The following is a 282,979-nucleotide window of genomic DNA, read 5'->3' as shown; positions in this document are numbered from 1 at the left end:
GTATTTAGGCTGAGGAAAGGTAGTTTGCCTTTTTTTTATAAACATTAGTTTGTAAAAAAAATCTTTAAGTTACATTTTTGCTGTATTATCAGACATTGCACCTTCAGCTAATATTACTGATGAATAAACTGTTACTGTGTTTAACTTCCAGGTATTTTTAAATTGTTTACTTAGTTTTCATATTTCTCTGTAAGTCTTCAACATTTTTTTATCAGTTTTTCAAATTTTGCATTTTAAGAAATTGGTATGTCCAATATTAGCTACTATAAAATTAATTCTTAGCTATTATATTTACTTTTAATGTACTGTAATTAACTGTACTTTCAATAATAATCAAATTATTCTGTGTATAACATCTTTCATTTCTAGTGAAGGAAGTAGCCAGGATTCTGTTTGAAAAAGTTCTGAATGTAAAATTTTCAGTTTGAAAATTAAGTGCATTATAAAAATCTGCTGAATTAAACTTTTTTTTTAATTTATTAAATTAAGCCAGAATATTGTTATAATATTTTCCAAAAGGATGATGTGTATTGTGAAAACATTGTTAGTTATAATTTTTCATTTTTTTATGTATTAGATGAGGGAGGTTTTCTGACTGATTCCTAGCAACATTTCTGGAACTTGTTGGTATATACTTGTAAAATGTAACTTTATTGAACTATAAAGTTCTGTATATTATCATTAATGAATTTTCACTTATGATTTACTATTAACTGCTTCAATGTGATAAAAATTATGAAGATCTGCTTTCCTTTAAAATGATTATCTTGTTAATAAGCAACTGTTTTAGTTCATGTTTGTTATTTTTTGTTAGTGTTGTAATTGTTCAATTTTTGCTAACTGCTGTTGGAATAGGGGGCTGTAATAAATTTTAAAAATCTTGCACAGTTTTGTGCCAGAAGACCTCTGGCACAAAACTTCTAATTTAAACTTTATTAATTTAATTAGGTTTAATATTCCTAACATTATATACCACAGATAAAGAAATGTAAGTGTTCCAACCTTCAGCTTCATAATGAACCATGCTTCTAACTTTGCTCAAATTTTTTTGACCTTTATTTGAGTGTAACTCAAAAACAATTCAAACCAATCTTCATCATATTTTCATTTGCACAACTTCAGATACACTTCTGCAACATATCTAAATTTCAATGAAATTGATATAATTTTGGAGATTTTAGAGCCCCAAAATTTGAGCCTTAAATTGATGCTCCTAATCCTAATATTAAAGATAACAAAAAAATGATTAACTTTCTACTTTAATAATTAACATTGAAATATTGGAATACTGCATGTTTATTAAAATGTTTTATTCATTTGGTTGCCTTTTTAAAAAACAGGTTGTTAAAATTTTGTCATTAAATTCTTTCTTTGATCTTGTTAAGTACACATTGCAATTTTTACTAGATTACAATATATATTTGATATTACAAGTCATCAGATTTTAATTTTGTATTTAAAGTGTGTGTGCGTGTGTAAATTTTATTTCTGTTTGAAGACCCTTGTCAGAAATTGAACTTGAGAATATACAGTACCCAAAATGAGCAATATTGGTATTTTAACCAATATGCTAACCACTACACTGCCACTAATTAGAAGTTCAGACCTTTTCAATGTCATATTTAATATGTTTTTTATTTTTCTTGTTTGTTTGCCATTGGATCGTTTAGTTCATCTAAGAAATTGCCTGTGGGACTGAATTTAATGGCTAGTAATAAATAAAAAGAAGCTCAGAAATGTAGATAAGAGGTACAGAAAAGCTCAGAAATACACATAAGAGGCTCAAAATTTTATGATTAATAATGTTACATTTATAAAACTGTGATAGTACATTTTTTATTTAGTTAATACACTGTTAGCATTTTGTTAAAAATTGTATTTGTTGGCAGTAGAACACATTTGTCCAAGCTGACTGAGATGTTAATTTTATTACAAATGGTGTTCTTTTACCCCTACTTAAACAGAAATTGTGTATAATTAATTCTTTCTTATGTAATTTATTGTTTTTAAACTAGTTTTTTTTATGACTTGACAGTTGAAAAATATGTGAAAGCAAATAAGACCTTTTGGCATAGCTCTTTTGAGAGTATTGGTGTTCATTGTATTGCCAGTTCCGATGTGCGTAAAATGAGATATCTTACAGAGCTACTAAATTTCATCATAATGCTAGTCCAGCTTCAACAACCATGGTTTACTGATATCTGATTTTATATTCACTTCAATGAAAAAGGCAATAGGAAACCACATTATTACTCCTTCCCTAATAATCCTGGCATGGATGTTTGTTTTTTTTAATATGGTTATTACATTTATAGTAGTGACATATCAGATCACCTACAGCTTTGTAATTACAGCAGCTATCAGATGTAGCATTTCTTAAATTCCATAAGGAACACAGGTTGTTTTTGTGTCCTTTTTTAAATGATTCTCATATATAAAACTCATGGAGAATAGGCTGGTAAACTATATCTACTCATAGAATCATTCTCAGTAGAATGAGTAATCAAATGGGATGTATAACAAATTATGCCATCTTGATGGCAAAAAATGTAAATCAGTTCATCTTTGTCAATTAGAAAATCAAACATTAATAATACGCCATTATTCACATTTTCTTCAAAGATTGTTGGTCGAATCATCTGTATCCCTTAGCTTTCATACGTAATACCAATCTTGAGGTCATGGAATGTTTCCAGATTCTCTGTATAGTTTACCTTATACCTGTATAGACAGTGACTTGCATCCTAATAAATTAAACTTAATTCATCAGATAAGAAGTTGAGAAACGGTTTAAGTACTCCTCTTGCAACATATCAAAGAGTTAACAGAATGATATATTTTAAAATCTGTTATTAACAGTAATTTCTTGCTTACAAATGATAGGGCTTCATTTGTAATATATGATGAGACAACACCCATAAAATATCTGACTACTATTTAATTCTTATAGTTAAATACTGATTATCAATGTCACCTCTCTTCTTTCACCAAAATATTTTTTTCTTGAACACTTCTCAGTTTAATTGAACTAGTACTAACATAGATCTCAACTATAAAAATACACTTTTTTTGGTTGAGTAGTGGATTTTCTATCTGTAGTGCTTACAGCAGATATAGAAAGAACTCAAAAAAAAAATGTAGAAGCAATCTTAGTGATTACAGAGTAGGATCAATGAGCATTTTCTGTGACAATCGTGTAGAGAGAGGTGCATCCAGCATGCAGGTATTCATCAGCCAGAGCACTAATCGCCAATCAAATTGCAGTTTTCGGTTCACTTGTTCAATGATTTCATCGGTTTGAATACTGGGCCTCGCACTCCGCTCTTCATCATCCACATTTGTGCAGTCATTCTTAAAGTCTCGACACCTTTGTCCAACCTTTCCTTCACTCATTACTGTAAGTCCATATATTAGGCACAACTCCCAGTGAATTTCCTTTTCACTGAAGATTGAAGATTGCAACTGAAGATTTCCTTTTGCACCAAAAATCAAATCACAATGCACACTTCACAACTGGCAGGAAAAATGATTGTCACAGACATTATGATCTGCTTTCACCAGTAGGCAAATGACTACTGAATCAAAAGAACAACTGCAGTGACTGTAAATAGCCGATAGATGGCCCTGCATGTGTGAAACTGTCTTCAATCCCACTAATATTTAAATATAAGCCGACAGCCTTTACTTTATGAATATGCCTTGTATTTTTTTTTTAAGTAATACATTTTTTACTGGTTGGTTAATACTTTTTTCATTATCATATAAAAACAGGTATATTTTAATTTGAAATTATGTTAACTGAATTACACAAGAATATTTCATTTAGTGTCTACTTATTATTCGTCACAAACACTAAAAAGAAGCCATTTTCTTGGAATTGGGTTTGAATAATCACTTATTTTGTTATAAATACTGCCAAATACAAGTTATAAATTTGCTCATACCGAAGTGTAAAAAAAAAAGAAAAAGAATTTGAGTCAGAGGTGACTTGTGATTTCAGGAATAGGTAAAGTTGATTTGGTGGCAAACTTTTTCACTCAATAAATGTTATTTAAAGTTTAAATGTTCCTATTTGTTTGACAGACATAATTATTGATTCAAAATGTGTAAATCCATAAAAAATATTGATACATCCATTAGACATAACAAATAAAGTTTTTCCTTATTTTAAAAAAAGAAGAATATGTAAGGTACAAATTTTTTTTCAGAAATGTTTTATTTAAGTGTTAATCTTTTCTCATAATTTATTTACTTAGTTTATTTAGTTTAACTTTCCATATGCATAAAAAATAATTATTTGTCTAGTTAGTTAACATCTTTATGTAGTTTTGAAGCAATTGTATAAAATATTTTCATGAACAAAGCCACTTTATTGCTATTTAAGAATTTATACTAATTTCTGATTTTCAAGTTTAAAAAATTAATACAAAGTGAATTCTTTTGAAGCACTTTAAGAGTAAATGGTAAATTGTAAACAGCTGACTCCTGACAAGATTATAAACTACATTCTCTTTTATGCTGGATGGTTCTTCATTACCTGAAATGACTCCAAGTGTAATATCCTGTAAATTGAAGGATGTAAAGTTAAATTAAATTCCTAATAACCTTAAAGCCCCTTATTTAATGTACCTGCCCTTGCAGAGCATCGAAGTTAAACTTTTGATTCAGTTTCATTGTGTGCTATTAGCATTTATTGAAATTTATAAGTGTAACAGTAGATATCTTTTAACAAAACAAAAAACAAATTATTTTCATACAAGTATTTTAATATTATTTCTATTTTGAAAAACGTTTATTTCCACTTATATATCATAAATTAATTTTTATTGTTATTCATGAACTAGTAGTCTGTTATTTAAATATAAAAAAGATATAAACACTTTCTATTATATAAATGTTGCTAACCTATATTTAGGCTTCTGTAGTGTTACTTGAATATTTATTTAAGCCAGGAAAAATATTTTATGTTAGTTTTGATAATTATATTTCTTTATTTTGAATGTTATAAAGTAACATCAGCTTGTACATGTAATTAGTCTATTATTTTTATTTAAAACTAACATTATTTATTGATCTTTAAAAATATTGAATTTACTTGTTCTAATAACAAAGTGTGTTAATTCATAATTATTATTTCTATACTTATAAGATACTGTTTTATATAGAGCCAAACCAAGTTTAGATCCAATGTAAAGATGTAGCCACTATAATTGGATTTAACTATACCAATCTAAAATAAAATATTAGAGCTCATTTTTTAAATGTCAACTTGTTTAAATTATTTGTTATCCACTATAGCATATTGCCTGTAATTTCCAATATTTATTAATTGATGATTTATTTATTTTCTCTTTGGTAACTGTAGGCCTATTCCTTAATTTTTTTTTTTTTTTTTTTTGAAAAAAGTCAAGCCTGAGTGGAATTCTCACTCTTCTATAGATGTCACATGTCAATAATTGTCTTGATATTTGCATTTTTGTTTAATCTTTACCTTAATTTTGCTATTATCCTTTAATTTTTACTCTCCCAGCAGCTGTAGCAATATATGCAGCTACAGCTACAATGGGAAAGTGTATAGATTGGTAAAAAAAATCCAAAAGAATGATATTTTTTAAGTTGCGTGCCTTAAGAAGACATTTTTTTTAAATTGATATTCTAGTGCTCCCAAGTCAAAAAACTATTTTTTTCAGATGAACTGAATCATATGGCTGTACATATTTTTATATTTGCCTGAATTTGGTCTTGTAACTCTGGACCACGTTAACAAATTTTCTTCAAACTTGGTAGACTGGTACCTTCAGTGGTGAAAGAATTTATTAAATTTTTGCAGAAATGGAAAACAGAGGGGTTGTTTTAAAACAGGGCCAAATTAAAGATCTTTACTGGGACATTTCAGCAAAAAATTTGTACATAAGTTGAAGTTTTTTTATAAAGATCACATATTACCAAAAATATTCTTATTATATTCAGCCCCTCCCCAAAAAATATATATATATATTTTTTTTTTCTATATCTTGCTTCAGAAACGTAGTTTCTTGCATTTATATTTTCTACAATAATTAGCCTTCAAACCACTATAAAAGTTTTTTGTCCATTCACACTAATGGTAACAAAAAAATTTATTTAATTAAATCCATCTTGCAAGTAATCATTTCATTTAAAATGTAAAAATCTTACTTTTTTATAGCCCTTACTCTGTAGTATTTCTTGATGAAAGATTAGACAAAAATGTTTACCCATTCCCAGAAAATTTACAACTTTGTTTATTTAGAATTACGGCAGTATCTTTGTAAAAACTGATTAAAACTCTTACTTTTAAAATTACACAGAAACCCTTGAAGAAAATATTTTCAAACCCAATTTTTTACAATCTCTTTTTAGTGAAGATTGCACATCATTTATGTTATTGAAACATTTGCTGCATAATTAGCACTAAAAAGGACTTCTAGAAAGACTTTTTTCAAGTAATTTTGAAAGTGAGTTAATAATAATATTCTTAGAGGAAAATGTAGGTAGCAGGCTTGGCCTTTGAAAATCTGATCAATATTTATCCAGACAGGAGCAGCAATTAATGATCAGTTTAAGTATAAAATGTTAAAAGGCTTTCTTTTTCTCCAGGGATTAAAGTAATCATGAGCAAATGAACTATCCCAGAGGAACAGGCTTATCATCCTTTGCGTTGTGTAATGTAAGGAAGTAGCTGATTTTAGACTAATTTGGCCGCTTTTGGAATTACAAATTTGTATTATCTGTTATTAACTTTTTCTGTTCTCATCACCATCACCCCCTTTACAATAATTCTCTATTCATTTTATAAAATTTCTAAAGTTAATGGCTAACTGAACCAAATTTACTTAAACAGCATTTTTTAAAGTAATTTCATCATATGCTTCACTTCCTCTTATGATACTTTCAGTGATACCAAATATGTCTGAAAAACATTGTTTAAGAAAAAATTTGGTTATTTTTTTTTCTTTAAAAGTTAATAAGTTTATATAATGTCAGTTATCATGGACACCATCAAAAATTTTATTTGTTCATATTTTGTACGAAAACAGTAAGTTTTATAAAAATGTAACTGATTTGGTTTTGCATATTTCTTTGTTATCTATTAATTAAAAATTATAGGCCTATAATAATTGAGAGCAATTTCTCTGTCGCTCACATTTGCAGGAAAGACTGATAGTCTATTTCATTTAAAGTAGTACTACTTTAATTAATACTATCTATTAAAAATTTTTATTTTGTATGTTTTTGAAAAGGTCTATAAGACTTTTCGAAAAGGAAAAATCAAATCCTTCCATTAACAATAAAATTGGTATTGAAAGATTATTTTATGTATGACATAAACTTTGTTTTACTATACTTATGAAATGAAAAGCCTCATAATCTTTTTTTAATCTAAGAATCTAGAAAATGATTTGATTATGTTAAGAGTATAGTAATGTTATTATTTTAGTATAACTTTAGTGTTATTTTATAATATGAAGCTGTATAAATATAAAAGCCAAATTGAATTACTGCTTTATGTTATTGTTAATTACAACAGAACTCAAATTAATTAATTATGTGAGTTACTCCTCTTCCCTGGACATTTTTTGATAATAAATACCTCATGAAATTTTGATCTTGATAGTTTAATGTTTGATTATTGAGCCATGCTAAAATTGACTTGCTAAAAGCCATAATGTTCTATGTAATTATAACTGTAATTTTTATTGTTTATCAAAAGAATTAATCCTGTTACTTCAGTCTTTCTTTACCACTTAGTAAAAGCAAATATTCCTAATGCAAGTTCAACATTGTTGTATAATTATTTTAAGTAAATATTTTTATTTATTTCCTTTTTCCCCACACCTTTTTTTAAAATCCCAGTTGAAAAAACATTTTATATTGCTTAAGATTTTAAATCAGAATACATTAACCCAGATTAGAAGCTCTAAAGAAACAATGATTATTCAAATTAATGACAGAATAATAAGTAGGAAGTAATTACAAAGTAAAAACGTAGTGATAACTCAAGAGGTAATAATTGAATGGTTAGTGAGCATTTAATTATGACACTATGAATATAAAAGCGTTTTTCACTTCATTTTTCCGCCGTTTAAGAAGTTACACTTATGTGTTCGTAGTTTTCTTTATACTTACAATAAAGTTGCTGTATAATTATTCTTAAATCGATAAGTTAAGAATATTTAAAAAGAAATGACCCTACGATTTAAACAATTTTGTCCTGTGATTAGTAATAGCAAAATATAAAATAAATAATTTTTGTGTTGTTGTTTTGTTTGCTTTCTACCTAATAGACTATAAATTTTTATTATAGTAAAAAAGAAGATAAAAAATGAATATTAAAGCTTCCCTGATTCTAGTAATACACGTTAATTTAGTAACGGAATGAAACATTAACTGGGTAACGCATGCGCAGTTCATTGTATATTTTTGCGGTTTGTCTTCGTTTACCAACGTTGCAGTGTTGACAATTCAACCAACCATAAATAAAGGGAATTTTTTTAAATATAGGCCAAGTTGAACTAATGTGTTAGAAACAAAACACAAGATTTTTTTTAATATTATTTTTAAATTACGTAAAAAGTCATTAATAAATCGTTATAAAAAACTAATATAAATCTATTCTATACTAGTTACTTAGCTAAGTTGTTGGCAGTAATTGGGAAAGAACGTATAGTAAACGAGTTAAGATTCTTTTTTCTCTTCAACAACTGCAGGGGAGTGAGCTGTTTATATCAACATCGCGTAGGCGCATTGTGCATCTCACCGCGGTATTTTGTTAATAATTTATTATTGAAGAATGTACGTGTCAATTAATCAGTCTGTTACTGATGACTACGTGTGTTTTATGAATTTTTTAACTTTGTTAATTATTTGTTTTTGTTATTTGCTTATAAAAACCTAATGTTAATAAAAAAAATTGTCATTACCTTTATATTCGATATAATCATCTGTTATTTAACGAGCTAAACAAACGACTGCAAGGTGTGTCTAATTTATAATTCAGTCTACTAGATTTGATAAAGGCGGCCTCTCCTTTCACTTCCAAAATATTGTGTCAATATTTAGTTTAGATTGTTTTCCGCTCCAGGGATAGTTTTTGTTGTATTCAGCGCCATACTGTAATATATACGTTTAGAAAAATAAATATAAAGCCTATATTCTGGTCTATTTTTTTTCTCGCGCCATTTGGAAATATTTATTCATGTACTGTAAATTAGCCTTATTCACTATTTCATTTCAGATATGTTATTTTAAATTTTATTTGGAATAATTATATTTAAAATAACGAATTTGTTAATAAGAGCTTGTTAATATTACATGATTAAAAATACAATGGTATTTATTTTCTAAACCTACTATAGGAAAATATTTTCGTTTGTTTGAACATTTTGTCACTGTGTTGTACCTTTTTTGTCATGATAATATATACGCGCATGACATCAGAATATTGAGTAATAACCTATCAGTCCTTTATAAGCACACTGGAGTTCGTTTATCGTTGTATAAAGAAATTGATATTCAATTTGCAATGTAATCTCTATTTATAAAACGCATCGTCATTCATCATAAACGGCTGTTGAAGATTAAAATTAGTAGAAATTAATTATATCACTGAACGTTATTAACATGGTAAAGCCTTAACTTCAGATTAAATTTAACTGACGTCTTCAGAATAATTTATCTGTATTTGCTACATTAGAGATATCCTTATTTCTATCAATGACCAACTGAAAAATATTCTGCTAGTTGTAGACGATAGAAATTTTTGTATCCTGTTATCAATTCTCTTGTGAAATATTTTTGTACTTACATAGATTAAATTAATAAACAGTTTATTGCTAGTTTGAAATATTCCAATTATTTTAGGTGAGGTTATTCATTCATATTGTTATCTTCAGACCTTAATTTAATCGATAAAAATGTTGCTCTTAGAATCCTGGAGCCCCTGCTAAAGGCCCTTTGACCCTTTAATAAATATATCTAATGAATTGATTAAAATACTGAGTTAATTGATTAAAAATAACCGAGATCAAACATTAAAGTATATAATTCTTACTTTGTTTTTAGGTTTAGGGAATTCTCGAAGAATCTAAATAACCTATATAACATGCAACTTAAACCTATTGAAATATGATTGAGATGATGGACGAATAAAGTCCTAAATTTGAACCGGTAGTCGAACCCGGTACGTACCAATATTTCTCTCATTTCATAAAAGAGACGGCTTTGTAGTGTGCATTAAGTATATTTACTTATTTAACCAAGACTTGTCCGTTTTATTTCACGAAGTGGCATTAAATCTAAAATTTTCTCATCTCTCTTTTACATCCTCTACAAGTTAAGTAAAATACAAACCTATTTCAAATTCCTCTATTACGCTATCATTATTTTACATAGGCCGTCGTTTCCTGTGGTAATAAAATAATGAATAGCCGTCACCTAGTACCAAACTAGGAAATAAATATATTTAAAAAAGTATACGCTCAAACCTTAAAAAATGAATTAAGGTATAAAACTAGATGAACATTTCTACTATTAAACAATCGTCATCCTTGTAGATCCCGAGGAAATAGTATTTAAAAAATCAAACACTTTATTTAAATAAAATTAAAAAATGGCAACGGTAGAATAAAAGATTCTACGTATTGGTAACATTAGATATTTATCTGATTGATTAAAGTTAGTTTTGAGATAAGAGATAAATTTTAATATTTTTCAACTCTGTATAAGGGCCCTGTATTATTACATGTCAGTAAATGGTTTAGAATGTTTAGTTAATTTTACACTTTCAAATGGGATTGTCGAAAGTTACTTAATAATTTTTATTCAAAAATTATTTAATTTTATAAAAACAGATAGAAATACAATTGTTGTGTTTCTTTCATAAGTATTATTTATTTAGTTATTATTTTATAAATACCTTTTGTGCGTTTTCTTTTTTTCAAATTTATTTCACAACCGTTTGTACAGCTTTGTATCAAAAAGATAAAAGTAATACCACATAATAGCTTTAACGGGGCTATCCCTCTTACTTTATAAAATGTAGGCTGAATTATTTGTATTTCTAGTTAAAAATAAATTAAAATTTAAAAAATATTGCCAAATAATTTGAAGATTGACTGAAATTGTTAGAATTTTGTATTCCACTAAAACATTATGTATTTAAATATTTTTTTATAAATTAACCTTTAACAGTTCATATGAACAGTTTATGAAAAATTTAGAATATTTGATTATAAAATTAAGAGTTTTTTTTAGTTTTTATAAGAAATTTAAAAGTAAATAGTAATTTTATAAGCTTATGCTAAAATTCTGAGTTGCATATTAAAATTTTCAGAATCTTACAAATCGTTTTTTTTTAGAAACGAAATTATTGAGTCGTCTATAATGTAGTCCTTAAAAGAACAGTTTGTGTTATGAACATTTTTACTGTAATTTGAACAAGATGTTTTAAGTTATTTAGTCTTATTGTCCCTGTTTTCATTATTTTCGATTTTATTTATTTATCTCGTGCTAGAGTAGCCAGCTGTACCGGTCTGATAAAACTACTGATAATTAAAAAAAGAAAAAAGAAATGATAGCCACCGCACCGGATGCAGTTAATATTATCAAATTAAATAAAAAATATGTTTAATGATAATATAATTTTCTTGCTAGTTTTATTAGAATAAACAATTTAATTTTATTGATGAAATCAATTTTTCATCTTTTTCCATCGTAAAATGACCTCAAATAATTCTCAGCGTTCGAAATTATTTGTTTTCTATAAATATTTAAGAGAAATTTTCATCTTTCAGTGTTTATTTATTCAAAATCCCCTGTTTAAATATTAGCCTAATGTCGCTGCGGAATTTCTTGAATTGTATTGTTGGTTAAAAAATAGCTACGTGCATTGCATAATTACCATCATCAATACGTACAGTAAATAAAAACATGCGGGTCTTTTTTTTACTACTATTCCCTCGACTTAACTGAATCACCATCGTGATGGTTTATGGATAACATCTGAGTCATTAGATTATATTTAGATGAAAGGTAAGGGCAGTTGTGTAATAATGAATTCAGACTAGATATTTCGGATTTGTAAATTCAATAATAAATAACGTTTAATCAACTAATGGAAAATCTGCATTTTGTGTTTCTATCTACTTACCAAAAGATCACATTTTACTGTTTATGAATGGTAAATTAGAATATTGAAACAGTTTTGCATCATTTTTAGTGAAATTTCGATTTCCATCTCACCATATCATTTGGAAAATTAATTTTTTAATTATATATATTTAATGTAACGTATTTCATGGAATTGTCGATTAACCTTTTTTTTTTTTTTTTTTTTTTTACTTAATCGTAATTGTAACAAGATTATTATTACAATTCTTTCGTGCTCAATATAACGTATATATCAACTAGCTCCGCTTCGCTCCCGCTAAATGGTTATTGCGTTTTTCTCGTAGCGGTCAATCTTTTTATTTTATGTTTATTAGGCAAATGCAGCGTCACACATACAGTAACGGTGGCAATGGCTGTGTCGGTTGAGCCACAGCGCCGTACATGTTCGCACCCCTTAAAAAAATCGGAATTAAAAAACCCGAAAATGGTTTTTAAATATTTATCTGAAGTGTTTATTTCGCAAGATCTTCTTTCTTTTTTTCTGTTTAGCCTCCGGTAACTACCGTTCAGATAATACTTTAGAGGATGATATGTATGAGTGTAAATAAAGTGTACATTCTCAGTTCGACCATTCCTGAGATGTGTGGTTAATTGAAACCCAACCACCAAAGAACACTGGTATCCACGATCTAGTTTTCAAATCCGTGTAAAAATAACTGGCTTTACTAGGACTTGAACGCTGGAACTCTCGACTTCGAAATCAGCTGATTTGGGATTGGGAAAATTTATAATCATTGTTCAAAAATTTTTTATTTTTCTTCATCCTCTTTCAAGGTCGAATTTTAAAAATCTAGAAATTGGATTATTGACATGAAGATTACACTCGCCAAAAATCGGGTTGATTTTTTTCATTTGTTACTGAAAAAAATAATAATAATAAATAATAATAACAGGGTTTCAAAGAAAATTCAAAAATCAATTTTAACCCTTGAAACTTGAATGAAACTCAAAAATCTAAAGAAGAAATTCGTTTTTAGATGTTCATAATCAATCAGTTCAAGCCATGTTCGTACAATATAGACCCAGTCCACAATTCATTAATTCAGTTTATTAAAGTTTGTACTTCAACCGGAAAATCTCCAATACTACTTTTTTTTTTCGAGAAGAAATACATCCAAAAACCTTCTTAGTTATGCCAAGAAACATGGGTAAAAATTTAGTTGCGAAAGATCGGGTAGGTTTTTGTTAATCCGGAAGAAACAAAAACCCTTTTCCTCTTTATATAACAGTATATATAGATTAAATTATTTAATGTAAATTTAATTCTAATTATTATGAATCTTTTATTCATTCGATTGTTTCGAATCATTCAGTTCAAACCTTGTTCACAGTTCACATTAATTCAATTCATTAACGTTTGTGCTTCAATCGACAAACCTCTACTACTTCATATATACTCGTATATATTTTTGTTTCGAGATGAAATATATCCAAAAACCTTCTTACTTATGCCAAGAAACGTGGATAAAAATTTAGTAGCGATAGATCGGGAATTTGTTTTGTTTATCCCGAACAAAAAAAAACCCTCTTCCTATTTATATAATAGTATAGCTCAGTGATTTACAAACTGCGCCCCGGGGAGTCGCGGCCTCTTCACAGGGGCGCAGTGAAATATTGTAAAAGCTTCGTAATTAATTGACCCAAGACATTTATAGTTATTAATTTAATGTTAATGAAGTAAAAAAAATAATGAAGCTACACGAGTTTTATTTATTTTTATCTCTTAATTACGAATAGTCATACTTTTACTTAAGGTACGGCGCCATGGAAAAACTTTGATTGAAAAAGGGCGCCGCGACTCGGAAAAGTTTGGGAACGTAGCTTATTCCATTAAGCCTATGTTTTAAATAATCTAATAAATTCCAGCTGACAATAATTCAATTGTTTTTCATACGGAAAACTAAATGTCATATTAATAAAAAAAAAAAATAAACTTTTCACCAATACTGTGAAATTTCTTTTTCTCAATAAAATTTTTAAAAAATTGATTTTTAATAGATAAATTTTTTTAAGAATTATTGAAAACATTACTTACAGTTATAAACTAGAAGTGGTTAAAGAAATAAAAAATGTAGCACATATGTGTTAACATGCTTGGTGAGGGGGAGAAAGCAATACTTAACTTTATTAAGAGACGGGCGACCACTGCGAATTATTCTAGCATCTCGATCACATTTTACAAGCAGCTGTTTTTATTTTACGAAACTTATTTAAACCATTTAAAACTAGTTTAGCCGATTTCAAGAAAACCTGGTTTTTTTTTCTTTTTGAGAAATTTATTCTTAATCAAGCCGAAAATTTTGGGTAAAATCTTAGAGTAAGATGTAATTTTGAGAGTTAATGTATGTTTGGATTTATTAAATGTAATTTTTATGTAGATAATGATGAGATTGATTTATTTAAAAAGATTAAGTATGTCATAAACTATTACTAATTAGAAAGAAAAAATATTTAAATCGTTTGATTAGAGACTGATTTATCACCGTTATTATGTTCGCAGACAGGCGGTAGGCCTGTTTGAGTAGCCTCCATTTTAAAGAGAAAAAACTACGTTGGTAACGGTCATTCAAAATTATTTATCATCTATCCGTAGACGCATGCGTGACTGCGTTGTAAAGGAACTTGTCAATTCTAAATTATTACGAAATCTTTTATGTTACTACTATCATCGCAGGTAAGTAGGCCTATATATGAAATGATACCACCTTCCTTGTATGAGTAAATTTTATCTTAAATTATATGAAAGATCTAACTTTTCCGCTTTAAAAAAATAAATAAATAAACGAAACTAAATTGGTTGAGAAAGGTATTGTTTTTTTTTTAATCATAAACCATTATTCTTCATTAAATGAACCGATTTCGATGAGTCTTTTATTTTATATAGGACGTTCCTGTGCTATAAAATCGTTCCTGTGCTGGTCTATTTGTAAATTTTACCGGTGTAACTTTTGTGGAAGAATTTTTAACCGAAAAACTGTTTACATAAGACGATTTTAAGATTTTTTTTCATTCAGATTAGTGTGGAAAAATTACCCATAGCCTGCCATTTTTTCAGAAGTTTTCACATAAAAATTTAAAAAAAATTAGAAGGAAAAAACCAATACAATAAGCAATATCTGGAATTCAAGTTATTCCTGAATTCCAGCAAGCCTTAGCTCACATTTCATAATATTCGTTCCTCTGCATTCCAGTATTTTTTTTTAGATCTATATCTAAAAATCTTTTCTTTTACTATTCTTTAACTTTTTTTTTACTTTTTGAAGTCCGTGCCCGACGGACTTAATTTAATTTGGCGTTTATTGTAGACGTTGGAATTGAAAAAGTGTATTATTTTTTAGTGAAGATTTTTTTGAAGTCGGTTTCATTCGTTCTTTTTTTTAAGTTAATTTTTTTCTTTTGAAACATAACATGTGGATAGCAATAACATAGTTCCTTCCATCTGTAGACTGCCTTCTGTTTTCTCTTTCTCTTGGCAGTTAGTCATAGTCTCTGAGGGACTATAATTTCCAACTGCAATAGACGCTGTGAATTAGTTTTTCTTTTATTACTGTTTGGAAAAAATCTGCTTAAAATTCTTTTTATAGAGGTAATTTACGTGATTAAAAAAAATTTCTATTTTTTCTGGTATTGTTTATACTCTAATTAAAATTATATAATGGCAAGTTTTAAATTTATCCTAGTATTAAATTTAACTCGTACGTATTACCTCAAATCATTAATTAACCTGGTAGCCTGTATCCCTCACATTGGTTAATCGCATTATGGATTTATTTAGTCGTTTGAGACTAGTCAGTTAATTTATGGGTAGATATTATAAGTACGCCTTATAATAAATAATTTGTAGTACAACGGTGGAAGTGATTTTGAATTACTCGTTTTGAAAAATATTTCATTGCTGTCACTACTACCATGATATTTGTACTACGAAAATGTTTTTTTTTATTTTCAGGTTTATTTTTTCAGTTATTTTTCTTGCTGAATAAATTCAGTAGCCAACCTACCGTTTTAAAACAAAACTGTATACATTATTAGTCTAATCTTAAATATTAATCCAAGTCTTTTAGTTGTTAAGTTAATATAAATTACTCTTGAGTTACAAGCGACATTAATGAAAATTGCTTTTTCTGAGGATAGTGATACGGGATCATCGTTATTCTACCCTCTCCCCAATCGTTACTTGCCGCATCACAACCCCAGTACGGGGAAGTCACCCGCGTTGTGACGATTCGGGTCGCTACACCCCCTTCCCCTTTCCTAGTCCTGATGGGCTTAACGAAGCTTTACTTGCCGCAGCCATGGCGCATTGTAGAAGCTTGTATGAGACGAACGTGTTGTTCTTCCTCTGTTAAGGCTGCTCGTCCACTGGAAGCGATTACAGCCGACTTTGATTCGAACAACTATGATAGACTGGGGTCGACATTTATAAGCCAGTTGGTCCGACTATCAGTTTGAGTTTGTACAAAGCTTATATAATAAGTATCGCTGAATGTAATTTTTAGGATTTTTGTAGTTTTTAAAGCGTTAAAAAAGTTATTGACAAAAAGACTGTGTAAAATGTATGCTGCGGATATTTACTTTCTAGAGTTCCTACTTGACGAGGCGTCTGAGGCAAACTCGTAGAAGGAGACATCTTTGTTCGGTAAACCCAATCCTAGCTAAAAGGAACTCATTGGGCGAATTCTATCATCTGCACAGCGATTTCGAGAAAGACCTCCAGAAGTTGTTTGATTATTATCGGATGCAGCCAGAAACGTTTCCTTAGATTTTAAATGCTATAGAGCCCTCAATAGTAAAAATTTCTAATTTCATATATGAAATATCTGTTATTTTTATAAAAATAACTGTACTTTCGTACTTTTATAAAAAGTACGAAAGTACAAATTTGAATGGAACAAAAAAAAAATATTAAAAGTAAAAAGGAATTTAATACAGAAGAAAAAATGTCTAATCTGATCTAGAGAATACGAGAGCCAGATCCCAATACAAGGGGATCTATGGCTTGTCTGTTTTAGTCAGTTGTCGAACATAGATGTTAAGGTCGCTTGCAATGGACGAGGTTCCGTTGTACTCTTTGTATCGGGATAAAAAGCGCTACTACGCGTGCTCGTTTTATCTTGTAGTCGCTCGTAGTCTCTTCCAGTGGATGAGCGGCTTTAATGAATAAAAGACAATTCGAATATGCAGTCTAATATTACATTTCAAGCAAGCCAAGCCCTTCCCTCCGTCCCGGAGTTCAACTCTGAAAAATACAGTTGTAATAAACCTTTTTACAATTTTCCTTATTATTCTTAGATGGTTTAATCTTAGTCAGAATACTTTGAACGTGACTCATACGTCGGTTAATTTTTCCCTGTTGTCATAAGTATCTTATTTAAGCCTCTTTAAATTCAAGGAAAGAATTCGATCAGCTTTTTCGAATATTTAAAATGCAATATGCCCATAAATGAGCATAGAAGAAAGTGATACAAGCGAGTCCATTAGATATCTCTCGTCTATCGATTTATAAGTTTTAAATAAAATTCATTCACCGTCAATTATTTTTCATTTATAGGTCTTTTTTTAAGTTACGGTGTAATTATTATTATTTATTTTAAAGAAAGTATAATATTTTTATTAACTGACAGGGCGTCAACTTTGAGTGGTGGATGTTGTACTTATTTATAAGTACAATGTACTTTGGAAGTATGACGTAGATTAAAAAAGATTTTTAAAAAATGGTAACAATTGAAATGTCATTTTTCTCCTTTTTAAAAATGTTTTTTAAACTGTATTAAAATCTTTGGGAAAAATTTATTGTGATATATATTACGACCGTACAATAATATTCAAATAAAATAATTGGGATATAAATAAAAGGGAAATTACTTGCCTATGTGTGAGGTAATATTTAAATGAAAGCAGTTTAATTATGGGTTTTATCTAAACTCGATCACAGCAAACCTAGAAATAATCGTTTTAATATGGCAATCGTCCAAACGCATTCGGTAATGGAAGTTAAATTTGAGACTTTGTAACGACACAACTGTAATAGTGATTATAAGATGTGTTCTTTTTTTAGCAATCATTTCATTTCTTTTAATGGTTTTTTAACATAATTATTTGAATTAAACAAAAAAATTGACTTATTTTTATTTTTTGTTTAATGCTGGTATACAGTTTATTTAATTTTATCTTAGTATATGCTCTACTATATGAAAATAAATTTTAGTTTTAAGAAATCTAAGGATTAAAATTGATTGGTGAGTAGTAGTTGTTTAATCATCATCTCTACCTTTTATTCCGAAAGTAGTAGATTCGAATCCTGGTCAGGTTTGGCATTTATTCACAAGCTACAAAATCGCTTTCTTACAAAAAAGGAGTAGAATATAATTACCGGAAAAGTAATAAATATTACAATAGAATTATATTGTGTTAAACTCGGTAGATAAGATTATAAATTGGGTGAAAGAAAACTCATGCAATTGTGCGTAAGAAGACCGACTTTTCCTTATTTTATTTTTTATTTTGCCCCGCTCTAACACATATCTAGTCATCATGATCCTCAAAGCAGGTAACGCTACTTGAATACTCCGAGCAATATTTCTAACAATACGTACTGCAGATAAAGCAACATCAACGTTCTATCTTCCAGCACCTAACGAAACACGTTTCTAATTTGACCCGCTCAAATGATTTCGACCTTAAATTTAGCGTAACTCAAGAACGATTCAACCAGTTTTCACTTGCAGAACTTCAGATACACTACTACAGTATATCTTCTAAATTTCAATTAAATTGGTTTAAATTGGTTTTGGAGATTTTCGAGCTATATATATATATATACACCGAGGTGTTTCTAAAATGGTGGGCTGGGCTGGCTATACTTTTTCGGATTCTACTTGTAAAACTAAACGAAAAATATCCTTACAAAAAATGGCAATTTTTCCTTCCTTCCCCACCTATCCGCAAATATTTGTTATTTTTATTTAATAATTTATATCTCAAGTTCGGATAGACGAATCACATTAATATTTGGTAAGCATCTTGGAAATAAAGTTTTAAAATTAGGAAAAAATCAGGACGTAAATACCATCGCAAATTACAAAATGGCGGCAATATTTTTTTTTCAACCCGTTATATCTTCATAAATATCAATTTTATCAAAATTTATGTTATTTTGCTAAAATATTAAGTCTTTTATTTTGAACAAAATAAAGTTTTATTTTTTAAAATCGATTTACAAGTATTCGAGTTATGGAAGAAAATTGATGTTGTAATTTTGTGTCATAATTATTAGGTCTATTATTGTGAGAAAATTATTAATTATTTATTGTACAACAAAATACAAAAACAAAAAACAAGTAGTTAGTTTTGTGACAATAAATAACAACAATATTTCATGGAATTGAACGTAGAGTGGACATGAAAACAGACACATAATTACATCAATTTTCTGCTGGTCCAGACAAACGAATGAACACAACGATTGTGAGCGAACATTTCTTTTTGTATAGTCGAACTACATTTATACAAAAACAATTTATACATTTTATTTTTAAATTTTTGACTGCGATAAATTATAATGATAATATTTTACATTGTTATAGAGCATTCTCGCGCCCTTCCTCCAACTACTACATTTCCCCTAACGCGACGGATTAGAATTTTTTTTTCACACGCCTTAAACCAACACATAATTTTGTAAAAATCTTTGTTGATTCTTATTATTATTTCACTTAAAATAAAATTGCATTTTATTACAATTTCATTTACTGACATCAACGTTCGCGTTTTGTAATGTAATAAAAATTAACTTAAGTCTAGTCACTATACATTAAATGCGCTGAAAATTAAATAAACTTAATTATACTGCAATTAATTAATTCCAGATAAAATTAAATAAACTTTTTAAAATTGTTGTTTTAATAATTGATTATTAGGTAATACAAGATTTATGCAATTTGAACAATATAGCTACGTTCTTGTAAAGATAAAAAGAAATGCATCTTCAAATTAAATCTGGTGTGTTATTTTTCACTGATATTATTACGACACGAGAGCTGTTTTATATACGGCAGATATTCTTACGGGAAAAATTAACTGACAAATGTTTTACGTTAGTTTTTATTGATATAAGTAAATACGATATAACCTACCGGGTTGGTCTAATGGTGAACGCGTTTTCGCAAATCAGCTGATTTGAAGTCGAGAGTTCCAGCGTTCAAATCCTAGTAAAGGCAGTTAGTATTATACGAATTTGAATACTAGATCGTGAATATCGGTATTCTTTGGTGGTAGAGTTTCAGTTAACCGCACATCTCGGAAATGGTCGACCTGAGACTGTACAACAGTACACTTCATTTACACTCATACATACCATCCTCATTCATACTTTGAAGTAATACCTGATGGCGATTCCCGGAGGCTCAACAGGAAAAAGGAAGCAAATACGATATAAAATTATGTGCTTTTCAATTATCGGCAGATTATGTCCCTTAAACTCGCCGAAAACTCTTACTGCGGCACATTCTATTAATTGATTATGCTTGTTTACACTCCAGCAAATTTAAATGAATAATCTTTAAACTAAAATTTTTCGCTCACTTTTTAGAATGGATTCCATCTTTTTTTAATTATTGATTCTACCAATTACGCATTTATTAGATCGATAGCAAAATGTATCACTATTAATGAATGCTTGGAACAAAAAAATGTATCGTAATACTTCATTAAAATATTTTTCGCTAACACAAATACAATATAAGAAGAGTGTAAAACATCGTTTGCGAGGCAAGGAAATCAGTCAACTAAATATAGCAGAAAAAGTAGTTTGAATGCGTGCAAAATAAAATAGTTTAAACATTATGTGTAGGCTATAGATAAATTTATAATTTAGTGATTGACAATTTATCGTCACTGAAAATGAATAATGTCTTTCAATTATTTTTATTTATGTTAGTTATCTTTACTTTTCTTATCACCCCTGACGACGCCTTGTTGACTGTCCATTAGAGTGGAATGAACGGTTTTGTAAATCCAACCTTGCGGTGGAACGATTTGTACATCAGTTCTTAATAAATGTGATATAAATTATAGACTACGGTTAAAATTCTTGCAATTCTGCGTGTACGATAGAATTTGAAAAAAATGTGCTTTTATTGATATAATTTTTTAAATTCCAATAATTACTACCTTAACTGCGTACTTTTATTACCTGTAGCATTTTATTACCTTTACCATGTTCAGTTAAACCATTGATAATGCAAATACAAGGCGGATCTATTTTTAATAAAAAAAAGAAAATGACTATAACAATAAAGTTATGAGTAATCATCAATTTATATTTTACGGATTAGAATCATAAATAGCCATCCATTGTCTGTGGTGATGCGATAAATTATTAAACGATCCCCGCCTACTATTTATTCTCCTCGTATATGTAGTAGGTAATATGTGCGCGTTATGTCAAATTATTAGTATTACTCGCACTCGACACTAAATGTCAGCTCATTTGTAGATTGAACATTTTTAGTATTCACGTTCGTTCATTTACTTTGGACCGATCTTCCTGTTTCAGCAGCTGAAATAATAATTATAACAATTTATTTATATAAAAAATGACATATCGTAGTTTCTAACATATTTTTAGCGTATAATTAAGTAAGAACATTAATATCTAAAAAAAAGTACATCAGTGAAAAGAACAGCCTTTTGCAGGTATTAATTCACTCACCCATTAGAAATAGTGTATAAATTTTCTCCTTGGAATCTAAAATCTTTTTTAATAAATTAAACAATGACTAAAACCGGAGTAAGATTTATGATGACCTTGTGTTTGTTTACTTGTTTTTAAATTAAAATTATATTCTTAATGTATACCCATTTTAGATGCAGTACATTATTACGTATTACGGAGATAGCTTTATGTTTATTTTGTCGGTAGGAATTGGATCGAGCTATAAAAATAAGATAAAACCAATGTAATCTACCACGGGTTCAAAATATTTTTATTTTTTTTAGAAAATTAATATATATTATTCTCTTAGTAACTCTATCTTTAATATACTTTTCAGAAGTTGTTCGACTTTAAGTGAGGCGTATTATTTAAAATGTTTTACTATAAATTAAACTATAAGTACTTAATGTATAATAGTATTTACTTTGAAGAGAATTAAAATATAGAGTTTTAATAAACTGTAAAAAAAGAAAATCTGTATTCACTAAGACCTAACCTAAATAATCATTTCGATTTTTAAACAATCATAACCTGTAGACATATCTATATATATAAAAATGAATGTTTGTTTGTCCCGTATGCGTTCCTATACCATTCATTCATCTGATGCGATGAAACTTTGGTGAGTTATGCACACGCCCGTGAAGGTTTCTGAATTAGTTTGGACCTGTTAGGTGGCGCTGGGGTCGAGATATTTAGAAAAATTTTATTACGGTCCGATTTGGCTCATTTTCAGAATATGTTACATGGAAAGAAATACCTCTGCAAAAAATGGACCCGCTAGATAGCCCTGGGGTTTAAGATATTTAGAAAAATTGTATTTATGGTCCGATTTGGCTAATATTCAAAATATATATATATTAGTTACGTGAAAATAAATATTTTTGCAAAAACTATACCCTATAGGTGGCACTTGTGTCGAGATATTTACGAAACAAACAAATATACAAACAGACTTTCTTCTATATATATAGGCAATGTTCATATGTCTCCGCTATAGACTAAAAAACTACTGGACCGATTTACGCATGGGCTTTTCCAAAATGGGCCGCGTTGTCCGGAGAAGGTTTAAAGCTATTGAAATCCTCGATCTGACCAGTAGAAATAAAGTTAGGGGTATTTTGAACAGACTACTTTGTTTAAAGAATAGTTTGGATTAAATCCGATAGGTAGTGCTGTTTTGAAAATTGAATTTACTTTCTGATTTTTAAAAAGTGAAGGTTAAATTTTGTGAAGTTTCATAATGTTTTGTAATTTTCTTAACGTTCAGTATTAATTGCGATGATTTTGCAGCCATATCTCTTTTCGTTAAAATGTTATTTTCCACCAAATACTGTGTTTGGAGAGTGGTTTAATTAAATCCGATAGGTAGTGCTGCTGTTTTTCCAATTGGATTTGTTTACATTCTGACTTTTATAAAGTGAAAGATTAAATTTTGTGAGTTCCGTAAAGTTAAATTTTTTTATATTTTATAAAATTTTCAATTGTGTTTATTTCATTTAATATGTATATATACACACACACTCAAATCTAGCAACAGCGAAGTATCACCGGGTCTGCTAGTACATATATAAAAATAAATAAGAAATAACTTGAAGAAATAATATTCTGTAACTCAACTACACTACTCACACTTCCATTCATGTTAACCAAATTCAGCTTTCAAATGAGATTGCGTAAAAAACAAGTTGTTTATATTTTTTTCTTTTATTCAATGAAAGCAATTAGAATTTTTTTTTTTTGTAATTGCCAAAGTATTGTTTATTTGTTAATTAATATTTAATTATTTATTTGCTTTTTTATATTATTCACTCAATAACTGCTTATGTGATTATTTAACAAACACTATCTAGTGTTATTTTAAGTAATAATTTTTTTTTTTAATTTTTAACGTTCTGTTGTTTTCCAATTTACTTCAATTACCGTTTAGCAAAACTCTTGCTTTATATGTAATAGCATTTTGTTTACCTTATTACAGTGAAGTAAAAATATTTGAGAAAAATAGGATATCTGTGAAATATTAATCAGTTCTTAATTAAAAATTACACTAAAGCATACATTTTAAATGAATTAATTAAAAAACATATTTAAAAAAATAATAAAATTTATTAAAAAATTATGATAAACATTAGGATTATTAGTTTAATGGGTGGGTTACCCCGACTTTGTCCGGGCTTTAAGCGGAATTCAGTAAGGAGTCTTCATTTAAATATATTTAATTCTTGTGTGTATACAAGAGGAGAAGGAGAGGTTAGTCATATCGACAACAGTTTATTTTATCACTGTGAAGCTTGGCTGTACACTACGTTTTTCGTTTGTCTATCTTGAGCACAGCAAATAAATTATTTGGCGTGCCAACTCTTGAGCAAGCTAGACGTGTGAAAAACGATGACTTCGTAAGCTAACGCCTGCCACACAGTGATTGTTCCTGAAACTGTAATCGTTTGAACCCAAAAGACATATTTATCTCACTGAACTCAAAAAAACGTATATGTGTCACTGGGTATCAGCGGAATGCGAGGGATAAATACATCTTCTCCTGCGGCATTTCCCGTGATGATCGTGGTTACATTGGGCAACAGGTTTTTTACGATGAGTCTTGTTCCGTTGCACAGTTTCAACGGGTCGTTGTTACGTAATAGAATGATAGGGGATCCTTTTTTCAAAGTTAACATGTGTGGCGGCATTTCCGAGAGTTCCAGACTATTTAAAAACTACGTAGGGTAATAAATCGGTATCCCACCGGTTTGGTCTAGTGGTGAAGTCGTCATAGCAAATCTGCTGATTTCGAAGTCAGAGTAGTAAGGTTCAAATCTTAGTAATGGCAGTTACTTTTATACGGATTTGAATACTAGATCGTGAATATTGGTATACTTTGGATTTCAATTAACTACACATCTCAGGAATGGTCGACCTGAGACTGTACAAGACTGCACTTCATTTACATTCATACATATCATCCTCTGAAGTAATACCTTATGGTAGTTCCGGAGGCTAAACAGAAAAAGAAAAAGGGTAATAAATAGTGGAAAACGGGTAGGAGGAGGAGGTAACAAGATAAAATGATGACCCAATCTCAAAATGGGGTAAAGAACAAAACAATTGTGCACCAATTTTCAACTTTGATTGTTGCCTTAATAACTAAGAAAGCTATCATCAAAGCCGGGAAAATTGCATTTGTAGCAGATTTTATGGGCTTGCAGAAATTAACTTACAATTGGGTCAGTTTCCTCACAACTTTCTAGATATTCGAAAAAACCGCAAATCTGCGCGTTAAAATTTTATTTAAGGGGATGGGAAAGAGTGGTAGTTTTTCAAAATGAAATGTAAATAACAATTTTTTTCTTTTTGGGAACAGTTAATGTGCAAACTTTTATCACGATCGGAATAAAATTGTAGATCTGACCCCTTTACAAAAGATCAAGGATACACAGACATTCTTCTTTGAATTTATATTAGAAGAAAGAAGATTCAGCAGTAAAATAATTTAAAATAACCATTTTGTGTTTGAGACCTTTTTTTATTATTATTATATAATTTTATTTCCTTGTACAAAGTAAAGGAAGTATTGTGATCGCGAAAAATGTCGGTTTTTAGATTTCAATGGAAATATCCATTTTGACCATCCCTGAATCCATTTTGACTAGTTGCGGCGTGAAGTCTGTACGTACGTACATAAGTATCTCGCATAACTCAAAAACAATTAACCGGAGGATTTTGAAATTTTGTATTTAGGACTGTTATAACATCTTGTGCACCACTCCTTTTGATTACAATCGTCTGAACAAAAAGTGTCCAAAAAAGCCCAAAATCCAAACAGATTTGGATTTTGAACTTTCTCTTAACTGCAGTAATAAACCCTCATTGAGAGCTTTTCAACGGTATATCATAATTGGTACTTATTTTCATTGGTTACAGCCAAATAAAATTGTAATTAATGAAACATTTGGATCTTACAAGAGAAAGGCACATCAGTTCAAATCCGACTTCATCTCTTTTTTTTTAAATTTAAATATATTGATTTATTAATAATTATTAACCTCTGATTGTGAAAAAAAATTACATTAAATAATAATTTAATAATAACAATAAAAAAAAATATATAAAAAATATCAGAAGTTATTAAGGAAATAAAATTTTATGTACTTTTTAAAAAAAAAAATGTGTATATGTAATTTAATAGACGTACAAGGAAGTCATGTGGTGTCCTCATCAGATTTTTATAGCGTAAAAACTTAGAATGAATTTTTTCGAATTGATCGAGCTACGACCATATTGAACTGAAATTCAAGTTCTGCTAGTGAAAACTGAGAGAGTGAGAGGTTTGTTACTTTTAGTTAATATAAATCTAACCCATACTTATGTATTCACGTAACCATATGCATAGATATAATAATGAACGTTTGTTTGTTTGTCCCGTATGCGTTCGTAAACCATCCTCCGACTGCAATGAAACTTTGGTGAATTGTTGTGCGCACGCCTGCGAAGGTTTCTGAATTAGCTTGGACCCCCTAGGTGGCGCTGGGGTCGAGATATTCAAAATATTGTATTTATGGTCTGATTTTGCTCATATTTAGAATATATGTTACGTGAAAAGAAATATTTTGACAAAAAATGGATCGGCTAGGTGGCGCTGGATTCCAGATATTTTGAAAAATTATATTTATGGTCCGATTTGGCTCATATTCAGATTAGTGTTACTTACATGGAAAGAAATACCTCTGCAAAAAAAAAATGAACCCACTAGATGGCGCTGTGGTGGAGATATTTTGAAAAATTGCATTTGTGGTCCGATTTGGCTCATTTCCAGAATATATATTAGTTACGTAAAAAGAAAATTTTTTCAAATACAATACTCGCTAAGTGGCGCCGGTGTCGAGATAATTACGAAACAAACAAGTATACAGACATTCTTTTTCTATATGTATAAATATATGTATATATATAAAAGGCAATGTTCATATGTGTGTCCGCTATAGACTAAAGAACTACTTGACCGATTTACGCGCGGGGAAAAAGGGAAAAAGGAGTAAGGGATAAAGAAGGGTAAAAAGGAAAGGGAAAGGTTAAATTTGTTCCGTTAAAGTTAAGGTTAAGGTTAAGTTCCGTTATGTTCATTTTTTTAATTTTTTATCAAACTTTCAGTTGTGTTCATTTAATCTATATATATATACTCAAATTTAGCAATATTGAAGCATTGCCGGGTCTGCTAGTTTAAAATAAAATTTCCATAATGATATATTTTATTAAAAGTTCATTTACATACGTTAACGGTTATTTTTCATTGAAAATCAATATTCCATATATCACTGAAAAATTACGTAATGAGATAACTTTTGAATTTACTATATATACGTTAAAATTTTTTATTGCTTCTAAAGATAAAATTTTAATCGACATATGTATATTACATCTTTATCTACTTACTAATTATAAATTTAATTAAATATATATTTTTAATATCTGTATAATTATCGTTCCTAAGTGTGTTAAATTAATAGTAATTGTGTCTATCGCTTTTTTTTGCCACCTTGTTTTTTTGTGACCTTCACAAAATGCATTATATATTAAATTAGCTCATTAATATTTATTTCTTATTAATTGTTATTTTATATTTATGACTAATAATTTTTTTTTTCGATTATAGAATGATCTTTTTCATAATGGTGGTATTTTTAATTAGGTTACTAATGAGAAGTATTCGTATAGAACGTACACGGAACTTTTGTTTTGGGATAAGTTAATATTTCTTTAATCGGCAAAATCTTTTTTTAGACGCAATTTAAGGTAAAATGTTTAATTATATATTTACATTTTACGTCAAAAGCACTCCATTCGGCACATTTTTCTTGAAATTTTTTGCGTTCTTTATTTACGGAATTAATATATCCATCATATTTTCAAAATCCTTCTTAGATATCAAGTAAAATGATTTAATTAGAAACTTAAGTCAACGATTTGTATTTTTTTTAAATTTTGTTATGGTTGAATTAGAAATTCAACACATAATTTATTTTTTTATATAAGTTGCTTTTAGTAACATATATTATTGTGGTTATAAACCTTTAAAAAATACCAACAGCATGCAGTAAAAATGTACCAGACGTTGTTTAATTTCGGTGATCCAGGGAACCATTTTATTAAATTTAGCTTCGATCGTCGGTATTTTTCTTTAATTCACATTGTTTCGATCTCCAAGTTGAGCCATTCTAAATGCTGTAGAAACGTTAGGTTGTATAGATTGCAGTTTGACATTGTACTCAAGATTTATTATAAATTTTTCTCAAAGTATCTTGTTGACTAATCAACAATTTTTTAATTGAATACAACAGATTTGAATCGTAGAAAATAAAATAGGATTTCTGAAGCGATGAAGTGATTATACTTTCCTTCCAGGGTAGATGCTAATTAAAAATATGAATAAGTAATGCTAATTATTAGTGGATGTTTTAATTAGACCTATTATTCGATACCTTCTATATAAATAAAAATGTAAATTATCGTTTATTAAATATCTTAAATCTCCGAAAGTTCTTCACCGTTTGCTTTGAAATTTTGACACAACGTTGCATTCGAATACACGCGTGTTTTTATATACCTAAGATGTCACACCTGTGAAAGGTAAAAACATGCTTTTTTGAAAAACAGCGCCATCTGTTGGACGTAAAAGCAACGCAAACTGTACTGAATATTTTACGATTCCATTTCAGTGTTTCCGATATGTGAGTCCGCTATAAACTAAAAAACTACTGGACGATTTACGCGCGGGGAGAAAAAGGGAGTAAGGGGAAAATCGGAAAGGGAAGTAGGGGAAAATCGAAAAAGGTAAAAAGGAGAAAATGGAAAAAAATAAAAAAAGGAGAAAACGGGGAAAATAAAATGGAAACGGAAACAAGGAAAGAGAAAAGGGAAAGGGGAAAGTGAATGTGATAAAAATTAATATGGGAAAATGGGAGAGAGGGAAAGGTTAAATTTTCTGAAGTTCTTTAATGTTCATTTTGTTAAGTTTTACTAAGCTTTCAATTGTGTTCATTTAATTTATTTCTCTCTCTCTCTCTCTCTCTCTCTCTATATATATATATATATATATATATATATATATATATATATATTCAAATATAGCAATAGCGAAGTATTGCCAGGTCTGCTAGTCTCAAATAAAAATTAAAAAAATCATACTCAGTCGTACTTAAAGAGATAATTATAACTTATCTTCTTTGTAATATTTTTGATTACTTGTTACAGTTTAAAATAAAAATTCTTTAAGATTTCTGGAAGGAGCTAGTGTGGTGAGGTTTGGTGGAACAATATATTTTAAAGCTTATGACTTCTCAACACTTTGTCCCGGATACAGTCCTGTTGAGGTTCTAATTTAAAAGTTATAGGCACTAGCTACACCTATAAAGGAGGAACTGGTTACGATCGCCAAATCAACAAAGCTCCGCTAGATAACTGAAAATTTTGAATATTTTATAAATCAGTCAATCGGTGGGAGAAATAGTAATTTCTATTTAAGTTTTTTTTGTACAAATTTTAAGCTATTTTGCTTCAAGATCAAGTTTTACGACACTTTGTACTTGCCTTCGCCTATTCCATTCGTGATAGAATTTCTTGTTACATATGCATATTAATCTGCCAATTATAGCATTTTCTGATATCTGATGGTTACATCTTTTTCTTTCTTTTTCCTGTTTAGCCTCCGGGAATTATCGTTCAGGTATTACTTGAGAGGTTGAATGAGGATGATATGTATGAGTGTAAATGAAGTGTAGTCTAGTTTGATCATTCCTGAGATGTATGGTTAATTGAAACCCTGCCACCAAAGAACACCGGTATCTACAACCTAGTATTCAAATCCGTATAAAAGCCTTTTACTAGGACTTGAACTCTGGAACTCTCGACTTCCAAATCAGCTGACTTCACCACTAGACCAACCCAGTGGGTTTGCTGGTTACACCTATTCGACATCATCGCTCCAACAAGGGTTTGCTAACCATCTCCTTTTACAAAAAAGGGCTTGCGACCGATTGTTGTGAAGTTAAATAAATAATTTTGTTAATTTAATACATTGATAACAATATAAATGGTTTTAAAGAATCTGATGTGGACACCACATGACTTCCTTATACGCCTATTAAGTTACATATATATTTTATTACATTTTTTTTTGTTTGTTATTATTGAATTATTATTTATTGTAAAATTTGTTTTACAATCAGAAATTAATAATTATTAATAAATCAATATATTTAAATTAAAAACAAAAATTTTAAAAAAGAAGTTGGATTCAAACCGATGCGCCTTCCCCTTGTAAGAAACAAATATTTCATTATTAAAATCTGTTTTGGATATAACTCTGGAACCAATTAAAATAAGTACCACTAATTATCATTAGTGGTACTTATTTTAATTGGTGTATCAACGATGTATCCATCGTTGAAAAGCTCTAAATGAGGGCTTATTACTGCAGTTAAAAAAAAAGTCCAATCCAATTTTCGTTCTGAATTTTGGGATTTTTTGGACACTTTTGGTCCAGTCGATTGCAATCAAAAGGGGAGGTGCACAACTGGTAGTTACAAGAGTTCTAAATCCAAAATTTCAACATACTACGGCTAATCGTTTTTGAGGTATCTGAGAAGATCCTTTAATTGTACCTTTTCTATGCAAATAACTGTGTGTAAAAATGAAAAGAAAATAATGAATTTAAAAAACACTTAAGTAGAGTAAAAGGTTAGCTGACATATTGAAAGGGATTTCCTCAGATCTTCATCGATTTTTGATAAAGGGTGAGTTAGTTTCCTTCGAAGGTTATGATTAAGTTTATACCGACAAAGTTTCGTTGTAATATGTTGCACACACTCAAATACAAAATATTAATGGCAAAGTTGTCGTTTCGCTTGGTCAATTGGTAAAGTTTTAATAATTGTACACTCGTCCCTCAACCGACTTAAAGTACCTTACAGTTTTTATTAATCCTTTCCCTATTTTAGTTATGTAATATTGTATCATAACTTTATGTTTTCAGGTTGCTATAAAAAAAATCTGATGTGGACACAACATGACTTTTGTTAATTCTATTAAATTACATACACGTTTTTTTAAAATGAAAATATAATTAAAATTTTTATTTCATTAATAACTTTTGAAATTTTCTCATACTTTTTTTTTATTGTTATTATTGAATTATTATTTATTGTAAAACTTTGATACAATCGCAAGTTAACAATTATTAATAAATCAATATATTTAAATTTAAAAAAAGTTAAAAAAAAGGAGATGAAGTCGGATTGAACCGATGTGCCTTCCCCTTGTAAGATCCAAATATTTCATTAATTAAAATTTTATTTGGCTATAACTCTGGAATGAATTAAAATAATTACCACTTATGATATATCGTTGAAAAGCTCTCAATGAAGGCTTATTACTGCAGTTAAGAAAAAGTCCAAAGTCCAAAATTTGGATTTTTGCACACTTTTCGTTCAGTCGATTGCAATCAAAAAGGGAGTTACACAACTATATTTGCAGCAGTCCTAAATCCAAAATTTCAACATCCTATAGCTAGTCGTTTTTTTGAGTTACGCGAGATACATACGTCCTTACGTACAGACGTCACGCCGAAACTAGTCAAAATGGATATTTCCGTTGAAATATGAAACCGAAATTATTCAGTTGTGCGATCACAATACTTCCTTTACTTCGTACAAGGAAGTAAAACAGGTCTACGTTTTCCGGCTTCTATAACTTTCAAACTATGATTTTTACGGAAATAATTATTTATTATTTATTTTGAAAGGAATTTTTTGTTTTATTTAAATATATTGCACCAAAGACTGATTGATAGTAAACTATAGCTTGTACCTAAAAAGAATGATCTGATTTCATAACCAAACACTTGTGCAATCACCCATGGTTAGTGAATAAAATTTGCACCATTTGAAAGTGCGCGTCCAAGAGTTTCAAATGTCGGCCACTAAATTGCAATATTAGCGAGCGCTACTATTCAGGTTAGCGTACGTTTGAACAAAGTACGCTAACCTGAATTTTAACGATACTTTGGTATTCAGGTATTTTGTGTTCTTCTATTTGGTAACACAAAGTCCGTAATAACGGTACAGCATGCGTTTCAGGATTGATCCACCTGAAACGACGGGTAGAAACATTCGTCGCTGGTATAAACAATTTGAAGAATCGATAGTGAACACGTACTTGAAGAAAATGTACAACGAATTCAAGAGGCTTTTTAGCGAAGCCCGAATAAACCCACTTTTCGCGCTAGCCGAGAAGTTGATCCTTCAGTGACTGTTTGGCCTGTGTTAAGTCGACGCTTGCATTTCTACCGTACCGATTTCAATAGGTACAAGTTCTTCGTAAAAGTGACAAAAAAAAAACGTTAAGATTTCTGTGATATACTCTTAGTTGATATGGAAGACGATTGGTTTTTATCGCAGTTAATTTTTATTGATGAAGCAACGTCATAATGTTCGCATATGAGGAATTCGCAAGAGATTTGACACCAGGAACGAGGTTCACAAAAAGTTCATGTTTTTTTTGTGGGGTTTCGTTTACAAAAATTTATAGCCCCTTTCTTTTTATTCAGGGAACGCAATAACAAGGCATTCTTATCTTGATATGCTACAAGTAATTTGAAGACTCTGATAAATTAATTTTTTACCAAGATGGGGCCCCGATATATTGGCACAACGAGTTCGTCACTTACTAAATGAAATATTGCCTCAACGCTAGATAGGGCGTACGGGAGCCCAAAACTTGGCATTATATTCTTGGCCCTCAAGATTCCCGGACCTTGTGACTTTATCTTGCGGGGATACGTGAAAAAAAAATGTTTATATTCCACCATTACCATCTGACTTGGATGAGCTGAAAACTAGGATCACAGCTGCAGTAAATTCTGTAAAAGAAGCTTATAACGCGTAGAGGAAGGATTCAACTACAGACTTGTTATCCATGCAGCAGGTGGAGGGCGTGTAGAACATTTATAAGTGAAATTTTAATAATTTTTGAATTGTATGTAATTTGTCTTGAAACACATTTTTATTATGAAATATATCTGTTTGAAATCGGGTCATTCTTTTGTATACACTCTGTATATAAAAGTGGTACCTCTGAGGTCAGAAGTAAAATATAAATAAAAATCTTCTTAATTAAATTTGGGGGCAATGTAACAACAAATCATGGAGTACATCAAAAAATAAATTAATTAATTAAATAAAACAGCTGTGGCAGAAGGAGTAGGTAGAATAATTTAATTTTGGTTGCAAATGTATTTATATAAAAATCAATGAAGAACTGTTTGCTTTCTCTAGAAAGCACAGCAAAACTCACCGGGTTGGTCTAGTGGTTAACTCGTCATCGCAAGTCAGCAGATTTCGAAGTCGAGAGTTCCAAGGTTCAAATCGTAGTAAAGACAGTTACTTTCATGTAGATTTGTATACTAGATCGTGGATACCGGTGTTCTTTGCTGGTTGGGTTTTAATTAACCACACATCTCAGGAATTGTCGACCTTTCTTTTTCCTGTTTATCCTCCGGTAACTACCGTTTAGATAATACTTCAGAGGATGAATGAGGATGATGTGTATGAGTGTAAATGAAGTGTAATCTACATTCTCAGTTCGACCATTCCTGAGATGTGTGGTTAATTGAAACCCAACCACCAAAGAACACCGGTATCCACGATCTAGTATTCAAGTCCGTGTAAAAATAGCTGGCTTTACTAAGACTTGAACGCAGGAACTCTCGACTTCCAAATCAGCTGATTTGGGAAGACGTGTTCACCACTAGACCAACCCGGTGGCTTAGGAATAGTCGACCTGAGACTGTACAAGACTACACCTCATTTACATTCATACATATCATCTTCATTCATTCTTTGAAGTAATACTTTACGGTGGTTCCGAAGGCTAAAAAGAAAAAAGAGAGAAAGGTCAATAAGTGTTTTGGGTCAGAGAAATAGGAAAGAGAAAATTTTATCAATACGATCAACTAAATTTATATTTAAAAACCGAAGAAAACGTTTTAAGTAGGTTTTTTTTTTGCTTGAATAAAACTTAATTAATTATTAAAACTTGTAATAAAGTAATAAAATTATACCAGACTTAATTAAATTATTTCTCCCAACAAAAAAAAAAATTATATTGGCTGTTACAAACATAAAACTTAATTTCAATTCTCATTTAAAATATAATTTTAAACGGACAGGTTGTAATTACAAAGATATGATTTTTCTTGAAGTTATGTTTTTTTACCCCGCACCGTGTTTTTAGAATAAAAGTGAAATTTTTTCATGGCTTTGTATATTATCAATTATTTTCAAATTGTAATTCGTAAATTTGTAATTTCGTAAATCAAATGTAATTCGTATATCAAATTTCAAACGTAATTCAATGAAATAAAGCAAATTGTTGTTGCTGTATGTATTTGTAAATCCACCTTTAACATGATGTTTGTTATTACAGCGACCTGATTCAGTTACAAAATGTATTTTTTTAAACTAATTTTTTCAGTACTGGCAATATACTAATGGTTTCTAATTTTATATAAAACGGAAACTACATTTCGTTAAAATCTAATGGTTATAACATTTGGAACGTTGATGGGAAAATCATATTATTTATAATTCTGGAAATTGTAGAATGTAAATTAAGAACTTATGCCAACGGCCGTAATCACGTGTTTAGACGTAAAAGTTTATCAAACCTCATCAAAACTGAAACAAATTCAAGCAAGTTCTCTTTATATGAGTAACTGATTATTGTTAACATTTGCCTAACTAATTAAGACCGCTTCAGCAGTAGATAAGACTGAAATTTAGAAATAAAAAATAAAACGTAAAGACGAAAGTGAGGTTAAAAAAAAGAATGAAGAGTGAGGAATTTATAAAGTTTTAATATTTTTATTTTTCTCTGTTAAAACCATGAAATCCGATTTATGACGGTATAAATTATAACATAATAGTCTCCTAATTTAATTTCATTGGTAAATCTTCGGTTACATTGATTAATTAAAAGGTAATATTATCCTCTATCGTAGCTATTATAATACTATATTATTAATTTTATTCTTAAAAAAATATCATACTGTCCTGAATGACCCAAACATTAACTACTTGAAATCAAATTAAGTCGACTGCGTTATGTTATACAATTGTTACATATTACGAACATATACATATTACATATTATGGTTATAGTTACCTTACGATATAAATTTTTAAACGAAGACATTCGGCCTGATTACCGTGTTTTTTCGGTACCATAACCAAACTTTTTAAGTAACCTGATATGAAAAGTAAGTGACTCCCGAAAAAATAAGCAAACCAATCTGAAGAATAATAAGCATGCCATGCCAGGCTTACTAGGAAAGAGTAGGAATAAAGTGTTCTCATGTTGTTTTCTTTATCAATTTAAGTGTAATGTTGCACAACAGTGTAGCTCATTTCTATCAAAACCAGGCGATATTCAACTCAACAATAGTACTTTCTAATATTGTGAGTAACAAGTATGAGATGATAAAAATTTAATGTATATAATAATTAAAATATTTTATTATTTCTGGAGTATTAAGGTTAAGATTTTTTATGATTACTACAATATTGAAATCCTTTTTCACGAATAAATTTACCAAAATTCAGGTGTTTTTTTTACCGACTTTTCGATATATATATATATAAACGCCTTTGTATAAAATTAAAAATCTTCGCCTTTGTGGTACAAAAATCTTCAAAACTATAAGATCGATTTCATTGAAACTTAGTTATGCTGTAACAGTGTATCTGAAGTTGTGTATGTGAAAATTTTATGAAGATTGGTCGAGTCGTTCCCGAGTTATGTTCAATTTAAGTTCGACAACAAACAACATAACCTCAAATTGAGGTTTTTTTCGGTCGCATGGTGAGATTGGAGAGTGAAAATGAATTTTCTTTACGTTTTTAGGTATGATGATTACGAAAATACCATTCATGTATAAAATTTTGTTGCTTGAAAATCTCCAAAATTACTAGATCAATTTCATTTAAATTTAGATATGCTGTAGTAGTGTATCTGAAACTGTGCGTGTGAAAATTGGTTGAGTCGTTCCCGAGTTACGTTCAGTTTTAGGTCGATCATAATGTCAACCCTTATTAAGGGTTGTATTGGTGTATTATTTTTCATACGCGTTTATAGTGGTCACAGGAGTGAGCGAGTTAAACTTGATGCCTGTGTGTAGGGTCTACTCGTATTTTTAATTATTTCATCAAATTGATTATATTAATTTAATTTTCTTATAAACAGAAAATATATTTTAATATTGAATAAAAAATAATACCCTTTTCAGTTTTCTCATTTAATTTATATTTTGTATATTTCTTGCGGAAAAATTTATACAAAATAAAATGTAATTTTTCGTCTTACAGATGAAAAATCGGTATTCTTGCGCAGAACTGCGTAATATTTTTTTTTTATCTTTACTTTAATCGTTTTGAAAGCGACTTTTTAATAAAATTAAATTAAGCGACAAAAGATTATCGCTGACAAAAATGTTTCTTAATTACAAAGTGATTTTTTACTAGCCTGGTAGAAAAAATAAGCGTAAATTGTTAACTGTTAAAATTTTCATTGAAAGAAGTGTTTTTGATTTTTATTTCAAATGAGGATCTAAATTAAAAACTAATTAATGGGATTAGAAAATACAATCATCAAGATCTTTTAAAATTTCAACAAATCAAAGGAAATTTTTGAAAGCCGTAGATTTTCTGCAGATTAAGAGATTATTATCTATTTTTCTACCATTAAATTTCAATTTAAAAAAATATTAATATAATGTCTATCGCTTTCAAAATCTGTTAATGTATTAATAGGCTATAACAATCCAATTAACAAAACTATTCTTATTTAATATCAAAGGAGCATTTAGCTTACGGTAATTGGAGAACTATTTGGTATTCTTTTAGTGTAGTTTAACAACGAATAATGTGTATAAAGTTTGTTGACAACGTGTATGTAATTTTAATGCATTAGTCCAAGACTATTAAAAAAAAAATCGTTTTTATGATCGTAGCCCGGTTAAAATATTACGCAGTTATAGTAAGATTTATTGTTTTCAACGAAAGTTATTGAATCCAACATTTAGTGTGTGAACAGTTTTTGTCTCAGAGTTTTATTTCGGTTTCGGATTAAACATCGTTAGATGATTAAAAAAATACACAAACACCCCGATCGGCCGTCAGGTTTCCCTCAAAATGGTTGCCAAAATTAAAATTTTGTGATAATCATTACGCAATAACACTGTAAGCTATCAGGTTGGTTCAAACGCACTATTGTTAAGTTTACTGAAATATATCAATTTTGTAAATCAAATGTAAGATCCCAAATGGTAGAAAACCAACTATTTAATAATTGAAAAAAAATTGCCAAAACACGAAATAAATAAATCCTTTAACTTAGCCTATGTAGGGCCCCGATAAAATCATAAAATTAAAGGACTCCAATTAAAACTATAAGATTTATTAAATGACACTGCATGTATCATTTGTGCCACCTGCAGATTTAAAAACGTTTTTTTTAATTTAAAATTTTAAAAAATTATGTAGACACCATATGACTCCCTTGTACGCCTAGTAAATTATATATACACATTTTTAAAAGTACATAAAATGTTATTTCACTATTAACATCTGATTTTTTTCATATTTTTTTTTTTATTGTTATTATTGAATATTACTTATTGTAATATTTTTTTTTTTTTTTTTTATAATCTGAGGTAATTATTAATAAATCAATATATATAAACTAAAAAAAAAAAAAGTTAAAAGGAAAATAGAAAAAGGAAAAAATGTTGCAAACAAAGAAAGACTAAAAAAATTAAGAGAAGATGATAAATAAAAAGAGGAGAAAAAGTTAAGACCAAGGAAAGAATAAATAGAGTAAGAGGGATGATGAATATAAAGAGAGAGAAAATTTTAATTAGAGAACGTGTACACAAATTAAGATCAGAAGAATTATATCAAACCAAAGAACGATTAAATAATTGGCAACAAAAAATAAATAAACAAAATGATGACAACTCCGACTTAGGGAGAATATTGCCCGACAATATCAAATAAATAAAACCAAAAGATAAGAATTTTTTGCAGTTTATTCAAGATCGGGCATGTATGCCTCAGTGTATATGTTGTACTTGTGAGGGTTTATTTTTCAGTCACTCTGTAGTTAACTTTAATGTAGATAAAATTAAACAGAAATTGCAGAATAATTAAATTAAATTAAACAGACATTAAAGTAGATAATCCAAAAATAATACGATTCTAAATTATAATGAAATGTCCAGGAAAATTCCCAAAACATATTTCGCCGCGGTCATTGATACCACACTCATCACACGGAGAATGGCGTCCTCGGTACTTTTTCCGGGACGAAACCCATACTGGTTCTCCATCAATAACCCAAGCGCTGTCAGCCTCTCATTTATACGAAGATAAAGACTTTACCAATAACCGGCAGCAGCGTCAGGGGCCTGTAAGACGAACTAACAGTGGAATCCTTGTCGCCTCCTTTAAACAATAATTTAACAATCCCTTTCTTCCAACATACAGAGAACCACCCGCCAAACAACAATTTATTAAACTCGAATGATATTTCTTACACCTACCCCTTGCAAGAAGAGAAGTCAGCAAACTTACTTTCAGCAAAAAAGCGTTTCCAGAGTTCAGGACTTACCTCGAACACGCCGTGGTAGCGCTCGGCCTCGCGCCTACCCGTTTTAAACAGTAACTGGCAGTTGGACTTAAAGTCCGTTTCTATCATCTGAGTATTTTGTTAAGAATCAACTTATCCTCAAATAAACGTCTGTCTATGTCATAAACGATGACCCAAGGGCGCCTCCTCCGTTTGGAGTCAACTTTCATTCGGTTTTTCCGACTTCGAGGGAGTCTGAAATGACTTTAATTGTCTGTTTATCTTTTGCTACAACGACTAATCCCTTTTTATTTTCACGAATGTTTCGAATTTTCAGGCTCGACCTGTTTTTTCAAAGAACGATCTGAAATTCGTCCTTCATCTCCTTGCTTTTTTCCCCCTGTTTAGCCTCCGGTAACTACCGTTTAGATAATTCTTCAGAGGATGAATGAGGATGATATGTATGAGTGTAAATGAAGTGTAGTCTTGTACATTCTCAGTTCGATCATTCCTGAGATGTGTGGTTAATTGAAACCCAACCACCAAAGAACACCGGTATCTACGATCTAGTATTCAAATCCATGTAAAAATATCTGGCTTTACTAGGAGTTGAACACTGTAACTCTCGACTTCCAAATCAGCTGATTTGGGAAGACGCGTTAACTACTAGAGAAACCCGGTGGGTTTCATTTCCTTGCTTGTCTTACCAAAACCCCACTCTTTTAAATTTACGAAAACTAATTCCGGTTGCTTGCGGTTCAAACTGACCTCCCGCTTTTCTCGCAATACCTCAGCCTAAGGCTTACAATTAGGCACAACAACGGGAACTGAAACTTTTGTATTTTCACTGTGACCTCTCTCAATTCAGCAGGCCTTATACCTAAGTAAAGGCCTCATAACACTCAACTAGAGCCAGGAAAAAGGATTTAAAATCACCCAACTCAGAGGAAACCAGTTTTTGTGAACCTAATGTTACCCGTTGTTTAAAACGAATAAACAAACGCCCAATCAGAGGAAACGCAAACAATAAAACGAGCCAATCAGGACAAGGCAATAGGCTGACGCGAAAACACAGTGACCAATCGCAATGCAACAAAATGGCGACCGTTACTAAGGTAAACAAACTATGCTCTGAATTAACAAAACAATTAGAAATTATAATAATTTCCAATAAATCACAAATAAACAACGCAATTAAACACATAACAAAACACAACACTGATAGAAATCCACTAAAAGAGGTGGAATTCAATCGTGAATAACTACCTGATAACTACGACCCAGATAGTCTAGGCTACCCAAGCTAAAATAAATAAAAATAATTAAATTACACCAAAATAAGCCCCCGTAGTAGTTATTAACAAAACAACCTACAAAACCTTTCCTAACTGAAGGAAAACAAAACTAATGTAATGAAATAATTCCAAACTAAAAACTAGTATAACTGAAGCAATAAAAACACGTCCTAAGTCAACCAGGTCGTGTGTCGAACCTGTTTATCCAACACAAATGAAGGAGACGCTTGACTACACTAAGTACGTGAGTGGAATCATAGAGACAGGAAAAATTGCTACATTAAAAAAGACTAGCCAAACAGAGGACTCATAGCTGGTCAGAAAAATGTTATTTGTCAAGCTCTTGTGAATCCGAAGAATGAATATCTTCCACCATTACACGTAAAACTTGATTTGATGAAAAATTTTGTCAAATCAGTAGATTGTGATAGACAAGGTTTCTTTTACCTTAGGAACATGTTTCCCAGGATCAGCGAGTAAAAAAATCAAATGAGTATTTATTGGACCACAGATACGTAAGCTAATGAAGGATTCGAACTTCAATGAATTTAAGAAAGCAGTTTGGGTATCATTTCAAAATATTTTTAAATCATTGTTGGGAAAATTGAAGGCTAAGTACTATACAGAATTTATTAGCGAACTTCTTGAATCCTATAAAAAAAACTAGGATTTTTATGTCTCTAAAAATGCACATGTTACATTCACAATTGGACTTTTTACCCTTTAACTTTAGTGTTGTAAATGACGAGCACAGTCAACGCTTTTATCAGTATATATCAATGGTGGAAACAGCTACCAGGGAAAATGGAGCCCGAATATGGAGACTGGGAAGAGACATTCTAGAGGCTGAATACAGAAGAAAAGCAGAAATAATAATATCATACTATAGGATATATAATTCCTTAGAAACATCAGGTTTTCTTTAAATGCTTGTATCTCTGCCCTGCATTTAATTTTGGTTTACAGATTTGAAATGAAGACAAAAATTGTTATAAGTCAACTAATTGAATGCATATAACAGAAATTTTTTTTTTCTGTTATGACAAGTGGTATTACAACAATCACATAATAACATTGATTAGATTGTTGTTTCTGTATACAGTTGCACCTTAGAAAACGCGTTAGCTAATCATTTACTTGCATGAATTGTATACATAGCCCGAATTTGTACAAACTATAACACATTTTTATTTATTGAAATCAATTCTTCTATTACATAATAACCACTTTGTCATTATTATAGTAATTTTCCATTCACTTTATCAATATGAATGCCATTGTTTTATTACATTTTAAAAATAACCATTCCTGAGTGAAATATTTTTTTGAAATATTATCGATAACTGGAATACCATTGGTCCCAAGTACCTGAAATTCGGCGAGTACAATAAAAAGAAAAAAAAAACAAAAAAAACTAATTTAGTAGATTGTAAAACATATTTAAATTTTTTTTTTTTTTACTCGTTTCACTTTTCACATGGATGTAAAATCTAATCTAGAATAAAAACAAGTCGAAAAGTGCTTTTGTTTAATTGATCTTTAATATTTAGAACAGAAATGTGGTTTCATATGTTATTAAGAAAAAAAAAGAACCGAGACATAATGCAAGACGTTTACCGGTTTTAAACTTCTATTATTACGTTTCAAAGTCATTGACAATGATATTATACCATTCGTTCTCAAAGTGGGCGATAACGCTACCTTGTCGGTGCTGGAAGTCCTCAGGGGGGTACGCACAAAAATGTTTCTGTGAAGGCTGACAGAAAATTGGGGGCGTTCAGGCGGTCTAGGAAGGCGATAGCTGATTAAAAAAAAAAAGAAAAAAATTATGTTTTTCTAATATTTCAAACTAAAATAAAATACCTACTACACTAGTACAAAAATTAAAGGGCACCTCTATTTTATGATAAAAAATGATTGTATTCAAAGTGATTGTATTTAAATTTACAACCAAAAGGCTTAGAGACGAATAAAAAAAAATTAAATCTTGAATACTCTACTTTTTGACAGTACACTTTAGATTTCAAAAATCATCGAATTAAAAAAAAATCAGTGAGAAGAAAAGTTTTAAAAACTTGAAAGTATTTCTTCGTGTTTGATCGAGTGCATAGGGGGAACGAAATTTTTTCAGTAAACTGCATTAAAATCGTTTAAAATCTTAAGACTTTAGCTTTATTTTTTTGTTATTTTGTATGTCTACGATTTTACTGAACCGAAATATTTCACTTTAAAGAGAAAAGGCCACTTTTGTCTTTAATGCTGCACATATCCCGATCTAAGCAATGTACCGATACAAATAAATATGGAAGTTAAAGGATTTTTTAAATACTCTTTTTAAGAGCGCATCTTAAAAACAGCAATTGCAATTATTATTTTTAACAGATGGTGATTTTAAACATTTTTGATTTGGGGTGTTAGAAAAATGTTGATTCTCAATGTGGGCGGCGGGCGAAAAAGTTTGAGAATCAATTATGTATACCATGTTTATTTACAAATGAGTATTTTTCCTGTTTTTAATATGTAACTAAATTTAACGATTTGATTATTCTTAAAGATAGTGTTCCATAAAATTGTTCATTCTATGCCCAAATATGTTATCTAAATTACTTTTTCTACAGTAATAATAAAATTTGTTCTACTAAATTAGAGCACCCAACCAAATTCAATCCCCTCTCAATCTCTCTGCGCGCGCGTGCGCGTGTGTGTATATACATTTTACGACTATTGTCCATTGATGAACTATAATACTTATATTCTTGGTAAGAATTGTTTGACGTTTAAGGGCGGGCATGCCGTTCTTTAGTGTTTTTAATAGCGGGAGCTCTTAATAATGCTTCTTGACTGCTGCCATACTCTTTTACATCATGCTTAGAGAAAAAGTGTTTATATTATATTAAATTATCTTGGAGTCCAGTTCTTATGAAAATATTGTTTATTATAAAATATATATAATATTTAATTTTCATCAATTTTAACAAGTATTTTGCCGACATTTAAATAATGTTTTAAATGGATTGGAATTCATTCCATCATTTTACTATATATTTTATACAAAATAGCGGTCACGCTTCCTTTGCAAAAGTACAGTGCAATAGTACCGGCTTATGTTTTATGCTTTTGCTTCAGATTTTATTATTATTTTTAATATAATTATCATTAAACTATCTTTTGATTTTATGTTTTCATCATAATTTATTCACCGAAAGTAATTTAAGTACCACTTATAGAAAAAACAACACATAATCACACTACGATTGTATTGAAAGATTAATATTATATTATTATTATTATTATTTTATAATTATAAAATAACTGTAACGTTAACAATGTATTAAAAAAACACAGAACGAATTGGAAAATAAAATGGTTATACAAAGTGTATTACGAAGTAACGGAAACGTAATAAGCCTGATAAAAGTAAATATTAAAATTACAGTCTGATAAGTGGTATAGTCTAATGATTACTTTCTATACAGCGTTGGAAAAAAAATTCCTATAATTATTATCATAGTTATGTCAGCTATTGTTTAAGTTATTTTTTTTAATAAGCTATATGAAGGCAAGAAACAAGATAAGGACTTATTTAAATAAAAAAGTAACCCGTAATAAATTACATTTAAGTAAAGCTAGGCTATTCTTCGGTTCAAGCTGAAGCCTAATAGATGCTCTCAACTCCCCCAAAATGTTTGAGAATCCACTAAAAAGTGTAATAAGGATAAGGTATTATTAATGTGACGAATACATATTACTGTTATAGAAAAAAAAAAGTTGTAACTTTATACGGCGCCTGCTAGGCTATACGGTCTATTATGTTCATTAATATTAATCAGTGCATATTTTTCATCAACCGATAATAGGTCTGGATGTCAACTTGATAATTGTCAGGCCTCTTATTAATTTATATAGAAACAAGGAATAACTCACATTTTTGAAATATTTATTTACTGATAAATCAGGTTATTTTTGTGTATTATCATTTACAGTTTTTATTTATTTTCTTCTTTAAGTACTTTCACATAGATTTCCGCTTCATCAGAACTTGTTTTTTTGTTGATAAAAGTGATTAAAAATGTAAAACTATACAGATATAAATGTATTATCTAATTTAATGAAAGTCTGATTTTATTGTCTGAAAACCTTTTTCTATGTATAGTAAACATATATAACTCTGTATAGTTTTAATATTTAAAATTTTGTTTTTAATTACTTTTTACTTCAAAAAAAAGTTGAAAGTACTTAATGATAATAACGAATAAAAGTAGTAAATTATAATTTTTAATTACAAAACTGTAATGATGTAATTTAAAAAAATATAAAGTTATCTGTTTTAGTGTTAGCTCTTTTATTACTCTAAAAAAAGGCATTTAAATCTTTCTGATTTTATTTATAACATTTATTTTTGTTAGAATATAAATTAAGGGCGAGAGAATATTCAAATGAACGAAAGGAAATATATATATTTTTTTTAATTTTCTTTTTACTGAAAGGAAGAACAGATCGATTGATTAATATTGTCGCTAGAACTTTATAATCCGGTCGGGAGTCACCAAATAGAATAGTAAATTACATTAAACATTATGCAAATTCGGTAAACAGCAAAAAACAAAACAAAATAAATTAATACCTGCTGTATATGATGCATAAAATCATAATAATTCCATGAAATATGATACCTCATACAATAGTTTATTATGCAAGAATATTATTCAAAATAAGCAACTCGTAACGAATAGTGAAATCCATCTGATGGTGCTAGCATAATTTTATTTAAGAATTACCTTGTTTTCAAAAATTTTTCTTGAATTGTTTTTTTTTTAACTATTGTTTCTTTTAGATTTTGTAACAACCTCTATAAAAGATTTTAGAGCTTTCTATTATCGGGTCGTTTCAAAACGCACCGATGAAAGGTGTTCCGGGTAGAAAAATAAATAAAGGATTTATTCATTTTCATCAATCATTTTTTTTTTTTAATTTATGAAGTAAAAATGTACGAACAATAAAAAAAAGTAAATGTTTAAATTCTTTGAATAAAAATCGCAAAAAAACATGGAACAAGGAAAAGGCTTTGTGTTTTAAATAAAAGATAATAGCCTAATATAAAAAAGCGTAACAAAAAATGCATTTAAAAAATAATTTAAAAATACCCTTCTTGAAAGAATTCACGTAACACAGGAACAAATCAATAGCCGGCAGATAGTGCCACGCTTTACTTGCTGTTACAACAAATAACACTTATAAGTAACTGTTCTGAGCAGAGAGAGGTGTTTGCAAAGCATATATCTGCGATCGCATGTCCCTCAAACGTACTGACAAAAATTTAAATAAATTTTTCAAGAAGAAGGATTTATCGATATATTTAAAAAGTAGACGCTACTTAATTAATCGAAAATTAGTAATTATTCTTGCCTATCTTTTTTTTTATTTTACAAATCTTTGACGCTAAAAGGTTTTAACGTTTAAATCATAGTTAATATTTTATATGGTAATCGAGATTCAAACAGAAAATAATTTAAACAGTATAATTCAAGGCTTACTAAAGCTTATTATATTAATTCATTCATAATAATCGATAGTAGAGTTTGACAAAAATTCCATCTACAACATTATAACTTTTCTTACGAGGTTAAATTGTATTCTGAAACTTTACTAAAAATCATTATTAGCTGTAAAATCGCATAACAAAATTGTTCAAAAAATATGAGTTTTGAATTCTACTTTGTTAATTTCTATTCTTAAATAATCCTAAATGGAAGATTATCAAAATAGACATTTCTGTATTCTGAGTTAGTACAGAGTCTAAGATTAAAGTTAAAAAAAAAAAACTTACAACACAGTTGTAAGACTTTCCCATCAAGTAACTAAAGCCGTGTTTCGGTAAGGTCCTACAACTGTGGGTTGTTCCTGATGTACAGCTTACACACGCATATACACACAATTTAAACTATTTAAATATAATTTTTTTTTCGTTTATTTAATTCAATGATTCTAACTAAACCGTGCGCACCCACCGAGTTGGTCTAGTGGTGAACACGTCTTCCCAAATCAGCTGATTTCGAAGTCGAGAGTTCCAGAGTTCAAGTCCTAGTAAAGGCAGTTACTTCTATACGGATTTGAATACTAGATCGTGGATACAGGTGTTTTTTGGTCGCTGGGTTTTGAATTAACCACACATATCAGGAATGGTCGAACTGAGTCTGAACAAGACTACACTTCATTTACACTCATGCATATCATCCTCTGAAGTAATACCTGAACGGTAATTTCCGGAGGCTAAACAGGAAAAAGAAAGAAAACTAAATTGCGCGCGCATACCGTATTTAATTCGCGCGGGTATTTTGATACTAACGACAACGGTCGGTACTAACTAAACTAATGTAATTTCACAACTTAAATAGGACAAATTTCGCTTGTACAGTCAACAGACTGGTGTAGCCGCGAAGCTTAGCGCGCCAGATACCGAGTCAACCGGGCGATCGAGTTGGAGATCCAGCAAGATCGAGTTACCTTTTTAGACTCTAAATATTATTCATGTATTTAATTCTACCGCTCACCTGTGACGTCACAACATATCAGACTACTACAAGAGCTGTACAAGAGAGTGTCAGTACTGCCAACCTTTAAAATATTAACTAAATAAAATAAATAATTAATATTTAAAATATTAAAAATAATTTGGTTGACAACCCTAAGGAATTTCAAATTCCCGGAGGACGAGGGAAAAGGAAATTTTCCACAGGTAAAAAGGGAAATTCCAAGATGGCAAACTGCGACACTAATACTCCTTGCGGTGACATGAGATATTTACTGTTGACGCAGTATGCCCACTTAGCAAATAGTTTAGACCTAATTTTACGGTGGGGTTGCGATTTTCCAAAAAAAATCTTTTTGAAAATATTGCTATTTTTCAATTGTTAACAATTTTGCCTAAGAAAAATAAGACCTTAAATAGGCAAAATCTCGAGATACGGAGTGTGACCTTCTCTACAGCCTAACTCCTTTGACCTTTAAGTTGAAAATTTAATGGCATCGTTGTCCCCACATATACAAGTAATCTAACCAAGTTTGATCAAAATCGGTCGAGTAGTTCTGGAGATGCAAGGTGATTTGGAGGCCAACACCGAACACACACGTACATACGAACATTAACATCTGGAAAATTTCCATCCGGTTTTTTGGGTTCCTTAGGTGTACGAGTAAAACATCAAAATCCAGTGAAAACTGCATATGCCCAAATTGGACCGATTACAATACTTTCCCTTCTAGAGACCTATAACTCTGCTATAAAGCTACCTAGACAGGAAAGTAAAATAAATGAAACTTACTGCGGAGCATTATTTATTTTAAGATACAATACAAGCACAGAAAAGTATGCTTCATCAATAGAAAGGCAGAAACCCCGTTCAGTATATAAAAAATATGTCAGAAAAAATTATCATTTCTTTTTAATGCATCCAAGGTGAGAAAATAGTTTTCTTAACAGTGGGGTGGTGATCCCACCAATTGTGTTAAAATTGATCGATGGTTTGAAGCTTAATAAATCGTTTCATAAAAACGTTACCGGTCCGAGGACGGTATTAGTTTGTTTCCAAATTATTTGTTAATCAAGTAATTTTTCTTCAAAAAATTTTACAAAATCTTTTGTGATTGCTTTTTAACGTAATAAATTTATACTTTTATATAAAAATTTTTTTTTAATAAATCCTATTAACTCCCCAATAACTAATCTTTTATCATTTTGTGTGCACATTTTACTTATTCTTCGACTAATAATGTTTCAGTTACGAGTCATTTTTTCAGTAATCAAAACTTCAATTAGAAGTTTTTTTTTTTATTTTTAAAACTTAAAAAAAAGTTTGTTCATTGTAATAAGTTGAGTAAGAAAATGTGTATGACATTAAAAACGACTGCTTTACAACGGATTAATTAATAGTAATAATAGTTAGTTATTATTGGTTTCCTTTGGTAGTTGGATTTCGATTAACCATACAGTTCAGGAGTGGTCGACCTGAGATGTACAAGACTACACATCATTTGCGTTCATAGATATATCATCCTCATGCATCCTCTGAAGTAATATATTACGGTGGTTCCGGAGACTAAACAGACAAAAAGAGAGAGAGAGATAGAGTTAATATTCTGCGATAATATATTACTATATATACTGCTAATATAATCTAATATATATATATATATATATATAACATATTTCGCGATAATATAGTACTTTCGTTGAAAGATTTTTTTTCTAATACCACCTCATTACCATTGTTATAACGGTATTTTCTGGTACACATTCTGTATTCGACTTATAATTACGAACATACCAGGTTTCTAAATTTAAAAAAAATAACTATTTCTGACCGAAATAACTGTTATTTTTAAAAACGGACAATAACTGAAATTGTGTTGGTCAGCGATAACAAGTTTGGGGTGAGTATAGAGAAAAAATTAATTGGTACTTATTTTAGAGATTTTTTAGCGTGTTTCACCCGAAAAAAAGTCGCCCCTTTTGTTGTTTTGAATAATAGCTGACAACAAAGTTTTATATTTCTATTACCATTAATTATTTATTCTTATATTGTGGAAAAATAATAATAGACGAAAAAGTTCAAAAAATTCATAAAATCGATATTTTACTCTTTTCTGTTCCCCACCTCCCAAGAAAATGGTTTGTCTATAAAATGTATGATTTTTCTACGTTTACTATGTCAAATAGAATAAACTAAAAAAAGTTTCAAAAAAATTAATATTTTTAAATATGAACGGCTTCCCTGTCATCAATATTGCCACCAAATTTTTTTTTTTTTTGGTCACTTCCACTACTATACCTACCAGAAAGACAAAAAAAGTTGGTTAAATAATATGCAATAAATAAGATAATTTTTCAATTTTTGGAGAAGGAAAAATTTTTTTTATTTAATGGATAAGCATATACGCATATACTGAGCTTAATGTATGTAAAATGGAGTTATGTTTGAAATATTTTGAGAAAATTGACCCAAAAAACTATCTATTTCACCCCATGAAGATATCGTTCCAAACGTTTACCAAAACAGTTGCCTCATATACACACGATTCTCTGTATAAAGTTTCATCAAAATCGGTTTATCCAGTAAAAAGTTGTTATGCTTCAAACACGCCAACACACATGCATTCCCCCCACAATTTTTTTTGTCTTTTGAGGTCCCTGGATCATGAAACATCGAAAAATTCAAAAAACTCATATCCAGTATTTTCTGATTACTACACATTTCCTGCTTGCAGCTTAGCTCTAAAGCTTTAATGTCAGGAAAGTAAAATCACTATAAGAATTAAATTCCAGGATCATAAAATCAAGCGATTAAGCAATAAAATAAATAATAATATTTGAATAATTATTAGGAAGCACCTTATTAACCTTCAAGCTCATCAACAAAGATATAACGTGCTAGTATAACACCAAGGTTATTATACTATTCGACCGCCAACTCTTGTTTACTGAACTGCTGGGAGAGGGGAAAGAGGATAGTTTCACTGCGCAGACGCACCTGTTTATACCTCAGTTGAAGACATTTATAGTTTACGTGTTACTTTTTTTTTACGATTCGAACTTGAATCGAAGCACGCGCTTGCTGGAACTACCTTCATCCTTCTACTAATGGACCTGATGACACGATTCTATTTTGTTCGGTTAGAACAGCACACAGCAACCAGAGTAGCTGGCCGACTAAAAATATAACTGAAAATGTGTTGATGTTTTCAGTCCACTTACTTTTACCCGATGTACGCAAAAAATTATACTTTGACTTGTTACTGTCGCATTAATTCTTCCCTTGGTCTCTGTAAATTATAAAAGCAAACATTCTGCAAGTTCTATTAAAAATCATATTTTTAATCCTAAAATAGACAATTAAGCAACAAAATTATTGTAGAATAATTAAATCACTTTATGTCGGTTTTATTTTTATTCTAAGTTGTTCATTAATAGTAGATTTTAAGTTGTGGTTAGAATGCGGTCTGTTGATGAGGTTTCTGAGTTAAATTAAATTCGATTCGTATTATTAGATAGCATTCTTACATAATGCTTGTTTGCATCATTATAATTAATTTAAGTTTAATGTATTGTTTACTACATTTAAATAAGTTGTTGCTTGCTGTGCCTACTCTATTATAAACGATAAACCAAGAGATTGTTACATTAAATATACACGATTTACAAAATGTTAACAACCTACTATTAAAATATTCTAAATAAGAAAAAATTAAAAAACCATACTACGCCTATCAACAAAAAAAAAATCTTAGTAGGCCGTACATATTTTCAAACTTTTTTTTAATTTGCGTTTCATTAAACGCATAAAAAATATCCTATATGTCTATTTAGAGATAAAGAGTTATCTAAAATAAAAATTATTTATAGTTTAATTATACTGTAAAGAATTATTGCTTTTTAAAAACAACTTTGTAACAGTTATTATCATATAAATTAATACAGTAATTAAATTTATTCCTACAGACAGAAAAAAATGCGTATACACCAGCGAATGGAGTTTATCTATAATCGCTATGTTTTAATGTTTATTCTGATAGACAACTGATTCTGTTGGAAAGACACAGTAAGTTCCAAAGTATCTACACAAACGGATATACGCATATTATTATTATTTACTGATGTTACTGCGGAATGCTTTTTAAGATAATGTAAAATTCTTTACTCCTGCAGCGATAGAAATCGTGTTGTTACGATTCAGACCGACGCACAGACCTGTTTTTGTTGGTATTTGTTTCATCCACACGTTACAACATCGCTTAAAGATGACCCACACCAGAGTGAATGTACGTGTGTACTCCTAGATATTCTGTTAAGTTTTCTGATCTATGAGTCATCACAGTTTTTGTTTCTATTTATTCCTTGCGTTCATTGTTGCTCATCCTATCTGCTTTATATTATCTATTATCTTCTTGATTTTCATTAAACCAAAGCTTTCTGATTTTCTTGTATCAAAAATAGGTCATTTGAAAATCGATTGAACTGCAGATACCTCTAGAATCTGTTAAATTTTTAAATGTCGCGTACTGATTCTATAAGAACACATTTCCTCTTTATTGAGGTAACAGATGATTTTGAGCCTGTATTTAACATTTCATATTTCAAGATAAATTAAAAGATAATTTTTAGAAATTTATTTATTTACAATTTTTTTTTTCATTAAATTTCAAAATAAATAAAATAAACAACATTGTTTGATTTTCACAAAATTATTTAAACATTTCTATTTGTAACCCCCTGAAGAAGGGTACTGCGTACCGAAACAGTTATTGTGCTTTTTTAAATAATTTTATGATAATCAAATATTTGTTTATTTTCTTTTGTTATCATATATTTAATCAAGTAACAGTTTCTTCATCCATCGATTACATTAGATTTCGTTATAAATGATGAATTATAACCTGGAATAATATTTCTATGAATTGTACGGGCATAAATGAAATAAATACAGTTTTTCCGTTGGGAGTCTATCGATTAAGTGAAAAGTAGAAACAATAAAGGCGCAGAAACTAAAGTTTCGTACACTACGTAAACGTTAGGTTTCCTCCCGTAAGGGCTTCTGGAGAATTTGAAATCCTCTTTTTTCCGAATTTCACCGGTAATTATAAAATTATTCGATCCTCAATATTCAATGTTGATTTAATGAGTTTAAGGATTACACGAAGAGTCTGATCCATCATATCTGCCAACAGTTTGATTACTAACTTATTCGCCCGTTTTCTGTAAAATGTCCATTGCAGTACTTGCTTTACTAGGGTTCCACCTCCAATGCTATTTTTAATGATTGCTTCGATCTCCTGTGAGAGTTTTTCCAGATTTCTTTTCTTCAACGAATTCAGGCTCTGATGTCTAACTCTTTTTATCCAGTTATATATAAGTCACCGATCGTTTAGCTGTAATCTTTCACCAATCCCTTTGCTATTAATAAATATTCTTCGGCTTTTTCTGCCTTAACGAATGAATTGGCACCTATTCGATCAGTGAATTGTTGATCCTTGATGTAATCCAATATGTCTACCACAGCTTAGGTATAGAAAAAACAAAATATATTTCATTTCCCGTGAACAAATTTTTTTATGGACAGGAATGTACGTGTTAAAACTGATATTAAAAATATTTATTGAAGATACTAATTCGGACAACTTATCTGAAAAACGAAAACTTAAATACTCGTAACATTAATTTATTTTTACTCGTAGCAAAATGATTGTGCTGAAAATTGGTTGATTATTTTTTTATTTTTTGTTAATATAATACTTACCGAGTAATAGGCATTAAAGTGGAATGTTTTACAGTTTATAAATAATTTAGTTTTCTTTCTATCTTTTCAAGCATCAGTATATAAAACGAAATTTGTGTGTAGAATACTATTATTCTTCATTTCAGACCCTATTTTGATACACGTATTTAATCATGATAAAGTTGTGTATGAATTTAATATCATACAGAAGGATACTTCTTTTGAATGAAAAAAAAAAATGATATTTCCAAAATATTTTTATCAGGAAATAAATATCTCTGTAAGTTTCTTAAATACTAAATTTCAAAGTTGAATGTTTTACAGAATAAATGTTTAAAAAAAAATCCAACATCAGAAATCTCTGCGCTAAAGAGGGTCAGTAAATTCCTGATAGTTGTTTTTTTTTGTGCCTATTTAAAAAATACTAGTGAATTAGAAAATTTATTAAGTGTTTTTAATATTACTTTCCCGTCTCTACAGCGCTGAAGCAGAGCTTCTAATAGCTTTAGAATGGAAAGTATTGTAATCGTTCCAATTTGGGCATATGCGGTTTTCACCGGATCTTGACGTTTTGACACCTAAGGAACCCAAAAAAACGGATGGAAATTTTCCGGTTGTTAATGTACGTGTACGCGCGCGCGCGTGAGTTCGGTGTTGGCCTCTAAATTGCCTTATATATCCAAACCACTGGACCGATTTTAACCAAACTTGGTCAGATTACTTCTATATATGGGGCATTGATTTCATTAAAATTTTCAACTTAGAAGGCTAAGGGGGGAGGCTATAGAGCAAGGACACCCTCATATCTCGAAATTTCGCCTAATTAAGGTCATTTTTTCTTACGTACATTTCTTAACAATTAAAAAATAACAATATTTGCAAAAAAAATTTGCTAAATCGTACCCCCAACCCAAAAAAATGCTCTAAACTACTTCTATGTTGTGACGTCATAGGTGGGCAGTAGAATTAAATAAATGTATATATTTAAAGTTAAAAAAAAGTAACTTGATTTGGCTGGGTCTCCAACTCGATCGCCCGGTTGTCTCAGTACTTGGTGCGCTAAACTTCGTGGCTACACCAGTATGTCGACTGTACAAGCGAAATTTGTCCTACTTAAGTTGTGAAATTACATTAGTTTAGTTAGTGCCGATTGTCACCGCTAGTACCGCTACACTCGCGCGGATTAAATACGGTATGCGTGCGCGGTTTAGTTACAATCACTGAATTAAATGAACGAAAAAATATTATATTTAAATAAAGTAATAAAAAATTGATATTAAAGTGTGTGTGTGGTGTGCGCGCGCGCGCGGCTTTTAGCCGCGTGACGGGAAAGTCCTACAACTGTGTGGTCAGCTGTATTTTTATCGTTGCGTGGAATGTTACAGTTTTACACATATTTTTATTGGCTGCAAACAGTTGTTCCGAAAAATTACAAAAAAAATTAATTTCTAACGGATTCAAAAACTCACGTCATTTGAATTAGTGAAGTTATTTCCCGTTGGCTTTTTTCCTCAACTGAAATTTTCGTAGTCAAGGCTCACTATATAATGTTATAGCAGAGATTAACATAGAATAATTAAATTAATTGATCGCATACATTAAGAAGAAATTATTCTCTTAATCTATGGTCATAGTCGTATCGCAGCTAAATTGCCGATTACTTATAGCTTTTTTTTTGTTACTTTACGTTTTTGTTTATCATTGATTACATTTTTACATTGCAGTCTTATAATTCCTTCTTTTTTTTGTAATTAATATAAAGAATTTGTAAAGACACACAAAATAATGACGACTTAGGACTTAAGAATTTGTATTCTATTAGATTAGTTTAATGATTTCGTAATTTTGTTTAATAACCGTAATTTCGCATTGGTTTTATTAGTATTAATTAGTAAAGCGTGCGAAGTGAGTGGAGGACGCGAAATTGCAATCTACGAAAAAAGCCGAAACATATACAACAGAAGTTTTCAGTTCTTTGTCTGTGATACATATAGCTCTATTGCGTTCATTAATAGTAATAATAATAATAATGAACAAAATGTTTATTTCAGAACAAAGAGTACAAAATATTATATAAACAACATTTTATAGAGATGACCATGATTTGGGCATCTGTCAGGTTGAGTTCTAATGCCATTTTAACTCTGTTCCGCGGGGACTGGTTGGATAGTAAACATCATTACTGTTAAAGAGAGCGGATTAGATTGGTGCAAAACGGTTAGAAAGAACTTTCTTATTTAGGAGGTAATTCGACTAATGCCTCTTGTACGTCGAGTGAGATTGTCACTCTATTTATATATATATATATATATATATATATAATTTTCTCTTATAGATTGATTCTATAAGAGAAACAGGGATGAATAGTGTAAAGCAAAAAAATTAATATATCCCTTTCTCTAAATACATAATTTTACATTACCTCAACTTAGCAAGATGAAAAAGAAATTCATTTACATGAGCCTAAAACAAGATTTCTCGCGGAAGTGAGGAAAATTCAGTTTCTATTACCTATATAAAAATTCGGTTTAACAAATATATCAAAAGTGAAGATTTTCTCGTAAAACTTTCTTCAGATAACACCATATTATTAAATAGTTTTTTCAGTAAACAGATTTGGAATGAAATTTGTACATTTCCAAATATGACACGGAAAAGTCGCACGCTGAAAATTTGTGGGTTGTTTGAGTGAATTTTTACTTTCCCGACGAATATAGCTAGAACAGCCATTAAATGTGAAAGTATAGTGATCATGTGAAAAATGGGGTATCGAAATTTTTGCAAATCTACGTTTTAGGATCCAACTACCCCATGTAGACCAAGAAACATATCTATATGTTTATATGTACGTATGTGTGTCGCACTGATTTTGGACTTATATTTCGGGATTGACCAAAGCGATCTTTTTTTTAAAAAAAAATTTGCTTCAGATATCTCTATATATGGTGAATTGTTCATATTAATTTTTTTTTTTGAAGTGACAACGTCTTATAAATCGATGAACGCCGGCAGCACGCACGAAAAAGCATGACTCTTTGTCCCGTTCCGCCTGAGCCGAGCATACGAGCGAGAGCGCAGCACGAGCAAGAGGGAGGCACGATCGGCCTAAGCGTTCGGTTTGTCCCGCATCTATATCTCTTCCACTCGATTTATTGTCATTGATTTGATTTCAGTTTATTTCTATAATTAATTATTCATGATAATATTTAAACAAATTATTTAAGTTAAACTTGCAAAAACTATAAATAATATTTTTAAATTGAATATTAATGTTTTTTAACCAGAATTTTGGTTTACTTAACACGAGTTTTAAAAATATTTAGAAGTTTTAATGACAAGTTGAACCGCCTAACCGTCATGCAATGGAATACACTATCATGTCAAGCAGGTTTTGGCGGGCTTTTCAAATCCAGCAATTTCATGAATTTGATTTATGATTTCAATTTCATCGTTTTAAATTGACACTTTATCAACATTGATTTGATTAAAGTTTATTTCTATAACAAATTGTTCATAATTATTTTTGAACAAATCATTCAATATAAACTTGCAAAAATTATTAATATTAATTATTATTATTAAATGAAATGAAAAATGGAATATAACGTGTTTCATTAGCTAATTAAACAATCACTTCGATTCAATTTGGTTGTTTAAACAAGTAATTTTTTAAAACATCCAAATCATGGATGAATTTAATTAATTGGTATTTTCATCTAGTCTAACGCCAGTTTCTCAAAAAACATGTGTTTACTTCATAAGGATAACAAGTTTTTTTTCACGACATTACAATCAAAGGTCGACGAATATCGCGGGCTCTTCGCGCCCGCGACATTGTCGGTCTTTGCAATACGTTGTCACGCTCAAATCTCGTGCGAAACGTAGTTCCACACAAACCAATTTTTTTTTTTCAAAATTTCGTTAAGGTGGTTTCGATTTTCTTTAGAGGCATTTTAGGAAAACTTTCTTAAAGGAAATTTGTTATCTACAATGCATACAAAAAATATATATAAAAAAATCTTAATCAAAAATCAACCTCTTAAAATTGAAATATGTGTTTTTTGTTCTTTTGCTTTACCTACATTCGGTTTAAATATTGTTCAAACATTTGTTATACTACATATACAAAGCTATCAAGAAATATCTACAATTTTTTTTTTAAATTATATACCCCGGATCTAAAATGCAGAAAAGTATTTTGAAGATTTTCCTTTATTTATTTTAAGCTGAAAGGGATGTTAGATTTAGAAAAAAAACTTTACTTAAGCATATTTAAACTATAAATGAATATTTTCAGAAAAATGTTTTAGCACTCTTCCGGTAAGGGTCAAGAATCACTAATGTTAACTTTCAACTGCTTTACCTTAAATCATAAGCTATAGAATAATGATTTACAAGTAAATTAAGATTTTATTAATTAAATTATTTTTTTAAATTAAATTCAAAAAAGGTTTTCCTACTTTTTTGTTATGTGTAATAACCATTTTTTAAGGTATTTGAAATTTTACACGGATTTGAATACTAGATCGTGGATACCGGTGTTCTTTGGTGGTTGGGTTTCAACTAACCACACATCACAGGAATGGTCGAACTGAGACTGTACAAGACTACACTTCATTTACATCCTCATTCATCCTTTGAAGTATTATCTGAACGGTAACTACCGGAGACTAAACAGGAAAAAGAAAGGTATTTGAAATGGTGGTCTTTGTTTTGGCCGACACCGTTTTTTTTTAGTTATTGTATTATTTTAGATATTGACTTATTTTTACCTTCTTGTACGAAGTAAAGGAAGTATTGTGATTGCGAAAAATTTCGGTTTTCAGATTTCAACGGAAATATCCATTTTGACCATCCCTGAATCCATTTTGAATAGTTTCGGGGTGACGTCTTTACGTATGTATGTACGTATATCTTGCATAACTCAAAAACGATTAACCGTAGAATGTTGAAATTTTGGATTTGAACTGTTGTACCATCTAATTGTGCACCTCCCCTTTTGTTTACAATTGACTGGACCAAATGTGTCCAGAAAGCCAAAAATCCAAAAAAATTAGATTTTGACTCTTTCTTAACTGCAGTAAAAGCCCTCATCGAGAGCTTTTCAACGATATATCATAAGTGATACTTATTTTCATTGGTTCCAGAGTGGTAGCCAAATAAAATTCTAATTAATGAAATATTTGGATCTTACAAGGGGAAGGCACATCGGTTCGAATCAGACTTCATCTCCTTTTTTTTTAAATTTAAATATAATGATTTATTAATAATTTTTAACCTATGATTGCAAAAAAAATTACAATAAATAATAATTCAACAATAATAAAAAAATCAGAAGTTATTAATGAAATAAAATTTTACATACTTTTCATTTTAAAAAACGTATATGTAGTTTAATAGGCGTACACGGAAGTCATGTGGTATCCACATCACATTTTTTTATCCAGGAGACCAGCAGGCGATAATTTCAGTGAAGATTTTCTGATATAAATACCGACCACTATGACGGTGACCCTCCTCTATGAATCATGAGACCTTGCCGTTGGTGAGGGGGCTTGAGTGCTCAGGGATACAGAGTAGCTGGACCGAAGGTGCAACCATATCGGAGAGGTATCTGTTGAGAGCCAGACTAAGGAATGATTCCTGAAAGAGGGCAGCAGCTCTTTCAGTAGTTGTTAGGGGCGTGAGTCACAATGACTTAAACGGCCGTATCAACATCACTCAGTCCTCTGAGTACTGCGCAGCTGAAAGCAATGGAAAACTACAGCTGCTTTTTTTCCAAGAAAATGTGGCTCTCTGCATTTTCACATAGCAACAATGGAGGCGCCTTCCTTGGTAAAATATTCCGGAGGTAAAATAGTCCCCCGTTCGGATCTCCGGGTGGGGACTACTAAGGAAGGGGTCACCAGAAAATTAAAAAATAACATTCTACGAGTCGGAGCGTGGAATGTTAGAAGCTTAAAAAAGGTTGGTAGGCTAGAAAATTTAAAAAGGGAAATGGATAGGGTGAATGTGGATATAGTAGGAATTAGTGAGGTTCGGTGGGAAGAGGAAGGCGACTTTTGGTCAGGTGATTTTAGAGTAATTAACTCAGCGTCAAATAATGGGCAGGCAGGAGTAGGTTTCGTGATGAACAAGAAGATAGGGAGGAGAGTGGAGTATTTCAAAACGCATAGCGATAGAATCATTGTAATAAGGATAAAATCAAAACCTAAACCGACAACGATTGTTAACGTTTATATGCCTACATGCGCCCATGATGATGATGAGGTAGAGTGTGTATACGAAGAGATTGATGAAGCAATTAAACACGTAAAGGGAGATGAAAATTTAATAATAGTTGGAGATTGGAATGCAAGCATTGGAAAAGGCAAGGAAGGAAATATAGTGGGTGAATACGGGCTGGGCAAAAGGAATGAAAGAGGGGACCGACTTATAGAGTTTTGCACGAAGTATAATTTAGTAATTGCCAACACCCAATTTAAAAATCATAATAGAAGAATATACACTTGGAAAAAGCCAGGCGATACTGGAAGGTATCAGATAGATTATATCATGGTTAAGCAAAGATTTAGAAATCAACTCGTTGACTGCAAAACTTACCCTGGAGCAGACATTGATAGCGACCATAATTTGGTGATAATGAAATGTAGATTGGGGTTTAAAAACCTGAAGAAAAGTTGTCAGATGAATCGGTGGAATTTAGAGAAGCTTGAGGAAGAGGAGGTAAAGAAGATTTTTGAGGAGGACATCGCAAGAGGTCTGAGTAAAAAAGATATGGTAGAAAATGTAGAAGAAGAATGGGAGAATGTTAAAAAGGAAATTCTTAAATCAGCAGAAGCAAACTTAGGCGGAATAAAGAGAACTGGTAGAAAACCTTGGGTTTCAGACGATATATTGCAGCTGATGGATGAACGTAGAAAATATAAGAATGCTAATGATGAAGAAAGTAAAAGGAACTATCGGCAATTAAGAAATGCTATAAATAGGAAATGCAAACTGGCGAAAGAAGAGTGGATTAAAGAAAAGTGTTCAGAAGTGGAAAGAGAAATGAACATTGGTAAAATTGACGGAGCATACAGGAAAGTTAAGGAAAGTTTTGGGGTACATAAATTAAAATCTAATAATGTGTTAAACAAAGATGGTACACCAATATATAACACGAAAGGTAAAGTCGATAGATGGGTGGAATATATTGAAGAGTTATACGGAGGAAATGAATTAGAAAATGGTGTTATAGAGGAAGAAGAGGAAGTTGAGGAGGATGAAATGGGAGAAACAATACTGAGATCTGAATTTAAGAGAGCATTAAAAGATTTAAATGGCAGAAAGGCTCCTGGAATAGACGGAATACCTGTAGAATTACTGCGCAGTGCAGGTGAGGAAGCGATTGATAGATTATACAAACTGGTGTGTAATATTTATGAAAAAGGGGAATTTCCGTCAGACTTCAAAAAAAGTGTTATAGTTATGATACCAAAGAAAGCAGGGGCAGATAAATGTGAAGAATACAGAACAATTAGTTTAACTAGTCATGCATCAAAAATCTTAACTAGAATTTTATACAGAAGAATTGAGAGGAGAGTGGAAGAAGTGTTAGGAGAAGACCAATTTGGTTTCAGGAAAAGTATAGGGACAAGGGAAGCAATTTTAGGCCTCAGATTAATAGTAGAAGGAAGATTAAAGAAAAACAAACCAACATACTTGGCGTTTATAGACCTAGAAAAGGCTTTCGATAACGTAGATTGGAATAAAATGTTCAGCATTTTAAAAAAATTAGGGTTCAAATACAGAGATAGAAGAACAATTGCTAACATGTACAGGAACCAAACAGCAACAATAACAATTGAAGAACATAAGAAAGAAGCCCTAATAAGAAAGGGAGTCCGACAAGGATGTTCCCTATCTCCGTTACTTTTTAACCTTTACATGGAACTAGCAGTTAATGATGTTAAAGAACAATTTAGATTCGGAGTAACAGTACAAGGTGAAAAGATAAAGATGCTACGATTTGCTGATGATATAGTAATTCTAGCCGAGAGTAAAAAGGATTTAGAAGAAACAATGAACGGCATAGATGAAGTCCTACGCAAGAACTATCGCATGAAAATAAACAAGAACAAAACAAAAGTAATGAAATGTAGTAGAAATAACAATGATGGACCACTGAATGTGAAAATAGGAGGAGAAAAGATTATGGAGGTAGAAGAAGTTTGTTATTTGGGAAGTAAAATTACTAAAGATGGACGAAGCAGGAGCGATATAAAATGCCGAATAGCACAAGCTAAACGAGCCTTCAGTAAGAAATATAATTTGTTTACATCAAAAATTAATTTAAATCTCAGGAAAAGATTTTTGAAAGTGTATGTTTGGAGTGTCGCTTTATATGGAAGTGAAACTTGGACAATCGGAGTATCTGAGAAGAAAAGATTAGAAGCTTTTGAAATGTGGTGCTATAGGAGAATGTTAAAAATCAGATGGGTGGATAAAGTGACAAATGAAGAGGTATTGCGGCAAATACATGAAGAAAGAAGCATTTGGAAGAATATAGTTAAAAGAAGAGACAGACTTATAGGCCACATACTAAGGCATCCTGGAATAGTCGCTTTAATATTGGAAGGACAGGTAGAAGGGAAAAATTGTGTAGGCAGGCCACGTTTGGAGTATGTAAAACAAATTGTTGGGGATGTAGGATGTAGAGGGTATACTGAAATGAAACGACTAGCACTAGATAGGGAATCTTGGAGAGCTGCATCAAACCAGTCAAATGACTGAAGACAATAAAAAAAAAATGACGGTGACGCCAGATGAGCTCTGCAAAATACGAATTTACCATCCTCTATCTGACCACACGATAATTTCCATGTAATTTTATAGTTTGTATATGGGCTCCCGTTTGTGGGTCTACAAAACTTTGTGAATGCTTAATTGTTTGGTGGATATAGTTTCTCGACAGGTTTAGAATTCCCGGATATGTCCGTCATTCGTCCGAAATAATTATTTATCCCGCTTTAGGTAATTCATTATTAAAGGCGTTAAAATTTTCCCGTTTCTGTGTGGCGCCGTAACAAAAAAACATTCCTTACTTTCTCGGTGGTAGCCACCGAATGCTCGCTGCTGAGGCAGTACATATGGCCAAAATTATGTTTTCGTACCGTGAAACCGTGAACATACTTTCATCGATTTCTATTTGTCATGTCTGATCTGTCGATTACCACCAGATTATTAATGATATCGTAAACACAAACCTTGCGCGTATAGTTACTTCAGTTGACAAAAATTTTGCGGTTGATTTCTAAAGTGTGGCGAGATAGAAAATACGTAAATGAAGAATACTATTTTTTGAAATGATAATTTAGAACCCATCAAAAATGTATTTCGGCGTAACCGTTTAATTTCTGTAGGCACCTCCTTGGAGCACGTTCACCGCTCCGGCACATCCACTCGTAAAATCATTCGTATCTCCCGTTCGCATATACGCGGATTATTTAAAATGTCATGTTCCTAAAATAAAAAAAACGGTATCATTTTTCTTTATAACGCCTTCAGATAATAGGATAAAATTCATGGTGGACGACGGAAAGCAAAAATAATAATACTGGTCGATGTCGTTTAATTGATTAACATCCGGCTTAATACGGACCTGTATGGACGCGCGCAGTATGGACGTGTGCGAACATGCATAGTATATAATGACTATTTAATATGATATTATTATATACAGATATTATTAAAACAACTAGATAAATTAAAAACTTCAATTTTACTACTCGATTACAAACAGATTAATTAATAACTTTTGACACGTAACGGAATAGTACAGTCAATTTGTATTTTTATTTGAAAATCCTTACCTAGCGATTGATGTTTTTTCCATATGTTAGGGGTGATGAGGGAAGCTTAACTCCAGATTTTTAACATCCCCCCTCCCATAGATTTTTGAAAAACTCAAAAAGTTTTTGAAATTCGTTTTTCTCTGAATTTATGCATTTTAGAGAAAAGTTTTTCAAACAAAAAATGTAGAGGACATTCTCCTCTACAATTAATGTCTTTAAAGTTATGCCGGCTTGTACGAGTTTCTTGTACGACTTACCGTTTTGGAGCTGTAGCTTATGAAAGTGTGAAAATGTTGTGAATTGGGCACGTGTTCGAAACCGGTCTAGTCGCTGAACAATGCCGATCTCTCCGGCTACAGTAGCAACAGGACCGCTGCGTTGCCATTGTACCGCTATAACTCTGGAATGATAAGTTGTGCAAGAAAATTGTTTGAATAAAAGTTGTCTGTTTTTTTTTTTGAGATAACAACTTTTCCAAATGCAATACAAACGAAAAACAATTTTTTCCTGTGAAAAAACCGAAAAAACACGTTTTTTACAACTTCAGCGCCACCTAGTATTTCAATTTCAAATTATACGGCATAACTTTAAAACATTAATTGTAGAGGAGAATGTCCTCTACATTTTTTGTTTGAAAAACTTTTCTATAAAATGCATAGATTCAGAGAAAAACGCATTTCAAAAACTTTTTGAGTTTTTCAAAAATCTATGGGAGGAGGATGTTAAAAATCTGGAGTTAAGCTTCCCTCATCACCCCTAACGCATGGACAAAAGATCAATCGGTAGGTAAGGATTTTCAAATACAGCCTATTTTGATGACAAATTGCCTGTACTAGAAGAGTATTAAATTTTTCTTTATATTTACTCCCCACTCAAAAAAAAAATATCCTTTTTTTGTTTTTTGGCTCTGAACTCTTTTAATTTTCATTATTAATTACCGGGAAAGTCATGCAGTACTTAGCCAGTTTTGTATTTGTTGTGGATGACTTGTAAAAAAAATTTTTAATATATATTTTTTATCAAAACATCGCTGAAACTGAACAATTCGTTCCCGAGTTAAAATAAACGTAATACAGGTTACTGTGAAAACTTCTAGTAATGGTGCAATCTAGCCGTGAATAAATTTATTATTTTATAATCTTATTTCTTTGTTATTTATTATTGGATTTAGTAATGGTGAATTAAGTATTTTATTGCTTTATCCTCTACGATTGTTATGAAATCAGACTTCATTAACATAATAAATTGTTAATCTCTTGTCTTTTTATATAACTCATTAAATATTAATTGTCTCTTGTAGTTAAATTTTCTATGCTAACTTACGTTAATGAATTGTTGTTAAAATAAATATATTCGTTATTATCAGATTCATTATTGCTGTAGTCTATGACCAGACAGTTCATAAATTATTCCTCTTTATAAAATATAATCACCATAACTGATTCCAATTTAACCTCAAAAAAAAAAATTAACCAAAGAAGAAATTATTTGTTACTGCAAAAAAGACATTCATTGGAAATACAAATTAAGAATACACTAATTATTTTCTTATATATTGTTTAATAAACCGAATGGAAAAACATAAATTATAATTTATGTTTTTTTATGAGATCGCCAGTAATTATTGATGATCTCATAAAAAAAAAAGGATTACTTTATAACTCGATTACCTTCTTCATTGTGTAAACTTAATTACTTATATACTTTATGACCTAAATTAAAGCTACTGGTCCGGAAATAGGATTTTCATAGCAAATTTTCGGCTGATTTAAAAAAAAATATATATGACCTTTAATTCGTTTACGACAGATTACTGAAAATGGTACAGTTGGATAAATAATGGTTTGCTTGAAAATAAACTTTCGTATCGTTAGAATAAATAATATCTGTACCGATTGTGGGACTACATATTATAATGTTAAAAGCTAAGAAATAAATTAGATACCTTAAATATACCAATTTCCCTGCGAGCCCAGTTTTTTTATTATTGCAGTTGATAGTGGATTTATAATAATAATAATAATAATACGCAATTAATTGATTTAATTTCAGTTATTCAGAATATAACAAATAAATTATAAATATATCACCTCTGGAATAGTAAGTTTAGTATTCTACTTGTATAAACAGCAGAGAGGAAATGTTCCAGTATTTGCCTGTAACGATCAAGAGAAAATCAGAGAAGCATTACAAAATAAAAAATCAATAAAGAAAAATAAGAAGTGGTTATAGTCTATCTTATTACATAAAAATAATTGTTTTAATTATACCGAAATAATAAATTAATAAAACCGGTACACAATAAAAAATATAAAAAAGGCGTTAATCGCTAAATATTTCCGTTACGTGTTTTAAAACACGTCAACAATAACATTGTTTCCGTAAAACGTTTTTAATTTAATTTAAAATAAATTGATCAGAATATTATTTAAATTGTTAAATAATTTATTAAAAATAAAAATTACAGCGTAATAAGGTTCTTTGTTATAGGCCGAAGTATTATGCTGTGTAACGCGAAAATAGTCGTATCTGACTTTATACAAGTAAATGTTATTATTTTTTAGTAATAAATAATTATTTATTTTAGCTAACGTTGCACATTCGTTATTTAGCAATTGTTGTGTAATAAGGGCCATATTCAATAAAACTTTATGTATATAAATTATTTTGTTTGTATAGATTCAGTGAAAGATAAAATGTATTCTAAAAATTTTGCGTGAAATTATTTTTAATAATAATATCAAATTGTAGCATTTTCAAGGAAAAAGTATCTAGTTTAAAAAATGCCGCTGATGCTTGGTGATTAGTAATTTGAGGGTATTCAAAATAGATTGCGTTACTTATTTCACTGTAATTGGGAACGGATTGTAGAATATAAATTTATTTTTTCATAGAAAATATACGTAGAATATTTTTACCATCCACTCGCAACATATACATAGTTTATTCCACGAACGAAATATTTTCCATATACTGTCGTTCTTTTCCGTGTCATATTCAGAAAACATATACTTGAATTTCTTTCAAGAATTTTCGTCATTATTAAAAAAAAAAAAAAACTGGCAACGAAGTCGCTATACTTTCTCGGCTCTGAGAAACTAAAGCTGTATTTCAAAAACTGGCATCTAGAACGATTTCAAGATTTTCCCTTACAATTGTTTTCATTTAAACTATTATTTAAAGAAAAGAAATTAAATATGTTTTTAGTCTAAAATTAAAAAGTCACAAACTTTTCCATTCTTTCGGAAAATTTACGCAATACTGTAACACTGCGTTTCTCAACCTTTCAGTATTTACGACCCAACTTTCAATCATAATTTTCATCGCACCCCCCTCTCATACAATAATAATGTATTTTGAGTATTTTGACGCTAACGCTACACTACGACCTTATTTACAAGCCTTACAAATTACCAAGAATAAGTAAATTTATTGATGTTTGGCAACACCGACCGCTACATTGACAAAACCAGAATCGATGCCTCTCTATTGCTCTCTATCTTATGTCTACCATATCGGACATTCTCGCGACTTGGCGAGAAGTTCCGATTTGTCTCGAACATTCTGGAACGTTTACGCGACCGTCTGCGCAGACGTGTATAAACGCTGCACCTCGTTCAATTCCAGCCAATCTCAGTCAATCTTTCAACCGCTATCGAATCTATACTGAATGTGAATGTTTTAATTTGCGTATTATTACATTCACCGTATTAAATATTAGCGGCAGTAGATTTATACAGAATCGTGGATAAATTTTTAAGTGGGCGTATGGGAGCATTAGACAATAGTGAAGTATCAACAAGTGCACAGAAAAGCGTGGTTCCGAAAATAGAATCAAGAAAATATTCTCAAGAGTACTTAAATTTGGTGTTTTAAGTTACTGAAGTAAATGAAGAAGAAAGGCTCTTGTGCGTCATTTGCTCAAAAATTTTGGCAGCAGACAGCGTGAAACCTAATAAACTTAAACACATTTAGAAACGCTTCATAGTGAGTTCGTTAATAAACTCCGACAATTCTTCGAATTAAAATTAAAATCATATGAAAAGCAAACATCATTTTAAAGAAAACCTTTGTGAATGAAAAAGCTTTACTTGCGTATTAAAAGGTTTCATATAAAATAGCCAGATGTAAAAACCCTCACCACCATTGGTGAAGAACTTATTTTGCCAGCTGCAATTGAGATTGTAGAAACTATGTTTGGAGATAATTTTGCCAACAATTGTCTGTCAAGTGATACTGTTGCCCGTCGAATTGATATAGCCGATGTACAGCACCAACTTTTCGTGAAGTTGCGTGACAAATTGTTTTCAATTCGGCTTGATAAGGCAACAGGTAGCAATAAAGATGCTCATTTCATTGTCTATGTTCGATTTTGTGATGGTGGAGCAGTAGAAGAAATACTGTTCTGCAAATCAGTAGAACTCAAAGCAACATCACTGGCATTATTTTCAATATTAAATGATTTTATAAACGAGGTAAACATAAACTGGAAAAATTGGGTCGGAATATGCACCGATGGTGCTCATTCAATGTCAGGAAGATTCCAAAGTATACAGGTACTTGTGAAACAAAAGTCTCCAGTATGTATGGACACATTGCATGATTCATAGAGACCGTAGTAAATTATATAAAAATGAGACCCTTAAAATCAAGAATCTCTTCTGCACTTTGTAAAGACATGGATGCAGTACATTCATAGTACATGGATTCAGTATTATTTTATTGCGAGGCAAGATGGTTATCACGTGGGAAATTTTTGTAACATGTTTATGAATTAAGAAGAGATGAAATCTCCATTTTGCTACAAGAGGAAAACCGACCGCAAGCTGAGAGAAGTTTCAAGATGGTTTATTTGTGATGTAATTGAGCTACTTGATCGATATATTCGAGAAATTAAATACCTTGAATCTTCAACTCCAAGGAGCAAATACAGATGCGTTGGATACAAGTGATAAAGTTAATGCTTTTTTGTAGAAAATTGGAATTGTGGAGTAGAAATTTAAAGCAAAAAACCTAGGAATGTTTGCAGATGTGGATGAATGTGTTAAAACTTGCAAGGCTGAAGAACAGCATGTGAAAGTTGTTTTTGTAACCACTGAAAATCATTTAGCCATGCTGGTAAAGAATTTTAAAAAGTATTTTCTTGCTAATGACAACCTGGTAGCAAGTTACGAGTGGGTTAGGGATCCATTTCAAAATATTCCCGATGGGCTTTCAATTGCCGAAGAAGAAATCTTCATAGACTTTATGGCAAGTGGCGAAATCATAAGACAGTTTAGTAATAAATCACTCTTTGAATTTTGGGCAGGTATGGATGATGAGTTTTCTGCATAGAAAACAAGAGCATTTCGCATACTATTACCATTTTCAACATCCTACCTTTGCGAATCCGGATTTTCTACGGTAGCTTTTTTGAAGACGAAATATAGATCTCAGCTAAATACAGAAAAAGGACTCAGAGTGTCTATTTCTAATATTAAACCTTCCTACGAAAAACTTTGCTCTGCAAGAAGGCCCAAGGGAGTCGCTAATAATTATTAAACTTGTTTTTAATTTAATATTGATAATTTAAATATTAAATACAATACTGTGCAGTACTGATACAATTCTATTTATAAGTGTTTTATGTCAGTGTAAATGTGTATTTTTTAAAATTTATTACGTCAGAATCAGTGGCGGCTCGCGTATAGGCACTGTGGAACTGCAGCACCCCCTATTTCCACTTGATATTTTCGATAACATTTAATATAATGAGTCCTTTTTTCTGTAATTCTTTCTTTATACTTGTAAAATTTATAATCCTTAAGATTAAAGTTAGTAGCATCCCCCAGTTTATGAAAAAGATACAAAAACCTTTGTATGGAAATGTGTGCTTCACATTTCCAGCGGCGTGGTTTTTGGCTGTTGTGCGCACGCGCACATAGGAAGCTGGACGCGAGGCTGCGAAGGAGAGAGAGCACTGTTGCTCCCGCAGTCCCGACCCTGGCGTGTGGTGGAAGGTAGTTTTTTTTACTCCGCGTCTTTATGGAACGTTCCTTGTTCGTTGCCTTTCCTAGTTTAGTCGGTAGAAGGAATATGAAAACGATTTAGTTGTTTTTTCAGTAGTGATCAGAAGATGGCGGAAAGCAAAGGCTCTTTGATTGCCAAATCTGTCTAAAAACACTCTGGAAGGGCGAAAGAAAAGGTAATTAGTAAAAACTAATTATGTATTTGTTTCTGTGTACATAGAAATTTAAATTAAACATTGGAGTATAGTGTTTTTAAGCGGACATTTTATTAAGTTATTATTTAATAATACTAAAAAATATTACCTGTATTGACATTTTGTTATTTAATCGGTTAAACCGAATATGGTTTCTATGCACAATGTACTTAAAAACAGTGCACCATATTCTTGAATGTGATAAAGTGTAGAATTAGATTATTATCCTGCTTCCAGCTATTCTATTTGATACATTTTTTCCGGTTCTTTTATTTTACAGAAAACTTTAACCATGGCCTTGAAAAGGCCCAAAAAAAAATTCTGAAGCAGCACCCCTACTAATTTTAGTTACGAGCCGCCACTGGTCAGAGTGTACTTTGTTTTGCTTTCTTTCAGTAAATTAGTTTTTTTTTTTAATAATATTTTCTTTTCAATATGCTCGCCCCCCCCCCCCCATTTAGTGTTATCACGCCCTAGTAGGGATGGGCCCCCATATGTTGAGAAACACTGATTTAAAATGTTATTTAGAGAAAACAAATTAAATATGTACTACCTACGGGAACATCTTTTAATAAGAAAGTTTTTCCTAAAGTGTTTTAAGTAAAAAGTCGAAAATTAAAAAGAAATTTCTTCCATTCTCCGGAAAATTTACGCAATACTTTAACATGATAAATTCTATATAGATATCTACTGACCACGTGTGAACAAAATCGGTTTATTAAATCCGAAGATGTCTAGCGATAAGTAATGTTTAATTGATGCATCATCTGGAAAAATGAAATATTTGGTAAATTTTTTCAGTGATAATTGCTTCCTAATTTCTTAAAATTCTGAATTTAAAATGTAGTAACAAAGAAATTTATTATATTTTGACTTTCTCGGTAACAAATGAAGAAATCAAGTTGATTTTTGGTGTTTGTAATCTTCATGTGAATATCTTTTTTTTCTGTTTAGCCTCTGGGAATCATCGTTACGTACTTCAGAGAATGAATGAGGATGATTTGTGAAATGAAGTGTAGTCTTGAACAGTTTCAGGTCGACCGTTCCAGAGATGTGTGGTTAATTGTAATCCAACCACCAAAGAACACCGGTATCCACGATCTAGTATTCAAATCCGTGTAAAAGTAACTGCCTTTGCTAGGACTTGAACGCTGGAATTCTCGACTTCGAAATCGGCTGATTTGCGAAGACGCATTCACCACTAGACCAAGCCGGTGGGTTTCATGTGAATATTTAAAAACTGATTTCTAAATTTTTTTTAATTCCGAATTTAAAGGGTTAATATGGGGTAAAACACTAAATATTACTTTTTTTTTAATTTCTCTGTAACAAATGAAGATATCAACTTGGTTTTTGGTTTGTGTAATTTTCATGTAAATATCTAAAAACGTATTTTTAGATCTTTCGAAATTTGGCCTTGAAAATGGTGAAGAAAGGTAAAAAATGTTTTGATTGGAAATCTTTCCCATTTCTGACTGTACTAAACGAGATATTCACTCGATTTGGGCTTGCAAACACTCTTCAGATAAATATCTAAAAATCATTTTCGGAGTTTACGAATTTTAATATTCTAAGGGGTAAAAAAACATAAATTGTTTTTAACCTTTTTTGCCGTTTTACGCTACCGCTATTGAATCAATCTTTATGAGATTTGTTAACATTATGATGGTAATTTATGTTTGTAATTCTGTTTACGTATTTTGCAAAGTGTAGCCGTGACGGGGAATCTAAAAATCAGTTAGTGTATTCTGTACTGACCAAACTGTTACTCTGAAGAAATTACAATACACTGATAGTTTTTATAAATTGAACAGCTTTAATTTTAATTTATCATTATTATTTTCATAAGCAAGAGTTTACCCACTGTAAAAAGTCACACATTACTTTTCGCTACATATCTTCGGATTGAATGAACCAATTTTGATCAGACGTCATCAGTGAATATCTATGTATGGGTAATTTAACGTTTTGTGAAAATTTTCCGAGAAGTTGGGAGAAATTTTTGACTTTCATTTTCTTTAGCTTCGCTCGCCTTAACCGGCTAAACATCTCCAGAACGCGACGGGAAACCCTCTCTTTTTTGTTGTTTAGCATCCGGAACTACCGTAAGGTATTACTTCAGAGGATGATATCTGAAAATTTAAATGAAGTGTAGTCTTGTACATTCTAGGTCACTGTGCGACGGGAAACCCCAGTAACCATATAGCGCGGGCGAAGCCGTGACGGGAATTCTAGTATATATATATATATATATATATATAGCTAGTGTGTGTGTGTGCGAGTTTGTGCGATGATTTTTTTTAATGTACTCTGTTTCACGTGTGGTTTTTAGAGATATCAAGAAATACCGTCAAAAAATATTATGTTAAGTCATTGAACAATTATTGAGAAATTCAATATATTCAGACAATTATGTTATTTTCTATTTAAATAGTAATCTATCGAATATCGCTTTGTCTCGTTAACAAATAAATTTACATAAAAATTTTATTGAACTAAGATGTCGTCACTTTCAGAAAGTTTAAAGAGGATAAAAAAACTTGCTAATATATTTCTTAACATGTTAACAGGAATCCAATTTTATTCACCTCGGAAAGGGACAATCTTATTTAGATGCATATTATTCGTAAACTGAAAGTATTAATAATATTTATTACGTAAATTAAAATTAAGATGATATATGCATGCAATATTTAATGGAAGTCGTTTTATACTTACTGCGTACATAAATAAACAGACAATGAAAATAAATTACTACGTTCAGAATATTAATGTAAAAGAAACGAAAGATTATTCAGTTAATTGTTAATTAAGAATACTAGTGTGCAGGAATCTACAGGAATCTTCTTCATAATGTTTCTTAAAATGATTCTACAGAATACATTTTAATTATATTTGAACAAGAAACTGACTAGTGATTAGATAACCAACTGATTTTTTTTCCATAATACTAACAGGATTCGCATGAAAAACTGTTTTCAATATGTTACATGTTTTTTTAAGATTATATTATAAATCATCTAATCCAATTTTACTCATGAGATTCACCGTTGCAAGTAAATTATTAATACCAGCACTTACTAGGATAGTTTTTACGAATATTTTTCTTTAACACTGCAAATACAGTTCGATTTTGAATACGTTGAAGAAATAGAAAAGAATTCCTGGTTAAATTAAATAAAATCCATTGAGTTTTATGTAAACAGTAAAATGGTAAAAACATCACTTTTATTTTACTTTATTTTTTTTTATATTACCAAATTGAATACCAGTGTCGACATTTAAAAATGTTATTCGCAGTATGAATGTTTGTTTTTTACTGTATGTAAACTACATTCCACTGTATTTCAATCTATTGAAATTTACGAGTTCTCTTGTGGTTAGGCGAGTATTTTATTTTGTCTGTATCATGTTCAGTAAATCAATACGTATGTTGTTAATTTTTTTTTACCCTCTCCATTTTATAAAATTAATATTGGACTCCATATTTTCTTGTAACTATATTACTCTTTTGTTAAATTTAATTTCAGAGCTAGATTAATTAAAAAACGACATTCAATAACCCAATTATATATTTGTTTAGATGTTCAATAATAATTTGCATATTTTTAATTAGGGAAATAATTTTGTTTTTAATATTTTATTTTATTTTAGTTATTGATTGAAAGATAAAGGTAAATTTATTCTTGTTATTAATAAGTTTGTCACAGATAACGATTAATAAAAAGAATGTTAGACGACTATTTCAACATTTCAGTTGTTAATGTTTTCTTTGTAGGGGGGGGGGGATTAATTTTATCTTTAAAGGTAAAATATATCAGTACGTGGGTACGTTATGAAGAAATACAGAGTTAAGACGATAAAACTTCCAAAACAGCTAACGTGGTACACAAAACGTTGTGTATACGACGCTCGAAGATAGCTTATACCGTCAATGTCGATGAGGTGCACGTTACTTACGGGCTGGATAATAAACAAAAATTATTCTTATCTATATCTAAGTCCATTACAACTTAAATATTCTATTTGTTGGATATAAATTCACAGATCTACTACTTGTAACATGTTAACTGTTAGCTGTAATTTAAATGTCTGTTATTATTGGAAAGTTTTGTTAAACCTACTTGTTGATAGATTGTAAACGTACTTTTACGTTTACAATCTATTTTCATTAAACAAATTTTGTGTTCATGTTATTTCCTACCTTCCAGCGTGAATTACATTGATTTTTCATTGATATTAGTAATCTTGAAATTATCGTCAATTTTTTTTTTCCATAAAGGTTAGCGTTTTCTGCTAAAACATGTCAGCGAATGAGTTACATTATATTTATTTCGGTCTTTTATCTTCAATATTCGTAAAACAGTCCCTCTACAAAATCTTTTGTGATATTTATTCTATGCGAAATTTAAGAAATCTTATAATAAATAGAGTGAAGTGTGAGGTACTGTTTAAATTTTCCTATTTCTAATTATACAGATAGAGTGTATCACGAAGTTCTCCTGGAATTTTCATAACCTATTCGTTTGTTCTACTCGAGAAAATTATGGAAAAAAGCTGACTACACAGTTTTAGGACTTTACCGTCATGCGGCTTTTTTTCTGATGCACGGCTTACACACACAATTTAAATTATTTTTTATTTTATTTAAATGTAATATTTTTTGTTTATTTAATTCAATGAATCTAAGTAAAACGCACGCGCGCATTCTGTATTCATTAGCGCGGGTATGGCGGTACTAGCGACCGCATTAAATACTTTTTTATACTTTAAATATTATTCATTTATTTAATTATACCTCTCACCTGTGACGTTATAACATAGCAGACTACAGCAGTTCTAAGGTTCAATCCTAGTAAAGGCAGTTACTTTTATACGGGTTTGAATACTAGATCGTGGATACCGGTGTTCTTTGGTGATTGGGGTTCAATTAACTACACATCTCACATGAAAAACCCTGGTTTTTCATGTTTGACGTGCAATAACTTTGTTAAATAGGTATTAAACACATAAAACTTTCAAACAAAACTTGTAGAAAATTTAACTCTGAACAAAATGGTATAAGGTAAATTGAATAAAATAAAGAAAAGTTAGAAAAATTCAAATTTTATTTAGAAATAGTACGCTACTACATTTGTAAGAAAAGTACTTATTTAATGTAAACAAACACCAAATTCTTTTTTGCTGAAGTGAAAATTTTGTAAAAGCAAAATTTACTGTTAAAAAATATAAAAAAGCTGGAAATTACAAACCAATTGTAAAATAAAAAAATACTTAAGTAGCAATTTTTTTTTATTAATGATAAAATACAATAAATTATCTGAAAAACTATTATTTCAATGTTTGTAATAATATAACAACAGCTGATCAACAGTGCGCAATGCTGTATTAAAATAATTCTGTACATTAAGTATATCGGGAACTGGTCTATCATTAAGTATATCTGTGAACTGGACTATAGTTAGCGAAGATTTTCCGCGAATTTTAGTTTTAAACGATTTGCCATTGAAGTAATGCTTATTCTTATCTACAACAGAGAAATACGCTGATATGGTATATTTGTTTTGTGTGTGTATATGTGAAAGGACTGAAAAGAAAGGAGACCTACAACAAGAAGAATGAAGAGGTGCAGGTGACGAAGAGATGGCAACATAAATGGGTGGAGTCCCCTAGAGATGGGGCTTGGACAAGGCGGTTAATCCGGCAAATACGGCCTTGATTCGAGAGGGAGTTTGGGGAGGTTAGATACGAGCTGACCCAGTTCCTGACCGGCCATGGTTGTTTCAGAACATACCTGAAGAGGTTCATGCGAGCAGAGACTGATCGCTGCATGTACTGCAATTAGTTTGATGATGTGGAGCATGCGGTCTTTTCAGCGCGAGAGATAGGAGCATGAACGATCCGAGTGTTATCAGTATGTGGGATCCTTGCATGCTAATAATTTTATAAGCCGGATGCTTGAGTCCAGAAAAAACTGAGCCTTGATAGAGAGTATGGTCACGGGGATCATCAGGGGTATGCTGGCTGATGAGTAGGGAGAACTTTGGACACTTCTGCTGGGAGGCCAGCTATCGGGGTGCTCGATCGCATGGGAACCGTTTTCATGCCCTACGGTTAGGATCAGTTCCTGTATGATAAAGGGGGAGGTTTTTAGTCGGTGAGAGCCCGACACTACCGTCTATTGGGGACGGACGGTAGTTGTTAGAGCTTTTCCCTCCTCCTACGCAAAAAAGAAAGTGTGTGTCTATGGTATATTCGTTTTAAGTGTGTGTAATGGTAATGTTACAACTGCTGCAGCAGTAATAAAAATTACAGGTAAAACGATTAAAAATATTATACGGGATTTTAAGCTTGTGGGAAATTATTAAGGGTAACTAGAAACTTAAAAATAATTGTGCAAATCATACCAGGATGCCATCGATTAACGTATATTTTCAATTGTACATCTTGGAAAAACGAACTGCATTCAAAAAACTTTAGGGTGGATGCATTTGACTAAACGGGTTGGAGACTTATACTATCAGTAAAAGAAACGTTTACGAAATGAGTACGGAATAAGGCAGTCACTATACGTGGAAAACTTTCTGATGACTTATGAGAAAGTTGGCATAGTCTTACGTTACACTGATTACTTACACGGTTTTTTTATTTATTTATTATTTTTTTTATGAGAATCTATCTTGGAGCAAGTTCACGTCGGGGTTATATCCGGAGTTTCTGGGATCCGAGCAGATATTCCTCCTTCCACTTCCGATCAATTCGGATAAGAAAATCTTTGTTGTAATTACCGAAATCGTGAATGCAGGTAAAATAATATAGTAGAGTAAGTAAATAGATGGTACTTTACTTCACTGTACATACAGTACAACTAAGTACAATAATAAGCCGCAAAACACTTACTTTTTTTAAAACTATGACTGGATTAATTCGCTTCATAATTAATATTCTAGAAAATCTAAAAAAAAAAGGGTAGAAATGAACATGCAATGAACGTGAGGTCTAAAGTTCGTAGAACTTTTAATTGCTTAAACGATGAATACATTTTATAAATTTAAATAAATATAATTATTTTTCTTGTGTTATTTTACATGATTAAAAAAAAATGTTGAGACCTTGCTGTACAGTAAATGAATGATATGCTGTTTCTGTAGCGCATAAACAGAGCTACATAATGTTGTAATTTTGTCTATTCCGAAAGCATTATTTAGGATATGATTCATCGTACCATAGACGACATGTTGACTACTTACAGCTACGCCTACTGCAGCTGTTCACGAGTGTGTTATGTTTCAAGTACATGTATGAAATCCATCAAAACATTTGGTTACGATTGTCGTAGGAAGTTCTCATTATAACTATACAAAAATTAGTTATTAAAGTTGGTTTGAAATTATAATTGATGCTAAGAGATAAACCATATTTAAGATGAATTGGCTGGCTATTGTAGGGTCTGAAATCTTTCAGGATGATAAAATAAAAATCCTTTGATTCGATGAACGGCTGAATCGGTTTTTAATTTGATTTGTTTGAGAAGCTGCTGCTTTGCTGTTAATTCCTAATTACTTGTCAATTTTTTTAGAATCTATAATAATTCGTTATTACTTTTAAAGTCAACTGTATTTATTTTTCATTGCTTTTAAGTACTTTAATTTTCAGAATATTTTAGTTTTCCGGGTGATAAAATTTGTTTTCCATCTTCAGTTTAATGTAAACGATTAAAATTGTATTTAACTTTAGATTTACAACTAACTTTTTAAAACTTAATTAGAGGGCCTCTCGGTTCTCATTTAATTCAAATGTATTTTATTATTGTTATTTTTATTTCACGTTCAAATCTTTCTTCCTCATATCCAAATGAACCACTTCAATGATTCTTTTGTTTGCAGAGGAAACACCCTTGATCGATCCGGTTGTATGTTTTTTTTACATAAAAATTAACTAAATTTTTTAACGAAATATTGTTTACATAAATGATTTTAAAAATACTTTTACAGCGTAATGAATTTCTACTCAAACGTCTTATATCCAAAGCATTTTCGTAAAATTGCTTTAAAAATTAAAGAAATTTATTTGAAAAATTAAGTTAGAAATAATATATACAGTACTGTAGCATTCCAAAAAGCCTCAGCTTGCGCTCATTAATGATCTCTTTTGTTTTCTTTATCTGATATCCGTTTTTTATTTTTATCAAGAAACATATTATACTTTTTATACGGGCAGTGTTTTTTATTTGCCTATCCATATTTTTAATAAAAATAAAATAAAGTTAAAAAACTCTTGCGCAGTTCTGCGCAATAAGACCGACTTTTCGTTTCCGGTGCCGTAACTAATTCGCAGTCAGAAACGCACTGATTTTTCAGAGTACAACGCACTACATACGTTTGATTAACGAGTAGACCCCTACGTGCAAGCTTCAAGTTTTAACTCGCGCACTACTGTGATTCACTGCATAAGCGCGTATGAAAATATACCACTACACAGTCAACATAACCGCAATGTTGAGGTTATGTTGTCTGTTGTCGGCCTTAAATTGAGCGTAACAAAAGAACGGCTCAACCAATCTTCTCCAAATTTTTACATACACAACTTCAGATACACTACTACAGTTATCTAAATTTCAATAAAATTGGTGTAGTAGTTTTGGTAATTTTCGAGCCACAAATGTTATACATAGGCCTATATATAAGGAAATCACAATTTAAGTGAATGATTTTTTTTTGCTCATTCCTCAAAAAGTAAAAAATTGAGTTTTACCCCCTAATTCCACCGTGCGACCGAAAGTAATACCGTACTTTTCTTTAAAAAATCACCTCTAAAATAATTTTTCTATTTTTCTTTATATTTTGACTTCATTATGTCGACCACAAAATTAAAGCTGTTAAATTCAGGTAATTGCTTTTAATTTAGCACCTACTTAAAGCTAGAAATTTATAGAAAAATGTTAAAAACTCTTGTTTTATTTTAGAGTGTGTTTTTTAAGTTATATATATTTAAAGTTTATGTTATTTTAACCAAAGCTTTTCAGCTATTACTCGTCGGCTATTATTTTAGATTTATTCGATATTATGAAATTTGTTAAAAATATTTTATGCTTTAAGAAGTATATGCACAGGATAACTTTATTACCCACATAATTTTTCTACGTAATTATTTCTCAAGCAATCCTTTTTATATTAAAGTACTGGTGTTTTGAAAATATAAACGATGATTATGGCCTCGTATAATAGTTTTTCTCTTGGTGCTTTATTTTTATTTCTTAATTTGTTCCGTTTTACGTAATAAAATATTGTACATTAACAGTCGATCTCCTTTCTTTACTGCTACAACGAGTTGGTTCGTGTTGAAACTATACTTTCATCATGTTTTTTTTTTTTTAAATTAATATATTATGAGACCAACATTTTCTGAAGCATTTATTAAAACTGTTTAAGTAAAACCAAGTTTATAAAATTATTACTAGACGTTTTTTAATTTGATTTGTTTTTTTTATTTATAAATTTTACATATTTAAAGAAAAAAATCTTTTATGGGCTTGCTCAGAACTTCGTGATAAAAATCGGTTAAAAGTGTTAGTACATGACGTCTATCCGAAAAAGAAAAAAGATTTAAAAAAAAAATTATCGCTCCATCTAGGTTAGAGACGCGAATGCCTTATAATTTTAATATAAAATGAAAATTTTAAAAATAAGTGAAATTCAATTTTTTTTTTAAATTACTTGATTAAAAAATGTTTCAAATTGTCTTCAGAAATTTCATGTGGGTGAATTTTAAGTATCCATATTAATAACACACTTCTTCTTTACTCTAAAGTTTATTTTCGATTGAATATTAAATTAAAATCCTGAAACGTCATTACAAATCTCTAGACCGATCAGTATTTAGGATTTAAAAATATTGTATCTTGAAAAATATGTGTGTTGTTCTTTACTAAAAGTTATACAAGATTTTCTCTATGTATTTAAAGTATTGATAAAAAGAATTGTTCTTCATTAAAGTGAGTACAGCTCTTATTTCAAATTAATAACAACAGGACGAAACGTTTCTGAGAAATAAACCTTTAAAATTCTAACTAAGATGGTAAGTGATGATGATTGCGACATTTATGAAATTTTTTTTCCAAGTTTTTTAAGCAAATTTTTACTGAAAATTAAACACTCGTGAATCAAACATCCATGACTAACACCACACAGATGTACTTCGGTAATTGATATATATATATATATATACCGAGGGGTCCAAAAAAATGAACTCACTGTTTGCTAGTCCATATCTCGTGACAATTTTTGGCACAGAGAGATGTTTATGGTATGTGTTCGAAATGACCACAGCAGCTTCTGTACAATGCCCATGGCACCAAACTGCGGCTGTTAGTGTATCTGGCGTAATAGTAGCACATGACTACGATTTTTTCACGTAGCTCGTCGATTGTTGCTGGTTTTTGTCGATTCACGTCATTCTTGACGGTTCCCCAGAGGTAGAAGTCCAGAGGTATCAAATCGGAGACCAAGGTGGGTACTCAACAGCACCTCTTCGACCCATCCACCGACCGGATAGAGTTTTATCGAGGTACAACCTGACATCACGATGGTAGTGAGGCGGGCTCCGTCTTGTTGTTGCAAGAAAGTTCATCACCATACAGGCTTTGGATGGCCGGCAAAATGCTTTTCTGAAGCATATCAAGATACGTCTCACCAGTTACGGTACCCTCGAAGAAGAAGGAACTTATCAAACCACACACTGATTGACCACACCACACAACAACCCCCGGTAGATTCACTGCCTTATCTACATGAGCGTGAGGATTTTCAGAAGCCAGTAGACACAATTGTGGCGGTTCACAGTACCGTTAAGTTTAAATTGCGACTCGTCAGTCCACACAAACTGCCCTGTAAATTCTTCATTCACGTCAACCTTGTTCTGAAACTATTCATAGTATTCCATCCTCTGGGTCGTTCTTATTCATCGCGTGTAGCAACCTTTGATTGTACACTTTTCGGCGTGCGTGTTAGTGGCGGTGTTCCAAACTCTCTCCGCCACTGCCGTTGTACCTCGTGAATATTCTCATACTTCCAGTACCACTTCAGTACAGCCTTGCATTTCACAAACGATAAGCGAGCCTCAGCGCCATTGTTGCTACTCGATTGTCTTCTGCTGGATTGGCTAATATGATTGGCTCGTTTCATCACCGACTATCCGCGCACGCGCGGCATAAATTGCCAGCTCCGCCTACCGCAGCAAATTTAATACCTTAAACTACTTAAACCACGCCTTAAACTACCTTAAACTACGCTACACATTAGAGTTGTGAATGTGTCTTTTTGTTTAGATATTATTTAATTACAAACAGTGAGCACATTTTTTGGAACCTTCTGTATATAGACGAGAGGTTATCTCTAAAGTAAAGACCGTTTCATTGTAAAAAAATTTATTCTGAAAACTTTATAAATAATTTTTATTTCTCTTAAACAGCATACCTTATACTATTTCTCTATATAATCGCCACATGAATTAAGATATTTATCGTAGCGATACATCAATATACTCTCATCGTATTCTTCTGCTGCCAATCCATTTAGCCAATGATTAACAGTATTTTTAAGTTCATCGTCACCCGCGAATTATTTACCACTCAAACATTCTTACAATTTCCCAAACAAATGGTAATCAGAAGGAGCTAAGTCCGGACTAAATTGTGGGTGATCGTAAATATTTTATCCAAATGTTCTCAGTAAATCACGTGTCGGACCCTCAACATGTGGATGTGCATTATCGTGCAGCAGGACAACGCCGTCGGTCAGCCGCCCACGTTGGCGATTTTTGAATGGCGCGCCGTAACTTACGCATTTATAGTCGTTCCACATGGCATGAACAACAGTATACCAAACCGATCTCAAAAGACTGCGCCCATCAGTTTGCGTTCAAATGGCTGTGGCTTCATCTTTGTTGGTCTGGTTGGTGATTGAGGATGACGCCATTCATTTGACTGCCGTTTTCTCTCTGGCGTGTAATACGAACTGTACACAGCAACCAACTGCCTATGAATTTCAGCCGGCTTAACGTTTTCATGGTTTAAAAAACGTATTAATCCACGTATTTCACAGTGGGCGGCAACGTCGATTTTCCTATTAATTTTATAACGTAATAACACACGTAATCAAAGATACTACAACGCGACAACTTACAGACTACAATGCAGTGTGTACATTAATAGCGTGGCCGTGGACGACATAGTTTCGCCAACCTTAAGGAGAGAAATTTCCCAACGGCCTTAACTTTAGAGATATCCCTCGTATATATTTTTTCTGATACATTTTTTAAAACTATAATAAATTACGATTTAAAAAATGTTAATCGTGTATTGTTAAACTAAAATTTAAGCAGTGTCCATTTTTTCTTCATATAGTTTAGAAACACGTTTTGTTTAATTGCTCAAAAAAAGCACATTTTACCGAATAAATTATTTTTATAAACTTGTCTTAGTGTTTCATATGTTGTTTTTTTTCTTTTTCTTATTAAACATGCTTTTTAGTAGAAGTTGGTTAATTATATCTACAAAGTTAAAACGGTTATTAATTTATTGTACGAATAATAGGTAGTAGTAATATGATGTTCTGTGAAGAGTTTTAGTTTTTATTCGTTTTTTCATGCGGTATACATTAAATAAAACTAAAACAGAGGACACTTGTCGTGTTCGTTTATCAAGCTCGTGTGATCACGACACCCAACATAGGACGAACGTTTTTCTTTTAAAAGCTCCTCTTCAAAATGATACCACTGTAAACCTTTTATTAAAATATATATGCATTCATCACGAATTCGTGCTGAAATATTTAAAACAAGCGACTGTGATTTTAAATGTATCGAGTTAAGTGTAGTTAAATAGCTTCATTTCCGTATAGCAAATCCATCAGGCTTACTAAGATATTTCTTTATAAATTTAGCCTTTCCCCTACTGAATCGAATCGAACATGTTTTGGGCATTGTTTCGAAGCAAAAAAAGAAGATTCATTTTTTTGACAAGGAATATTAAATTTGTTGTTTCATACTAATTATCTAAATTTCCTTTATGAATGCAAAATTGTAGAGAACTGAGGTGTGTTACAAAAGGCACTTTCAATAATAGTCGCTATTATTGAAAGTAATGGTTTTTCCACTACAATCGGCTCCCTGTGGTGAACAGATTGAAAATGTCACTTTTGGAGCTGGATATCACCTGCATTTCGATTGATCCAAAGCGTATAGGTCCGGCTCAAATGCAACGGCTAATTATGTTCTCCTCATTTTCTCTAGTAAGGCTGAAAGCCGATTAAATTTGAAAATTATTACAGTAATCCTTTTTGGAAGTGATTTGTTACGTCACTTACAACCGCTATGATTATGGAAAACATCAAACAACACAAATTTTATTGACATTAGATTTCCGTTAATATTAGCTTCCGTGAAATAACCAATATTTTTTTTTATTCACTGAATATTTTTGTTCAGTATTATCACTAGAGTTGTTAGTCGTTTACTGCAATGTGGTTAATGAAAACTACGTTGTGGTCTAGGGTGACCGCCGTTACAAGTATGACTAATTTGAAACTGCATCTTTAGATCTTATCATTTAGTATAATTTGTAATAATTTAACTCGTTCTGCAAATCAAAGAAAGCCCTTCATCTCAATGGCAAACGATTCCACGAATTTAAACCGATTATTATTTTTTCTGTTTCAGCAAAACTGTCTTCCTAATTTATTCTGAAACGTGAATAAATAAAAGTTGTTCATTGATCAAACTATATAAACGTCTCCCATAGACGTCTCAGTTTATTTTCTCGGTTGAAAAAATAAGAATTAAAAATTATTAGTACAATTTTTTTTTTCTTTTCAGTGATGCTGACGAATTACAAAAAACGTAATCGAATGTTTTACTTACCTGGTTTATAGATATCTTCGCTAATTGACACATGTAGGTTGTCAACATACGAGTAATTTAACTAACTTCGTATTCCTGTTTATTTACTCCTAATTTTTGGTGGTATTTTTTTTTTTTTTTATAATATGCTGATGAGGCTAAACTTATGAACATTCTTTCGAAAGAAATGGTCGCTTTTAATCTATCTTAAGTAGATAAGTAAAATATTATAAATTTTAATATTCTCATGTTGTTTTTTTTCAAATTGGTTCTTATAGGATGAAACGGAAATTAGATTAGTTTTCATCTTTACCAGTTTAAGTTATCATATTATCTATTCAAAACTTATTTAAGTACAAACTTACTAACATAAAAACGATGTTATCTATATATTCATAAAATAGAATGTATAGATAACATAAAATGGGGGTATCCGTTAAGCTTTCGAGTTCCTTGTATAATTTTTTTTTTTATTTATTCAAAGTATTGAAAATTTATATTAAAATAATGTAATCTTTTACTAAAAAATTTATCTTATTTTTTCAATCGAGAAAATAAACTGAGATGTCTATGGGAGGTGTTTACTTAGTTTGATCAATGAACAACTTGAAATTGTTCATGTTTCAGAATAAATTAGAGGTAGCCTAAGTTGTAGTGACTAGACTATTTTTTTTCACTATATCTCTTATACATGAAGGGTTCTAGATTAGGATTCTTGTATTGTACTTATTGTAAAATGAACCAATCAGGGGAAAGAGAATTTATCATGAAACACAAATAAAAAACCATGGGAGAGGTCCTTTTAATTTTGTCTTAATCTGATCAATTAAATATACCTATCCTTCTGTTATTAATTTCTGTTCTATGTGCTAATTTTTCTCTTCCCGTAGCATTTTTAATCTGAACCTTCCATTTAATATCACATTTCCTAATCACGGCTCATAAAAAAAGATTTTATTTTTGTGTCAGAAATATCCTTTCTCCTATTCATCTTAACGTCTCTTTATATCGTCTTTCTTGCATTCTTATTGTCCTTGTTTCGCCGCCAAAACTGATGTAGCCCATTAAAATGTTTTTTAGAACATTCTTTTTGCATTAGTATAATTTTTAATTTAATTCTAAATTCACTCTACTTTTTGTATATTAAATAAGCGTTTTAAATACTAACAAGAAACGTATGATTTGTAACGTTGAAAAATACGAAGGTTGATCGGACAATTACTAAATTTACTGTCTATGTCTTATAATTGACTATTCAAAATTCCTGCTCTTTTTTCATTCTTTCGTTAGATTAGTACATTTAATCTTGGCTTATTAATTTCCTATTATCTTCAATCCGAATTAAAGAGTGTAATCTTTTCCTGAAAAATTCTGTTCTTTCTTTAAAAGAAACTCGAACGTAGTAGCAAAAAACTGAAATTTTTAAAGTACGTGCTGTAGATTTTCTTCTCGATTGCCTGACTTGTGTCAGTTTTTTTTTGTAAAAAACGCATTAAGGTTTAAGGAACAATCATTCAAAATTACTTTGGAATCTCTTAAGCTATTTTAAAGTCCTTGTTGAAGAAAATCACCCACAAGTAACACGCGAATATTACCTTCACGTGAGGGGGATTTGGTTCAGTGGTTTACATACTTCTGTTGAATACTTCATGCCACATAATTCCTGATAGAAATTGTTGGTGACAATTGGGTTTGAAGAGGATTTTTATGAAGGATATAGTAACCTCATTTCAAATGCTTCTTTAATATCTGAAGAAAATAATTTTTTATAGCATTTTATTTAAGCTGATCTATGCAAGATTTTTAATTGGCAATACGTTTCTCCAATTCTGCTTGGAGATATTTATTTATTTATATTTCGGCTGATGAATTTACATAGAAGCTTTTACATGGAATATGAAAATGGAATTTTGTAGTGTATGAAAAATATCACACGTGACCGGAATTCGAACCAGGGATCTCCGAATAAAAGACCGAGACGCTACCACTTCGCCACGGAGATATGCTTGATGGAATGGATTGTGGTAGGATGGATGCCTTACCCACCGGGTTGATTTAGTGGTGAATTGTCTCAGAAATCGGCTGATTTTGAAGACGAGAATTTTTATAGTCAAATACTAGTAAAGACAGTTTTATACGGATTTGAATACTAGATCGTTGATCTGCTGTTCTTTAGTATTTGGATTTCAATTAATTATACATCTCAGGAACGGTCGACCTTTCTTTTCCTGTTTAGTCTCCGTTAACTACCGTTCAGATAATACTTTAGAGGATGAATGAGGGTGATATGTATGAAAGTAAATGAATTGTAGTCTTGTACAGTCTCAGTTCGACCATTCCTGAGATGTGTGGTTAATTGAAACCCAACCATCAAAGAACACCGATATCCACGATCTAGTATTCAAATCCGTGTAAAAACAACTGACTTTACTAGGACTTGAACACTGGAACTCTCGACTTCCAAATCAGTTGATTTGGGAAGACGCGTTCACCACTAGACCAACCCGGTGGGTAGGAATGGTCGACCTGAGGCTGTTCAAGACTACGCTTCATTTACATTCATATATATCATCTACGCGTTTAATTGAGGTTTAATGGTGACTGTTTATTAGGCCGTTAGACCTGTCCGGGATAGTATAAAAACTGAACCTTGCGGTAAGGGACTTATCGGGTAAAATCATACTTGTTATATTTCCAAATACGATATGTCAGAAAATAAGGTGATTGCTAAATTTCATGGAGATCTTCCTTTGCTCCATAATATTTCATTGTTTGTTAAACAAAAAAAATATGTATTAAAATTATGTAAACTCATAGAAAAAATTATATTTTAAATATTTTAGTGAAATGTTTTAATTTGCTTTTATTTTTCGCATTTGTTTGTTATTAATATTATGAAAATATTTATTGATTATTGGATATTAATCAGATAAAAGTAAAAAAAATCTTTTTTTATTGCCTTATTTAAATGATATCAACCTGTTTACCAAACTCGTTTAAATAAACCGTATTTTGATATAATAAACTATTTCGTGTGACAAGCTATTTAAATCTCGTTGGAATAGAAAAGGGTGAAACAGTTGATACTAAATTCCAGTTCAAAACTTTCTGAATTAAATCAACAATACAGGCTTGATACTTATCAAATCCGGTTCTATTTTTATATTAACCATAATTGGATAATTTTGTTCGATAAATTTAAAAAAGTAGTTTTGTGTTTACAAAAAAGTTGTGTGCTATTTTTTTAAAAATATTTTCTCTTTAATTTTAATCGTTTATTATCTATTTGTCTTAAGTGATCCCATTTCAAGTTAAAATAAATTGTTTTAAATAATGGAATTTTTCTAGTTTCAAAGATCGGGTAAGCAGTAGAGAAATATAATTACCTTATATCTGTTTAGCTTTATATTAGTTACTGTTATAAAATAAATAAACAAAAGCCAGAGCTTTTTTAAGTCCAGTACCTTTCTTTTTTGGATGCAACTGCACCATTGATCTGATTTATAGTTTAATAAACTGCTTAGAAAAATTAGGAGAATAAAAACAATCTGATGACGCACATAAGAAAATATATAAAGGCAAGTTGTAACATGTTTTTATAAGAAAACAGTGGAACGTACCAAGTAAGAATTTTTATTAAATAAGATACGAGTGTTATGCATCTGAATGAATATTTTTTTTTTTCATAATCTGCTAATAAAATGCTAATTTATTTTCTAATGATCGATCGTCACTATATCATATCTTATCATAACAAAGTTATTTAGAATGATTTTAATTCGTAATTTCATTAATTTATTTTTCTAGAATCTTTCCTACTGTAGATTTAACGAAAAATATAATCGAAAGATTAATTCGAAAAAAAACTTTTTGAATAAGTAATTTCACAAAATGGCTATTACGGTAGTGTTGTTCCTTGTGGTATCTAATCATTTTCTATCAATATTTTTTGTTAAATAATTATTTCATTTGGTGTTCATTCAGTCGATCATGCAAATTGTTACAGTTACTGTTAAGCCATTACAAATGTTATCTTTAAACAGATAAATTTCAAGCGCTGAAAGTACTAAGCTGTTTGCTAATCCTTCGATCCATTCAGTCGGTAATTAAAACAAATACACTTCATTAATAAACGATTTGTATTTTAAAGTTATGTTGTTAGCCAACAGCCGATAACAAATATAACTTTTGTTTCTCGACTAAGATTATTTTTCTTTAAATCTTATTTGTCTATAACTTGTATTCCAAAAGATCAGAATAGAAGATAGATAAAAAAATTTTGAAATGATACAAGATTCTTTATTCATATAAAACAAATGGGAAAATAATAGCTGTCTTCAGTCGATTTTCTTTTCGAACGAATTTGCTATTCTCAAACTTCAAGTTACAACCAAATAAAATTTTGTTTAGATAATTATGAAATTAAAAAAAAATATTTCTGTCAAATAACATACAACGAAAGATTCTGAGACATTAAAGTTATAAAATAGATCACCATTTTTTTTTTTTTTTTGTTCAAAAAGTTGGTATCAAATAATACTTGATAAATTATCTATTTATAATCTGATCTATTTTATAAATTAGATTAACAACGACGGTACCGTACTGTTATTAACAAAAAATATTTAAATTTCAACCAAGATGATCGTCAGTATATATTTTTTTTTTTTACATAATCCAAAAATTACTGAACCACATATTTTTAATGCAATGGACGTGACGTGATTGAAGTTCGAACGTCATCCATTTGTAATTCTCCCATAGCATTGATTTATATTCCATTAAAACTGTACCACCAAGCTGAACATTTTAAAAGTTTATTCTTTATATAAAAATAACCTAGCGATACGGTAATTAATTCGTGTATTATAATAGTAATTAGATTTAAAATAAACTATATATTTTACCTTGAAACATATTTGAATCTGAATAAAAAATATACAAAGACTATAATTTAACCTCATTTTGTTATTATTTTTTTGCAATATTTTTGTTATTTACTGTTTATTTATTACAGGGATTAATGTTATCCGATTCCAAGAAGATTGGTTTGGATTTTTGTTATGTTCTTGGTGAAAACTTAGCAAATATGCTCAGAAAAATTCTATATTAATAAGAATGAAAAATCTGTCTTTTTATTAAAGCATGTCAAAACCGCCCAGTTGAATTTAATTGACTTCCGTTAGGTTTTAAACCATTCACAGTGTTAGAAATGTGCCCACGAGCCTCAAAAAGAAAGACATACAAAATTTAAAAACTACTGGACCGACTGATATTATTTTTGGTATACATAAAAATACAATCTAAATGTTGATTTCTGCGTTTTGAGCCCATCAGATCCTCTGGTTCACAAAATTGTTCAGGGTATGATTCAAAATTTAAAAAAAACTGACAGCACAGTTGCAGGACTTTCCTGCCACGCGGCTTTTTTTCTGATGCACAGCTTACACACACAACTTAATTTAAAATATTTATAATTTTATTTAAATATGATATTTTTTGTCTATTTAATTCAATGATTCTAACTAAAGCGCGCGCGCATACCGTATTTCATTCTCGCGGGTATGGCGGTACTAGCGTTCCCTTGAATACTTTTTTGCACTTTAAATATCATTAGTTTATTTAATTCTACCGCTCGCCTGTGACGTTACAACATAGCAAATACTACAGTAGTTCTGAGGTTTAAATCCTAGTAAAGACAGTTACTTTTATACCGATTTGAATACTAGATCGTGGATACCGGTGTTCTTTGGTGGTTTTCTTTTTCCGTTTAGTCTCCGGAACCACTGTAGGGTATTACTTCAGAGGATGCATGAGTTTGATATGCAAATGAAATATAGTCTTGTACAGTGTCAGGTCGATCATTCCTGAAATGTGTGGCTAATTGAAACTCAACCGTCAAAGAACACTTGTATCCACGATCTAGGATTCAAATCCGTATAAAAGTAACTGCCTTTACTAGGACTTGAACCTTCGAACTCTCAAAACGTAAAGATGGGTGAAAACCGCATATGCCCAAATTGGACCGGTTACAATTAGTTTCCCTTCTAAAGCTGTAGCTCTGCTGTAGCGCTAGACGGGAAAGTAAAGTTAATGGATCGATCGATTCAGTATCACGCATAAAAAACATTCAAATAAAATATTCGTCTTACTAGATTTATTGTTTTAAGTAAGGTTATATCAGGTATCATCTTCGGCTCAGTTTAAAAAGAAATTTTCATAAATTCATACCAATATTTGGAATATAAATGAGGAATAATCCGGGTGGAGCTGGCGGTTTTGAAGCTCATAAATTTAAAACTTTTTATTATTGTATACGGTACAGATTATAATCAAATAAATATAACGTCATTTGAAAATATAAACTAAACCGTACCGATTGAATAATATTTTATAACGGTGGAGGTAGTTTTAAACAAAGATACAATAACACCAAAAAACTCTCAATACCAGCATTGGGTCAACATTTATTAAACATCTCGTTGACATAAATCACTAACATTAAGTACAACCTTGATATTCTTTACGTATATGTATTGTATACACTTAAACAATATCATCTAACTTTAAGTATGAATAAAGCCATTGCATTGTGCTTTTTATTGGTAGTTCCTGACTTAACAGTGTTGATCGCTGGATAGAATTCGCATTAATAATAATAGTTTTTCTACTTCCTAAAAAGCGAAATTTTTGGGTGTTCTAATAAATGAAAAATTCTCTCGGGTTGATTCAATTGATTTCGTTTACAAAAGAATCAACCTTTACTGGTTTACTTAGAAGCGCCTTAATAAAACGCTGAGGTTGTAATCATTTTAAAATATTTATTATACTTAAGTTTATTCCCGTTTAAAGTATATCATCTCTTGGGGGTTACGTCAAAAAGTCAGAAGGAGTTTTTGAGATACAAAAATTGGCCGTCAAATCATTGTTTGGCGCCTATAAACATGGATCATGTTGACCGTTATTTAGAAAATTAAAAATTTTAATTTATCGTCGGGTTTATATTTATAAATATACAATCTTTGTTAACAAGAATAATCATTTATTCTTAAAAAATAATAGCCACTTCTACCAAACCAGACAACATAACTGTTGTGTCTGGTTTCGTACAACTCAACACACTGTTTATGAAAAAATGCCTTATTATCCATCCGATGGTATTTTTCATAAATTATCGTTGTGTTTAAAACATTTTCCTATCAATTTATTTAAAATTCAATTAAGAGATTTACTTTTACAAAAACAATAATACTCTAACAATAAATTTTTAAATAATAGTAATTAAATCAGTTTAAAAAAATACTGAATTCTCTGAATCCCGTTCGGTGTGTACATAATCAATATGTGCTGAAATAATTTTCGTTAACGCTTTCTGAAGTATGAATTATTTTGCTTTTTTTAATATTTAATATCATCATGTAAATTTACCTCTTTTTTTAGCCTTCGGGACCACCGTTAGGTCTTGCGATGAAATGGCAATTTGATTGGGATTCGAACCCGGGAAGTCCGGATGAAAGGCTGAGATGCTATCACTCGTTCCACGGAGGGTGGGATGTAAATTTACCTTAGCATTATTTCATGTCATATTTCAAATAATTTATATTTAATATTTCAATCACAAATATTTTTTTTCCAGTTAATTATTGATTCTATGATGTTGCTTTGATGAAAGGTTTAGCAAGGGAAATATTAGCAGTTACTTTTCCTATTCATGTAATAATATAACTGTCTTTCCTGACGTGATCTATATTACGTATCGACCAGAATTAAAGGTATTTTTATTAATACAAAAAAGACCCTGTCTTTAAACATTATGAAATATTTAAACATACAAAACTGTATACTGAATGGACAGACAATTCAAATCACGCATATTTTTCCACTACATTCTTAATATGTTTAAAACATTGCAAGAGGTAAGCTAATGTAAAAACAGCATCACTCGGCACTAAGGATGGTCGCTAAGATGTCTGGTAACGTTTACAATTAAGTTTAAAAAAAAAAATTATCTCACAATTCAGATTGGTATGTTGTTACAAAATTTTAAATATCAAATTAAGTTTGCAACTCTTACGTAAACTTGCATACCAGCAGTCTTAGTTTGCCAACCCACCGGGTTGGTCTAGTGGTGAACGTGCCTTCCCAAATTAGCTGATTTGGCAATCCAGAGTTCCAGCGTTCAAGTCCTAGTAAAGAAGTCCAAGTACGGATTTGAATACTAGATCGAGGATACCGGTGTTCTTTGGTGGTTGGGTTTCAATTATTCACACATTTCAGGAATGGTCGAACTGAGACTGTACAAGACTACACTTCATTTACACTGATACATATCATCTTCATTCATCCTCTCAAGTAATACCTGAACGCTAATTCCAGGAGGCTAAACAGAAAAGAAAAGAAAGTCTTAGTTTGCCGTTTGAATGTAATTTTTTTCTATTTCTTGCATGTAAAAGGTATATCCCGGACTTCAGAGAGTTCAATATTCCATTTGGTTATTCATGATCACTTACACTTATTTTGGAATTTCCTTCGATTTTTTTTTTTTAATAATTTTTATATATTTATGAGGTTGTTTAAATTTTTATGAATCATGATATATTTAATTTACAAGTCTACTGGGAAAGAGTTTTTGAAAATTATTTCCGCTTTTTGTGAATTGTAATTTTTTTCCTTAAATACTTATTGAAATATAATTTCATAAACCATATTGTAGCGTATTATTTTTTTAATAATTTTCTTCTAATACATTTGTCAACAAATTCCATTAAATTCGGAAATTATTACCGAAAGCTTGTAAACAAAAATGGAATCTGTCTTATATACTTAGTGTGAGTCGATATTGATTGTAGAAAATTACGTATACTCTTTGACAATACGAATTCCGTGAAAATAAAAATAGGTCGAGATAGAAGTTTAAGAAATGGTTTGTAAGGAATGATGAAGAGAGTATTCCTGGAATTATAAAACTGAGGGAAAATAGATATTGATTTTTTTTTAATATACGTCTTACGTATACGTCGCTAGGAATTTGTAAACTTCACTTACTGCTATATAATATATATCTTGTTACTTATCAACAGATCTAGTGAAATTATGGTATTGAAATTTAATTTTAAAAAAGCCATAAAACTGAAGACTGTTTAAAAAACTTGACTTATAAAATATAAGACCAAATTAATAGGTTCCAAAAGAGTGTTAATATCTCAATGCTTATTGTAATCTGCTCTAGAAATGACTTATTCAGTGGTAAAAACGTATTTAAAGCATTTTTTCCGTTGTTATGGAAATAAACAAGGATGCAACAAGATTATACCAAAAGAAAATAGGTTATTTCTCTACCGTCAAGAGTAATAAGGTATTTTAAATTGAAGATTCAGAACCAGAGATAGTGTTAATGTATAATTAGGTTATTGAAGCAGAAATAATTTTGGCATCTTATTATATCTTCCTATTTAATAAAATAGAATGAGGGTATTACAATTTTCTTCGAATTATTTTAAATCGTAAATGATTTAAAACGTTATAACAATTAGTTAACGAAAACAAAACCAATAAATAGGTATCCAATCAATGCGTAAGTATATTTTATATTTTTAAACGTTAAACGTTATGAGAATCGTAAATGTTGGTGCCGTAAACTGAAGAAGTCATCGGAACAATTAAAACTTCATTTTTCAATACGGCAAACTAGTAGCAACGGTTTATTAAAACCATTGGCTGAAAGTTACTGTTAAAGAGACGAAAAGCTAACACTTGTACTTAAAATTGAGTTCTTCGTTCTTTTTCCTGTTTAGCCTCCGGGAATTACCGTTCAGGTATTAACTTCAGAGGATGAATGAGGATGATATGTATGAAAGTAAATGAAGTGTAGTCTTGTACAGTCTCAGTTCGACAATTCCTGAGATGTGTGGTTAATTGAAACCCAACCACCAAAGAACACCGATATCCACGATCTAGTATTCAAATCCGTGTAAAAACAACTGACTTTACTAGGACTTGAACACTGGAACTCTCGACTTCCAAATCAGTTGATTTGGGAAGACGTGTTCACCACTAGACCAACCCGGTGGGTCAAAATTGCTAGTTCATTAAGACTTAACTTTCCGTCGTTCATTTAAGACGGAAACTTGGTTTTCTGGTGACTAGGCTGGTACGATGTATTGGACACTGAAAAAAAAAACAAAACATTATGTTATTTTAAATGTACCAAACGGACGTAAACTGAAAGTTGAAAACTTTACTGATTTCAAAAAAATTTTATTTGTTCAAGCAAGATTACGGAAGAACGCTGAAGAGTTTTGAGTAAGCCAATATCATTGGACAGTGAAAATAAAATGGTCTAAACCGCGAGTAGTGTTGTTTCATTATTTATTATACAAGGTTTTGTCGGGAAGAATATTTTTTAAAAATACTAAAGTTCAAGATTTTTTAAAATTAAATGTATTTTTAGAAGTAGAGACGTAAACGGATTTGCAACAAATATGTCGTTATGTAAACAAAATATTGAATTTTTAAATCAAAATCGGCATAGTGGGTTTGGTACGTTAACCTTTATTACTTTTAAATGTTATCAAAGGATGATAGATGTGAAGTGTAACTTTCTCCGCATATGATTAAGGGATCCTGTTTATTTTGTTTGTTGTATTGCGTATTCATTTGTTTATAATCGTGTAGGCTGTCTTGTGTGCGTGCTGTAGAACGCGTATTCCGTATGCGTAGTGTGCGTGTGCGCACAAACTAGCTGCTAACAGTTCCTGTGCGTATGTTAAGCAAGATTGGACTAGACTTACCATAAAACGTAACTGACGAGAAGCTACACTACTACATAATGCCCACGTTTATGATTCGTAAAGATGCTTGTGTTGTGTGGCTGTGCAGCAGGCATTGTGGTGTATGTGTAGAGGGGGTTCCTACACGTTCACTCTGTCACTCTGTGTGTGTGTGTGTGTGTGTGTGTGTGTGTGTGTGCTACTTGTAGAGAGGGGGAAGAGGGCAACACACAAAGCACCGATTTGAAAGCCGTCCTAGTTCGTCAGTTGTCGTTGAAAAACCATATTATTTCTATTAGTATATACTCTGTTATGACTCCAGTTTCTATAGTATTATGTTTGGGGAGAGAACGTAATAAGAACATGTGCATGTTACAACGGATTTATCGCTGATAGTATTATAGCTGGAATGACGTGGGGGAAATGTTATCATATAAATCCAGCATATAGTATACGTATAAAAAAAAAAAATAAAAGATACGCATTGATTGGATACCTATTGGTTTTGTTTTCGTTAAATAATTGTCTGACTGTAATTTAATAGTCGTATATTGCATGTAATATGACTCGTAGCGGAACACTACTGTGACCCTGCAACTGAATCGATATGGTCTTTACGTTATCAAATTCCCTAGTTCATCTTCTTTATCCAACAAAAAGAAATTGTAACATTTTTTTATTAGATTATAAAAAAGAACTTAACACGTATCGGAATAAATATATTTTGAAATTTCTTTTATTAGTTAAACGCAGTAAAAAATGAATTATGCGGATACGAAATCTGCAGTAAGGTACCTCGTTTATCACTGGAAAACGCGCATTAATTCTCGGTTTCTAATTGCCCAGTTTATATTAAATTCAGATGTTCTTACGGCATTAGTTCTAGTCATTTTTCGCCAGTATGAATTCGATATAGTATAATACTAATATACTACGTAGTGTAGTTGATTCGCAATTATAATTTAATAATAGATCATATGTAATATTGATTTTATTTTTTAACATCAATCGATTTATATTACATTAAAAAAAAGATAATTTTTAAAAGTGGGTGAAATTTACTACTCTTGTTTAGACAACAAAAATTACCCGATATTAGAAAGGATAACAAATTGTATCTGTCAAATTACGTGTCCTTGCAGTAAGCGGTGAAAACGACGAACTGCTAAATAAAACCTATTCATGGGTTTCATAGATTTACTTGTAAATAAAAATCTTTAAGCTACATGTCTTAATATTAAAACAAAAAGTTACCTTCGTTATTAGCGATTAAATATAATAAATTTCATAAATTATTTACCAGTATATCAATGAGAAGTTATAGATATTTAAAAGCCATGCGTCCAAAGGTGATGGAACTTTAGCGCAGGGAATTAATTAATTGTAATTTCCTTTTCTATAGCACAATCTATAAAAAGGAAGTCGCTTATTACGGTGATCGTTTTGTCGTATTAAACAGGCCACCTTTATAAGCCACAATAATAATTTCATACCCGTAATATTACATTTTGACGTATTATATAATAGACTGTAAATATTTTACATGAACATTATTAAACATACCATTATAGCTAATGTAACAACGTTAACTAACGTTTTATGTAAACTTGTACATAATATATTTTATGATTGTAAACGCTACATCTAGTGTGACAGTTAACTCGCTGCATGCGTTATACAGATCGCCGTTGGTTTTACTTTTTTGTACTACTTAAAAAAATTAATGTCAGATAGGAAGCAAAAGTTATTATAAGGAATACGAAACATCATCCACCTAGTCAGCTGTTGCTTAGTTTAATAAAATGGCACATTAGCTTTACCCATCGAAAGATATAGAATCGTTTACATACCGTAAAATTTTTGTTCACGTCTTTTTATTATTTTCTATTCTGAGACATGTATTCTTTAATAGTGAAGTATTGATTTGATAAAAATGTAATGAATATCCTTTTTTATTATTTACGTTCAATGACAAGTACATTTTGAAATTAATGCAATACTAACTATAATTCGCTGTTCTATTAATGTATGACGGTTTTTGACTGTTATTACCGATTTTTTTTTAATAATCTAAATAACAAGGCAAAGAAGAGGGACGCGATTGAGCTTAGTGTTGTTACGGTTGGTGTGAACGGGGGGATAAGGGAGAAATTGTATACGGCAACGCTTACAGCGGCTACATGTTGAACTAGTCATTGCAATGGGAGTAGTTATTGCTGTTAGGCCATTGTATATTGCGTCGTTGGTTAGTGGTGTTAGTGTTATTGATTATCATGCAGAGTGAAAGATTTTATGTGTTTTAAACGTTTTTATAAGACTTAAGTTATGAGTGCTGAACAAAATAGTGATGTTACCAAGCGAAATGATAATTTGAGGCGCAATATGACGGATCGTGGTGACGTTAAATGCCTAGAGCAGATTAATTTTTCTGCACTGCCATCTGGTGCCGATAATCACAACTGTAATTTAAAACAGACCGCGAAGGATTTCGATGGAGATCATTGTGAAAGAAAGAAGAAAACTCGAAGAGGAAAACCGAAGAGAAAAAAGCCATATAACAAAGAAGTTACGGTAACTCGTGTGAAAAATTATCCGAAAAGTCGTACTAACAATTGTTCAAGATTTAGAAACAGACAGCCTGTTGCACCAAACAATACCAATCAGTTTTTAATGGAGGATCACAAAGATTTACAGTTGAAAGAGTTAGACGAACGTCTTCAGGCGACAGCCAACAAAGCTAACGAAGCTAACGCGGCTTCAAATTTTGGTAACCTTAACAGACCACCAAGAGTCAGAGATTCTAGTTTTACTAGCGCCGATTCAGATGAAGACTATTTTTATTCTTCACCGGAAGACGAAGAAGAATTTCTTACCAAAGAATTTTCAAACACGTATCAAGATCTTCACGCCGAATCTTTACAGAGTATGTCGAAACCGGAATTAATACAACATGTTCTACATCTTGAAACCAAGATCGATATTCTAGAACAAAGATTAGGTTCCCAGAATGAGCCTGAATTGAAAGAAATTGTTAATGATAGAGGTGAAAATGATAGGAAGTTGGTTGATAAAGGTAAAACGGCTGCAGACTATGAAAAAGAGATTGAAAAGTTGAAATTATTAAACGAACAACTGATGGCTGAAAATGAGAGGTTACAAAGGCAAAATAGATCTTCTTCTGTAAGTTCTGTGGATTCTGAAAGTGATAGTTCATCGTCTTCTGATAGTAGTGCATCAAGTGCTAGTGGAAGTGACAATGAAGTGAAATATGAGGAAGTTGATGAAAATATTGATGATTTAAATGAACCTAACCTGAACAATGGATTGATGGTTCCACAAGGTATTTGTAGTATGGAAAGTGAAGATGTAACATGAAATGGTAATTTTTGTGAAACATTTGTACTATAAATATTGTTTATATGTAATTTAATTTTTTTTTGAAGAGGAAGTATGATTCAGTGTGTGTAGTTGTTTTTTTATTGTTTACATTTCAGAACTACTGTGAGTATTAAGCTTAATTTTCTTAAGATTGTTGAGCTTTTTTTTTGAGAAATATAGTTTCACTTTGAGTATAGTTTTTTAACAGAATTCTTTCAATAATTTTTTTTTTGAATTCAGCCACCAGCATTAATGTCATCTAATTTGTGTTAGCTTATGAAAACTTGAAAAATAATTTTATTGTGTTAATTTTTGGAAAATTAAATAATTTGTCACTTAGGTTTTTGATGAAAGGTGAATTTGTATTTTAAAATGAATTTCAAAATATTGGCTAAAAGATTATTTTGTAATGAAAATGTTTTATGACAGGTTATTTACTATTAGCCTAAAATGTTTAGTTTCATGGTTATTGGTGTTTTGTAATTTATTATTTTATAAGTTAAAAGATTATGTTTGTGAATATGTAGTCACTTAAAAAACTAATTTCTATCCTTCTCATTTATTGTTCGGTAGGCTACATGTTTTTACATTTACATTAAATGTTTTGATTGCTAGTGGTTTGGCCATTAAATTTACTTTTTAATTAAATACTTACAATGGTAACCTTAAATTTTCACAAATTAAAAGGCTAATATGATAGTATTAAGGCCTACTTGTGCCACATTGAGAGGATAATTAAGTCTATTTAAAATTATATGCTTAGAACAAGTTTTATTAGCTTACAGATTAGAAATGCATCACTTTCACATATAAATTTTTTTTTCAAAAGATTCTTTTTAGTGTGTGCAGACCGTTAATTATTTTTAATGAATATGGTATAACATCAAATTTGAGTAAGAATTTATATTAAAATTACATGTGAGGTTGCTAAACAAAGTGTGATAATTACTGTTGTTATTTTCTTTGTAAGTGGCTGAGTTTGAATCATGAAAAGTGAATATGTAACGTCTTCTTGTTGGTTTATTTATCTGTACATATGTATTTTTAATAATAACTCTTAATAGATCTTTAGTTTCTATTTTTATTTCAAAATTGACTGTATATTATGTAAATAATTCAAAGTGTTGTAGTTTATAAGTCATTCTTTCCACATTTCTGCATAATAAAAAACGTATTCTTATTTATAATATTTATTTTTATGACAAACCTCTAATTATGGAGCTTGTATGGTTCTGGTAATTGATTGGGAAATTATTATAGCTGTTGAAAGTATTTTATTGCAGTATGTTAGCTGAAAAGCCTGAATTAAATATTTTTTGTAGTATATATTAAAGGTTGTAACAGAAAATTGTTATATAAATGTTTAAATACAATGTCTTTTATATATATAAATTTTTTTTGGGTTGTTTTTAGTACTTATCCATGTTTTTTTTTAACATTAATTTTTTTAAATTTATCTTGTGTGCCGCTAAATGAATTTCCTTTTTTTGTTTTCAAGTACTTTAAATTAGATCATTCTCTTATTCTGCAAGTACAGTTGTTGCTTTACAGAAATACCATTTCACTGTTTATTTTGCAAAAAAGTAAGAACTATTGTTGTGTCATTTGAAAGTTTATTTGTGAAGTTTAGATCTTTTGTTGAAATGTGAAAGATTTTTGTAGGCCCTGAATCTCAAAATTTACTTAAAGAATGACTGATTTGTAATGTACATCCTGGCTTAATCAGAAATTTTCTAATGGCAAACAAAAAAAAGTACAATTTTTTTTAAAAGTTTCACCCAAATTTGTATCTAAGGATATAGTTAATAAAATCTTTTAAAGCTCCTTGGAATCTTTATTTATTTATTCATTCATCACATTTTTTTATGAAAGTATCTTTGAAGGAATATGATAAAATTATTACATTTATAACTTAATGATTAATTATTAAACTTATAGTAGTGATTAAATTTAAAATTTGATTGAAATTTTTTTATTAAATATAATTATTGGTCAAATTAAGTTTATTTATTTTTATTTTTTTTTTTAAGTAAAGAAACTAATTAATTTATTTTGTGGTAAACTTGACCTGCTTACTAATTTTTTTTGATTACATTTTTTTCTGGTAAACCCATTCATTATTATAAAATATAAAAATGAATTTAAATATTTTACATCTATATTTAAAAGTTATAAATCTCTTTTTTTGTTACTATTTGATATTAATTTATTTATTTTCCACGATAGAATTTAAATTGTCCAGTTTTTCTGTGCTGAAATATGTTTCTACTGTATTGTTTGATATCTAATTAGTAAAGTGCTTACAGCTAAAACTGAAAATTGGCTAGTGTTATACATTTTTGTTGAACTGCTTTTAATGAATGAATTATTATAAATTTTACTTTCCTTCAGCAGAATCCATTGACTATTGTTTTAAACTGTTAGTTTTAAAAAATAAAATATTTATTAGGTAAATTTCATGTTTTTGTGAGGTATTTGTTGGAATTATGGATGTTGCAGAAGTGTTCACTCACTGTACACTGTTTGGAACACATATGCCATGGACCGGCATAACTATAACTCAAAATCCAATTTGGCTGCCCAACATTATGACATCAAATCACATATATATAAACATGAAATATCTTATTGGATTTAATATAAAAACCATCAAAACACATTGGTACATAATTTTATTGGTCACAAACATTATTTTATTGTGATGTATTTTAACATTATGAATAATTACAGTACCTTGCCTCCCTTTAATTTTAGTCTATCCCTTTCTTTTTTTGCCTGTAATAATACTCTGTAATGTCAAACAATTTTTTCCATTTACTGAAGATATGTGAAAACAGCAACACAAAATTACTGTCATAACAAAAGAGACGTGCAGGTTGTATTTATTATAGTTCATTTAAAATGTGATCTACTGTATATCTTAATTGGCAGTTGATTTTGTTCCATGAAATTTGTAAAATTGTGAATTTTGATTGTTTTTATCTGGTCAAGAAGAAGAGTTTGAATCAAATTGTTTGTAGTACATTGTTACTATCACCCAAACAAAAGTAAATTTTATGTAATTGGTAAGCTCTTTTACTTCTAGGAATTTTGTTAGGCAGTCATCATTACACTGTGACCCAAGAAGGCTGACCTTTAGTGGTAAGATAATGTATGTATGATTGATTTGGTAATTTTTAATTTAGTTACATTTTGTTTAATTAATGTTTGGTTTGAATATCAATAGTTACTTTTTTTGAGTTTAATTTAAAATGTTGGTTACCCTTGAGCTTTGCTGACAAGATGTCATTAAAAAAAGTTGAAAGCAGGGGTTTTTTCAATAAGTCAAATGCTCTTATTTTGGTAGGCCCAGTGTATGTTGGACAAGCAATCTCTTTAATTGTTGTGTTAAATAATGCATGTGTGGTTTCTCCAATTCTCTGCTGCTTAGTAGACAGAAATATCAAATAATCTGATTAAAATGGTTGCTGTTAGGTCTTTTTTTAATGGAGTACGATTAGGCTAATGTGTCTTCTTTAATACTCTTCTTACTTTTTTGACTTGAGTCCTTTAAATTCTTGTGATGTGTTTAAGTGAAATATATATATATATATATATATATATATATATATATATATATATATATATATATATATATTTTATTTTGCCATCATATTAACTATCACATATTACTTTGCCATTAACTATCGATATATGATTAATAGTATCAGATTATTAGTATGTGGTACATTGCACTGAGCTCAAGTTAGCTGTTAGACAGTGTATTTTACAAGTGACTTCTTGAAGTATTTCTAAGTTCTAGAATCAAGTTTTTAAAGATATTAATTTATTAGCTTACCTAGGATTCTGTTTTTAATTTTAATATTCTGTTTTAAAAATATTAATAAATTCTCTTACAAAGTATTATTTTTTAAATTAATTCTATATGATTATATTAATTATAAGCATGGTATCAATTGAGTTTTCCTCACCCTTGCCAGTAAATTATAATTTTTTATCAAAGGAAAACTCCGCATAACATTTTTGTAAGCTTAGCATTTATGAAATGTATGTATGTTTAGATTTTATCCTTATTTAACATAACTTTAATTTCTAGGATGATACATGTGTTGTAGATGTGAAACCATCAGTGTAAGAGAATTGTTTTGCCATGGACCTGCTGACATTATCTGATCATAGGTTTGAAAACTCTTAAACCTGTACAAGTAATATAGACTCATGTAATTACTCCAAAATGCTTAACTAAGTCAGATATCTTAATTAAGTTGTATAAATAGTACATTTGGTTGTATTTGTTTGTTGGAAATTGTTAAATGTATGGTGATTTAAACAGATTATTTCTCATGGTCTACGATTGAAAAGAAATCTTGGGCGTACTAAAAATATTCAAACTGATAAAAAATAAAATAAAAAACCTGATGTAGACCACATCATATCAAGATAGACCAATTTACATAGCTATTATGTATGGTTTAGAAATATTGGTTTTTGAAAGTATGAAATTGCATTTAATATTTAATTTTGTTCTTTGTCCACCAGGAGTGGGATTTTTTTTTTCTTTTATGGTATATTTATGGTCATAGTGCTACAATCTCTCACAATATTTGTTCTCTTGTATTTTACAGTAGCTGATGATTCAAATTTAAAGCAGTTGCATCTTGTTAATTATTCATTTTTTTCTTCAACAATTTTTTCAGCATTAAAAAGTAGTTATCTACGAAAAATTACCCATAAATGTATATAAACTTCTATGGAATCTTACCTCAAAATACATCTCTGGGTAGAATTATAGGTAATAAATGTCTCATGTTTAAATTTACTGTATGGCTTTTTAAAATACTTATTTTCTGGTGAACATGAAGGTAAAAAACTGGTAGTAATTTTTATTAAAATTATTTTTACTTAATTGTAAAAATGTACGTATTGTTATTTTGACTGATTTTGTTAATCAGTATTACAAAAAGGAAAATTAAAGTGATAGAATTATCATTATGGATGCTACTTTGAATAAATTCAGTACTCTATTAGCTGTTATGCAAAGAAAGATTTATTAATAGAAGATGTTTAATTCTGCTATGGTTAATATAATTGTTAAAAATACAGCAGGTATAGTTAATGTTCCCTGTGACCATTTTATAAAGATAATAACAATCCATTACAGTCAATACCTGTGCTATAAATAAGAATGTGGAGTTTATTGTAAGTGGGCTTCACTTTTTAGAGTAAAATTTGTCAAAGTCAATATCAGGCAAATTTTTGAATAAGAAACAAAATTTATTTTGCGGAAAACAAAACATTAAGTGCTAACCACTTGTTTGCTTTCCCCTGGGTGTCTTTTATGGCATGTTTGTAGGTAATTGTATGGAAACTATATAATAGCCAGTGTATTTGAGTCTGGAAATTCCTTTAACTTTCAGGAGCATTAGCTTATTTTAGATTCGTCTAGTGGTGAACGCGTCTTCCCAAATCAACTCATTTGGAAGTCAAGAGTTCCAGTGTTGCAAGTCCTAGTAAAGTCAGTTATTTTTACATGGATTGAATACTAGATCATGAATACCAGTGTTCTTTTGTGGTTGGGTTTCAATTAACCACACATCTCTGGAATGGCCGAACTGAGATTGTACAAGAATACACTTCATTTACACTCATATATATATATATATATATATCATCCTCTGAAGTATTATCTGAAAGGTAATTACCGGAGGCTAAGCAGGAAAAAGAAAAGAAAGCTTATTTTAGATTCAGATAATGAAAATTATGTGGTTGAAAAGGACTCTTGATATCCTGTGAGCTTGTCCAGGGATGACAAGTCCGTAGGCAAATTTTCCGATCAAAAAGATTCCTAATACAGCATCTGTTATGGCGTGATGATCTCAGTGTACCAAATTTTATGGTATCTCCTTTGAAAGAACAAGGATATGTAAGGAACAGAGGAAAATCAGCTGAGTTCATATAAATGGTTATGAGAAAAATTAACTTTTGAATGTAGATTTAAATTTATTGGGAAGTGACTTTATCTGCCCCTTGATTTAGTTGTTAAGGCTTTTTATTCACTTCTTGTTTAATGTGATATGTGTAGGTTTGGCTATAAACAAAGCTTGCCACAGATATACTGCTTCAGAATTAAAATTTGTGATTTTGTAACCATGTCTATTGCATTAGATTTTTCTTTCCTGGACAGCTTGTTCCCTAATAGAGAAAATTGTATAATTTCTAGAGCTGCTTGTATTCAGAATAGGTTCAGTAGGTTTTACCATTTCACTTGTCAAATAAGAAACAATTATTTTTACCTTGCCTACCTTCTTCATGATCAAGACATAAATGAGTGTTTTGTCTTTGAAAAATGTATTATGTATTTTAATTATTTAAATTACTTTTTAAATTAATACAGCTTAAATTACTTCTTAAATACATGCAGCTAGTGAATTCATCTCAGTAAATATTATTATTTCAGGCCTTTTCCTGTAAACCCACTCGATCTGTTGATTTATTTAATATTAAAACCACCTCTTGTGCTTAAAAATACGGTTAATATTTTATATAGACTAGTTAGCTGATCAATTTAAATGCATCTCAAACATAAAAAGAAAATATTTCCATGTTTCTAGAAATTTACTGAACAGGATGAAACATGATAACAATTTAAAATAATTAAAAATTATAAATAAATGACCAACTTTCAAATCTCATGGAAATTGTACTACCAAAGAACTTTTGTTGCTAATAAAGCAGTTTTGTTTTCAATGGAATTAATGTTACCTGCCTAAAAAGGTAAAAATATCTTTAGTATTTTCAAATAATATATACTTATGTATGTTATATCTGTTTATTTGCTAATGTGCTATGTGTGATTAATGTCTACTTGCATGTTGTGTCTCTTTGAGGTAGTTACAAAAGTTGATTCTGTTGTTTTGTTCATATCTCAGTCTGTTCAGTTCACAAATTAAATCTTATTGACTGTACTAAATACAAAACTGATTAGACTGATTGGGAATCCTTCCAGCTACAAAGAACCCTTGTAGGGACTACACACAACAGAATCGAATCAGCTTTTATAATAACATTCAGAAAAACACAATATACAAAAAGATTAACCCCAACATAAAGATTTTGCACATAGCATTTAAAAATCAATATCTGTAAACTTGAATATTAAATTTGTTGAAAACTTGTTTTTACATAGTAATAATAATTACATATTTTCATATTTAACTCTTTTATGTTGCGTTTGTTCATTTATGGAGAACCTTCCTCTTAATATTGTGTGAATAACTATAATGGTACTAGTAACTGCATTGTTCAAGAATTGCATTATTAGTTGCAAAGTTCCTTTGGAAGTACATATTTGAAAATGAGTCATTTGTAATTTTTAATAATTCTAAATATATTTCTCTTAATTATTTTATATGCAGTTAGTTGCAATTTAGTATTATTGTTAACATGTATACTACAATTTAGTTCATGCAGTGTAATTTAAATGTATAAAATTGATTTACTTGATAAGACCCATAACTATTATTTTATTATTAGCTTTTTACTTCCACTTGGTTATTCTGATTAAGATCATCTAAAATGTTCATTTGTGAGAAACAAAGTTATTTAGTCAAAAATAATAACGTTGACTTAAGTAAAGACTTAATTTATTCAAATTGTTTGAGTATTTTGTACAAGATTATTATCTATTTTCATCAATCATTAGACCGATCTGATACATTTACCTAATATTTGCTACTATATGTTAATATTTTATCTTTATTGTATTTTCTGTTCCAATTCTTTATTTATTTACTTTTTGTATTATAATTTTTATCTTCCTGTGCATTTTTACCTTCTGCAGTTCTAACCACAATTATTTAATTATCCTAACTGCCTTAATATATGATTAATTAGTATAGTCATGCTAAAATTTTTTAACAGTACATTTCAAAAACCTTTGCCTTTTTGATTTAGCTATGTCAAAAAGCACAATAGTCTATACAAATATTTAAAAAAATTTCTGACCATGTCTATACTATTTGTACACTTATAGTCATCTATATCTGAAATGTACTTCTTTCTTATATAAGAATCTATAAAATATATAGGGGTCTTAGTAAACACTGTTAAAAGTGAAATTCAGAGGTGAACTTTCAGAACCATTTTAGATCAAAACAGGATTGCGCCAAGGCAATGTACTCTCACTGCTACTATTCAACTATGGCCTGGAATTGGTAATGAGGGAATGGCTCAAAAAATGCTCCCAAAAATAAAAATAAGCCAAAAAATCAAAACAAATTGACTTGATTTTTCCGACTTGCCACTGCTAGTTAACAAAATTGATGAAGCTAAAATATAGATATTAGAATTTCAAAACATTGCAAATAAAATTGCCCTCAAAATATCATGAGAAAAGACAAAAAGTATGTCTAAAAACCAATGCACTTAAAAGAAGTAAACATAAACCGTAATAAAATCAAAATAGTAACCCAATTTTAATACCTTGGAGAAATAATAACAAACAACCTAAATAATAAAACCTCAATCCTAATAAGAAGAAACAAATTAGCTAAAGCTCAAAAATTAACCTGATACGCTTACAATAAAAATTGCCTATCGGTAAATGCAAAAATAAGACACTACAACATGGTTATAAAACCAGAAAGAATTTATGCAGCAGAAACACTCTTCTACCTTAATGAAAAATCAAAGACAGACAGACTCCAGAAAAGTAGAAGAACCTGCATTGAGAAAAACGGGTAGTGGTGGATTTTGCCCAACAAAGTTGTGCATAAAGAGTTAGAACCCATCACTGATACTTCTGCAAGAGGAGACTAGGATTCTTTGGACATATCATGAGGATGGAAGAAAAGACTTATGAAACAGCTATACAGTAGAATCTTGACTCAAAAGCCATGAGACAGGATGCAGATGGATCAGAGAAATAAGAGAGGATCTGAAGGAAATTGGCCTTACACCAAAAGACATCACAGACAAGATAAAATTAAATGAAAAAATCAAAGACAATTACACTTGCAAGAAAGAAACTCACAACACGAACATTTTTAATACCAGAAAGAGTACGAAGATTAGAACATATGAAAAAGTACTGGGAGGACCGCAAAGCCCAAACAGTCCCTTTGAAGAGACTTGGGTAATGTAATAATGACCTGGACTAACATGATCTAATACGGTCATAAAATATGAAAAAAAAGAAGAAATTGCGGTCGATTTAATTTGGCATATGATTACAATGATTGTGGTCTTATTTGGAAAAAAATTTTTTGTTTGTTGATAAACATATAAACTGGAATAGGTTTTATTTTGAAGTTTTACATAAATCCTGAAGATTGGAGTATAACATCAGTTTTTTCTTTCTATATCATTAAGTTGAGGGTATGTTAATGTTGAATATTTTTACGAGTTGATATATGTATATAAGTAGAAATATAAAAATATTTATATGATTTTTAGTTAACATATTGGTAATTGTTATGATATTAAAAAATTTCCCACCTGCCTACACTGGTAATGTTTAGAGTCAGATATGTCTCGCCAATTATATTTCTCTTGGGAAGATTATAAATAAATTAATGAAATTATATACGTATATTATTTTACTGAAATTATTTTTTTTTTTTAGATTCATATTATTCCTCTGTACTGTTAAATTATATTTAAATTCTGTTAAATAAACTACCTAAAATTTTAATTTGATAAACCATCAGATAGTGTTTCAGGGAGATAGTCTTATAGAATCTGCAACAGATAGCATTACTTGTGTAAATTAATACACAATATTCTCACTATTTTAGTAATTTAAAATTATTATTATTATGCAATAACAGAATTATTTCAATCATGACTGAGGATGTAGGATTCCACAAAAGTACTTTCATAAAAAATTAAGGTAAGATATGTCTTATCTCAATATTCTGTACTAGGTGGTTTATTTAATAGAATTTAAATCTCTCTCACTCTCTCTCTCTGTGTGTGTGTGTGTGTGTGCACACATGCATTCAGAAGTGATATCCATGTGATTCCTCTTTTGGGTGTGCCTTACATCCTCTTTTGAATGCTAAAGTATTACTTTTTTGTATCAATGTGTCATTTAAAGTAGTACTCAAAGAAATCTGGGTAATATAGTAAACTGTGTCACTTAAAGCTGGTAGTTCTGCAACATCTGGAAATTGAAAAGTATGAAGCATGGATAAAATGTTGTTGGTTAAAGCAACATTTAATAAACCATTACCTGTCATTCACCAAAGTTATATAATGCTGTATACAGTTTCACTACCAACTGTTGGAATCCTTTTATAGCTAACAACCATGGCAGTCGATGCTTTCAGTAGTTGCATTTTGATTTGGATTTGGAAGTAAAAATTATTATTTTTAAAATACAACTAAAATAATGCAATACAGTATTATAAAGTAGTGTACAGTATCCGTTTTTAAAAAATACTGTCAAATTTTATCTGAAAAATTTCTGTTAAATTAATTTTTTCCTAACACATGGAGAAATGTTTAACTCTGTTTTTAAGCTAAGCATTGTAAATCATTATTATTTATTTTCTAAAAAAATGCTGATCAGAATCTTAGGTAAAAAAAAAATTACGTTGAAGACTTTTTAATCATCAGAATTTTTTTACTCTTTCATATCATAAATTACAAACTACAAGGGCAAAGTTATTGATAAATAATCGATAATATTTATGTTATGGTTTGTACTTCTGAAACAAGTCTATATTTTACTGTATAATAGTTATCATAACAAGGAATAAAATAGTTTTGTAATTGCATCAGATGTTCATGTGGTAGATCATTATGTAATACACATTAGTGGTCTAAATTATGTTTTTGGTATTTATTATCTTTCAGTATCTTATTTTTATTTAATCTAGGATACATTAAAGTATAGTCAGAAATTATTATTCTGCTTTGTGTATGTAGTCAAATATTAGTTGATATTCATTACTATTAATTTCATCTAATTTGAGTTTGTGTTTTTATTTTAGTTGCAATTTTTGACCAGTATTAAGTTTGTTTAATCTCTGAAATTTTTTTTCAGTTTTATTTCTGTTAACATCTTAAATTAACAAACTAATGTATGTTGCATGAGAATAAAAAAAAAATGTGTTGATGTAGTAGTGCAATTCAATTAAAAAAGTTAGTGTTGTATGATATATGGTATTAAACTATTTTAGGTAGAATTTTCTCTGCAGAATAATTTATTCCATTTTAAACAACTGCACTAGTATAAATAAATGTACACTATCTAAAATGGGTAAATGTAAGAATTTTGTGCAACTGTTATATAATAGTTTTTTGGGGTAATGAAAATTTGTAACATTAGTCTCTTATGCTTTGAAGTCTCTTAATTAAACACTAAGCTTGCCATCATTATTAAATATTTATGAAGCACCTTATTTATACTACTAAATCAAAAAACATCATGAAATTACTTCAAATAGTAAGAATGAGAAACATTTTAGGTCATATAAGTGGCTATCAAATTTTTTTTTGACACTGGCAAGCATGATGCTTGTAAACTCTCATTTAATAAAATAAAAATTCTTACTTTTATAAGCATTTATATGCATGAATTTGCTAGTTTTGTCAAAAACAGTAGTTATTTACTCTTAAAAAATAGCAATTTTCAATTTTGTTAAAGCTGACCACAGAAATATGTTACTTAGTAGAACATTATGGTCAACAAGAAAAAAATGTATATTATTTTTAATAAAATACCTAATTATGTAAAATTAGGTATTGATCCTCCAACCAATTTATTTAAAATTAAATTGAAATTTTTTCTTATGTAATAACATTACTCTTTTAATAATTTGTATGTTTGATACAGCTGTTATGACAATATCTTGGGCTAACTTAAAAACTGTTCCCCTTATCTTCTTATAAAGGTTAAAATCTGTTCGCACCCTCATAATGGTTCATTTAGTTAAATAATGAAAAAAAAACTAGTTGAAACAATTAGATATTAAAAAAGTTCATAAAACTTGGAGTTGACATTATTTGAATTTTTTTTTTTTTAAAAATCCACTAGTAGTTCGTGTTTTTAATACTAAAAACACTGGCTAGTAACATTTTCATTAGAAAAAAATCTTTCAAGATATAATTCCTCCTCAATATTACTTCCATCATTCATCTGATTTGATTTTCAAAACTTTAATAGAATTTTCTTAATACAAAAGATTGTACACCAAATTTCAGGATTTTAGGTTGATTATTGCAAGTTATCAACTAAAATAGATCCCAACACTGGATTACACTGTCACATGTACATTATTTTGTAAGTCAGATTTTAATACTTTTCAGACCTGTGAGAGCTCAATATATCAAGAAACAAAAAAAGTTAGAAAAGTTATATTTAGAATGATAATAATATTTTGGTGTTACATAATTTTAGTATAACTTGTAGAAAAGTAAAATTGAAAAAAAATCATGTAGTGCATGTGTGTGTGTTTTTTTCATGAGAAAGCTACCTATTATAATGGGTACCATGATTCAACTTCTAGAAAATTTAGACGTATCTTCGTGTTTCACATCCCCCAGACCCCAAAACCACCGTCAGTTCAAAAGTTTATATATATATATATATATGTATTTATTTTATTAGGTCAACCAAAGTTCAGAATAAATAAAGTAGGGTGTAAAGTAATCCTACAGGAAGTAGGATTACTTTATTCCACTGTTTATATAGGAGCACTTTTGCGATTTATTCGCATCATCAGCTACATTATATATTCATCTCAAATTACATTTTAAACTTTGTAAAAAATAACTTTGTAAACTTTGTAAAATATAATATATAACATGTTATGAATTATTTATTTTATTTAAAATTTAAAGCCTTTAATCTTTTTATTTTAAATTTTTATTCAGTTAAATTAAAAATTAAAACAATAATATAATAATTATAGTATAATGTCATTTGAGATGAATATATAATGCAGCTGATGATGCGAGTAAATTGTGAAAGCGTTCCTGCATATATAGTGGAATAAGGTGTCATCCTACTTTATTTATTCTGTACTTGGTTGATCTAATAAAATATATTTGTATGTAGTACAGAGGAGTATGATTCTTAAAAGAGTTGATTTAAAAAAAAATAATATCTATATATATATATATATATATATATATACATATATATATATATATATGTATATATATATATATATATGTATTTATATTTTTTTTTTTTCACTTTCTTGTGGACACGATAACTGCCATAATTTTGTGCCAATTGCTTTCAAATTGATACATAAAATATAACAACCCAAAATCTCAGTGAAGTTTGTTAATGGGCAAAAAAGTACCATAGGGGTGGAAATGGGGGGCTTTTAAGAAAAAACAAAATACCGCAATAACTTTCTTATTAAGTAAAATATCAAATTCATTTAAAGTTCCTACTATTCTTTCGATAAAGGCCTAAAACTTATCTACATAAAGTTTTTTGATATTACCAACCATTGGCCAAGGGGTGCAAAAAATGGGGTTCAAAGACAGAAAAAATCATACCTCCCTTATTAGGCACAGTATTGAATCAGTGTAAAGTGGTTGTTAGTCCTCTAAACATTACCTAAAGCTCTTGTCTGACATAATTTTTGATACGACTAACCCTTACGGCAAGGGATGACCAAAATTTGCTGGAATTGTAAGAAGGTGGGGCTTGTATGCTAAACATGTGAAACGTTTTTCACATGCAACCATTGTCGTATTGAGTAAATTTGAAGTTTTTCTAATTTTAAGGTGGAAATCTTTTTTATCTCTACTTAGCTGTGGTGAAATCTACCTGCACCTTCCAGCATGCCAAAATGGATTTTTTTTTTTTTAATTTAATGTAGAGTTTATTTCCTGTTAAAGTATGTAATTACTTTAAATTGATTTGTACCATCACATTCCCATTGAAATGAAATCCAGCCAAGAGATTTTTGGGTCAGCAGGTTAAGTAATTCTGTATCTCTTTGAAGATACAATGGTTTTTTTTTAATGAAAAATTGACTCTGGAGAGGTAGTTGTTAAATACCAATGATGTTTCTTTATTATTGGGTTGCCTCAGACAAAAAAAAAGCTGGAGATGGAATTTTAGACAGAAGTGTGCAAAAGAGCAGTAGAAATATTTCTCTTACCACTATTACACTGCAGTCACACTTCTCTTTCACAGGCAAATTATCTTCTTAATATCAGTACTATGCATATTGTAACACTTAACCTTTTCTATAAATTCATCCTGGAAATAGACCCAAGATATTATAAAATAATATACAACATACTGCTTACAAAGTAGTCAATCATATTTTAAACTTATATTACTTTTTAAAATTATTTTAATAGTATCTATCAACAAGAGGTAATAAACAGTAATGTAGAAAATTGGCATAGTTTTTATACAGAAGATTACTAATATTAATTATAACGAATTATTAATATTTACAAATAAAATTCAAACAAAGTAAATGATAAATTCTAAATTCGTTCGTACAGTTAACTCTTGGATCATTTTATTATAAATGTGGTGCACAGAATTTTTTGTGCTGCTAACAGTTATTTAAATGCTCATTAAATTTTTTGTAACATTTGTTTTATAAACAATATAAACTATTCTAAACGTAAACATCATATCATATTTTTAATAGTGGTTGGCTACATTTATATATTACAGCATTTATTTTTGTTGAATGCGCATATAGGTATACTTATGTGCATATAAATTTGGACTTTGTTTGTGCATGTGTCACATACATGCACACACATACACAAAGAGAGAGAGAGAGACAGGTATTTACATCAGTGTAATTCATTATCATTAGATGTAATGAAGGACTTACTATTATGAGTACATTTGTAATTGTTTGCACATTATTAGTATACAACCCACACGTGCAACAAGTAGATAAGTTAATGACTATGATTAAATAAAAAAAAACTGATGGTAAACAAAAAAGTAACATGACTTCTTGAAAATATGTTATTTAATCATTTAAATTTTTATTAGACTAAATATTAACTTATGTAAAAAGAATAATTAAAGCAATCTATTTATATTTTTTATTTGCAAATGTTCTATTCAAGAACTAAGAATATGACTCTAAAATAACTTCTTAATTACAGATTTATTAACTAAATTCTTTATTTTAACATCTTTAACTATTTGATTATATTCAGCATCAATCTTTTGTTTACCAGCTTCCAACAACTGTTTCATAGTTTCCAAGTACAGTTTCTTTACATTCTTATTGTTCAGAGTGAATCCTTTAATTACCAATCCTTTATAATTACCATCTCCTTTAAAAGTTGTATTTTTTTGCAATCTCTCAGGAGCTGATTCTACAGCTAAAAATAGGAAGAAAAGTTTATATAAACATAGGCTCAAAAACGCTTTGTTAGTGAGTCATGGCTAGTGAAAGATTTCACCTGGATTTTGGTTCCTCCAGGGAAATGAAGACTTCGTGAAATTTTGGGAAGTTAAATTAAGAGGCGAATTTGGTTGTTTCTTATGGTTTTTGATCTGAAAATATTAAAAAAATTGATCCCAGAATTGTACCTCCATTAGTTTTAAAGATATCTGACATAAAACACAAAAAATGGGGGTAAAAAATAATACATTTTTGGGTTTAACATAAGAAAACTTTGTTAAATGGTTAATTAAGTTGTATTTTTATCAATTAGAAATGTAGAAAATTTAATTTTGAAAAGGTTCATATAAATTACTTAAGAAAAAATTCCAGCACAAGAAATAAGACAAGAATTATTGGAAAAAAGAGAAAGAGAAAAACAAGAAAAAGAAGCTTAACTAAAATTAAAAGCTCTTAAAGAACAGGAAAAAATAGAAGAACTAGATGAGATAGAACAATAGGAAGAAATAGAAGAACAAGAAGAAATAGAACTAAAGACAAATAATACAGCAATTAAAAATTTATTTGGAAAGAACATTAAAAAATTTAACTCATATTCTCTTTTAAATAGATTTTACAGAATATTAGATTAAATTAGATTTAGAGAATATTGGCTATCTTATTATAAATATTGGTGATATAAGTTATACAGAAGAATATAAAGTAAATAGAAAAGATTTATTTAAACTTTTAACAGAACCATTTTGCTTGCAATAATATTTTATTAATAAAAGTAGTTGGAGTAGCAAATACAAAAAAATTAAATTTTAGTTAAAAGATTACTTTCTGGTTCAAATAATACATATTTAAGAACTAAATTTTCTATATATAAATTTGCAAACCATGGTGTAAAGGTAAACTTCTGACTATAATTAAGTATAACAATGGAGGAAACCATAAAATAAAAGAATCTTAAAGAATTCTTTAAATAAAATCTGAAAAAGATGCAATTATGAATTTGCTATTTCTCCTTGTAGAATAGAATTAGGATGCAAAATTATATGTATAATTAAAGATTTACCAGGAATTTTAGAAGATATTGAACAATATAATTTCTTTTTAATGGACTTGGACATAACACTTGATTTTACAGAAATTTTCAGTAAAGAAAAAATGATAAAATATTTAATCAATAATTTTGATTTTACACATAATAAAGATAAAGAAAATAAAACTAAAAATGTTATTGTAAATAACAATAATACTGGTGAGGTAAATTGCTTAGCATGGTTAAACTATAATGTAAGAGCAAAAATTAATGTGTCAAATTACTTTACCAGATGTAAATAAAACTATTCGGCACCATATAATAAATTTTTTAAATTGCCCAGATGAAAGATTAAAAAATGTACTTAACGATCCAAGTGCAAAAATACATGGAATAAGAAGATTAAAAGCAACAGTTTATAATTATTCTACTTTCAAAGATAATTTTTGAAAAGATCCAATAAAAGATTGTGTTAATGTAATTAAATTTTCTAAACAATATTTTAAAGATGCATCATTTTATCTGTTTCTTTTTCTGTACAATGGGAAAATTTGGTAATTTACTGAAATATAATTGTTGCATAGTTTATAATTATTTATTTTATTATTGTGTATGGGAAAATAGAGAACAGAAAAAAATTAACTGGAAGTTATATTGCTGTGACAACAAAAAAATAACGAAGAACAAAAATTAATAGATACATTTTGTAATTCATGCATTTACTTTTAATACTTTGCCTATAAATTATGTCGAAATTATCAAAGAAAAATCTAATAAACTTAATTTATAAGTTTTACATAAAGCCTATATAAAATATGGAAAAACTTGTTTTACAAAATATTCAGCATTATTTTCTACAACACTGAAGGAAATAAATGCTGCAGAAAAGGTTTAATAAACACAAAATATTGCATGCCTTGTTTTATTATATTACTAAATGAATAATTTAAATACTTTTGATATGCAAGAAATCAAACCAACAAAAATCGTACAATTTTATTGTCTAAAAAAGAGATAAGCATTAGCAGAAGAAAATAATATTCTAAAAATAAAGTGAGTTCCAAACAGAACATTTGTTAAATTACGAAGATGCTAAAAAAGATACAAATAAAATACGAAGAAACTGTTAAAAGAGTGCAAATTAATTTCATAGAATTGTATTATTTACTAATTTTTATGTTTATGGCTTTACTGTGAGTAACTTTGCAAACTATTCTGTGGTTGTTGTTTATGGAAAAGGGAGAAATAAAAAAGAATTTAAAATCTTATTTTAAAGGTCCACTTAAAAATAAATTAATAATTTTTCTAGAACAAATTTAATATAAACAGAACTTTTTCCCTATTCCTTACATAACACAAAATAATAAAAATGAATTAGTAATATATTGTTTGCATAAAAAATAACCATTCTTAGAATTTGAGATAGATAGACTTACATCTATTAAAGGTTACAAATATCCAGATATTATTAGCACAAGCAAATATAATTTATTAAACGACCCAAAAGAAAAAGATGTTTTTAATGTTGCGGGAAAAAAATTAAAAGAAATTTTAATGGATGAAATTACAAGTAATCTTGTTAATGTAAGTAGATGCAAAAGAATAGAAACTTTAGAAGAATCTACTTTTAGTTTAACTTATATAGAATTAAGAATATTTTGAAATCACTAGACATATTTTTATGTTAGATGGTTTAAAAGATTTTTTTATTTCCAATTCTTACTTGGAAAAAACAGAAGAAAAAACCAACAAATTGGAATTAGATTTACATTATAAATTTTAAATTAAAGTAAATGAAATTTAAAACTATAAAAATAAGAAAAGGGAAAGATTATTTGTTGGTAGGACATTAAACTAGAAAAGACAAACTTAAATAAAATAAGCAAACATGTAAACTAAAAATGATAACATAAAATAAAATAAAATGTTATTTTTAAGATAAGTCCTAAAAATAAAATTTATTAACATTTACAATTTGATAACCAAACCTTTCCATTTTTTATGATAATTTATAGAAATGTAATGTGTTAATTCTTTTATGTTACAATCTAATAATTACTAGCCACATTCATCTATTTTAATTTGTTTCTTTCATTTTGCACACTATTACAACCAAATTTACTTCTTAAATAAATTTTTTTTTTTTTACTTATTTGTTTCCCTTATTTTATTTTCTATCGGTTTCCTCTATAAAAGTACAAGAGAAACCTTTATAGCATCTATCGTAATATAGATGAAATCATCCCATTTTTCTAAAAGATTCCATTTATTCATCAGGAATAATTGTAGGATTATATTATTATTTATATATTGTCCCATGGTTTATATTTAAGTCTTATTTATTTTTGAGCAAATATTTTAACTATATCATCCTTTTATAACATTATTTTGCAATTGCTTGTTAGAAATTGAAAAAATTACAATAAAATAAAAATAGCGTTCTTCATTTTTATTGTAATCTTGATGAAACAATAGTTAAACATTAACATTTTATATTTTTTAACATTAACAATTTTCATTTTTTAACCTTAACATTTAACATTTTTTAACATTAATATTTGATGTTTTTTAATGTTAATGGCTGATGCATAATTTTCTTGTGACTTTTTGTTTTCCGACCAGTTTTTTAATCTGTTAACTGATGCTGTATTATGGAATTAATTAAATTGTTTCAGTAATCTATAATTTTGAAGTTACAAATCCTTCTTAACTGATAAGATTTTTTGTTTAGCTAATATAATAATAATTAGAATGCTTGATCACATAGAATCTATTATATAATGAATGTTATTAAACAATACATCTGCAATGTTATTGGTAAGTAACAGACGTTATCTATTCATGAATTAAATATTTTATTTATATACTTATTTACTTTATTCATTGATTAAATGTTATATTTATGACCATTTATCAAACTGTTTTTTTTTTTCTATTATGAAACCTGTCAGTGGGAAACAATCATTTATACAATGAAACTATTAGATTGTAGTAGTGAAACTATTAGATTATCTTTCTTTGTTATTATTATTCTTTCTCCAAGCAGTTGTCAAATTCTTAATTAGATTTGAATGAATCTTATCTACAATTTTGTTTTTATTATATTTAAATCAGTTAAAATATATAAGTTAATTATAATAAGGTAATTTAACTGGTTCAGGATAAAGCCATTCGATTTAGTGTGGTAGATAGTACAGATGTGTAATAGTAAAGGATCATAATGAAGGAAAAATTGGTTTATATACAGGGTCACTGTTAGTGATGTGTGTTGGGAATGATACAGAACAGTTAGCACTACCCTTTCATTGTAGGATGTTGCTAGTTAGATCAGATGAACTGTTACCAGTTCTATTATTCTTACATTTTATTTTATTGCTAATGGTACCTTGATAGTGTCCCTGGGTACTATTTTTTGCTAAAGTTCTTATTAACAACAAATCCTGGCCTGCTTTACATAGACTTAATAAGCTATGTGGGTGTATGACATTTAAATGAACAATTGCCTGCTGGTCTTAAGAAAGAAAGTTGCAGCAAATATCTGGAAATATCCAGAATTCATATGAAAAAAAAAAGCTTTTACTAATGTTTAGATTACTTGAGAAGTGCAAAGGAAATCTAAAGACTTTGAAGAGCTTGGAAAGATAATGTAATAAGACCGGTATAGTGAGCCTGAGTAATGGATTCTTACCAATTATTATGAAATGAATAATTAATATAATAATGGGAGAAATCCAGAAAGGGACAAAAAAAGAGAACCTTCTTTTGTAAAGTATAGGTTCGTTTAATAATCATCCTTTGTTATACTACCGGCTAACACAAAATGAACACCTATTGTATGGTGAGAAGAGTCCAGGTTTGGAATTCATGGGAACAATAGCCTCGGTCGACTGTTCTCACCTTTGACTTGGATCCAATCCTACAGGTATAGAGGCTAGCAATATAAATAGATCTGGAAGATCAGCTAAAAATCAGTTTGACAGAGTTCTATTAGAACCAGTCTGCAAGGCGTTACGGTGTCAGTCCCATACGGGCAGTTCTGCGAGGAGAGTGTGCGAGTTGTGTGAGTTTGGCAGACTTATATTAGAACCAGTCTGCAAGGCGTTATGGTGTCGGTCCCTGTGAGGAGAGGCTGTGAGCTGTGTGGAATCATGTGGGTTCGGCAGAGTTCTGTGAACCCACATATGATGACGGTCCAGCATGGAGAGTCACAGGTGTGAATCTGTGAGATGTCAGTCCAGTGAGGAGAGTATCCAGTTCGATACGATTAAGGTGATGCCATGAATAATTCCAGTAACCAAGAAATACTCTCGGTGAGTTACAGTAAAACTATATGTATAAGTGAAAGAAATAATGCAATAGACTTCATTCGTAAACTGTTAGGGTAGACAACAAAAGGAATTTGGAAGTGAATTTTATAAGATTGTTAATATAAGACTAGTGGTTAAAAAGGGTTAAGACTAGCAGTTTCTTTTGTTAATGAGTGCAGTTTTATATTTATCTACCTGGAATAAATTCTGAATGATTATTTATTTTGAACCCTGTCTTGTGTATATGTAATCTGTATTTACTTATTTACTATTTACTATCTACCACTATTTGATGTGTAATACTTTGATTGATTACATTATGTATTTTGCTCTGTTTTTATGTCATATATGACATACTTACTGTTTTGATCATGTATTATGTCAGGTACTTTGTTGTTTGATTTGTTGTTATTGACATGTAATATTATTATTGTTCATTATCTGTTTTATTATTTATTTATCACCATTGTTGTTGTTATTATTAATTTGCCTGGTTGTAATTTGAACATTTTAAACCAATAAACTGTAATTATATAACTATTCTAAATTGTCAACAACCTCCCAATATCCTGATCGAGCTGCGGAACACGCGACAATACTTAAGTGTCATGCATAATTAAAATAATATTAATTCATTGTTTTGAGAAAGAACAGCTACACAACAAGGGCTACAGTTCATAGTTCATGAAAAAGTGATAGTACCCTGCATGACATTACTGTCTTCCTTATACTGTTGTCAAACGTATTCATGGGAGTATGAAAATCTTCTCCTATTTAACAGATTTCCATTTCTTCTTTACTGCATGGTTCCTTTTTAGAAACTGAATTAATTGGTTTATTAACTGAATTAATATTAAAAAAAGGATTTTGAATTGTTGAATTCAACATTTAAAGCAATAATAAAAGCGTGAAAAGAAGTTGCTATATGTAATAATCATAGTTATAAAGAATAATTTTTTATTATTAATCTTCCAATTTCCTAGAAAACGGAATTTTTTAAGTACAAATTCTTTGTTATTTAAATAGTTTTAGTAAAATACTAATAAAAATTCCATTTGTCAGTTATGAAAATGTGGAACACCAATAAACTTTATTTTAAACTAGAAACATTTTTTTGGGCTGTGTATTGGTCACCCCTGACTGAGGTTTTCTTGTTCCTAGTAAACTGGAATGAGATGCTTGTTATTTTTGGAATTGCTATGCAAGTTTTCTTTGGGAGGGCATGACTGGTGTCTCATGTTATTTGCAATCATTTTGGTTATGGTATTTAAGATACATTTTTGAAGATGATACCGTTGCAAAGGCTAAAATGAGCTCCTATTCTTCTGCCAAAATATTATCGGTTTTTTTTTTTTTTTTAATGTATGTCTTAAATGATTTTTTACAGAACCGTAACAGTAGAGAAAAATTGTATTTTAACACTTTGTAAAACAAACACACACTAAATTCATTAATTTGGTTAGATAGAACTCTAGAAATAAATATCTATAAATTACTTAGAATTTTAGATTATAGATGATTTGATTATGAATAAATTATTATAGATTGACTTTTCTTTATTGGTTTATAGAAATATTTTTTAATTTTTTTATTTGATGTAGAACTCAATATGTTAGAATATGTTAGCTGATGTCAAGTTAAACTCCTAAAATATTAGACATTTATTTTTTTAATTTATATGGCATACATTTATTCTCTCATTTCTTACATGTAAGGAATGTCAGCCTGAATGTGTACAAGACTACACCTCATTTACATGTCATATATATCATGCTCATCTCATTGGACCATGGAGGGCGGGAGCTTATTGTTCACTAGTTGAACAGATTGCAACGAACACATTAAGTAAATAAAAAAAATTATTCTTTTGTCAGTTACCTTATTCCATCTTCCTCATTAAAAATTTGATTAAATATGTTAAAGGTGATAATAAAATAGTAAAATGATAGTAAAATTTAAAAATTTAATTAAAATTAGGTTGGTGTAATAAAAGTGATAAATAATAATTTATGCGCACTAGTTTATTTTTTTTTTTAAATTAACTATTTTATTTAATATTATTGAAAATGAGTTTTTTTTGTAAGTTAAAATGATTGAATAAAAAATGGATTTCTTTTAAATCTATTTATTTTTTTAAAGAAATTGTTTCCATTGTTTTTGTATTTTTATCAAGTAAATTAAGAATAACTAGTATAATTCCAAATTTATTCCAAAAATCTTTCATTAAAGGTAAATGACCTTGTTAATAATAACATTGCTTAAAAGATTAAAAAAGGTAGTATAAATGAAATTTAAGAAATCAAATGAAAAAGTTGTTAAAAGTAAACAAAGAGAAAAAAAATGGAAGTGAAATATGAGACTCAAGGCAGACTTGTTCTATTGTGTAAAGATTCGTTTTAAAAATTCATAAAACAATTTAGAAAATTAAAATATTGAAAAATACAATAAATTTACTACTGAGTTGGCATAGAGTACAGTGTATAATGCAAACATACAGCTATTTTATTTTATTTTCAATTAACAAATATTTTATTTAATTTTAACTGCCTTCCTGAATGTAATATTCAGTTATGGAGCATAACTAAACACAGCAACACTAAACTTTATCTACATTTATCTTGTATTTTTATATTATGTGTTCAGTTTCATGTTTTTTTGTCACATCACTTAATTTCATTATGTTTAAAATTTAGTTATGAAATTTTAAATTATCTTTTTAAATATAATATATTATATTTTTTTAATGAGGCTATTGCAGTTATATTATGAGTATGAAATAAATTTTTATCCTGTGCTGATGCTTACCATAGACACTGACAATATAACATATAGAACAAGTGATTCACATAATCCTAGATGTATTTATTGAAATCATGTACCATCTGCCAAGCACTGCATGTGGGATTCCAACTGCAAATCAAAGTCCAGCACATAGTGAGTGACCTTCCATGAGGAACATGTGAACTCACCCTTCAAATAATTAGCAAGGCTTTTTTAAGAGGTATGATTTTTGTTGAGAGAAAACCTGGACTCTAGGTCTAGACCACCAGTAATTATTAAGTATTAAACACAGAAGATATTTGTCATGTCAATGTACATTTTGCCACTTTATCTTATTTTTAAAGTTTGTTAAAATTACACTTTTTGTAAGTGCTGTATTTTAAATTACAATTTACTTGATAACTTACAGTATGTTTGATAAAGTTTTAAATTTTGAAAACTAATCTCCAAAAGAGACTACATAACAATATTTACTGATATCAATTGGATTATGAATTAAACAACAAAACCTTTCATTTAAATTGTAAGAATGGTAAGCAGTATTGTCAAATAACTTAATAGTGTTATCAGTCTATTAAATACAAATAAATGCCTTGTTAAAATTGCAAGTGATTCTTTATATTGGGCTTATAATATTTATATTATTGAGCAAGGTATTTGATGTCATGATTAAACTTCCATTAATATCACAATGCAACATTTTAAAACTTTTGGAACGATGTTTTACAACTGTAAGGTGATCTTAAAAGTATTTTTCATGATGACTTAAAATCTGATTTTAGTTTTTCTGTATCGCATAACGTTTCAATCCAAATCATTTTTGAAGGTTTTCAACAAAAATCGCATTTTTAAACAGGGAAAATTATTATTTTAGTTCGATTTAAAAATTGTGTGGTTTGTAACCCTGTATAAAATTACAATACACTGCATTAGAGTAGACAATTAGAGTAATATACTCACTTAAAAAATGCTAATTTTTTAAGTGAGAATCTCTTCCTTGTTGTCTCCCTTCACCAGTGCCGTCTCTTTTTAGGATAAAACAGCAGTCAGCCATCATGTTTGCATTCCACCTTTCCTGGTATCTCTCTTCCAGATCCTTGAGAAAATGTTCTTCTTGTTCTTCACTGACATCGCTGAGGTTTGCAGGGAAAAAGTCAATATGTGAATGTAAGAAATGAAGCTTCACATTCATGTTATATCCTAATTTTATGAAACTCTGCAACATTGTTTTAATTATGGTTTTGTACTCTGGATGTTTGTTGTTGCTCAAAAAGTTGGCCACAACTTCTTCAAACGAAACCCAAGCCTTTTTTCCATTGGATTCATTGTATTTCAAACAAATTGTCTTTCATTAAATACTTAGAAAACTAGTGGACTTATGATCAGTCCACTAGTTTTCTTACTTTATATTTAGCAAAAAGGTTTTTGAAAATGTAACTTATTACTCAGACATTATAATTTTCAATAACATTCTACATATGAGCAGTAATAATAAGTTCAAGAATTATTTATTAGATCATTTTATAGAGCGGCTGAATTATATTTCAGACAACTACGTTTTTTCATTATTAAAACTGTTACATTTTTCTTTTGTTGTTACTAACTGTTTATCTTCCTTTGCTGAAAGAAGTTCTGCATTTGATCAAGGTGCTTGTTAGTAATACACAAAGAAGACCAATGTTAACACCCTTGAACATTATGAAAAACATAAAAACACATGACTATGTTGAAGTACATGTACCACTTTTCATCCATGTCCTTAATTTTTGTCTTCCTACCTTAAAAAATCTGTTGGCTGTTACATGAGCTAATGATGATGTAGAAAATAGCTACACAGTTCTCCAAATTTGGCTGCAAAAGCATTTTGATATTTATTTACCCATTTTCTTTTGTATATGTAAAACTAACTCAGAACTAAAACTTAAGGTTTAAGCATTTAAGATTTTTAGTAAAAAAATTTTCTACCAGTGCTTGATCTTTATTGGTAAGAATGAATACTGTAAATTATTTAAATCCACTTTGATTTAATTTGCAATGAAATATTGATGTTATGGCAGTAGAATATTTATTAGGTAATTTTCTATATTATGAGCTTTATGTTTCTAAACTTAATTAAACTTATGTACAGGTCAGCTGAATTCCTAAGAGTGGGCTGAGTGTGTGCACTTGTTGGTAGACGTCTGCATGCTCCTCCACAAACTTCATTATGTTGCATGTAATATTAAAAGTGATACATAAAAACATAAGGTAACATAAGTTCATTAACATGTATGATACAAAAAAAGCTGTCATTTTTTATGCGGCCATTAAAACAATAGCATTTGTTTAAGTGGGTTCTTAAGAGAAATGGTATTTATTAATGTAGGCATTCTTATTTCAATTTTGAAAATTATTTTTTGGTGATTTATTCATTTTTTAGTAACATTGATTTTTATTTTAATTGGTATTTATTATACATTTTAATATATATTATCAAGGCATAATTGTCAACAATATTCAAAATTGTTTACAAATTACATAATGATAAATTATGTTTTACTTACATTTTGGAATAACAAAGCAATAAAATATACAAGATTCATTTTTATAACAACATAGTATGTTAATGTATCAGTAGACATTCAGTGTGTACATATCTGATTACTTGTACAAATATTTGTATCTGTATAAAATTTGTTATAAAATACAAAAAAAAAAATTGTATAGAATTTTTTTAAAGTAAAATTATGAGGCAGTAATGAAGAATGGCTTGTATTCTTTCTATTTTGATTTTATTAACTTAAATTATAAAAGACTTTGTTCAAAGTAGATACAGAACATTCTTGTTTTATGTTTTATTCATTTAAATTTGTTAATCTTTTTGTTAGAGTTAGTACCGTACTTGTAGAGAAAAATACACATGGCTTTTTAAAAATTAGTAGTAAAATGAAACCTATAAATTTTAAAATGTAACATTTTCTTTACTCTTTTAAGGATGTAATATTTTTCTGGTGTAATGTGTGGAGGTAATAAAGAAATTTGTACTACTGAAGTAATTCTGAAGTGATTAATATATTCTTAAACATGTGAATGAGTTAAATTAATTTCATTAGCTGGTGAATACATTATGTCATATATTTAATTAACTTTTAAAATAAATTTGACAGTTCATTTCTTAAAAAAAACTATGACTTCATTATCTGCTAAAGTTTAAACAAGATTTGTAATTTTACAGGTAAACAAGATTAGATCATGAATTATTATCATACTAAAAAAAAAGTTACTACTAATTGCAAATTACCAAGTGAAACATGGTATACAACAGATGGTTGCAATTATTTATGGTAACCCACCGGGTTGGTCTAGTGGTGAACGTGTCTTCCCAAATCAGCTGATTTGGAAGCTGAGAGTTCCAGCATTCAAGTCCTAGTAAAGCCAGTTATTTTTACATGAATTTGAATGCTAGATCATGGATACCGGTGTTCTTTGGTGGTTGGGTTTCAATTAACCACACATCTCAGGAATGGTCGAACTGAGAATGTACAAGACTACACTTCATTTACACTCATACATATCATCCTTTGAAGTATTATCTAAACGGTAGTTACCGGAGGCTAAACAGGAAAAAGAAAGAAACAAATAAGTAAAATTTTGAGGGAGCATTGAAAAATAAATTTGTATTCTTTGTCTTGATTTTATATTGAAAACTGCATCAAAATATTTTCAAATATCCATATATCTTCATCACTGATAAAAAATTGGAAGTGCTGTTTGCATAAAACTAAGTACATACTCACACTCTTAGCTAAGTCTTAGCTCAGTGTATCAACAATTTATCGTTAATGTTTTAAAAAATAATTTATATTTTTAGGATATGAAATTTAATAAAACGTAAAATTATAATAAAAAAATTATGTTATTTTATAACAAGTAATTTAGGGTTAGAATTTTTTATTTTTTCATCAGAATTAGTTAAATTATTTACTTTAAGAGATTTACATATGAACCAAAAATAGATTAATTTTAGTTCAAATTTTGTTTAGCATTGTAGTTTGTGCAGATGGTTTTACAAAATATAGTATAATTTTACCCAGTAAAATTAATTTTTTTTTTTTTCGGTTTTCAGTATAAGCCATAACATTGTTACACTACTCTAAGAAGAATGTGAAAGGGCTTAGTTATGTTGTTACATTAATCAGTCTCCAGATACTGTGTGTATCAGTTTTAATGAGGTTACCTGCCTGCATAGAGTTTGTAACAAGCTTCCCTGTCATCAATAATTAAAGAATGGGTAAGTTTTGTTGTAAACAGTACCTTACCTTAACTTCAGTTGTAAGCAAATTATAAAAAGTTTCATTTTCTTCTCTTCAGCAAAGTTTGTTTTTTTTTGCTTCAAGGTTTGAAAATAGAAAAAATTTTTGCTCACATTTTTTTCCTTCGTTGTTCAAATATCATATGCACAGTAATCAGGCTGTAATATTTTTCTAAGAGTGAACATTCCATTTTGATAGGAAATGAATTTAGAGAAAAGTACAAATCTTAACCATCTCATGACACTTTATGCAAGATAGGCAACCACCTGTTACACTTATCTTTCCATTATTGTAGTTAGGGATCGTAAATTTACTCATGAAATTTGTTTTTGTAGTTTACTGACCTAAATGCTCTCATCATATAAACGTTCCATCAGTTCAAATGTTTTTTTCTTTTACTTTCTTAGATGTGATAAAACTTAATTGCAGCATACTGCTAAATTTTTAAGGAGGCTGGTTAAAAATTTGTTACACTGGACGCTAAAACAACAAAAATAATGACAACAGCACTAATAGCTCAGGAATACTACCTTTGTATAGATAAAGATTTTTTGATTAGAATTACAAACTTTGTTGTGGTTAAAAGTTCAAATGTTAAAATTAGTCCATTTTAAAAATAATCATGTTATTCAATTTTCAGTGCCAATCTCTTGAATAACAAAATGTTACAACCATTAAAAATAAAATATCTGCCTAAGACGATAATTTTCTTCAGATATTTATAATCTAGAGAGATAAAATAATAATGAAAAATCTTTATTATTATGATTAGAATAATAAAAACCATTATTGAATATTGCTTTTCTGATAATAAAGAAACTTGTTTTCCAAGTGAAAAGATTTCTTTTAAACTAGTAAACATTTTTTTTCAGCCAGTTTATTATTTTGTTCTGCTGCAATTTAATTCAAAATAAAGTGTTAATTGGGTTTATAAAATGAATTGGTTCAGTTGAACATAGCACAGTTAACTGACAAGAATAATGTGATTGACATTACTAGATTGTTACAAAATCCCTCGTGTAAATAAATTAAATACATATACAAGTAAATACATATCAAAGAAACTATTCTTTTCAACCAGAAAAATATTAATATTCAGGTTCTTTAAAAATAATTATTTATTTAACATTCAGTTAAGAGAGCCCAACCAACCCAATAATGCACTTACTTTCTATTTCGAACACTAATATGGATTCCTTTCCTCTAATTGTACTTGATGGTGCCAAAGAAATTCGCATGAATAGTTATCTGATAAATTTCTCGCTGTATCACTTTTTCGACGAAGCTTACTTTTTATTACTCCCCACAGTCTTTCAACAGTTTGAGTAAGTGGGCCAATAATTGGATCTGTAACATTTTGAGAGTGGATAACATGTTCTAAACATAATTACGATTCAAATTTCATATCCCATTGTAGGCTGGCCACTGATCAGAAATAATTAAGGAACCTGGTGCGATAAAATTGCAGTTAATTTCTAAATAAAGTTGCTGGGCTGAATGTCTTTGAAATCAGGTGATCTTGGAGGCCAAAACTGAAAAGCCAGGTCTTCATTCCTGATGCATCCTATCCGTTTTTGAGGTAGAGATTCATTGTATCTTCAGTTAGTTGAGGGAAAAACCAGTTTTCCAGCATGACCTGGTATGTTATCCCAGGAACCGTGTATTCAGCAAAAAAGAATGGTTTATAAACCTTTGTTTGCGATAGGACACAAAACATAACTTGGGGTCTTTCTCATGTTGCAGTGTGCCATGGGGATTTTGTAGACCCCATATGTGAACATTGTGTCAATTCACTTTTCCACTGAGATGGAACGTAGTTTCATCTCTAAAAATTAAATACAGAAGAAAAGCGTCATCCTGCATGTTTTCAAGTATTTGATCGCAAAATTCAACTTGCTTAGGTTTGTCACCTCTGCAAAGAGCTGTAGAAGTTGTAGGCAGTATGGCTTGAAAAGTAAATGACCCCTCAAAGCACACCAGACACTTGGTTGAGGTATTCCAAGTTCCCTGCTTGCTCTATGGGTTGACTTTCTAGGGTTTCGTACAAAACTTGCTTCAATTTGTCTCATGTTCTCCTCTGCCACACGCGGTCGGCCCATGTTCTTGCCTTTACAGTCACCTTGTTTGTTCAAACTGGTGAAACCAACAATATATGCTCTTTCTTGCAGGAGGGTCAATTGGAGACGAAACGCATACTGCACTCCAGTTGCCGATTGAGATTTTCTGTACTCAAGAACACAGAAAACCTTGTATTGCACTCTTGTATTTTACTCACAACTGATGCAAATGTTAAATAATGGCAGCGCAAGCACTCTAGCGGTCCTTTACACAACTATATGTGCTCTAGCGATGTTATTCAAAACGTTCGGACCTACTCTCTTAATTACTATGTAGATTAGTCAGATATAATGAATGTATAGTTCAGGAAATGATGTAGTTACTAAATTGAGTCCATCATTTAGGATTCCCCTTATATTGTGGACATAGCAATTAACATTTTGAATCAATCACTTGTGTACTGTTAATGATATAGTTAGCCAAATAGAACTAAATTTTATCTTATCTAACAACATCCAATTCTTTTGTTGTTATTTTGGATTATGTACATATATGATTGTTACTATGAAAGTTTTCAATGTTGTTTATACATTAATATAAATAAATGTTTATTTACATAAAATAAATAAAACACAGAGTACTCCGATAAAAAAAAAACAAGAAACTTGTTTGAAATTAATCAACAAAATCAAAGAAGTTGATCCATAAGCAAAAATGCCTGGCAATTAATTGCATAACTTTCCTGGTTACACCAGTCAAGTTATATAATTCAATCACTTTTAAGCTCTATTTATATCTTTATGATAAAATTATGAAGGATAATTAAATATAAATATTAAATTTTAGGATATAAATATGATAGAAATAATTTCTTTTTAAATTCTTTTCATATTTTTATGAACAAATATTTATATATAATTTTACAATACTAATTAAATAAATAAATACAAAAAAATGATTATTTCTATACTTGTTAATATAAAATTACTCGTTTGATTATAATTAAATCTTTTCATTTTAATGTGCTATCTTTCAATATGCTCAAAAAAAATAAAAGCAATATTAACTAACATTTTTAATATACGAGTATTAGCGCCACAATTTTGAAAAATTATTATCATGACTTTTAAAAAATTTGGGGCTCATGCATAAGGGGGCTCTTTTAATGATTAAAATATCCACTAAATTGGTTTTAAATAAATTTAAATTAAAAAAAAGAAATTGATGTTTTTTTAAATTTGGGAGATCCCTTGGGGGGGGGGGGGGGGTATTAAGTTATTTTAGTGACTTTATTGTTTAAAAAAATATGTTCTGAGCATTAAAGATTTGAAATTGCAAAAATATTTTTTTTCATTTTGGGGCCTTCCATATTCAAGGGGAAGCATTTGGGTAAATGAACACTAAATTACACTTTAATAATATGTTTTTAGTTATTAAAATAACACCAAATCCGCTAAAATTACTGAAAAGATGAGTGAAATATGGTTAAAAAATGAAATTAAAACATTATCCAATAAAAAGAATAATTTGAATATACAATTATATATTAGGCATTCAGATTTGATTTTTGGATTGGAATACATAATTTTCACGAAATATGATATTTTCAGTTGTAAAATTAATAGAATTATGAATAATAAATATATTAATATGAACGGGAAAGTAAATAATCTAATGGATGATAACGCAATGATGTAATTTATGATAATACAATAGTTCAGGAACATAAATTCGGAGCAGACGTGGTCTACACTACTAATATAGAATTTAATGATAATGAAATCAACATAATTAAACATGCATATAAATCTAATTTACCAACTTTAAATAAAAACAAAATTATCAAAAATACAGTTATAGATGTAGAAAACAATATATTCAAAATTGACAACATAAATAATCAAAATATATTGAGATGTCAGTCTGTAAATGTTACTAATAATATTAAAAATAATAAAATAAATTATCAACATAAACACATAAATAATAATTATCATATACATAAGAACATAAATAACAAATTAAAAGAAAATGATTCATTTATAGTTAAATCCGACAAGACATGTTGGTGATTATTAATAATAATATATATATATATATATATTGAAAAAATAATAATTTATAGAAAAAAAATTAATTTAAAGAAATTAAGGATCCCACTAGAAAAATTAAAAAAAGGATATTTAAAACATTAAAAAATGCAAATATATTTTTAAAGATGAACATATTAAGCAAAACTTTAAATTAATTAATACAAAGGCTCCTAGTTTGAAAGCACTACCTAAAATCCACAAAACAGATATTCCCATTAGACCTTTAATAAATTATATTAACTCACCAATTTATTCACTAAGTAAATTTTTAGCCAATACTCTTAAAGAACATACTGAAATCGATAATAAATATAATTTAAAAAACGGGTATGAATTAGTAGATATAATTAATGACAAAAACATAAAAAACACAACAAAACTCATAACATTGGATATAAAAGATAGGTACCGTAATATCGATACAAACAGAACCATCGATATAATTAAAACACCTTAAAAAAATCAAAAAGAGGTAGCAATATAATAAATGAAATAATGGTATTACTGGATTTATGCATTATATATAACTATTTTGAATTTAATGATAAATATTACATAGAAGAAAAAAGGTCTTACTGTGGGTTTACCACTTTCAACAATATTAGCTAATATATTTATGTAACATTTAGAGAATAATAATATACATAATAATATTTAAGGATCATCATAAATTATTATATAAAAGATACGTGGATGACATATTGATTATTTATAATGAACAATACAATAATGAGGAAAAAAAATATTCAGTACAATGAATTCTATAAACATCCATATCAAATTTACTTTATCTCGTGAAAACAATAATAGCATAAATTTTTTGAACTTAAAAATTAACAAAAATTACAGTAATAATAATATAGAAATTGACATTTTTAGGAAAACCACCAAGCAAGACACATTAATGCATTGCAGTTCATTCATCCTTTGAAACAAAAAATGGCTACATTTAATGCTTTAATATATAGAGCTCTAAAATATTTAAAAAAAACGATAATAAAAAATGAATTAAATACCATTACACATAACCAGTGGATATAATAAAAACTTAATAGATAAACCAAAATAATAATTATGCTAAGTTTGAATATAATATAAATTATAAAAAATTCAAAATATTTAAATCATTTGAGCTAAGAACTGCGTACATAACTAATTACAAAATAATAAAATACATAAATAATGTGGATCCTGCAAAAACAATAAAAAATAATAACAAAGTTAGTTTAGGAAAACATGGAATATATAGTTTGAAGTGCGTAGATTGTGATTTAAAATACATCGGCATGACCAACAGATAATTTTCAATAACAAAAGAGCATCTAAATTGTATAACAAAGGTCATACACATAAATCAAATTTTGCCAATTATAAATAATAACCATAATTATGATCCAGACAAATTTATTAACATACTTGATTACTCTATCATATATTAATACAAATATTTTAGAAAAAACCATAAATATTTAAATAATAAATTAATAAACAAACAGATAAAATTTGATAACGATATTTTATACAGGCAGGTATTAAATAATAGTAGTAATAGATTATGTTGACCAAACTGATCCACATTCACAGTTGAGACCAACAAATTGACAGGACGTTTATGTTGACATAATTTTATAACATACGACAACCAACTGTTATGTTTTAAGCAAATATCATGATGTTTTATAATTTACATGTGAAGTTTTAATTACTATTACAAAGAGGACGAATGAGAGTTCCTGAAGATGGAATTTAATTCCAAATGTGCTTGGATGCTTCGAATTCAATTGTTGGTAAGGGGTTTTTTGTGTATTAACTTTAATTATATACTTATATCAACGGGCCATGCTTAAAAAAATTATTATATAGTTACCCACTATAGCTGTAGCAGCATATACTGCTATAGCTGGGAAAGTAATAAGCAAGTTATAAAATATATTCTATGAGGCTTCCTTTTGAGAGACGATCTGCAATTGCACGAAATTGCTTCTGAAAATTATTTTGGTTCTATTATGAGCACACTTACACATCTACTGCTTTTATTCCAAACCTTCTTCAAGCTTTTTGTTTTAAAAATACTTTTACTCATTTAATGATATTGTTTAATGATACAAGATTCAAAATAAACTCAAGTTAAAGATGAATGAAGGCATTCTCCCATTGCTGTGTTACTGCAAAAAAAAGTAACACAGCAAGTATAAATTGATTAGACTGTTATTTTGGTCATCAATAATTTTTATTCATAAAATTGTATTAGTGTTTAAAGCAACAAAATTACCCTCCTAAGGGGATGTGGCTGAAAGGTTTTTTTTTATAGTTTAATTGCATGTAATGCAACTATATGCAAACTATATATACATTTCTGGAATTTTTTTGAAATTGTTTCCTGAAGGAGTATGAGTGTATTTTAGTACATAAATGGAGGAAAGTTTTTTGCAGTATATTTTGAGTTGATTAATTTCAATAATCTTTTTTTTCAACCATAGTTTTTTGTTAATAATGTACTGCACCCATCCTAAATAAAGACATTCCCAATCTCCCAAGGATTTGTGGGAGGATGGACACCCTGCCTGGAGGTGTCTTGAAGTAATATTTTGGGTGGTTTGACTTTTTTGTAGTGTTTCCATAGTAGACTGTTCTATACTCAATGTCCACCCTTTCTCTTATCTTTTTGATCCCTTCTTTCCTGAAATGTTCTGTGGTAAGGACATGTAGTGGAGTTATTGTTGCTCAAAATGTGTGTATGGTGGAAGCATTCTGTCTGCAGATTTGTTCAAAGACAGTTTCTATGTGGTATCGATACAAAAATCAATCAACTTAGATGAGGGTGCTTATCAGTAAGGCCAGGCTTTACCAAATCTTCGTTAAATATTTATAAAAAAATTACATGAACTATTTGGTTTCATTATTCACAAGCCAACAGTGATTTTATAAATTCGGAGTTACTAGGGGCAGCTAGTTCAACAGAAATACATTAGGATAGAAATCCCTTTTAATTTTAGTATTTTGTGTAATAAATGTAAATTATAAAAAGTTCTGTGTATAGTTTGTCAAAATATATCTTATTATTGAAAAATCATGGAGTATGTAATTATAAAATTTTATTATTATTCAGAATGTGTTGGTAATGGAATTGAATCCTCATACTTTACAATTCACATTAATAATTCAAATTCATTAGGAATTACCTAATTAGAATATAAGGTAATTGATTCTTAACCTGAATCTATATTTTACATGTCACTCATATTATAACATACTTTAACCTTGTTTTATGTAATAGAAATGTAAAAATAAGATTTCTATCAGCAGACATAATTGTAGAAAAAGTTAGATAAAACATAAGGAATAGATTTGAAATATTTTGATTATTCCCTGATATATAGTAAATCTATATAACCTCTGTAATTTTAACACTGTAACGCACATACTTATTTTAGTAGATTTTCAAGTATCTGGCCTGGTTTTCAGTAGGACTAAAATAGTCCTACTCAAAAAAAAATGTATACTATAAAGGCAGTGATATATAAAAGTACACCAGAAAGTATATTACAATAGGTAGTGAATTGGAAAATACAGATTCCATCTTAGCAGATTAATTTCAACAGTTACAAAATCCTATTGAACTTTTAAAAAAGTTATTTTTCGGATAAAAACTGAAATGGTCAGATTTTCAGACTACCATGTCGCTAAAAAAAAGATAATTAAAAAAATTTGTGTTATAAAATCTCATAGTTTTAAATGAGATGATATAGTGGTAATATAAAAAACTATTAACATTAATACATCATAACAGTACAAACTAAAATGCAACCATTTTAATACAACTAAAATGTACCACGCTGATTCTTATGCAACTAGATTAGAACTTAATAATATTTATATCAAAATTATTTTGGTTAATAATAATTACAATATATATATATATTACTTTTCCAGCTATATGTATAAGAAAAGTGTGGTAATCATGTCAAAAATGGGGTATTGGGTTTTTAACAAATCATTCAATATCGCAAAAAAATCAATTTCGATTTTCTTCAGTAACATTTTAGAGAAAACTTTATTAGAGCAAATTTGTTTTCAATTAGAGCATATTTATTAAAATGAATATATAAATAATACAAAAAAAAAAATTCAAAAAATCAACTCTTGCTTCTTAAAATTAAAATATATGTTTTTTGTTCTTTTGCACTATCACCCTTTAGCTTAAATATATTTCAAAATTTTTTTGAAATTTTATACTTCATATATAGAGGTATCAAAAATGTCTACATGTTTTTAAAATTGTAGACACTGGAACTAAAATGCAGAAAAGATTTTTGAAAATGTTTGTTTTCTTATTTTAGCCTTTACTGAATGGGGTGTTATAATTTAGAGAAAACTTTACAAAGAAATTTGTTAATCTTAACTTATGTATGAATATTTTTAGAAAAATTTCTTATTAGTTTTTCCACCTTTAAAAAATATTATTCTGTTTTTTATATTTTTTGGCTCTAACTTTTAATTTTTATTATTAGTAGTCAGGAAAGCATGCAATACTTTGCCAACTTTTTTTAAAAGACATAAAAAACAAATTTCCTAGGTATAATCTTATAGTTTAGCCTGACAGCAGCATGTCAAAAATCAATAATTACGTAATTGGCAGGCTTGTTAAAGAGTTATATCAAAGAAGTAATGGCATTTTTTTAAAGGATCACATTTCACAAATGTAAAACAGAGAACAAATTAACTAATAAGATTGTAAGACTGAAAAATATTGGCTGTAAGACTCATTCTTTTTTGTATAACTCAATAGAATACTTCAGCTTATGAATTTTTAATAAATTGCTCAATCAATTAAAAGACCTTCCAACCAATCTATTTAAAATAAAATTTAAAAAATTTCTTTTACAAAAACATATTACTCCGTTGGTGAGTTTTTAAATAATATTAATTGAACAATTTTTTTAAACATGAACATAACTGTAACATGTACATAATAATGCAAACTTCTTGTGACTACAGTTATCAGCATAGTGAATGGTATGCCAACATACTTTTAATTCCAGCATACATATATATTTAAAATTAACTTACCCAATTGTTGATGAATTAAGAATAAATAAAATTATTAACTTTAGTTGAGAAAAAGTCAGTTGGAGACAAGTAATGAAAGTCTAACACAAGGAAAGTGTCAACTCAACATTGTATAGATGGGAAAAGTATTATGAGTTTTTAACCTGTCAAAGGTGGATTAAATCCATTTACTGGACAATGTAACTTATGACAATGTAACTTATAACAATGACAAAAGTACTGTAACATTTTATCGAAAACTTTGTTTTTCTCTTATACTATTAATTTCTGATGGATATATTAACTTCGGTGTACTCCAAATACTTGAGGAATGAGTTACTGCAATCTTTACAGGTGGCTAATTGCTATCTATTATCAGGTTTTTATTTAAAGAAACATTTTTAAAACTAGCCACAAAGCAGTAGCTTTGAACACTTTTGAAAATTGTTTACATAGCTCATCAGACCTTTTTTTTTACTTTATTTTCTGGAGCGTTTGGATTAGTTCCTTTGTAAAATTCTACTAATAAGTTCATAGCTTCATTTCCAAAAACATTTCCAGTTATAGGAGTTGGATTAGGATATAGTTTACTTGTATTCAGTACGGAAAAACAACCGCCAAATCTGTCATTAGCACAACCGTATGTAATACTGGCTACTTGTAACGAATGAAGAGCAGATGCACACATTATACATGGTTCAACAGTTACAACCACATGAGTATTATGAAAGACAGATTTCCAATTATCTTTATATAATGATATTATATTATCAATGCAATTGATTTCAGCATGACGTGTCGCATTACGTGTCTCATTGACTGTATTACTACCTTGAGCAATTATTTCATCGTTATATATAAATATACATCCTACAGGAACTTCTCCTTTCTTTAATGCTTCTTCGGCAAGTTGCAATGCTTTTCTCATCCATTTCTCCATCTAGGATTTTTCTGAAATATATAAAATACTTAAGTAAAATTAATAATTACTTTTAATCCTTAAATGTAATAATTATATGCAAATACATTTTACATTTTTATATGCATGTGTATATGTATGAAAATTCATGTCTTTAATTGTTCATTTTAAACAGCTATAAAAGAGTGTCATAAAATGTAATGAATCAGTTTAAAATCATCTACAATTGTATTAGTAGTAGCTCATTAAACGTTTTAAACATGAAGATATTATAGTGCTTAATAATTCATTTGTATATAAACAACAGAAGAAAGATTCTTATAGTTATATATTACAAAGATGTAGATTAAATTTTTTAATTATAATATTTTATACTGTAAATTTTGTTCCCAATTTTCTTAAATATAATTTATAATGTAATTATATTTATTTATATTTTTACATGACTGACCAAAAAGTAATGTAATGTTTTTAGGGTGTACATATGTGTATGTTTGTTCCATGTAGCAGCTCAATGGCTGAACCGATTTAGATGTATGACCCGAAGTTGGAATTCTTACGTTACTGGGAGTGTCATAGGTAGTACATACATGCAGTAGTGGAGATTTACCAGTTGAAGCACAAACTTTAATAAATTGAATTATGAACTGTGAGCCTTGATCACTGTGTTAGCTGGGTTTGAACTGAATGATTTAAATTAACCGAATGAATAATATTACAGGATAAGAGAATTAAATTTATGTTAAATAAAATAAAATAAATTTAAAAAAATTCTGTTTACTAATAATAGGGCTTCATTCATGTGGGGACTGCAGTGTGGTGATGCGAGCAACTTGTGTGTGGCTAGATCAATATCACAATCAACTAGTAACAAACTGGGTGCCCCCTGGGGTGCTGTTTTGGAGGTGCAGTGGGGTGCTCTTATAATATCTCTGCAAACAATCATCTGATTTTCAAAATTCAAACGGGGTATTTGTTCATAGGTTGAAGGCTAACTTTGCATGTATCAGGTACACTCTCAATCTAACAGATCATGGTTATTCAGAAATGTTGTTATATCTTCCCAACCAGTCTTCAAATTTTCAAAATTCAAATGGGGTATTTGCTAGTATAATACAAAATCACAATGAAACCAAACCAGAACAAAAATTATTATAACTGATGTACTCAAAAATGAACCTTATTTAACACTGCATAGCATAAATGTACTGTTTATAAAGCTATATCTGTTACTAGAAATTAATGTGAAAGCATATTCTTAGATAAAACTTTATCCATAGATTTAGTGATGACAAAAAAGATGTAATTCATCAAATTATAATAATAATAATATTTATACCAATTTAAATAATGTTCTTCAATGTGTCGCATGGTAGTTCTTATTAACACAAATTATTACAAATATAAATAAAACTCATAATCATAAAATATATCTCTGAATTATTATTAACTTTTATAACTTTTCAAGTGCATAAGGTATGATTTACATTATCAATTTTTTAAATTGTCACAACTTTTAGTTATAAAAAGGTGTCATTTATTAATATGATCTATATATTTTCATTTATGTTAATGACAATAAAACTGCATATGTTTTTGAGATTTTTTTTTTTGGTCCAAAATAAAGAGTAATGAATTTAGGGTGTATGTATGTATTTTTGTTCCACTGTAGCAGCTCAACAGCTGAACTGGTTTAGATGTGTGTCCCTACATTGGAATCTTTATGTTACCAGGAGTGTCATAGACTATATGAATATGTATGTATATTTAAATAAATTTCAAAAATTTGAAAAAAAAATTATACTATATACAAATACTATAAACAAAATTGTCACCTGCACACTCTTTAATTATCCTCCTACATTAATAATTATGTTATATTAAAGAGCAATGTTTGTCAGCAATTATTTTTGCAGTTGTGTTTTTAATTTTTAATATTTATCTCTTGTTAATTAAATTTAAAGTTTCATTTATTAAAACATATAGTACATAATACAAGATAACACAAAAACAACTTTAAATTTAAAAACCATACAGATATTATTATCGGGATTCACAGAATTCATTAAGTATTTCATTTTATAATAAGCAAATAAAGTTGTGTTAAGTAACTCATTACACAGCATGTGTTTCAATGTTGTAAACACATCTGCATTGCAAAACGCCAAATTTCTTCTCCATTAACAATACTCATAATTTTAATACTATTATATTAAGGAACTTCCTAGTAGATGTATTATTTACTCTAGGCACTAAAATTTTATTGAGACCAGTTATTTTATTTGCCATAAAAAAATCATTATTGTTGTTGTGGAACAGGTTAAAAAGAGCTTGTAAGTTTTCTTAAGAAATTAATGTTTGTATTATGAGATTGGTTTTCTGCAATCTACCATTTAATGCATATTACATAAATGTTTCCACTAACAATATTGACTATACAAACTTACTATTGTGCATAAAGTTATTGATGCAAATATGGTACCTTGTTATCAATTCTGTTAAATCAGGTAGGGAAAAGAAGCATATTCCTGGGAAATGTAATATTTAGAGATAAATCAACATTCCAAATAAGCAGTAAGGTGAATATCCATAACTGCAGAATCTAGGCTAGTAATAAAATATGTGAATCTTTGAAGGATTATGATGGGCCAAAATTCAATGTGTTTTGGTCCCTTCAAAAAATTAAAGTGCCTGTTCTTTTTAGACGAGAAAACCATCAGTAGTAACATATATCAGAATAATCTTGAAATGTTTCTAATTCAATTAAACAAAGATGATGAGAATACTTTTACTGTCAGCAAGATGATACAACATTGTGCTGCCACAGTGAGCTCTGGAATTTTCTTGAAACCACTTCCCAGGGTACTGGATCAGTTGAACAGGACTACCTTATTCCCCAGATTTTATATGACTGGATTTTTTTAATAGGTTCGAGTTTAAATGTATGTTCTATTCTTTCTTGCCAATGTCATAGAGCTCTGAACTCTGAAATTGCTGCAGTGGTAGCAGAAAGATACTACATTTGTTAAACCTAGTTTGGCAAGAAATTGATATAAGATGAAATATCTGTTGTATCACCAATGATGCTCACATTTAATAAAAATTACTGTTTTATACAAAATTATATTTTTCTGCAAGGTGACACCTCAACTGGTTTTTTAAGTTTTTTCTATAAGCTTTCAAAGTTGTCAGTTCCTTTCTGGGTTAACCTATACAATTAAATATGATGACAAATGACAAAATGGCAGTGTGTGTGTGTGTGTGTGAGTGTGTGTGTGTGTGCGTGTGTATTACTCTGTAATAGAAAAAATGGGACATCAAAATAAGTAGCCTAATAAGACAGATTTTGAAATAAAATTTAGTGGTGGATGGCTGCTGTGGCCGACTGCAATCTAGCAAAAAATCTCACTAATTGTGCTTGCATGCTGTTAAAGGATGTTTACAGTTGACTACCTCTTGCTTAGTCAGAAGAAGATACTACAAGTTTATAAATTTTGTTTTCAACAGGGTGTTGGTTTCTGAAAGAAATAAAATAAAAAATAAATAGTCATCCCCAAACATTTATAGTAAAAATAACATAAATTGAAGAAATAAGTGTTGATAAAATACCTCTTAACAACACTGTAAACCAAATATTATGTCTGAGTATGGAATCTGTGAATAATGCATTACATAACTAATACCTCACAAACAGAAGGTGAGACTGTGCCAGACTTTTCCACCACATCTAAACCAAGTAGCACATAAGCTGAAACATCTTGAGAATAGCAAATCTATGCAAATTGAGATTATTTAAAAGAATTCCTTAGTAATAAAAAATGAATCTGGATGGAAAGTAAGCTTATGTGGTACTTCGTTTTGGATGTGTGTAGCAAATTCTGTTTGTTTATAAAATAAAAAGAATTTAAATTAAATGATAAAATGAAGCCATGAAGCCTCTTGAAGCCATGTTGATAAATGGTTTTAAATTTAAACATGTTGGATGCAATTATCCTTTGGAAGGGTAGCACATACTTATGTCATTTAGTAGCCAGTATTCCAAAGCAGATGATACCACTTAAATTAACCAAAAACCAGGTAAATTAATATGGAATAAATAAAATACCAATAATGTAAACAAAAAAATATAATACATAAATGATAAAGTGCACCCACACAGACACACAATAATTCAGTAATAAAAACAGAACATTAACTGACTGGGAACAGGAGAGTATTCACTGAAATTAATCCTAATGACTGGGCATTTCATATATTTTTCACTAATAGTAACTGTTTAATTGTAATTATTTCAATTTTTTATGAAAAAATTAAAGATTTCAACCATTTAATCAATTTTAAATTAAACTAATAATTATTTAACTTCACAACAACTTGTTTATGATTTTCTATGAAATTGTAATAGAAAAAATTTTAGATGTAAAAAGTTATTTTCAAATACATAGTCTGGTACATAGTACCAGAAAACCTGATTTTTACTAAAATTATTTATTACTTACAAAAATGTAATTATAACATGACCTAAGGATCTAAAATGAACCTAATTTTTCATAATATATTTATCATTTAATAAAGGAAATGAGCCACGTACTCATAAAATGATTGGATTTTATGAAGTTCAGAATTAAAATAATCAAATTTAGCACTCTGCTATTTGCAAAGCAATATTCTCTCTGCTAGACTACAAATCATAGACTGAAGTCTGGATGATAATCAATTGGAAGACCTAGCAAAGATTTTCTCTGGCTTTCATCAATGCCGCTGAGAATTCAGCTTCCTGTAGTTTGGGATGAGAAAGAATTGCACCTTGGTGGACTACACAGATGCCTTTAATTAAAGAGTATGTGAACCATCTCAGGAGAGCTGCTCAGTGGAAGAGTGATCTTGAATGGCAAGTGGTTTTGGCAGATGGCTATTGAAGGGAGAGATATGAATATTTTCATTTAGTCAGGATATCAAAAAGGGATTCTTGGCGTTCTTTTGTTAGAGAGCAAGGAAATAAGGATCCTTGGGGGTCTTGTGTATAAAATCCTAGGGCATAAGCATAAGAAAAATATTCTTTTGTCAGCTCTTTTGATCCAACAGGGTGTTGTTTCCAATAAAGCTGAGGTTTTAAATATTCTTCGAATAATTTATTGCCAGATAATGTTGTGACTAATGAAACCTAGTATCATGTGCGAGTCTGACAGGAAGTTGCTGCTTTTCGCTCTGATGTTTTATCTGTGGAAATTACAGACAAAGGTATGTCTCTGCAGTTCTGATAGATAATTTGCAGTTCTGGTAGGAATAAAGCTCCGGGTTTCAATGGAATCAGGTGGAGATCCTTGTCCATTCTGTTTGAATTTGTGTTTGTACTTTGACTAGAATTTTTAATAGAATGCTCTTTGCTGACTATTTCGCTGTTTGCTGGAAAAAAGGAGTTCTAAAATTATTGTTTAAAGGCGGTAACAAGGACCCTGCTGTGAGCTTCTCGTTAGGCCTTTAATGCTCCTGCCAGTTATTGGAAGGTTTTTTGAGAAGGTTATCTTCTTCATATTACTGATAGATTGAATTCTAGAAAATTGTTGATGGATGATCAGTATGGATTTTACCCAGACATGGGCATGGAAAATGCTATTCTTAAGGTTATGAACATTGTTTTTTTAGTGAGCCTGAGTTTGTTTTAGGTATCTTTTTGAACATATCAGGGGCTTTTCAGATTCAAAGAATGAGATTGAATTCAGGGCAGCTCAGACTTGCAAGATACTCCAGTTGTGGAGTTTGCAACATAAGATGGTGTTTAGCCCAGAGAAAACAATGATGATGTTGCTCAAGGGCAGACTAGCTGTTACACGATGACCTTGTGTATCAGTAGCAGGTCTCGAATTAGATATGTCCTGCTGCAGAAGTATATAGGTGTAATCATTGATGAGAATCTTCAATTCAATACATATGATGCCAAAACCGCTTGTAATGCTTTATTTGGTGTTTGAATAGCAGTTCACTCTGATTGGGGGATTAATTTAAGAAACATTCGTGTTCTATATAAGGGTGTGTGCGAAGCCATAATGTTGTATCCTGCACCTGCCTGAACTCATCAAATGAGGTACAAATGTTATAAGAATATTTTGTTGAGGCCCAGCGTTTCCTATTTTTGTCTGTGATTGGTGCCTATAGGAACGTTTCTCAAGAGATGGTCCTTGTTATTTCTGGTATTAAGTCCATTGATATCCTTGTAACTGAACGCCAATTACACTATGGTGACAAGAAGATTGGCCAACTTACCTATGGGCACATAAAAGAAATAGACAACCAAGGTTTTCATTTATGGCAGGTCAGGTGGACTGAAGCGTCTGATGGCTGTTTTACATGTGGTATTTTTCCTAGGCAGGTAGTTAGTGAATTTCTTTCGATCAGCATATTATACAGCTTTTTCTGGACATGGTGCTTTTCAAAATAAGTTGACCAGATTTGGTTTGATTAATTCAGGCTCGTGTCAGGAGTGTAGGGCCATTGATGATGTGCGTCATTTCTAATATGTCTGCCCCCAGGTATGAAGCTGAATGTACCACAATTACTACAGAGTTTATAAAGATCAATTCTGGTTTTGATTGTTTTGAATTGTCTTTGCTGTGATCAACACTTGTTTTGTTGGTAAAAGGATAGTATTTCTAAGGAATCAAGTAATGATTTGATTACATAGTTTAATTGAAGTTAAATATAGAAAAGTTTTTGTGTGAAACCTTTGGTGTTGGGGGAATCAAGCTTCTGTGAATCAGTTAATTGATATTCAAGGGTTGCAAGTTATGGTAGGTAGTCATGGTTGAAATAGGCCATGCGAAGGTGATATTAGTTTGAGTAAATACATGGATGGAAATTAACCTTTGAGTTTAAATTAAACTTATTATCTAAAATGTATTTGAGTCTATATCTGGCGTTTTGTTTGTCAATGAAATGACCCGAAATAGCATCCTGGCATCCTGGCATCCTGACAGAGGTCAAACTGATGACTGTGTTATGTTATCAAGTTTAGACGGTCTGAAAGACAACCTCTTTTAAAGCCAATCAGGGCTAAAAATGGAGGAATGGAGGGAGTGGTGTGGTGCCTGGAATCATCATCATAAGGTCTTCCCCTACAGGGGTCAAGATGTAAAACCTTAGAACAACATGTCATAAGGACATCCTAAATATGTATGTATGTACGTATACTTTCCTATGAATAATTTCATTACTGAAAAGCTTAATGCATGTAACATTTATTTATATTTTTATTACAAAAAATTCTACAAAAAATGTAATAAGCAAATGAGAATGATATGAGTATGGTATGGTGCTATAAAACACCATACCTGCTAAGTTTGATATTTCTGGTTAAGTGTACATATTATGCAGTGATATTGTTTTAAAATGTGATTTTTCCTGTAGTGTTTAAAAGTAGTTTGTAGTTTGCTTATAGTTAATTTTCTTTTAAAATGTAGACTTCTTTTTGTAAATTTTAAAGTAAATTTCTGTTCAACTTAAAGACCAGCTTGGCTGGCTTTCTTTGAAGCTAACAACTCTTGTACTTTTTTGATTTATTGTACCTGAAATATCTGTTACTTCATCCATTAAAATGAAAATTATAATATTTATTTTCTTCTCTACATACACTTTCTTTCAGATTTATTAAACTTTCTGATAAATTCACTGAAAAAACTAATAAATAGTATTTAGTCCAATAAATTTATTTTCAGTATTTAAATTATTAGAAATTATTTCTTTAAAAACATCTTACTTTACAAAAACAGTTTTTAGACTGTTTTGGGAGGAAGAATTTTCTTTTTAAGAACTATCCAAGAGATAGATTCATTTCATAAGCTTGGAATCTACTAATAGTAAGTATGATTTTTGCTAGTCTGCTATGTAATACAAAAACTCAGTTAATATATAAATCATAAAAATTTAACAGAATACAGTACTAAATTATACTATTCATCATGTGCATTGGTATACATACTGTATTCTGCTTTTTATAAGTTGTGGTAAAAAAGAGAGAAAAAAATATTGGAATATTATCTACAATAAATAATGTCCCTTTTAAGAGGTTTTTATTACCTTATGCTTGGTGCTTGAGAATTGCTTGGGAATTGAAAAACATTCCATCAAATAAGGATCTGTAAAATAGAGGTGTAAATTAATCTGTACTAATATAGTAAAATCTGTTTTATTATATTTATAACCTTTCAAGTAGTCTATAAATTGGTGCTATTTAGAGCTAGAAATATTAACTAAGAGTAAAATACTGTACAAAAATAAACTAATATGAAGCCCATAAAATGTTTTAAGATTTGAATAAGATCATTGAGAGCATAGCTCACATGATGTTTACAATGAGTTAAATGTTATAAACAGATAAGTAATACATATAAGAATTTACTGACCAGTTATGTAAAATATTTTATTAAATCAAAATTATTTAAATGCTGTAATGTTATATGTAACCAATCTTTATTACTGGCCGGATTACGAGGACTTGGATGTGAAATGTAAACCACCTGAAAATGATCAAAAATACAACTTTATTTGAAAAAGTGAAAAAAGTATGTTTTAAAATTTAAATGATATCTGATTTTGATAAGTCAACACATTGCAGTTAGCTGTCATGAAAAGAATCCTTTGATGCTGCATGTCATAGAGGTTAAAGTCCTATTACAGCACAGTTATTCTAAAACATGCAAGAACCAATGGCTCTTCCTTGATTGAAAAATCTATGTAGGCATTCTTAACTCTAGTAATTCATGGACCCCTGCATAATTTAAAAATCTACTAAGATTCAATTAATTCGACTAGCTATTCAACACGTAGAATTTATTGTGTAAATAACTGGTTTTTTATTACCATATATCATCGTCAACATAATGACATATACTAATCAGTTTTCATTCAAAAAATAAATAAACATAATATGTGTAATAGATAAAAGTTTCTAGGATAGGATACATTTCATTTCTGTCACACAAAAGTCCATTTAAAAAACTAATGTACTCATGTACAATAAACCAGCAGGATTGCAACTTGTGCATAAAACTACTGTAGTTTTATGGAAAAAAAATGGGTACAGATTGTTTTATAGAAATGAATGTCAAATACTTTTTTGAAAATTACTTGGCAAGTGAATCGTTAATCTATTGATGGAAAGGCATGGCACATGGATAGTGAAATAACAGCTTCAACATAGAAGGGATTGCTATTTCTCTGAAACCATGTCAAGTTGATAATAAAAAGTTTATTATAGAAATAGATGTTTAACAGAACTGACATTTCAGTTTGGTTCTGCATATTTCTTTTCCCCCCCTGCTTCCTGGAGCTGAATACACATTAAAGCATCACAGAGCTCCGGGAAGTATCTTCACCTCTAATTGTGAGGGCAGGTAGCCAGGCCCGGCTATGCCGTTCCCAGCCACCCCACCTCCACAACCACGTCTTTGTCCTTTGTGCCTGCTTCTAACAGGGATAACCCCAACGAGAACCCCTTCTGGGTCTCAGTCTTAATAGCTCACGGAATTGAGAGTTCCTGACCTTCATTGCCGCCGCCCATCCTTGTAACACGTTCCCACGGGCAGACGATGACTCCAGCTGAGGCTGTCTCTCACCCCTTCACTTTCCTTTCTTTTTCTTTTAGTATCCCCGACACAAACATTGCAATTGTGTGAAAAATCTCTGCACTAGCCAACATGGTCTCTACTATGGACTCTACATCGATTGCTCCCATGTTCGCGACACACCCTCGCCTCTGCACCTCCTACCTTGGGGACTGGAATACCACGTGCTCAAGTGTGTCAGGATCCCCACAATAAAGGGAATAAGTGCAGTTGGGATCCTTCACCCTCCTCTAGCCGCACAGGTAGCTCCTAAAGACCCCATGCCCTGTCAAGAATTGTGTAAGCCAGAAGTTGGTCTCACCAACCTCCTCCCGACCCACACCTTGAACCGGGGTATCAACCAATGTGTCCACCTGCCCTTGGTGGACACATCCCATCTGCATTGCCAACCATGAATTAAAACAGTCTGTGATTCCTCTCTGGATTCGCCGTTATACCTTAGAGCACGTTGTTTGGCTAGTTGCTGCAGAGGTGGAATTCCCACCACAACCATTACTGCCTCCGTTGATACAGAGGTGTACACTGAGAGGGTTCTGCATATTAAACAATATTGTCAGCACAAGGAAATAAAATTTTAATTTCATAATACTTAAGAAATAATGTTCAGTTTCAGAAACTGCTAATGTTAAATCATTCACTTGATAGTTTTGTTAGGAACTTAATCTGAATTTAAAAAACTAATAATTGCTTTTTTGAAGCTAAATAAAATAAGTGATAATTAAGTTAAATAAGTGTTAATGTATTTATAGAAAAAAATATATATATGTTATTACATTTGTGCTTACCTTTATATCTGTAACATTTTTATTTTTTAATAGAGATACTACTCTTCTTTCAGCAAATCTTCCAATAGCAATTACATATTTAACTTGCAAGTGTGCTAATATTTCTAGCAAACTCTCATTACATATATTCTGAATTAATTTTTGATCACTTGACTAGAATAAAACAAATAAATATAATTAATATGTAAAAATGTAATAAAAAATACTAAGTGTTGAGTATCTTTAACCTACCCAACAATTAAAGAAATTCTTATTGTTAAATACAGAATAGCTCACAAATGAGACGAAGAATGGTCATTTTTTAATACAGTCAACAAAGTTTTTATTTTTCATTATAAAGATTTATAATCACCTTTAAAATATTATTTTCAGCAAATTATCTTAGTTACATCATTACAGTCCAATTTTAAACATATTGGAAATTATCTTCTTGAGATGTAATAAACAATTTTATTGACTTCAGTATATTGAAAAAGATATTTCTTAACTTATGGGATGAGATGCGTTAATTTTGTTTCACATATTCTTCAGATTTTCTAATATACTTTCGACTTTAAGATTACTTGACAGTAATCTGTTACTGCTTTCAGAGTCAAGATTTTTTAAGCTATGTACTTTTTGTGGTTAAACCATAAACTATAGCCCAAATATCAAAAATCACTTGAGAAAAGAAAATAAATTTGGGGAAAAGAGACCAAACTTTAGAGAGAATTATTAGTGAGAAGTGTTCCCAACTCTATTTTTTTTCAAGCTCTAAATATTATGCTTGTCTTGGTTCAGAAAAAGATAGTTCATAGCAAACAATAGTGTCAGCAATCTAACAAGTAATTTGTGACAATCTCACAGAGTTCAAAGGGAAATAGATTATTGAATAATAGAAAATTGTCTACACCATCTATCTGGACAATAGTGTATGTCAATTAGTTGATAAACAAAACAATCACAAGTACAAGGGTAAACATACAGGGTTTTTATTTTCTTTGAAGATTATAGACCCAATGATCCATATCCTTGAAACAACGGACTAAACATACCTGTGGGTATACCATTCTCTGAGTCTTCTTTCTTCTACCTGATTGGAAATAATTTTTCATTATTATCTTTATTTGTTTGTACATCTTACAGTGTTTCCATATAACTGTCTATACTCTACTTAATCTCTTATATTCTGCCTATCAGAAGTAGAAGTTCCACTTCTCCTACATGCACTCTATAAAATTTCTTTCTATACTTCTGTAACTTTAAAAATGAGGAATAAAAAATGTATTAAATATTTTTTGTATAATAAAATTATGTAGGATGTTTAAAAATAGATACTGTTCACTCATGGAAAGCAGAACAATTTAAAACCTGAAGTTCAAGTGTCATAAGGGCAGAATGGGTTTGCTTTGCATTTTCATCCTTCTAACCGAGTAAATTTCTTTGAGCTACATTAATTTCTGCAATTAAACAAGATATTTTAACTTGTAACGCATATGCCCATTGCTGTGTGGCTTGTTGTAGTTAATTGTTGAGTTGGGCAGTTTGACAAGTTAATAATGAGCATATAAAGTTTTTTAGGGTTACTGCTTTGACTAAATGAATATCAAGCAGGTTTTTTCATAATCCTGATGCAGAAAACTTTCAGAAAGTACGTTCAGTGTGGTTTCTTGTTTTCAAATATTTTACATTAAAAAAAAAAAAAACATACAGGTACACTTTGTAATTTAATGTTACTGACTGCTATTTTCAAAACACTGGTGTTAAAGAAGTTAACTGATGGTTGTCAGTGTTTGTACTGCATAGCAGGTTGTAACAATTAGTTAACTAGTATTGTTTGAAGGTAAATGAATGAATATATTGATAATCCTCTAATGTAATGATTAGAGTTCTATTTATAACAATATTATATTAAAAAGTAAACATATACGTACAAGGAATATCGCATTATAATTCAAATTATGCAGATTCCTTTAAATTCTCCCAAGATTAATACTAAAAAAAATGCCAGAAGGTTTTTTATAAGACCTATATCTTCATAAATGCGTGTTGAAAAAATACATTAGCGGAAAGGGCAAAAAAATCCACATTGTAAACATGTATAATTTATTGGGAAAAAGAGTGGTGAACAATGAATGTCATCACATTCCCAATATTTAATTAGAAATTCCTTTGTAGCTTCTCTAATTTAAAATTATGTTAAAAACATGGGGAAAAAAATATATATATATATATATATATATATATATTTACCTTCAAGTCAGCTGGAGTAATATTTTTTCCAGTTGATGATAACAATACAAGAGGAAAGTAATTATGCAGAAAGGAATTACTGAAAAATGTGTTTGGATTATTGTTACTTAAGTGTTGAGCAAGAGACCAAAATCGTTTACCACTAACTTCAACACGTTTACAATCAAATCCTTTAACTCTCTTATTAGGATGTTGTCTATGAGGTTCTGTTATGTTACCAGATAATTTTAACCAATTTTTCACTGTATTGATATCACCGAATGGTACCTGTCAATTAAAAATACAGAATAAATTAATTTCACAGAACGTACTTTGATGTAATGGAATATGTTTGAAATATAATTGTATAAAAAACTGTTAAGAAAATATTAATCATAACATTGAAGCAAATATATAAACATTTATAAAAACTTTTATTGGCTTTTGATAATGTAATATGTTTTTTTTTATTTTAACTGAGGGATGAAAATGAAAATTGAAATAAAGAGACTGCATAAACTTGAAAATACAGAGCTTATCAGCAGGTTAATAAATTATAAACCAATTAAACAAGTTTCTCACTTTCAGTATCTAAATTATGATGTTAGTAATGCAGTGGCGGCTCTTGTAGAGGCACTGTGGAACTGCAGCACCCCCTATTTCCACTTGATATTATTGTAACATTTAATAGAATGAGTTCTTTTAATTTAATTTTTTCTTCATACTTGTACAATATATAATCCTTAAGCTTAATGTCAGTAGTCATTCCCCAGTTTATGAAAAAGATACAAAAATCTTTGTATGGAACTATGCACTTCACAGTTACAGCAGCATGGTGTTTGGCTGTTGTGTGTATGCGCACATAGGGAACTATACACATGGCTGCGAGGGAGAGAGTACTGTCACTCCTGCAGTGCTGGTGAAAGGTAGGTTTTTTTTTACTCTGCATGTGTAGGGAATGCTCCTTGTTCGTACCCTTTTCTAGTTTTGTCGATGGAAGGAATGTGAAAGCAGTTTAGTTGTTTTTTCAGTAGTGATCAGAAGATGGCAGAAAGCAAGGGCTCTTTGATTGCCAAATCTGTCCATAAACATGCTGGAAGGATGAAAGAGAAGGTAATTAGTAAAAACTAATTATATATATTTCTGTATACATAGAAATTTAAATTAAGCACCATTGGACTATAGTGTTTTTAAGTGGACATTTTATTAAGTTATTATCTAATAATACTAAAGACTATTATTATCTATTCAGTTAAACCAAATACGGTTTTTAAGCACAATGTCCTTAAAATATGTGTACCATATTCTTGAATGTGATAAAGTGTAGAATTAGATTATTATCCTGCTTCCAGTTATTCTATTTGATTCATTTATTCGGTTCTTTTATTTTATAGAAAACTTTAACCATGGCTTTGAAAAGGTCCAGAAAAACATTTTCTAGAATAGCACCTCCACTAATTTAGATACACTGTACTAATGTAAAAGATAATAAGTATTTACAAGATTTTTATCAAATTTCTGGTAAACTGTTCAAGCTGTTTCTTGGTTGAACTGAGAAGGAAAGACAAATTAAATTTTATATTATTCACTATGCCATATTTTATATAAATATCATTAAATTTATATTATTCACTTATAAACATACATTCTTGGATTTTTCTATATCTATAGGTGAAGGTTTTCAGTGGGCAGTAAAACTGGGAAGTTAAACATTAAATTGATGATATACAGCTGTAAACCAATGCCAATTTCCACAAAAAATGGCTAAAAGGACATGTCTTTGGGAAGGGTATGGAAATGTTGTAAATGTAATATAAGACTGGAACACGTTGAACTCTAACTTGTAATTAATAAATGCAGTAAATTCTGTATGTTAGTAATTAAAACACATATATTTGAAAATTGGATTAAACTGTGTTTTGTGGTGTTACGTGGCCATACTTCAAGTTGAATGATTATTGCAATGCACTATACTATATAAGTTCCAGTCTTTTTATTTTCATGTTTATATACACATAGTGGTATTTTCTTTATTTCAGATATTCTTTTTTTGTCAGGTTTATTTTTTTAACATAAGATTTTCATAGTTTAATATTTAAAAATTTCTAAAAATTACTTTACCCTTTAATTAGTTGTTCTCTAATGAAATGGATTTAATTTGTAATGGTAGTAATGTATTTTTGTGTGATAGTGTTATCAATTTTTGTATTGGGCAACAGGTATATTTTTTCCAGTAATCCTTTTTTTTTACAGTAAAGTTGTACGATTAGTAGAGTGCATTCTTTACACATGAAGAATTATAAAACTTAAAAACTATACACGTACATTCAGAATAATTACTCATTTCTTAAATGATGACATTAAAGATTGAAAAAATAGGAATGGGATATTCTCACCCCAGTTTGCATCATTCCCCAAGGTCCTGGATTCATTCCCAAAAAAAGCAATTGTTTTTTTTCATTGCAAAATTTATTAACAAAATTTGAGTGTACTTCAAATGCATATTCTAAAGGATTATAAATATACTCAACAGGAGGGTTCAATTTAACTTCAATGTTTTCCGAAGTTAATTTTAATACCAGCTTTTTTTCAATTTCCAAAATTTTCTGGGAAAAAGAATTTGTAAAATCAGGATTTAAATTCTCTTCCAAATCAGAAGAAAAATATTTTGACTGCACAGAGTAATCAACACTCATGCTGAAACGTAATTAAACACTTAAAGAAAAGTAGTCATAACTTTTGACGCTGAAGTAATAACGATAGATTCTTAAACTTAATTTTTTTGTAAGTAGCGAGATTATATACAGGTTAGGAAAACTTGTACGAGAGAGAATATTAAATACACATAAAGGAACGCACTAGTTCTATAGTCGAACAAAAATAAACTGCAACATTCAAATGTATTAAAAAACGTATTCACAGACTATAAGGGCTGCAACCATTTTTTCGAATCAACACATTTATATTAAGCGAATTTACGACAAAATTCGACACACGCATACAACTAGCGAAAATATCGAACGTGTATACATTGATACGTTTATGAAGTCGATAGTCGATCTGTTCTACGTTACGTTTCGTTTGAGAACAAGGCGATTACTAGTTATTCCCGTAAAGTTATAGAACTTCGTAGTTCACTCTAACCTACTCAGTTCTATTGTAGTAATACTTGTACCTAATATTCTTTTTGTTTATTCTAAGTGGTATTGCGGATTTCTTTTCAAACATATGTAATACCTTAGCTCAATACATCTTACCTTTGTTCATTTTTTACCACTGAGCTGATATTTAAAGAGATATTTTAATTTCTTTCATAGAGTAAACCATTCATTTTAACTATGCCAATATTAGGGAATTTATTCTTTTTATATTTTGTACTTCTTATGTGTACTTTTTTTACTTCCTTGTAAAGTACAAGGAAAACAGTGTAATCGCGAAAAATTTCGGTTACCAGATTTCAACGGAAATATTCATTTGACTATCCATCCCAACCCCGTAGGGGTTGGTCACAAGGCGACTCCCGCCTTGTGACGCTTCCGGTCCCCACCCCTACACTGTTCATAACACTGATGGGCTTTAACGCGAGTCGTCTTTTGCCCTCTAACTTTTTACATCTCATAGTAATGAGTCAGGCCTCGTTTGGATGCCACCGATGTAAATACCTCAGTAGATATTTACATCGATGATTTTCAAACTCAGCTTTTGAGATGCCGCTACACCCCACGGCTGCATGAAATCCATGCCCTCAGCAGTGCAAATCCATTTTAATCATTCCTGAATCCATTTTGACTAGTTTCGGCTTGACGTCAGTACGTACGTACGTACCACGCATAACTCAAAAACGATTAGCTGTAGAATGTTGAAATTTTGGATTTGGACTGTTGTAACATTTAGTGGTGCACTCCTCTTTTGATTGCAATCGACTGGACTAAAAGTGTACAAAAAAGCCCAAAATCCAAAAATTTTCTTAACTGCAGTAATAAGCTCTCATTGAGAACTTTTCAACGATGTATCAAGTGGTACTTATTTTCATTGGTTCCAGAGTTATAGCCAAATAAAGGTTTAATTAATGAAATATTTGGATCTTAGAGGAAGGCACATAGGTTCGAATCAGACATCATCTCCTTTTTTTTAACTTTTTTTTTAATGTATTGATTTATTAATAATTATTAACGTCTCATTGTAAAAAAAAAATTACGATGAATAATTCAATTACAAAAAAAAATCAGAAGTTATTAATGAAATAAAATTTTATGTACTTTTAAAAATGTAATTTAACTATATATGTAATTTAAGAGGTGTAGAAGGAAGTCATGTAGTGTCATCAGATTTTTTAAGTACGCTATCATTAGATTGCTTTCCTACGTTCCTTTTTGTTTTGTGCCAATCTTCAACCTCAACAGCATATTTACTACATCTGCAGTTTTCTATGTTGCTCTTCCTCTACAGTTTTTACCTTCTAATTTTCCCTCCTACAACCAAATTACTAAATCTGGATGTCTTAATACCTCTTCTTTTTTTGTGGTGCTACAACCCTTGACGTGCTTCGTCCTCCAAGTTCTTTATCACATGCCAGCACTCTCCATCCCCTTAAACCCATTAACACAAGATCCTTTATGACATCATCCATTCACCTTTTCCTTGGCCAACCCTGCTTTCCTTCTTCTATCCAGCTGTTCTTTCCATTTTAAACACTCATCCAGATATTTCTGATGATATTACGCACGAGGGACATTTCGGAGAAAATGTCCCGACGTGACTGTCTTCTTTTTGTTTAGCCTGTGGAAGGTATTACTTCAGAGGATGATATTTATGAATGTATATGAAATACAGTCTTGTACAGCCTTAGGTTGACCATCCCTGAGATGAGTGGTTAATTGAAACCCAACGACCAAAGAAAACCAGTATCCACGATCTAGTATTCAAATCCGTATAAAAGTAACTGTCCTTACTAAGACTTGAACGCTGGAACTCTTGACTTCCAAATCAGCAGATTTGTGAAGACACTTTCACCACTAAACCAACCCGGTAGGTTTCCATGGCAAGTCACTTGGCAGGTTCTTTCTCTTCGGTATCTCTCACCTCATTATACAGTAATGAATTTCAGAGATACAAATTACTGATGGGAATACTATGGTTAAACGTTGGTGATTCAGTAGGTGAATTAAATGATCACTTTTATTCAATGAGTTGTCACACACACTTAAAAGCTCTCGTGACACCTCCTGGACCTGACAACATTTGTCTCAGTATGCTCTCGCAACTTCCAAATTCAGTGCTACAACACCTATTGTGTATTTATAATGGCCTATTCTCCTCACAAGTTTTCCTTTCGGTCTGGTCAGAAGCCATTGTCATACCAATACGCTTAACGCATTGTCATACCAATACGCTATTATATGCTTTGTCTTTACGAGATACCTGATAAAGACAAAGCAAACCCCTCAAGCTACCGCCCTATCTCTTTGACAAGGGTTTTATGTAAAGTGATGTAGAGAATGGTGAACTGCAAACTCACATGGTACTTATACATGGCCTTCTATGTCTAGAATAGTGCGGTTTCCACCAAGTACTTTCTTCCATTGACCATTCAGTGTCACTGTAAGCAGCTATTCAAAACGCTTTCCTATTCCGCCAGCGCCTCGTCACTATATTCTTTGATATCATGGAGGAGTATGACATGATCTGTACATGAGGTATTCTTAATACTCTTAAAGAATGGGGAGTCAAGGGCTGTATGCTTGCATTTATCAGGGGTTTCTTAAATAAGTGAACTTTCCGTGTTTGTGTTGGTGATTCCTTATTGGGTAGCATCACCATGGAGAATGGAGTACCTCAAGGAAGTATATTAAGTGACAAATTGTTTGCTATACCCATCAACAGTATTACTGAATGTATGCAACCTCCTGTTTCATGTTCGTAATTTGTATCAACAAAATCATCAGATTTTGCTATATATATTGCATCCCGTTACACTGCCACAGAACTAAGAGGACTACTATAGAACACAATTTCTTGCCTTGAAGCTTGGTCCAAGGTTACCAACTTCACATTTTCTCCTGAGAAAACAAAATTTGTAGTCTTTTCTTGCTTGCAGGACCCTTTTATACCACAAATCTTTCTGAATGTAGAGCAGATTGCTATCTCTCGTGATATTAAGTTTTTCATGATATTTAGTTTTTGAAAGTCTTACAGTACATCAAAAACACGTGGATCAATCACATCAAACAATAAAAGCAAAATGTTGCAAACTGCTAGATATGCTGCAAGTTCTTTGTAATACTAATTGGGGAGCCGACAGGTCATGTATGTTGCGATTTTATTATTCCTTAGTTGTTCCCGCTTAGATTATAGTTATATCACCTACTCTCCAGCGCGTAATACCATGCTGAAGATGTTAGATGCCGTATATCATGCTTTTCTCCGTCTTGCTACAGGTGCTTTTAAATCAAGCCCTGTCACTAGCAAACTTCTTGAGTGTGGTGAACCATCAGTTTGGTATAGACGTGACCAGTTTCTAGCATCTTTCTTACATTGCCTGTCTTAAAGGGCAACTGGATTACCTGGCTTTTACCGCAGTTCTTGTGAATCATAATTTACAAAGATATGAAGACCATCCATGTTATACTGCACCTATGGGTGTACGTACCCGGTGGTTACTACAGCTTTTAAATGTAGACATACCTCCTATTTTTCCGACGTATCTCTGTTCATATCCTCCTTGGAGAATCAATCTTATAAATTTTATTTTTGATCTCACCATATATAAGAAACAATCAACACCACCCATCGTCTTTCAGCAAAGTTTTCACCATATTCTCTCCAAGATAAACCCAGACACAATAGTATACACAGATGGATCGAAACAGAATGATACTGTTGGATGCGCATTTATCCTTAATAGAAGAATCTACGTGTTGGTCTGCTCAGTACTACTGATATATTTGCTGCTGAACTGTACTCTATCAATATGAGATTGAATATCGTTAATCCAAAATATTCTTATTTGTGGTGACTCGTGTAAAGAAGCTTGGAGTCGCCACATGACTCCAAGCTTTAGACGATTTTTACTCTTGACATCCTTTGATCACTGAAATCTCTAACACAATCACTGAGTTGAAACATTGCAACACACAAGTGAGTTTCTGTTGGATTCCTAGACACGTGGGAATTTTAGTTAATGAATGTGCAGATTCCGCTGCTAAAGACACATGCAATCAACCTCCTTTCACCACTCTTGTTGCTGCTTCTGACTTTATTAATTGTATAAAATAGTCTCTTCGAGCAAAGTGGCAAGGGGACTGGGCGGCTACCGTTGATAAACTCCAGCACATTAAGGATTCTGTGTTGCTATGGGACTCGTCATGCAGAAAAGCTCATCATGAGGAAGTGGTCCTCTGCTGAATGCAGATAGGACATATGAGAGCTATTCATGGTTATCTAATGTCAGCAGTAACTGCACCAATATGCATACGATGCGACTGCTGCTTAACTGTGCGTCACATCCTTGTCGATTGCATCCATTATGCGGCCTTTTGTCATAAATTTAAATTGCCCAGGAACATTTGTTGAATCCTGGGCAATGATAAAGAAGTTTTGGACTGGGTATTAGGTAGATTTCATAAGAAAGCTACCTATTGGTAGCTTATAATGGGTTCCATGATTCAACTTCTGGAAAATTTCCATATATCTTCGTATTTCACATCCTTCAGACCCCAAAACCACTGTCAGTTCAAAAGTTTATACATTACATATATATATTTCACTTTCTTGAGGACATGATAACTGCCGTAATTTTGTGCCAATCACTTTCAAATTGATACATAATATATAACGACCCAAAATCTCGGTTGATTTTTTTAATGAGCAAAATCAGATCATGGGAATGGAAATGAAATGGCTTTTTCAAAAAAACATCATTATAATTTTCTTATTAAGAAAAATATCGAATTCGTTTAATAAAGTTCCTACTATTCTTTGGGTAAGGACCTAAAATTTATCTAAGTAAAGTTTTTTGATATCACCAACCATTGGCCCAGGGGGTGGGAAAAATGCTGTTTTGAAGACAAAAAAAATCATACCTCCCTTAATAGACAAGTATCAAATTGGTTTAAAGTGGTCGTTAGTCCTCTAAACATTACCTAAAATTTTTATCTGAAACAAGTTTTGATATGATCATCCCTTACAGCAAGGGATGACCAAAATTTTGCTGGAATTGTAAGAAGATGGGGCTTGTCGTATGCTAAACATGTGAAACATTTTTCACATGCAACCATTGTCATATTGAGTAAATTTGTAGTTTTTCTTAACTTTAAGGTGGAAACTTTTTTATCTCCTATTTAGCACTGGTAAAATCTACCTCCATCTTCCGGTGTGCCAAAAGGGATTTTTTTTTATTTCTTAGAATTATTAGTATGTTAGATACCTTTTAATTTTGTTTTATCCGAGAAGGAACCTTTTACATTCCTCTCTGAGTTTGTTAAATTTATTTTATTTTTATTTTATATATATATATATATAGTTGTTCTTTATTAAACATTATTTATTTTAAGTTTTTTACCTGTGATAGTAGTTGTATATTTTTGTGTTTAAAATTTTTATTTTAATTTTGTTTTTTAATTCCTAGCTTAAGTTTTTTTTTGTTTTTGTTAGATTTTATATTTTGTTTTTGTTTTTTGGGCGATGATAACATAAATGTTTTTCGCACCAAAAAAAAAAATCTGACAGCACAAATATTTTTACAGTACACTAAACTACTTTCTTCAGAATATAAGTCTTGAAATTTTCCCTGACTATTATGAAACAAACACACTTTAGTGTCAGTATGGAAAAGATTTCAGTCTCTTTCTGCGTAGATCCCTAACGTTCAGTTTGTTTCTTTGATGAGTTCAAATCCTGAACAAGGTTATTTAATTCACCTTAAACTAACAGATGAGATTCATTGAAAGATAATTCTGCTGAAAAATAGGATTATCTTGCTCCTCATGTTGAACTTCAGTGGTTACCTCATATTCTGATACATCTTCTACAGTTAGGTGTGTTAAAGAATGTGGTACAGTTAAGCCTTCATTATGAGACACTGGCCTTACATCAGACGGTAAATTTGTGTAATCCATTGTGTGTTTGGATTTATTATTTATTTCTTTTATCTGTGAAATAAAAAAATAATAGTCCAACAAATGGATTTGTGGTTCACCCACACCATCAGTATGGCAAAATTCCTGTGCTGATCAGTATGTCAAAACTCTAGCCTAGTCAGTCAGATGTTTCATATAGGTTGAACAGCAGATGTGAGAGGCCCAGTTCTTATCTCGATCCCCAACTTTATGCTAAAATATAGTTCATAACATTTTTTAACTAGCGGAGTTAAACTTTGTTGTTCTTTAAACATCAAATCCCCACACATATAATAGAAGTTATCTGGATTATTTACATGCTTCCTTGGAATATTTATTCACTAACACAACAAACTGGAAACAATAACTGTAAATCACAAAGCAGAATGAAGCCACAATACGTGGATACACAGCGAACATTTAAACAATATTGATGTGTTAATTGTGTGACTCAGAAGACTGCTCTGGGCTGAAATGTCAGAAACTACGATAAGTGAATCACCATGCATATTTTATGAAGCTATTGCCTTTAAAGTGTTATGCTTGTACCTCACTATGTTAGAGATCTTTTAAAATACTGTTTTATGTATATAAGTTATCACTAAAAAAAATGTTGAATTCTGTAAGTCAAAAATCAGAATCATTGATTTCTTAGTTCAAAAATGTTATAAAAATTGTGGTTGTGAAAGGTTTTTGGTTACATTTGTGAATTCACCATAAAGTTACATTAGGAACAGAATAAAACTTTCACATGCCAAAAACAGTTTATTGGTGTTGTTATCAAATAACGCAATTTAGAGATTTCTTATTTCTTCATATATCCTACAGATCAGCATACAATTCTAGACTATTTTAATAGGCTTGGCTTCTGATTAAATAATTCTTTCCCTGTGATGCTTGTAATAACACATTCTTGGTCCTGTAATCTTATTCTTCCTGTCCCAGTCTATAAATGGAATGCATAAATTGGATAACAAATGAATAAGAATATAGATCAAAGAGTACGTAATTACAAGCAGCACAATGAGAGAGTTATTTTGTTTAGGATAAATTGTGAGATTTTATCTTAATTACTTTATCATCCCTGACCAGAAATCATTCATCTTTCTGACTTACATCATTAATTCTTTAACTATATATATCTCTAACCATTCTATTTCTAATTTTAAATTATTCAGCCTTCCATTCTTATAAGTTGTGGACATTCCATGTTCTGATTTAAAGTATAGCTTTGTTTTTTAACTTCCTGATGACCTCCTCCTCTTGATCACTTCCCAGCTGTTGATCCAATTATGGGACTGTTTATTTCTGGAATGTTTTATCTCAAGTGGATGATATTACATTGATTTAAAAAAAAAAAAATAGAATGACAAAGACATTTCCTTAGAAGATAAGAGCTTATGTTTTTCATTGATTTCAGTTACCCGATTTAAGTATCAGTATTCATCAACCTAACTTCCAATGGAAGTTACATACATTCATAAAAGTTTTTGAAGATCATTCCATAATGTTACTGAATCATATTTTTTGGATTACTCACATATTCAGAGAAATCAGGTTTTCACCGATCCATTCATGAATTACTGCCACAAAGACATAGCAAAATGCTAGAAATAAAAATATTCATTAATTTGTGTACTATTGATTTATATATATGAAATAGGTGAGCCAGATATAATTGAAGGGCTGGAAATTTATATGACACAAAGTGGCAATAGAGTACAATCAAAAGCAAATGAACTGAAAAAGAAATGTATTTTGTTGTCGACACATAATTAAGTTATATAAGGATTATAAGGGTAAATAAAATTGTACATGTGGATAATGAATCATAATTTCAGATTAAAAGCAAAGAGAGGTAAACAAAATATATAACTGGTATATGTATATGTACTGATCATAATTTTAAATTCTACAAATAAGCAATATTCTGACAATCCCTTTCAATTTAAATTGAAAGAAAGATTTAAATTCATACAAAGATTTATCAAAAACATCCACTATATTATCATTACTTTCTCTATATTTTAACTCGATTAATCTTTTAAAGGTAAGATCTTTAATAAAATTAAATTCAATATTTAAATGCTTGGTGATTTTACTGTTCACAAGACTTTCTCACATATTTAAGGCACTTTGTCTATGAAGATTAAAGGAACTTTAGATTCACACTTTAAATCCAATAAAATTCTTTGAAAGTAGACAACATCTATTGCTGCTATTGCAGAGGCTATGTATTCTGATTTTACTATTGACTGTGAGGCACATGACTGTTTGCGTGAATAAGATAGGATTACCATAATGATATATGACACATCTACTAGTGTTTTTTCTATCCATGATGTTGCCTGTCTAGTCAGCATTTGAATATGTGATAAGTTTGGTATCTTGTCCTGGATGAATTGTCAAACCCAGATTTTTGGTGTCATTCAAGTAGTGCAGAACTCTTTTAGCTGCTTTCCATAACTGTCTAATTGGCGTATCCAAACATCTACTCAAAACTGATTGTTCAGCGTGTTTCTACTGAACATATGGTTCGCATCCTGCTGGTTAGTTAGTACTAATTTCTGCTGCGGGATGTGCTGGCATCAGTTCTAATGTATAAGACACTACAAAATGTAAACTCTCTCTATATAATTGCTTGTTAAAAATTTAATGTTTCAATTAATGCTGAAATATCTTATGTTATGTTTTAATACATGAATCTAATATCTTATGTTATGTTTTAATATGTGAATCTAAGGTAATATAAAAATTCTTTAAATATTATGTTTTGACTTCTTCTTTATAATCGTATCTTCATAAAAATAAAGAGAATTCATGTCGACATAAAATTCACGATTGTATAATTCTGCGTAAGTTAACATTAAGCTATTAATGGTTTTCAATGAACAATAATAATAAGATTTTTGAGCAATTCCGCACATTATTTATTATCCACCCGACGGATGAATCACTCTTGGATTTACAGTCCACTAAATGAATATTTTTAGGTTTTAGAACCACCACTGATGTAGCAGTTGTTACATATGATCTGCTTACAGTTGATAATATATGTATACATAACAACCCAAGTACAGAATTACAAAGTAAATGAAATGACACTTACCTTTTTTTCCAAACAACACTTTCATGGGATCCCACATCATCAGTCTTATATAAATTATATAAAATTCCATATCAAACATAACAAATTTTTTTTTAGAATAAAAATTAAAAGATTAAAATTATTAACATATATACAAAATATGAAGTCAATTAAGTAAAATAACTACCTATGTATAAATATGATGTCAAAAAATAAAAATTAAAATTAAATTTAAAAATAAAATAATTAGAAAATTTATACCATGTAACCTGGCCAGTGGATTTGAAATTATTTATTTACATTCTGATTATATCTATTTTTATCTAAAAATTTGCTGTCATCTGTTGCCGCTTTTATAAGAGTGTCATATTCTGTCTGAAAGTTGATCAAGTTGGAATCTATATATATATATATATATATATATATATATATAAAATCTCTCCAAAATGTCCAAATTGTTACTATTATTATTTAAATTAAATTTCTTGATTTCCACTATTTCCAAATTTGTCTGAATATCAGATACACAATTTTTGTTATTAGTAAGGTGGTTAGCAACATTAGATAAACCCAATTTACTAGTTTTATAATTTCTAATGTATTCTAAAAATCTAGTTTTAAAACACTCATTAGTTTTACATATATATTGTCACAATCATTGCATTTTATCTTATAAATTCCACATGAATTATATATGTCAGTGTGATTGTTGTTTTTTAAATATTTTATTATATGATTGTTTGTCTTGTGTGCCGGTTTAAATTTACTTTTATCATTAATATTAGTTGTATTTTCAACTACATTATCAATGTATAAATATTTAAATATACTTTATCAATTTTTTCTGTATTATTTACAGGTTGTGGTATTAATTTTTGAGATTTGTTTTTTGTATATATTATCAATTAAAGAAACATTATAACCATTATGTTTAGTAATTTGTTTTATATCTATTTATTTGTTTAATTTACTTTTATTTTTATTATATTGTGTGTAATTAATTAACCATGTGTGTGATGAACTAATTTTGTGTGACCACGGATGATTTGAATTTCTGTGTATTATGGTTTTATTGGTTGTGGGTTTCCTATATACTGACATAAATTGATTATTTTTGTTAATTTTGATACTAACATCTAGAAAATACTAACTTAGATACTAACATCTATTTATGTCAATTTCAAAAGTAAATTTCTAACTATTATAATATGAATTAATTTTATTCAAAATTATTAAATGTTCATTGTGTATAAGGATTATGAACTACAAAAACATCAACATACCTAGCCCATAATAGGATATCATATGTATAAATAATGCCATAAATAATATTATCTTCAAAATCCTGTAAATAAATCTCAAACATGATAGCTGATAATGGAAAACCCATTGGTAAAGGATTTTCCTGAATATAATATTTATCATTTAAGTTTAAAGCAATTTTGTTGGCAAATAGTTCTAGCAATAGTAATATTATCAATAAACAACAGGTCTTCATTATTGTATATTAATCGGTTTTTTTATTATTTGAACTGTTTTATCTACGGGTATGCTAGGATACATATTACTAATATTGTAACTTACAATCTTAATTTTTTCTCCAATTTTTAAATTTTATATAAATTAAAAGATTTAATGATTTAATTAATTATATTTTATACACAACTGATGATCTGATGATGCAGGATTCTGCGAAAGTGCTATTGGAATAAAGAAAAAAAAAGGTGTCACATCATTTACTTCGCAATTCTGTACTTGGGTTGTTCAAGTTGGTTTTTGATTATAAAAAAAAAAAAATACAATATATTGGTACAGAGGATTACGGGTCTTATTAATATATGCATATATATGTATCTGATTGTTGATTACACTTTAAATACCAGTTGAAAGTACTGGGTTATGTAGACAGAAGCAAGGATGTCTTTCAGAAACAATTTGAAACAACCTCCTTCAAATGGCTTTGGGCAATAGTTGTGTATTTGAAAATTGGGTTTCATGGGTTCGTTAGATGTTTTGCAATTTTCTATATCAAACTTGCTTATTATGTATTGTATTAACTCTTCTTCAGATATGGTAATATATTCCTTTTCTAATGTAACTTTTGCCCCAAGAAAATTTTTTATGGTCCCAAAATCTTTGGCTTGGAATTTATTTTTTAAGAATTTGATTAATTTATTGCACTTGTGTTGATCATCAGTAATTATAATTTAGTCGACCCATATAAGTAAAAATTCATTTCAACAATGAATTCAAAATTCATTTTACAATCTAACTTGTTTGTGTTTTGCCATGGCTTTATTGAATCTTTTGTTCCATTTTCTGGGTGTGGAACATAGTCTATACAAACTTTTCTTTAACTTTAAGATATTGCTTTGGTAATTGACTCCTTTGGGCAATTTGATGTATACTTTCATATCTAGTTTTTAATTTTAAAAGACTGTTGGAATATTCACTTGTTTAAATCCCAACCTTTTTGTAGTGCAATGGACAATAGTATTGTTGTTGTTGGAAGTTGTATGACAGGAGTATATAAATACTCCTTGGGGACACTTCTCTTGAAATCCTTTAGCTTCTAAGCGAACCTTTTTAGTATCATCAAATTTAACTTTAAAAATTCATTGTGTATCTATTGGCTTGGTTCCTTTTGCTAAATTTGCTGGCTTCCACGTTTTGTGCTTTTCAAGTGCATCAATTTCTGTTTGTTTGGTTTCTTTCCAATCATCACTAGAATTTACTGTTTCCTGATAAGTATATGGCACTTTTGCAAAAAGACAATACACTAAATCAAGATTATTTTTGCTTTCTTCCTCTTCTTCATTATATAAAGACAATGAAGAAGAGGAAGAAATCAGTCTTTTTTAAATCTTGCTGGAACATCTCTAATTCTTTTGCTTTTATGAAATGATTCTTGTGCAACGTGTTTACTTGTTATTATTTTATTTTCCTTATTATCAGAGGATTACAGTTACATTCTGACTTTTTTCAGCTTCTGCATTCACTTTCTTTTGTCATTTGTTGCTGGAATCTTGAAAATTGCTCAGATTTATAAATATAAAACTTCATTGAATGTGATGTCTCTTGAGAGAATGACTTTATTGGTTTTTGGAATTCACAATCTGTATCCATTACTGGCATTGCCTACCATAATGGACTCAGTTGCTCTGGTACATTTGTATTGGTACTTTTCCATTTAATGCATTTGTTGGATTTGTTGGTTAAGCTGGTATGTAACATATCTTATTGCCTCTCTCCACAGATACTTTGGTAAGGTTGTTTCTGCAAAAGGTTTGTTTTTACTCATGAGAGTTCTATCACTCATGCCATTTTGTTGGGATGTATATAGTAGACTGTATTCCACTCTGATTCCATTTTGTTTTCAGAAATTTATAAAAACATGTGATAATCTTTCTCCATCACAATCTGACCTGCTTCTTGAACAGTAGTGACCAAAACATCGTGTTGCAGACGATATTTAGAGCACTGTGGTTGGTTTGTCAGATGTGTCACATTACACTACGTTGCTGGTATAAAGACTGTATCAGAAGTAGGTGTAGCACAAGCCTCTTGATCCTTTGAGAGGGGTGCCGTGTCTGAGTACCAACATCACAGAGACATCTGCTGAGAGGTTTCTATTACACAGGAACTAATGAAAAGTTGTCTTTGATGAACCACCATGATTATCAGGTTCACAAGAAATCGAATTACTCAAAGCAGGTCACGAGCATCGCTACGGATGTTCTGTCCTCCTCTTTTATATATCATGGACATAACATCGACTTAAGTCATTGAAAGACTAAAAGTCAGATGGTAAGATCAGAAAGTAAGATTTTGCACCCTCTAAAAACTAGGTTCTTATCAGGCGTAATTCTGTTAGTTCACTAGTACCGAAAGGCCTTCAGTTGATAGATTGAAGTGGAATCGCGCCAGGAGAAAGAGTAAAATAGCTTGCTAATCTTCCGAGGAATAACCTAGTAAAAACATTTAAAACCCGATCTACAAGGACCGGGTGGAAACCCCCAAATCTGTCCATCTTTAAAATAATAATAAATATATAACCGCTTTTAAATAATTAAATACCCGCCTGATAAGAAAGATCAAGCAGTAAGAGATCGATGTGCAGGCTCTGCAATTAGTAGGAGGATAAGTATTCCCGATACTCTTGTGATCCTACCCAATGTATTTATCAGTGACTGATTGTACGATCGTGCAATGAGCCTTTGCATATTTTTCTATAAATTTAGTGCCGCATCTTTTATTTCTAATACTTTAACTACACATTCTTTTTTCGAAGGAAGAACTATTCGAAATTTCCAGCTTTTGAAATTTTCTGCCGAGAGCACGGGAAACGGCATAGATGAGGTGGCCATTTTGATTTTGCACACTATGTATTTTGCATCGCTATAGATATTTAAAAAATAGCTAACACTATCACTATCTGTTTTTCTTAAAACTGCTTATAATCCTGGTACGCATGTTTTGTGCAAAATAACACGTTCATATTATTTTTATAATAGATTGGGGGTCTGGGAAATAAAAAACCTGAAATATAATTAAGTTATGAGGATTATAAAGATGAATAAAATTGTACACGTGAATACTGATCATAATTAATTTAAGGCAAAGAGAAGAAAGGGAAACTAAAAGTATAGTAGGTACGCGCTACGACCTGATCATCATTTTTAATTTTACAAATATGCAATATTCTGACAGTTGTGAAAAGTATTTCTCATATTAATAAATTGTTATTCGATTCGTTGATTTAGCATACTCTTACAAAATTCATTGTAATAGTAATGTTTACTTTGTTACAATCGATTAGTACATATGAAACATCGATGAGCCTAGAAATTCTTAAAAGGGCGAAAATTTATACGACTCAAATAGGAGTTTGACTACGAAACATAAATGTTTTATTCGTTAATATTGGTCAAAAAAATTAACTTAAAGATACTAGCAGCTGATATATATTTTTTCAAAAGAATGCTAAAAAATGTTTTCCAACAGTGACGATGTTTTGAAAAAGGTGCGTGACATCCCACACCACCTAGCATAATAAATTTGAAACTTTCACATTTGCATTGAATTGTGGGTATTAGTGGTGAACATTTTATTGCGAGTTTGGTAAGTTATGTCTTAATCTTATTATTTCCTAAGGTTTTTTCGTATAACAAGTTTAGAGTTAAGAGCAAGTAAATTTCTATCAAATTATTATTTCTTCGACCAAATTTCATACACTAAACGATCATAGTGTTCGAGTTCGATATTTAAAAAAATAGTACATTTTAGTTGCAAGCATTCAGGAAAACATGTTTGTGAAGGGAACTGAATTTAGCTTCTACATTTTTTCTACAAGTTAATCGGCTGTTAAATTACTGTACGGCCTATCAATTTTGCAAGTAACCTTGTTACGGGTATTGAAAATAGTTTTATGTTCTGACATGTATGAAATCGTACTGGATGACTGACTTTTAATGATGTGTCTCATATTACTGAAACTAATATAATAAAGTTCATACGGTATTATTATCTTTCATTTAAAATGCAACAATAATCTTAAACACCATTTATTTCATTCCTAACCGTGTTGTAAATAATTGAACACCGCGATACTGTTTGTCTATGCGGGGAGCCTAATGTACAGGACACATTCGTTACTGCTCAGTATATTACTAACATTTCTTTAGAAAAAAAGTGCATGTTGAAGAAGAAAGTTCGCAGGTGAGAAATTAAAAGTCTTGATTGGTTGATTTCTACTTAGAAACCAACCATCTCTGAAAATTACCGTTTTCAGACTTTGTTCAAAAAGTGACTGACCAAAACGTAAGACCTACTATTCAGCAATTTTTCTTTAAAAACCCAAAATTGTAATGTTACAATTACTTCTGCGCAGAAAAACTTTGCCAATAGTACTTTCTAACAATTTAAAGAAGCACAAAATGTGGGACTATTGAAAGTGGAGCAAGCAGTAAGGAAAAAGTTAAAAAATATATGAGAATGAGTGAAATTAAAAGATCAATCTAAGTATAATCATTTTCTTCAGAGTTTATAATACAGTGTAGGAATTTTTTATGTTAGAATGTGAGTGCAATAAATAATCCAGCAAAGAAAGTGCACAGTTGAGGAAGTAAAAGTATGCCATGTTGAAAATGTGTAATTGAACTTTTATTTTTATATAAAATGAATATTTTTCTTGGAAAATTTGTTGTATTGCTGTAGTGACTTCATCTATGGAAAAATACAAATGATTATGGAAGTGACATGATAAATCTGATTTGCTGGACTATAAATGCAGACTTTGGTAATTTTTCATATGAATGAAATTGGGAAAGTGAGAATGTGCTGAGAAATCTTGATTTGTTGGACTATAAGTATAGACTATAGTTTCTCATATGAATGTTCTTGGGAAAGTGGGAAAAACTTGAAATATCTACTCTGTCTGAATTGGATTTATAATGCAAGTGACTTACTTTAAATTTTCACTGTAATTTTCTGATTAATCAATTAAACGTTTGTTAGTAACTAGAAAATAAAACTGTTTCAGTTATCTACATTGTTCTTCAAGCCGCCTTCTAGTACAAGTGGTCAGCTATTGAATTAAACAAGGTCAGTTATTAAAATTTTTACTTTTATTGTGATTTTCCAGTTTTGAATTGCTGAATTTTTCAAATAAATTTTTGGCATAGCTTTTTTATAATTTTTTTTAGATATATGTAAATTTGTTCCATTATGTAATCAAGAAGAGTTTTTGAGTAATCTTTAGGCATCCAGTTTTGTTATTTAATGTAAAGCCAATACCCCCTTAGCCCAAAAAACATAAGCGTTATAGAAACTTTCAAATATTTATATGTATGTTTGATATTACTTTCATATATGTATATTAGCCAATATTTTGATTAATATATCTGGACTGGCTCAACAGAAATTCTTAAAAAATGTCCCATTTTTATATGTTGGATATTAAGGACATTGAAAAGGGGATGGATATCAAAATTCTCATTTTAAAATTTTGTAAACATAAAGCACAGCAACGGGAAAGTTTTACAATTGTTTGTTGGTTTTTCCTAGATAACATTTAATTATGTAAAATTTTAGCTATCTTGCTGTTCGGAAATAAAATGTGAAAATTACTGAGGGAAAGGGGGAGGGTTCTTTACATATAGTTATTGGAATAATAGCAACATAAATATATGCAGGTGATAATAAATAAAATCATTAAAAGAAAGATTTTATTTATTTGGTGGACTAATTAAAATTATTTGAGTGTGTATTATTTGAGAATTTTAAGTAGGATCCTAAAAATGGGGGATTATTTCATTAGCTTAAAATTATATCAACAGAGTAATATTATTTTTTTTTAATAGAGGATTTCATAATTTAGTTTGTAATAAATTCTTCCTTCTTTCTTAATTTGACTAGGATTCCTTGTTGGGTCTTTACAATGGTTTGTATACTTATGCCACTTACAAAGTATACCTTATCTGTATATTTTTTTAAAAAGTTAACAAGTTTTATGATTTTTAGTTATCCTTGAGTATATTATATATTGTACTTTTGTCTTCCTAAACATGCACTACTGCAAAAATAATACTTATTTGGAAAGGAATGAGATAACTATTGTTATGATGTTTATCTCTATGTATTGATTTTCAGTTGTACAGATATTCTAACGGCAGTGTGGAAGTGTGACAGTTATGTGATACAATTTTTTTTTTTTGTTAAATGCTGATCAAATTTTCTAATAGGGTTAGAAGTAGGTTAAATAAAAGAGTTGATTCATACATGACTTTGTTTACAAATAAATTGGTATCTTGTATGAAGGATAATGAAAATTGAAATTAGGAAAGAAAATTGAGAGAAAGAGACTGAATTATAAGACGTTAAATATTTTTTATAATTTGAATGCAGTGTATTTGTGTTTACCTCCACATTTTTTGTTAATGGGATCTTATGATTCCAGTGTCTCAAAGTGATCCAATTACCCAGAATCGGATCCAATTCTGGATAATATATAGTGGATTATATATATATATACATATAATATATAACTGGTAAACTGCTTTTGCAGTTTCTTCTAGACCTGCAAGGACTCTTATTATGAAATCAGAGGACTCGGTTGTTAAATCATGTTTAATAATTGGTATGTATTGTATTTATGTTTGTTTCCTAATTTTTTGTTAATAGGGTTTTATGATCCCAGTGTCTTGAAGTGAATTTGATTATCCAGAATTCATAGTATAACTGGTAAACTGCTTTCACAGTTTCTTCTAGAGCTGCAAGGACCTTATTGACGATGAACTTTATTATTTTCCTTTGTCTGATCCTGTACTTCCTTTTAAAACATTTCACCCAGGTCTCACTAGCTTGGAATTAGAATTGTTCCAATAAATATAGAAAAGCTGCAGCCATTGCTCATTGTTAAAGAGTTCTAGTTGTAACAAAAAATATTTGTTTGATTAATTATTCTTTATTTATTTTTTAAATCAATCTCCTCCACTCATAATTGCTCTGTGCTTCTTTGAAACTTTTGAATGTTTTCACTTAATTAATGATTCATCTATAAATGAGCCTTGTCAAATTTCAATCTTCCAGCTTTAATCTACAGTTACCTGTTTTTCATCAAAAGGAACATACTTATAAGAATACTCTTTTCTTGCACTTCTTCCTGTGATCGATAGATATTCCTCACTGTCCTTTTTAATATTTCCTTCTGTAGATTCCAAATACAATTTGAAAAATAGCACATTTGAAAAAAAGGATTAAATTTTCAAAGTGAAAAACAAAAGTTAATCTAGAAGTAATAAAAGTATTAATAAAATATGCCCAATCCACAATAAAGGAGAAAAAACAAACCCGGATAATTACAGAGGGATATCCTTATTAGATTACATGTATAAAGTATTATCTAGAGTATATAACAGAATAAAAGACCAACTAGAAAATGAATTAGGGGACTACCAAGGAAGGTTTAGACCCAGTAGAAGTTGCCCAAAAGACCAACTAGAAAATGAATTAGGGGACTACCAAGGAAGGTTTAGACCCAGTAGAAGTTGCCCAGAACAGATACAAAACCCAAAACTCATAATCGATTATTACAAATCATGAGACAAACAACTGGTAATATCCTTTATAGATTTTAAAAAGGCATATGACGTACATAGGGAATACCTATTAAAAATACTAAGGAACTTTGGTCTGCATCCAAAACTAATCAAAATGATCAGCCTAACTTTAAAAAACACAATGTTAAAGGTTAAATTCAGAAGAGATATCAGATGCATTTGAAGTAAAAATGGGATTGAGACAGGGAGATGAAGTATCCCCATTATTATTTAACTGTGCACTAGAATATATAATTAGAGAATGGAGAAATTTAAATCAGGAAAGAATAAAAATTGGAACAAAAATTAAAGTAAACTGCCTGGGTTTTGCAGAGGATCTAGCCCTACTCTCAAACAATATAAAAGAAGCTAGTACCCAAATAGAAACACTAGAACAACTTTCTGAAAAAATAGGTATATGACAAAACTCAAATTATGGTCAGAGATCCACTATGTATTAATCATGTAAACGTAAATGGAAGCAAAGTGGAACTAATGGGAAAATTTAAATACCTAGGAGATACCATAACACATAACATCAATGAGAAAATAAACTGGTAAGAAAGAACTGAGAAACTAAAAAACATCATTAATAACTACCTAAAAGATATACAATAAAAAATGGCTATCAACAAAAACTAAAATCAGACATTACCAAACAGTAATTCTTCCAGAAATAAACGCCAGCGAGACTCTCTTCGGACCATACAAAATTGGAGGATTAGAAAGGATCGAAATGATAGAAAGGAAGATAGTCAGAAGCATAAACGAGAAAACATAGTAGAAGAACAGTGGAGGATGATCCCAAATGAAGAAGTATATAAAATAACCCCACTAACAAATTTCTTCAGGAAAAAAATAATTTTATTCTTGGGGCACCTACTTAGAGTAGAAAACACCAGACATGCAAGCCAAATAATTAACTTGTACTGGGAAAGAACAGCAAAATTGAAATGGATAAAGGAAGTCCGAAAAGATATGGAAGAGTTGAGAATCTCCAAAGATCTAATCACAAAATCTGAAAAATACGACAAACTAATTAAACTAATATGATAGCATTTGAACCTAAAATTAAAAAGAAATCCAACAGTGTGGTATTCAGATGAGGACAGGTGCCAAAGATCAGAACGCCTCAAAAAGATGTGGGCAAAAAGAAAAGAAGCAAGAATAAAACAACTCGCACGATTCTGAAATAAGAAGATCCAATTACAGAATGGAGTGTCCCAGAAATTGAACTAAAGTGATCCTATGAGGTTGCAAAAACAAAAAAACAAAAAATTGTAGTTTATTGATCTTACCTCTTCATGAAGTCCTTCATTATCCCTTTAATCTTGCAAAAATAAATCTTCATCAACCATAATATGAGATCTGTTTATAACATTAATCACTGCTTCATTAATTCTTTCTCTCATAGGCAGAGAAACAGATGAAACCCCCATCTGTCATAAACAGGGGGTTTATGACAAATGCCAAAGTAAGAAAGATTTTCTTTTAAAGATCAAGAGAATCTTTCTTACTTAGTTTAGTTATTTGATATAGTTTTTAAAACTATATCAGAATTCATTTGTGGAATAAGGTTAAAGGGAAGATTTGAGATACATCTATGATTTCTGTATAAGTGCCTACTGAGAAAGCCGCAGATCAAGTTAAAAGTGATTCTTACAAAAGTGTTTCTAGGGAATGCAAAAGTACAAAAATATATGCATGTCCTATTGAGAGATTTAATGTAAAAGTGGGAAAGGAGCCATTTCTATGTGAAGTTGCTGGAAAGCATACATTGTGTGTTGAGACAAAGAGAAATGGAAGGATGCTTGCTGAATTTGCAGTTGAGCATTCTCTATATTGTTGAAGTTACTATCTTACAAAGTATAGCCTTGGCTGATAGAGGGCACAAACGGGAGAGGCCAAGGTGGAATATAGAAAGATTTAAGGATGAAGAAAAGAGGGAGTGTCGGAGAAGGTTGGAGGATAGGATAGAGATTGCTGTGAGGTAGAGAAAGAAGTAGAGAGAGGTATAGACAATGAGTGGAGTGCCATGAAGGAGATTGGTGGATGTAGCAAAAGAGACCATTGGAGAGAGAGATGAGAGGGTAGGAATGTAGAGTGGTTTGATGATGATTATTGAAAAGTGATTGCACAGAAGAATTGCTGGAAGCTAACAGCGATGCAAAGGAAAACAAGACAGAATGTTAAAGCTTATAAGGAAAGTAGAAGAATAGCTAATAAATTATTAAAAAAGAAAAAGACAGAATACATGAAAAAGAAATTAGAAAATGAAGAGTTTAACGTGGCTAATGAGGTTAAAAAATTCTACTGTTCAGTAAAAATATTAATAAAGCCTTTCAAGCTAGAGATGTTATATGTAAAGACAGAAGGAAACCCCGTTAAGGAGAAAGAGAGAATAATGGAATGATGGGCAGAATACTTTGAAGAGCTTTTTTAGATTGTTCTGCAGGAGTTGAAGGGCGGTGCAAGTATAAAACTGCAGATATGGAGGTTGATAGACCCATTCTTATGGAGGTAGACAATGCTGTAAGAAGACTGAGAAATGGCTAAGCAGCAGGGGAAGATTTTAAGATTCCGGAGATGTGGAAGTCTTGTTAAATGGCTTCACAGATTGATTTTTTTTTTGAATTAGCAAATTCAGTTATAAATGGCGAATGGAAATCAAGGTGCAACCATTTCAAGAAAATACAAACATCTTATTTGTCTGTGGAACCTTTAATTGATTTTGCCATTGAAACTGTAGTTATCAATGTAGATGGTGATAGCGATAATAGTGATTTAAGTGATAACTATGATTTAAATATTAGCGGTAACAATATAAGCCATGATGTTATTGTTAGTACGAAGTATATATTTTTCTGCGCCACTTCTCTTCCACTGTTTTTTTCACCTCTCATATGTCAATTACTTCCTCTTTAAACTTATTGTAGTTTGCAACAAACTGTACATACTTCTGTATTTTACTAACCATAAATTATTTTGACTTGTACCTCTGTTTTGCTTATCAAGCTTTGTTACTTTCCCGTCTAGATAATGCTGAAGCAGAGCTATAGCTCTGGAAGGGAAAGTATTGTAATCAGTCCAATTTTGGCATATTCGGTTTTCATCGAATATTGTCATTTTCACACCTAAGAAACCCAAAAAACCGGATGGAAATTTTCCGTATGTTAATGTCCGTATGTACACGTGTATGTTTGATACTGGTCTATAAATCATCTTATATCTCTATAACTACTGGACCGATTTTAACCAAACTTGGTCGGATTCCTTCTGTAAATGGTGCATTGATGCCATTCAATTGTCAACTTAGACTTAGGCTGTAGAGAAGGTATCACCCTCAGTATCTCCAGATCTGGTTGACCTAAGGCCTTAATCTAGATCACGCAAATTATTTACTTTATTTGTTTAGTTTAGTTAGTATTTCAAAGGTTGGTAGCACTGTCAACTCGACCGTTGACTCGGTATATGGTGTGTTAAGTCTTGCGGCTGCACCAGTCTGCCGTCCGTAGAAGCGAAATTTGTTCTATACAAGTTGTGAAGCTACATTAGTATAATTAGTGCCAACCGTCGCCGCTAGTACCGCCACACCCGCCCGAATTAATTACAGTATGTGTGCCGTGCTTTAGTTAGAATCATTGAATTAAATAAACAAAAAAATATTATATTTAAATAAAAAGATAAATATTTTAAATTGAGCTGTGTTTGTATGGATGCGTAAGCAATGCATCAGAAACCATCCACAGTTGTCAGCTTTTTTTTTATTAATGATGTAAGGCTACAAAAACAATTTATTAATGTTGTTTATGTAACTTTAATACTGTCTTAGAAATAATACTCTGAATTATAAGACCTTAATCGTGTTTAATAACAGATCAAAGAGTGAATAACTCATTCATACAGTATTTCTCATGCTGATTTCAAACATGAAATCAGAGTTTCTCTAACAGACTTAGTTTTTTGTAACTACCATTCTTATTTTCAGGTGGATGCATGAATTCCATAAGCATTGAAAAAAAAATCCGACGTGGACACCACATGAATTCCTTGTACATGTGTAAATAACATATACACATTTTTTTTTTTTTTTAATAAAAAGTACATAAAATTTTATTTCATTAATAACTTCTGATATTTTTTTTATTGTTATTTAATTATGATTTATTGTAATTTTTGTTTACTGTGAGAGGTAAATAATTATTAATTAATCGATATAATTAAATTAAAAAAAAGGATAAAGTCAGATTTGAACCGATGTGCCTTTCGCTTGTAAGATCCAAATATTTCATTTGGTTATATCTTTGGAACCAATGAAAATAAGTGCCACTTATGATATCTCGTTGAAAAGCCCTGATTGAGGGCTTATTACTGCAGTTAAGAAAAAGTCAAAAATGTAATTTTATTTTATTTTGGGCTTTTTTGAACACTTTTTGTTCAGTCGAGTTCAATCAAAAGGGGAAGTGCACAACTAGATGTTACAACAATACTAAATCCAAAATTTCAGCATCCTACGGCTAATCGTTTTTGAGTTATGCGAGGAACGTACGTGCATACGTACGTACGTAAAGATATCACGCCGAAACTAGTTAAAAATGAATTCAGGGATGGTCAAAATGCATATTTCCGTTGAAATCTGAAAACCGAAATTTTTTGGGATTATAATACTTCCTTTACTTCGTACAAGGGATTAACATGTAATATATATGAAATCAGCATAAAAAATACTATAAGAATCAGCCATTCACTCCCATTTAACAAACAAAAAATTTAATTTTGTTGACTAATCAAATTAGTATGTATTTTATTTGGGTATATCTCCTCATTTTCCACAGGGAACAGCGCGAAGTCTTATGGAGCGAGGTCAGGAATGTAGAGAATGTGGAGGGGGGGGGGCAAAAGGTTTATTCCAGTGCTGGCCAAATACTCGGAGCAAACTTTGTAGCGTTATGGGGGTAATGAACCCATATATTCATCCTTTGAGTTTGGGAACAGCTTTTTGAGAGCTTGGACAACTTTACACAGGCATTCCTCGGTGCACTACTTCCCGGTAATTGTCTTCTGAGTTTCCAACACAGCTCTCTCTAAAACTTCTCTCAAGCTAAAAACTACGGCCACCATTCTCTTCTTTATCGATCTGGATTTTAGAAGTCACGGAGGTCTCCTCATCTTCAAACACCCATACTTTGTTCTGAGTCTTGGGCCTTGATCGGGACGTCATAATAGTACAGCCAAGTTTCGTCACCTATCACAATACTGCTCAAATAGGTAGATTTACCATTTTCAAACTTTTTCAGCATTTCATGGCACCGTGAAACGTAAAGTGCCACCTGGTCGTTGGTAAAGTTTTGCGGCACCCAAGGGCTATATAACTTGATGATGATCTCACAAAATAGGAGAATTTCTGGTGTATTAATGTCCAAGGATCTTTATTTGGTGGTAGGTCACACACCTTCAAGGCCAAAATTTCCTCTTTCAAACTCTGAAATCTGGTACCACCTAAATATTTAGGTGGTACCAGGTGCTGAGAATCCTCTCCAAGTACTTGAAGACATTTCCTTTAAACTGTGATCAACACTTAACCTACGTGAAAAATTGCTAAGTACGTAGTTTTCGACCACGACATCACCACCTTGTTTTACTAACTCGGCGAAAGAGCAAATGACACTGAGACAGTGACTAAGAACGGCTACAATGCAGGTTTGGAATCTGTTAAAACAAGCGCCAACTTGTAACCGCCTGTGATGATCAGTTCCTTCGTTTGCAAAACATTCTATGTGCCCTTGTAAGTATGAAATTAGTTTAATATAATTATTATTAAATTTCACGTAAATTACATTTATACGTGTGATTGGATTTGAAGTAAAAAAATTTAATTGTTTTGCTGATGATATGAAATATTTCAAGTTTAATGAATCGGTAAAATAAATTATTAATAAAAGTATTTAAAATTTGAAAAGAAAAATAAATTAAAAAATGTTATTTAATATTGAAAAAAATCCTTAAGTTTGAAATAAAAAAAAGAAATAGATTAATAAATGAATAAGAGGTGGTTCTGGTGGTTGAGCGCATAGTTCTGTTCCTAAGGTTGTGGTAATATTAGCGATGAAATTATATTTGTGAAATTAACTTTCTGATACAAAAAAAAAATTATCTGTATCAGCCGAGATCGTCGTCGTGATAGCCGCTGTTCGAATTCCGTGATGAAGGATGATAGTTATGCCGGTGGACGATCCTTGGATGCCACTGATATCCTTGCTGCTTCCCGCTGTCTCTGATGATCACGACTGACTGACTTGTTTGAGTCAAGAGTGAAATTATGTCTTGAGAGAGTATGAGTTGTACCGGAACGGAACGCAAGGATAGCGGGAGAGTTTGCCTACGTGAAGGTAAAAGTTGATTTGTATTTTACATATGTAAATGTCTGCCGTAGCATTTACATCGGTGGCATCCCGACCAAGGCCTGGCTAATGACTGTGAGATGTAATCAGTTAAAGGGTCTAAAGACGACCTCCGGTAAAGCCCCTCAGGGCTCGGATCGGAGAGGGTGGTGTGGCGATCGGTAACGTCACAATGTCTTTCCCTACGGGGTTGGGATGTAATGTAAATAAAAAATAGAAAGTAAAAATCATGTGGACATCACATGACGCCTGTACGCCTGTTAAACTACATATACACATTTTTAAAAGTATATAAAATTTTATTTCTGTAATAATTTATTATTGGATTATTATTTACTGTAAAAGTTTTTTTTTTTACAATCAGAGGTTAATAATTATTAATAAATCAGTATATTTAAATTAAAAAAAAAAAGTCGCTAATGAAGTCTGATTCGAACTGATGTGTCTTTCCGTAAGATCCAAATATTTCATTAATTAAAATTTTATTTGGTTATAACTCTGGAACCGATGAAAATAAGTACCACTTATGATACATCGTTAAAAAGCTCTCAATGTGGGATTATTACTGCAGTTAAGGTAAAGTCCGAATTCCAATTTTTTTTTGATTTTGGACACTTTTGGTTCAGTTGATTGCAATCAAAAGGGGAGGTGAACAACTAGATGTTAGAACAGTCATTTCAACATCCTACGGCTAATCGTTTTTGAGTTATGCAGATACATACGTTCGTACTGACTTCATGCCTAAACTAGTCAAAATGGATATTTCCGTTGAAATCTGAAAAACGAAATTTTTCGCGATCACAGTACTTTCTTTACTTCGTACAGTGAAGTAACAAAGGTAAGAGTTTTATCATTCATGTACTCAACATGTTAGTCGAATATTAAATATGAAGAATTATTGAAATATAATTTAATGAACCAAATTAAACATAAATTTACAAAATAAAAAACGAGAAAAATAAAAGGAAATTAACAAGTTCCGCTGTCTAAGTGCAAATTAAGTTTAACCGAAGTATTCCATGATGAAGTATTTAAGGACTTATCTTCTGGGCTTAAAAACTAAGTACCAGGATAGCTTAAAAGAATAAATGATAATAAAATGTAAAATTAAACATGGGAATTAATGTTTAGGTTAAGCATAACGTGTGCATAATTAACTTTTTGTAATTATTTCTTGGTTATAAGAAGTATGCACTTGCTGCTGTAATATTTAGCACTTAAATAAGTTTTTAATTAGTAAAATTTATAAATTTAGTAAACATGGATGCGTAACTTAATTTGCTACCAGAAACTGATTTATGTTCTTCGTTAGATGATGAAATTATTATTTTTATAATTGTATAGGTTCAAGAAATTCTTTTTTTAAAGATGTATTTCTCATTTAATAAAATTTTAGTTTTCAACTATGAAGGGTCACACACACTTAAGTATCGTATCTGATTTTTTAGTTAAGTAGCCGCTTCACTATGACGGTTGTTCTTTTTTCCTTTTTTTTTAGATAAAATAATCAAGCATTTTTATTTCAAAACATGTATAGCTGTCAAGAGCAATCATTCAGTCCAGTTACCTAATTTGAAATTAGAAAAACAATTTAATAAGATTAAGAGTAATAAGTTTTCTGGGTTTTCATTTATTCATTGAATTAAATAAATAATAAAGTAAGAATAATTAACTTATGAACGACATAATATTACAATTAAAATAAGCGAAGAAATTAACAAAAATTCTTTGGGAGTCTCAACGGGAATCAAAATCTCATTAATATGTATGTATATATATATATATGTGTGTGTGCGTGCGCGTGTGTATTTTACGCCACTGACACGGTGGTAGCGTCTCTAGACATAATAGTAGTAACCCACCGGGGTGGTCTAGTGGTTAACACTTCTTCCCAAATTATCTGATTTGGAAGTCGAGAGTTACAGCGTTCAAGTTCTAGTAAACCCAGTTATTTTTACACGGATTTGAATACTAGATCGTGGATACCGGTGTTCTTTGGTGGTTGGGTTTCAATTAACCACACATCTCAGGAATGGTCGAACTGAGAATGTACAAGACTACATTTCATTTACAATCATACATATCATCCTCTGAAGAATTACTAAACGGTAGTTACCGGAGGCCAAACAGGAAAAGAAAGAAAGACATAATAGTAGTACCATCTTACGATTAAGGGGAAGAATCCTCCCCTACCACGATGAGGTTGTTTGTGGGGAAGATAGTTCGGTAGTTCGCTTTTTTCTCGCCAGTTGTGTAGTCGCTTCTGCTATTGTTTTGGGGTTATGTGTATTTGTGTTGTAATGTGTAATGGACTTGTACCGGCAGTTTAATGTAGATTTGTATTCTACTTAAAATTATGACTGAAAAAATTACGCATATCAAAAAAGCTGAGTATGTACCTCTGTTTTTAGCTTAAAATTAATTTGAGAACAGTAGTAGATTACTGTATCATGTTTATTTCTATTCGCTTGTTGTTTAAACAGTGTTTGGTTAGTAATTAATCAGCTCTCGTAATTTTTTGTTTATTATTATTACCGATTTAATGTAGTTTTATAGTCCTTTATTTAGCATAATGGATAAATGTAATAATAATTTAAGAATATTATGTTCTTTGGGTTCTAGAGTGATGGATTCCTGCAGTGGAAAAAATGTTTTGCTACAAAAATCTGAATTATTTAAAAAGGAGTTGGAGAAGCTGATGAAACATGGAGAAACATTGGAAAACGAGGTAATAACAATTGCTGTTTTCTTATTTCAATTCCAATGCATTTTTTTATCACTAGTCATTTGACTGGTTTGACGCTATTCTTTATTACTTTCTGTTCTATACAAATGCTTTAATTTCAAAGTATTTACTTTATCCTAGATTCTGAATTTTTGTTTGGTTTTCTGTAGAAGTCTTATCATCTATCACCAAATTAACTAAACCTTGGATCACCATTACATGTTTTTTTTAAGTTTATGGTAGAAGATTCATTTATAATTCATCCTAAAATCTCGTTTTATTTAAGCTCGCTTAACATTTTTCCTTTATACCACATTTCTAAAAGCTTATTCTTTTCTGCTTTTCAATTTTGTTGCTATGAACCTCTAAATGCTTATAAGGATTTCTAGGAATTTCTTTTAATTCTTATTTTCCGTTAAGATTTTTTCTCAGATTATTTTCAGATTTTTTTCAAACTTGTTGCTTGTGTCAGTTTGCTTTAATGACATTTGATCCATCTTTTGTTATTTTATTACATGAATAATACAGCAATTTTCTCATTTTATATAAATTTCTTATAAGTAGGTAATGGTATGCATTTTCCAAATCATTTGGAGTGTAGTAAATACCCAACCCAGCTGGCTTAGCTGAAATAATAGAAGGAATTTGCTGCTTGCAAATTTGTGGGTAATCTTTTATGTTAAGTGTTAGAAAACTATAAACTACCTCATCTGCTCTGATTAGGGAGTAACCTGCTTCAAGTAGTAGCGAGGAAGAATGCTTGTGGAAGAGAATATGACTGACTATGTAACTGGCAACTTACAGTGTTTTTTTGTTGGTAGAGTATTGTTTTTCCTTTTCATATTATGTGGTTTAATATTTATATGTATTTTGTAATCATTTTTTATTTTGCTTTATTTTTCAGGTTAAAAAGTTAATTAATAAATTGAATGAAACAAATGATCCTGTAGAATATAGAGTATCGTATTATAAAACATTAAAACATTTTGATATTTTAATTGATAGAGTTGTTGAGATTAATTGCAATATAGAACTTGAACCTTTGCCTGATCCTCTTAAAAATGGCGTTCAAATACTAAACATTCCACATTTGCCTGTTATAAATAAAAAACATCAAATGAATTATATAGATGGTGAGAACCCATGGAATTTTTGGCTAACTTACGCTGATAAAGAAGAATTTGAAAGTTTTTCAGCATCATTGTGGTAAGTGATCTTTCTTAACTTTTCATAAAATACAAAATTATTTTCTGATATTTACCTTTTATGGTATATGTCAGAGGACTTTGAATTGTTGTAGTGAAATTTGCTTGATGACACTGGTAATGGAGTTTGTGGATCATTCATGTTTATAATTTTTCTCTTTTAAATAAAATATCCAGTTAATTGTAAATAGCCCAACCAAATTACACTTAGAGAAAAAATTTTTACCTGGACATTTATAAGTGGAAATGGTAAAGGGGCTTAAAATAAACATAAAAAATTAAATGCGTGAGCAGAGGTGGTGGAGGGTTGAAAAGGGGTGGAAAATGGTATTATTGTGATTTCCGGCAGAAGTTGATGTCAAAAAAAAGGATCCAATATAAAAGTTATAGATCATGCAAAAATCTACAACTTTGTATAGTCACTTTTTAACATAACCTCAAAATTTCCAAGAAAAATGCGAAGTCGTTTTTTTATTTTTAATTTCTGCAAAATGCAAAATAAAAAACCATTTCTGCAAAAATAATTTAATTTTGTTAAAACTTTGTGAAAGTGTTTCTTTTTTGGTGTCCTAAATAACCACAAATTTTTTTAGATAAAAAAATCAAGAAGTTTCTGTAATATTCATTTTTTCTGGTCTGAAACCCTTTTTTTTAAAAAAAAAATTCTAATTAGAAAAATCATCGTATAGAGTCTGCTGGTGCTAATTTTTTTCACTTTGACTTTTTAGCAAAATAAAAAAAATCTATAATCACAATTCAAAAAGATGCTCAAAAATGTAAAAAAAAAAAACAAAAAATACTCTTGCAACTATGAATTTTTCAATAATTGTAAATTAATTTCATCTATTTAAAAATGCACAAATGATAAATTATTTCTGGATGATTTGAGATTTCAGCAATACAAAGTATTAACTGCAAAGTCTACTTTTAAATTAGAAAAAAAAAAAAATTAGCCACCAACTGTGTTGTGCAGCTACACAATACTCCTATAGAGCATACTTTCAGCTTCAAACATGGCTTGGAAACAAAATAACTGCAACTAAATGAAGCTGGAAAGAAATAATTGCAAATAATTCCAAAATACTCATGCCTTGCTTTACAGAAGTCTCAATTATGCCTGAAGATTTATTAAAAACAATCTCTTGCAGCTGCGAAACCAATTGTGAATGTAATATATGCGGGTGTCAAAAACATGGACGCGATGTTCAGATTTATGTACAAAATGTCATGGTTTGGATAATTGTTAGAATGTTGATCAAATTCTGGAAGATTTCAGTGATTCCAAAGACATTTCACATGAAATCGAGCAGCCAAGCCTTGCTTGAACCCGGAAAATCAATTGCCCAAGGAATTTAGTGATATCGAAGAAACATTTGAAGATCAGGGAGATCCAGTCTAATGAAGGATGAAGATGATGAAGATCAAGTTAAAAAGTTGCCAAAAAGACCAAGATTGGCCTAGTATTATTTAATTGTAAATATCCACTGTAAAAATTTTGAAAATATAATTTTGAAAACAAAAAACAGGATTTTAAATAATTTAATTAAAAAATTGTTTATACATCTATGAATTCGTCAAAATTAAAAAAAAAAGTAAGTATACTAATTGATTCTACGACAAACAATTGTCGAATTAAAAAGAATTTTTTTTAATTCAAATTAAAAAAAATTATTATTTTTTATATATCTGAAGCTTCATTATTTGAATTGAATGTTTATAACAATACTGCATAAAAATAAAGTTTCAGGTCAAACAATTAGACACAGTTTCTTTTGTATTTTTTTCCATACAATTGAATGGTGTAATCAGTTTTTGAATTTTTTAAAATTAATAAATTACCAACAGTTATTGAAAAATACATTGTTGCAAGAGTTATTTTTGCACTTTTAACGATGTTTCTGAATTGTGATATAGATTTTTTGTTTTACCAAAAAGTATATGTCAAAATAAAAAAAATGAGCACCGGCAGAACTCTGTTCATTGATTTTTCTTAGTAGAAATTTTTTTGAAAAAAAAAGTAGTGTTTTGGACTGGAAAAAATGAATATTTCGGAAACTTCTTGATTTTTTTTATCTAAAAAAATTTGTGGTTATTTAAGACACAGAAAGGTATACTTTCACAAAGTTTTGTCAAAATTAAATTATTCTTGTGCAAATGAAAAAGAAAAAACAAAAAAAGAAAAAAACGATTTTTTGCATTTTTCTTGGAAATTTTGAGGTTATGTTAAAAAGCAACCTCTAAAAAAATTGTAGATTTTTGCATGATCTACAACTTTTATATTGGACACTTTTTTTTTGATGTCAGCTTTTGCCAGAAATTGCAATAATACCATTTTCAACCCCCCCAAATCAACCATCCATCCCCCCCAACTTGCACATTAATTTTTTTTACATTTATTATAGGCCCCTTTGTCATTTCCACTTAAAAAAGTCCAGGTAACAATTTTATTATTTTTTTCCCCTCGTAATGAGTTATTTTGATCGGTCTAAAATGTTGGTGAATCTGGTATATCTTTTTTTTGTAAAAAAAGAAAAAAAGAAAATGCTTTTGAGTTAAAATTAAACTTAAAGTTAGAACTAAAATAAAAAATAGCTGTCACTGAGTAGGGTTACAGATCTTCAACCCATTTGTTGAAGAATTTGTCAACAGTTAAAAGTGAGCTAAGTACTTTTTTAATTTAGAATCTTATTTAGTAATATTTGCTTTACTTTTTTTTAAAGGGAAAAATTTTCAAAAGGATCAATGGAACCTTATAATATGAAACCAATTTGTGGTGATTATGTTTGTTTTCAAGAAGGAATGAAGGTGCGCAGAGCAGTCATAATAAACAATCATCAGAGAGATAGGTAAAATACTATTACTATTCTTATAAATAAATTATGATTTGTTTTCACATCCATGCTTGCACATGATACAAGTGCGTAGTGGGGAATATCATTAGAAACATTACATTGTGAGATAGTTATTATAGTACTTTAAGAAAAAAAAAATGCCAACCAGTATTATTAAGCTTTTTTGCATTTAGTTAAATGTTTTATCAAGTTATGTATTTAAAAAAATCCCATTTAGTGCATTTGGTATAAAACAGATTTACAATGTTGGGTATAACTTTAGTGACCAAACAGTGCTTTCAGATACATTTCTAACAGTCAAAGTAGGAATACATTCTTCACTGTCATACAATAATCTACAATTCTACTGTAAAGAGAGATTTTGAATCCTCTAAATAATCTTTTAATTAATAACTATACCAATATATTCCTGTATTGTCTAAGTTTCCAATATCCTGTAATAAAGCCAGTATTATTATTATTATCTTAATAAAAATGTTAGTGATTCTATAAATCTGTGTTATTTTGTTTTGAATTCTATCCCCAATGTCTTTTGATTTACCTTCATCAAATTTTCTAACTAAATAATCATGTAGTTGTATTTGAATTGACTGTTTAATGAATTCAAAAATGGTCTTTAGTTCATATGCTTAGCATTTTGAAAAAAGTTATCAGATTAATAAGAAAGGACAAATAAATACTTTTACAAGGAACGTTTGATAAGTCTTTTCAAAAATAAAGAACAATTTTTTGGGAAATTTTTTTTATTTCTCATCATAATCTCCTTTCAAGTCTATACAGTCCAGTGAAGCACAAGTTTTTTGATTCCATCTCTGTAGTATGATTTATTGAAATCTGCAAAGTAGGCAAATTTTTCTGCAGTACCTTGCATCATTTTGGATAAACCTCTTCTCAATAAGCTTACTTCTTCAAATTGGGAAACAGATAATAAATACCCTGAAGGTGCTAAGTTTGTGAGTAGGGAGGATGCAAAAGAATTTTATAGCATAATTTGAGCAAAAGAAAAAGGGAAGCTTGTATCCCTAGAGAACGCTGTCCCTAGTTTGTGAATAGCGGGTGCTCACCAGTCATCATGTAAGACTCGAGGGAAATAAAATAATGTCCCGCAGACCACACAGGCCAGAGAAAGACATTCTATGTCAAAACCTGTCTTCAGGCTTCTTTGACATTTCAGAGTAGAAGCTGTAGGCATCCTGTGCGTTCAGGCTGGAACAGACAGAAGGATCGGTGGCAGAAGAATCTTGAGATCAGTGGCAGCAACCTTCCCTTTGTATAAGGTTACAGTCTTGGTGCCAGGTGGCAACTGGCTGTAAAACGTCAAAGCCAAACAAATTCTCTTGATACAATATGAAAGCGCACCAAAATAGTGAAGTGATAAATATTAGGCGTCCTCTAAGCATCCCTCAGAAGTGACGATTAGAGTTCCTGAACGAAGCATGCGATATGTGCTAGGGCATACCCCCTATGCGATGTATCTAGACACAACACTAGTAATATGCATATAGTGACATGGCATTGGTTCACCAACTGGACACAGTTACGAATTGGCTGAGATCTTATGTAGGTGCAGTATAAACATATGCTGCATCCAAGAAATTAAATGGAAAGTTGCTAATTCCAGAGATATCAGTTATGACTACCAACTCCTGTACAATGCCTCATCAACATCAATAAATGGCGTGGACATAATTCTTGACAAACACCTCAGACAGCAAGTTATTAAAGTAAATAAAATAAATGACAGAATAATGTACCTAAAACTAGCATTAGATAATCAACCTCCCATTAACATTATCTCCGTATATGCACCCAAGACAGGTTGTGATAAGGAGGAGGAGCAGTTTTTTTGGGAGGACTTTCATGATGTACTTCTGGGTGTACATAGCACAGAAAGAAAGGTAATTGCGGGAGATGTAAATGGACATGTTGTTCAAAAGGCCCCCAAGGACACATATATCCATGGGAACTTTGGATTCGGCACCTCCAACGTTCATGGGAAGGATATTTCAGAACTTGCTGTTAATCACAACATGCTAATGACAACACTTTTTTCCAGAAAAAGAGCGAACACCTACAGTAGTGGAAAATCTTAGTCTAAGATAGACTTTTTCCTGTATGACTGTTCAATGCACACATTGTTTGCATGTATGACTGTAAAGTCATCCATGGAGAGCCTCTGACCAGCCAACAGGTACAACTTTAAAACATCAGAGGGTGATCAGGCTGTAAAAAGATTATTTCTCTGACTTTGTGATGACCCAAGACACAACATGGAATGAGATCCATACCCAAATTACCAGCATTGCCAAGGAAGAACTTTGTGTATCTAAGGACAAACCGAATACTGGAAAAGATGCTAGCTGATTGTCCAATGATGTCAAACAAAAGCTCAGAGAGAAGAAAAACAGCTTTAGGGTATGACAAGAAACAAAAGTGGGTATGGATAAAAAGATGCTTATAACATTGCAAAAAAAAGTGGCTAAAGAAGTTGTTGCTGTCACCAAAGACTATGCCAACAAGACTCTGACCACCCGACTAGAAAATACAGAAACAGATAAGGAAATATTCAAAATATCCATACTACATTACAAACAAACTCAGGATTTTAAACAAGATAAGTGTATCAATGATACTTCAGGAAACTTACTAACATCGGACGATGAAATTAACAACAGATGGCAAAAGTATTTCCAACGTCTTTGTAATGAGGAGTTCCCACAAGAGTGGCCTATACCACTCCCTTATGTACTTGACCCTGTTGAGGTTATCGTACCATTTGAAGTGAGAATGGCTATCTCTGCTATGAAAAATGGTAAGCCATTGGTCGGATGAAATCGCAGCAGAACTCTGGAAGAAAATGAGCTGAGCTGGAGTTATGTGGCTGACAAACCTTCTTTCTTAATTTCATCCTTACGTCTGGAAGATGCCAGATCTTTGAAGACTCAGTAACATGATACCATTTTATAAGAAGAAGGCGAATATTGCTGAATATGAGAACTATAGAGCCATTAAATTCACCTCACATACCCTGAAGATATGGAGAAGGGTCATTTTATTGGTAGGCTAAATAAACTCTCCACCATAACCACAAACCACAGATTTTTGTGTTATTTTATTTTTATTATTGGTTGTAAGTTTTAGTTTTTTATTTTTTTTTATTGTAATAATATGATATTTTAGTTTTGATATTAGTTGTAAGTTTTTGTTTGTTTAATTTTGTTAGTTTTTTAATGCAGTATTAGTTGTCTGTTTTTCTTTTATTTATTTTATTCCGGGCGATGATAATGCACAAGTGTTTTTCGCCCTCAAAAAAAAAAAATCCCAAACCAGTGCGATTTTACTACTGGAGTGGGCACCATGAACGCCGTACACTGCATAAGAATACTGATGTGTTAATATAAAGTCCTGAAAAAATATCTCTATCTTATCTTAATTGACTTGGAAAAGGTTTTTGACTGAATACCACGCAAGCTTATTTGGCAAGCACTAAGAGCTCAACTGATACCAGAGCATACATAAGTATCATACAAGACATGCATAATAATGTAACAACATGAGTGGTGTCACCAGCGGGTATAAGTGATAATTTTGAGGTCAAGGTAGGGGTCCACCAAGGGTCTGCTCAGACCCCCTTGCTTTTCAGCATTGTCATGACTACATCACAAAAGATTTCCAAAAACTGGTTCCATGGACACTTTTATATACAGACAATGTGGTTTTAATAGAGGAATCGTTGACAGAAATCCAAAACAACCTCAACAGATGGCATAAGGCTTTAGAAAGCAGTGTCCTACAATTTAGTCGAAAAAAGAGCGAATACATGGATTGTAGTCTCTTTGGTGACAATAGGAACACTGAGGCAGTATCACTATCGAAGGAACTCCCTTAAGTACGGTAGAGGAATTCAAGTACCTTGGATCCATAGTCAACATCAGGGTGAACATGGAAAGAGATTTAGAAAGAATTGAGGCAGGCTGGCTCAAGTGGAGGATGCTCTCTGGGGTCCTCTGTGATGCAAAAATACCTATTAGAACAATAGGAACCGTGTATAAGCTAGTTGTTACACCAGCAATGCTACATGGATCCAATTTTAATGGCTTTATGCTTTCATTGGAGAGGACTTAAAAAGGCAAACAATGCACTGGCTTTCGATTTGAGGTAAAAATATAATTTCAATAACTGTCATTGTACAATCTTGTCTATTTACCAGTTTATCCATTTTGCATAAGAATCTAATTGAAAAGAAAAAAAACGGTTACACTATTTGACTGCACACTAAAAAACTGAAATCTCAATTATTATTATTTTCAATGAAACTACTCTTTTATTAACTTAAATAAAGGCACCAGATGCACGCTTTGTATTCGAAACTAAACTGATGTTCTGCAATCTCTTATGCCTCTTTTATACTGCTAGAAGCAGTACAAGAGCACGACGTGTTCAAATGTATCAGATACATGTTCAAACATGACATTCTAGCAGCAAATACTGTGCAAGCAGACCAAATTACAAGGAGCATTTAGTACATGTTGGAACCTAACTTGTTTATTTTTGTGCACTGCATGCATATTTATACCTCTCACTTTCAACGCAGCTCATTATATATATATTTTTTTACTTTTGTAAAAAAGTTGTGGGGCTATAAAAAGGTTTAAAATCACTGATCTAGATAAAAAAAAACATATGTATGTGCATGAGTATTATGTCTCACTGTTTTTGGTTTTTTATCTCAGGATTAAATCAAATTTCTTCCAATTTCACTTATTTAAAACAAATTTTAAATATATTATAAAATAATATTTTGTATTTTATATATATATATATATATATTTTTTTTTGTCTTCAGTCATTTGACTGGTTTGATGCAGCTCTCCAAGATTCCCTATCTAGTGCTAGTCGTTTCATTTCAGTATACCCTCTACATCCTACAACCCTAACAATTTGTTTTACATATTCCAAACGTGGCCTGCCTACACAATTTTTTCCTTCTACCTGTCATTCCAGTATTAAAGAGACTATTCCAGGATGCCTTAGTATGTGGCCTGTAAGTCTGTCTCTTCTTTTAACTATATTTTTCCAAATGCTTCTTTCTTCATCTATTTGCCGCAATACCTCTTCATTTGTCACTTTATCCACCCATCTGATTTTTAACATTCTCCTATAGCACCACATTTCAAAAGCTTCTAATCTTTTCTTCTCAGATACTCCGATTGTCCAAGTTTCACTTCCATATAAAGCGACACTCCAAACATATACTTTCAAAAATCTTTTCCTGACTTTTAAATTAATTTTTGATGTAAACAAATTATATTTCTTAATGAAGGCTCGTTTTGCTTGTGCTATTCGGCATTTTATATCGCTCCTGCTTCGTCCATCTTTAGTAATACTACTTCCCAAATAACAAAATTCTTCTACCTCTAATCTTTTCTTTTCCTATTTTTATATCCAGTGGTTCATCTGCATTATTTCTACTAGATTTCATTACTTTCATTTTGTTCTTGTTTATTTTCATGAGGTAGTTTTTGCATAGGACTTCATTCATGCCATTCAATGTTTCTTCTAAATCTTTTTTATTTATGGCAAGAATAATTATATCATCAGCAAATCGTAACATCTTTAACTTTTCACTCTGCACTGTTACTCTCTATCTAAATTGTTCTTTAGGATCATTAACTGTTAGCTCTATGTAAAGATTAAAAAGTAATGGAGGTAGGGAACATCCTTGTCACACCCTCCTTTTTTTATTACGGTTTCTTTCTTATGTTCTTCAATTATTACTGTTGGAGTTTGGTTCCTACAAATGTTAGCAATTGTTCTTCTTTCTCTATACTTGAACCCTAAATTTTTTAAAATACTGAACATTTTATTCCAGTCTACGTTATCAAATACCTTTTCTAAGTCTATAAATGCCAAGCATGTTGGTTTGTTTTTCTTTAATCTTCCTTCTACTATTAATCTGAGACCTAAAATTGCTTCCCTTGTCCCTATACCTTTCCTGAAACCAAATTGGTCTTCTTCTAACACTTCTTCCACTCTCCTCTCAGTTATTCTGTAAGGAATTCTAGTTAAGATTTTTGATGCGTGAGTAGTTAAGCTAATTGTTCTGTATTCTGCACATTTATCTGCTCCTGTTTTCTTTGGTATCATGACAATAACACTCTCTTTGATGTCTGACAGAATTTCCCCTCTTTCGTAAATATTACACACCAATTTATATAATCTATCGCTTCTTCACTTGCACTGCGTAGCAATTCTGCAGGTATCCTGTCTATCCCAGGGCCTCTCTGCCACTCAGATCTCTTAATGCTCTATTATATTCAGATCTCAGTATTGTTTTTCCCTTTTCATCCTCTTCGACCTCCTCTTTTTTTCTATAACACCAGTTTTTAAATCATTTCTTCCGTATAACTCTTCAATATATTCCACCCACCTATTGACCTTTCCTTTCTTATTATAAATCGGTGTACCATCTTTGTTTAACACATTATTAGATTTTAATTCATGTACCACAAAATTCTCCTTAAATTTCTTGTGTGCTCAGTCTATTTTACCAATGATCATTTCTCTTTCCACTTCTGAACACTTTTCTTCAAGCTACTCTTCTTTCGCTAATTTGCACTTCCTGTTTATAGTATTTCTTGCTTGTCGATTGTTCCTGTTATGCTCTTCATCACTAGCATTCTTATACTTTCTATGTTCATCCATCAGCTCCAGCATATCCTTTGATATCCAAGGTTTTCTACCAGTACTCTTTGTTCCGCCTAAGTTCGCTTCTACTGGTTTAAGAATTTCCTTTTTAACATTCTCCCATTTTAATTATGTATTTTCTTCTACCTTATCGTTTTTACTCACACCTCTTGCAATGTCCTCCACAAAAATCTTCTTTTCCTCTTCTTCCTCAAGCTTCTGCAAATTCCACCAATTGATCTGAAACCTTTTCTTCAGGCTTTTAAACCTTTTTTTTTCAAGGTCCAATTGGTCACGAAATTAAAACCACAGTGAAAATAAAATATTTTTTATTTGTAACAAGTACTTACATAGTTACGCCTATTTCTCTACATAGTCACCACTCCGATTTAGACATTTGTTGTAGTGTGGTATGTCTTTCCAATACTCTCGTCATAGATCGGAGCCATGTTTCTACGCTGGTCTGCAGCTCAATGTTTGTGCCAAAATGTTGTCCTAGCCAGCGCTTCATGTGAGCAAAGAGGTGAAAATCGGATGGAGCCAAGTCTGGGCTGTATGGTAGGTGATCAAACACTTCCCAACAAAAGTGCTTCAGGAGCTTCTTTGTTACAGCTGTAATGTGAGGCTGACCATTGTCATTGAAAAAGACGCCTGAAGACAACATTCCTCTTCGCTTATTCTGAATTGTCCTTCGTAGACATTGAAGAGTCACGCAGTATGAGGCTGCAGTTATGATCGTGCCACGTTCCATGAATTCCACAAAGAGAACGCCATTCTGGTCCCAGAACACAGTAGCCATACACTTTCTGTTGGAAAAGGTTCGCTTGAACTTCTTTAGTTTACTGGGAGAATGAGAATGCATCCACTGTTTGGATTGTTCTTTTATTTCTTCAGTTTCAAAATGGACCCATGTCTCGTCCCCTGTTACAATTTTGTTCAAAAAATCTTCTTCATTGTGGTAGCGCTGGAGAAATGTTAGGGAGGCGTCCATTCTCATTGTTTTGTGATGGTCGGACAGCATCTTGGGAAATCATCTCGCACACAGTTGCGGTTCTGAAGTCTCTCACTCACTATGGTGTAGAGAGCTGACCTTGAAATTTCAGAAAACGAATCACTCTACAGAAATTGTGAGCCGATGATTTTCTCGAATTGCCTCATCCACTCGCTCAATGAGATCATTGGTTGACACTTGCTTCCTTCCCTGAACACCTGCATAATGAACATCTGCACGTCCTGCTTTAAAGTTCCTCCACCACAGCTGGTTAGCCAATCTAGCAGCAGCAGGTCGTACCAGCAATGGTTCGCATGCGAAATTCAAATTCCCCAAACTTTTGGGTAGCACCTCATATAAACATTTAAAAAAATAATTTTTCTTAAAATTTATTTCTCACCTCTAAAAAATATATATTTTGTTTTTTCATTAAAAATTAAATTACTTATCTATTTGTTAATTTTGTTTTTGTTATAAGTGTAAATTCTTTTATTGTCTTAAGAAAATTAAAAAAAATTAGTTAGAAAATATCTGCACTGTTGCTAATGTCACTGATTGATGTGTCATATTACCAGTCTGGAAAGATGGCCGCCACTGCAGTTAATAAAGCTTTTTATGTGCTTGAATTAGCCCAAACAAACTCGGTTACTGTCATGCAGCAATGCTTCAGAACAAAATATAGTAAATCACCACCAACAAGAAAATCATTCCATGACTGGAATAAACAGTTTCAAAACACAGGGTGTGTGTGTAAAAAGAAAATTTCTTGAAGACCTCCCTCCTGTTTCAGAAGAAGAAATTGATCGTGTTCATGATGTGATGTGTGTTGATTTTGCCCAGGCAAATCAACTAGATCAGCAAGTTTAGAATTGCAAATTTCTCAATCAACTTTGGGAAAATTCTGTAGAAATTTTTGAAAATGATGCCTTATAAATTACAGTGAGGACAAAGTTTACAAGTCACAGTTACAAGTTTACAGTCATTCCATGACTGGAATAAACAGTTTCAAAACACAGGGTGTGTGTGTAAAAAGAAAATTTCTTGAAGACCTCCCTCCTGTTTCAGAAGAAGAAATTGATCGTGTTCATGATGTGATGTGTGTTGATTTTGCCCAGGCAAATCAACTAGATCAGCAAGTTTAGAATTGCAAATTTCTCAATCAACTTTGGGAAAATTCTGTAGAAATTTTTGAAAATGATGCCTTATAAATTACAGTGAGGACAAAGTTTACAAGTCACAGGTCATAATATGGTCGAAAAAAGCCTCTCCTTCCTCAAAGCAATTCAGAAACTGTTGACAGATGTCTTTCTGGATTTTTTTTTTGCCTCAATGAGAAGACATGGAACCCACCTAGCCGACACTTTATCCAAAAGTGTCTGGCAACATTGTATGCACACTCCCAACACTTATGCCACCTCTGATGCAATTTCAATGATGGTTATGTGGTGGTCATCCTCCACAAGGTCACAAACAGCCTGAATGTTGTCATCATTGATGCGGGTCTATGGATAATATTCACGACTTTCATTCCTCACTGTGTTATGGCCACTTGAGTTTTTCTTCAATCAAACACTTTAATTTTTCTCAAGTGGAAAACTCTGAACTGTGGCTGGAGCCGAGTCAAAATTTTAGAGGTTTGATACTTTTGAAACATGACGTATGGATGTGGCTGACGGTAGCTCCCCTCCACACACATATCCAACTAACTACCTGCAGCATCCCATCACATTCACTGCTATTTCTCAGTCCGCACAGCAAAATTCCAGTTTATTTTTGATCGACCCTCATATATATAAATTATCTTAATTTTTTATGTATATTTTTAGGGTGAAGGTTTTGGATGTTGATAATGGTTCTGTTAAACTTCTGAAAGTGCAAAAACTTTTTAAAGTAGATGAAGAAATTATTTTGCTCCATGCTCAGGCACTTAACTGTTATCTCTCAGAGGTAAGTTTTGTTCATTTGTAGATTTTTTAATTTTTAATTTGACCACTAGCCTCTATCAAACTACTACTTTATTTTACCTTGTTCTCTCTGTGTATAATTTTTCTATATATTTTATAAGACATTAACTAATATTTTTTTTTCTTTTCATATTTAATTATCCTTTATAACATTATCACTAGTACCACATCATTAAAAACTTAAGTAGCACAGGTGATTCAGGGAAACAGGAAATTTTGAAATTTGTGTTTATAGTCCTGAGCAAGTGTCAATATTGAATAACAAGCAGTTCACTCGGATCTTGCCATTTTAGTTATCATGGATACTTGGAGTAGTGTGCATAGTTTTGCCATTAAATCTTTTTATAAAAATCATTACATTGTAGAGGTTGTGCATAGAGAATTTTGCTGCCAGTTCAATTTTGGATGCACAAGCATGTACCGTTAGTATATGCTGTATATTATACATGAATGTGTAATGTTAGGAAACAGGTAATGAAAAAGAAACCTCTAGGTGGTGTGTAGACTATTTATAAGTCAGACAATATTGAGACTATTGAAGCTGCTATCATAAGACCACACTGTTTAATCCTTCGTTATGCAGTGTCTGTACAGTCTCATAGTTCAAGTGTTCGAAGAGTACTCTTCCAGGACTATCTGTTTAAGTTGTAGATTTTCCAGGAAATGAAATCCAGTGATCACATAATGCACCATCGATTATGTGAATAAATGGTTATAAAGATAAACAAAGACAATACTTTATTAACAAACTGGGGATGTTGGAGGAAGCCCATTTCCACCTTAACGAATTTGTTAATTAATAACTTTTTCTGTTTTTGGAGACAAGAGAATCCTATACATCGACACCAACACCCATTACACAGCAACAAGGTTACTGTGTAGGTATGCTGTCATTATATGACATATAATAGGCTCTTATTTTTTTGAAAACAAGGATAGTTTCATGACAATGAAGCTATCATTGTTTTGCAGAAACTACAGATATTGACAGTGCTTGGTCTCAACAAGATGGTCAGCATGACACTCAGCTTAAATATGGCTGTTCTATACAGATTATTTGGCAATGTATAATTTCAAAAAATGGTGACATTCCATGACCTCCCAGGTCTCCTGTTGTTTCAGTGTGAAATTTTTTCTTTTCATCTTATGATCACCTTAAAAGTAGTGTAGTAGAAGTTGACCTGCTACAACAAAAGTACTAAAAGCCAAGATCTGTACAGCATTTGCTGAAGTTCCTTTTGAAATGTTGCATTAAACCATGCACTATGATATTTCAATATGATATTGCTGGAATGTGTACACAGAGACTGAGCTCACCTGCAAGATGTGATCATCAAAAATTAATTTTGTTATATTTTCATTAAAAGGATTTTTTTTTAAATGTTATAAAAAAAATTGTTTCATTAATTTATTCATAAAATGAATAAATTGAATAAATAAAATAAATTGAATGAATAAATGTTATTTCATAAATAGAAATAAATGAATATTTGATTTTAATATTTCCCATTTCTCTGAATCACTCTGTACATCTACTTATAATATTTTGAATTATTTCTTTTTTGCAGTAGTACCAGCCATACCTAACTGGCTCTACGTAGGTATCCATCTAGTGATTTATTTTGTTACCAGTACCTCTGTTACATGCTTGTGAGATAAATCTTTTCTCAAAAGCATTGAACAGTTGTTATGAAAGTTTACATATTTTTAAATAACAAATTTGAATACACTTTCCTTTTTAACTATTGACAAATATTTCAGAAATAGTGGTTCTTATGACATTTTTTTTCACAAATATTGTGTGGCTAAGTTTTTTATTTACTTATTTTCAATTGTAATTCTAATTTGAAGTTTTATTAATTAGGATTTATTTGTTTTTCAGAAAACTGATGATATACATCTTTGGTCACCAGAAGTGCAGAGAATTTTTTCTGGTACATTAAGATGCAATAAACTTACTGTGGAAGTAGTTAATAAAAGAAATGATATACCTCCTTCATTTTTGGTTAATATCACTGCTGTAGAATATGGTAGTTTTGTGGGAGGGGTTGATGTTGGGGACTGTAGTGAAACATGTATTAATGAGTGGGTGTTGGATCGCTTACTTCCAGAACTGCGTAATAACACACTTAATTGTCAATTAAGCATTCTTGCACTTGATGCATTTTGCTTCACAAATGACATGCAGAGTGATATTCTTAATGAAGAAATGTGTAAAAATGGATTTATAGATAGTTCAAAAGAATGTGATATAATTGAGGAAGAGTCTGAAAAGAGTAGTGATTCTTTACATTCTAATTTTAAAAAACAGGAAAATAAAGTTGAACACATATCTGCTTCTTCTCAGCTAAAACAGTCATCAGGTGGTGCTAGTTGTATTGTTAATAACGTAATGAGAACTGCTGGCAGTGGATCTGAAAAAAAATTTGTTGCATCTGAAGAAAGCAACATTTTACAAACTACTACTCGGGCATCAGTTTGTTCTCAGTTAGGTAAAGGAGATTCTTATAATAATTGTAAATTAAGAGAAGAAATAAACAGTGATGAAAAAACTGATATTAACTCTAATTCTGCTGTTGACTATGTTCCAAGATTTTCTGATATTAGTAATAGTATTCAAGGTCTTGGTAATAATCGAGCATCAACTACAGTGACCGTGCAAACTACTAAGGAAGTGTACTTGCCTCCTGATGTTAACCAGTCTAATTTAACTAGAAGTAGTTTGCCACTGTCACAAAATACCTATAGTGTGCCATCATATAATTCTCACAATCAGCATTTGATGGGGCAAGGTCTAATCGGCAAGGCAAGTCTAAAGTATTGTTTAAATAAGCCGAATAATTGGGATAAAGAATATTTTACTGACCCGTACTGTTCGCAGAGTGCTAAACAAAATGTAGCCTCATTTATGACTTCTGGTCATAATCAGTACTGGAATCAATCGGATCAGCTTGAGCATTCTAGATTTAGTTATACGTCATCATGGGCTAACCCCAGACCAAGTAATGTTACACCCGAATGTAATTATGTATCTAGCTGTAGTTCACAGTTCCATTCAAACTCACTGTCTAATGGTTTTATGAATGCATCACATACTGTAAGTGGGTATAAAGAACAATCGATTAGTCCAATGTTATCCTGTAATGAAAATGATTCAGATTTTGAACCATTTAGAGCTACAGGTTCAGAATTTGGTTGTACAGTGAAGAAAGGTTTTAGTCAGCTTTTTAAACCAACTGTTCCTGCTTCTGTTTTTCTGGGTAAGTCTTGATCTTTTTTTTATTTAAAAGTTGTTTGCACGCGGCAACTTTTATGATAAACCATAAGTAAATTTTACATTTTTATGCAGTAGGCTTAAATTTCTTTGTATAATTTTTTAAGTCACTGCTTTTCATTCATTGTATTAGTCTTGTAATACTTTTATCAATTACTATATTTGTACAGCATTTGTAAGGTAAAGTGCTGATCTTTAAAAGTGCCCCAGCTAGTTCATGTAATGTTAATGTTCATGTAATTTAATTGGTCCTGCGTTCATTTCCCTGAGAAAGAACAGTGTAATTGAACATATGAGGGTAAATTATACCCTCATCTGATTTTAGGATGGGTAACAGGTCTTCAGCGGGTACAGCAGACCTAGAGGATATTGCTTTTTATCAATTCTAGAAAATTATAATCATACCATTATTACATACTGCACCACTTATAATCATACCACTATTAGTATAATAGTACTATTATTTACCACTATTATTATTATATTTTGTGAATTTATAATTTCATATATTTGCATTATTTTCCTCAGGTAATGGGTTTAGAAAAATTTTTAATTATTGCCTACTAAAGCCTGTAATTTTTTTAATTTATTGTTAATACTCTGTTCTGTTTTAAACTGTTAGTTAGCGGTTTTTCAGCCTTTTCTTCTAAATATTAAGAATCTGGACACTTGTAGGAATTTTTTTCAGCATCTTTTTTATTATTGTTGAATTATTCCTTTGGGAGCCGACTAGGACCAAGTTGTTATAGATCATGCTGACTCAATGAAAGTATCTGAGGAATAAAAAATTAGTGTTTGATATGTTTGAGCAAAGGGAACACCCAACAAGGGTGTTCTGTTTGCTGAAATACCTCATTTCTCGTTTCATGACTTTGTTTTTTGTTGGGTGTTCCCATTGCACATGGTTGACTGTATGTCAGTCCTGTTTAACTTTACCTTGCCCTATGCCCCATTGTTTTTAGCTTAAAAACAGAAATAAACAAGTTTTAAAAGTATATAGATTGCGCTTTTCAGATGTTTTAAGATGTAGAAGTAAAATTAAAACACTTAACCAGTCTTATCGTTTCAACTATATCTTCTAATTTCTTTTTCGCTCTGTCAATTAAAAATAAATTATTTTTTATAATCTGAAAGCTTTGTCCTTTTCAAATGTGATTTTTTATTGAAAAAAATAGTGAAAAGTTACCACATTCTCAAAGTAGTGTGATTTAATTCTTTAGTTTAACTTAGTATTAACTTAACAATATTAAGTTAGATTTTGATATTGAGTCTTTCTTGCTATTGTTAAATTAAGTGCTTATTAATCTGATAATTGATTGTAATATTTAAATGATCTTTTTCTAAAAATATTTTTACCAAATATATTTTTTTAATAAAGTAGATTAATAAAAGATTACTATGTATATTTATCAGAACTGTAATGGCGGTCTGAAATAAGTGCTTTGCTTTCTTAAAGGTAAAAATAAATAGATTGTGATCTGTAATTGACATAAAATCAGCTTACTTATTTTTTAATACTAAAAATAGTAATATACTTTGCTTAATTAAAATAAATTCATTGAATATTTTTCAGTAGCAATAATATATCATATATTATATAGAATATATTTGACCAAGTTTTATTTTTAGTTTTTCAATATTACAAAAAAAAAAAGTTAAAAAAAATTAAAAATACAATCATGAACATTTTGAATTGTAATGATGTCAAACAGTAGTAAAAAACAAAATTGTTGTTTTCAATTTCAGAATTAAATAAATAAAACTTTAAAAAAACATTTTCTCAGCTTAAAATGGCTTAAAAATGATTCATATTGGATAATTTGACATTTCATGAAAATAAAAAATGTGATTTAAAGTCTAACATATGCAAACTTAAATATATACATTTCAACATTTTTGTATTAATGACTCTTGAATGCAGATGATACAGAAAGTGATGTTAAAACTGTGAACTATGCTGTGGATAGTAAGAGCTGGTTTGGTATGTTTAAATTTACTTACTTATCTTGGTACTACAGTTAACTAAGTAAATACAGTTTTTTTTATGTTACACTTGTCTTCAAACATGGAGGGCACTAAGTTTTTCTAGCCTGATTTATTTTCTCCTTAGCCAATAAGAACATAAGTTTACTGCAGTACAAGTTACTGCAGTAAGTTCTGAGATGCTTAACATTCATTCCCAACTTATCTCAAAAGGATAGGATTTTAATTTTTTCATAGGCCAGCGTTAACACTGAGAAACCTAGCTAGCCGTCATTGCTGCTACTCCACATCCCCATTGATCACAGGCTGCTATTCCTTGAGATGTTCTGTGTGTAAAGAAAACATCAGCTTGTAGAGGATGCAGTATACAGTCTTAATCTGGAAATAATTAAACTATCATTATTAAAAAAGGATTAAAGCATTAGTCTTAAATAACCAGCTGCAAGAGAACTTATTTGTTTGAATAATACAAGTATTTTAATATTTTACTTATTTGTTTTTTATTTGTCTTCAGTCATTTGACTGATGTGATGCAGCTCTCTAAAATTCGCTATCTAGTGCCAGTTGTTTCATTATGGTATATCCCCTACAACTTACATATCTAACAATTTGTTTTACATATTCCAAACTTGGCCTGCCTGCACAATTTTTCCTATCTACCTGTCCTTCCAATATCAAAGTTACTATTCCAGAATGCCTTAATATGTGGCCTATAAGTCTGCCTCTTCTTTTAACTGTTTGGTTACAAATGCTTCTTTTTTCATCAGTTTGCCACAACATCTCTTCATTTGTCACTTTATCCACCCATCTGATTTTTAACATTCTCCTAAAGCACCATCTTTTCTTCTCAGGTATTCCGATTGTCCAAGTTTCACTTCCATATAATGCTACACTCCAAACATATACTTTCAAAAATGTTCTCCTCTTGTTTAAATTAATTTTTGATGTAAGCAAATTATATTTCTCATTGAAAGCTCATTTCACTTGTGCTATTCGGCATTCTATATTGTTCCTGCTTCGTCCATCTTTAGTAATTTTGCTTTCCAAATAACAGAATTCTTCTACCTCCGTAGTCTGTTTTCTTCCTATTTTTATATTCAGTGGTCCATTATTTCTCCTACATTTCATTACTTTCGTTTTGTATATTTTCATGAGGTAGTTCTTGTGTAGAACTTCATCCATGCCATTCACTGTTTCTTCTAATTCTTTTTTACTCACGGCAAGAATTACTATATTATCAGCAAATCATATCATCTTTTCTTTTCACTTTGCACTGTTACTTTCTATCTAAATTGTTCTTTAACATCATTGACTGTTAGCTCTATATAAAGATTAAAAAGTAATGGGAATAGGGAACATCCTTGTCAGGCTCCCTTTTTTATTATGGTTTCTCTTTCTTATGTTTAATTATTACTGTTGCAGTTATTTTCTTTAATCTTTCTTCTACTATTAATCTGAGTGCTAAAATTGCTTCCCTTGTCTCTATACTTTTCCTGAAACCAAATTGGTCTTCTCCTAACACTTCTTGCCCTCTCGTCTCAATTCTTCTGTGTGGAATTCTAGTTAAGATTTTTTATGCATGAGTAGTTAAACTAATTGTTCTCTGTTCTTCACATTTGTCTGCTCCTGCTTTCTTTGGTATCATGACAATAACACCCTTTGAAGTCTGACAGAACTCCCCTTTTTTGTAAATATTACACACCAGTTTGTATATAATTATTGGTTCTTCACCTGAACTGTGCAGTAATTCTGCAGGCACCCTGTCTATTCTAGGGCCTTTCTGCCACTCAGATCTTTTAATGCTCTACTATCCACACATCTATTATCACACATCTCAGGAACGGTTGACCTGAGACTGTAAGAGACTACACTTTATTTAATTTCATACATATCATCCTCATTCATCTCTGAAATAATACTTACGGTGGTTCCAGAGGCTAAGCGGAAAAAGAAAAGAGTATTTGAGTGGATAAAAACCAAGTTTTCATACCATAAAGTGGTCTCTAAAAAACTGTATACTTTGGAAAAGAAAAGAAAAGAAACATGTCAATTTTTTTATTAAAAATATTTTGGAGCAATAGAAACTTCATAATAAATGTAACTTTTTCCATTTACTTGCTAAAATTGGAACTTATAAAACAGTTTGCTTTATATGAAGTTACTTTGACCATATTTTTTTCTTTAATTTCTTCTACCCCCTTTTCTATCAGTTTTAATTGTAGTTCATAGGCAGTTTGGAAATTAGCTATTGTAATCTTTTTCAAACAATTCTTGACAGATAGTATTTTCCAAATGAATGAAGTTTTTTCAGGAAACATAACTGTTTCCAACCTTCATATACTCCTGTTTATTTTCTAAAACAAGAAGATTTAAGTTCATTTATAGAATTATATACCCTGCAGTTAGATGTATGCATTAAACCTACTGTGGCAGGGAATGATTAAAAATGACATGTGCCTCTGCTGGTACACATTTATACCATCACTTGATTACTTTTAATTGACTTGGAATATTTACTGAACATAGGGATTTCAAATTTATGCATCTATGAAAGCTCAAAATTATTACAGCACAGTTACAGTAATAAGCTCTATTAAGGATTGTATTATTGGCATATTGCAATATACAAAATTAAAATGTGACCTTTAAACTATATGTAATTTTTTTAAATCAAGTTTTTCAGATTTTTTTTTTCAAGTTTTATATTCAGATCAACATATTATTTTCACTGTATAGATTTATTGAAACTGTTGAAATAAAATTACTCGTATAAGTTTTGTGAAATCATTTTGTTCTCAGGAGACAAAGTTAAACTGAAGCAGCAAATATCACTGATTAATCCAGAAGAGGAATTGAAGGCAATGATTTCATGTATTGTATCACCGGATGAAATATATGTACATTTAGCTAACACCAATAATGTGGAAATTGACAAGTAAGAATGTTTTTTTTTCATATTTCTGTTAATCACAATTATCTACAATATTATTTGTTATCTTCTATACACTTAACAATCATCTAATTTTTAACATGTTTGTAGCAACTTTTCTTAGCTTTTCCTCCTCTACTATTTGGGTGGCATTGACTAGAAAATCTTCAGTTGCTTCAGTGTGTGTCAGTAGCTACTATGGTTTCTTTTTTAAGTAGCTCCACAGAAGGGAATCAGTATTTTCAGCAGACCTTGGTAGCCGTATTGAGTAATTTCTTGGTAGCTTCACCATTTTAATTGGTTTCAGAAAGTATGGATTCAGTCACTTAGCCCAAAGAAGTGTATCAAGTTACTGTTCATTGTGAGGATAGAAGATTTCATAAAATTCTGAGTTTTTAATAATATCCAACATGTGGTATTCCTTTCTGTTTATTGATTTACTCACAAGGTGAAAGTGTGTTTCATCCATTTTAAAAATGTTGGATATTTATAAATAAATATTTTTTTTCATTAGAGCTAAATTTATTTCAATTTTTTTCTTTTTAATTATGTTTTCTACTGGGTCACTGATTTTGTCTTATTTTTTATAAAATTTTTGTTGGCAATAAATTCATGAATATTTCATTAGTATAATTTTATGCAATAAACATACATTCTTTAAATTTTATTTTCATTGTGAAACCACACTTAAGAGTAGGAGGAGTAACAACAACCAGTACATAGTAGTGATTAACAGAACTCTCATGTGGAGATTTTGATTATCTTGCCACAAGTACAGTTATACTAACTTCTTACAAACAAATCAGTAGAATTATTGTTAACAAAACATGGAATTAATATTCAGAGCTAAATCAGCTGTCCACTTTTAAACCATTCCTCTGTGTATTGTTAATTTTCTTATTTAAAAGGTTTATGCGATGTAATTTAATTAGTTTGTTTAATAATTCTTGCTTCTTTAACTAATGAACAAAACTCCTACTGACTAATTAGTCACTATTAGTTGAGACTGTGATAAATAATGGGACTGCTTTTATTATGGAGGAAAAATTATGTAATAAGTTATTTTTCTTCCTCCATGATACATTTAGTAGAACAGAATACAGTTAATTTATTAAATAAAACTTCATTTAACTATATAAATTTTCAGTGTAGCTAATACATAACCTTTGATTTTTGTAGCTCTTAGTCAGTGAGTTTTTAACAAGATAAATACACATCTGAATAAGTTATGATTACCAGAAGTGGCAACAAGCTCACATAGATTAATAATTTATGTTAAATTCTGCTTATATCTTGTAAGTGGATGTTGTTTTTTGTTTGGAATTAGATTTCCTTCTAATGGAGTTTTATTATAAACATGAATACTAATAAACTGTGTATTGTAGATTCAGCTATAATTGAATTTAATAAAAATAAAAAAAACTGATATTTGAGGGAAATTAATTAAATGTTATACCTACTATCGTTTTTATGTTTATTTGATTGCTTACGTGCTCAGGATAACAGTTACTTTTTTTTTGGTGACAGATTATAATGATGAGAGGATGAAAGATATTATTTGTTCCTTGCCAGGCCTATTCTTATTGATTTAGTAGAAGACAGTATATTGACCGTTAAACTGTCTTTCCATCAGGTGATGTGAGATATATGAGATGCATCATTTAATTTAATAGTTTGACTTCTAAAAGATATGATACTCTTGTTTCTTGAATTTTTCTTAACTCATAACTTTATTCATGATATATGAGTATATGTTATCAGGATATTGGGTATCAGAGTATCCCCTGCACCCCCTGCAAGTCCTGTAGAAACATCTATTGAGAATTACCTTTGCAAGAAGTCATGAAGCAAGAATAAATTGACAACTTTTATATAGTAAACTGGTTCTTGTAGCTCACCAAAGTAAAACAATACTTGATCAGCATTTTATTGTATCATATTAAGCTTACTTTAGTAAGTTGTTTGTTTAAGAATAAATAATTCTAATAAAGAATTGATTATTCTCGATTGTTTTAAAATGCTGAATTTGCAATCATTTGTACTCTTTTTGTTATGTTTTAGCATGGAAGCAGAAATGAACAAACATTATGCAGAAGCTCACCATGTACTTATGAGCAGTAAGGCTGAAGCTAAAACTCTTATTGGCAGATATTGTGCATGTTATTGTAGGATAGATCTTCCGTACAATAATGATCATTATTCATTGAAGTGGTATAGAGCTGAGATTCTAAATTGGGATAAGGTTTGTTTTGCAATTCTTAGATTTCAAAGTTTAATTTATTTTCTAACTGTAAGATACGTCTGAAAAAAATAAATTACCTGTAAAACTGTGTAAATATTTAAGTATATTAATGTGTAGTTATCTTTAGAAGATTTAAGCTGATTTCACGTTAATTTTTATGTGAAGCTTTCAGTATGAAAAACTACCATTAACAGGTGTTATTAAGCATGGGTGGTAGTGATTCCCTCCCCCTTTTAATGTGGATTCTGGTAAAGTGAAAGTACTTAATCCAAACCTTCATTTGCCGCGTTTTTCATCATATTATGAATTCAAAAATGGTATATTTTTGGCATATTTTGGTAAATGGTCTAAAGATCTCATTTAGATTTTTAGAATATCAAACCAGAAAAAATTACCTATGATTCAGATTTTGAAAATTCAGAAATTAAAAACAGACACTTATCTGTGCGTATCTCTCTTGTTTCAGATTTCTTTTGAAAATCTGTAACATGAATAAAAACATAAATGTAAATGCTTAAATATATTTAACTCTTAATTCTGTTTGCTTTCAAGTTTTTTATATTAAATGGTTTAAAAAACCCGGAATGGGTTGATGACTTTACTGGCTAAGCTGGTAAAGTTATGCAATTCAGTTTTGAAAACACTTTCTTCAATTCAATCATTTTAAGCTCAGTTCGATTCTTTATGATAAAGTAATTTCTTTCCATTAAAAAATAATAATTAAAATTATTTTTCTTATTTTTATGTAAAAATATTTATTTTATCATAATTTTATGATGCATAGTTAAATAAATAAATAAATACAAAAACCTGATTATTTCTATACTTGTAACCATAAAATTACTTTTTATAATATTAAGACCTTTTAATTTTAATATTTGAAGCCAAGATGCTCAAAAAAATAAAGCAATAACTAAAATAATTCATTGTATTAGAATATTAGCATCACAAGTTCAAAAAATATGCTTTTGGCTTTTTGAAAATTTGGGACTCGTGCATCAAGGGGATTCTTTTAATGATTAAAATATTCACTAAAATTGATTTTAAATAGATTAAAATAAAAAAAATTAAATTAAAAAACATTTTTTAGTTTTTAAAAAATTCAGGAGCTTCCCATCAGGGGAGGGGATATTAAATTATTTTAGTGACTTTATTGTTTAACAGAACATATTATAAGCATTAAAATTTTGAAACTGAAAATAAAATATTTTGGGGTTCCCTTACTCAAGGGGAAGCATTCAGTTAAAATTAATTTTTAAGAAAATAACCCCTAAGTGGTGATAATAATTTTAAAAGAAGAACTTTTTAAAATTGTTTACGAAAATATAAAGATTATATTAAACAATATAATATAATATAATATAATATAATATTAATATAATATAAACAATTATATTAAACAATTATAAAAAACAAAGTTATAAGTTTCTAGGAAGGGGTGAACATATTTGGCTAATTTTTCCCCAAGAAATACTAAAGAGTAAGGCTTATCAAAAAATTAAAATTTTCACATTTTTTATGAAATGGGCAATTTGCTAGATGGATTTAAATTTAAAATAAATTTAAAAAAAGTATATCTTTTCACAGATCATTGGAGTGGGATGGGTAAAAATAAAATTATAGTGATTTGAGGGCCTATTGATGTAGAATATAAAAATGAAAAACACTCCTACTAACTTATTTTCTAAAGCCAGATATAGCAAAAAAAATTATTATTTTTTGGGGAGGGGATGAAATCAAATAAATTTTTTTGGTAATTTGTGATAAAGAAATGTTAACTTTCGTGAACATTTTTTTGCTCAGTAAAGTGCCCCAATAAAATTTGAAATTTTACTTTGGCTAAAACACCTCACCCTACTCCTATTTGTTGCATAAATTTAATTTACTGTTTCCCTCTCTGAAGGTAGTACCTATCTATTAAGTTTGAAGAAAATTCATCTACAAGGTTATTTGACCAGATGAAGGTCAACATGTTTACTTATGTATGTACAAATGTCTGACAAACTTAGATTGTTTGGACTTTTGAGCATTGTAGTAAAAACCTTCTTTCACTGGTTATTTACAGTTTATTTAAATTTACTTTTTTTAATTAAAAGTAAAAAAAGAATGTCTCCTTAAGACACAAAACTTAAAAAAAGACCATATATTTAGATTTTTTGACTGCCCTGTGTACTTTCCCGTTGTAGATATAGCTGCATAAACTGCAATAGTCAGAAAAATAAAAATTAAGCTGCTTCTTCATAATTTATTGAAATCTTTATGTAATAAAGAATCTTGAATAAAAAATATGTACTATATAGATAATTTTATTTAATAAATCATTTATTTTATAAATGGAACTTGTTATATACAAGAAAATGTTTTTTACCTGTGGAGTTTCCCTTATCTACTGTAAAGTGAGAAATTTATTTGCAGGAATTTGAAAGTAAAAGAATAGTCTATGACAAAAATCAGTACATACAATTTTATTATGGGTCAGATACGTGGATGATATTTTGGTTACATATGAACCAGTTATAAATAATGAACTTGAAATAATTTTAAATAAATTAAATTTGTATTATAAGACATTACAATTTACATATGAAATGGAACATAACAGAAAAATAAACTGTTTACATGTAAACATTAAAATAAATAAAAACAATCAAATAATAACTGGAGTATATATAAAAAACCTACCTCAAATGAAATCATTATAAACAAGAATTCTAATCATCCTTGGTCCCAAAAAATTAATATTTTTAAAAACATCATAAGTTGAGCAATAAAATACATAAACGATAAGCTGGAATTGTATAATGGAATAAATAGTATAAAAAAATATAGCTATAAAAAATGGATATCGTACGTCATTGACTGATAATATATATAAAAAATATAATTGAGAATTTTCCAATAACACAAACATTACTATATTAATATCCAAAAATAAAAATAATGAAAATATTTATATAAATACTCTTATACAGATAAAATTATAGAAAACTTGATTGATACATATAATATTAAAAATATAAACCTGATAATCTAATCATATAATAAAATATTTAAAATATTATAATAATAAAAAAGTAAAAAATAAATATGATTCTTCCTGCATTTATAAAATAAAATGCAACAATTGCGAAAATATATATATTGGTAAAACAAATAGGTCCTTTAAAGATAGATTTAATGAACATTTTAGATCATGTAAAAATAAAAAAAATAGGTTTTACAAATGTAGCTGATCATTTAATAAATAGTAATCATAGTAATCAATAGATTAGAAAATAATTTAGAAATAATCAAAAAAGGTAAATATTGAACAAGAAAATAGTAATAAAAAATTAAATTTTAGAAATTATATATATATATATATATATATATATATATATATATATATATAACGTATCGAATTACAGCATGTTAGTAGTGTATGCTTTAGAAGGTAAATTGAAAGAGTGTAGAGGAATGTTAACTAATATTATATTGTTGGTTACCAAGTTGTTTTTATATAAAATGTTTTGCAATATTGTAATATATGTAAAAAATGCAATAATTATTATATTCTTTTTTGGAAGGTTATTTTTAATTTCAGTAAGATTAATCATGAATTATTTTGTGCAGTATTTAGTGTTTTGTATTCTGTTTTAATTTTGTTAAAAATTTGTTATACTAACATAGTGTTATATTCTAAGTATATAAAAGTAAGAATAGTTTATTTGTAGCTCCACATATTTTTTAAATCGTCAGATAAGGGAAGCTGGGTTGGTGCGAGATGTGATACTGTATGTTTAAAAATGGGTAGACATTGGTCATTGGTCTATTCATTGGACATTGGTTAATGGTTAATAAAAAGGTGACTGGCTGTTTATTGTTACTGATGATTATGGTTTGAAATTACCAGCAATTCACAATTTTCAGAACTTTTTGTTTAGTATTCTGAAGTCTCTCTCAGTTCTTCAAGAAAAAATCACAGTAACATTAAGCTGTCGTAGGATTTGTTCCTCAATTTTTTTCACATTACAGTACACAGTCGATAGGGTCTGCGTTAATCTTTCTTCAGCATTAAAATGTAAAGGTGAAACTTTTTTTTTGGGTAAAATTGTGTATTTAATGTCATAAGACAAAAAATATTAAGACAGGCCATTTAAAATAAATGTCAGCTTAGATTGAGATCTGGTACTGTTTTCTTGGATGACAGTATCTATCTGTGTACTGCTAGGTGAGAACACTCTAACTTTTGCCTGTGACAATTCTAGGGAAGTGTATGATTATCCTCCATCAGTTCAGATTCAGCATTAACTGAGATTACTATCTCTTGGTATGTTGGTTGGTCTAGGACATGAAAAAATGGCATACAGGTGCTTTGATGATAGTGTCAAGTGCCAATCCAAAAGAGTGGCTCATGTGGAAGAGTTTTATTACAATTCAAATGCCTGTGAAATATTATAACAAGTCCCTCAAATTTGGCTGGAAATTAGGTAAAAAAATTTGGTGAAAGTGTCAGTTTTAAGTTGTGGATAATAAGAACGTATTAGTATTTTTTACTATAAATAAACGGATTAATTTCTGGATAACGCTTATCAGCAAGCATTGCAGAAGGAAATTTTAAACTTATTTTGAGTAATAATAATAATTATTAAACTTAATATATTGCTAAATGCAGTAAATATATTTGAGGAAAAAATTGTATTACTTTCAGAAAAATAATTACCTAATTACTGAAAAAATCTGTCAAGAACAGTGTATTAAAAAAAAGGTTATAAAATAATACACCAATACTTTAATGGTGTAGGAATGCAGCAAGAAGCTGCTGGAGCTATGATTTGAGAGGGTTTATATATGTAGAGGTTATGTTTACGTAAACATATCTTGTGTTACAGTTTAATTTTCTAGTTATTTTGATTGCTTAATTTTAGGTTTTATGAATAATAATTGTTTTTATTGTGTAATATTTAATTAGTTTACTTTTATTTCTTGATTAATTTCTTTTCAATATATAAATTAATTTGAATGTGCAGTTTTTTTCTATATTTATTAACATAACTCTTTATTAATGTAAAATTAACTAGTTAAATTAAGCCATAATAATATGAACATATTTAAATTTGTCTGTAGATATTGTTTATTTCAATGTAGTAGCAGTCATTTGAAAAAAGATTGTATATATGTTTTGAGATTATTTAAAAATACAGTGCAGTGCAATAAAAGAACCAATGTTTGTTCCATTTCATATAATTTCACTGGGGAATAAAAACAATTTTTTTTGTCTCAGGAAAAAATATGTGATTCTGATAGTATCTTTTCTCCTGAATTCAGATATGATATCAGTTTTTCCCCATCACTCAAGGTTTCTGAGACACAGGCATTTACAATTTCAAACATTTTAATACTTTCTGCATTCTTAACTACAGAATATTCAAACATTTGACTTGCTTAGAAAGTAAGAAATAATAATTTTCTACAGTATTTCAGCTGTGGAGCACCCCTCTTGATGTCCAAAAATAATCGGCCAGCATATTAGGATTCCATTTGCTTGATATCTCTTTTTCATAGTTGAAATCTCCTGATGGAAGTATTCTCTGTGCTCATCGCTCACTGCACCAAGATTTTCCAGAAAGAAACCTGATAAGAGTGCAGGAAGTGTACTTTTAAGGACATACTACAACCCAAATTTTTATGAGATTGTTGACAACATCATGGTAATTTTCTACCTTTCAATTTCCCGAAAAACTCTTTAGTAACTTTTTTGAATACTTGCCAAGCTACTTTCTCCAGTGGATTCAATAGTTCCTCAAACTTTTCATCATGCATTAGTGATTGTATTTGTAGACCCACAAATATTTCTTCTTTAATTTCTACATCACTAATTTTAGGAAACTTCTGTTTTAAGTACATGAAACCAGGTGTATTGTCCATGGCCTTGACAAAATTGTTCATTAATCCAATTTTGATATGTAACAGATACATTTTATATATGTAACAGACCCATTTCATAATTGGTCATATTTCACATTTTTCTATTCAGGAATGAGAGATTTGTGTTTAGGCCATTTTCTAATGAATGGTTTTTTTCTATCCCTGCTATCCCATTCACACAAAAAACAACAGTACTTTTTGTAACCAAGCTGCGGACCAAGAATAAGTATAATTATCTTCAAATCACCACAAATATTCCATTATATGCTGCATAATGAAGCTTTTCCAAATTGAATTTAAAGTTTTCATATGTTTCTTTCATACTAGCAGAGTGAACCTCAGGTACTGATGGGAATTTATTGCCATTATGCAGAAGCACAGCTTTTAAACTAACTTTAGAGGAATCAGTGAACAAGCGCCATTCTGTTGGGTTATGTACATCACAAAGTGTCTCCATAAGGAAAGAAATGATTACAAAACACTAAGCCATTTTCTTCAGAAAAATAGTCTTTAAATAGAGAATGATGATTATGATAAGTACATATCTTTTCTTTTGAAGAAGATTCCATCCTTTTAGCCATTAAGCAAGCATTTCAGATTGTTTTATTTTTGGATAACTTTAAATTTCATATGAGATCGTTAAGATTTCTTTGAGTCAGTAAATGAGGCTCAGATGAACTGTTTGTTCAAAAGTTGTATTACCAGAATCTGTTTCTTTTTCTTCCTTACTTCCATCAGCTCTCTTGTCACATGTTCTGGAGGCTTTGGTATAAACAATTCTTCGCAGTGTGGAACTGGTCTCAAACACTAGGCATTTTGTAACTGATGACTGATTAAAAGAAATAAAGTTGTAAATATGTAATACACAATAATTCAGACACACAAAGCACTCACAATGACGTGTTTGTGGTTCACTATTACCTCACAACTGGCATCGTTCTGATGAATATGTGCTACAGTAGTTCACATTTGTACATTTCTATACATGTCTGAACCTGCACAACAGTAGCAATGCTACCCTTTGAGTTAGCTCATTTGGTTCCATAATATTTACAATGCTCTATGAGATTTTAGGCTTGACAATGGATAAATGGATGAAAAAACTTTTTAAAATATTTAAAAAATAAAAATAAAAAACTGTGGGTGATGGGAAATTCTGAATACATATTTGAAAACAGGAAAAAACTGCAATAAATACACCTATTGGTACTTGTGAGACAAAAATCATGTTGACCAGTGTTATTGAATGTTGCTTTAGGTTAATAAAATTATTGTAAAGTTATGCAATATGCTAATGTGTTATGTTTTTATTTTCTGCTGCCAGTACTGTATTTAAAGGTTAGTTAATGTATTTTGTGTTACTAAATTTTTTTTTGTTGTTTATTTTTTTATAAACTTAATTTTTTATTTACCTTACTGGTGTAAGCACCTGTTGTTGGTTTTAAGTGTTTTATTCAGTTCTTAATGCAATTTAATTTTTTCTCCTGGTTTGAAATTATTGTTTGCTAAGTTTATAACAAATTCATGTAAAATTAATAATCCAGTTTTATGATACTGTTTTTGGTATTATTTTGTTAATTTTTTACCTGTTTGTTTGCTCTAAGGTTAGAATTATTCATAGTCAAGTATTCATTGTTTGAAATCATGTACAGGAATACTATTGTTCTGAACTCTAGATTCATCATAATTCTAGTTTTATTGCTTTTTTCAGGATGGCGATATACTTGTGTATCTTGTTGATCATGGTAATAAACTCAAGGTAAAATTGTTCCAACTGCAACCATTATTACCATTGTTTACAAAATTTTATACAATGGCACAACGATGTCATCTTTCTGCAGTTAGTATTGCTTTATTTATTTATTTAGTCATTGTTTCTGGAATCTTTAATTAAAAAAAAAAGATTATGACCAGTAAAATTGGAAAGAGTGATTTAGTTCCCGCTAAGAATCTAATGTCTTTCCAATATGTTGTTTAACTCTCTCGGTATTACGGTACATTATGAATTAGAAAAGTTGTAGGAAGGGAATGATGTACTTTCAAAGAAGTTGCTTAACCTTTTCCGATCACAATGATTCGCGGTTGATTAGCGTTCTGCGAAAATATGTTGGTATCTAATTGCCTCCCTTCATACTCTTATGCTACCATCTTGTGAAAAAAATTTAAAAAAAATTACAGTATATTAAAGATTTAACAGATTCTGACAAAAACCCTGTTGTGATCGGATATTGTTTATGCCTGTAACAACAAAAAATTGAAACAGTACAAAAATTATGATAATTTAATTGCAGAATTTTTTTGCGCATTTCTACCGCGTTTTTTATTAGCAAATTTTTTTTTTGCTTTTTGTTTATGAAACGTAGTTTGATGATTTTAAAAATAATACTTTTACGCAAATCGGTTGAAAATTGGGCAAAATATGATGAAAAACCCGTGTCATAAATCACAGATTAGTAACATATGTTAGTATAAGTGAAAGTAGTTTCAGAAAACTACGTTTTATAAAAATTCCCACCACTCAAAAGGCTATTCATATTGACAAAAAACCATTTTTACTGTATACTGTTATTCATTACGAATCGTTATTTGTTACATGTTTACTGATATCATTGTCTGAAAAGATATTTATAGACCTCAAGTAAAAGTGAACTATTTATGACCACAATTCCTTCTTTTTTTTTGTGTGCCGTATATCATAATTTACTTTGTGTTTCAATACGTCGATATGTTGCTAGTAAGATAAGCTATTTTTGTAAATAATAAATAAATCCGTAATCCTCATAGCAATTATAATACACAAGTCACACACAAGCACATTTCTGAGTAAAAATGGTCATATTCTTTCTAGTCTAAATAAAACATTTTACATCGTATAAACGTTGTTCAAATTGTGTAATAAAACTGATTCCTTTGTGAATATAAAAAAAAATAACCGACTTAGATGCCATATAAAATGATTTTGTAACAGCGTTTTAAGACTGTTGCCGTACATAACCAGTTCCAAGGCTACATGATCTGAAAAGGTTAATGGAACAGAGACTTGATCTTACAGTACTAGTTGCCCGTATCATCTGTCTGCTCTCTGATTAAAATATTTTTAATAAAACATTGATATGTTTTTATGTAAAAAAAATATCATTTTGAACAAGTGCATGTAATTGAGTAATTTGTTCATAATTAAGTTAAACTTGTAAGAAAAGTTACGTAATATTGTTTAAAAAAAAAAGAAAATATTTATTGTTTTTGTTTCTTGCTAGAGTATGGTCAGGAAAGATCAGTGGCTAGGCCTCTCCATATTCTACTGTGCTTCCACCATTTCTCCTCCACATGTGAACTCTTCATGCTTTACATAACTTCCTATTTTATATTGTACTTGTACGAGTAACATAGTTTTTTCCATTGCTCTTAGGAACCTTTCCTCACCTGTCCTTAGAATTTCATTTCTTTTGTTGATTCCTGCTTTAGTCTCTTTTATCTTCTGTGTTTTTATTAACACATAATACAGCTTATACATAATAACCTTTGTTTTTTCTGGTACATCCTTATTCTACAAGAAGTTCTTGCAAATTGGAAGAACTGCTAGTAATATTGTAAATTAATTTATGTCTTTATTTTGATATTTTTAATTGTTGTTTAATGGTCTTTTCTTTCACAATTTATGGTTTTAATGGGATTTTTTGATAGAGAAAATATGTTCTTTTAAAAAAAATTATTTTGTAAATAAAACAGTAAATGAATCAATTGTCATACTGTTTAGATTATATGTTCTCAATTGTACTTAGCTTTCCAGCAAATTACATACAGAATTATGTTGTCAGCTCGTGCATCTCTTGTACTAAGTGGATGGCTCATGTAAATGTCTAGATCTTCTAGTATTGTCTTGGTAATAAATTCATTTGATCTTCATAAGTCATTTTATTAAAAGGATAAGAACTTGTGTTCTTATCGTTTTAATAAACTCCATAATAAATCTGAGCAGTCCTGTATATGATCATGTAAACACAATTTTATCATTCTACCTGTAAGTTTTTCTTATTTCTCATTCTTAGCAAGTAGTGAATTTTTATAAGCCTATAAAACCACCCCAAGATTGCTATATTTAAAATTTCACTATATTTTTTGTGTGTATTAATGAAAATATTAATTATTACTTTTTTGCAGGTTAAGCGTCCTGAAGATGGTTGGCCTGATAAAGTCATCAAAACTTTATCACGTTTTGTTTCTTTACACAAAGCATATACTTTAATGGTTGTTCCTTCAAGTGCAAGGTTAGTATAGCTAATGCAGTTGTGGAAGCCAGTAGTAATATTGAATAAAAGTAATTATTTGCACTTTTACACAACCTTTCTCTTTTAATAAAGAAATCTGTTAGAACTAGCATATGAATGTTTCGCTGACATTTAAAAAAAAAACAGATTTAAATTAAAAGAAACTATTAAAATATTCTTCCTTAAAATAACTGATTCCTCTTCATTTTTTTTTTAATATCCATTTTTCTTCCTACTTTTAACCATTTTGTTTTCTTTTTTCTGTAAATAAATGACACACTGTTTTTCTCATTAAAAATTGGTGTATGCTTTACTGTCACAGGTTAAGAATTAACTACTTATACAATGGAAGATTTAAATCACAATGTTTAAAAAAAATGTATTTATTGTTTTCATGTTTAAAAGCTTTAACTTTTGGGTTTGATATATATATTGTGTTATAACATTAACACAATTGATACATTAATTTCTTCTTACGTTTTTCCATATTGTTAGTTTGCTCATCTATGTAATATTATGAAATAACGCATGGTACGAGTGCTCAAAAATTGATACAACCTTATGGGTAAATGAGTAAGATACAATAGTTGTTGAAAATGGCCTCCATTATGCAATTCACATAATTGAAACAACGTTGCATGCTCTTAAACACATCGTGTAACATTTGTGAAGATTTGCAAGAAAACATCATTCAATTGCACTCTATAATTTGGGAATGGTGTGAGGATGAGTTTTGTAAGCAGCATCCTTAAGGTATCTCCCACAAGAAAAAATCAGGAGCGGATAAGGAGGCCAAGAGAGCCACAATCCCTTCAAAATCACTTGTCCATGAAAATGCTGATCCAAGAAAGTCACTGTGTTGTAGGCTATATAAACCATAGCTTTGTCCTGCTGAAACTGCGTGTACTCTAATCAGTCTGCAGATATAGTGTTTACAACTTGTTGCACCATCTTTATGTAGCGCTCACTGTTTACTGTGCCATGAAAGAATATCATGAAGATTCACCTTTGTGACATCACACACAAAACACCCACTTTTTATTTGTGCAGAGGAGACTTATGCAACTGATGTGAATTTTTCGTTCACCAAATGCGTGAATTCTGTGCATTCACATATCCATCAAGGTAGAACCATGCCTTGTTAGACCAAAACCAATCATCGAGTTCTTCTCCATCTGGCGTACAGATGACATGAACTACTGACAGAAAGCTACACGTTTTCCAGTGTTTGCAGGTAACAACTCGCGAACAACATGAATTCTGTACATTTTTAAACACTTGAGCAATGCCATGTTGGCACTACCAATGGAGAGACCAGACTGACTAGATAGGTCTAGCACAGACTTCTTAGGACAAACAGAATATGCAGCTTGCATGTCGATCCCCGACATTCCCTGTATCTTGGAACTTGTCATACAGCTACCTGATGGAGGACTTGTTTGGTGCATCCATACCATACTTCTCTGTGATGGCATTTTGGGTCTGAACATAACTGGCACATCTAATGTATTGGGTGGCAATGAATATTCTCTGTTGCATTGTGTAATCCATTTTTTCTCTATTAAACCTGCAATAAAAGATAACATTTATAATATTTACCTGCAATAACATTCTTCCATATTGTTGTCACTTTTTTAGCACTGTATGTTGTATGGTTACTATGGCATTCTGCTCTGTATAAATAAGTAAATCTTCTTGAAGGAGCAGTTACTTGGCAGAAGAATGCAGACCTAACTAAACTCCATGATGGGGTAACCATTACCATCATGGATTTTAAAATCTGATTCTTTACTATGAAATTGCAGTAATTGTTCCAAAGTCGGTTTGTTCAATTTCTAGTTTTAAGCTCTGTCCTATTGCTACGTGAGGATTCAAAACATTAAATATCGGAATAGATAGCTTCTTAGAAAATAAAAAATAATATAAATTTTATAAAAAATCTGACCAAATGCTAAGATTTTGGTCAAAACCATAAAACTTTTAATTATGAAGTTGAAAGATTGTGTGCATCTGGGACAATATTTTCTGCTTGTTTGCTAACTATTTGTCATAGCCCGTTAATGCCATTTAAAATTATAAAAAAAAACTGATGCTATTTTTGTATTTTATTTTTTTTAATTTTACTAAATAAAAAATGAAAAAAAACATTTTTTTACAATGGTATATTTGTAATAGAATTGAAATATAAATGTACAAAATTGCATATATAGTATGTTTGAAAAGTTCCCAAACTAAATTAAATAGAAATACAGATTTAAAGATAAACGAATTTACTCACATCAGCACTCTGTATAGGACCCTTCTGTAGGAGGTATACACTGGTTGCAGTGCTGGTAGAGCCCGTCAAACGCTCTGGAGAAATCACTTTATGGGATTTCCTTCAACTGCTCAGTGCAAGCCCTTTGGATGTCTGGAATGTCGTTGAAAAAGCGACCTTTCATCTTCAACTTGAGTTTCGGGTACAGAAAATAATCTGCTGAAGCCAAGTCGAGTGAATAGGGCGGATGGGATAAGACAGTGACTTGATATGTGGCATATCTAACATGTTAAAACTGTTACCATGTGTGTCGAGGCATTGTCGTGCAAGAGTCCAACTGCCCGGATTCTGGTACTCAGGCCAGATTTGATGAATGCAACACATCAGGCATTTCATTACTTCCAAATAGAATTTAGAATTAATGGTTTGACCAGTTGGGCAAATTCATGATGAATCAGGCCCTTTGAGTTGAAAAATGCAATCAACATCGTTTTCACTCTTGATTTTTGCTGCCTGACTTTCGCCAGTCTTTGTGCTCCAGGACTCAACCAAGCAGCAGACTGACACTTTGTTTGTAGATCATAAATGAAGCACCAGGTTTCATTCCCAGTTACGATTGTTTGCAAAAAGATTCAGGTCATTATCAGCAGTTTCAACGAAGTCTTGAGTGCAAGAACAATGCATCTGTTTTTGTTCTTCGCTCAAGAAGTGTAGAACAAAACAAGAGCACACCTTTTGGCAGTTCATCATTCCTGTTAGAATTACCGCATCTAAAGGTAGTACCGCATCTTTACCGATGTTTAGCTCTTCTGCTATTGCCTGAAGGGTAAGATGAGGTTGTTTGTGTAGGAGCGAGTGCAGTTTTGTAACATTTTGTTGTGAACAGCTGTTGACGACCTCCTGCTTCATTCATCATCATCCCATTGGATGACGACAAACGTTGATAGAGAGTCATTACTCTCTACCATTTTTAAATTGCTTCTATCATGTGTATGTTGAAGTATGAGATGCGGCTTCATAACCAAATGCTTTCTGAATCATAGAATAAGTTTCAATGAAAGATTTTTGAAGTCAAACACAAAATTTTATCGTGCTTCTCTGTTCCATGTTGTGAGCTCGCACAAGGTCACATGAACACATTGTACCTGGCTGAATATAACTCGGAACTTTTACAGACCTACTGTGTATAATGTATAAAAATTACATACTTTTTTTTGCTATCTTATGCTTACAGTAATTTATATAGTTGTAAATAAGTTAAATAAAGCAGTGGTATAGTAACATGTGACAACTGTTAAGATATTACCACTGATTTCCAGCTGTTGTGATAACTTAAAAAATAAAGAACAGAATGCAAGCACTTGATTGGTACCAAAATCGACATAAATGTAAATTAATGAACAAGATATTGATTATTGTAAGTGATTATGTAATTGTTGAATTTTTGACAGCACTATTTAAGAAGCAAAATTGTCAGAATCTACTTATTTTTAAGGTTAAAACATATTCATTTTTCACATTTTATGCATATGTTAATTTTGGTTTCAGTAACTCTTTAGAAGTTGTGTTGTATGAAAATAATGATCGGTCATGTACAATAAATTCAAAATTATTAGAGTTTATGCAAATGTACGCTGAAAATAAAGATGAAGAATTAGAAGTAGATAAAGAAAAAGAAGTGGAAGTAGAAAAATATCTGAAGGATGATGATCACGGTGGTGGTGGTGGTGTTAGTGATGATGATGGTGTTGGTGGTGACGATGATGATGGTGTTGGTGGTGACGATGATGATGATGATGATGATGATGAAGAAGAAGAAGAGGAAGATGTTGGTAAAATAATAGGTAAGAAAAATTTTTAATTACTATTGTAATAAATATGTTTGTTAAAACATAAAAAAATAAATTTCTTTTATATTGCTCCCTTTGATTGATCTGTTTGGTCCCAACAGAGTAGAGATGAGTCTACATGTTGCCCAACTTGATCGGTCTAACTGTCCAAATGGGGCACCCTAGATTAGAGGTGAGTCTACACACACTGCTTTAAACACAATCTTGTGGGTTGAGTTTCATGAGTGAACATTCACCATGTTCTGACTCTAAATTTGAAAAGATTGGAACTGCTTTAATAGTTTTAAACTTTCAATCTTAAGAAGAATTGGAACATTTTAGGCAAAAATGTGATTTAATCATTATGTAGTTTCAGTCATGCAGATCTACTTCCTGAGTGAGATATAAGCAATTTCAGGTCCTTTTTTAAGAGTGGACGATGGTGTTTCAAAAAAGAAAAAAAAGAAAATTAAATGAAGCTGTGTCTTCTTAGATTTACAGCTGAGAATGGTTAACAGTCACCCTAATGTATGTTGTTATGGGAAACTATATCACAGTATCTCAGATGATATAAAAAACAAGTCATGCTATTTATAATTGTAAGCATCCTTAAGGATATCTAGTATAATATTTTTAATAATTTTTGACAAGCTTCTTTTCTTATGTTTCTGTTGTTCTGAAGTGAAGATGGATTTCACAAATGTGGGTATGTTTTATAAGTTTTTAAAATCTATAAAATATTGTCATTTCATTACTCTCCGATACCATTGATGATTTTAAAATTAATACTACTAACAAATTAAAACTGAAACTTTTAAATTAAATAGTTTAAAAAGAAATTCATAAATGACATGAACAGATTGATCTTTGAACACTGTGAAGTTGGCTGTTGGTCTAATAAATGCTACTAACATCATCCAGGAATAAAGGGAAATAGTGGAGGAATCCTAAAGTTGGTTGGTTTATTCCTACCTACTACTTAATATAGAAACAACCAATTAGGTTGTACAACTACACCCTATACAATTTGGATAGATGATGGTTCAAGTTATGACCAAATTGGATAATAAATAAAAGTCCATTACCTGTATTGTAGGCATGTATAGAAAACTAATTAAAATTAATCTAAGTTTACTGTTACTACATATTGTTAAAAGGAATGGTTCCTGGTATTGTTCAGTGCTGTCAGTCATGTTTTTTGCTTGTTACACATTGAAAACTTTGTAACAGTCCTTGACTATACTAATTACTCATTCAGGAATTCTGTGCTTCTCCTTTCAACTAACATTTTTCTTTGATGAAGTCTGCTTTCAGATATGTACACACACTCACTGAAAAAGTTCTGGGTAATTCTATTTCATTTCACTGTTATCATTTACTGAATGCAGGCACTCACATTTAGTCTAATAAAAAAATGAACATGGTTAGTCACAATTTAACAATCACCATTTAAGTTTAAATTAAAAAAAACCCCTTAAAATTGCTATTAATTTTTTTAATAAAATATCAATAATTTAATCTTTAACATTATGACTATTATCTCTTTTAAGACAAAAGCAGCTTCAAGTCATAGTAAATTTTGTTTGCCATCTTGACTTATTTTCACAAACATAATTTTCACAACATGAGTATGTGAAAAACACTATACTTTATGTTTGTTAACACTATGCTTTACATTAAAGTGTTAACATAAGCATAGTGTTAACACTTTGAAACTACTACTCTGAAAATATAATAATTTTTTTCAACTGACAAAATTATTTATGTTTATTGAGTATATAAATAAATAGTTGGAAAAGTTTTTCTTTTTAGTATTGCGCAATACTATGAGTAGTATAGAAATGGGGAGTCTGGGACAACCTTGACCTTTGACCTTCCCCCTCTGATGTCATCACTACCCTTTTTTGTGATGTCAGAAGGGTTCTGACATCACAAAAAAATTCTCCCCCTCTGACATCATAAAAAAAATTCCTGGAAAAAAATAAAAATAAAAAAAAGCCTCATGTTATGTTGTACACATGCTTGCTGACTTTTTGCATAACCTTGTTTACGAAATTGAAAGTTATCTGGTGATAATTCATTTGCATCATATCTGTTTACTTGTAATTTGATGTTATTTTAATGATAAGGCCAACTGTTTTATATAAATAGCAGGAGATTTTCAATGGTTTTATATTACGTTCTACTGTGCTACTGTGTTTTGTATTCTTCCTTGTGTTCTTTGCGTATATCTTCATTATCATCTTTTTTCAATCAGGTGAGTTAATCAATTATAAACTTTAAATATATTTATTAATTATACACTAAATAATTTGTAAATTATTTTTCCAGTTAAATAGTACATAAAGAATTAAATGCTTAGTTAAACTTTAAATGTTAAATATATTTATTAATTACACACTGAATAATGTGCAAATTATTTTTCCAGTTAAATAGTATGTTTAAGAATTAAATGAAAATGTTTATTTTAGTTTTAATTACATGCTGGTTGTATTTTTATATTCCAGTTTTTATTACACATTATTAATATGTATAATATTTTTCTAGCTAATTTTATTTTAATTAATATGATCTAGAATAAAATAATGATATTTATTTATTGGTATATTAAGCATATAGTAGTTAATATGTTTATTTATTTGATTGTATGAATAAAATATTTTGTATATTAGTAGTTAGACTACTATTGATAATATTTAAAACTGAATCAAATAAACAATTTATCCATTGCTAAGATAATTAGTATAATTAAAGTATATAGTATATAAATTAGATAATTAAACACTGAATATGTTAAAAGAATTTTCATTGCATGTATTAAATAAGATATAATTTCTAAACTTTAAATAAAACAATATTCTAATGAAAAATGAATTGATTGGTTTCAGTGTTGTAACATCTCCATCAATCACAGCAATAATTCTGTTTTTCAGCAGTTTTTAATTTGTCTTCTCTTCTGAATTTAATCGTAAGTAAAACATTTTTCATTTTAATTTGGAATGAGTTTGAAATGCTATGTGAATGTGAAAGATATTTAATTTTTTTGTTACAGACTTAATTATGGAATTGTATTGTTTAGAACTAATTGATGATGAGGTTGTTGCAATGGTTGACCATAATTTAAGCAGTAGTAGAGTGTTTTCTTCTCTTATTGCTTTACAACATACAGCAGTTTCACTGGAACAAATTAATCTTATTAATTCAGGTATAAATTCAAACATGCTTTCAGTTTTAAAGGAATGGATGATGAAAATTTGCTTATATAAAAATTAATTTTCTAGTGTAGCTACTACAGCAATTATTCATTTCAAGGAATGTTTGTCTAAAATGAAATTTGAAAAAAATGTACAACTGTTAGCATGTGTGTTGTTAATAAGTTCCAAGTATTTTGAAGCATATTAGTATTTTACAGTTAATGAATTAATAAGCTTAACTGATTATAGTTATAGTAATAAGCAGGTAATATATTATGAAATGAAAGTTATGGAATATTTGAAATGAAAAGTATATGTAGTATGCCCCCATCAGTTTGTCTTCCCTATTTTGTATAAAAGTAATTTGATGAAAAGAACTGGTAATACAGTTTTCATTTAATTTCTAAATTTATTCATAAAACTATTACTAATTGTATTTATGCTAATAATTATGATAATATTTCATACAGTGAGTTGGCAGGAGCTTGCGTATGTGCAACAGCCAGCCTTTTATTAACTTCTGAATCTGAACTGAATCTTTTCATCAATGAGGTTTCATTAATTCTAAATACTGGTATATTAAAAAAATTAATGAATATGATTTTAAAAGAGTTGTTTTTTTACAGATGTCTCATGCTGGAAGACTGTTATTGTCATCAGACGATGAGGTAATTGAAACTACTACTACTACTACACAGCCTGGTCCCTCAAGAGCAGCGAGAGGACAGAGACTGATTATATTTAATAATTTCAAAGATGAAAATTTGGAGGACCCTCAACCAGGTCCTTCAAACTGGTCAAGTTGTCCTTGTTGACCATGAACAACAGGGACCTTTAAATAAATATCAGTAGCAATCAGTTGTGGTTAGAGGACCATATATTTGCAGATGTTAGTCAGAGATGTAATATTATATTACACCTTTGGACTAATGTCTGATTTTATGGGAGGAGGCAATTCAGAGAGGAGCCCATAAACCTATGGTCCATCATAGTTTAACTATGAGGACCATGTTTGAAATACTCAAGGCATTTACCAATACCTTAAAAACAAAAATAATGCTTCCATTTTCTATGGCCAATAACCAGTTAGAAATAATGGATAGCTTATGCAAAATGTTAACATAGAAGTGTCTAGACCTATTGACCAGGCAAACTAAACAATTAAAAAGAGCTGAGATTGATGAATTATGGACCTTTATGAAGGCCTCTTCAAGAAAAAGAACAATTGATGAAATCTTCGGTGAAGAGGCAACCCCGCAACAAATTCCATTTACATTTTCACAATCAATAGATATCAAATGTAAAAATAAACAGTTCCTTGCATGGATGTTACCCAAAAAGGGTAAGTATTTACTTAAAATGGAACTGTATGAAACAGAAGAAATAGAAGGTCTTCCTTTCAGAGATCATTATAAAAATATACAGACAAAAGCTGACGTCATCTTTGATGAACAAAATGAACAGTTTGAAATGTTTAATGACATCATCTCAGCTTCATATGAGAAAATGTCTAATCACAGCAGCTTTAAAAAAGTCATGAGACCAGTTGTGCAGGTTTGTCTTCAGCCTGTTGATAGTTAAATGGTTGATAGATTTTAATTTGAAAATGATTACTTTAAATAGTTTATTTAAAGATTAATGTTTTGTAGGATATGGAAGCTGCTGATTATCGGTATAAAAGAGTAAGATTACAGATTACAGTAAGAGTAAGAGTAAGAGTACAGCAGTCGATCAAATTGGTTGCTTTGTTCTGATAGAAAATGCATTCAGTTGTAATTTAAGCACTTATTATTATAATAAAAATGATAATGAAGTGTGTAAAGATATTTCAATGCTTCTAGCAATAGGTTTGTTATTGTCTGAATCATTAGCATGTTATGGTGCTATTAAGTATAATATTTTAATTGAGCTGTCATATGAAAAAAATATAAACGAGTATAGAGATGTAGGGTTTAAAACAAGAAATTTTGAAATTGTTAATGAAAATGATATTGAAAGTTTGTTATAAGATGCAATTGAAATATTGCTTCATGAAGAGGCTAATTTTGAAGGATGACAAAGTGGATGGACACTTTTGACTATTGATGAGATCTTAGTTTGAATAAATCGTTATCAACCTCTTAGAGGATCTTGCTTTATTCCTCTTCCCAAATCTATTAGAGATAGGTTTGCTATCATCATTATAAAAAACGATGATAAATATTGTTTTAGATGGGCGATTCTTTGTAAGTACGAGGGTTATTTTTTTTCAAGATCCAATCGGTCGCAAAATAAAAACCTGCGCAAAAATCAGATGAACCTTTGTGCATATGTGTTGAGCGGCATCTCCAGTATGGTCTTCAATCACACTGTGTCTCTTCTGTTTAGTTCTGAACACGCAGCTAGCACGTAAACATGTCTACAACAATAGCATCTCCCGCCAAGTGTGAAGTGCATGCGTTAATTCGATTTCTTTAGGCTGAGGGGTGTAATGCAGCTGAAATTCATTGATGAATAAGTAATGTGTACGGTGAAACTTCAATGAGTGACAGCAAAGTGCGACAATGGTACAGGAACTTTAAAGCAGGACGTACAGATGTTCATGATGCAGGTGTTCAGGGAAGGAAGCAAGTGTCAATCGGTGAATGGAGTTCTCTTGGTGGAATTCATGGAATGTGGCACGACCATCACTGCAGCATCATACTGCATGACTCTTCAATGTCTATCAACAGCAATTCAGAATAAGCAGAGAAGAATGTTGTCATCAGACATTGTCTTTTTCCATGACAATGCTTGGCCACACACTGCAGCTGTAATAAAGAAGCTCCTGCAATGTTTTCATTGGGAAGTGTTTGATCACCCACCATACAGCCTGGACTTGGCTCCATCTAATTTTCACCTCTTTGCGCACATGAAATGTTGGTTAGGAGGACAACATTTTGGCATCAAGACCATTTTAGATATCAAGCTGCAGACCAGCATAGAAACATAGCTGAAAATACAGGCAGCTCCGTTCTATGACGAAGGTATTGAAAAGATACCACGCTATGACAAATGTCTAAATCAGAGTGGCGACTATGTAGAGAAATAGCGTAAGTATGTAAGTACTTGTTACAAATAAAAAATTTTTTATTTTCACTAGTTTTAATTTCATGATCTTGAAAAAAAACCCTCGTATGTGCAAGGTGCTCATCTTGATAGAAAACATAGATATGATGCTTTATTCTATAAAGCATCATAAAGGTGTCGGAAAATTTATTCCATAAATTTTCTGACAAATTTGACTGATGTATATAAATTCGAGAAAAACAACAGTACTGTTTCTGTAAAGGTTTTTTCAATAGTTGAGAATGAAAAAATTATTCTGATCAAAGTGAGTTCTGAAAAGGAACATCTTTTTGATCTTATGTTACTGATTGATGGTAACCATCAGCATTATTGTTTCATCTCTGATTTTGAAAGGCTGATTTGTTCTCAGTTAACTAAAAATAAAAATGCAATAAGAATTTGTAAAAGAAAATTTATTTTTTACAAAAACGACAAAGACAGCAGTAAAAAGATGAATGATCATCTGGAAAGATGCAGCAGTAATCTCCCTGCAAAAGTTGTACTTCTTGTTTCTAAAGAAGATGATCTCAACCCATGCTCAAATTTAAAAATTTTCATCATATGTTTCCACTTCCTGTGGTATATTTGCAGATTTCAAATGTATCCTTAAACCTGTCGCAATGTGCTGTCCCAACCCTAAAAATTCATACATGGTTTCCACAGAGTGACACATTCCTATGGGCTATTGCATATATTTCATTGTTAATACTTTTACACTAGAGCTTGTTTGAAATGTGATTCCTTCAGTTCCTATTCTGTATGGAGGAAAGGAAGCTGCCCATTTTAAAAAGATTTGTTTGATGAATAATGCTATATTTGGTAAATGCATGGAGAATTTAGAAAGAGGTTAAATCTCAAGTTAATTTCTTCTGAAAAAAGAGTTATGAAACTCATAAGTCTTTTTACCCTCCCCTCCTTTCAAGATAGGATCATCTGTGATGAAACATATGTGCTGTTCAGTGCTCGAAGGAAAAGATATTTTTCAATAAACCAATATGCGTAGGTCTTTCTGTACTGGATCTGAGCAAGACCCTGATTATATATGAGTTCCACTACAGTGTGATGCGAAGAAAGTATGGGTCAAAAATTTCTGTTGTATATGGATACAGATAGTTTTTTATGAAGTGCAAACAAATGATTTTTATAAGGACTTGCAAGAAAGTTCATTCATTGACCATTTTGATACATCCGATTATCCTAAAGCACACCCATGTTTTTCATTAAGAAATAAAAAAGTAATCAGGAAATTTAAGAACAAGTGTTGTGGATTTCCTATTCGAGAATTTGTAGGGTTGCAAGCTAAACTGTACACATCTGAATCAGCTTCAAACAAAATTATAAAAAGGCAAAGGGGATTAAAAAAGCATAATTAAAACTCAAATAACTTTTGATGATTATAAAAAATGTTTACATGACAATACTGTTGTTATTTATAATTCTATGAAAATGTTCAAATCTAAAAAACACTTAATTGAAATGATTAAAATTAATAAATTAGCTCTTTGTAACTATGATGATAAACATATTGCTATGATAAAATTCATACTATTCCTTGGGGTCATGTAAATACTCCCCTTGAGTTAAAACAATTATTTTTAAAATAAATAATATCTAATTAGAAATAAGTGATTATTTCAAATTAATTCTGAATGTTAACGTCTTTATATTTTTGTTTTATCAAAATTTGTATAGAGGATTTTTTAAAATAATAATGGTTATAAAATTGTTAATTAAAGTATTTTTATTGGTTTAGTTTCTAATTGATGATTTCCAAGAGTATGATGGTGCCTTCTCTGGAAAGTATTGCTTGGTATAATGTGTTAAATAATTTCTCAATGAATATAATGTGGGAAGAAAGCAATTTTCCAAAGGAATACAAACAAATGGTTGCATATTTTGGAAAGGTTACAAACTTTCCTTTGGAATTTAAATATCAGGTTTCTAAAACCTTTTCTTAAGGTGTTTATATCAGGGAAATATAACAAAAATGTTGACTGACATTTTTTCAAATTATTATTTAATAGTACATAGAGAATCAGTTTTAGATTTAAATTGAAAGTTTTTGATTTGTTTTTTTTTTGTTAACCATATCTCAAATCAAATTATGTATATCATAAGGCTAATATTCCATTAACCTTAGTATGCATATTAACCTTAATATGCATGCATACAGATAGTAAAGAATACGAGTGGTAAAATAGACATCAACAATGAATTAATTCATTTGTTTTTATTAGATAAATCAAATTTTAATTTTTATGTTTATGTTTTTAGCAAATTTAATTTTAGTAATGAGTATAATCCTAAATTTTGTTACCACTGTTTAAAAAAAAATTGTTACGATTAATTCAATCAGTTTAAAAAATGTGATAAGTGAATACAATTGTGTAGATTCTTGTAAATCTTTTTTAATGGAAGAAGAAAAAGAAACCTCATTGTTTTCTCTTCTTTGTACTGAAATATTTTTTGATATATTAATGATTATAACAAATAAAAATAAAAAAAAATTATAAAAATCCATTTTTAACACATAGAAGTGAATCGTTTAATTACTTAATTAGTAGCAAATATAAATCAATGTTATATAGAAAAATTAGACAAAAATGTATTGTAATCAATTTTAAATATGTATATTGAATGTATTGTAATATAATTAAAATGAATATATTGTAAATATAATTAAAATGAATATATTGTAATATGATTAAACTGGATGTATTGTAATATCATTAAAATATATATATTGTAATATGATTAAAATTTATATATTGTAATATGATTTTATAAAAAATTATATATTTTAATTAAAATAAATATTTTTTAAAACGTTTACATCAGTTTTCAATTTTCATATCCTTTTTTCGTTGTTTAAACCTAAAGCTATTTATAATGGGATAGGATTAACAAAATAAAAACTGTTATTTTCTCATATATTTATTGAAATGAAAAACTTAAAATACATTTTTTAGAATTTATTTACTAATTACAATTCTACTTAAATACTTCTCGTTGTAAGATGTGCTTGAGATCTTACTTGCAGTCTGTTACGAACGTGTTATCACAAGAACACATGAAACTTTATTATTAATTTGGTAAACTGTTTTAGGATACTGTTGCTGTATCACAGTAAACCAAAAAGCTTATGGTCTTTTTTTCCAAATCTAATTATTTTTTTGAAGAATTCGTTAAACTCATAGTAGTTTTCATTCTTGAAAAAATAAAGCATTCCGGTTTAACAACTGAATGCTTTTTTCCGAGTTGACACAACGGAGTTGACACGTACAACTCCGTAAACAACCCGTTGATCTTGCAGGGCTGAGCAATGTTGAAGTGTGAACATATATCTTTTGGATATCCTTCGTTCAATTTTTCAGTGTGAAGGTTAAACATGTACAAACGTCGGTCCGCAAACAGCACTATATCCCCATTCGGTCGCTGATAAACTGCATCTGCACTTTGAAACCAACTGGGTAGAAACCTTAACCAATCAGTAATCGTTAGCGGTTTGTAGTAATTCTTAGTTTCATGTTTACCATCATTGGTGATGTCTATTATCCACAACTGATTCTTGAAAATCACGTAGAGTATTCTCTACGTGATTTGTAAGCGTTCATTATAAAATGAATTTTATAACTTTCTTCTTTTATTGAGCAAACGTCAGTGACTATAGGGGTGATGGAAGGTGTAAATGGGGTTCGAGTTGGTTTGACAGTAGTTGTCATCGCTCTGCCGCTGCCATAAAGCGATTGCACGGCTAGTATGTCGTCTTCTCTCAAATTTATACGTCTGTTTAGAAAAGGATACACTAACGCATCCATATTGTAAGAGTGACGAATACCCAAGGCGTGTCCGATCTCATGCATCAACGTACTCAATAGACTAGTCTTGCTTTTTTCCGCTTTTCCTTCAAGATCGAGACTCCAGTCCTCTTCTTCATCTATGTGCATCTCGATGGGCGTATTGTTTATGTTCGAAAAAATGTTTGCCCTACGATACCTCCCGGTCCGTCGAGTTTACTTGAGCACAGACTTCGTTCGTTTTTGCCACGTGTGGATACCATATTTGTCCGAAATAAGGATATCATATCCGTAGTAATCTTGTGTGAAACTCAGCGATGTGTGCTTTGTCCATTCAGCAAACGCTATCCTGGCCTATTCCATCTTTTCAGCTGTTGCCCGCTGGTAGTTATCTCCTTTGAGGTACCCGTAGTCTAATAAAAATTGATGGTGTCAAATTCGTCCGCGTTTATAGAAACTGATGCAACAAGGAAAGTTATAAAGCGTACGATCATCTTACTGTTCTCGTTCGAAGAATGAACGTCTCAACCAGAATGCATAAATTTATACACTACAAAATTTTTTTGTTTAAAGGAAGAGGTGGTTAAATCTAGAAATAAAAAAAACTGTTTTTCGTAAAAATCGATTTATTATTCTTTCATAAATTAAAAACTAATTACTTATTTTCTTATATTAAAATATAAATAAAGTATACAAACAGATAGGCGTTAAGATTTTTAAATACAAGTAATAATCAAAAACTACATTTTTATTCTTGACTCCAATCTTTTTCATCTTCAGGAAACAGTTGAAGGATCTTGATTTCTGGATCTTGTTTGTAGTCGGGCAGATCTTCATACACTTTTGCAGGAACGTATCGACCGTAATGATCGATGATGAATTGTTTGGGGAGGTAGCGGAGAATCTCCCGTCCAGGACTGTTTAAGCAGCACTCTTGCGTTTTTTTCATAGTGTCTTCTACCGCTTTTAGTATATCATATAATTTGCTGTGTTCATCCACCATGTATGCAACCATACAGTTTTGTTCATAGCATAGTCGTGATGTTCGCCAAAACGACAAATTTTCTCCATTTTAAAATATTAATTTCGACCGTAGGACAGTCGTACCCATCGAGGCCTTTCACTACATATCGGTTGTCGTTTAATATTTGTTCTACCAATATCTTCTTGTCTCTACCTTTTACATATATAGTAAAATTAGTTCCTAAACGTTTGAAAATAGATGGCAACTTTAAGTATGTAATAAATCCCGAATTCCAACTATGACCTATTTCTTTTTGTTGATTCTGTATTGCAGCTCTAGTAGATCAAGATGATATTTCGTAGTAATGGAAAGGTGGTTTAAATAGATAATGTTCGAATTGGTACCCATCCGAAGATATGATTGCTAATTCTTTAATGTACACATCGTTGTCGGTTAGACAAAAAAAAAACTAAAATCGGTAATGAAGAAAGACATGTTTCACCGAGCAGTAAACAAACTATACTGGTTAAAAAACGCCTCTGACTGTGTCGGTTAAAGACATATATTGCATCACACAATAAGCTATCGTACTGTCGGTGATAGGGATGGTGTTTTGAACAGTCTATAAATATAAACGTGATTGAAACGTATTTATTCGGAACAATTAACGTTCCTTCGGATTTCTTGTTATAGTAAGATCGATAAAAATTTTTAAACATTTCATATATATGAATATTTCATAGTGCATCTCCTTGAATATTTTCGTATGGATAGTAAATCGAATTCAAATATAAACGAATGTTGTTAATTGAAACTGAATCGAAATTAGAAGCGCTTTTAATCGCATCTCCTCTTCTCGAGGTTTGAAATCCGATGATTACATAACGAGGTTTTTCTGCTTGCACTGTTTTCACCGTCCAAATGACATCTTTACTGTTAGCTAAAGAGGTATATTCGTACAGATTCCACTTCCGGAAAGCCATAGAAATAGGTTCATCTCTATCGACAAGTTTAAGAAGTGATAACCGCCTTTTATTTGATACATTAACATACGGTATTTTCCATACTATTTTTGTGATGCTGAATGTGAATGTTTTTCCGGGTGGAACAACAACCGCATTATTGTCAGTGGATGCCCGAAACAGGATAAGTTCTTGTTTCACATTCAGCAGTATTGTATTATAAGCCTCGAAGAAACCAAAAAGCATTCTCAGCGAAAGCAATACGCCAAACGTTCCAGATTCACCGCTGATATATGCGCCACTGGCTTGTATGTCATCTGTACCAACCTTTCGATGACCAACCTGCCGGAGAAATATCATTTTTTTCCATAATCCTCAGAGAGAGGGCATTTTTCATCGTCGAAATCACGTCTACATTTCTCACTGTATCAACTTCTTGTCCTGCTATCTCGTACCGGATTTCATCAAAAAGAAAAGCACCGAAATTATTACACAATTTTAGCATCGCGTCAGCCTCTCCATTAGCACAACCATACCTTCCAGAGATATGCAGGTAACTATCACATGGTAGTGTGTATATAACTTGTTGCTAAAAAGGTATTATTAACTCATTCTTAGCTATTATTAAAAGTGGTTGCCGCATAAGGGTAATGAGTGTGGTATTCTTTACCCGTAATGCTTTCATCAAACACCACGTTTACAGAGTCTACATTTATTATCTGACCACTCATTATTGTAAGACCGTGAAACCTAAAGATTCCTGTAAACGCACGTTCTCTCGTGTTAACCGTTTAAGCTTCTTAGGTTGACTGTCCAACAGTGTAGCTATAGGAGGGGATTTATATTCTATAACATCGATGAAAATCAACCCCATCGTTTCTTCGTCTCAAATGTAATCTTACGGTCACTTCTTCCTCGTCGAAATTTGTCAGTTTAGTTTTGGTTACAAACGCGTACAGTTATTTTCTGTATAGACTTGGTATTGACTGGTAGATAAATGATACTACTCGGCACTTCAATTATCTTATACCCTCGTCGGACTTTGGAAAGAATTCGTGAGTTATATGACCTTCTTCTCCACCCACGTACGAGCTCCGAACGACGTTGCAGGTTATGCGTATAGCGTTTACAGATGAAATACTGACTGGTCTCTGATATAAGTGCCACATGTTTGCCGGAAGGATCACCTCGTCAAATCGTAAGAGTGCGGATGGAATAGGGTTTTGCAAAATCTACTTTTTCAGAGCAAAAGAGCCGCGAATGCATGGTCGTAGGTTCGACTATGATCTTTAATAAGCATTTTGGAGGAATGGCTTTACTGCAAAATCGTTGCTTCGGTTTTTTGTCATCGTCCACTTTCGGATTTTCCTTCTCTTTCTCTCCGTCATCATTGCAATCACCCATCACGTGTTTCAGTTTCACTTTCAGATCCTCGATCTCGTACATTCCCAGAGTTAACTTTATAATTTTCTCATCGCCGTAATAAAACATTATTTTTCCCTTTTTTCACGTTCGGAGTGTTGTATGACGTGAAAACGAGACCGATTTCCCACGCAGCGTCGCCGAGTTCTATCGGCGGAAAAAATTGCGGTCAGCACGGATGATTTTCCATTCAGGCAGAACATATTAAAAACCTCAAACACAGATGCCCGCAAACAACTGAATCAAAGTTTTGTCTACGGTCTAAATTATACTTAATATCGACTTGATAAGTCGATATTGTTAAGATAGAAAGCTTTAGAAAGCTTACGCGTTAGCCTGCACGCTTTTTGAAAAGGCTGCGCGCTAGCCTGCACCTTTTTCAGGCTTTTTTTGGCTAGTCTCCGGTTTTTCAATGAATGTGTGTCAAAATTAAATCTGTATCGACCCTTATTAATATCCCGTTCCTTATCAATCACTACGAACCCATTTTTTGTCCGGTTCCAAGCCTCGTTACGTATTTCTCTAAACATTTCAAACCATATATCGGGAATCGCATGATCGTAGTATATATGTCTTAGATTTCTTTCATCATCACAAAAACCATAAGAAAATTAGGATTATCACGGACTAATTGTTAGGTATTTTGCTATAAGTTTGACTTATAAAACACGTCAATGTTATTATGTCGACCCATGGTAAAATATTTTATGTTATTTTGTTTTTCGCATATTACATCATCAATTATTATTGAATTCGTTTCTGTTTCGTTAGGTGCTACAATAATATCGTTAGCACTAAAAGAATAGTAACCTATTCCTTCGACATCAGACAGTAATTTTTTAAGAAATAAATACTTCGGCTGGTACAGCGATTTAGAAAAAACATATATTGCTAAATCTTAAACCGCTAGGGTCGAATAGAATTTTAAAAACTGCATTAGTCGTACCAGAATTTGAAGGACCTACAACTAAACATCTAATGTTGTCTGGAAGAAGACAACATCTTCTTCGAATTAAATCTACTACATCGCCGTTTAATCGGTCTCAATTAACTACTGTTAACTTTCGATCTTGTTTTTCGCCGTAAACATACTTGAACGGTGCAATTTATTTTACAAGGTCTTTTTTTCTATCCACGAATCTTCTTTCTTATCAAACCCCAACCAATGGACAAGTAATTTATTATCGCTTTTTTTAATACTTTTTCCGCCAAGTAAAGGTTCCCGTACTTAGTTTTATTTAGTTCTTTCGTAAAAAAGGTTCCCTTTACTGCTTCCCCCTTTCCATCTTTTCCTTTTTAGATTATTTCTTGGAGGACCTCCGGATCCAACCTTCTGCCGTCGGAAATTTTGCGTGCCGCTCTCCACAATTATGTTCACCTGTCTGCTATTGAGTCTTGCCGGGTTCCGTACAGCAGGGGTCGCCGAACAGACGTGTATTATCAAGGAGACCGCAAGGTGATCACTTTCGGTCTCCTCTTCCAAAACTCGCAATTCGTTTCTATCAGTGACCATTTTCCCATCCACGATCACCAGATCGAGGATGGATTCATGGCCCCTCGCTCGATAAGTGGGAGTTCCGTCGTTCAGGCATGTGGCACCGGTAGCCGCAAAGAAGTCCTCCAGGACACTTCCTCTGTTATTCGTGGTCCCAACGCCCGCTGCCACAGTATTACAGTTGAAGTCCCCCAAAATAATAGCTCTCTTGGGGGACTGCATAACCAAGCTTTGTAACTGTGTCAACCGGTGTTGGTACTCTTTAGCGGACACATTAGGGCTTATATAGACACGTACATAATATGCTCTTCCAGTTCCACGGCTACCACACCCTGCGCTCTGTGATACAGATTAAAGTCCCTACTGCCTGTTGCTCGCTTCACCGCGACGTCCCCCGCCATATCAGACACCCACTGTGACTGAACGGCCGCGTAGACATTTGGCTCGGTAGCCACAATAAAATCAAACTCCCACGGTTGGCAATCTCCTCCACCAGATTATTGGCAAGGAGACTGCGGTTGTGATTCGATAACAGCCTTAACATGTCTTACAACAATGTCAGTCCTGTACGTCGAGCTCTTACAGTCTAGGCACCTAGTGGCCTCTCGACATTCTCGAATAAGGTGCCCCGTACCGCCACAGTTGTAGCATAAGTTGCCACGGTCAGGACCCTTGCAATTTCTGCTACTGTGCAAAGTAGCCCAACATCGATAGCAGCGCTCATTTTCTGTTCTGATATACGTCCGACAGTGGACCCACCCCACCCGAAGCCTGGAGGCAAATAGCTTGGTCGCGTTTCTGTGAGTAGTGATGACTGTAGCATTTTTTGTTTCTTCATATGCACCTCTTAGAGATGTTATTCTATAGCTTTCCTCTTTTCCAAGGATCCTGTCAAGCGCCTCCTTTATTTCGTTTTCCGCGGTGTCATACTCCAGATCTTTAATATGCACCATGGTTCTTCTGTCGCCTCTCGTACGAAGATCCAGCTGTAGATCTGCTGCTCGGTCTCTTAACATATTTGTAAATTCGCCGGCCTTTTTGGTTCCTTGGATTCGGACTTCCATTTCCTGGTTGCGGCCCTTTCTAATTGAGAGGACTTCTCCTGCCTCCTCCTTGGAGATTCTGTCCTTGACTGTTTTTAAGAGGTCAGCACACGACTTCCCAGGTGCTCTCACCACCACTGTCTTACTCTCCGTCACCGGTGGGGCGGCCCTACGCACAGAAGCCGATCGCGATCTGGTTCGTGTTTGATCCTCCAAATTAGGAAGGATCATTTTTGGAGGCTATTTTTTCTTTCGTGACAGATAAATAACTATTTTCCTTATAAATATACCCTCCCGTCCAGGCGGTATGACGAATACCACTTCCTCGGGTTTACAGACAACCCTCCTCATGGCCTTAATCACTTGCGCTGCGGCTGTCTTTTTTCCTTCTTCGGTGCTGTACACCACCGTGTACCTTGTACTTCTCGAGTAAACACACTTATCCTCCAACACGGTGCAGTCCTGGATGATCATTGCCCCTGGTTTAGTGCCATGAAACTGGCTGCCGGGTCTCGTCTTGGTCAAGTTAACATAGAGTGGCAGCTGTCCTCCCCAGGCGTTAAGTTGGTCACCTGGGTAAGCCTGTTCACGCCTAGGTTGACCATCTGCTTGGCAGTCTCTCTAGTAGTTATGCTTTACCATTCAAAAAGTTCTTTGAGGCAAAATCTGAAGGTCATACGTATAATACAAGTACTCAAAAAAAAAATTCCCCAAAATCTTCTTTTTTTTTTTTTGCAGTTATTGCCATTTTTGCACAGTAATAACGTATTTTTCTATTTGAAACCAGTTATATTGTGTGTAAAATTTAATAACAAAACTTATTTCTCTTCATCTTTTCTCTAAAATTAATAGATATAGAGTTGTCTAGGGAAATAATAGAAAAAAATTGGATATTTTTGTGATTTTTTTTAGAATTTGTTTAATAAAAATTTAAGCACACCTTTTTCAACTGGCGTATAACAAAATAATCATTTCTGATGATATTCTAGAGGCATTAAAGCAAAAATCAGTGATCATATAGAAAAAGTCCAACTATGCTGATTTTAAAACAGATACTGCCTGGACTAAAAGTAAATTGATGATATTCAGATTTTTATTAAATTTCTTCTATTTATTTATTTCTTCTTCTAACATTAGATAAATGGATGTAACATTAGAAAGTGGTGGAAATCATAGAGAAGTGTGCACAATCTTTCCAGATTCCTTTCAGGCAGCCAACCTCTATACTGGCATGGTATTTATTTACTTTTACACCTAAAATAAAGAATGGTGTCCCATTTGAGATGTGTGGAGGACAAGAAAACTTTAGATATGATGTAATGAGATAGATATATTTATAAATTATAACAAATATTACTCAAATTGAATTTAACTTATTTTTGCTTATTAATGGCACAAATAATTGTCGTGTTCTTTATAAAACTTTCATGCAACATTGTCTTTGTATTGAATTATTTAAATTATTTTTAACTGTTATTTTTTCATTTGTGTCAGGATCACCATTGAATGGTTGGAATCAAGATAAAGCATATTATGAATACTGAAGTTATTTTCTGAAGTTCATTGAAAATTAATTTATTTTGATTAAATACGTAAAAAGATATATTTTTTTTTATTTTCTAAACAAAAGTTGTATTTTTATGTTTATAACTTTAAACAGTTGGTTTACTGTTTTCCTTTATTACATATATATAATTCTTTTTTTTTTGGAGAATGTTCCTCTATATATTATATTGTAATAGAAAATAAAACAAGATTTTTTTTTTTTTAAATATTTCTTTTTCTATTATTTATAACCATTATATAAAACTATATATTTAATTTTTCTAGGTTTATATGCGAGTGAAGTTTTGATGGAGTAGGAAAAATCACGCTGTTTATATTTTTTAACTTTATTCTTAAATTTGTCCTATTGTTGTAGTTAACCTTCAGCAGAAGTTTTTTCCTTTGTTTTTGTTTAGTTTATTATTATATTAATGCAAATTTTGTAGAAGCCACAAAAAATCTTTTTGAACCCCAGAACAGGTTTATTCGCTAATTAAAAAAAAAAATCCAGAATTATTCTAAATCAATAAATTTAAATTGTGAGCCAAGATTATTGCTGATATGTCTTAATTTTTTATATAATTGGTAAAATAGTGTACCTCAAAAATTTGTAGTCTAATTTATAGAAACATTTATACCCATAAACAGATTTAAATTTGAAACTTCTGTTACATATTTTAAAGGTAAACTAACTATATGTAAAATCTTTGATCCTAATGTATGTAAAAGAAAATTAATTATAATCAAATGAATCTAAAGCGGGATAATTTTGATCAGTTTAATAAAAATTATTTAAGAAAGTACATGGGATGGTAGGTTACTTGTAACATTGCTGTAAATTATCTTTAAGATTGTAATACTGTATATGAATACATTATATGAAATATAAACCACCAAAACACAGTAATTAGGTAAGCTAAATGTAATGTACTAATTTCCAATAACTGGTTTTTGAAGTATCCTACATTTTCAGCTGGTATTAAATACTATATCTATTACATTAAAACGTATTCTTTTAATGATTTGTCATTTTATTCAAAATTATGTTTTTTATTGTGAAATTTTAAATGACATTATGAGCTTCACATAACTTTGCTATCCAGTACTGGATTCTGGATATATTTAATACATATATCTTTTTTCTTAATCTTTTCAACTAGAGTACAATAAGCAACCCCCCCCCCCTCAACTGAGATGAGGATGATATATATGACATAAATGAGGTGTAGTCTTGTACAGACTCAGGCCAACTATTCCTGAGACACATGGTTACTTGAACCCCAACCACCAAAGTACACTGGTGTCCAACCAGTATTTATGTATAATGTGTAAGGGTGTTCCACGATTCCGCTTAACTTCATTGATGTATTTCTGTCATTAAAATAATGAAAAAAAAGAAGATAAACATGGGTCCAAAAATGCTTCATGGGTGATTTGCATCTAGTTAAAGATTTCTCCCTGATTTCTGCTCCTCCGCTGAATTAAAGCCCTGAAATTCTGAGCTTCTTATGGTTTTTGACTTGAAAAATCCTTAAAAAAAATAGGTCCTAGTACTGTATCACCATTATTTTCTAGTGCATAATAAACAAAAAAAGGAGTTGAAAAACACATTTTTGCTTTGGCATAAAATAACTTTGTTAATTTGACAATAAATAAATAAAACTTATATTGGTTAAATTGATGCTGAGAAAATAAATTCTATAGAATTTAATTCTGAGAAAATATGTAAATTATCTACCAACAACCCACAACAGCAGTTGCGGGTTGTTGTGTATAAATTGCAGTATGCGGGTATAATATGCGAGTATGTGTATTTATACTCAGCAGTTGTGGGTATGAATACACTAATATGTATTTACCTGCCTGCAGTATTATGATATTATTTCTTAATTATTACTGCATTAATTCCCCACTAGGTCACTGGAATGCTCTAGAATATTAGTAGTCTGTGTTTAATGTTCCAGAAAACAAAGCTCTACAAACAAAATTTTCAACGTTTTAGCTATGATTTGCTTCAGCATACTGTATTTTTAATTGAGAATGTTAATTTTCAGAATAAAATTTTATTTCATTTGTGAAGTGAGCATTTGTGATTTATATGTATTTAAGTAGTAAATTTGCACTGATTTTCAAAGCTATTGATAATAATTAGCAAGTGATTTGTTTTAGTAAAAGAGAAATGCCATATAAATTTACAAATCAGGAATATGCTGACATTCATTTCATCTATGGTTTTTGCATCGGCAATGTTACCTAGTTGTTGAAAAATATTGTCTGAGATTTTCCAATTGAAACATTCCTAACCAGCAAGTATTTGCCGATACTCACCGGTACCTAAGGGAAAGTGGAATATTTAATATAACATCTGAATGAGAAACTAATGTGAATGAGCTGATTGTACGTATGATAGTGCAAAGTCTAACTATTAGTACTCGTAGTTTATTTGTATGCTTGGGTATTCCATGCAACAGTATATAGTGGACATTACACAATGAAGAAGGTCTATACCATCCTCAACCATTTCAATGTCTTGAAGAAGGTGATTACAATCTGTGGCTGAATTATTGTTAATGGAATGGTTATTACAAAACTGTGTGCTTCTATCGCTGATTTATTTACAGATGAAGCAACATTTACATAAGATGGGATAAACAATGCATGAAACAATCATTTTTGGAAACATGACAATCCTTGTGAGACCATTGAAACTTTCCAGCACACAGGCAATAGTTACCTGAACATTTTTCAAAATGAGCTGTCAATATTTTTAGAGGATGTTCCACTTAGTACAAGAACTGATATGTATTTCTAACACGATGGCGCACCAGCCCATTTTTATGGTCCTGTTATTCATTATCTGAATGAAACATTTCCTAACCGTTAGATTGGTTGAGGTGGACCTCAAGTATGGCCTGCTAGATCATCTGATTAATCCCTTGGATTTCTTTTTGTGGGGATATATGAAATCGTTAGTGTATGCACAAAAATCAGAAAATTCAAATGAACTTTTACAAAGAATCACAAGGGCCATTAAAGAAATCAAAAACAACCCAAGAAAACTAGAAAATGCAATCTCATCTGTAACTCTCTGTGCTGAAATGTGTTTCAGATTGATGGGGGACATTTTGAACAGTTGATGGAATAAGAATAACTTATGCTATTTTATTTGGTTTTAGAAGGTTAGTCTGCTTTTACTTTTTTATTCAATAATAGAAGGCTGTTCATTTTAGTCTAAAATTGTATTTCAGTATATTCCATATTGGCACGTATTGTTCTACATTAAAGAATATATTATTTTCTTGCACTATTATTATTTTTTTTATTGACTTTATTTACATCAATTTTCTCAGAATTAAATTCTTTATCAGTTTAACCAGTAAGTTTTATTTGTTTATTACAATTTAACAAATTTATTTCACAGCAAAGCTAAAAAACTGTTTTTCAGCTCAATTTTTTTTTTTGTTTATTTCACTATTTTGTAGAAAGTAATAAGGACACAGTTCTGGGACCCATTTTTAAAAATTTTTCAGGTCAAAAACCATAAGAAGCCATTAAATTCACCTCTTACTGACTGAATTAGAAAAACTTGACAATACAGTACCTATTCTTTTGAGGTCTGTTGTATTATTATTATTAAACTTCCTGAAAGTTTTCAGAATGTAACTACTTTTTTTTTTACTCAATGAGAACTCTGTGGTATTTTAGGATCTGTGCCATCCCTAGACTTATGCCTAATCATAAAGCCAGTCCATCCTCTTAGCCATAACAGTAGTAATTTTTGGGACATCATTTTTTTTGCAACATAAATCAATATATAACATGCGACGTAAATCATATAGACTGATTATAGATAAAATCTCAGCACCTTTAAGAATGAAACATTCGTGGTTTTAGTGCCACAAGACTGGAGTGGATCTGAGTATGAGACCAATGTAGCCTATGTTTTTAGAAATAGAAATTTAAAAACAAATTTTGTAAATTTCATTTTCAGTGTTTAAAAAATTGTTCAAACTTCTTTCTGTTTGCTTGAATAAATGCTAGAGTATGTTTTTTCTTCTTGCTGGTTGAAATCTTTAATGCTGCTTCTAAAATATTAGAAACCAGTATTACTATTTATTTTCAATTATCTTCTAAAAATGCCATTAAAAAGAAATAAGTAACAGAAAGGTTTTGAGATTAAGGGGATGTAAAGAAATTAGTCAAAACTAGAAGAAAATGCAATGCTTACGATTGAGTTGTTGTGTGACCTGTTATTCCATACTGTACTGCATCCACAGCATTTTTGATAAGGCTTTAGTAGGCTATGAAGTTGATACACTCTTGAGACTGCTAAATGTCATTAAAAAAAAAATAATAATAAAACATGGGATGCATTAATATAGAACTTCAAATTCTGTTATATTGTTATGTTATTCTGTTAATATATATATATACATTATAACATAAATGTGTGTGTGTGTGCACACATGTGCATGTGTGTGCATACACGTGCGTGTGTGTATATTATGTATATATTTTTATTCTGCTATTTTTTACATATCCAGTTTGATGGAACTGTGCTTCATTGACTAAAATCTATTTCATACCATTTCTGATAAGACATCAACGTTGCAGTCCTTTGTCTGGTTGTTGTTAAACATTTGTTACAGAAATCTTGTATGGAGCTCTTTGGTTTTGTTGCTTTCTGAACCGTTGATAAGATAATGGACAATGTTTAGAAAGTCACTGATGTAACTACTAATCATGGATATTAAACAGCCTTTCATAAATTAAAATATTTAGACACCTAAAATGAATACGTTTGGTATGATTTCCCAGAACTATGATTTTAAGTGGTAATGATGTGATTGTAAATTAGTCATACTTATAATTGTACGGCATAGAAGGTATATGAAATTCATGTTTCCTTGCTATAATTAGAGCCAGAATTTTCCAAAACAAAACAAATTTTCCAGACAGAAAAGTTTGGTATTACCAACCAATTTTTAAAGTATAAGTGAACAGCAAGTTTTGTTTGATGAGCTCTTATGTGAATGTTTTAAAGAAGATTTTCTCCTTTAAAACATCTAGATAGTGGTAATTGAACATCTAGATAATACTGTTAATAGGGTAGTTATAAAAAAATGCCAATCAAATGATATTCAATAAATTAACTGGTTTTTTTTGTTGGTAGATTTGATTACCACTGAACTAGAAAATAGGGGTGTGGCCTTGTTTTTATGGGCTTGTTAATAATGAAATTCATTAACATGATTTCTGACTTTTATGGCAGAGTAGTGGGATCTTTGTCTTTCATCCAAAGCTTCTGGGTTTGATTGAATCCCAGTAACTCATGGTATTTTTTGCAGCCTACAAATTATTAGTAATCTTCTTTATAGGTTGCCAACAGGAATGGCATTCTACTATACAAATTTTACTAATTCCATCTATCTAACTCTAGGAAAAAGAGGAAAACAGAAAAAAAAAGAAAAAAGATATCTAACTAAGTTCTGTGAGTGATATACAAGCACATAAATGACTAAAATATGTGTTCATTAATTCAGCTATACTGTTAAAAGTCGGAAATTGTTGTTCTACTCAGTCCCATATTCTTAAATTATTTCTGAAAACTATTTTAATGTTTTTTGATATTGTCTCCTGGCCACCATCTTTTTATTGGGATTTTGTTAACATTGCATCAATCAATGCTGTCAATGTTAACAAGGTCTGAATATCAGGATCATAACTACATGTTCAGTCACTATATGAACAAGAAAGATAGCTTTCTATAGTCCCTAATTCATCAAAACTGCAGAAGAAATCTAGAGACTTCTGGAATATTATGAAGATTTATATGTTAGCATTATGATGTCAAAATCAGTATTTTGTCAAGCTCTGCTCATCTTTGTTTTATGGAATAGTAAATAATTGTAGTGGTGGACTGCTTATCAAGAAAAGATTACACATTTATTTTTGATGATTAGCATACTTGAAAGATTAAAAACTAATATTACTCATCTCTTAAAACATAGTGCTTTATTTGCAATTACTGTAACATTCCACAGATTCATTTTAAAAGAAAATGAATAAATTGCTTATTGCATTCTCAATTGGAAACTTCTTCTGTGATTGAGCATCCCTTCCTCTACTTTCTTCTTTCTATGTTGTCATCCCTTCTTTCTTAGATAGGTATTATGGAAACTGTCAGCTGCAACCCTGGAAATAGCCAGCAAAGCAGTTGCTTCTTATTGGGACTCATTGGGTTGGCAGTGGGATTTTCCAGAACTGTGTTTTCTGCTAGGGGTTGCACAAAAAGGGAAACTAGTGGCCGAAGTGCAATTTTGTAATATGAAGAAAAATAAAATTCAGTTGAGATTTTGGTAGTTATGTGTCAAGAAACGTTTCAGTCTTCAACTGGTTTAAACTGTAAAGCATGACTCTTAAAATAATGTAAAGAAATTGAAGTTTTTGTGAATTAAATTAATTTTTTGCTACTTTTAAGTTATGTATAAGTTTATTTGAAATTATGGTTTTTTTTCTGATAACATTTTAGTTATGTATTATTTTAAATATTGATGACTTACCTTTTATCCAGGAGTTCAGTAAGTGGCAATAACATCATAGATTTTCTGAAATAAATCACAATCTCTACGGCGGTGATGCCATATAACTGCAAGGTACGATGAATCTGTTGTTCATCTATCTGTACTACACCACATTACGTTACAATGTTTCACTAATTTCCATGTATGTTCTATAGTTTGTATATGGGCAGGGTTATTGTAATTTAACCCTACCCAAAAAAACCCAAGTGGGTTTTTAAATAACATACTTAAAAACCCAAATAAATAAATCCATTTCTTTTATAGCTCACCGTTTGACATACCAGTGCCACAGGATGTTATAGTTACGTTCATACAAACAATTGCACCATAATTATTTAATATAACAATATATTTATTCTGAAAATCTTTTAATAGTCATTATAAAATCTTAGTAAACTAGTAACTATGAAAATTAAGTTCTTTCCATACGATTTTCTGAAAATTTTGAAATTTTGCTGGGATTATAAATAATGAAAATTTATTTTTTTTATATGGGTAAATTTATACATAACTAATTTTTTGGCTTATTGCTCCTTAATTGTTTCTCATTTTTGACCGTACAAGCCCATAAGTAGAGATTATCCTTTCAATGCATGTAGCTCTTTGCAAGATAAGAAAGGAGACATTTTATAAAAAGGTCAATTTGTATGACGTGATCCAGTTATTCCCATACATAAACAGTGCGAAACATATATTTTTTTTTTATCCCACTCTGCTTGTGAATGATAGCCATTTTTGTTTAGCATTGCATGCTAATTTTTGGCTTTGCAGACACTAATGTAAACTTAATATCTTTGGACTGGATTATGATAAAACATTGCAAATTACACCATTTTTTTTTATTTTATCAAATTGTCTTTAAAAACCTTAATAAGTCTAATGTGTGATAATCACCTCCAAAATTTGATTTTACAAATTCCACTTTTGAAATTTGCAATGAAGAATGAAATATCAAAATTTATTTTTTATTATTACATGTGCTATGATACTAACCATAGCTAGAGTAAGAGCATTGATAAGTGTTTTCATCTTTTTTTTATGAATTTTTGAAAGCTTGAGGCTTGATATCTCTCTGGTGGGGCTTTGAATAAAAATCAAATTTTTCCACATAGTGTACATCTACAATAGGTTATCTCTAAAGTAAAGACCGTTTCATTGTGAAAAAATTTATTCTGAAAATTAATATTTTTTATTTCTCTAAACTACATATCTTGTACTACTTCTCTATATAATTGCCACATGAATTAAGACATTTAATTTAGCGATACACCAGCTTCAATATTCTCTCATAGAATTCTTCTGCCGCCAGTCGATTTAGCCACTGATTAACAGCATTTTAAGTTCATTGTCACCCACAAATTGCATACCACTCAAAAATTCTTTCAATTTCCCAAACAAATGGTAATCAGAAGGTGCTGAGTCCAGACTATATGGTGGGTGATCATAAATTTCCCACATTTATATGGTGGGTGTCAGACCCTCAACATGTGGGCATGCATTATCATGCAGCAGGACAATGCCATCAGTCAGCCACCCACATCGTTGATTTTGAATGGCATGCTGTAACTTAGCATTTATAGTTGTTCCACGTGGCATGAAATCAATCAGCAGTTTGCCAAACTGATCCCAAAAGACTGTGGTCATAAGTTTGCATCCATATGGCTGTGGCTTGACCTTTGTCAGTCTGGTAGATGATTGAGGATGATGTAATTCACTTCACTGTCATTTTCTCTCTTGCATGTAATACGAAATCCATGTTTCATTGCCGGTAACAATTGAATTAAGGAACTCATCACCTTTTTCTGTGTGGTGCATCAAAAATTCCAAACCAGATTCCATTTGGATTTTTTTGTGACCCATTAAGACATGTGACACCCAACAAGCACAAATCTTTCTGAAGCCTAAATGTTCATGAACAGAGTGACCGATAACAGCTCTTGAAACATCAGGAAAAAGAAGGGCCAAGTTGGAAATTGTTGAGCGACGATCTTTTCTGATTTCATCATCGACACGTTTCAACAAGTCCTCGGTGATTATCGAGAGCCTCCCTGAACGTTCTTCATCATGCACATTAATTCTGTTATTTCTAAACCTTTCACACCATTTTCAGACATTTCTTTCATTCATTACATTATCATCGCAGACAGCTGCCTATGAATTTCAGCCGGCTTAATATTTTCATGGTATAAAAAAACGTATGACTCCACTTATTTCCATTTATCACTTATTTTGGCGGCAACATCGATTTTCATATTCATTTTATAACGTAATAACTCACACGCAATCAAAAATACTATAACGCGACAACTTACAGACAAAGATGCAGTGTGTGCATTGTACACATGAATGACACAGGTTCACCAACCTTAAGTAGAGAAATTTCCCAGCGGACTTTACTTAGAGATATTCCTCGTATAGAAGAACAAACTACAGTAAAAATTTCATCTTTGTATTTGACTCTGAACCAAGTTATGAATTTTCAAAGTATGAGCATTTGTGCTTTAACCAATTTTAAACTTGCCTATTATAGTCATTTTAATAGGCCTAGCAATATAGTACCACAAGTTTTCTAAAAATATTATTTCTCACGAAGTACCTCAAACATTTATGTGCACTGAATATTCATGAAGTTACAAAAACTAAATTAGAAAAAAATGTCAGTACTGAATAAAATCCAAAATGCTCATTTTTTTTTTAACCCAGCAGGCAGTTTTATTTCTTAACCATGCATATGGGGCTCCTGTTTGTAAATGAAAATTTTGTGAATGATTAACTATTTGGAGACTTGTTTCCTGGCAGGGTTGCAGTTGCCTGTATGCCTGCCATTCGTCTGAAATAATTGTTGATCCTGGACATTAAAGTTTGTGCACTTTTGTCTGACACCTTGACCAAAAATAATTCTTACTTTCTTGGCAGCAGCTAATATTATGGTTTTTTAGCATGAAGATACTCTTTTTAATTTCAACTGTCATTGAGTCTGCCAATTACCACCAGATCAGATTGTTAATGATTGTGAGCTCAAAACTCTCACATATAAACCAAATAACCTCTCACTCCAGTTCACAAAAGTGTTGGTTAATTTCTATTCTGTATACTCTTGTATACGGAACGTAACTTATACTAGGCCCTTTGCCCAAGTATAAATGAAGAACACTGTTTTCCAAAATGGTAATTTGGAACCAGTCTGAAATTATTTTGGTGTAACTGTTTAAATTCTGTGCACCCATCTTGGAGCGTGTATATTGGGTGCACATGCATTCTTAAAATCATTTCATCCCCCATTCACATCTACATGGATATTCTAGAATGCTGTATTCCTGGAAAAACAAAATGGATCATTTTTATTTGTAGCGGATTCAACTAAATGGGCAAAATTCATTATAGATGACTGAGGAAAGGCAATTCTGAACAATGTTGTTTAGTTAATTAATAACTAGCTAGATTTGGAACTTGATGAATGCATGCAGTATGTATGTACAGTAACTTACTGTATTGATGTAATATAAATACAATAACAAATATAAAGAAAACAATAGATAAATTACTAATTTCAATATTACTTCTAGATTAATAACATTTCTTGACACATAACAGAAGAGTACTGAGATTTTTAATATTCTGAAAGTATTTGATAATCAACGAATATATATAATATCATAAACATGAGAGTAAGTATCTAATACATTAGAATAGCATATTTAATTATCAGCTACTTTTGGTAATTATGTTTTATATTACACAGGTGGAATTATTAAACATAAAACATATTATAATTAGGTTTTCAGTTCTCATAATATTGAGGAATTTTATGTTTAGACTTTTTCAATAATTAAATAAATGAATTTGGTGTTCAGAAATAAGTTTACTTATTTACGAAAATAAGTAAAATATAGTAAATTAAGAAAAATATATTTTTCTTAATACTTTTATTTTTTTAGGGCAATGACTTTGTGGTTATTAATCATTAAAAAATTATGCCAACAGCATATGGTGAATTATGCACTTAGTGCTTCTAACTTCAATGATCTATAGAGACTGATTCATTGAATATGACTTGCTGTTTACTATTTTGTTTTATGCTACACTTCTTAGTTACCAGGTGCTATCATTTGAGACCAACTTATCTAGAGGCCTTTTCTTATTCTGCATTATTATAATTTTTTTTTATTGAGTCATCTATTATGTTTTGTAAAATACATATTTAGATTTTGCATAAGATCATCTGCAACCATATCAAATTCCATTTATCTAAGCAAAACATGAAGTTCAGGAATTCCATGGGTTTCAGAGTCCATCTTGACTATTGCATTTATTATTCAATTATTTTGTTTATTTTAGTAAGATGTTTGAGTATGATGTAACAATATTTTAGATGTGAGTTCTTGAAATGATCATATCTCGAGTCAGATAAGTAGAAATATTATTGTAGAAATTATTTAAATAAAAAAAAAGGAGTTTGTACAGTTTAGTTTTAGGAGTAGTGTGGTCTAAGCCATAATTGTGAAGATCTGTAACTGGATGTCATATTTTAACACTGATATATATAATATTTTAATCTGTACATTCATTAACATTAAATGATAAAAAACAGTTCAAAATTGGTTTCAAGGAATAAAACATTTTTCAATAACATCAAAGTTATCACACTTCCTTTTTTTTTTCATTAATAAAATTTAAGTCTGAAGATGCTTGTGCTATAAGGTAGGCATGTATAAATCTGTTACTATAATAACTGCGTTAATTCTGTTGAGTTAATTCAGAATTAGTTCCTTCAGTTTTGAAAATTACAGATGGTTTTTCCCACATAATGCTAATGAAAAAGAAGTTAATGTAGCTCTCATTATTATAAATTTTAGGTTCTCATGAATATTTTTGTTTAAATGTTATAAAAGATAGAAAAATTTTCCATCAAAGTAGAAAATGTGCCCCTAAAGTTAAACCAGTGTAATATTGTATTTGGTTAGCTTTATTAAAACCCTTTGAATGTTATGCAATGATAATTTTATTAGCTCTCAAGTTATATCCATTCTTTTTTCCATGATTCTTTGTATCAGCTGAAATAGTGAACACATACTTTTAGAGTGCTTGGTTCAATGTTGTCTTTTGTAAATGATACTGAACATTTTAAGTAAATTGTAAAAAAAAATATTTATTGTATGAAGTCTGTAAACATTTCAGATGTTTCAGTTGAAAAAATGCATTTTCAAAACAGTGCTTCTAATTCAGTAAGCTAAAAATAGTTAAATATTTTTTAATTATAACTTACTGAATATTATTAATGTTAAAGCTTTAAAAAACATGTTATGTATTAATGTAATGCTTTATATATGAACAGATACTTAATTAATAATTTAGTAAGTTATAATTAAAAATAAAGACAGAAAATAGTCTGAGGATCAAAGATATCTCTTGATTGATGAGTTCTGTTTTATTTCACTTTAATATTAGTAATCAGTCAAATAGTGATTGGGCAGTACTTAAATTGTTTAATATAAAATTTTCCAGAATTTTTTTATGAGTTTTATTTTTGTTAATCAGAGGAGTGGAATCCAATGGAAGAGGATTTTGAATCTGCTAGAAACAATTATAAATATGATGATCAAGATCCTTGTGTAGCTGTCAGCGGTTATGCACCTAAAGATGAAGAAAGGAACTGTAAATTTTTTTCTAAATTTGGCCGTTGTTGGAAAAAAAGCTGTCAGCTTAAACATGTTGAAGTTAGTCCAGGTAATGTTTTATAAATATTATAATAGTATCATTTTTATAGTGAAAATAATACTGTTATCATTCAGTATTGCTTTATCACTAATGATAAAATCAAATATACAAGAAACAAACATAAAGTAAATTACGCCCCCTCTATGAAACAAACATATATTTATAAGACAATTTTTTTTATTGTAAAAAAAACTCCAATTTTTATTTATTTTTCGACATAATCGCCAAGTTTTTCTAAACACTTTTCATAGCTCATGACAAGTTTTTCAATTTCATTCTCATAAAAATGACATCCAATTTCCTTCAACCATTTAAGGACCGCTACCTTCAGTTCATCATCATTACCGAAACGCTCCCCACCCAGGTCTTGCTTGAGAGGACCAAACAGGTGGTAGTTGCAGGGCGCTAGGTTAGGGCTGTAAGGTGGATGGGACCACACTTCCCACTTGAATTTTTGCGATTCACAAAATGAATTTTGCGATTTTTGCGATTCTCCTTTGTCACATGAGCTGAATGAGGAGCGTTGTGAAGAAAAACGACCCCCATCGCTCAATCTTCTGGATCTTCGATCTTTAATCGCTTTACGCAATTTTTTTTAGTCTCACAGTAAGATTCGGCATTAATTGTTGTTCCTCAGGGCATAAATTCACTGTAAACAACTTCCTCAGAATCGAAAAAGACTGTCAGCATAACCTTTCGAACATGTGGGGATCTTTTCACTTATTTTGGCTGTGGCAGATTTTTGTGTCTCCATTCATGTGATGCTCATTTAGTCTCAGGAGTGTAATGAAGCACCCAGCTCACATCCCCTGTTATGATTTGTTTCAAATACTGTGGACCCGTCCTGAATAACGTTGAAGAAAAGAAAGAGTAGATGCAAAACATTAATGTTTGTGGTTGTCGGTCAACAGATGTGGCACTTATCATGCACACATCTTACAGTAACCAAGCTGATCGTGAATAAATGCACACTATCATAACTGATGTTAAGTTCACTTGCAATCTCTCTAATTTTAATGTGTCAGTTACTCAAGATCATTTGATTCACGTGTTCCGTGTTACCTGTCGTGTTTGCAGTTGAAGGATGCCCAGCATGCAGTTGGTCACTCACATTTGTTCATCCATTTCTGAACATTTGGCACAATTTTGTGATCATGGATGTGACATTGCATTCTCACTGTATACCTTAACAATTTGGTGAATTTCACAACAGTAGTAATTTTTTGCCCACAAAAATCAGACTACTGAACGCACTTCTATGCTGGACAAAACCTCTAGAGGACACACCATATTGACAACACTACACATCTACTGAAGTCATACAGAATTCCTGCTGGGAGAGCATGAAGACAACATAACCATTGCTGTCACAAGACAATATATCCCTTTCAGTTTAAGAAGATGACAAGGCTGTAACTTAATTTTTGATCCACCTCTTGTACAAAAGAAATAAATATAACATCAAGAGGAAAATGTGTTCTACCCTTTCAGCACGACCTGAAAGGTTTATTTTCCAGCTTTCATTCAGTGCAAATACAGAATTTTAAACTGTTTAAATAAATTTCACTTTATTATTGGAACTAAATATTTTTTTTTTTTGTCTTCAGTCATTTGACTGGTTTGATGCAGCTCTCCAAGATTCCCTATCTAGTGCTAGTCGTTTCATTTCAGTATACCCTCTACATCCTACATCCCTAACAATTTGTTTTACATATTCCAAACGTGGCCTGCCTACACAATTTTTTCCTTCTACCTGTCCTTCCAATATTAAAGCGACTATTCCAGGATGCCTTAGTATGTGGCCTATAAGTCTGTCTCTTCTTTTAACTATATTTTTCCAAATGCTTCTTTCTTCATCTATTTGTCGTAATATCTCTTCATTTGTCACTTTATCCACCCATCTGATTTTTAACATTCTCCTATAGCACCACATTTCAAAAGCTTCTAATCTTTTCTTCTCAGATACTCCGATTGTCCAAGTTTCACTTCCATATAAAGCGACACTCCAAACATATGCTTTCAAAAATCTTTTCCTGACTTTTAAATTAATTTTTGATGTAAACAAATTATATTTCTTAATGAAGGCTCGTTTTGCTTGTGCTATTCGGCATTTTATATCGCTCCTGCTTCGTCCATCTTTAGTAATACTACTTCCCAAATAACAAAATTCTTCTACCTCCATAATCTTTTCTCCTCCTATTTTCACATTCAGTGGTCCATCTTTGTTATTTCTACTACATTTCATTACTTTTGTTTTCTTCTTGTCTATTTTCATGCGATAGTTCTTGCGTAGCACTTCATCTATGCCGTTCATTGTTTCTACTAAATCCTTTTTATTCTCGGCTAGAATTACTATATCATCAGCAAATCGTAGCATCTTTATCTTTTCACCTTGTACTGTTACTCCGAATCTAAATTGTTCTTTAACATCATTAACTGCTAGATCCATGTAAAGATTAAAAAGTAACGGAGATAGGGAACATCCTTGTCAGACTCTCTTTCTTATTACGGCTTCTTTCTTATGTTCAATTATTACTGTTGCTGTTTGGTTCCTGTACATGTTAGCAATTGTTCTACTATCTCTGTATTTGAACCCTAATTTTTTTAAAATGCTGAACATTTTATTCCAGTCTACGTTATCGAATGCCTTTTCTAGGTCTATAAACGCCAAGTATGTTGGTTTGTTTTTCTTTAATCTTCCTTCTACTATTAATCTGAGACCTAAAATTGCTTCCCTTGTCCCTATACTTTTCCTGAAACCAAATTGGTCTTCTCCTAACACTCCACTCTCCTCTCAATTCTTCTGTATAGAATTCTAGTTAAGATTTTTGATGCATGACTAGTTAAACTAATTGTTCTGTATTCTTCACATTTATCTGCCCCTGCTTTCTTTGGTATCATGACTATAACACTTTTTTTGAAGTCTGATGGAAATTCCCCTTTTTCATAAATATTACACACCAGTTTGTATAATCTATCAATCGCTTCCTCACCTGCACTGCGCAGTAATTCTACAGGTATTCCGTCTATTCCAGGAGCCTTTCTGCCATTTAAATCTTTTAATGCTCTCTTAAATTCAGATCTCAGTATTGTTTCTCCCCCATTTCATCATCCTCAACTTCCTCTTCTTCCTCTATAACACCATTTTCTAATTCATTTCCTCCGTATAACTCTTCAATATATTCCACGCATCTATCGACTTTACCTTTCATATTATATATTGGTGTACCATCTTTGTTTAACACATTATTAGATTTTAATTTATGTACCCCAAAATTTTCCTTAACTTTCCTGTATGCTCCGTCTATTTTACCAATGTGCATTTCTCTTTCCACTTCTGAACACTTTTCTTTAATCCACTCTTCTTTCGCCAGTTTGCACTTCCTGTTTATAGCATTTCTTAATTGCCGATAGTTCCTTTTACTTTCTTCATCACTAGCATTCTTATATTTTCTACGTTCATCCATCAGCTGCAATATATCGTCTGAAACCCAAGGTTTTCTACTAGTTCTCTTTATTCCGCCTAAGTTTGCTTCTGCTGATTTAAGAATTTCCTTTTTAACATTCTCCCATTCTTCTTCTACATTTTCTACCTTATCTTTTTTACTCAGACCTCTTGCGATGTCCTCCTCAAAAATCTTCTTTACCTCCTCTTCCTCAAGCTTCTCTAAATTCCACCGATTCATCTGATACCTTTTCTTCAGGTTTTTAAACCCCAATCTACATTTCATTATCACCAAATTATGTTCGCTATCAATGTCTGCTCCAGGGTAAGTTTTGCAGTCAACGAGTTGATTTCTAAATCTTTGCTTAACCATGATATAATCTATCTGATACCTTGCAGTATCGCCTGGCTTTTTCCAAGTGTATATTTTTCTATTATGATTTTTAAATTGGGTGTTGGCAATTACTAAATTATACTTCGTGCAAAACTCTATAAGTCGGTCCCCTCTTTCATTCCTTTTGCCCAGCCTGTATTCACCCACTATATTTCCTTCCTTGCCTTTTCCAATGTTTGCATTCCAATCTCCAACTATTATTAAATTTTCATCTCCTTTTACGTGTTTAATTGCTTCATCAATCTCTTCGTATACACACTCTACCTCATCATCATCATCATGGGCGCTTATAGGCATATAGACGTTAACAATCGTTGTCGGTTTAGGTTTTGATTTTATCCTTATTACAATGATTCTATCGCTATGCATTTTGAAATACTCTACTCTCTTCCCTATCTTCTTGTTCATTATGAAACCTACTCCTGCCTGCCCATTATTTGAAGCTGAGTTAATTAATCTAAAATCACCTGACCAAAAGTCGCCTTGCTCTTCTCACCGAACCTCACTAATTCCTACTACATCCACATTTATCCTATCCATTTCCCTTTTTAAATTTTCTAGCCTACTAACCTTTTTTAAACTTCTAACATTCCATGCTCCGACTCGTAGAATGTTATTTTTTAATTTTCTGGTGACCCCTTCCTTAGTAGTCCCCACCCGGAGATCCGAACGGGGGACTAGTTTACCTCCAGAATATTTTACCAAGAAAGACGCCTCCATTTCAGTATACCCTCTACATCCTACATCCCTAACAATTTGTTTTACATATTCCAAACGTGGCCTGCCTACACAATTTTTTCCTTCTACCTGTCCTTCCAATATTAAAGCGACTATTCCAGGATGCCTTAGTATGTGGCCTATAAGTCTGTCTCTTCTTTTAACTATATTTTTCCAAATGCTTCTTTCTTCATCTATTTGTCGTAATATCTCTTCATTTGTCACTTTATCCACCCATCTGATTTTTAACATTCTCCTATAGCACCACATTTCAAAAGCTTCTAATCTTTTCTTCTCAGATACTCCGATTGTCCAAGTTTCACTTCCATATAAAGCGACACTCCAAACATATACTTTCAAAAATCTTTTCCTGACATTTAAATTAATTTTTGATGTAAACAAATTATATTTCTTAATGAAGGCTCGTTTTGCTTGTGCTATTCGGCATTTTATATCGCTCCTCCTTCGTCCATCTTTAGTAATACTACTTCCCAAATAACAAAATTCTTCTACCTCCATAATCTTTTCTCCTCCTATTTTCACATTCAGTGGTCCATCTTTGTTATTTCTACTACATTTCATTACTTTTGTTTTCTTCTTGTTTATTTTCATGCGATAGTTCTTGCGTAGCACTTCATCTATGCCGTTCATTGTTTCTACTAAATCCTTTTTTATTCTCGGCTAGAATTACTATATCATCAGCAAGATGATATAGTAATTCTAGCCGAATTTAATTAATTAAATTCTAGCCGAGCTTAATTTAATTAATATACAGCGAAAGTTACTCTGATTATAATCATTAATACAGTCGGCTTCTTTGATGAAAAAGATTAGCTTGTAGAGCTGAATTTTGATGGTCTTTTCCAGTACATAAAGTATGTTTGGCTCTGTAAAGTTTGCAATGGAAAACTGTTTCACTCCTTACTTTCCTTAAGCCTGGCAAGTTTATTATTTTGAGAATAGCTCCATCAGTTTCAGGAAAGCTGTTAGCAGTTATCAGAATGATTAGTTAAAATCTTTTGAATTTTATCTGTCACAATTATTATTACATAATGGTTATGACATACATAAGAATGATATCTTTCTGCTCAGAATTTGGATGATTTGTTTATTAATATTGATTGCCATTAGTTAAATACAGAGATTGTTAAGAAGTAAAATAAAATTAATCATAATCTTGATTGCAGCTAATAATATATCTTTATTAGAAAAGAAATCAAACAGCTGGCATGCTGTTAGTTTTTTAAATGTTTTTTATTTTTCTGTTTAGGAATTTGAAGATTCACTCTTAATATTACTTCCATAAATCCGTTATTTAAAATTTTATTTGAACAATTGAGGTGTCATAATGAAATGTCATAATAAAAAAATTCCATATTTATTTTTTCTTTCGTAGAATATTGAGCTAAACGTGTTTGCAAAGTTTTATTATAATATCAATTTGTTCTTGATATAAATTTATATTGAAAAATAGATAAAAAAAATGGTTTCCAGATGTGTATTCACAGGAATATTTTTTAACACAGAATTTACTTCAGAAATTTTTGTATGTATTTCAGGAATGTTTTTCACTGTAATGAGGGCTCTAAAAACCGCATAAAAATTATTTATCAGTTATCCTGTTAATTTAATTAATAAATTGTGAGAACAGTGTTTGATGAATGAATAATTATACTTTTTTTCCAGGAGTATTCACTACAGATAAAGAGGAAGTTTATCACCAAGCTTTTAATAAATTGATATTGCCATCAAAAGGATCTGTAATAAAATTGAAAGTAACAAATGTTACAGGTCCTAATAGATTTTTTGTTCAAGTGGCTGGTAAGTTGTGATTTTTAAGGTAAAATACCTGTTTTTAATTATTTAACAATAGATTGAGATTTATAAATGATTAATGTATTGTTTTAATTATATACTGAAGCATTTGTCAAAACTTTGTTAAATGATGATAAATTCAAAACAGGTTAGATCCATAAAATACCTATGATCCTTAAAATGTAAGAAAAATATTATTTTATGTAAATAGCACTCATTTTTACTTATGTCTGGAATAACTGTTATTATTACTCTTCCATATACATTTCAGAATCTATAAAAAAATTAAATAGTTTAATTTTCTTATAAAAATAACTGTTTATTACAATAGGGAAAAATATTTTTGAATAATATTTAGGAATGGAAATAACATTTATTTTAAAGACCTAGTGTAATAGAAATAACAAACTAAATAGCCAGAACTGTAGAGAGGATTGAGAGTATTAAGGAAAACAAATTTTATTAAGTTGATTGCATGTCTTTAGAATTATTTTATGTTCAAGTTATACAGCTTGGAAATCATATTTGCCATAAACCGGTGTGTTTACTGAAATTTATAACATACATACAACACCATTTCTTGTTGTTTAAATAAGTGCTTAATAAAAATAGTTTTATCTGAGAGGAAGGTCGTGATAGTTTGAGAAATTTTAATATTAAATTATGTCCAAGTCATAGTTACAGATTTATATTCAACCACTTTTTCTTAAAAATTGTAATGACTGTAACTTATGACACTAAATCAGTTTTAATTTGTCTTTAAAAGCTGTATGTTTCATGCTCAGTGGCTTATCTTTTATAAAGCCATTGCACTAGTCAGGATATATTACAAATCAAAATAATTATTAGAGGCGTATTTAAAAGTTAATATTTTGTTTGAACTGGTAGGTAGATTTTTTTCAATTATGGAATATTTTATTCTTTTAAAAAAATATTTCTAAATTAATAATAATTTGGTAATAGATTCTATCTATATAAATTTATCAAAAATATTTGATAGTATTGATATTGAACATTTTACTTAGAAAAATGTTTATTTATTTTGATTGGATTACTTCATTTTTAAAAGAATTTGTAAAATTAAATTAAAAATTTTTGTATTTTTTTTTGTATTGTCAGGCATAGGACAGGGAGCAGATTTAAAATTCTACTTTTTCTTATTTATATGAATGACATAATTTTGTAATTGAAAGTTATCAGAGTTGCTGTTTGTTTATTTTTCTCATTTTGCTGATGAGAAAATTTGTAATATTAGTAGTTTTCTTAAAGAATTAATTTACAAAACAATATCAGAACTATTTATTATAGATTATGTAGATTTTTAAAGAACAAGAATAATAGCATTTATTTTAATATAATTATTCCAAAGAATAATAAATATTGACATTCACTTTTATATATGTTAAGTTCATTAGGTAAGGGTAATTTTATAAATATGGTTTGATTAGTAACAGTTTATTTATTTTTTAAAGAGCAACTGCTTGAAATGTGCTATCATTTGATAAAGATTATTTATCTCTTCTTCTAGAAAAGTTGTTTTCGACCATGATGATATCACTACTTACTTTTTCTAACACTACTAAAATGCAAGTTGCGCTGAGTCAGTGTTTAGAATACAAGTCGGACCTGTCTAAACATGCACTAACTTGTCACTGCCTGTTGGTCCATTCCTTCATACTGCAAAACATGCCTAGTGCTCTATTTATATTACATAGATATTTTTGATAAAAAGTGATTATGATCTTACTATGAAATATGTTTGTATTAGTAATTTTTTTTTTTTTTTTTAGGAAACGTGATTGGTTATGAGAATGGTGGAGATAGTGATGAAAAGGAGACATTATCTTCACTGATGACTCATTTAAATAAACCATGCAATGTAAAACAACTTGAACCTCTTGGATATTCACTTGCAGGAGGACAGTTAGTAATAGTAAAGGTTGAAGTTGATGGCAAAGAGTGTTTTCTAAGAGCAAGAGTTAGTGAAGTGTTTGATGATGACACTTATTCTGTAAGTAACTATAATGGGATATTTTGTGTAAACATCAAAGTTACATTAATTAAACTATTTTAATTCTCTTTCATTTTATACATGGTGTGTGTGTGTGTTTAGGGTGTATCACAAAGTTCTCCTGGGACTTTTATAACATATTCTACTCATGAAAATAATAGAAAAAGTTCATATAAACATAAATCCTAAAATGTTTTATTTGCAAGTTATGGCTAGTGAAAAACTTTTGAATTTCAGCTACTCTGGTGAAGTGAGGTCATACTGAAATTTTTAGGATGTTAATTAAGAGACAAAATTAGTGGTTTTTTATGGTTTTTGACCTGAAAAATCAAATAAAATAGGTCCCAGAACCGTATCTGACATAGTTTTTGAGAAATTTGGAGATAAAAAAATAAATGGGGGTTAAAAGAACCTGTTTTTTATGTTTGATGCACAGTAACATATATTTGATAAATGGGTAATAAACACATAAAACTTACAGAGAATTTAATTCTGAACAAAATGGTGTAAGTTAAATTCAATAAAACAAAGAAAAGTTAGAAAAATTTGAATTTTATTTAGAAACAGTACATTGCTACATTTTTCTTAAAAGTATTTATTTAATTAAACAAAAAACAAATTCTTTTTTGGTGATGTGAAAAATTTGTAAAAACAAAATTTAATGTTGAAAAAAAATGGAAATTACAATTGTAAAATAAAAACTACTTAAATAATAATTTTTATTAATGACAGAAAAACAATAAATTATTTGAAAAATTATTATTTCAAAGTTGGCAATAAAATAACAACAGCTGATCAACAATGTACAGGACTAAATTAGTGTTTAAATTATTTAGTAAGGTACATTAACTTCATCAGGTACTGTTTACTGTGCTGTTGTTAGTGAAGGTTTTCTGTGAATTTTAGTCTAACGTGATCAGTTTGCCATTAAAGTAATGCCGTACTTATTTACAACTGAGGAATGGGTTGATATAGTATTCATTTTGGGTGTGTGTAATGTGCTGCAGTAGAATATGAAATACATTTTCCAAATCACAGTATTCCAGATCTCAAAACAATTAGCGCGACTTTTCGCAATTTTTGGGAAGCAGGTTCACTGCTTTCTATTTGTACCAGCTACAAAGAAAGATCTGCCCAACACAACGCCGTTATTGATGAAATTATTATTGATGTAATTCAACACAGTCCAAGCATCGGTACATGCCTTTCTAAACAGATTGGAATTTCACGTTCGTTCATTTGGGGTACACTTCAACAAAAAAAGTTTTATCCTTATCATAAACAGCCAGTTCACCATCTACACCCAACAGACGGTTTGCCTTGCCTGGAATTCTTCAACTGGTGGAATACAAATCAGCAATTCTGTTAGTATGTTTTGTTTATTGATGAGGCAAATTTCTCTTGAGATGACATCAACAACTTGCGTAATGAGCATACGTGGGCTCCTCAAGAAATAGTAAAACCCTCTTATGGGTAAATCCTTAAGAAACAGTGGAAGGCAGTTTTCAACACTGATGACACTAAGTCAGTATGGTGCAGCTTTATTCACAATTAGTTGTTGGGCCCATCTCTTACTTTACTTCTGAAGAAAACTTTCTTCAAGAAGAACGGACACAGCTGCTTGAAAATGTTCCTGTAGCGCTGAGACGCAAAGTATAGTTCCAGTTCGATATTGCATCTCCCCCACTTCTTTCGTGCTGTTTCCATTCACTTAAATCATTTCCCTCAGAAATGGATTGGTTGTGGAGGTCAACATTCCTAGCCACCAAGATCCCTTAAAGATTCCTTATAGATTAGATCTAAGATCTTTAAATTTTTGTGTCTGGGGATGGATGAAAAATATTGTATATAAAACAAAAATAATCTAGTGAGGAATTATTTATCTGCAGTATGGATGCGGTTGAGCAACTTAAGGACAGCCCTGAAGAACTAAAAAGAGCTACAGAAGTAGTATTGAAGCATGCCAAGATGTGTTGTGAATGGCGGACTAATTTTTGAACATTTATTACAAACTACTATGCCTAAAGCACTTTAGTTTACCGTTTCTAAATAATATTTGAATTTGTTTAACTTTTGTTTGTTTTATTCAACTTATACCATTTTGTTCAGAATTAAATTCTCTACAAGAAGTTAATTCCAAAGTTATTGTATTTCAGACATAAAAAACAGAGTTTTTTACCCTAATTTATTGGTTTTCACCCCAGATTTCTCAAAAACTATTGCCGATATAATACTGGAACCTATTTTATTCAATTTTTCAGGTCAAAAACCATAAGAAATCACTAATTCTGCCCCATTATTAATGTCCTAAAAATTTCATTACAACCTCATTTCACTGTGGTAGCTAAAATCTTTCACTAGCTGTAACTCGCAAATGAAGCATTTTAGGACTTTTTCCACTATTTTCACGACTAGAGTATGTTATTAGAGAAAGTCCCAGTTGAACTTCATGAAATACCTTTATATATTGTACCGTGTCAAAACTGCCAAAAAATTAAAATGTAATTGTAGCAGAACTTCTTGCTCAATTTCAAACAACTAATCCTTGCGTCATTGCTGTTGCTGTGACTTTTAACTGCATTAGTTAAGCCAAAATAATTAGTCGTCTGCTTAATATTGGCCTAAGATATAACGAATGGTACACCAGTATTTGCTTTTACATTGCTATAGCTTTATTTCTTTCTAAAGAAAAAAAATAACAAAACAAAAGAAGTCTGTTTAACTTTCATCTTCTTGAGTGTTTCACATCATTGTATCTTTCATATCGATTAAAATATTATTTTTTGCTTTATAATGTCATCTCTATTTTAACTAAAAAAACAAAGTGCTGCTGCATTAATTTTGATTAATATGTGTGGAATTATGCCCATTATTTATCCTTGGCATGTTTTGACCACTTGTGTCGACTTAGGCTTAGTAAGATTGTTAAAGATACTTTTAATTCTAAAATGTCATGAAAATGGCTTAACATTTTCACATACTCATATTGAAAAATAATGAAGGATCTAGGAAAACTGTAGAGACATTAATCATAACTGCAATGTAAAAAAAAATTATATTAATAGATAAAAATAATAATTACTATATTTGCCCATATCCAAGCCACACTTATTTAACTCTTTTAATATCCAAAAAATCATATGCGGCTTAGATTTAAACATTTTTAATTCATAATAAAAGTTTATTACAGATTTTTTTTTAAATCCTCCTAATTCTTTGTTTTGTAATTCCTTATTTACTGTCCATTATTATGATTTAGCAGTCAATATTTAAAAACAATTAACAGTTGAAAATAAGAACATCCTCTATCCAAAGTTAATAGTTCACTGAAAATTGGAAGTTTTAACTTATTTTCTTAGTTTAGTTTTTCAGAATGCTATCAGGATCATTAGTGCAAGGAAGGTACAACAATGAGTCCTTTCATTTGGTTTATCAACCTTTTAGTTTTTGTTAATGACCTGGAAAATACCATTGCCTAAGGTAAACTTCAGAAGGTATTTATTCTATCTTTTAACTTGGCTGTGTGCACTTACATTCTTTTGCTATCTGATTTTTTACATATTGCACTTTTTTATTGTCTGTATTTTTTCAATCTTATTATGAGTAAAATAAGGAATGGCAACAAGAAGAGTTTATTATGAAGCAATTATAAGTAGGAAAATTATTTTATACACAGTAGAAAACAGGAATTGATCAGCTGCCAGAACATTTGAAATTGAAGAAAAAAAAGTACATCAATGGCTTAAACAATGTGGTTTATTTTTACTTGCAAATCTATGACAAAGATTTATTTTTGCTAAGATTAAAAATAAATCTAAGATTTATTTTTACTTGCAAATCTTCTAGGAGTAAAAACAGAATGATTTCCCCAAGTAGATGATTATATTGTTCAGTTTATAAGATGCCTGGTCTAAAGCACTGCCAGTAACAATATATATGTTACAATTGAAGGTGAAGCCATTGATAAATTAAAAATTTTAATACATTAATAGTCTGGTGCAGAAAATTTATGAAATGGGTGAGATTTTCTCTTAGTTAAAGAACTTCAATCTACCAGAAACTTTCTACAGATTTTGAAGATCAGCTCATCCAGTTTCAGTGAAATTTCATTGGACTTCATGCAAAACATACATATGAATAAAGGGAATATTGGAAATACGGATAAACCCCGCCCTTAATTTTGATGTGCCGTGTAATTATACAATAACTTCAAAAGGTGAAAAAAAATTTAAAATAGTACAGAATACGAAAAAATGTGTCACTATAAAGCACAGTATATGGCCAGAAATTACTGCCATTTTTAATATTAAATAAGAAAACAATGCCCAAAAATTATAAATTTTCCAGTGATGTATGATGTGATAGTGTATATTCACAAGAATGGTTGGATGGCTTCCGATTATGGAAGACTAGGTAAATGCCATTTGTTGGAACAAAAGACCAGGAATTCTCCAAAAACCTAAAAACATGCTCCTTAGCTCAGTGTTAGCATCTAAAGGACATTTAGCAGATTAAATAAAAATAAATTAAAGAAAGAAAATCTTAACTTGATAATCCTGGGCCGTAAGACCATAAAACTCCAGCCATTTGATGTCTGTTTATGATCCTTTCAAAGACCATACAAGAGAAGAACACAAAAACTAGTTTACATTAAGCAAACTATCCTTCAACTGCATCCTTTCATCCTGAGGTCCTGGGTTCGAATCCTGGTCAGGCCTGACAGTTTTAATATGCTACAAAATTCCATTTCCATATCCCACACACAAGCATCAAGCTTATGTGGTGTTAATGAACAAAAAAAAATAGTTGAAAGGGTTTCTATCACCTGGAATAAAATACAAATGAAATAATATCTCACTTCTTTAAAAAATGCAGAATCACAAATGCCATGGATGGAAGAGAAGACAACCTAATGACAGTATTGATAGCAAAACTGAGTTTTTAACTGATTGTAATTAATATTTATTAAATTTAAATTAAATTACCTGTATGGAATTATTTTATGTATTGAGACTTTTTATTGTTTAAATTTAAATTTTATTTTTACTAGTAATTAGCTTATCAAATTATTTATTTTATTTTTATACAGTCCTTTGAAGTAATTGTTATTATTTTTTATTTATCAACTTTTTTCACAAAAACATTCAGAAAATGTATGGTTCGGCTTAGATTCAAGCAAATACAGTGTATAACATAAAATATTTCAAGGTAACATGTAAGTAAGAATATAAAGATTAAATTTACAATTTTGCAGGTGTTGTTTACACAAAACAACACCAGTAAAGCCAGTTATTTTTACACGGATTTGAATACTAGATCGTGAATACCAGTGTTCTTTGGTGGTTGGGTTTCAATTAACCCCATATTTCAGGAATGGTTGAATTGAGAATGTACAAAACTACACTTCATTTACACTCATAAATATCATCCTCTGAAGTATTATCTGAACGGTAGTTACCGGAGGCTAAACAGGAAAAAGAAAGGTGTTGTTTACAGAAAAAAAAATTGATGATTATATATTTATGTACACACAAAATAAAGATGTTCAAAAATATTTAGGTTTTTACCTGACTATGTACACAGGAAGACTGGGGTAATGTGTTTATCTGTTATGTATGTTTGTTTGTTCCTTTCTGTAGCATCACAGATTCAACCAATTACAACCAACTTTGGGTTGTAACAGATCTTTGGTCTGGAAGTAACATAGGCTATCTTAAATTGTCTTAACCAAAAAGGGGGATAAAAATTACACTGGGGAACAAAACTAAAAGATTTCACTATTTTCAAATTTTAATGGTGGTATTCAATGAAATGATTTTCTGATTTTTCTGAAAAACCCATCATTCTCAAGATATAAGTGAAAAATATGTTAGCAAAAGGAAGCAGGAATACACTTACATGCATTACACGCATGTACATTATCATTCATTAACATTAAAATTTCTATTTTAAGCATCACAGCATTTCAAAAACACAAAATACTTGTACCAATATCACATCTTGATGATCAGTAAGTATATTGAATCGTAAAGTTATGGAAACAACAAAAAAGTGTTAAATAAATTAATCATTAAAAAATAAAAAGCCTGACTATTAATTGTACTCATTTACCTAGAATAACTATAAGAAATGAACAAAAAATAGTTAAACAGAGGAAGTTTGGATGTTTGGCAAGTTAGCAATTGAGATTTAATATTATTTCTATATTTTATATTTTAGTAGGGAGTAGGCTGTATGAGATGGTGAGTTAAATGGCCTCTACTTTGTTGACTAACAGGTAACTGAATACAACATAAAATGTAAAAGTAATATTAAATTTTGCATTGCTGACTAATTTACTGTATCCAGAAAAAAATGTCTGTAAGAAAATAATAAAAACTTGTTTAACTGTTTTTTGTTCGTTTTCATAGGTAAATGTGTACAATTAGTAATCTGATTTTTTGTTTTTTAAAAATTATTTTATTTCAATTATTACTTAAAATCTCAACAACAGTAATATTTTATTTTTTATAGAAAATAATTTCTTTTAATTTAATTTTAATACATTCAGCATGGGCTACCATCACATCGCCTGGTAGCACCATAGAGGTGCTGTATGCAAAGCTTCATTTATAGCAGTTGTCATTCAGTGACAACGGCTATACATGATTATTATTATACAGTGAGCTTTGTTTCTTTTCGTGGCATGTTACTTGTGTTTTTAGAGAATATGTATTTGTACTTGGTCCTAGTTTTTTCTTATTCTTTGAGTATAGCTGACTATCAAATTGTGATTCCTTCACAACCAAAGAGAACATGTTTATTGGCACAAAACGTTATGACTGATGATGAACTAAAAGCAATTTTTGAGTGTGATAGTAGTGACAATGATTTTGTTGGGGATAATAACTCTGATTATTGTTAGGGAGATAGTGAAGATGAAATGAAATTTGTGACTGATGGTAATATTATTAATGACATTGAACATATAAATCCTGAAGAACTTAGTAGTAATGATAATAATAATGATGCAGTTTATTCTGAAGTAAATAAAAATAAAAAGCAGTAAAAAAAAAAACGAAAATTATATGGACCACGTGACTTAAAGAAAATCGACTTTATTGGAAATTCTGGTATACTTCAGAACATATAAATGAAGGTAAGCTTGTAGATTTTTTAATCTATTTGCAGATGATGAGTTTTTGATTTTATTTTAAAGTAGATAAACTTATATGCTAATAATTTAAAAAACAAAATTTCAAAGTCTTAACAAATTAAAATCCTCAAATTCACCTATACTATCTTGAAAATAACTAAAGAAGGAAGAGTAGCAAATATTTCTTGGTCTTCTACTTCACATAGAAAATAGATTGAATCATTAGAAAGATTATTGACTTACTCATCGGCTGTATAAGATACCTTGTTTCCATAATTACATGGGGAGAAATGGATACATGACAATTTTGAGGTGTCTTTATTTCTACCAGAATCCTAAAACAGAAGTTATAACTGTTTGTATAAAATAAGGCTTTTATTTAATTATAAAATGTGTGCACTGTATTATCCTAAAAAAGAATTGTGCATGGAATGAAATAGTTCTTTGATCTTTTACTATCAAAAGTAGTATATATAAATAACAAAAAGCATAAATACAGTATCAGACTTTATTTACTGACCGAATCTGATGGAACAATTCTCAAAGTATCCCTACATTTTAAAGATGGCCTACATTTTAATCTGCAAACTTTTCTTGGACTGTTTTATTTTTTTGTTTGAAATTTTTATACTAGAATTTGCTTGTATTATAAGAGAGCCTGTTTTTAGGTATTTTACTGTGATTTTGGTACTCAGGATCTGGTTAGTTTGAAGAATATTCGTGAAGTGCAGCCAAAGTATCTCCATTTACCATTTCAGGTACATTTAAATATTTTTATTTCAGAATAAATTAATCAGTTTATTGCATTCATTTATTATATTAACATTATTCTACTTAAACATTGTTTATTATTTTATTTAAAGTAATGTTGGTATTTTTAGTTGATTTTTTTTTTTTATATTAAGGGAAAAATCTCATTGTAAGAAACTTTTAATGTAATACAGAAAATACTTAGTAAAAGTAATATAAAGAATATTGGTTATTAATGGAGTAATGTCATTATTAAAACTACACAAGTTAAAGTTAATTTATTTTTAGTTCATTTTATTTTATTGCTATTTACTAGAGAGCTCAACAACAGGCTTATTTTTATAATTTGTTTAACAAAAGTGTGTAGCAAACCAAAACATAACAGTATGATGATTATAATTTAATTTGATGTAGCGCAATCTATCGGAGAAAAAAAAACACATCTCTTTATTTTTAACATAAAAATGAAGTAAAAATAACTTGTTATTTTTATTTACAGTTTTTAACATTCTAATTTTTTAAGTAAAAATTAGAAAACTGTGATAAAGTTTTATATTTATCTGAAAAATATAATTAAGAAAGTATGTTATGGCTGTATTAAAATTTCAAGTAAAACAGAAAAAATATTTGTTATATCAGTATATTTCATCAATACCTGATTAGCTGCTATCTATTAAAGTATTGTCATAGTTTCCCAAATATATCGTAATATCTTCAATAATATGTTCATTCAAACTATCCGTTTGCCATGTTTTTTTTATTCTTTAATTACATGTTGAATACAATTTTTTTACATCACTTAACTTAAATTTTATGTTATTACTCCCAGTATAGCCTTTGACTTAACAAAATTATTTTGTTTTCCTAATTTTATAAGTTCTATTCTTAGCAAGTTTTCAGTCTATTGATTTTTTCGATTTTATCCATTTGGCAATTTTCAGATCGAAGCATTTGGAATTTTTTCAGTCAGGCAATGATATGACATATTATTCATTACTATGACTGATTCTTCAGTAACATTTGGATATAAACCATTGCATAAAATTGTCATCATCCATTCGTTATACTCTTGGGAAGATATAGATTCAAATAACCATAAACCAGTGTTCAAAAACCTATTTTCACTTCCTACACAAAATCGCTTAATGTCCCCTAAATATTCCGTATACCATGAAATAATATCTTCACAATCAATAAAGAATTATTTTTTCTGGAAATGAAATGAAAATTCATTGATTTTTAAACTGTGATGTAATGTACTTCTAGAAAAATTCACAGTTCAGAATCTGTATTCATGGCATTAATATATTGTTCAAGGTAGGAAGCTTGTTATTGAAATAAAACGAATGAACTTTTTTCTGATAATGGTTTTAGTAAAATTGTCCAACTTTTCAATCATTTTCACATGCTTTCGAGTCTTTTTAGGACTAACATTTACCATCAATTTTGTGTTTCTTTGTTATATTAAAAATTGTTCTTTCGCTAATGCCTGTTGCACAACTTGCTTTCCGAGTAATGTTTCTGACCGCATTTTCAGGGTTATCTTGTTTTAAGGTTATACAGGATAATTCAAAACTGTATGGCAATCTTTTGGGAGCTGATTTTACAGCTAAAAGTAGGAAAAAAGTTCATATAAACTAAAACATAGGCTCGAAAATGCTTCATTAGCGAGTTATGGTTAGTGAAATATTTTGCCTGGATTTCAGTTCCCCTGGTGAAATGAAGATTTCCTGAAATTCTGAGAAGGTAACTTAAGAAGCAAATTAAGTTGTCTCTTTTGGTTTTTGACCTAAATATTAAAAAAAATGGGTTCCAGAACTGTATTCTCATTAGTTTTAAAGATATCTGACAAAACAAAAATTGGGGATAAAAAAAAAAACATGTTTTTTGGTTTAACGTAAGAAAACTTAATTAAATTTTAATTAAGTTGTATTCTATTTGAATTATAAATGTAGAAAATTTAATTTTTAAAAGATTCATGTAAATTATGTAAGAAAAAGTTGAACGCAGGATATTGAAGTTCATTAAAAACAAAACTGAGATTGAATTCTGAAAAAACTTAATAGCATGAAATAACTAATTTTATCCATAGGTAAAAAGCTTTTAACATAAAGTGTAATTTAAGTTTGAAAACAACAAAAAAGTGAAGGCGTTAATAATTATCTTCAAAGTTCTTGAAGTGGCCCCCATATTGTTCAATATACGATGAATCCATTCTTTTTTAGCATGTCTCATAATGTCAGGAGTATTCTTAATAGTCCCTGCAGCTTCTATTATGTGATTCCTTAGTTCCTCTTGTGTGTTAATCTGTTTTGAATAAATAATTAATTGACTTCATCCAACCCAACAGAACAAAGTCTGACTGCATGAGGTCTGGAAATCGTGATGGCTATTTCACTGGTATGTTTCGACCATTGTCTGCTGCACCGGTCTTCCTACCGGACTAGTAAAATATTTTCAAAAATACATTTTCCAAAATCGTCTTCCGCCCAAAAACGTTGTTCGACGTCCCGGTTGTATGTATTATTTAAATGATCCTTTACATTATTAAAAAAATGAGGAGGTACCCTGTCGTGCCTGAACCACATCTCAAACCTGTTTTCATTAGAAATATCTTTCAAGAGGGTGGGCAGGCTTGTTTCCAAAAAGTTTAAGTATACTTCTGTAAGCCTCCTTGGTAAGAAAATGGACTAATCAAATTAATCACCTAGAACACCAAACCATACATTAATTAAAAATATATGCTGGAAATGTCTTTTCGCAGTCTCATGTGAGTTTTCATCTGCCCAAATATGGGTGTTATGAAAATTTACCAGAATACTATGAAGGAAATTGCAATTTTGTACCAATTTTCTAGTTGACCATCTGCAGAATATCTTAAGTCTATTATGATCTTGCGGTAATAAGCCTCGACCCGTGTTACATGGAATATGTACAACTGTGCCTCATAAAGTCCCTGCCATACACTTGCTTGTTTGTGAAATATTTAAATACTGTGATGCCAGTCTCGTGCTTGTAGTTGGCGATAATTGCACAGCATTTATTATTGCTTGTTCATTATTATGGTAAAATTTATATATTAATACCAACGGGTCATATTTAATAAAATTAAAATTTATTATTATGGTTTCTTATGCTTCATTGACAATTAATATCTACTCTTTCTGATTTAAAACTGTTAAGTTTCTCTAAGTTGTCTTTCCACAGCTTCAAAGATTTTGCAGTTTGGTGCTAGAAGTAGAAGTACATGATATTCTTGAACTCGCAGCCAAACCATTGTTGTTTACATAAATTAATATCATGTCTGTATATTGTTCTGACAAATACATAATTGCATTGTATCCCATTATGTATCAGAAAATTTCACTAAATTTTGTAAAAACTATTTTCTGAATTGTCCACAGAATCTTACAGATACCTTAATACAACACAAAAACCATCAAGATATTCAAACATTATTTCAAAAAGTTAATTGTTGATCAGCTATCAGCTGATCAACAATTAACTTTTCACTGTGAAAACAAATTCATTCTGATATAAAAGTAGTAAATAAATGATCAGCTGTTATTTCCAACCCATGGGCAAAATCAGTTATTTCATGTTAATTTTTTTTTCACAATCCAGTTTGTTCTGTTGTTAAACAACTAAATTCACGTGGCTTAATTTAGCTTCCCAGAATTTCAGGAAGACCTCATTTTACTGGGGTAACTGAAATCCGAGCAAAATCTTTCTCTAGCTGTAACTCGCTAATGAAGTGTTTTTGGGCCTATGTTAATATGAACTTTTTTCATATTTTTAGCTGTAAAATCAGCTCCTGTGAGATTGCTGTATAGTATTGAATCACTCTGTAGTATATATTGCTGATCTTTTTTTCCAGATTTATTTAAGGGTTTTCCTGGTTTATGTTCCACAACAGAATCACTTATTTTTAAAACCCAATTGGCACAAAAACACAGGGTAAATTAAAATTCATAAAAATAAATAATGAATTATGAAACTGTCATACCATATGAAGTAATACAATAACACAGAGTTAAATACTTTCTTTCACTGAACTGAATAATGGTGTGAAGCATTACAAATGATGTTATCATTATTAAACATCAATAAGACTTAACGAAATTTTTAATTGCTTATTCGTATGCCCACCACCAGACAAGTGATAGCTTACAGTACACCTGTTATATGCAAATTACAATATTTGTATTTGCATATGGGAGTGATAGAATGATTCAGCCTAAACTATTGAAATGCAACTCGTACATGCTGAATTCATATTTATATCTGCTACACCATTTCACAACACGACTGTAGTAACATAATGTCTGTAATATTTTTACAATATATGAAATGCGTGATTGTTACAAATATTATAAACACCCACGTTAAATTTTGGATTAAAAACCAGTGATAAAAAGAATTAATTTTTAATAGAATAATTATATTCTGCTGCTAGGATGTTATTTGCTTCTGTTTGCAAATGTATATAACATTTTCAAGTAGAAACAAATTACATCACTCATAAAAACATTTTAATTTTTTATGTAATTTGTTGTTAAAAAGATACAATCTTTAAAAAAAAAATTGGTCTTATACGCTTCAATTGAAGCTCAAAAATCAACTGTTATCAAAACGGAGATAGAATCTGTGTTTTTAAAACATTAGCTCTGCATTCTTTTTGTATCATGTAGATTTTTATATGTATATGATAGAGATTGTAAGATTATATTGGATTATTTACAATTTTTTATCTAAAAGTATTTTTGTTTTTAAAACTATGCCTTTTATATTAACTTTTGTATAACATCTTTGATAATTTATATTTATTTAATGCAAAAATTATCTAAAAAGTAAAACACACTCTTTATTACAAAAAAATTAAAAGAAAATTGATTGAATACTTAAATGTCAGATGCTACAGTCAGTTGGTGACAATTTTTACTTTTTCTTTATTGGTGCTTACTTTTATAAGTTTTGTGAGAGATCTAAATGCTGAACTGTGTGAAAATGTAAAGATGCTCTTGCTTGTGTTGAAGAAATGTGAACACTTTTTTTTTACTTATAATTTTGTTTTTATATTTATCAGGCAGCTCATTCTTAAGAAAAGGGTTTCATTACTATCTGCTCAATTAGTTTTACATTGATGACACCATGAAACTTTAAGGTAAATAAGTCAGATACTTCATCGGTGATGAAGTGCCTGCCGTATGAATTTCCTTTGTTTCAGTTTGTTAGTCACAATAAAGAAGTTTTTAACTTATTTAGTCCTTGCATTATTGAACTCTCTTTTGTTATTAGTCTTCATATTAAAATTTTTATGTGCTGATTGGGTTAACCTTTAACATTATAAATTGAAATCATGTGGCAAATTTTTTTTACGCATTTTATGACTTATGTTCTCATTCATTTCAAATGCTTGATCACATGATTACAATGAAATTTATTCTTTTGAAACTTAGGTCCAGAGCAATGGCTATTCACCTGCATACTTAATTAATTACTTTTGTTCTCCCGGTACTTGTTTTTAAAAAAATAATTGTTTGATAATTATTATTAAATTATTTCTTATCTTAACTGTAAAATCATATATTGCAATATTGTTTTGTCATTATCTGTTTGCCTCTGTTGAGATCTTTGATTTGCAAATCTATATTATTAAAAAAATTGAGTATGTGTATGTGTGCATGTGCACGCTTTTATGAAATTGGGCAAACAAATGTTATATTCTACTATTTCACAAAAATGAGCTGATGACTCCAGTTAGCATTTTGCACCGAACTAGATAGTTTTCAAAATAATCGAGTAGGGGAATCAGAGCATCATGCAAGAACCAACCGACGGATTGCTTTTAAATTTTCAGGATACATTTGTGTTATCTCAAGGAAGGTTTTAAACCAATATATCAAGGCCCCCCCCCCCCTTGGGGGGTATCTGAGCTAATATGTTAAGAATGAGGGAAATGTTGGAGGAAAGAGAGCTTTGCAGGCTTTAATTGTTACTTATAAGTATTATTCTCACAAACATGAGGATAATGAACACAGTGGAGACCAGGCTAGAGAGGAAGGGCAAACGAAGCGAGCCCTGACTGGCTAGTTAATGATAATGATATATTGAAACATTGAAATGAAATGTTAAAATGTATATTAGAGGGAAGAGTGAATATGTAGGATAATTTAAATTAGTTCAAAATGTGATACTTTTTAATATTATCTGAATTTAGTGTAGATATAATTGTTATTTTTACCTATGTTTTACCAGTGCTCTGATTTAATTAGTTTATAGCAACTAGTCTGTATTAGCTTGGTCTCTAGTAATTTTGTATTTTAATTCTCATTGAAAATATAAACTTCTGGTGATATTGCCCTCACTGTAGAGAAAAACAGGTCATGTTAATATAAATAAATTCCTAAATTTTATTATTTAAGATTTTTAACTTTTTTTTCAGGCTGTTGAGTGTTCTTTAGCTAATGTGGAGCTTAAAGATTCAGAAATTGGCAAATATGAACCGATCAGTAAATTAAAAGAATTAATTGAGGGGAGGAGGTTAAGTGCTATGGTTCATAAGAGGTGAGTCTTTTTACGTGGCAGCTTTCAGTTATTTTTTGATAAACATAACATAACATTTTTTTGTCAGTTAACATAGATGGATTTGATACAGAATAACTTGCGATTTTTATTTTAAAGTTACTTGTTATTGCAACTACTTGAATTGTAATCCTATTTTAGCCCAAATTTGTCCTGTCCAGTCTCAGGCTGATGATCTGAGAGATGTCATTAATAATTGAAATTTCAATATATCACTGGGATTAAAAAAAACTTTAAATTGATAGAGATAACTGCAATAATAGCCGAGATTAAATGTAAATTGGTACAGCCCTAAGATGGCTTGGCTGTTATCATTTTTTTTTTCAAGTTGCTTCCTTGTATACTCCAGAAACATTTCAAGTGTTGTGAAAATATCATACTGTGATGGGATGCAGTTTACTATGTTACCCAGGACCTTTTAACTTACTCTTACATTAATAATATTCCTAGTACATAATCACTTGAATCACCATTTTTAATGTGGAATAATCCAGATCACAGAATCAGTTTCACTCTGGCTTTAATATGATTACCATCATGTGTTTGGTTTTTTGTTTTATTCCTATTCTTTAGTGTGTATTTTTCTTGTTGTACTTCATACATACTGTTTTTGTGCATTGTTAGTAATTTATAAAATAATGGCTAATAGTTGTATAAATAATAATAATTTTTGCTATCTGGTGAATTAATCTTTAAATTTCAAAGAACAAATATTACTGCTTTGGTTAAAAAATCCTATGAACTGTTTTGGGTGTAAAATAGAAGATCAGGACAAGTTTCAAGCCTCCCCATATCTGCATTAATTATTGTGTAACTTTACTAAGCAGCTGGTTGATAGAAAGCCATGACATATCTTTTGCTGTTCCTAAGGTATGGAGAGACTAAGGACTACTTGACAGACTTCTTATTTTTTAATCAAAAAAAGCAAAGGCTTCACAAGTAAATTCAAGAAATCTATTGCATATTCTGGTCTTCCTTCAGTTATAAGACCTATTCCATACAGTGAACACTTATCTGTTCTAGTTATGTCACAAACATGGAGTTTAGAAGAAAATGTTGATGATGAAGGCTATGGTGAGAAAGTATTGAAGAAGAAGTAGAGGATCTAAATTCCAAGGTGAAAAGCATTGAACCTTACAAAATTACCCGTAAAAACGTAATGAACTAAATTGTGACTTTAATTATTTTAAAATTATAACTGGGTTACTGGTTAAATGCTGAAACCTCTTTGAAAATAATAGAATATGTTTTTTAGTATTAGGCAGCAAGAATTTCAGCACCTGTTCTTCTTACAAGATAATAAAGTGTACTGCAGTGATGTAAATTCTTTATTGGATTTACTAGAACACCATCACAATTCTATTAAATTAAGATGAACAGTTGATGGAATTAAGATCGACAGCATGATGAAATTTTTACTGATGATCTTGGCACATTGTGAAAATCAAAAGATGATAGCTACTTTATTAGGACTGCAGGCTTGATTATACTAAGTGTTTCTTATGCGTCTTGGACTGGATAATAGATACAGGAAAACCACTACATTAATAAAGACTGGCTGAAGAGAGTAGTCATAGCTAGACAGAAAAATGTTAATTTTCAAGCTCGTATGAATCTGAAGAATGTGCATCTTCCATCATTACAAATAAAACTTGGTTTGATGAAAAATTCTGTCAAAGCCATTTGTAATGGCCAAGGTTTCTTGTACCTTAAAAGCAAGTTTCCCAGGATCAGTGAGGCAAAAATCAAAGTAGGGACCACAGATATGTAAGCTAATAAAGGATTCAGAGTTTGAATTAATCTATAGAACCATCATTGGCATCTTTTCAAAATATTATTAAATTATTCCTAGGCAGAAAGAAGGCCTTCTTTAAAAAAGATTTGGATTCAATATGTCTCAAAATATATATATTCTGGTTTCTCATTTTTGCTTGTAAGCATGTTGTTATAGTTATATAGTTCCTAGGAAAAAATCAGGTTCTCTTTAAATCTGTGTTACTAAAAACCCCTGCTCATCATTCAATTTTGATTTGCAAATATGAATTAGTACAAAAAATTCTATAAGACTCACTTCATTAAATCCACATAACAGAAACATTTTTTTTTTTTTTTGTATACCATTATTATTGAAGTACAGCAGTGTCATATTGATATAATTATTTTATATTTTAAATTCTATTAATATAAACCACCTAGTGTAGAATATTGAGATAAGAGACATATCTTACCTTAATTTTACCATCTAAGTACTTTCGCAGGATCCTGCATCCTCAGTAGTGATTGAAATATTTAATTAAACTGCATATTAAAAAGTAAAAATACTAAAATAATATGATGTCTTATCTCTCAATATTCTGTACTAGGTGGTTTATATTAATTGAATTTAAAATATAACTTAACAGTACAAAGTAATAATATGAATCTTAAAAAGATGTTATTAGACCAACCCTGGTAATCATTTTATTTTCCTAATGTTATGAATATAACATAACAACTGCTTATCAGAAGTTAGTAATTAAATTTTTCATATATTATTGATATAAAAATATACAACAGAAATGTTTCATATTTTTTGTTTGTCAGTTATTCCTTTCATTCATGTACATTATTCAAGATATTTGTATGATAACTTCTTTAATTAAGATAAAAATATGAGGCATGTACATTTTGTCTGTGGCTGTACTGTGTATCATTTATTGGGAGAGGGATTAGGAGGCTCAGCTTTACTAAATAGCCACTTCAGGCATTAGATTTGTTACGCAGCCACCAATGGAAACTATACATCTAAAGGCTCCAACTTAAGATTTACAGTTTCCAATTGATTTACAATTTCCATTAATCAATTGATTTGTTGCTTCATGTAGTTTATACTGTTTCTTTATTTTAATTATATATTTTTTTTTTTATTGTTATTAAGACTTACTACAATAATTTTATTTACTCTTATTTCATTTTAGCTTTCAAGAATTACAACATCTGGAAATATTTTTGGAAGATGAAAAAAGCAATGACATCAGTGAACAACTTGTTGAATCTGGTTATTATATTTTTATTAAAAGTGACGACGATAATGACAAAAATAACTATCATCCTGGCTGATGTACAATACCACTACTACAACAGTTATGATTTATTAATTGCTGATTTATGTTAACTAGTTTTCTGAAACTAGTTACTTTTGTTATATAATTGTTATTTGAAGAGACTTACTTAATGAATATTTTTAATTCAATCAATTCTTCTTAAAATAATTTGACTTCGTAAATGAATGTATATTAAATTTTTATGATATTTTTTTCATATGTATTTAATTGCATTAAATTTATTAAAGTTATGTTGTTAATAAGTTAAAAATTATTAAGTTACCTGTTATCTGTTTTTTCTTTATCAAGTGATAACTTGTTTCTTCATTAGAAACATTCATAATTATCCATGAATGCTGATTGTTCTGTAGTTAGTTTTTTATGATTATTAAATTTAAAATAATTTTTTTTTATTTTCTATACACATTTAATTGTAATGTTAAAATTTAGCATAGTCATAAAAAGGCATAAAATATGTTTGAGGCATACTGTAAGGTAATTTGATTCCATTGTTGACCCTGAAAATGGTAATTGCTGCAGGAAAAATGTATGACAGAAAGATTTGTGTTTAAAAAATTAATAAGATACAAAAGTAATTATGGAAAGAATGTACAGGTGATTGTCGAACCGACGTCACTAAAAAATAACAAGATTGACATGGTACATGTCAATCTTGTTCTTGTGGGCTTCCTACAATTATAAAAATATAAACACAAGCCCAGTAAGCTTTTCAAACTTCATACTTTATCATCCCGCACAAAAACCGCAAAAACATAACTGACCGCACACAATGTCGTTATTGGTTTCATATTGATTATAATTGAATTTTATATCGTTGTCTGTACCAAAATATGTAGTAATTCGTTCAGCGGCTACATGTTTCCGATGCCAAAATAATCAACATGTTTTTTTGCATTTCATATAACAAACCCAGTGAGTACCCAACCCTTTAGAAATGTCCAAGTTAATTATATACCTGCTTCATTTTACCATGGCTTTTTCAGCATCTTGTCTCGCATAAAAACTCTTTGAAGCATTGAATTTTTAGTTGTTTAACGTACTTTCATGATCATACGCGGATGTAACAACTGCCTTTCTTTAGGTGTAGCCTCCCACCTGATTTTGTAGTGGTTTTGTTCTTTTTTTGTATCTTATTAATTTTTTTAAATAAAACCACTACAAAGAAATCGGGTGGGAGGTTACACCTAAAGAAAGGCAGTTGTTACATTCCTTCCATATTGTTACATCCACTGTATTATCATGAAAGTACATTGCAACCAACAACATTATTCCCACAAATACCCGCGTATTGCGTGATCATCATATACGAAAAATTAGTAATGTATGTGCCACTCACCGGAATGAATAAGATGAATTAAAAAAATAATGTACATTACTTACTTATGCAGTGACATCCAGAATCTGTACCGAATGGTGAGATGTATCAAAATACTGCGACCAATACTGGGTTTGTGATGCGGTAACCTAGCTATGCTTTTAATGATGTTATATAACTTGAGAGGAGACCTTTGAGTTTACAAATTAGAGAATTACTATAGCACTTTGCACCGAATTTGTTGAGGTTCAGTCTCTTGGTTTCTACCTTGGTGAAACGGTAATAGTAACCATCTTTGAGAAAGTACTACAGCCTGAAGTTTTGGGAAAATTTAGTACTTTTTACCGGATCCGAATATTCAGACGAAAATTGCAATATATTGAAAATGGTCGGTCCTAGCACTCTGAAAAATGTTTTCGAACCACCTCAACGGAGAAGGGAGCCCATCCACTCCAAGTGGTACTCATCGAATGGTAATATTTTCAAGTACCCCAGAGCACCGTTTGGAAATTCGGGTGGGGCTGCCATGGGATGCCACTGTAATATCTCGGCAACTGTGTATCCGATTTTCACAATTGAAATGGTGTATGGTATCAACAGGTCAAGTGCTAACTGTTTAATGCACCAGGTACACTCTCCATCGACCAGATCTTGGTTACCTGGAAATTAAATCATTTGATTCTGTTTTGATTGCACTCACCCACCATAAAACATTGTGATCCGATCTACTCGTAGCACCACCCCTGTTCCTATGTTTCGCTTTTATCGCAGTGCATGATGCAATACCTTGACAAATATAGGTTCTGTTAATTGTCGTAAGTAAATGTAAGCGCGGTCTCATCAGCTGGGATTCCAGCTGATAAATGGTATCAATGCAGCCGTGAGGTGTAGCGCCATCTCGACAATGGTCATTTTATGTGATAAAAGTAAATGTCATGCAGGAATCTGCAATGGAGCTGAGTAGGAGTAGGAGGTCTGTCCTCCTTTCCCTTGTAACCAGATGGAGTCCGTAGCTGTAATCAAACTAGGGGTTTCAACAAAGTTGAGTTCACTAAGGGTACTAGGAATAAATTCCACTGTTGCAAACAATATTTCTTGTGATATTATTTACTGAATTTGCTTCTAATATTATGAGACATTTACTCACAACAGCTTACTTTAAGCTATTGTGATCATGCTTCCGTGAACTCAGTTAGCTAGTTCAGAGGGTAACAAAGTAGGACAGTCAAGATATCCGAAAGAAGCCTACAGTGAAGGCTGAGTCATATAATTCACTGATGCAAATGTCTGCCGAGGCATTTACATCGGTGGCATCCCAACAAGGCCTGGCTTATTACTGAGATTAAAAAGTTACAGGGTCTCAAAAGACGACCTCCATTAAAGCCCATCAGGGCTAGGAATGGGAGGGTGGCAACCAGAAACATCATAAGGTGGGTCTCTTCCCCTCGGGGGATAGGATGATGAAAGGTATCGTATATTTGTTGTAATTTACCACCCACCTTAAAGCGGTTTGTTTTGATCTTTTGCTTTTATTGCGATACCGGTGACTATTAGTGTGGTATTGTAGCTGACGACATACAGGTAACATTATGGGTTAGATTAGGTTTGTGAAGTTACAAGAATTTAATTGGGGATCAAAGGTCAAGGTTGCAGCAGATCAAACAAACGCACACTATTTTCAATGATGTCTAAAAGGGCATCAGAAGAAAGAAGAAGTTGGGGAATCAGATTATAGTCTACCCTTCAAGCTATTTGCTGCCTTGATATATTTTCAAAAAAGTAGTTTAAAAATGAAGCTTTGCTTGTCACTTTATAAGTTGCACTAGGAGAGGCAGCATTTAAAACTTCAATTTTTTTTTTATTTCAACCTTATAATATTCCAGAACATAATAATAATAGGAGAATCAAGTTATAACCCAACATAGCAAATTTCAACAAATTAATTAGAAAATACTATCGAAAATTAATAAATTACATTATTAACAACAATACAATTAAACATCATATACACTTTAATCAATAAGATAGTGTCTATTTAAATTATATTTCTAATTCTACTTTATTCTCTAATTTTGGCCTGATTTGTTTTCCGATTTAAAAATTTATATAAATAATCAATTCTTTTCTTCAAATCTCTCCATTTAGTAGGTCGAGCAATTGGAAATATTCCTTTAGACCAAATTTTCTTCTTACGAATTAAAACTTGAAATTCATTTCCCTTGACCCCTCTTAGCCAGCTTGGTACTTCATACAAAATTCTAGTAGGATGTAATTTATCGTTTCCAAGGATGTCAATATAATCATTTTGACCAAATAATGCTTTTTTTTGAGTCCACTGATTTACTGGTCGATATATAGGCATTGTATTAATTCTATCTTCACCTGTATGTGGAAGAAATCCTTCAGTTGTTATATTGTCATTATATCCAAATCTTCTTATCAGTTTTCCTTTTTCCAATTTATCTTCATGGTATCGAAAGCGTACACTTTGTACGTGAGGTTTCCACATACTTTTTAAACAATGACTTATTTGTCTTGAACACCAATTCATTTTGTAACCCTAAAAAAACAATTAGAACATAACATTATTAGCATAAAATTAAAACATAATATTTGTAAAGATGAACCACTATCATATTAGAAAGAGTGTTACCATATTTAAAGTTAAATTTCTTTTAAAAACACTGTATTTTTTTGAAAGAGAATGAATATTAAAAAGAGAAAATACTTGTAAGATATGATTTTACTTTTAAGATATTACTGGTTTAAATATGTTTATAATTTGAATTAGGGGGATGGAAAATCAAACTGGATTTACTTACATAGATATTGTGCTTCTAGAAGATAAGAGTTAATGGTGCAACTTATTTTTGATGGATTTACTTAAGCATTGTTAATTGTATCTATAAAAAACCTGAAGTAGTCTGGGTAACTTACTAAACTAGTGCATTTTCATAAAATATATTTGACCTGAGTTGTTTGTTTTTTTAATATGCTATTTTCATCAATTTTGTTTGTATTTAAATCACACCAATGTGGGTTTCCTGATCACTTTGAGATGCATGCTATTCATGTTAACTGCATTGGTTAAAGAGCTGCATTACAACAGGATCTGCCAATATTATACAGGACTACAATCACCTCATAAACTGAAACTAATCGTCAATATATTTTTTAGATAAACTTATTAAATAAAATTTAATAAAATACTAAATACACATAATAATATAATTCTGTAGTTTATGAATTTTATTATGTTTATAACTGATAAAGAAAAACCTTAAAAATTATGCATGCTATACATTGCATATCACTTTTTTATATCGAGTCATACATAGTATAATTTATGAAATAAATACAAAAAAAGTAAAATTAAATTCTAAGGCCTGTACTTCAATTAAATTTTAAAGGCCAGTATGTTTGTAAGTGAACAAATTTCATCTGAAAACACAAGATTAGGTAAGTTTTAAAAGGTAAATAAATGATTTTAAATGTGTAAATGGGTCAATCTCATAAAAGAAAGACCTTCACTATCTGATAAAATGTGTTGGCTTACAATCATATTTCTGGAAGAATTACGGATAAAAGATTTCACTTATGCAGTAAAAGAGATGGTATGTTGCGCAGCACAGGTGGGTTGTCATTCACAAAAAGTTGAAAAAAAATATGTAAAATTTTAATGTTAGAAACAAATCAAATTTATGTCTACTCTTTAAAGCTTAATGAACTCAAACTAAAAACATGGTTTGGTTGTTCCAATATTTACAGTGTAGTAGATTGAAGAAAAAAATTTAAATAGGAATAGTTAAAGAAATTTATCAAAACTTTTGTGATGAGAAATGTATGGAAAACAAATCATTAAAGGGGTATTACATGAATTATAGAATGGACCATAGAAAATCTGTACTCCAGACTGCAGACTCAGCATGACAATCAGAATTTCACATTACAAGGGAATGTGAAATTCTGATTTTCTATTTTCTACAATCAGAATGTCACATTACAATATTGTCATTCTGATAAGAAGCTGTTCTTATACAGAAATTTTTAACTAATTATGTCACTCATTCCTCACTAGTATTACGGTTGGCACAAATAGATTTTTCCTGGGTGCACAACAAAGTGTTATCAGCACCCAGATTGAAACAGAACAAAAATTAATTTATAAACTAAATAACAATAATGTAAAAACACAACATAGATGGAAAAATCACAAGCAAAACAAAACCACAATTAGATACAATAATTAAATTTAAATTAAAAGAACAAAAATATCCAGTATATGCCAAATGGTATAAATAGACAATAAAGATCATATGTATTATTATATATTAAAGATCATATGATCATATATATTATCATATATAATATTATTCATATGGAATAATCAAATTTTTTAATGAAGTGCTCGACCTTTACAAATCATAAGATATTCAATAACATCACTACATTGTTCTCACATATTTCATGTTAGACCCTAATTTAAACTTGCAACACAATGCCACACAACAGACACAATCCACAAGGATGTGGTATACAGTTAGAGTTAGCAGTCATAGTTACCACAAATGGGTGCATCTCTTCGAGTCATCAGATATCCATGAGTGAGCCTAGTTGCCCTACTCGCAAACTGTGAATAATCTCTGTTATTCCTGCATGAGGAGCTCCACGGCGACACAGTTTTCTTAACTGGACAAAGTTTATGATTGTAGCATTCCATCACTTTGCCACTTTTTGCTGGTTTGTGGCTGTAGCATTCCATTCTTTTTGCCACTAATCATGACCCAACCCCTTCAGAAAACAGAATCTATGTAGTACATGAGTATTGAATCATGTTGTGTCAAAAAGGCTGCTCAAGGCAGCTAACCACCAGCAAAATATTAGAAAATAGTGAAACACTTATGGATGATCTTTCAAAGTGTTTTTGTATTTTCTAAGAACTGTTACTGAATAATCAAGAAATCTGAACTGAAAATTTTAATAAGTATTGTGGTATCGTATTGCTGCAAACTTTGTTCTTTGGCACTTGTCCAAAAGTTGTTTGCTTTAAGCATCAGAAGATGGCTAATGAGGATTCAAATTTATATCTTGGATCATCAGTCTAAAAGTCCACAATAAATTTGTTCCTCCAGATGAACTTTTGGATAATGGCAATGGAAACAATCGTATCTCCCTTAAAACATACACTTTGCTATGTTTTGTTTTTTTCTTTTAGTTTTCTGAACGATGAGGGTATTTTTTTAAAGTTTTGAAAGTGGAAAATTCACCTTTATTTCTGAAAATGTTACCAATATTAGATAGTTGGTAACATGTTAGTTGGTCACACAAAATACACATTCATTAATGCTGTGTATTTTGTGTGACAAAGTGTATTTTTGATTGTATATCATATATTTCATATAGTACGTTTTTAAAGTATGGTTGGGTATCCATTAAAATATGTCAAATGTTATGTTAAAGTTCTTTATTGTAATTGTTGGCTGACAAAATGTAAGTGATGTAATGAATGAAAAAATGTTTGTGATGTGGGTAGTGTTTGTTAACTTCCTTGATCTCAGCATATCCAAAACATTAACGCCTGGTGAGTAAAAGCAAGTTTATTTATGTTTATATTTAGAGAATTGTAAACAAGTGCAATGTTTGTTGATAAATGTCTGGGATGTAAATTGTACAGTTCAAAAGTAAGGGTCGATCGATAACAAAATGAGAACAGGTGAAAAAATGAAAAATTTATTAATCATTTCAAACACTTACATATTTATTTTATTTTTCTATATAATCACAATTTTATTCCAAACACTTTTGATGTTTTGAAAGATGCAAGCCAGTTTTTGAGAAATGGTAGTCACTGGGTATAAGATCAGAACTGTAAGAGAATGATAAAAAATCTCCCATCTGAATTTTTGAATTGTTTCTGTTGTGCATGTAACTATGTGTGGATGTGCGTTATCATGAAGAAGAACATTCCCTATCACTGATTTTGAATGGCATGATGCAGTTTAGAAAACATTTCACAGTAGCAAAATAGACTTGTGATGTAATGGATGTTTTAGGTTCCATGAAATCAAATACAGTTGCCCCTTTTGGTCCTAGAATACACGAATAAGAGAAAAGCATGTGTAAATATCATTCTGTGAGCATTTGCCAACAGTTTTGGTACCCATTCTGCACATAGTTTATAATAGCCTAGTGTCGGTCACAATTCTCAACAATGTTGTCTTTGAAACTTCTGGAGAAAAAGTGTTAACCTTGAAGTGATGATTTTCTCTCAATTTTGCATTCAAATATTCAATAACATCATCAGTCTGGATACTAAGCCTGCCACTTCTATGTTCACCATGAACATTTGAACACTCTTCCTCAAAACTCATGATACCATTGCCTCACTTTTCCTTCACTCATTGCAGTAGGCCCATATGCTTCATACAACTGATGGTGAATTTCAGCAGCATTATGTCCTTTTACATTTAGAAATCTAATCACTGATGAAAATTCACAACTATGGGATCTGTTACTTTGCACTCATTAAAATGAGTAAAAAAAAGACTGTTTTAAAAAACAGTGACACCAATGAAATGATGGTAAGTGGTGGTTTAAATACACGTATAAGTGAACCTGAGGACCCTCACACACCATAACAGACCACTTAAAGCTTGCATAACCAATCGCTATAACTTTTTGACCCTTATTTGTTAAGTTCCTCTCATATGATTAATATGAGAGGCACTTATTACTATTAGGCTTTACCACTATTGAAAACAGTAATGCAAGTACAAAACACATTCAGTTTGTGTTTATCTTTGTATAATATAGAAGAGTTTTCAAAATATTTTTTTACACAGGATTACGATGTCTTTTAACACGATAAGCAGAAAAAGTACTCTGTAATTGTACATAAATTCTTATATTGTTTAGAAAAAAAATCTTGTATGATAAAACATTTAGGAGATTACTAATTTCTCCGGTTATCATTGACCACCCATCATAATAGCAAACAATATTGTCATACTTCACCAAAATAATATTAACTTTACACTCATAAAATATGTAAAATCCATCCGAAACGCAATGAAATAAAACTCTGAAAGAACAAACGAAGCATGCAAGTAAACACAACCACAAAATGAAAAATTTCAATAATTTTTCAAAACATGTAAAAGGTAAAATTTTAAACAAAACTTGTAAAAGTTTTTGAAGAAGGAAAGTAGAATTTTATAAAGGTAACTGTAAAAATGAATGATAAGAATAAAACAAATGATTGAATCAAGCCTTCAAACTAATGTCATGACTGGCATGGTCAGTCATGTGAGCTGTGATGTTTACCACTATTGGTTGAAAACATTAATGCAAGTAAAAAACACATTCAGTTTGTGTTTATCTTTGTATAATATAGAAGAGTTTCCAAGATATAGAAATTTTTCAATCTGGATTCGAAAAACAGGTAGGTTCACTTGTTTTTAGCCCCGATTAAATATAAATGTTTGCTATTCAAGCATATAAAGTCATATTTTCTTGTTAAGACATATGGTTTCAGCTTATTAATTAAGATGTTTGCTATTGTAGCATGAAAAGTCATCTTTTCTTGTTATGATTTCAGCTGGGTTCTGGTGATCCATGTAGTACAATGATAGTTTCTTGTACAGTTATGTCAAAATTTGTTATTTTGTGGTTATATTTACTGAGAGGAATGTTACAGGAAGTAAAAACAATAATTTAATTATTGTTTTACCAGGAGTAAATGGGGAATGTACACATCCTTAGTTTTTGGTTGTCAACTATGTGTTATTTATGAATGCTTTAATTTTGTATCAGATTTTAATGTTGGGTTTCTGTTAATATATCATGAGAGTCCTTTTTAAGCAATATATCATTAAGTATAGTTATTGTAGAATTCCTGTATCATATTTTATGTATACTAGGTTATTTAGGCAGGTTTCTTCAATAACCTTAAAAGAACAGAACTGAACATATCCACTAGTTATGTACAATTTAATGATTTTCTAAACATTTCATTGAAAGGGTTCATGTCTAAAGAACTCAGCCTCATAATAAAAAAATTAAATGGTAGTACAAATAGTCTTTTAGCTATTTTGTATACAGTCACTAACTTTAGTAAATAGTAAAAGAATGTTTTTGCTAATATATAAACAGAAAGTAAATTCTATATTGGTTAATGGATACAGGTATTATTACATTTCTCAATTGGATATAAGGAAGGATTGTTTATGAAGAAAGGCTTAGACTAAAAATTATCATCCTAATAAATATATTTTACAAAAAAATCACGGTTGAGTTGTGTTGCCTCATGGTTTGAGCTTGTCTTTGACAAGTTTGATTGTTACGATTGCAGTACATATCCAAGAACAAAGGCACAAATTATAAACAATAATTTAAGAAATGGTATTTTAAAACAAAAGTAAATGTACTTATTAAAAAAAAACTATTTTAACAATGTGTTTAAATTATTGGATAAGCTAAAGGAATTTTCGTCAATAATTCACATTATTATGATTAAAGAGATTTTTCTCACTGACGTCTAATTTATTGTTCGTGTAATTACTTTTTTTTATTACAGCATGAAAGCAATAATTATTTAGGGAGAGATAGCGATACTAAAATTAAAAATATTCTGAATGAAACACAGAAGGGAAATACCAATTTTTGAAAGACTGTAAGATGTAAAACATACGTTGATGTAATCAGAATTTGGGCGATAATAAGGCGCTAAATCAATACTTAAAAAAGGTAATTTAAGCAAAAGGAAAGAAAAACGCAACATACCTAATACTGGTTGAAAGTGAAAGAAATACCAATCTATCTTTTATAAACAGCACTGTTACAGTATTAACTTATTTAGTATACATCTACTAACAATGCGACAATATACAGCAACCTTTAGTAACAAACGTACTTTGAAGTTAATAACATAACCTAACTTCTGTTTCAGATTTTTTATCTTATAGATAGAAATTTAAACGATACGTAATATCGATACTGGAGATCGAACTTTTTTGTATAGGTTAAGTCACATTATTTCTCTGTGACAGCCATCAATAAAAAGTTAAAACCGGTTTTCATACTTTTCGTTTCTAATTTCAGAATTCTTTAAAATAATCCAATTTCTCGGTATAACTTACATTGCTGTGCCTTAAATCATTGTCAGCTAAGGTTAAAAATCTTGCAAATATTACGTAAGAATAATTATTAATGACAAACTTTTCAACACATTCATATTAAATTTTAAGAATACGAGACCATGAAAAGACTAATAATAAAATTCGATTCATCGAGTACGTAGCATACAGGTAGTAAACGTACTTAACTTCTTGGAACAAATATTGACTCCCATTGATTCAAATTTACTGTTCAAAATAAACTGCATAGTAAGAAGTTTATTATGTTATTTAATCATCTTCCTTTAGAAATAACGAGACCTTGATTCTAATTGAGTGGATATGTGGTTTCTCTTAGTTTCGCCTTGATGAGGTGAATTTTATTCCTACTATGAGAATCACAACCAAATAAATTCAAACTAATTATAAAAGCTGTTACCATTTTCGTGTTTTAACAAATATGCAAGCAGATAAGTAAAAGGAAAGTTACTACTATGTCTGAGTGTGTTAAACCATATCGTTACTGGAATATGAGCGCTACCACGTGCACTTCACGCTAGGCAATTGCACGCAGCTTAACCCACGTGTTGCAGTAATGGGAAGAAATGTGAACGAGTCGTACCTTCGATTCGATTCGAGTGATATGTATCTCATATCCCTCGATTAAAAATTAGGCAAAATAAATAATTAGTTAATACCTTTCAAATAAACTTGATAGTATTTTACATATTTACATATAGATATATTTTTTCGAAATTCTTTGATTTAAGTCTATTTCGCCTTTCTGTTATCAACTGTCCCGCTTTTGAAAAATTCATTCACAGGGAAAAGAGGTTGCAGGAATGCAAAGTCTAATTTGCATTATTTTAAATAATCTTGGATAAATTAAACGCCTTTCTTTCCATCAAGAGAGATGATTTTGTGTTCTTGAGTGAGCAGTTCATTTATATATTTATCTAGCTCTAAAATTTCTGCTACTCTTGGGTTTGAATTAGTTAAAATTAGCGTTACTTTTTTTATAAAAATCTTCCCTTGCAGTTGAAATGGAGGGTTCAATAATTTCTTGTTCGGTTTTAAACCTATCGCCTTGTTCGATCTGAATACTTCGAACTTTCTGTGAAAGTTTTGTGTAAGCATTTTGGTAAGATGCTTCATCTTTAAAGCCTTGCTTTTTAAGCGAGGATCTAATAGCATGCTTTCAAGCAAAATATTATTATTTTCAACATCCTTAAATCTATGTTGCAGTTGGT

The 282,979-nt window shown here is 30.4% G+C and overlaps 5 protein-coding genes across 9 annotated transcripts; 2 read left to right on the top strand and 3 right to left on the bottom strand.

Moving 5' to 3' along the window:
* The first annotated feature begins 95,011 nt into the window (after positions 1 to 95,011).
* Hexim (Hexamethylene bisacetamide inducible) lies at positions 95,012 to 98,043 on the top strand. The gene has a single exon (XM_075366399.1). It carries the CDS (start codon positions 95,168 to 95,170, stop codon positions 96,215 to 96,217), a length of 1,050 nt encoding a protein of 349 aa, XP_075222514.1. The 5' UTR covers positions 95,012 to 95,167; the 3' UTR covers positions 96,218 to 98,043.
* A 34,013-nt stretch (positions 98,044 to 132,056) lies between these two features.
* Positions 132,057 to 134,123, bottom strand: LOC142325073 (tRNA-specific adenosine deaminase 2). The gene has a single exon (XM_075366398.1). It carries the CDS (start codon positions 134,121 to 134,123, stop codon positions 133,644 to 133,646), a length of 480 nt encoding a protein of 159 aa, XP_075222513.1. The 3' UTR covers positions 132,057 to 133,643.
* A 3,393-nt stretch (positions 134,124 to 137,516) lies between these two features.
* Smug (Single-strand-selective monofunctional uracil-DNA glycosylase) lies at positions 137,517 to 149,738 on the bottom strand. The gene is made up of 5 exons (XM_075366396.1): positions 149,115 to 149,738; positions 146,740 to 147,006; positions 144,508 to 144,660; positions 142,502 to 142,615; positions 137,517 to 137,620 (listed from the first exon to the last, which is right to left on the bottom strand). The coding sequence occupies exons 1-4, from the start codon at positions 149,412 to 149,414 to the stop codon at positions 142,505 to 142,507; spliced, it is 831 nt and encodes a 276-aa protein (XP_075222511.1). The 5' UTR covers positions 149,415 to 149,738; the 3' UTR covers positions 137,517 to 137,620; positions 142,502 to 142,504.
* A 14,269-nt stretch (positions 149,739 to 164,007) lies between these two features.
* Positions 164,008 to 271,525, top strand: LOC142325070 (uncharacterized). 3 transcript variants are annotated; one of them, XM_075366391.1, is made up of 18 exons: positions 164,008 to 164,043; positions 165,464 to 165,525; positions 177,044 to 177,149; positions 178,051 to 178,352; positions 181,072 to 181,197; positions 190,708 to 190,828; positions 192,728 to 194,105; positions 198,902 to 199,037; positions 201,093 to 201,273; positions 208,892 to 209,020; positions 211,342 to 211,448; positions 215,254 to 215,549; positions 245,166 to 245,354; positions 251,588 to 251,722; positions 253,507 to 253,727; positions 261,531 to 261,620; positions 268,058 to 268,179; positions 271,155 to 271,525. In XM_075366391.1, exons 3-18 carry the CDS (start codon positions 177,048 to 177,050, stop codon positions 271,294 to 271,296), a joined length of 3,777 nt encoding a protein of 1,258 aa, XP_075222506.1. In that variant the 5' UTR covers positions 164,008 to 164,043; positions 165,464 to 165,525; positions 177,044 to 177,047; the 3' UTR covers positions 271,297 to 271,525. The 3 variants fall into 3 exon arrangements, with proteins under 3 accessions (XP_075222506.1, XP_075222505.1, XP_075222507.1); XM_075366390.1 differs by lacking the exons at positions 164,008 to 164,043; positions 165,464 to 165,525 and adding an exon at positions 176,658 to 176,812; XM_075366392.1 differs by lacking the exons at positions 164,008 to 164,043; positions 165,464 to 165,525 and adding an exon at positions 176,658 to 176,812 and having other exon boundaries at positions 192,728 to 193,337; positions 271,155 to 271,522.
* A 3,015-nt stretch (positions 271,526 to 274,540) lies between these two features.
* On the bottom strand, positions 274,541 to 281,909 carry mRpL51 (mitochondrial ribosomal protein L51). 3 transcript variants are annotated; one of them, XM_075366395.1, is made up of 3 exons: positions 281,398 to 281,582; positions 275,439 to 275,771; positions 274,541 to 275,176 (listed from the first exon to the last, which is right to left on the bottom strand). In XM_075366395.1, the coding sequence occupies exon 3, from the start codon at positions 275,165 to 275,167 to the stop codon at positions 274,676 to 274,678; it is 492 nt and encodes a 163-aa protein (XP_075222510.1). In that variant the 5' UTR covers positions 275,168 to 275,176; positions 275,439 to 275,771; positions 281,398 to 281,582; the 3' UTR covers positions 274,541 to 274,675. The 3 variants fall into 3 exon arrangements, with proteins under 3 accessions (XP_075222510.1, XP_075222509.1, XP_075222508.1); XM_075366394.1 differs by lacking the exons at positions 275,439 to 275,771; positions 281,398 to 281,582 and adding an exon at positions 281,754 to 281,909; XM_075366393.1 differs by lacking the exon at positions 275,439 to 275,771 and having other exon boundaries at positions 281,398 to 281,580.
* Between the last annotated feature and the right edge of the window lie 1,070 nt (positions 281,910 to 282,979).

Source organism: Lycorma delicatula, chromosome 5 (genome assembly GCF_047948215.1).
Source record: "Lycorma delicatula isolate Av1 chromosome 5, ASM4794821v1, whole genome shotgun sequence".
In the NCBI taxonomy this organism is placed as follows: Eukaryota; Metazoa; Arthropoda; class Insecta; order Hemiptera; family Fulgoridae; genus Lycorma; species Lycorma delicatula.
Note: the sequence above shows the minus strand (reverse complement) of the source record. Positions and strands in the feature narration are given on the sequence as shown.

What these genes read in the sequence shown, in the direction of transcription:
- Smug (XM_075366396.1), bottom strand. Translation starts at nt 149,414, where the DNA reads ATGAGTGTTGATTACTCTGTGCAGTCAAAATATTTTTCTTCTGATTTG. An exon ending in TTACTCCAGCTGACTTGAAG is followed by an intron (nt 144,661 to 146,739) that starts GTAAATATATAT and finishes GTTTTATTCTAG; the next exon opens with TCAAGTGATCAAAAATTAAT. An exon ending in AAAATGTTACAGATATAAAG is followed by an intron (nt 142,616 to 144,507) that starts GTAAGCACAAAT and finishes GATCATTTTCAG; the next exon opens with GTGGTTTACATTTCACATCC.
- LOC142325070 (XM_075366390.1), top strand. Translation starts at nt 176,778, where the DNA reads ATGACTGAAAAAATTACGCATATCAAAAAAGCTGA. An exon ending in ACATGTTGAAGTTAGTCCAG is followed by an intron (nt 245,355 to 251,587) that starts GTAATGTTTTAT and finishes CTTTTTTTCCAG; the next exon opens with GAGTATTCACTACAGATAAA. An exon ending in TTGATGATGACACTTATTCT is followed by an intron (nt 253,728 to 261,530) that starts GTAAGTAACTAT and finishes GCCTGTTTTTAG; the next exon opens with GTATTTTACTGTGATTTTGG.
- mRpL51 (XM_075366394.1), bottom strand. Translation starts at nt 275,167, where the DNA reads ATGAATTGGTGTTCAAGACAAATAAGTCATTGTTTAAAAAGTATGTGG.
- LOC142325073 (XM_075366398.1), bottom strand. Translation starts at nt 134,123, where the DNA reads ATGGAGAAATGGATGAGAAAAGCATTGCAACTTGCCGAAGAAGCATTA.
- Hexim (XM_075366399.1), top strand. Translation starts at nt 95,168, where the DNA reads ATGAGTGCTGAACAAAATAGTGATGTTACCAAGCGAAATGATAATTTG.